The following is a 250,384-nucleotide window of genomic DNA, read 5'->3' as shown; positions in this document are numbered from 1 at the left end:
GGGGTGCTGCCTTGTTTGCCAAGGCGTCGAAAGTCAGATGGGCCGAACACATAATGCGATTTGGAGAAGACCTCTGGACTAGAGCCGTTACTGGCTGGATTTCACGGGACATCAAAAGAACATCTGGTCGCCCACCTACGAGATAGTTGGACTTCTTTGTTAAGACCCTGAATGAATGGTTTGATGCTCTTCGTGTTCCTGGAACGAGCAGACGCCACTGGGCTACACTTGCACATGACAGGGATGAATGGAGACGTTACTGGTGCCCACTCAAGCAACTCGATGAACAATGGCATGACAAGTGATTACAATAAAGCCACCAGTCCTAAGGCTGACCCACCTTGTGGATAGAGAAAGCAAGACCTGGTAAGACCTTCAGTAGACCTTGAAGAGACTGGACCTGAAGAAAGGGCCTGAAGGAAATTACTGGACAACCCTCATCCCTTCCTTTAATCTGATTAACCCTCAGCTAGTCCAGACAAGAGAAGGCTGGACCCATCCTCTGAGAGAAGATCCCGCAGGACCAAAGGTCAAACAAAGGAGTTTCAAGGGCCGCACCCAATTCTATCCATTTAGCACCAAGCCTAGCAAGGAACTCTTATCGGGGTAGGAGGCCCACTTGGGGGCAGGTTGGAAAAATCCCAGAAAAGCCACCTTGAACAAAGGAAGGCGGTGCCTGCTGCCGGAGCCCAGGTGCTGCTTGTGCCCATGTGGCCAAGCACACGTGTCGCCCGCATCCCCCCTCTTGAGATGTGGACTTTCATGCGTTCCTGTCTAATGCTGGGGTGTGTGTAGGGGCTCTCTTCACCCTTGGAGAGGCTGGTGTTCTCCCTTGAGCGTGTTCCTCTCCACTCTCTGCCACTTTCCTTTGCTCCTCGCCTCAAAAACCACCAAATAAAATCTTTTACTTCAGGGCTCATTTGCTCCTGAGATTCTTATCTGCACGGCGAAACAAGAACCCAGTGACCCTGGGTAAGTCCTAGGACTGACATTGACTTTCCTTTCCTGCCGAGAGCAAACCCTTGCTCCAGCCTGAGTCCATGCTGGGGGCTCATCGCAGACTCGATCAGTCCTAGTCTTCCCAGCTGGGTCTTGGGGTGGCAGAGGTAGATCAGAAGAAAGTGGCTGTATCCTCCCCACCTCACATAAACCACCCATAGGACTCACCAACGTCACTTTTGGGTCATGACAGAGTTTGTCCACGACTGTGCTCTTACCTTCTAAGTTTTACGGAGCTTTTTGATGCTTGGGTAGCTTACGGCTTGTCCTGGATCCCTCCAAGTCCCCTGCCGGGACCCTCCTTTTCGAATGTTGGGAACCAAGGGCAACTGAGGCTTAAGTCGAATAAATATAACATGGCCAGGAGTAAATATTATTCAGAGTCAATTAGCTTCCAAGTTACAAAAACATAGCCTTAACTGTCTTCCTCTGTCTATTCAAAAAGGACATTGCTTTAAAGTAAACTATGCAGGGCATAAAGGAAAAAAAGAAAAGCAATATTTCACGTGCATATACAAAATCCAGGGTCCCCAGAAGAATCTGGCTTTACAAATCACAGGGTCTGATGAGGGGAAATGAGCGATTAACAGATAAAGGAAGCAGAGCACAAAGTAGTTATGGATGAATGGGAGTGCCTTGGGAGCACTGTGATGGGATTACTCAATAAACCCAAGCTCCTTGCAGCAGTGGCAGAGAAAAGACAAACCAATGTTATCCAGTAGTGCAGGACTGGGGCGGAGGTGGAGGGGTTGTATTGTTTTTGTTTCGGGAACACACCCTACAGTTCTTAGAGATCACTCCTGGCAGTACTCAGGGACCCATTTGGGATGCCCACGACAAAACCTGACGGAACCCGGGTCAGCTATGTACAAGGTAAATGCCCTCCCCACTGTGCTATTACTCAGTCCCCATGGCCTGGTGGATCTGATTTCAAACACCTCTGGGCTGAGGTGGGGCAGGGACAGCTGTCCCTAGTCACCTGAAGCCTCCAAGCCTGGACCAGTTATGCCAGAACAAACATGTCTTCCTAGGTACCAAGGACCAAAGGCGCTGATCTCCCTCTGGATTAGCTCAATTGTTTCTCACTGTCCATTCAGAAAGGTTATTTATAGAATGTCAAAACATACAGTGTCTAGGTCAGCAATAGGCCACAGCTATAGGACAGCTAGGAGGGCACTTGCCTTGCACATGGGTGACCCAGGTTTGATCCTGGCACCTCATATGGTCCCCCGAGTACCTCCAGGAGTGATCCCTGAGCACAGCTTGGTGTGGCCCAAAAACATAAAACAAAAAAAATTACATTTGATTTAACCCAATCTACTCCAACTGTCATGTGAACATGCAATCAACACAAAAATGATTAATGCAAGCCTTGCATTTTTCTTTTGTTTGTTTGCTTTGGGGCCATACCTGGCATCACTCATAGCTTACTCCTGGCTCTGAACTTTTAGTAGTGCCAGGAATTGAACCCAAGTCAACTGATTGTGATGTTGGTGGACCCCATGGGTACTTCACATGAGTTGGGGAGGAGAGAAAGAGGGTCACCTTCTCCCAATCCATCTCTGCCACTTGGGGCCCACTGGGAAGACGAGGACTGGTAATGTCTTCGATGAGCCTCTACTCTGCCTGGGCCTGAGCCTTGCCAACTTCACCAGTGGCCATGGGGACACACCTGAAGTCTGTTTGGTCTTCCAGGTGTGGAGAGGGGGAGAGAGAGAGCGAGAGCGAGAGAGAGAGACAGAGATAGAGAAAGACAGAGACAGAGACAGAAACAAAGAGAGAGAGTAACACACTCAAGGGAGAACACTGACATCTTCAAGTGTGGAGAAAGTCCCTACACACATCCCAGCATCAGACATGAAAGTGCACATCTCAAGAGGGGAGATGTGGGTGACACAAGTCCTGGGGCCCACATGTGCTCGGCCACATGGGTACGAGCAGCGCATGGGCTCGGGCAGCATATGTGTACCCTTTGGCTTTTATAGGGTATCTTCTTGGGATGTCTTGGTCTGGAATGTTCTGAAGTCTTCTCTTGGCTGAATCGCTAAAGTTAATAGAATTAAGGGGGAGGTCCAAGGGTATTTGAGGAATTTCCTCCATGGGGAGGGGACAAATCTCCTCAAGGTCCACTGCTGATGGTTTTAGCTAGGGTCTTGTTCGACCCCAGGGCTTTTACTTCCCAGGAATTTCATTGTAAATTCTGGTGGCTTTCTCCCTAGCAGTTTCACTTCCCTGTTTTTCCGCCTGCCTCCAGCAAAGCCAGTGCTGGGGAAGCCCCGGATCCACTCCTGGGGACAGCTGGCCATGCGGGCCAGGCTCAGAGCTTGCACCTCTTGGATCCTATGCTATCTGCCTGTGGGACCACCTTTGTGACCCCTGTGGTGTTCAGGGTCTCCAACACTCCACCTGGCAGTGTGCAGGAGGTCATGTGATGCCAGGGATCAAATGTGGGTTCGACTCATTCCCTAAGCTCAGCCCAAAGTACTGCTTCCTTCTGTGCGCTGAATCTCAGAGACCCGCATCTTTCTTATACTAGAACACAGTGCAGATCAGACCAAGCAGATTCCTTTTCTTTTTCCCTTTTTTTTTTTTGGGGGGGGGGGCTCACCTGGTAATGCTCTAGGGCTTACTTACTCCAGACCCTGCACTCAGGAATCCTTCCTGGCAAAGTTCAGGGGACCACACAGGGTGCCGGGAATAGACTTGAGTCCACGGAATACAAGGCAAATCCACTCCCCACTGCACTCCAGTCCCCCAAGCATATTCCAAGTGCCCAACATCTTTCTGTTCTGGGGACTAAAGTCTGAATAGTGTGGCCAAGTGCTAAACTCAGAACCTGGAGTCAACAGGATTACAGCAATGTTTTCTATTTTTAACATGTTCCTTAAACCATTTGTACAAAATGTTCCTAATGTTTGTGTCTGGCCATCCAACACTAACCCAAACACTGGAAACAGTGTGGAGAACTTGTCCTAGAGATCACAGTATTGGGTCTGAAGGTATAGATGGTGCAGTACTGGGTAAGAGTGAACAGGGCAAACAGGCAAGAAATCAATTCCTGCCAACGTGGACACACCATTAGTGATGAGTGTGGCCTCTTGTTGTGCTTATGAGAGCTGTGAATGAACAGAGACATCCCAGGACAGCATAGTGAGTTTATTAACGGCTCAGCGCTGAGGACCCCAAGTCAGAAGAGAAATAGACTTGGAGCCCCGTCGCTGAGAGGGTCTCTTTTATCCTCAAAAGGTGGGCTACAATCTATGTGTTTTCTTATCAGTGAAACAGGGGATACAGAAGCAATAAGTGAAAGAAAAACAATCAGTGCATCTTTTCCACATGGTACAGCCTTCAGGTGCCAAAAGGAAAACAGTCAGTGTCAGTATATCTTGCCCATTTTTGGTGAGGCCTTCATTGTCTTCCCATAAATTGGGCCCAGTGTATTCCCACAAATCTATGGGCTGGTGGGCCCTTAAAGGGGTTGATTGGGGTCATAGAAGAAATGCTTCTTCCTGGGGGCTGGAGCAATAGCACAGCGGGTAGGGCATTTGCCTTGCATGCGGTCAAACCGGGTTCGATTCCCAGCATCCCATATGGTCCCCTGAGCACCGCCAGGAGTGATTCCTGAGTTCAAAGCCAGGAGTAACCCCTGAGCATCGCCAGGTGTGACCCAAAAAGCAAAAAAAAAAAAAAAAATGCTTCTTCCTTCCTTCTCTTGATTAACTTTGGGGTCAGTTTCAGTTTCCCAGTCCCCATTACATATTTTTTTTTCTTTTTTGGGCCACACTTAGCGATGCTCAGGGGTTACTCCTGGCTCTGCACTCAGGAATTACTCCTGGAAGTGCTCGGGGGACCATATGGGATACCGGGGATTGAACCCGGGTCAGCCGCGTGCAAGGCAAACACCCAACCCACTGTACTATTGATCTGGCCCCCCCATTACATTTTCTTAATTTTCATTACAGTTTCATAGTTCTTATTACAAACAGCTTCTTATTTGTCAGTATACTTTGACTAAAAGGGATTGGGATAATTGAAACTTCACAGGGAATAAAATTTGCATGATTACCCCAACCTTTGATTATAGAAAACATTTGATTCCCTGTGGATATTCACCTGAAATAAGATAAGCAAAACATTACATTCTTGGGGCCGGAGAGACAGAACAACAGTTAGGGCATTCGCCTTGCAAGCAGTCAAGCCAGGTTTGATCCCCAGCATCCTGTATGGTCCCCTGAGCCCACCAGAATGACCCCTGAGCACAGAGCCAGGAGTAAGTCCTGAGCATCACTGGGTGTGTGGCCCAAAAAACTAAAAGAAAAACAACAACAACAAAACCAAATAGAGTCTTCAGAAGCTGGAAGCATTGTGACCTGGAATAGGTTTTCTAAAACTCATGGAGAAAACAATAAGAAAAATAAAGATTAGATTAATTTGAATTGTAGACTAACATTGGTTTGTCCTTTCTGCCTTGCCACAGGGAGCTTCGGTTCATTGGGTTACTCCCATCACAGTGCTCCCATTCCTCTGTGTCTATTTGTAACCTCTTTCTTTGTGCTCTGCTTCCCCAACCGGGCAATCACCTTTATCTCCTAATCAGACTCTGTTAACTTGTAAATAATCCTTTTCTAAATTGCTTGTAAATATTGTAATATTGTACTTGTAAATATTGCTTTTGTAAATAAACACTTTCCTTAAGTCTTTTACGTAGTTAATTCAGAGCAATGTCCTTTGTGTGTGGACACAGGAAGACAGTTAATGCTATGCTTTTGTAACTTGGGAGTTAATTGACTCAGAATGATATTCACTTCTGGGCATCTGATCTCTCGAATTAAGCCTCAGTCACCCTTACTTCCTAGCACCCCAAAAGCAGGGTCCCGACTGGATGGACCCAGGGCATGCTGTGAGCTACCCTGGCATCTAAATGGGCCAGGCCAAAGCACCATAATCACAAATCACAAATCACAAATCATCCTGTTAATCGTCGATTGCCTCGAGCAGGCCCCAGTAACGTCTCCTTCATCCTAGCCCTGAGATTATATTCAAGGCTCTTTAGGAGAATGAGATCCATCATTGTTACTGGTATTTGGCATATTGGGTACGCCACGGGGAGTTTGCCAGACTCTGCACCCTAATACTTAACTATAAATTAAGAGTATGGTCATGGACAAATGTTGTCATGATCCAAAAAGTAACAACTAGATTATGACCCTGCTAGGGTTAGGAAAGATCAGTCTGTAGTCTGAGATCTATAGCGAGACATTCCCAGGAAAGCCACCCTACAAGCTTAATATATCTCTTACTATGTCCATACAAAATAACTAATATTAAGAAGTAGAATTAGATGTTCATTAAGTTATTCGGCCGAGGAAAGGAGAAAAACCCCTAGGCGGTATTTTGCCCTTGAGCTGATCAGCAATCAGGAAGGGCTTTTATAGGTTGATTGTGCTACCCCCAAAGGGAGTTGATGAGAAACTAGAGAGAGACCAAAGCAGTGAGAGGAGAGACTAGCAAGGGGAACAGGAAGAGACGGGAGTGAGGAGCTTAGTGAGACTGGAACAGGCGCATGGGCAGCATGGAATAAACGACAACTGATCACCAACCAGCATGGCCCTCGTTTCCTCCTTCATCCACACATGGCATCGGCTGCCCCAGGTAGGGAAGCGGTGCCAGACCACTGAACACAGGTGGTGAGAGAAAGCCTTGGGCTTTCCCAGTCGCTGGTGACTACACATTGAATGACATCCTTACATTTAGAACATTATTCAGACAGCGAACATGTTAGCATAGGGGTAAAGCCTACTTGCCTTGCACACAGCAGACCCAGGTTCAATCCCAAGCTCTGCCTATGATCCCCCAAGCCCCACCAGAAGGGATACCTGAGTGCAGAGTCAGGAGTAAGCCCTGAGCATTGTCAGGTTTGACCAAAAAATGATGCTCAATTATTTATGGTCCTGGTTATGCGAATTAAAACCACACTGAGATATTAATGAAAAATTCAGCAGAGAGCCACATAGATGGGCAACCCTGGAGGTGGAGTAGGAAGGAAGACAGGAACTCCCATACCTCACAGGGAAAGAAGTTACTTGGGTAAGCCGAGGAGAGGCTCGGTCCCTCACACAGATCCTGGTGTGTAACCAAAAGGGAGGCATTTAACGAGCACCGTCTTTATGGATTTAAAGCTGTTAAGAGATAGATCTCTTTATAGCTGAAGAAAAGAAACAACCCGACTATCAAATATTTACCAGTAGTAGAATGGATGGGCTGGAGCGATAGCACAGCAGTAGGGCATTTGCCTTGCATGCGGCCGACCCAGGTTCGATTTCTCTGCCCCTCTCGGAGAGCCCAGCAAGCCACCTAGAGTATCTCACCCGCATGGCAAAGCCTGGCAAGCTCCCCCTTACGTATTCGATATGCCAAACACAATAGCAATGAGTCTCACAATGTTACTGGGCCCACTCGAGCAAATCAATGAATAAGGGGAGGACAGTGACAGTGACAGTAGAATGGATAGACCAGAGCATATAGCTGCAATATATATATTTTTTAATTGAATCATGGTGGGATAGAACATTGCAAAGGTGTTTATGATTGAGTTTCAGATCCCCTGCACCCAGATAGTTCCCTGAGCCCCACCAGGAATGATCTCTGAGCGCAGATGTAGGAGTAAGTCCTGAACGTTGCTGGGTGTGGCCCCAACAAACAAACCCATCAATGTTAACTATATAGTAACCTGTAGGATAACAGTGGTTTGTCCTTTCTCCTCTGCTACAAGGAGCTTAGGTTTGTTAGGTTATAAGCATCACAATGGGCTGGAGCGGTAGCACAGTGGGTAGGGCGTCTGCCTTGCACGCAGCCAACATGGCCGACCCGAGTTCGATTCCTCCGCCCCTCTCGGAGAGCCCAGCAAGCTACCGAGAGTATTCGATATGCCAGACACAGTAACAACAAAGTCTCCAATGGAGACGTTACTGGGCCCGCTCGAGCAAATCGATGATAAACGGGAGGGCCTCTACATCTACAAGCATCACAATGCCACCGAAGCACTCCCATTTCTCAGTATTCATCTTTAACTTCTCTGTGTTCTGCTTTCTCTGTTAATCACACATTTCCCCTAACCAAAACCTGTGGTTTGTAAGGTTAGATCCTTCTAGAACTCTGAATTTTGTATTTGGAAGTGAAATATTGCTTCTCTCTTTCGCTTATGTCCTTCGCATAGTTCACTTTGGAGCAATGTCCTTTTTGTATAGACACAGGAATACAGTTGATGCTGTGCTTTTGTAACTTGGGAGTTAATTAACTCCAAATAATATTTACTACTTGGCATCTGTCATAAATATGACTCAACTTAAGCTTCAGTTGCCCTTAGTTCCTAGCACCCAAAAAGGAGGGTCCCAATGAAAGAACTGGGCAAGCTGTGAGCTGCCCTGACATCGAAATGGGACAGGCCAAGTGCCATAAAACTTAGAATAAGTTAAGAGCATGGTCATGGATGAATTCTGTCATGATCCAAAGAGAAGTGACTGGACAAGGACCCTGCTAGGGTTAGGAAGGACTAATATGGCTTGAGTACTGTAGTCTGGGATCTACAGTGAGATGTTCCCAGGAGAGTTACCCTATAAGCTTAATTTATCTCCTACTGTGTCCATTCAGAATGACTAGAAAGACTATTAAGAAGCAAATCTAAGGTGATTTTTTATGGACTAAGGAACTGAGAAGTATGTCCTTAGAAGAAATTTTACCCTTGAGCAGATCTCCTAGCAGGAGATATTTGTCTTAGAGGAGTTTCCCCAGGGGGCTGGAGCAATAGCACAGCGGGTAGGGTGTTTGCCTTGCATGCAGCCGACCCAGGTTCGATTCCCAGCATCCCATATGGTCCCCCAAGCATCGCCAAGAGTAATTTCAGAGTGCAGAACCAGGAGTAACCCTTGAGCATCGCTGGGTGTCACCCAAAAAGAAAAAAAAATAGAGCTTCCCCAGAAGGAAGGGAAGGGCTTTACATAGTTGATTGTACTACCTGATATCTGACCTGGGTGTCATTGCTACCCCCGAGGCTTGGGCTCTAGACAAGGCTATGAGACTGGGCACGAGGAGAGTAGCATGAAGGACAGGAGGAGACGGAGGGGACAGGAGGGGCAATGTGAGACTGGAATGGGGCACTCAGTGAGATTGGAACACGGGGAGAATGGAATAAATGGCGAGACTAAGATTGGGATAAAGGGCGACTGATCACCAACCAGCCTGGAAGCCCTGTTCCCTCCTTAATATGTCTGTTGGTGGTGGTCGCAGGCCAGAGTGGGGAAGTGGCTCATGGTCACCAAACCCAAGTGGAGGGAGAGAGCCACGCCACTTATTTATTAAACACACAGTAACCATTTTACCTAAACTGATAAAAGATATATATAAAGCAAAAAGAACACCCAGGGGAGGACAGGCCTCTGTGGTATTGATAACGTTTTTTTTAATTTGGTTTATTAGCTTGTTTGGGGGTCAAACCTAGCAGTGCTCGGAGCTTACTCTGGAATCTGCACTCGGGAATCACTCCTGGCAGTGCTCAGGGAACCATACAGAATGATGTTGGGGACCGAACCTGGGTTGGCAGATGGAAGGCAAAAACCCTACCCACTGTACTATGGGCTGGAGCAATAGCACAGCGGGTAAGGTGTTTGCCTTGCATGCAGCCAACACGGCCGTTCCGAGTTCGATTCCTCTGCCCCTCCCGGAGAGCCCGGCAAGCTACTGAGAGTATTTCGCCTGGCAAGCGCCCCGACGTATTAGATGTGCCAAACACAGTAACAACAAAGTCTCACAATGGAGATGTTACTGGGCCTGCTCGAGAAAATCAATGAACAACGGGAGGACAGTGACAGTGACTGTACTATAGCTTCACTCCCCGAGGTCTTTTTTATTTTTGTTTGGTTTGTTTTGGAGCCACACTTAGTGTTGCTCAGGGGTTACAGCTGGCTCTGCACTCCGGAGTTACTCCTGGTGGTGCTCAGGGATCCATATGAAATGCCAGGGATCAAACCCAGGTCGGCTGGATGCGAGGCAAATGCTCTCGCCGCTATGCTGTCGCTCTGGTCCCTCTGTTTTGTTCTTGCTTGGGCCAGACTCAGCAGGGCTTAGGGATCATTCCTGGCGGGGCTTGGGGGAGCTGTGTGTGGTTGTTGAGGATCGAAAGTGTTAGCTGCACGCATGGCCCATGCTTTACTCACAGACTCTCTGGCTCCTTTCTTGCTTTTGGGACGGGACTTGCCAGCGTCCCTGCATGACTGTCCTATCGCTATTATAAAGTTTTGCTGTTGTTAATAATGACAGAGCTGGGGCCGAACCCATGGCCTAGTACAGCAAGACTGCATGCTCCTGCTCGGCCACATGTCCTGCTCAGTATCCTTTCTCTCCCCCTCTCTCTCCCTCTGGGTCACACATGTACTTGGTGGTGGCTTCCATGTGGATCTGTTGCTTGAACCCAGCCTTCAGCATGCAGAAGATATGCTCGGTCAGGAGTCAGCGTAAGCCCTGAGCACCGCCAGGAGTGATCCTGAGAGCAAAGCCAGGAGTAACCCCTGAGCGTCACTGGGTGTGACGCAAAAAGCTAAATAAACACATCAACACACAAATTGCACTGGAGCACGACAGTAACAAAACGCAGCTGGTTGCATGGAAGCATCTGGCATCAGGGTCTGGAGGAGCAGCCAGGAGGGAGGGGGCTGGTTCCAGCATCCTGAAGGCTTGACTGGCCTTGCAGGGGCCCGAAGAGGCGAGGCGGTGCCACAACCGTGTCCCCTGCTGCTCTGCAGTCACGTGTCCTGCTGTGGTGGCAGGTCCTGGCGACACGCGGGGGATCAGCCTGAGGCATGAGGCACATGGGCCTGGGGAGGCCCGAGTCCGGCCCTGATCGCCCACTGAGGCGCTGGAGCACAGGACCGAGAGTCCGCTCGCCTTCCCGAGCCCTGGTCTCGGCAGAGGCCGCGTGGGAGGGGGCGACCGTCTTCGCTCGCGATCACACGAGCCACCCGCGGGTCCGCCCGCGTCGCACGGCCGTGACCGGCTCTGACTGGCCCTGACCGGCCGCCTCCCGCCGAGACTCCGACGAGCACCCGACGGCGCGCTCAGGCCACGCGCTGTCCCCGTGCGGACGCCTGACCCCGACGGTCGCCAGGGCCGGGCGAAGGCCAAGCCGGTCCGGTCCCCAGAAGACCCGACGGGACACGGTTCGGTCCTCGTCGTCCGTCTCGGGGCCCCGCGCGGCTGCGTCCGGGCTGACCCCTGGCCAGGCGAGGCGAGGGGGACCGCCTGGGGGTGGGGGACCCCGGCGGGCCGGGCCTAACTCGGCGTGGCCGGCCCTGGAGTCGCTCATTCGCGGCGCGGAGTCGCCCCGCCACTCGCCGCCGCGCCACGACCCGGCGGCCTGAGGCGGCGGCGGCGGCGGCGCCTGCGCGCGGCCTCGCCGAGCCGGGTGGGCGGGGCCGGGGCGCGGGGGCGGGCGCGGCGCCGACTCTCGCCCACTCATTGGCCGGCGCGCTGACGGACAGGCGAGGGAGCCACTTGCTGAGGGCGAGACGGCGTCGGCGCGACACGGACCGCGTGAGGTGCTGAGGCGCGCGGCTGGGCGCGGCGGTTCCCCCTCCCGGGTTCGGTACGGGGCCTCGGCGAGCTGGCGGCCGCGGACGACTTTCGAGAAAGTTCTCCCTCTGCTGGGACTCGGTCCCGCCGACCTGGCTTCACCGAAGAGGCTCTTTCTTTCGGCCTCGTCCCTGAGCTTAGGTTCCGTAGGGGCAGCCCATGTGACCCGGAGGACCCGAGTGGCCGCAGCCCCTGCCCCCGGGGCTTCGGGAACATTCCAGAAGGCCTCCCAGGCTCGCACGTCAGTCAGCGCACCCCGGGGTCGCGCGTGCCCGTTAGAGGCGGTTCGCGCACGTCAGGGGCTTGCTGCTTGGTGACGGGCTGTGCGAGCGACACATTTTGGGGGCCTTCAAGCGTGTGTGTGTGTGTGTGTGTGTGTGTGTGTCTCCTTGCGGGGAGCTGCCCAGAGCCCATGGTCCCAGCACCCCCCACCCAGCAGGCCTTCAAGCGTGTGTGTGTGTGTGTGTGTGTGTGTGTGTGTCCTTGCAGGGAGCTGCCCAGAGCCCATGGTCCCAGCACCCCCCACCCAGCAGGCCTTCAAGCGTGTGTGTGTGTGTGTGTGTGTGTGTGTGTGTGTGTGTGTGTCCTTGCAGGGAGCTGCCCAGAGACCATGGTCCCAGCACCCCCCACCCAGCAGGCCTTCAAGCTTGTGTGTGTGTGTGTGTGTGTCCTTGCAGGGAGCTGCCCAGAGCCCATGGTCCCAGCACCCCCCACCCAGCAGGCCTTCAAGCTTGTGTGTGTGTGTGTGTGTGTGTCCTTGCAGGGAGCTGCCCAGAGCCCATGGTCCCAGCACCCCCCACCCAGCAGGCCTTCAAGCGTGTGTGTGTGTGTGTGTGTATGTGTGTGTGTCTCCTTATAGGGAGCTGCCCAGAGCCCATGGTCCCAGCACCCCCCACCCAGCAGGCCTTCAAGCTTGTGTGTGTGTGTGTGTGTGTCCTTGCAGGGAGCTGCCCAGAGCCCATGGTCCCAGCACCCCCCACCCAGCAGACCTTCAAGCGTGTGTGTGTGTGTGTGTGTGTGTGTATGTGTGTGTGTCTCCTTGCGGGGAGCTGCCCAGAGCCCATGGTCCCAGCACCCCCCACCCAGCAGGCCTTCAAGCTTGTGTGTGTGTGTGTGTGTGTGTGTGTGTGTCCTTGCAGGGAGCTGCCCAGAGCCCATGGTCCCAGCACCCCCCACCCAGCAGGCCTTCAAGCGTGTGTGTGTGTGTGTGTGTGTGTGTATGTGTGTGTGTCTCCTTGCGGGGAGCTGCCCAGAGCCCATGGTCCCAGCACCCCCCACCCAGCAGGCCTTCAAGCTTGTGTGTGTGTGTGTGTGTGTGTCCTTGCAGGGAGCTGCCCAGAGCCCATGGTCCCAGCACCCCCCACCCAGCAGGCCTTCAAGCGTGTGGGTGTGTGTGTGTGTATGTGTGTGTGTCTCCTTATAGGGAGCTGCCCAGAGCCCATGGTCCCAGCACCCCCCACCCAGCAGGCCTTCAAGCTTGTGTGTGTGTGTGTGTGTGTCCTTGCAGGGAGCTGCCCAGAGCCCATGGTCCCAGCACCCCCCACCCAGCAGACCTTCAAGCGTGTGTGTGTGTGTGTGTGTGTGTGTATGTGTGTGTGTCTCCTTGCGGGGAGCTGCCCAGAGCCCATGGTCCCAGCACCCCCCACCCAGCAGGCCTTCAAGCGTGTGTGTGTGTGTGTGTGTGTGTGTATGTGTGTGTGTCTCCTTGCGGGGAGCTGCCCAGAGCCCATGGTCCCAGCACCCCCCACCCAGCAGGCCTTCAAGCTTGTGTGTGTGTGTGTGTGTGTGTGTGTGTCCTTGCAGGGAGCTGCCCAGAGCCCATGGTCCCAGCACCCCCCACCCAGCAGGCCTTCAAGCGTGTGTGTGTGTGTGTGTGTATGTGTGTGTGTCTCCTTATAGGGAGCTGCCCAGAGCCCATGGTCCCAGCACCCCCCACCCAGCAGGCCTTCAAGCTTGTGTGTGTGTGTGTGTGTGTGTGTCCTTGCAGGGAGCTGCCCAGAGCCCATGGTCCCAGCACCCCCCACCCAGCAGACCTTCAAGCGTGTGTGTGTGTGTGTGTGTGTGTGTATGTGTGTGTGTCTCCTTGCGGGGAGCTGCCCAGAGCCCATGGTCCCAGCACCCCCCACCCAGCAGGCCTTCAAGCGTGTGTGTGTGTGTGTGTGTGTGTGTGTGTGTGTGTCTCCTTGCGGGGAGCTGCCCAGAGCCCATGGTCCCAGCACCCCCCACCCAGCAGGCCTTCAAGCGTGTGTGTGTGTGTGTGTGTGTGTGTGTGTGTGTGTGTCTCCTTGCGGGGAGCTGCCCAGAGCCCATGGTCCCAGCACCCCCCACCCAGCAGGCCTTCAAGCGTGTGTGTGTGTGTGTGTGTGTGTGTGTGTCTCCTTGCAGGGAGCTGCCCAGAGCCCATGGTCCCAGCACCCCTCACCCAGCAGGCCTGGCCACATGTGCACACATGTGGATGGTCTGTGCAGGGACTTGGAGGGAAAGATGGAAACCCTTTTTTTTGTTTGTTTGTTTGTTTTGGTTTTTTTGGGCTACACTCTGCTGCGGATGCTCGGGGCTCGCTCCCGACAGGGCTTAGGGAACCACACGGGCCACCGGGCATCGAACCCAGGTCCGCTTCGTGCAAGGCAAGCCTTGCTCACGGCACTCTCTCTCCGGCCCCTCAGCCGCGCAGGGTCTCCGTGCAGGCCGTGCGCTGGCAGCTGGGAGGTCGCCACGCTGCGCGTCGCCTCCGAATCCACATACTCGAGGGTTAACATGCAACGCTGCGTTTAATTGGTGGCCAAGTCGGGATGACAGAGTGGGAGGGAAAGCTGCCTGGTCGCGGTCCCGGCACTGCTGGTGCTGCAGCTCCGGCCCAGCCCGGGCCGGGCCCCGCGAGGAGCGCCCTGGGAGGGTGTGTGACATGTCCCGGCCCAGCTGCCAACTGTGAGGCCTGTTTACAGCGCTCAGCACTGGAGGAGGCAGATGGGGTGTGGCTCCCCGCGCTGAGGTTGCAGCCGAGGCCCTGGGCTGACTCACTCTCCGCTGCGCTCGGGCTCGGAGGTGGGCCGGGTGTCTGCGTCCGCCGTGGGGCTGGGCTCCCCCAGCCCGATGTCCCCGTTCACCACGGCCACGTTCCGCAGGTAGTAGACGTTGAAGCAGTTGGTCTGCTCGTCCGCGGAGTGCAGGTCACAGCAGAGGGCGGGGTCCCTCCAGAAGTTCCTCCTGGGCCCACAGAGCTCCTCGATGAAGGTGGACTTCTAAGGAAGGAAGGGGGGAGAGGGGCCCGAGGTCAGGGGGCAGGAGGCCGCGGGGGCGCTTGGGTCCTGTGCCTCCGCTTCTCGGCACTCTCTGAGCTCCACCAGAGACTGTGCAGACAGACGCGAACACCAGGACATGCCAGGAAAGTGGAGCGGGTGAGCCAGGCAAAGCCTCCGACCTCGAACCCAGAACCTCCCCTGTGGCCAGCCCCGTCGCCGGCGGCCCCCCAGACGGGCCTCCAGACCCCGCCTCACCTCGTCCTCAGCACAGCAGGTCTGCTCGGGGAACGGCACCTGGCAGCAGCGGTCCGTGATGTTCTGGATCAACCCGGGAATCTGCTTGCTGCGTGGCGAGAAAGTCAGCGGTCAGGGCCTCCACGCTCGCCCAGTGCTGACGGGGGCGCCAGACCCCACCAGGGCCCACGCACGGGGACACGGGCAGGACTCACTGCTTGCTGAGGACCCTCTGGTTGCCACAGAGATGATCCATGAGGTTGGGGGTGATGTGGCTGAGGTCGACCGTCAGGATGTCCCGGTCGTAGTTGGGGTACGGGGCCCTTCGGGCGAAGCACTCGTCACGGGCCGGGCTCGGCGGGAACTGGCAGCACGAGTGGTGGTGGGTCTTCACGGACTGCTCCCGGTCACAGTAGCTGTCCAGGCTGTCTTCCCACTGTGGGCCAGAGAAGGGGTGTCAGAGGGCGGGGAGAGGCGGGGGGGTCGCGGCCTGTGGGAGCAAGGAGGACGCAGGTGTGTGAGCTGCAGAGCTGGCAGGGAGCAGTCCTGGGCGCACAGGGCCCCGAGGCCCGGTGCAGGGGTGGTGTGGGGTGGGCAGACAGGACGTCGCAGGCAGACAGGGCGGACGGTGGACACACAGGGTGGACGGCGAGCAGGCAGGTGGTCGATGGGCTGATGGGGTGGCCAGCAGGCAGACAGGGCGGACGGTGAGCAGGCGTGTGTGGGTTGACGAGGCGGGGCTTGCAGGACGCGGCTCAAGCTGAACAGACCCGCCGATGGACACACAGGATGGACGACAGTCACAAAGCAGACGGACAGGCAGACATGGCAGTAGCACGGCTGGCAGGCGGCGGGCACACGCGCCCACTTACGGCGTTGCGGGCGCAGGTGACGTTGCCCCCCTGGTGGCAGCAGTGCTTGAACGCGCCCTCCAGCTGACCCAGGGCCTGCAGCCGCCGCAGCATGGGGTCGGTCGGGGGCAGGTGGCGTGGCAGCGCGCACAGGCGTCGGAACCGGCAGATGTTCTTGACATTGTCCGGTGTGGGCAGCCCGGGGGGGAAGGGCAGGTCTGGGCCCACGGAGATGCCTGGCTGCTGGCCAGGGTAGGCGCGGGGCTGGTAGTGGGGCCTGTCGGCCGCCGCCTGGAAGCAGGACAGCCGGGCCTCCCCCTGCTTCAGGCAGCACTTGTGGGGCCGGGTCTTGACCGAGAGCTCGGCCTCACAGAACTGGCCCAGTGCGTTCTCCCACTAGAGCGAGAGGGTGGCGTCAGATGCGGCCCCGCGCACCCAGCGCGGCGTCCGGCACAGGCCCACAGCCCCGGCGCCAAGAGCCCCCCGGGACCCTTACCACGAACTCGGCGCAGTCCAGGCGGTTCACGTGGTTGTTGCAGCGGCAGCAGCGGGAATAGCCCGTCTCCAGCAGGTTGAGGGTCTCCCCCTGGCGCGTGAGGTGGGAGTAGCCGGTCTGCGGCAGGTTCCAGGGCCCGTACACCACGTGCTGCCGGGTGGGCAGGCAGATCCGCTCCAGGTTCTCCCGCGAGGGCCGGCCGGGGGGGAAGCCGTCCAGTCGGTGGCCCAAGCCCCCGCGGGACCGGCCGTGAGGACAGCGGGAGGGGGCACCCCAGGTCTCGGGCTGTGGATGGCCCTGGTCCAAGGAGGGCACTGGCCTTGCTAGAGGGGGACAGGACGGAGGAAGGGACATGTGAGGGGTCAGGTGGCCTGAAAGGGCAGAAAGCGGCTCTGGGGGCTGCAGTGACAGTGCCCTGGCAGGGGGTCTGCCTGGCACAAGGCCAACCCAGGCTTGATCCCTGGCACCCGACAGGGTCTCCTGAACCTTTCACGAGTGATCCCTGAGCACAGAGCCAGGAGTAAGCCCTGAGCGTTGCCGGGTGTGGCACGAAACCCAACACACAAAACGTAAAAAGAAGTGAGTGTGTGCCCCCACCAGCAGCTGACGAAGCAGAGAAGGAGAGCCAGGAGGAAGGTTCGTCTCCGTGCCCCGAGCACGGCTGGGAGACAGCCCGAGGTCCGAGCTGGGAAGACCCTGACCCAGAGGCGCTGCCCTCCTGCGGCCTCGCCCGGTCCAGCTCACCCTCTTGCTGCGGCTGCCTGGAGGGAAAGTCCATCTCCTTCTGGTCTGGGAACGGCGGCTCTTCTGCGGGTGGCAGGGGACACATGGTCAGCAGGGCCAGGACCAGGGCCCACAGCCCAGAGGAACTCGGGAGAAGCGGGGACAAACATCTGCGTATCAAATCAGGACTGGCCCAGGCTGAAGCACGGGCACAAGGCAGGGCATTGGCTTTGCACGTGGCTGACCAGGGTTTGAGCCCTGGACCTCAGAGGGCCCCCTAAGTGGTACCTGAGTGCAGAACCTGAACACAACTGGGTCTGACCCAAAATAAAACCAAATCAGGACTGTCCAAAGAGCAAAAGAGGGCTGGGCGAGTCGTGGAAGGGGAGGCCCCAACCCTGGGAATAAACCGTGACTGTGACGGGATGATACTGTTTCCTCGGCCCAGCTGGGGAGCAGGGGGAGGGGGCGCCCCATGCTCTTACCCTCCTTCTGCTCCATGGGCCCCCGCTCTTCTTCTTGGGGGACGGCTTCCCAAGGGGCAGAGATATTCTCTGCAAGACAGGAAGCATGGAGGCTGGGGTGAGCCGTGCCAGCAGCACCCCTGGGCCAAGGTGAGACCAGCCGCACCCACCTTTCCTGTCCTTGGGGAGCTGGGCGGGGGGCAGCTCCTCCTCCTGCAGTGGGGGGCCTTCCTGTAAGCGGGGCTGCACTACAGAGATGGGTGTAAGTAAGGCTGCCTCCCCCGCACAGGGACGGCCTGGGGGCCCTGGGGTTGTGCAGGGGGCTCACCTTCAGTCTGTTCCTCGAAGCCAGGCCCATCCTCATAGACTGCCAGGTCAGCCATGGAGGAGAATCGGGTCAAAGGGGGTGCAGGGGGCGCTGCATAGCCAACTAGAGGTGAAACGGGGGATGCTCAGGGTTGATGGTTCTCCCGGGGCCCCCCAGCCTGGACTCCCCCCCAGACTCACCTTCCTGAAGGAATGGGGGGAGGTGCTCTGGTCCCACTTGCTTCTTCCTGGGAGGTGGGGTGTCTGAGGGAGGAAGGCCAAATCAGGGCTGGATTTGGGGGAATCCCTCCTGCCCCAGAGTGTGGGATTGGTGAGTCAGAGTGTAGAAAATGGGAGGGTGGGGTGCCAGCAGCCCTGGCGCTCTTGCCTTATGCGGCCCCCCCACCCGCTCTGGAGAGCCAGCGCCCTCCGATGTCTCCCGTCTGCTGGAGGGGCTGTGCACCCTCCCATCACTGGGCCCCTGAGTTGCCCAGTGGGGGGTCCCTTAGCCTCTACCTCCCCGGGATTGGGGCAGTCAGGCAGTGGGAAGGACATGCAGGCCGTGGACATTCACAGACCAGGCTGGAGGGGACATGGCCAAGCCGCGCCCCGGACAGAGGGGAGTGACAAGTCGCCCGCAGCATGGGAGAGTGTGCCCGGCAGAGGAGGTTACAGGGCCTGGGGTCACAGCCCCATGTCCCCTCCCTGAAGTCAGGGCTTCCCAGGTGAGGACAGCCTGGACCCCCTCTCCCCTGCCTCAGAGGCCCAGAGAGACCACCTCTGCCGTGGTCCCCAGGGAGGGCTTTCCCAGCCACCCAGGGCACTGGGTCCCCACTTGGGGATTTCAGCACCGACGTCCAGGAGCCCCCTCAGCGGTGGGGCGGGGACCCCACGAGTGCCCAGCGACCAGCCACCTGCCACAGCTGGGGCCTTCCCGAGGGCTCCTGCCCAGACTCACCACCCTGAGAGGCCGCAGAAGCCACAGCCAAGCAGGCCGCGAGCCAGGCTGCGGCGGAGGCAGGGCCCATGGCAGGAGGCTGCTCGCGGGACGGGAGGCCGGTGAGGGTCCAGGTGGCTCCGGGGCTGCCGAGCCACTGGCGGCAACTCCGCTCCGCCTTTTATCCGGCACCTCCCGCCCCCCTCGGCTTCCTGCGTGACTCAGGCCGGCTCCTCCCCGCGGCCACTCCCCCAGCCCGGGAGAGCAGTGGGGCCTGGCATTCCCCACCCGCGGGTGCCTGACAGCTCGCCCGCCCGGCCTCAGTCTCCCTGGTGGGCTGCCTTTGGCGGGGAGGACCTCTGGAGGGCGGGGCGGGGGGCAGCTCCCAGCAGCCCCCCCTGCCTGTCCCCAACTCTAGGGGTCGAGAGCAGAGGCAGGGAGGGAACCCCGTTCAGCTGCCAACCCCTTCCCGGTGAGAAATGAAGACACGTGCCCAGTAGCTCCAAGTTTATTGTTCCTTTCCACTTCCTTCCCAAACAGCTGATTGCACTCTCTCCCCCAGGCAGGGCTGGGCGCAGGGGCAGCTGGGCGGGCGCCTCTGCAGCCTTCCCGTCCTGCCTGCAGGCTCAGAAGACGTCCTCGGCGTCGGGGACCCTGGAGGCCTGCAGCTCCAGCAGCCGCTGCTGTGCCGCGGCCAGCTCGCGCTCCCCCAGCCGGCGGTTGTCCCGGGTGCGGATGTTCACTGTCCCGTGGGCCTGCTCCTTCGCGCCGACCACTGCGGGCGGGGGGCGGGAGGGGCAGGGCCCGCGGTCAGGGCCACCTCGCCCTCGCAAGCTAGCTCACGCCAAGGCTTTGCAGAAACGGATTATTTTTGGTGGTGCCAGGGATGGAACCCAGATTCTCACCCCTATGACGCAGTGCTGGGCCCTCTGCCACCCTGGCTCCAGCCTGGCCCCAGACACCTAAATCTTTTTCGTTTTGTTTTGGGGTCACACCTAGTGTTGCTCAGGGCTTACTCCTGCACTCTGGAATCACTCCTGGCTGTGATCGGGGGGCCAGATGGGGGGCTGGGGGTTGAATCGGGGTGAGCCAGCCCTTCTTTTCTAGGCCAATGCTCAGGGATCGCTCCTGGGCCGGGGAAGGTCGAGGCCCATAAGGGGTGCCAGGGATTGATCCGGGTGAGCAGTGCACAAGGCCAGCACCCTCCCCGCTGTCCTGTTTCTGGCCCAAGACCTCAGTCTTTAGGAAGGACCCAGCTCAGGGAAAGGCTATTCTTAGCTGCCTCCTGCTCCCCAGTTCTCATCCTGAGATAAGGAATGTTCTAGATATTCTCCTCCAGACCTTATCACGTCAGGCAGAGACAAGGGGGCCAGCTAGACACAGACAAACAGACCGAACAGAGGGGCCGGCAGGAGAGGAAAGCCCCATGCAAGCATTTGGGGGTGGAGGTCAGGAAACGGAGGACAGGTCGCCTGCTCTGAGCCCTCAGGGTAACACCTCTGCCAAGCCCGCAGGGATGGCTCCGAGCACCACATAAGCTCACCCTCATTAACCCTTCAATCCCTTTCTCTCCCCGTCCCTGGACTTTTAAGGGGGTGGAGTGGGAAGAAAACTGTTCTCCGGGTCAGCGTGGTGGCAGCTGTGGCAACCCAGGTGACCCAGACGGCATCCTGATTCCTAGCTCTGGCCCAGCCCAGGTATGAGCCCCAATCATCCCAAGTATGCGGGTGACTTCACTGAGCGGGCGTGACAGGGGAAGGCGCAGGGAGGGTGGCGGGGCGTGGGCTCTGAGGGTCCCTGTCACTCACCAAACTGAAAATTGTACTGGGCCAGCTGGGCCCGGCGCACCCGTCGGCCGAGGGTCAGGCCCGGGTCAGCATCCAGGTCAGCGACCAGCCCCGCTGCTTTCAGGCTCTGCTGGACCTGGGCCGATGTCAGGTGACAGGAACTGAGTGACAGAAGCTGAGGCACCAAGAGTTCCCCCACACGCCCCCCCAACCCGCTGATCTTGCCTCCTCCAGCCACGGGGCTTCCCTGCCCCCCACGACCAGCCACAGCCTCCCTCAGCACGGGCTCCCCGGGTGCCCGGCCTCTGATCTCTCCACTTCTCCACAGGGCAGAGAAGTCTCTTCTCGGGGGCTGTTCCCAGCACAAAGGCCCAGTCTGGGGGTCCCTGCTGTGGCCCCCCCGTCCTGCCTGGACCCGGGCCTCCTCGGCCTCACCTCTCTGCCATATTCCTCCTGCTCGGGTCCCACAGGAATGACCACGACCTGCAGGGGGGACAGCCACAGAGGCCTGTGGAGCAGAGAAGGAGCTGAGTGCTGGAGCAGAGGCTGCGGCAGTGGGGGCGGGGCAGGGGAAGGCCTGTTGGACCGGCCAGATGGTGGCCAGAGGCAAGAGGGTCGGGCCCGGCTCACCATCTGCCCGCGCAGCTCTCGGCCAGCACGGCCAGCATCCTCTCCACAGAGCCCAGCACTGCGCGGTGGATGAGGACTGGACGCTCCGGCGCCCCCGTTTGCCTTTTGCGGGTAGAGCAGACAGAGGGTCAGACTGAGGCACTGGGGTCACGTCTGGGGAGGGGCTGTGCAGGGCTGGGGGGGCTATACCCCGTATACTGCAGGTCAAATCTCAGGGGCAGCTGGAAGTCCAGCTGGATCGTCCCGCACTGGTGAGGCCGGCCCAGGGCGTCGTGGAGGTGGACATCGATCTGGAAAGGAGGAGGGGACCGGAAGTGCTGCCTCGTCAGCTGGACCCCAGCACCCCACTCTGGGGAGAGCAGCCCCTGCCCGTTGGGACGGCGCTTCCAGCTCTCCTCACTCGCCCCGTGATCCTCAAGTGCGGACACGGCCCTTTCCTCACCCCACACCCCGCGGGCCGCGCCTCCAGCCAGGTGCGGTCCAGCCCTCCCCAGAACAAACAAACTGGACCCCACACATGGCCGGCGCCCAAACCAACTTCTGGAGCGGCCTTCCTAGAGTCACCGCCCACCCGCCCCACGCTCTCCGCCCCTGCAGGGAGCGGTTCCAGCCCCCCTGTGGTGAGCCAGGGCTGAATCGCACCTTCAGGGGCCAGGGAGACAGCGCGGCTGTCGGGCACTCCTGCACCACTGGGCCAGGCACTGCCGGAGGGTGCTTGGGTCACCCCACAATCCCTTCGACTCTGTCACCTCTTCACTAGAGTAAATGGAGCACTCCCCCTCCCCGGCCAACCACTCACCTTGGGCCCATAGAAGGCCCCGTCCCCGGGGTTGAGGGTCCAGGGCTCCCCGAACTCCTCCAGGGCCTGCTGAAGGACCTGTGCAGGGAGAAGAGAGGGCTGGTCTCCTGGGGCGCTACGGGGCCCACCAAGGGTCCCTCCCCGACCCCGACCCCGCCCCCGCCCACCTGCTCTGCCTGCTCCCACAAGCCGGGGTCCCCTAGGAAATTGGCCGGCCGGGTGGAGAGTGCCAGACGGAAGGAGAAGCCCAGGACCATGTAGACGGAACGGAGGAAATCCAGACACCCTCGGATCTCTGCTTCCAGCTGCAGGGAGAGTGGGGAGCTGAGTGCCAGTGCCGCCCTGGGGCGATACCACCTGGCGCCCGCAGAATTGGGGAGTACTCAGGGGAGGCCGCAGTCCGGGGAGCACCTGCTCGGGAGCACAGAAGATGTGGGCATCGTCCTGCTGGAAGCAGCGAAGCCGCGTCAGGCCCCCCAGGCCCCCCGACGCCTCTGCCCGGTGCAGGACCCCGAAGTCCGCCAGCCGCAGGGGCAGGTCCCGCCAGGATCTGGGCCGGTGGGCGAACATCAGGCTGAGGTTGGGGTGCGAGGGGTCAGGGCTGCAGGAAGGCTGCCCAGGCCTGTCACTCCAGCTCCGCGGGGCCAGGCTGGGAACCGGCGGCCGGGTTCCCTTGCCGCGTGGGACCCGACGGAGCGGAGCGAGTCAGCCCCGCACCTCCCACTCCCCGCGTCCCCCTAGGCAGCCCCCAGCCCCCACGCCGCTCACCAGTGTGCCGGGCAGTTCATGGGCTTGAGGGCCAGAGTGTCTGGGGGGGCGCCCTGCGTGCTGGGGGGCTGCAGGGCGAACATGTCCTGCTGGTAATGTGCCCAGTGCCCCGACACTTCCCAGAGCTTCGTGGAGAAGAGCATGGGGGTCTTCACCTCCGAGAAGCCACGGCGGGCATACTCAGCCTGCAAAGCGGACACGGGGTTGTGCAGGGTGGCTGCGGGAGGGGCCAGCGGCAACCTCCTGATGCCCCTGGAGCCCACATTTCCATGCAGGTGACCAGTGCTTCGGAAAAAATAGATATATATTTTTTTGGGGGGGGGAGGGGTTTACGCCTGGCGAGGCTTAGGGGTTACTTTTGGCTTTGCACTCAGGAACTGCTCCTGCTGGTGCTCGGGGGACACCATGGGATGCTGGGAATGGAACGCCCTCCCCGCTGTGCTATTGCAGCCCCTCGGGTCTTTCTGGCCAGGCCCCCACCCTCATACCCGGATGAAGGCCACCAGCGCATTGTACACTCTGGTCCCTCGAGGTAGGAAGAAGCAGCTGCCGGGGCTGAGTTCGTGGAAGAAGAAGAGCTCCTGTTCCTGGGGGAACGGCGCGGTCACACCCCGGCCACCCCTGCCCGCCCAGACTCCCCTGCCCCACCCCGCCCTACCTTCCCTATGCGCCGGTGGTCCCGGAGCTGGGCCTTCTCCCGCTCTTCCTCCCAGGCCCTCAGCGCCTCGGCAGTGGGGAAGGAGATCCCGGACACTCTCTGCAGGGGAGTGGCGGCATCCGAGGACCGCCACTGGGATGCGGAGTTCTGTGCCAGAAACGAGGACTCAGGCAGGAGGCCCTCGGGGCTCCCCTTTCAGGGCCCGGCCCAGCCGAGTCTCCTCAGCTGAGCTGGCCGTGCCCCTCCCCGCCCCACAGCTCCCTCCTGAAACCCGGGGGCACCATCAGCTCTCTCCCACCTATCGCCCCTTGCCCCGAGCCCCATCTCTGCAGGCAGTAGCCCCCCACGCCAACTCTCCTCACGCTTTCTCCTGTGTTTGTTTCACCTCACATGAGACTCACAGACCCAGGGGGAATGAACAGCTTTTCCAGAGTAAGTTTTAAAGGCAGGGCAGGTGAGCTAGCCTGGAGGCAAGGCACTGAGCACTGCCGGTCACTCCCTGGAACCACACACGATCCCGAGTCCCGTCAGGAGTGACCCCTGAGCTCAGAAGCAGGAGAAAGCCCTGAATACAGCTGGGTATGGCCCAACACCCTGCCCACAACGTACAGACTGACAGAATAGATGAAAATCTATGTGCCAGGATGCCGTATGAGCCACACTGACAGAATGTCTGAAAAATACTGAGCCAAAAATCTTTTTTTTTTTTGCTTTTTTTGGGTCACACCCGGCGATGCACAGGGGTTACTCCTGGCTCATGCACTCAGGAATTACTCCTGGTGGTGCTCGGGGGACCCTATGGGATGCTGGGAATCGAACCCGGGTCAGCTACGTGCAAGGCAAATGCCCTACCCGTTGCGCTATTGTTCCAGCCCCGAGCCAAAAATATTTCTGAGTCAGACAACTGGACAGGTTCCATTTAAAGACGGGCAACGAGCAAGATGGATGGAAGCCCTGGGCCCTCGCCCACCTTCCCCAGCCCGAATGGCAGGCTGGGGGGGCTGGTTGTCCTAGGTCAGGTGGCTTTCAGGCTCTGACAGCACAGTGGACGTTTCTGGAAGGTGGGAACTATCCTTTCCCTCCTTAGCTGCACAGGCAGAGGAAAGGCGGGGACAGAGGGTCACCACTGACCGCAAGCAGCCTCAGACCTCCGATCTGCGCAGTGTGCCGAAGGTTGGGGCCCCGACAAAGATCAACCAGCATCCCGCACCTGGAGGAAGAGGTGAAGAGTGAGCCCCGCGCCCGCGAGTCCCGACAAGGATCAGCAACACGGCGCCAGAACAATAGCACAGTGGGGAGGCACTCGCCTGGCATGCAGCTGAGCTGGGTTCGATCCCTGGCACCCCATATGGTCTCTCAGTCCCCATTCACTCCTGTCCCCAAGCACTACCAGGAGTGTGGCCCAAAAGAGAGAAAAAACTGAGGCTGGAGCAATAGCATAGCGGGGAGTGCATCTGCCTTGCGGGAGGTCAATCCAGATTTGATCCCCAGCACGACACACAGACCCCTGTTCCTCACCAGCAGTGATTTCTGAGCACGGAGCCAGGAGTAAGTCCTGCGCACTCCCGGGTGTGGCCCCAAAACCAAACCCAACACCCCAAAATCACCCAGCACCTCATGCCTGCGGTGGGGTGTGTGTGTGTGTGTGTGTGTGTGTGTGTGTGTGTGTGTGTGAGTGGGCCTGAGCCTATGAGGTTCCTGTTTTCCCTCAGGGTCTTCCGCCGACAGAGAGGAGAGGGGACAGTCACTCTGCTGCTCTGGAACACAGATCACCTCCCGATCCCTCATTCTCTCACCCGTAAACTGTCGCCGTTGGGCCCGTCACCTTCTCCTCGATCAGCTGGAGCTTGAAAGGGTTATCCTGGAATAAGAAAGTGTGCGGATGAGCCTTCAGCCCACAGAGGTGCCCGGGAAGGGCGCCCTCGCCCCACCACCTCCGGGGCGCTCGGGGGCCTGTGCCCCACACACCTTGAAGAGCTGGTGGAGTTGAGCCCGGGTGGCTTCAAGTCTCCGGAAGGGAAGGGCTGCGGCCACCAGCTCCTGGCAGATCCGCTCCAAATCCGGAAGCTCCGAGCCCCGGACTGTCCTGGAGAGACAACAGCTGGTTGCCTTGCATGCTCTAAGTGGCCAACTCAAGCCACACACCGCTGCTTAAGAGGCTACTCCTGGTGCAGTGCTCAGGAGACCATTTGGGGTGCCTGGGGTCGGCCGTGTGCAAGGCCCGTGCCTTAACCCTGTACTATCTAGCCTCTTACACACTCCGACCCTACACTCACCCAGGGGAATCCTTTCACAATACATGGAAATCTATTATCATTTGTAATACTTTAGATTTGATTTTAAATTAGTCGATTTCTCAGATCAAAAAAGGCTGAGAAAAAAGCACGCTAGACACCCACTGACACACACACCTGGAAGTGACCACCCATCTCACACCACTCACCGCTCCGCCGCCAGGAAAAAGTCATGATAAAAGCCGCAGTCTGTGCTCGGGCCGTGGCACAGGGTGGCCCCCAGCAGTCGCTCTGCCGCTGCCCCCAGGACATGGGCACTGGAGCGCCAGAACACCTGTGCCAGGAGAGAAAGCTGAGCGCACTCCCCGGGTTCGATGGGACCAAGCCCAGCCTCCCGAGACTGCCGAGCTCTGTCCCCGGGACAGAGCAAGTCCACAACCTCCTCCTCCAGCCCAGGGCCTGAGCAGCCCGTGAGGCTTGGCTAGGAACCTTAAGCAACACCTGGGGAACTAGTCCAGGGCGCAGACCGGAAAGGATCAGCGGGAGAGGGCCAGGGCGAGGACTCAGGGCTGGCGCACACGTTCTGCAGAGTTCATTCCCAGGCGCCTTACAGTCCTGAGCACCCAGGGAGCGGCCCAGGAAGAAACGAACAATGGGGCTGGAGCCACAGTACGGGGGAGGGCCCTTGCCTTGCATGAGGCTGACCAGGGTTTGACTCCTGGCACCCTATATGGACCCCAAGCCTCACCCAGGGCTCCCTTAGCACAGGGCCAGGAGTAAGCGGGGGGCTCAAAACCGAAAGTCGTCTCTTCAAGAAAAAGAGCGGCTCTGAGGCACCCATCTGATCCCCTGAGCCTGCCAAAAATGATCCCTGAGAGCAGCCAGGAATAAGCCCTGTGCAAACAAAAAGAGGAAAACGGTCGTTTCAGAAACCGGATCACGCTAATACCCGCCGGTCTGATGGACAGAGAGTCCCTGCAAGGTCCCTACCCCCACGTGTCCGTCTCTTCTGTCCAGTCATTCCCAGTTAGCATGTTCTCCCCAAAGCTTAGTCACCTGAATTCTGCAAAGCCAAGAGCCTGTCCCCGCTGCTGTCTGTGCCCGCGGTGAGTCTCGCTGCAGATCAGACGTGCTCCCCCAGCACGGGCCCTCCCTGACTTCTCACCCCGATGCTCCCCAGCTCAGCCAAGCAGAGCAAACTGCCCTCAGTGGGGTACCATGCTTTTTCTTTGGGTTCGGGGACACGTGTAGGTGTGCTCAGGGCTTACTACTGGCTCTGAGCTCAGAAATGAAACTTAGCGGTGCTCGGGGGACGGTATGCGGTGCCGGGGATCGAACCAGGGTGGGCTGGTGCAAGGCCGGTGTCCCCCAGGTGTGCTACGGTTCCAGCCCCAGCTTCCCCCCCTCCCCCACACTCCTCCGCTCCAGGGCGGTGCTTTCCATACCCTGCTATTGTACTTGATGTCACACAGGTGTGCACACAACCTTTCAAAGTCCTGTGTCTGTGTCGGGGGACAGGAGCCAAGAAGTGAAGGGCCGAGTTGAATGGACGCTGTTCTCCACAGACTGACTCAACACTCCCAACAGGGAAATGCAGGGTTTCTTTTTGACCACATCCCTGTCAACTCTGGCTGTTTACAGACTTTTAAATGCGCCATTCTCACTGGAGTGTGATGATGCCTCTCTATGTGGACTGGCATTTCCTCGGTAACAGGTGACAATGAGCAACTTTTCAGACCCACTATCTAGGGACACCAGTGTGTCCGTCCCCAACAAAGAAGCGTTTGTTCGTCTCTCCGTTCTGGGATGGGGTTATTGGTGATTTGGTGTTGAGCTCTGGGAGTGCCTTGCGTATCTGAGCTACTGGCCTTCTCCTGACGGGCAGCGCTGCACCCATCGGCTACAGTGCTCACACCCCGCTGGCGGCAGTGCTGGCAGAGATCACTGTGCCTCAGGGATCACGACACAGGCTGCTAGGCTGCACCCAGCACAACGAGGGGTGCCAGGGATGTCCCACATGCTTCCAGGTGAAGAGGCCTCAGCCTAGGCTCCAGTCAGGAGTCTTTTTTGTTAGTATTTTGAGTCACACCTGGCAACACATAAGCCACGCATCTTAGGGGTTAATCCTGGCTCTGTGCTCAGGTATCACCTCTGATGGGAACCATATACGGGGCGTTAAGGATTGTACCCAGGTTGGCCAAGTGCAAAGCAAGCTCTCTACTTGCTGGTCTATCGCCCCAGATCCAGGATTTTGCCCCCTCATATACCTGTTGGTGCTCAGGGCTACTCCCGGCTCCATGCTCAGGAGTGCTCCGGAATTATGCAGAGCTCTACCACGGCACCATATCCCTGGCCTCCAGCCCATCTTCTTTTGCTGCCTCTAGACATCGCCTTTGACTTCAGAGTAAGCTACTCTTCATTTACGTTTGGTAACACCCAGCAGTGTTCTGGAGTTACTTGCAGCTCTGCTGGGATGTCACACAGGTGTGCACACATCCTTTCAAAGTCCTGTATCTGTGTCACAGGCATCATGTCCCCGGCGGTGCTCAGGGGACATGATGCCAGGGACTGAACGTGGGAGCCTGTGCTTAGACAGCATCCAGCCTCACGCTACACTCGTTCATGCATCACATCTGGCTCTGCACTCAGGGATCACTCCTGACTCTGCTGGAGGAGAGGGGGAAACATATGAGGTGTCAGGACTGAACCTGGGTTGGCCGTGTGCAAGGCAAGTGCCCTCCCCTCCGGCGGCGATACAAGGGCTCCACTTTTCTGAACCCTAACGCATGACACCTCATCATCCGTCCCCCAGGATGCCGTCCAGGAGACGATGTCTGGAGAGGCAAGGCCGCTGCATTGGACTGTACCAGGAACCATAGCTTACGGCGTGCAGAGGGGACCGAACTCATCTAGTATTAGGATGAGTTTTATTAGGATGCCATTTATTTATTTATATATTTTTTGCTTTTTGGGTCACACCCGGCGATGCACAGGGGTCACTCCTGGTTCATGCACTCGGCTATTACTCCAGGTGGAGCTCGGGGGACCACATGGGATGCTGGGATGCTCGTGCAAGGCAAACGCCCGACCCGCCGTGCTAGTGCTCCAGCTCCTAGGATGCCACTTAACAGACCCCAAGTGCGCGCGTTCCCTGCTGGGCCGGGGACAGCTGGAGGGGTCTCCCCCGCCGCCAGGGGCCATGCAGGGGCCTCGGGCTCGGGAGACGCTACTTACCGCTTTCCCCTCCGCGGAATCGAAGGTCAGGAAGCGGAGCTGACAGTCCTTCTCCAGGGGCCGCTGCAGGTCGTAGGGCTGACCGTCCACTTCTGCGGCCACCGCCGAGTCCGCGAGCTCGGCGCTTCGGGGACGGAGGGGGTGGGTGGGTGGGGGGAGAACCGGCACAGGCTCGGGCCGCGCCCGCGGGACCCCCGCCACCCCCCCCACCCCCACCCCCGGGGCGCCCGGAACTGCCCCGGGGACGCGTCGCCCGGGCAACCGCGCGCAGCCCCGCCCCCCGCGCACCTGATCCGCCGCGCCACGTGCAAGGGGGTCGTGCGCCAGGCCTCGGCGGGCACCTGCTGGCCGTCGGGCAGGGCCACCCGCAGCCTGCGCGGCTCCGTCCGCGCGAGGCCCGCGAGCCGCTCGCCCTGCGCGGCCCAGAGCGCCTCGAAGAGGCCCGAGCGCTCCGCCAGCCAGTGCGGGCCGGCGGGCACGGCTGCCTGCGGGGACACGGCAAGGGCTCGCGACCGCCCGCCCCCCGCCCCCCGGGGCCCCCCCGCACCCGGGGCGGCAGCTCACGCACCGTGCGCAGCCCGCAGGCCTGGAAGCGCGGCAGCCGCAGCCGCCGCCAGCGCGGGCTCAGCCCCATGTTGCCGCAGACCCGCCGCACGCCGAGGACCGCCGCGGCGCCCGCAGCCGCGCCTGATTGGCTGCCGCCCGGCGGAACTCCGCGCCGATTGGCCGGCCCGGCTGCCGCTCTAGCCTGGCCCCACCCCCCGGGGCTCGCGGGTCGGAGCCCCGGCTGCAACTGCCGCCGCGCGAGAATGGTTCCGGCCGGGGGAAGCCGGGAACTGTCACACGCCTTGGGCTTGGCCCAGTGCTGCAGCTCCCAGTGGGAGTTGCGGCCCCAGGCAGCAGCAGGGAGGTCACCTAGATGGACTCTGAGCACGGAGGCGGGAAAAGCCTTCGGAGGAGAAGGAAAACAAAGCGGAAAGCGGAAGTTAGTCACTCGCCTAGATTGTTCCTTCGTATCAGGGATGGGACCACCATCTCCGAATGCAGCAGTTATACATACCTAGGTCGAGAAATCAACATGATGAATGACCTGGCACCTGAGTTGCGCAGGAGGAAGAGAGCGGCTTGGAATGCCTTCAAGAGCATTGAAGAAATAACTAAAAGGACAAAGAACCTCCAGCTCCGAGCACATCTCTTTGACTCCACTGTCCTTCCTGCATTAACATATGCCTCAGAGATCTGGGCCCTACGCAAACAGGATGAGAACGTTATTCGCGTCTCCCAAAGAGGAATCGAAAGAGCCATGCTTGGAGTATCACACTTCACTCAAATGAGAGATAGAATCCGGAGTTCTGATCTCCGTCAACGCTCAAGAATCAGGGACGCTGTCTCATTTGCCAAGGCATCAACAATCAGATGGGCTGGACACGTAATGAGGTTTACAGACAACCGCTGAACTAGAGCCATTACTGATTAGATTCCACGGGACGTCAAAAGATCGCGTGGACGCCCACCTACAAGATGGTCAGACTTCTTCGTCAAGATCCTGAATGATCTGCATGTTCCTAGAATGAACAGATGCCATTGGGCTACGCTAGCACGCAACAGGGATGAATGGAGACGTTACTGGAGTAAATCGATGAATAACGGGGGATCAAGTGATTAAGGATTGTGGGCCGGGAAGGGAACTCTCCGACACTTCTGGTTTGGAAGTTGTGCAGCCCCGATGGTAACTAATACGGAGATGACCTCCAAAAACAAAAAATGGAAATTCTGGGAACTGAGCGATAGGATAGCGGGGAGGGCGCTTGCTTTGCACGCAGCCAACCCTGGTCAGTCGTTGGCATCGCCAGGTGTGCCCCCAAAACAACAACAAAAAGTTGAAATTCTGAGTTCTGCACAAAAACGTTTTTTTGCTTGTTTGGCTAAAAAAGATTTTTCTTTTATACTTTACTAGCCAGACTTTGGAAGCAAGCACAGTAACTCCTACGCCTGCCATTTACTACGTCATTTTGGACAGATCGCTTCATTTCTTTCTTTCATTTTTCCATCTACCTACAAAATGAGAATAGTAGTAGTATCAACCCAGTCTTTGAGTCTATTTTAAGTGACAGGCTGCTTTGGGGACACTAACAGACTCTTAGAAGAAGAAATAAATATAATAGAGCCAGGAGCAAAGACACCTGCAAAAAAAGTTCTTTTGGAATCTCTTCATATGCACGGTGCTTCAGCGGGGCCCAGAGACCTCAGAAATCTACAGGTGTGAGTGAAGGCCAGAGAAGCGAGTCCATACTGAACCCATGTGTGTTTCGACCACACCAGACTCTCCTCAAAGTTCCTCATTGCTGGGGAGATGGCCCAAAGGCAAGATCAAGCAAACTGGAGGCCTGGAGACAAACCCTGGACAGCATGTGTGGTCCCCAAGTATTTCTGGTATTGCCCAAAAGGCAGACAAAAAGTTTATTCATGATTCACTCCCATCACTGCAGAAAGTGCTACTGACCCGCAAACATTTTATTCCTTTCTTCCTACCTGTGCTTTTGCTGTGCCTTTCCTTCCTTCTTTAGCTGTTTCCTCTCCCCTTCTCCCTTCTCTGCCTAGGAACCAGCATTAGGTGGATGTATTTGGTTGCTTATGGGTCACACCCAGAGGTACTCGGGAGCTATTTCCAGCTCTGTGTCCGGTCGGGATTGCTCCTGGTTGTGCTCAGGAAACCAGCAGTGCCAGGTCAAAGCCACGTGCTTGGCACTGTGTGCTCTCTCTGGCACCGGAATATCTCATTTACTTTACACAATAAAAATCAGAACCTGGGCAGAGGGGCAGAGAGATGTGCCAAGTGCTGAACACAGCCTGTGCATGTGGGAGGCCTGGGTATGGCCCCTGCCACTACATGGTCCCAAGCACCAGCAGGATTGACCACAGACCTGTGAGTAGCCCCCAAACAAAACTAAGATGAAGGGGCTGGAGAGGTAGTAGAGAGGGTAGGGTGCTTTCCTTGCATGCATCCAACCTGGGTTCAGTCCCCGGCATCCCATATGGTCTCCTGAGCCCCGCCAGGAGTGATCCCTGAGTACCTCCAGGAGTGGCCCAAAAAACAGAAAGAAAAAAGAAAGAAAGGAAAAGAAAACCTAGTTGGATTTGGAGTAAAGTGGGACAGCAGGGCAGCTCTGAGGGCCCCGGCCCACACCTGTAGCCCAAATGGGATGGAATCAGAGTAGCCAAGGAAAACCTGCTGGAGAAGCTGTTTAGTGCAGGTGTCCCCTGAGCCAGACGGTCAGTTGGGATGCAGCAGGTGGTCACTGTCCCAGGCACCATTCTGGACCTCGCCTCAGCCTCCTGGTATGTCAGACACCCCAAAATACACAAGGAAACAGGCTATTGAAGAAGATGATGTGGGGGTGGGAGACAATGACATTTTTTTTCTATTTTTTTTTTTAAATTATGGAATCACAGTGAGAAACAGAGTTACAAAGTTGTTCATGATTAGATCTCAGCCGTGCAATGTTCCAACACGGGTCCCTTTAACAGTGTACATTTAGTGCCACCAGAGTCCCCAGTTTCCTGCCTCTACGGCAGACACTTTTCCTTTTCCTTTTTGATTTTTGGCTTTTTGGGTCCCACCCGGTGATACTCAGGAGTTACTCCTGGTAGTGCGCAGGGGACCAGATGGGATCGGGGATCAAATCCGTCAGCTGCATACAAGGCAAAAACGCCCTATCCGCTCTCTATCACTGGGCCGTATTTCTTCTCTTTTCCTCTCCTCCTCCCTCTCCCTCTCCCTCTCTCTCTCTCCACCCCCACCTCTCTTTGCAGAATGGTTTGCGACACTGTTACCGAAAGGAAATAAGGCAACTGCCTTGAACCCCACCTACCAGGACAGGATCCTCAGTAACCCACGTTTCCCCCAGGCTCCTGAGGAGTAATTCCCGAGTGCAGGGCCAGGAGCAACTCCTGAGCATCACTGGGTGTGACCAATAAAACGAAATCAAATAAGACAGCACTCAGAAAATGTGAAGCAGGCTGCAGCCTGCGCCAGAAAGGATAAGGAAGCGTTACCGGCAGAAATGGTGGGTGCTCAGGGGATTAGGAATGTACTAATCACTGCACTGACTCCACGGATTCTTTGGTCGCTCCACCTGGTGCCCTTCTCAGGCTGGCAGGGCCCTGTGTAGGCGGTGAGAGCAGCTGCCGGACTCACCCTTAGACACATGCTGACATCAGCAGGGCTCTGAGCGGCCAGCCATCACCGGGCCGCACTTCATTTGTCTGCTTCAGAATGTCTCTCTCTGCTCTTTTCCACAGACTACCACCAACAGCCTGTGTGCTGTGTGCCGGCCCCACCTAGTTAAGTTCGACCACCAACCACCCTGGCAAGTGAAGCTTTCTCACGCTCAGTTGAAGATGAGAGAAGTCAAACTCACAGTAGGCTGCGCTGTGCGTGCCAGGCCTGGCTGACGGCTCTGGCTGCATCACCCAGATTTTTCTTCTCTCCCAGACAGCCCACAGTGACTTACGGCAGGAGGCCTTAGATACGGGGCGGAAAGAATGGGAACAGTAAGTCAAGAAAAGAGGTGTCTCACCTAGTATTCTTTTTTTTTTTTTTGCTTTTTGGGTCACACCCGGCGATGCTCAGGGGTTACTCCTGGCTCATGCACTCAGGAATTACTCCTGGCAGTGCTCAGGGGATCCTACGGGATGCTGGGAATCGAACCTGGGTCGGCTGCGTGCAAGGCAAACGCCCTACCCGCTGTGCTATCTCTCCAGCCCCTCATCTAGTATTCTTGAGATAAAAAACAAGATCTGGGGCCGGGGTGACAGCACAGCAGGTCGGGCACTTGCTTTGCACATGGTGACCTGGTTCAATCTTCGCACCCTGTATGATTCTTGGAGCCCTGCCAGGAGTGATCTTGGAGTGCAGAGCCTCGACTAAACCCCAGCACCGCCGGGTGTGGCCCAAAAACCAAAAATAAAATTTTAGGAAATTCTCAGTTTTACTTATCAGTGAGAGTCAGCCGCGCGACATCTTATTATGACATCTCATTCCTACTTTGACAAACTGGCAGGCTACCAAATGTAACCTGCCCACACGGCAGAGTCTGGCAAACTCCCTGTGTCGTACCCAATATGCCAAATACCAGTAACAATGATGGGTCTCATTCTCCTAAAGAGCCTTGAATATAATCTCAGGGCTGGGATGAAGGAGACGTTACTGGGGCCTGCTTGAGGCAATCGACGAATAACAGGATGATCTGTGATCTGTGATCAGTAACAAGACTCACAATGTTACTGGGCCCGCTCGAGCAAGTTGATGAACAACGGGAGGACAGTGCTACAGTGCCACTTCATTATCAAGATACCCTAAACTAAAAAATGAAAAAACAAACTTTTTTCTTTTTGGTCACACCCAGCGATGCACAGGGGTTACTACTGGCTCATGCACTCAGGAATTACTCCTGGCAGTGCTCAGGGGACCATATGGGGTGCTGGGAATCAAACCTGGGTCGACCACGTGCAAGGCAAACGCTCTACCCGCTGTGCTATTGCTCCAGCCCTGGTCACTGTATCTTTTGCGGTGCAGAAGCTTCTTAGTTTAATATAGTCCCATTTGTTTATCTCTGTTTCCACTTGGTTGGTCAGTGGCATGTCATCTTTGAAGACACGGTTAGCCTCAATATCGTGGAGGGTTTCACCGACATTGTCTTCAATGTACCTTATGGGTTCTGCTCTAATGTTGAGGTCTTTAATCCATTTTGATCTGACTTTTGTGCATGGTGTTAAGTCGAGGTCTGAGCCCATTTTTTGCAAGTGGTTGTCCAGTTATGCCAGCACCACTTGTTAAAGAGGCTTTCCTTGCTCCACTTCACATTTCTTGCTCCCTTTATCAAAGATTAGATGTTCAAACACTTGGGGCTGTGTGTAGGGATATTCCACCCCATTCCATTGGTCTGTGGTTCTGCCCTTGTTCCAGTACCATGCTGTTTTAATTGTTATTGCTTTGTAGTAGAGTTTGAGGTTGGGGAGGGTGATGCCTCCCATTGTCTTTTCCCCAAGAATTGCTTTAGCTATTCGTGAGAGTTTGTTGTTCCAAATGAATTTTTAGGAGTGCTTGATCCATTTCTTTGAAGAATTTCATGAGTATCCTTATAGGGATCATATTTAATCTGTATAGTGCCTTGGGGGAGTATTGCCATTTTGGCAATGTTAATTCTTCCTATCCATAAGCAGGAAATGTTTCCATTTTCTCATGTCCTCTTTTACTTTGTGGAGTAGCATTTTGTAGTTTTCTTTGTAGAGGTCCTTTACCTCCTTAGTTAGGCTGATTCCAAGGTACTTGATTTTCTGGGGCATGATTGTGAACAGGATTTTTTTTTTTCATGTCTCTTTCCTCTCTCTCATTATTTGCGTATAGGAAGGCCATGGATTTTTGGGTATATAGCCTGCGACTTTACTGTACAAGTCTATTGTTTCTAGGAGTTTCTTGGTAGAGGCTTTAGGATTCTCTAGATATAGTATCATATCATCTGCGAATAGTGAGAGCTTGATTTCTTCCTTTCCTATCTGGATGCCCTGAATATCTTTTTCTTGCCTAGCTGCTATGGCAAGTACTTCCAATACTATATTGAACAGAAGTGGCGAGAGTGGGCATCCTTCTCTTGTCCCTGATCTTAGAGGGAAGGCCCTTAGTTTTTCCCCATCGAGTATAATGCTTGCCGTAGGTTTGTCATAGATGGCTTTGGTTATCTTGAGGAAAGTTCCTTCTAAGCCCATTTTGGTGAGAGTTTTCATCATAAATGGGTGATGGATCTTGTCAAATGCTTTCTCTGCATCTATTGATATGATCATATAGTTTTTATCTTTACTTTTGTTGATATGATGGATTATGTTGAGTTCCAAATTGATTTCCGATTCATCCCGGGAATCCTTGCATTCCTGGGATGAATCGCACTTGGTCATGGTGTATGATCTTTTCGATGAGTTGTTGGATTCTATTTGCTAATATTTTGTTGAGGATCTTCGCATCCATGTTTGTTAGAGATATTGGCCTGTAATTTTCTTTGTAGTGGTGTCTTTGTTTGCTTTTGGTATTAGGGAGATATGTGCCTCATAGAAACTGTTTGGGAGAGTTCCTGTTTTTTTCAATTTCCTGGAAAAGCTTGAGGAGAACTGACAACAGGTCTTCTTTAAATGTTTGGAAGAATTCGCTAGTGAATCCATCTGGGCCTGGGCCCATGTTTGTTTTAGCCTCAAGCTACATGTAAAAATTCAGTGGGCTGGAATGTGGCTTGTGCCTTGTATATAAAAGGTCCTGGGTTTGATATCTGGCATCCTCCCTCACATAAAAATATTAAAGAGAAAAACAATAAAAGAGAAACACACTCCATTAGCTGGCAAGTAGCTTGATGGGCAGAGCATGCAGGTCCCTAGGTATGGTCCCAGGTACTGCACGGTACCCTCAAGCACCGTTAGGAATGACCACCAAACATTGTAACCCTGGACTTATTGCTGCTCTGCACTCAGAAATCACTCCTGACAGTGCTCAGGGGACCATATTAAATGCCGGGGATCATACGTGGGTCTGCTGCATGCAAGGGGAGTGCTTTACCCACTGTACTCTCTGACCAGACCACCAACTACTTTTAAAAGGCGTAAAGAACTAGCCAGGTGACAATGGTCAGAAAAGTAAACAGATGGCACAGTGGTTGGGTTTAGCCACGACCACTGGTACCCAGGGATCGGTTTTTTGTTTTTAAGTTTTGCTTTTGTGGATCACTCCTGGCCATGCACAGAAATTACTCCTGGCTTTACACTCAGGAATTACTCCTGGCGGTGCTTGGGGGGACTGTATGGGATGCCGAGGATCGAACCCAGGTCGGCCGTGTGTAAGGCAAACGCCCGACCCGCTGTACTATTGCTCCAGCCCCCTGTACCTAGGGATCAATCCTGGTGGTGCTCAAGGGACCATATGTGGTGCCAGAGATGGAAATCAGGTCAGCCCTGTGCAAGTGTTTTTGAAATATATGTATTTTTTGGGGGGAAGCGACACATGGTGGTGCCGCGGGCTTACTCCTGGCAGGGCTCAGAGAACCATATGGAATGCCAAGGATCAAACCCGGGTCAGCCATGTGCAAGGTAAGTGCCCTATCTGCTGTACTATTGCTCCAGACCCCCCCCCCTTTTTTTTAAACTTAAGAAGTATTTGGGATCAGAGTGATAGTACAGCAGGTAGGGCATTTGCTGCTGACCAGGACCCTGACATCTGACCATATGACCCTGGCATCTCATATGGTTCTTGGAGCACCACTGGGAGTAATTCCTGAGTGCAGAGCCAGAAATAGTCCCTGAGCATAGCCGGTGTGCCCCCCCCCAAAAAAGAATATACATGAATGTAGAATCTCATAAGATAAACGAAATTATGCATCTCAATGTAGAAAATCCGGGAAGTGGGCCATTACAGAATGGAGCGATCCAATAGATTCTTTCCTAAAAAATGCCCTCAAGATCTAGGATGAGGCCAAGCTCTCCAATATTGCTCCTAGAGGCCACAATAGGAGAAAGCCAGCCAATTTGCAGAGTTAAGAACGCTTCCTAGCAAGTGCTTAGGCTAAATCTACTTGACTGTAAAAACAAAGCCTTAGGCTCACCTAAATCTTGAACTAGATTCCCCTTCAGGAAGGATTCCAGGTCATGAGCTGTCAAAGCAGGCTCTCCACCCGGCTTTCAGAAGAACCTGGTGGCCAGGTCAAGGTCAGATGCAGGGATATCTCCGAGGAGCGAGGGGCGCGGGGCCAGTGGCAGAGGCTGCTGCTGAGAGCCACGTTCTCGCAAGCACTGGGTGGCTCACAGTGGTCCACAGGACCCAGTAGCCAAGACTTTAAACAAAACCTTTTTTGTTTAAAACCCTGCATCACTGGCCGACCAGGTACGATGGGGCCCTCACAGTTGTCAAGGGTGCAGGTTTTTGGGTGAGAGGGAATGACTGCAGAAGACAGCTCTGATTTTCTGTTCACTTCAACGGGAAGACCTGAGAACGTGGGAAGCTTCGAGCTCTCTCTTCCAGGAACGAACACAAGGAATTGCGAGTTTGAAATCGGGGCCACCCAGTGGCCCTGGGGCAGAGGCAAAGGGCAGGTACCTGAGCTAGGACGGGCAGGTTGGTGTCACACTCGGGCAGCAGAGCTACCACTCATGCCATCTCCCTGACCCCAGGACTAAGAAAATTCTTTAAAAGACTGCAATGGAAAGAAGGAAGCGAAGTGCTCTAACACTTGCTATGAACCCAACAGACCCGGGCTACAGTGGCTTAGCCCGCACACTCTTGACACAAAGGCTGCAGTCTTTGCCATCTGTTGCCCCTTCCACCCACATCTCAGCTTGGGCTCTTGCCTTGAGAACAAAAGAATGGAAGAATATACATGATGTCTGCAATACTCATTGCTTCATAAATCTACCTTCTTACACCGGTCACCTCAAACTTTTATTTTTTTGCTTTTGGGGTCACACCTGGCAATGCACAGGGGTTACTCCTGGTTCATGCACTCAGGAATTACTCCTGGTTCATGCACTCAGGAATTACTCCTGGTTCATGCACTCAGGAATTACTCCTGGTTCATGCACTCAGGAATTACTCCTGGTTCATGCACTCAGGAATTACTCCTGGTTCATGCACTCAGGAATTACTCCTGGTGGTGCTCAGGGGACCATATGGGATGCTGGGAATCGAACCTGGGTTGGCCGCGTGCAAGGCAAACACCCTACCCGCTGTGCTATCGCTCCAGCCCCCTCACCTCAAACTTTTAACTAAGGTTTTTTTTTTTTTTCCTTTCACTCTGTTTGGATGGGGGTAGGGAAAATAGGATATTAACTTCAGTACTTCAAGGTGGGTCTCCCTCTCTGAGGCTTGCCTATTCTGAGGTCTGTCTATACAGTCCTGAGTTATTACTCAGTCATTGTGAAGAGCAGCTGACTGAACCTGCCCTGTTACTCATAAACAAGTATGACCAACACCCCAACACCCCAAAACCTAAAGGCAGTGAGTTATTGTGTCTGCATCCCTGAGGGGGTAACTCATATACAAGATTAGCTGAAACCACACTCTAGGGAGTCTACACGCAGGAAGGCAGACGAGGAGCCTGGGAGCTGATGCTTTCTGAGGCGGCGGTGAGGAGTCGAAGCAAGATCTGGGTGGGGAAACCAAGAAGCACCAAGAGACGGCCAGATCCCACAGTCAGTCAGCAAAGAACTCACTCCCACTGGGCGTGTTCAGGTGTCTAGTGACACATGTGTGTATCTTCACGTACTCTAGGCTATCTAGAACATTCTATTTGGCCAGTGACCTAGGCGTGGCCAACATGCAGTGACTGTCCCTTTACAGTCCACATTCCTTTTATTAAATCTCACTGGAATGGGGTAGGAGACCAAATTAGGCAGTGTCTGTGAAAAATCACCAACGTCCAGCGAGAAGGCAGATGTGGGTAGATAACTGTGCCAAGAGGTTCCTGACAGCGCGACCCCCCAGTTCAACTCTTGCTTTCAAGAGTCCTTTGCTTGCAATGGAAACACTCTTGGAAGCCATAAGATTATAAATGCACATGGTATAATCCACTCCAGGAACATCATAACATGGCATAGTCGCCGGCAGTCCTTTCAGATCGGAGTTAGACAAAGCATCAAAGAGGTTCGGCGGCCTTTAGTGACACTGAGTGCAGGAATCAGGAGACGGCTGGACAAGATCAACGGGAGAGTGGAAAAGGGAACCGACAACAAAGGCAACCAGACTTTATTGAACTGGAAAACAGAAAGCAGTACCAGGGACAAAGATTTAAAAGGGGGAAAAAAGTGAGGGAAATAACTGGAGGGGGAAACGCAAGTAGACCCAAGGAAAGGACAAGACGGGTGGTCTGTGGGGCCCCCTGTGTGCCTCAGAGACGCGCAGGCCTTCCCGACTTTGACGAAACTCCAGCACAAACAGATCGTGAGAGAGAGATCCAGCCTTTCCTTTCTGATCTCTGGAGCTGGTTTTGCCTTCGGCCCTGGAGTCACAAAGGATTTTGGGTGGACAACACGGAGGGTTTCCGAATCCAGGCTTGCTCCACCAAGTAGTAGATTCGGCTCTGCGAGGCGGCGTCTCCTATTCGCACTCACCAGAAATATCAGAGGCCCTCGGTCCAAGCCCCACATCTCAAAGAAAAATATCAAACCTTTAGAATTTGTTATTTTATTAAATGGTATTAATACACATTTCAAAAGGATTTCATTGTTGACCCCCCTGGAGCCAGGACTTGCTTTCCATACTGAACACATGAGACTATATTAACCCGACAGATCTAATTTTTATCTTAACAGTGACCTTACTCATGTGAAAAAAAAATGGGGGGGGGGCTTGTAAAAGGGGCGGGGGGGGAGAAAAAAAATAGCCGGGGTGGAGAAGTATCGTACAGCAGCTTCAAAACAGTATCAGCTGAAGCTTAGTTCTGCATGAACCAATAACTTCAGGAATAAGTTTATCTGCAATGAGGAAGCAGTACAGATTGGCATCAGCCAGACAGGTCTGCTGTACCATCAAGTTCATACACAGTATTCCTGGGACCAGAAATCGAAGTCCAGCCAGCAGCCCATTTGAACCTTCCTAGAATAAAGCCAGACTCTGTTTACTGACAACTTTGGGGAAGCAGGGAAGAGAAGAGAGGTCATATCTCTGCGCTGGAGAAACTCAAGGCTGGTTCTGATACTAAGTCACTGGGGGCAGGGCCCAGGGCACGCACGCCCACCGCTCCTGTCTTCGTGTCACAGTGAGCACCGGCACCCCGAGCACCCACTTCTCACAGCCTGCACTTGTGAATCATGTCCTTGCTAAGACACACTGTGTGATGCTTTCTTTAAAAAATAGCTTGTTTATTGTTTTAAACTCAGGTTGAAATACAAAAGTCATTGAGTGAGTTTTAAATCACAGACACAGAAAGAATAAAACCCCCTTTGTTTCATGTTATGAAGACCAGAATTCTTTTTTTTGTTGTACTATATCACATATGTACATTGTCATCTGACTGACTGCAGACAGGTATCCTAGAAGTTAATAGCCAAGAGTCACATACAAATCCTCACGTCCACTCTGAAACAAACACACCAAGGATTCTGTGGCTTAAAAAATAAAATCTTCCACACGCCAAAAATACAAAAACAAACAAAAAAACCCCAACACTCCCCCCACCCCACCCCCAACTCATAAAAGTCCATTTTTTAAACTACACCAGTTCTTCCTTTCATGCTTTTTTGAGGATAATTATTTTGAGGATAATTACCCTGTCCGACACTCAGGAAGCCACTTTCCTCTTATCCCCACATTTTCTGACAAATTCAAATGGTCAGAGAGCTTTTTCAAGTAAACACTACTTTCAGCTTAAACAAGAGCAGCAGAAAGAATTCACATTCTTTTATTCTAGAGTAAAAAATATTTCACTTAATTTCTGGGGGCAAAAATCTATCAATAGTTTTCAGCAGAATAGAATTCTCACCGCCCTCCCCTCCCCCTCTCCCCTGAACAAACGTCTTCGGACTCAGCTTTGCTTGACCGTCTCTTTTCTTTTCCACCCTCTCTCTCCTACCTCGTTATATAGAAGGTCGTGGCAGCACACATTTTCATGGAGAGAACGGTAAGGCTCGACAAACTCAAAGAAGCAACATTTGGCTTAAGATCAGAAACACATTAGGGAGATGAGTCCACGAACAAGTGCAGCGTTCTACCACGGAACACACAGAAACCCGCAAAAGTAACGTGGAATAAACACACGGAAGCCCTCAGCTGCTGAGTGCGCACCTGGTTCCGGGTGCTGTTTCTGGAAAGCGAGTTTAGTCTGAGACAGAGAAATCACCTTCTGTCGCGACCTCGCCCCCACCTCCGACCGTCGTATTCCACTGGAGGAACCCAGAAGCAGCCTGAACTTCCTAGAGTAGTAATCTGACAAGCTGGAGGCAAGATCGAACTTGCTCCGACACCCCAGTAATGCAGCACGTGCTGTTTATTCGTCCAGAGGGAGGCTAACAGGATGCAGCTTAGGGGTCACTATCAAACAACAGAAAGCAGTCAAACGACGTTTGCTTTTCTGTGGCCCGAGATACAGATACAAACACAGCGCAGTGGTTTCCTTCCCAGTGCCGTGGGAGAAGAAAAGCACTTTTTTCCGAGTAAAATGACTAAGGGCAGAGCCATCATTTCCTGCTGGGAGTGGACATGAGTGAGGTGGGTGGATTTGTAGTCACCTCCAGCCTGTCCCCGTTTGGATGCAACTAAGCGCTACTTATCACCAAGGTACATCTGCACATGAAGGTCATGCAGAGCCGCTGCTGAGCCTCGTCCTCGAAAGATCAGGAATAACAGGACGTGGCACGGGCAGAAGGAAGATCAAAGAAGGCAACGGGCTCCCCACTGGGTTCCAGCGCCCTCGCCCACCGGGTAGGGCTGTGCTCAAATGTCTCCCAGTGAGGTGGAATCCAGGGAGGGAATTTCAGAGCACCTTTGTGGCAATCATCAGTCCCAGGGATTTTCACCAAAGTCTAAGGGAAACAGAGAAAGAGACACACGGGAAGGAGCCACCTGGTACTCGAGGGCCAGGCAGGTGCGTCAGCCACAACTGGTCCCCCCCTCTAACTGCTGCTGCTTCCGGAAACCCTCAGTTCAATTCAGTGTCCTCCCCGGCACCCCAAGGAGAAGGAACTTTCACACTAGCACAGGAGGAGGCTTCAGCTCCCCGAGTTTTACCGCCGGATGATACTTTAGAAGTGGGTGGTTGGGGGAAAAAAAAAGCCAAGGAGAAAGGACTCGATTTTGACAAGGCTTTAAAGTGAAACAAAACAAGGCAAAGCAAAACAGACCCGAGTCTCCCACATTTCCCCCCGGCCACCCCTCCTGCCCCGGCAGACACGCAGGGAAGGGAGGGACCGGCCGGTGGCTGGCCACTAGGCTGGAGAGCAGACAGACAGGCAGTGCCCGTCCACTTGCTGCTTGAGAGCCAAGCCCCAAAGAACACCCCAACATCGAACGCATCGTTTTCTGCACTGGCAGACGTTTTATTTCAGATGTGAGACTCTTCCACAGCTGGACAAAAGACGTCATTCTCCTGCCCCCCGATCCTGGCCGCGCAGAGAGGCTGGTCGTGTCTCTCTGCGGGCTCCCCGACACCCCCCGTTAGAAACAGGGACCACTCCGGTGTGGCGGGCAGGCAGGTGCGGCAGGAGGCGGGCGACTGGACGAGAGTGGAACGTGAGCACTGACCACGTCCGCCCCAGGAGGGAGGAGGCCCTTACGTCCTATCAACCAAAAACAAAGCCGGGAAACAAAAGGAACCGGAAACCAAACTCCTACTGGCAATGCTCTCTAGACCGCTCGCTCCCGTCAGTACCTGGGAGGGAAGAACGGGCGTTTTGGTGCAAAGAACGGCGGGCCCCGGGCGAAGGGCGGCCGGGGTCTCTTGAGGCTGTGGAAGGGGTCTCTGCCGACGAAAGGCTCCCGCGGCCGGAAGTCGGGCCGGGGGTTCCGCAGGAGCATGCCGCTGCGGCTCAGGGTGTCTCTGTGGGAGGGGCCCAGGGGCGCGCTGCTGCCGGTCGTGCCCGCGCCCAAGTGCTCCAGGGAGTGGGCGGGCAGGCTCAGGGCCTCGCGCGCGCGGCCCAGCCCCGGGCCGTTGAGGTCCCGCTGGGCGGGCGCCGCGTGGTCCCTGGGGCCGGCCAGCACCCCGAAATGCTCGGCCAGGGCCCCGGGCAGGAGGGCCCCGTGGTCCTTGGGGAAGAGCGCCGCCACCGCGCCCGCCACCCCGTGCTCGGCCAGGGCCGGGGCCGGGAAGGGCACGACGCCGGCGTGGTCCACGGCGGCCGGCGGGGGCGGCGGCGCGGCGAAGGGGACCCCGCCGCCCCCCGCGGCGCCGTGGTCCCCGGGCGGCGGCGGCGGCGGGGGCCGGGGCCGCGAAGGGGACCCCGCCGTGGTCCCCGGGCGGGGCGGCCTCCTTGGCGAAGGGGCCGGCCAGGTCCACGGCGGGCAGGTGCGCGGGCGCCTCGCGCGGGAAGAGGCCCCCGTGGTCCGCGGGCGGCGCGGCGGCGGCGGGGGGCGCGGGCCCCACGGGCTCCCGCGCGAAGGGCTCCAGGGCGCCGGGGCCCGGGCGGCGCTCGAAGGAGGAGTTGAAGCCGCCGCCCCCCGCGCGGAAGCCGCCCGCGCCCTCGGGGAAGGGGGGCGCCCGCTCCGCGTAGGCCGCGGCCTTGAAGCCCGCCAGGCCGCCCGCGCCCCCCAGCTCGGCGGCGCCCGCGGGCCCGTTGTCGAAGGCGCCGCCCGCGCCGCCCAGCTCGAACCAGCCCCCGCGCGCCGCCTCGCGCCCGTGCCCGCGGCCGCCCTTGCCGGGCAGGCGCACCGACTCCACCGTCTGGATGGGCTCCCCCGACATCCTCCGGGCCGCGGCGTTGCGGTAGCCCAGGGTCTCGATGGGCGCGCCCTTCTCCTCGGCGCCCTCGGGCGCGTCCGGGCCGGCGGCCGACACGCGCGTCTCGATGCGGAAGCGCTCCTCGGGGGGCGCGGGCTCCGGCGCCAGCGCCCCGCGGCCGCCCAGGCCCCCGCCCTCGGCCGCGCCCGGCCCGAAGAGCGGCTCCTCCGCGGGCTTGCGCGAGGCGTTCTTGAGCATGTTCTTGAACTCCACGGCCGAGGCGGAGGAGATGCCCGCGGCCAGCGCCTTGTCCACGGCCGCGGCGGCCTGCGGCGAGAAGAGCGCGCGGGGCGGGCCGGCGCGCGGGGACTCGGGGTAGGGCTTGGCGGGCAGCCCCAGGCCGCCGTGGCCGGCGTCGGGGCCGAAGAAGGCGTCGCTCTTGCCCGGGGACGGGGAGCGCTCGGCGCCCGGCTCGGCGCCCGGCAGGCCGAAGGGCCCGAAGAGCGCGGGCGGGGAGGCCAGGAGGTCGCAGGCGTCGCCGGCGTCCAGGAGGGCGCGCACGGCGGCGGGGAAGGCCGCCTTGGCCGCGAACTCCGGCGCCCGGTGGCTGTAGCTGGACAGGATGGGCTGGAAGTCGGCCGCCTCCGGGAGCTTGCTGGCCTTCAGGATGGACTTGGCCGGCTTCTTCTCCAGGTTCATCATGGCAGAGGGCGGCGGGCCCGAGTACTCGAAGTCCCGGTAGTCCTCGTCCTCCTGGAAAGGCGCGTCCGGGAAGAACTTCTCCTGCGGGGCGTCCATCAGCGCGGCGGGCCTCTCCAGGCCGTCCGGGGGCGGCTTGTAGGGGGACTCGCCGCCCAGGCCGAAGGCGCGGAAGGGGGCCGCCGAGCTGGGGCGCTCCCGGGGAAACGGCTCCTCCCGGCCCGGGGGCGGCGAGCGCGTGCTGCTGGGCGTGGACGAGCCAGGGCTGATGAGTTTCGAGAGCAGGGACATGGTGTCCACGCCGCCGGACGCGGGCTTGTCCATCATCTCGTCCTGCGTCGGCGTCCCGCTCCGCTCGTCCCGCACAGGCGTCCCGTCGATGTTGTCCACGGCGGCGCTGCTGGGGCCGCGCGGGAAGTCGGCGGGGTTGCTCTCGGCCGGGGTGCTGGCCCCCAGGCTGCTCAGGATGGGGATGTTCAAGTTCAGGCCGCTGAAGCCCGGGTTCCCCTTGAGGAAGTTGTGGATCTTCATCTCCAGGCTCGGGGACGTGGACTCCGACTCCAGCTTTGGCTTGGGGGTGTCCGAAGACTGGCACGCCGAGACCGCCGGGGCCGGGGCCGCAGCACCACTGGGCGTCGCATGGGGCCCGGTGAAGCCCAGCGAGTTGGACGGGAGCTTGAAGGGGGTGCCCAGGAGCCCGGGGCCTGGCCCCACGGAAGCCTTGCTGGCCGACGTGGAAGAGACTTCCGAGGCGGCGGAGTTGGGAGAATAGCTGAAGCTTTTGGGCATAAAGGCCTGGGTGCTGGGCGGCAGATTTCTTCCCTTGAGGCTGGGGACGGTGGTGCTGGCGGGGGAAGCCAATGTGCTCTGGGGTGCGGAGTCACTGGCCGGAACGGGGTTCCCAGTCACACTCTGCAGCAGAGATGACAGGCCTGGAGAAACAAAGATTAGAGGGTTTAAACAGAAACTCCCTTCCTCAGTGAGAAACAAAACACCAGTTGGGCTAATGGGATTTTCTCACTGGCTGCAGTGGGAACCAGAGAGACACTTTAAACAAGGCAGATCGGGCCAGACAAACAATGGCTCGATATCACAGAAAACACTGGGGCTATTTACCATTAGAAAGACAGAAAATCACCTAAAACGTTTCCAGTACAGTCTCAGAACAAGCCCAACACGGAACAATGATGGGCAACAGGAAGGGGAGATTTCCGCGTCAGAGTCACTCACCGTTCAACAAGACAAGACAAGTGAAGAAAGGAAGCAGAAATCATTTCAAAAATAACATTTTAAGCCAGTCTTTCTTCGTGTTAGGCGTGTGAAACCGATTCTCTCAATGCACACAGGCACTCTGTCCAAGACTCCTCCTCCGGTCTGTCTCTAATGTGTGTGCGCTATTCCCGGAAGACAGCACGTGTCAAGTGCAGAGATTTCTTCGAATAAGGAACTCTGCTCTGTTGTGCCAGACTGGAGTGAGCTTTGGGGAAACAATCCTTTTAGCTATCGCTCTTGGTTGTGAAAAGTAGCAACATGAAACGAGACCGGCAAGAGCACGGGCCCCTCTAGAAACACAGTCCCCATCACGAGCTTAGCTGGCTTGACCCCGACACAATTGAACCCACTCACTGAGAGACAACATTTTCTCACAAGCACTGAAAAATAACGGGTGGGGGGGTGGGGGGGAGAACAGAGGTAGTAGTTCACCAAACTGCTCCCATAGGAAATCTTTTAGAAAAATATTTGACAAAGAGATAATGGAATATCCCATCAGTTCAATAATATTTTGGAAACTATCATTTCTGTGCTCACAAATAAAAACTTCCCTGGAATTTGTAGGGTTTTTTTTTTTGCTTTCTGGGTCACACCCAGCGGTGCACAGGGGTTATTCCTGGCTCTGCACTCAGGAATTACTCCTGGTGGTGCTTGGGGGACCATATGGGATGCTGGGAGTCGAACCCGGGTCGGTTGCATGCAAGGCAAACACCTTACCCGCTGTGCTATTGCTCCAGCCCCATGGAATTTGTGGTTTTAAATGACATATTAAAAGTGCTTCTCTGTCATGATAAAGTGAAAAAAGTATTTCATGTTACTTAGTTAATATTTCCTCAAAATTTCAACTTTAATCCTCATTTGTTATAAGATTGAGATCTGGAGAACTTTTGAGGTCATCCCATTCTCGTAAGGTTTTTATTTTTTATTTATTTGCTTTTTGGGTCACCCCCAGCAATGCTCAGGGGTTACTCCTGGCTCTGCACTCAGGAATTACTCCTGGCAGTGCTTGGGGGACCATATGAGATGCCAGGGAATGAATCCGGGTCGGCCGCGTGCAAGGCAAACACCCTACCTGCTGTACTATTGCTCTGACCCGTCAGATTTTAAGGAATTTATTTAGGGGACTTCAGGACCACATAGGGCAGGACTGGGGGCTGCCGGGACCAGCACTCAGTGTTGTGTGAGTTTTTATTGTTAAGCAATGTCACCGCAGTATTGTTTCCATTATGCTCTCAGTGAATGACCCTTTTTTCCTGGGGCTGAGGTTCAAATCCAAGGCCCCCTACTTTTAAGCATGCATCCACAGTTATATCCCGGCCTCCCAAATCTCCTTTCATTTCCAAATAGCTTCCTGGCTTTATAATTTTTTCCCTCCAGAACTTGATCAAACCATTACTAGTACTGCTTTAAAAAAAAGTCCTGGTTTGGGGCTGGAGCGATAGCACAGCGGGTAGGGCGTTTGCCTTGCACATGGCCGACCTGGGTTCAATCCCCAGCATTCCATATGGTCCCCAGAGCACCGCCAGGAGTAACCCCTGAGCATCGCTGGGTGTGACCCAAAAAGCAGAAAAAAAAAAAGTCCTGGTTCAAGGAGAACGTACAGGTGGCAACGTGAGTTCAATCCCTGGCTGGTTCTGCATGATGTCCCCCAAGCCCCGCCAGGAGTGATCTCTGGGAAGGCCAGGATAGGTACTGAGCGCTGCAGGGGTGGCCCCAAACCAAAGAAACAAACAAAAACATCAAAAGCAGAAAGCAAGTACGCAGGTAAGCGTCTGCCTTGCACGTGGCCAATCCAGGTTCAATCTCAAACACGGCACCGTTTACGGTTCTCCAGCACTGCCAGGAGTGATCTCCGAGAATAGAGCCAGGATCCCTGGGCACTGGGCCAGCAGTCATCTGGAAAGCCTCTACATCACACACACACACACACACACACACACACACACACACACACACACACACAAAGCAAGAACTCCAGTTCTTTGAGTCATCTCCCTGATTTTGAAATTTCAGTTCTTTTAACTTGTATCTGGATATTTGGACCATCCCCAGCAGTACTCATGGTCTACTCACTTCTGGGTCTGTGCTCAGGGGACATGACGCTGGGATTGAACCCAACCTTCCACACGCAAAGCGGGCACTCAGCTCATTGAGCTATCTCTCTGAGCCTATCATACAATTTTTTTTGATGGGGGGGGGGTCATAGCTGGCTTTAACTCCTGGCTCTGCATTCAAGGACCACTCTTGGTGGGCTGGGGGAACACATGGAATGCCAAGGATCGAACCCGGGCTGGCCGCAAGCAAGGCAAAATGTGGTAGTCACTGTGCTATCACTCTGACCCCTAACCTGATTTTTAAAAGATATTTCAGCACATCTTTCAGAGACTGTGGGGTAAGTTCTTCAAAAAGACCACTGAGCAATAACTGAGATTTCTGTTGGCAGGTGAAACAGTTTCTCACTATAAAATGTTACTTTTCTTCCACCTTTTTCTCTCGACAAGCCAAACCTGGGGCCAGAATGACAGTACAGCATGTAGGCTATTCGCCTTGCACATGTATGATCCAGGTTTAATCCCCAGCACCCCATTTGATCCCCAAGCCCCACCAGGAGTGATCCCTGAGAGCAGAGACACCTCGGGTATGGTCCGAAAACAAAACCAAAAGCCCAAGTAAACCAAGCCAAACATTGTCCCTGGGGACTCCTTTGTGCTGAAAATATATAAAGAAAGGCTTTGATTCTGTCCCCCTTCAGAGGTTTTGAGGAAACAGCTATTTCAGCTGCTGGGTAAAGTTCTTTGGAGAATTCCATTCCATAAGGTGATAAAACATGACACACTACTCTTTCCTTAGATTGTCTGAAAACACCCCTAGTTCTGCTGGAGAGTTAGCGGATGAAGAAGTCCTGATGATACCGTTTCAGCAACTGCTGAAACGACCTTCATCCTGATGAACCCTCCTTCCTGTACGCTCGCCAAGCATGGCACCCAGAGTTGTGGAGCCCAGACTTCTCCACTGAGAGAGAGTCCAAGGGACGGTGAGGATGGAGGGAAAACACAGCGAGGCTTTTGTTCTGTTTGGGGTCCAAGGGTCTAAATCCAGGGTCTCACAGACGCATACCCCTGGCTCTCACAGTGATTAATTACTGTAACTGCAATGTGCTGACAGACAAGAGACTGGTAGGCAGAAACTATACATGGCCAATCTCAAACTAATTCTTGTGAAATGACTTGTGTGAAATGCTCTATGGCACTACTACTTGGCCGTGGGCTGTGCTTATTTAATACTACTTAGTTCTGTGTAAAATAAAACTTTGTTTTGGGGCCACACCAGGCTCTGCATTCAGCGACCACTCCTAGAGGACCAGACAGGTGCTAGGGACTGAACTGGGTCAGCTGTGTACAAGGCAAGCACCCGCCCTGCTGTGCGACTGCTCTAGCCCCACTCTCCTATATTGTAAGATCAAGCTCACTAAAGCATGCTTGATTTACAAAATAGTTCTAGGCATAAGAAGACCAACAGTCTAGTAGGGCCAGAGAGACAGTACACAGGGAACAGCATTTCACTTGCACACGGACGACCCTGGCTTGATCCTCGGCACCACACACAGTTCCCTGATTGCCACCAGGAAAGGGAGGGAAAAGGGAGAGGAGGAAAGGAGGGAGGAATTTCAATTGTCGCTATTCCGACTGCAACAGGTCTTTCTTCTTGGCTTTGGCGCTGTTACCATTCCAGGTTTGATTCTTTGCTGCTCAGATGCAGCAGGCCCGGCACCCATGCCCAGACTGTACCATCGCTAAGTGTCCCCCGGCAGCTCCTCACCGGGACATGTGAAACAAGAGTATGCCACCACACTGAAAAGACTCTTCTGGGATTCGCGGTATCTACCTCTCATGACCACACAGTGGCTTAAATGAAGCTGCATCTGTACCTGGAGGGCCTGAAAAAGACCACGAGTAGGGGACAGTGTTGGGTACAAAACAGATAAAAAGTGAGCAGAGAATCAATTTTGGTAGAGATTACAGGTGGGCGGAAGCAGGACGAAGCAGAAACCACTTTTCTATAAATAGAGGCACTTAATGAAGTGCCTGCAGAAACACAAGATAATCACTTCTCACAGAGTGCGATCCCACGCGGCCCTTTCTCGCTGTCTCAGCCAGGGTAAACATGAAAATACATGAGCACCCTGACCTGCTACCGCTGGGATAAATGCCCCTAAGGAGTGACAGTGTGGGGCACTTGAAAAAAAATCTGGCTTTCGCCTTGCTCATTCCCGAACACACAGATGCGCGGCCCGTGAGGGGCAGAGCGCCGCTCACTCAGCCTTATTTTCCGGGTACTGCAAGTCTCTTTCCGCTCTGGCATCTCAGAGTCCTCTCAATGCCAGCCTGTGGGTGACAAGACAGACTCTACAGAGAAAAATGAATGACGGCGCACTTCACGGCACCGGCCTCCCCGGAGACAGCCCTGGCCCGGGCCAGCGTCCCGCACTGGTGCTTTACCTTGCAGCGTGGGGGCTGACGGGGCCTGGGTTTTTGACAGAGCAGACAGAATGCTCTCGGGGCTGATGTCCACCTTTGAGAGGATATTCGCCAGAGGGTTGTGAGATGTGGTGGCGGCAGCAGCAGCGGTGGTGGCTACAGCGGCGGCGGGCACGGGAGGTTTCAGGCCGGCACTGAGGTTGCTGGGACTCGTAGGAGTTCCTGGAGACGGTCTCGGTGCAGGACTGACCCCTGCTGGCAGAAAAACGAACTCAAGGAAATGCAACTCAAAAGGACCTCTCCGTTCACAACGCATGCCACTCACTCTTCTGTCACTGATCGGCAAAGGGTCCCAGATGTTGATTTGTACAAAGAAAAGTGGAGACGGAAATCTGTTTCTGCGTGTCTGAAACACCCCTAAAGCAACGAGCTGCCAAGTTTTCTTATCTACAACAAAGAGCTACTCAGTTTTCTTGCATGGGTCTCAGTTTGGAGAACCGTGATCGCAGGAGACTGGAACTCACTTCTGTTTAAAACCAGAAGGGCACCTTTACCTCCTGCAGGTGATGGTGCAGGGATGTCGAGACCAGGTCACTGTCTAACTTGGTCACTGCATATGTCTCTGGGACGGATAATTACTGAGGTCACCCTCTTTCCACAATCAGACTTTCCAACACAAGCGTCAGGTCTGGGTTACAGGGCACCAGCGGGATGCTGGGTTCGGCGCCCCCACCCCCCGCAACAAATGACCTACGAGCACAGTCAGGTCTGGGCTCCCCACCTTCAAAAGCAAATACCACAAAAACCACTGGGTTTATTTTTAAACAAGAAAAAATAAATAAGAGAAAATAAATTTAAACTTTCTTTTAATGATCAAAAATATGGACAGGTTTTATTTCACAAAGAAAAAACAGATGCTAAAGCAAATAAGAAACTTTAGTCACATAACTAATAATCAAAGGAATACAATTCAAAACAATTTTCAAAGACTGAATTTGATAAAGTTATTATTATTTTTTTGCTTTTTGGGTCGTACCCAGAGATGCTCAGGGGTTACTCCTGCCTCATGCACTCAGGAATTATTCCTGGTGGTGCTCAGGGGACCATATGGGATGCTGGGAATCGAACCCGGGTTGGCTGCATACAAGGCAAACGCCCTATCCCCTGTGCTATCGCTCCAGCCCCTTGATAAAGATTTCAAAAATAAAGTCTTAGAATGAGAAACAATGGAACTTTCATATACTTGATATATAATGCATTTGGGGAGATTATTTTGGTTGTAACGTGGAAAAGACTTTGAAAACCTACATACTGATTCTGTTGGAGAGACAGTTTTAGAAATAGAAATCTAAGGTTGAGTTTTTTGGGTCACAGCCAGCAGTGCTCAGAGGTGCACAGACCTGTCTGCAGACCACACACACAAGCCTGACCCTCTCCCAGGCTCGAAGTATCTCCTGACAAAATGAAGTAACTGACCAGGGCTGGACAGCACTCAGCAGAAACAGCAGTGGCCGCTGCCCGAGAGGAGTGGCGTGTGCAGCTGCTCCGCTTCTGAGTGTTGGTCACGCATCCCACCGATAGTCCAGCTGGAACATGTGCTGTGCAGGGGCCTCCAAAGAGCCCATAGGAAGCATCGCTGGGAGGAGCGAGGAGAGGCTCAGGCCCAGAGCGATAGAACCTCAGGTAAAAGGCAAACACCCAACCCAGCTTCGACCCCTGGCATCCCATAGGGGTCTCCAATCAGCCCAGACTGGTCCCTGAGTTCAGAGCTAGGAGTAAGTCCTGAGCACCATCGTGTATGTCGCCACCGTCACCCCCCCGGAAGAAGCCCATTTAATCATCAGTTCTACTTTTAGTGTCCAGGTTGTCTGTTACAGAGTAATAGTGAAAAGTCAGAAACAAACCCGCTGTCTAAAAATAAAGACAAAGAAATGATCCAATGCTAAGCAGTTTCTGAAAAAAAAAAATGCAGGTGCCCAGAATCCTCGGACCCAAGCACTGAACTAGCACCACCAGTGCAGTATCACTGGGAGTGGTTCTGGCTCCAGAGCACAACTGGGGAGCTACATCCTCCCCCACTCCCCCAATGACAAGGGAGGGATACAGCTCAAGTGGGGGAGCACTGGGCCTTGCACACACGAGGGCCTAGGCTCCACCCTGGCACCACGTCTCTGCCATCTCGAGCAACGCCAGGTGTAGCCCCCGTAGCATTATCATAAAAGTAAAATATGGGGGGGGGGGGGGCAGGCAAAAAGATCATACAGCCGGTAGGGTTGTCTGCCTTGCATGCAGCCGCCCTGAGCTTGGCACCCCGTATGGGCCCCTGACCCTACCAGGAGAGACCTCTGAGCACAGTACAGAAAACTCTGAACCCTGCGGGGTGCAGTTCCAAACAAAAACGATTAAAAACGAAATATACAGGTCAGAGTGATCAGTCAATAAACTAAGCTCATGTCTCGCACGCAGGAGGCCTGGGTTCAATTCCTGGCACCTCACAGAGACCCCTAAGTACCTCTGGTAGTAGCACCCCAGCAACACTGGGCATGGCTCCAAATGCCTGGTTTCAAATCACTGCATTATGCAATGATGGAAAGAAACAGAATCACGAATATCTAAACTCTCCAAACAGTCCTATAATGCAGATAAAGTTTTGGCAGAGACAGCATGATAATGAAGATTTTATTCGCAATTTATTTCATGGACTTTAATTTTTTTTTGGCCTTTCTTTTAATTAGAAACGTACTGAAAAGATTTTTAAAACACACAAACAAATGAATGTTTCCACCGGAGAATTGGAAAGATGTTTTGTTGGCGCTCCTCTGTCCTGGGCTCACTTACCAGTACTTTTCATGACCGATGTCAGGCTGCTCAGGATGGAACTTATCTTGGCCAGATCTACGTTGGCCAGGTTCGGCAGAGCCAGCGCCGGAGAAGGCGAGAGGAGAGAAGTGGCATTCACAGGCTTCGGGGGCGGCGCGGCTGCAGCCACGCTCACAGGCACGGGGGCACAGGAAGGGGCCTTCGAGACACTTTCTGTCGGCTTCGCAGGCACGGACGTGGAGACCGCGGACTTGTCCACAGGCTTCTCCTTTCTGTCCTCAACTGCGAAAACAAAGCGAAGGTGGTGATCGACACTGCACTACTTTCTGGCCCGATTCTGCCAGCAGGAGGCAGTTCCTAAGGTTTCCTGATCAGGCGGTGGGCACAACAAGCACTTTGCTTTTAAAGAAACCCACCCATTTCATGACTTAAAAAAAATGACCTTGGGGCCAGAGTGATAGCACAGCGGGTAGGGCGTTTGCCTTGCACGCAGCCGACCCAGGTTCGATTCCCAGCATCCCATATGGTCCCCTGAGCACCGCCAGGAGTAATTCCCGAGTGCGTGAACCAAGAGTAACACCTGTGCATCGCCGGGTGTGACCCAAAAGGAAAAACCAACCAAACAAACAAACAAAAAAACCCCTATGTTTTTAAGGCCAGACTGATCAATAGTATGGTGGGTAAGGCGTTTGTTTTGCAAGCAGCTGGCACGGTTTAATTCCTGGTATCACATACTGTTCCCTGAACCCTGCTGGGAGCGATCCCTGAGCGTACAGCCAGAAATAAGTCTTGTGGCCCCCAAACAACAGACACACGATCATGCATGTTTATGATTCACTTACCTCTGAGCATTGTTGGGTCTGCGCCCCGCCCCTGCCATTATATACTTTATAATAACAATGCAGATCTTTTTTCTGGTTTTATTACTTAAAATGAATTCCTGCCCCTCTCGCGCCATATTTTCTTCTTTCTTTCTTTTGAATACCCATCCCTCCACCAGTGCCCATTTCCCACCATCACGGATCCCAGTATCCCTCCCACCCCCCCCATCCCCCCCATCCCCCCTTGCCTCCGTGGCAGGGCATTCCCCTCTGTTCTCTCTCTCCTTTTGGGTGTTGTGGTTTGCAAACAAGTTAAGCCTGATTTACAGGGAGAATCGTTGAATGATTTCCTTTCCATTGACCACTTTGTATATAAGGAGATGTTCACGCCACATTTTTTTTGAGGGAAGGGGCTGGACCACATCTGGTGGTACTCAGAGAAACCACACAGTACCAGGGACAGAACCTTTGGCCCCTGCATGCCCTCCAGTCTACTAAGCCATCTCCTCAGGTTCCAAATTCCTTCTCTTTTGTCCAGAATGGTATAGGACCCCTGGAGCACTGTCAGGGATCGACCCTGGAAGGCAAGCACCTAATGTTGTTATACGCATTGCAAGGAGTTATAAATATACATATATTTTGTGGTTGTTTTGGCCACCCCTGGCAGTGCTCAGGGGATTATATATGATGCTGGGGATCATATATAATGCCCTACCCGCTTTATTATCTCTCTAGCCTCAGCTTTTTTTTTTTTTTTTTTTTTGCTTTTTGGGTCACACCCGGCAATGCACAGGGGACCATATGGGATGCTGGGAATCAAACCTGGGTTGGCCGTGTGCAAGGCAAACGCCCTACCCACTGTGCTATTGCTCTAGCCCCAGGATTTCCTATCTTTTATATTTGATTTTTGGGCAACACCTGCAGTGCCCAGCTCACTTCAGGCTCTATGCAGTGATGAGGATCAAAAGGGCACGTCGGCAGCTCTAAGATAAGCACCCTGTACCCATCTCTCGGGCCCCCTCAACCATCTTGTGTAACTGCTAGTGATGGAGTCACTGACAAGAAAGCAAAATCCACGAGGAACAATCCCTAATGACACAAGTGCATACCGATGATCTTGGCCCCATCATCCTCCATGTCGGAGAGCTCCATGTCTTCCACATCACGATTATCTGTCGCAGGCTCGGGGGAGGCCGACTTCTCACTCTCCATGGCAGGGGACCGGGACTCCTCACCCCCCATCCCCTGGAAAGGAGACTCAGAGCCAGTTGGGGAGGGAGCGTCCATGCTGGGGGAAGGGACTGGGGATTCCTCGGGATCAGGAAGGGTCGACTTCAGTTGATCCAGCTTCTTCTTTAAGTTGTTCACTCTGTTAGCGAAGGTTTTGTACGCCTGAAAGAGAAAAGGAAGAGTATGCTGCTGAGGAAAGTACCCAAGCTGCTACTCTGACCGCAATTCTTCGTAAGTATTAAGAGTATCAATGGGGGCTGGAGGGACAGTACAGGGGGTAGGATGCTTGCCTTGGATGAGGCTGACCTGGGTTCAATTCCTTTCCTGGCCTTCTAAACAGTGCTCAGAGGACCTGGGCTGCAGACTGGCAAGCCCTGGCTGGCTGCTGGGCATGGCCAGCAGGGTGGGGGGACTACAGAGGCTGTGAAGACAGTGCAGAGGCTGACTCGGGGCCGATCCATCTATCTAACTGCAGAGTCCCCTGAGCACTGCTGGGTGTGAAGACAAATGATTAAAAGATCAAACTGAACAATGTATATGTGGAGTGAGGCACTGGGGGGTGGGGGGTGGGGGGTGAAATATCTGGCTAACAGGGTCCAAAGATGTAGTGCTGCCTGGTGCTGCAGGCCCGGAGACCAGCTGAGACACACCCAGCAGTGCTCTGGAGAAGCCCCCAGCCCAGGCCGCCATCCTCATTCTCTCCTGTGCAGCTTCGAGTCCAGCAACCACCTTAGAAGGGAAACTATAGTATGCCGGGAAGGGGCTCAGGGCCCCCAAACACAGCCAGGCAGGGGCCCCTCTCCCTACCCGCTGCAAATACATCGAAGCGGAAGGGACCCCTTATCCTCACAGTTCTGACAAGCTGAAGGACAGCACAGCGGCAAAGGGGCTGGCCGGGCACCAGCTAACGTGGCTCAATCCTCAGCACCCCACGAGGTTCCCTGCGCCTGCCAGAGTGACCCCTGAGCACAGAGCCAGGAGTAAGTCCTGAGCACCACCAGGTGTGGTCAAACAGCAAGAAGAGGGGAGAAGAGCAGAGGAGAGATGAGAAGAGAGCGCAGGGGTTAAGGCCTGAGCCTGCATGCAGCCAACTCCAGCCCAACGCCCAGGGGTCACCAGCTGCAAGTCCCCGCACCCTGACTGGTGCCACAGGTGACCCAGGGCCCTCACAGCACCACAGCCTCAGTCCCTGGCCTTAAACCAGAGCCCGGAGGGTCAAGAACCGCACTGTCCCTAGGGCACAAAGACAGATGTGGGCTCTGGCAGAGGGTGTCGTCAGAAACAAAGCCAACTGCAAGACGGAAACAGTGCACCCGTTTACAGTGGGATCCACCAATTTCCAGATCTATGATGGTACTGGGAGAGGATAAGCAGGTGAGCTAAATCCGCATGCCCAAGTCTGTCATGGGAGAAGAACCTGTGAGATTCTGAAGAAACTCCCAAGAGTGCCAGAGATAAGAATGTGAAGACGCCCTCTCCAGGGCCACCCTGTGGTGACGCCTGCACGGATTTCCATGTATGCAGAGAAGCCCTGAGGATGGAAGTGCTGAGGGCTTGATGACAGAGTCCTTCTTTTGCGACTTTCTAGGGTTTGGAGCAGGATGGCTTCTCTCAGATCTGCTGGCCACCAAAGAACCTTCACAGCTTCACGACTAATCTCAAAAGAGACGCCAAGCCAAGCCAAGCCAACGAAACTCAAGGGTACACCAGTCCTCAGGCTGAACCCTCTGGAGCGCTGCCAGGAGGGGGACAGCTGAGTCTGCTGAGCCGCTACGCTCTGGCACCCACACCCCACACCCCACAGCCCAACTTCACTGCTTCACAACTCATCTCAGAAGAGCTGATTTAAGTCACAAGGACACTGGTCTTCAGGCGGAAAACTCTAGGGCCTCCTTGGGAGGAGGAGGGTGACAACTGTCCAACTCTCCAGATCCTGGAGTTCTGGAGCACATGGCCACGTATGTAGCCGCACAACACCTCCAAATTCCACAACGACAGCCCAGGAGGAGCACAGTAAATGAGATGGGAAAGTAGCAATGCTGCCAACTAAGATCAATCAACAAAACCAATGACACAAAGGCTCGGAAACAGTCCAGCAACCCCTCGATGACTTGAGTAACACCACCGTGAGATGTAACCATTTTCACAAATTCTCAATTGCCGAACTAGTTTTTGATAATTCCAACTACCATTCTGTTGCAACAAACAAGATAAAGCAAATGATTTTATACCCGCCAGGCCTGGGAAGTGCATGGAAAATAGGGAACAGTGGTAGAAGAAAGGTCAGAGCAGTGGTGGGATTTGGGTTGGAACAAGGGATGTCTGAAACAACTGTATCATGAACAACTTCGTAAATCACGATGTTTAAAAAAGTTTAAAAATTGGGACCAGAAAGATTTAAGAGAACAAAAAGTCTGTCACAGGCTGGGGCGAAACTTAAGACATAAGCAGTGGGCCTGCACGTGGCCTGCTTTGGTCCCTGGCATTCCAGTCCCTCTAGGATTGATCCTCTAAGCTCAACACCAGGAGCGAGCCCACAGCCACGACTGAGCCCTGTTGTAGCCCAAACCTTCCCCCCCCTCCCCCCAAAGAAATAAAATTAAACCCTGGGGCCAGAGTGAGAGTATGGTGGTTAGGGCGTTTGTTTTGCACATGACCTGGTTCAAGCCTCAGCATTCCATATGGTCCCCCAGCACTGCCAGGAATAATTTCTGAGCGCAGAATCAGGAGTGATCCCTGGGCATCACAGCATGTGAACCCACCTTCCCCGCCAAAAAAAGCCAGAAATAAAAACCCTCTTGTACTCGAAAGGCAAGACTGTTTTTGGGGGTGCTATGGATCGAACCCAGGCCCTCATACATACAAATTACCTCGTCTCTACCTCTAAGACTGTGTCCCAGTCTAAGTATTATCTAAAAAGGATAAAAATCAAAAAAGAAAAATCATTTATAGGGGCCCCAGTGATAGCACAGTGGGTAGGGAGTTTGCCCTGCACGCAGTCGACCTGGGTTTAATCCTTGGCATCCCATAGGGTTCCTTGAGCACCGCCAGGAGTAATACCTGAGTGCAGAGCCAGGAGTAACCCCTGAGCATCACTGGGTGTGACCCCTGCCCTCCCCCTAAAAAAATCATTTCTAGAAATATGAAGGTCAATGCCAGAAAGAAAAAATTAAAGAGTGAGAAGTAAAGAGACTTCTTAGAAAGTGGAAAATGGGACCACTGGAATCTGCTTCCCTCCTGGGGGCCTGAGTGACAGTACAGTGGGGAGGGCACTAGCCTTCCAGGTGGCTGACAGGGGTTTGGTCCCCGGCACCAGATAACAGCAACCTCTCGGGCCCCACCCAGCCCCAACAGGAGTGATCCCTGAGCGCAGAGTCCTGAGCACCGCTGGGTGTGGTCCCAAAACAAACCAAGAAAAAATTCTCCCTCTCCCTTCCCTTCCCTTCCCTCTCTCTTATTGCTGCAGTGACGGAGAAGCATACATTTGGGCTGTGATGCTTGCCAGGGGTGTGTGTGTGTGTGTGTGTGTGTGTGTGTGTGTGTGTGTGTGTGTGTGTGTGTGTGTGTGTGTACACCCCTACCCATGCTGCTCGCACTGCCATCTAGGGGGCCCTGGCTACAAAGCCAGAGACGACATTTGTGGCTGGGTGGCACCAGTAATCCACTGGAAGGTGAGACATTGAATGTGTCCCTCCCCTTGTAAGGCAAGAGCTTTGTCACTGAGCAGTTTCTGGGCCACTACACGCTTTTTATGATCTTACAGAATAAAACTAAAAAATGAAACTAGAATACAAAATCAGAGGGCCATTAGACAGAGGAGTGCAGGATCAGCCCTCTTCTGTGGAGAAGGCGGGGGATCTGTAATTCAGAGGCTTTTTGTGTCTGGGGCCTGAAGCTGCACCTGACAGTGCTCAGAGGCTATTCCCAGCGCCGGGCTCCAAGGATTATGTTCTGGACTGAAGTACATGCAAGAGCCCGAGCCATCTCCCTGGCTCATATCACTCAGTGGCTGTCCAAGATTTCTGGGTATAAAAATACACCCTAGTTGAAAAAAACTGCAGAAGAATACATGACACTATGTGAGAGCTACCTCGTACCATTAGAATTTATGATAAAGTTTCTAATAAGGGCTGAGGATGCAGTGCGATGATGGCAGAGCACTTTCCTTTCATGTGAGAGCAGCTGGGATTGCTCTCTGACACACGGAAGTAAAATCATCACAAATCAAACAAATAGAAACATCTCTACTTCTGCCTCCTTCTAACATCCTGTGTCGGTGGGATGGCACAATTCTGCTGAAATCCTGAGACCTGGGGCCAGGAGACACCAGGGATTCGGCCTACCCAGTCCTGGAAGCCGTCCGACCAGCAGAGGCCCTGGGCGCTTGCTCTGAGTTTGGGCCCCGCTGGCTAAGTACACTGGGAGAGGCCCAGCAGCCCTTAAGTCTCATTCAGGAGGCCCAAAATACAACAACAAAACAAGACGAAGACAGGGTGTGTAGGGCCTCAGCAGAGTGAAGCAGTCTGGGCAGACACAAGCCATCTGCACGAGGGTCATCGGGCCTTCACCGAGGCACTCTCTGCTAGCTGTGATACCAGACGACCCCCTCCACCCAGAGGAACTCCGTGAAGTGGAGATGAAGGGCACACCCGCACGTAATGCTGACACACAGTGAGCAAGTAACACACTTTAACCATTCCTTACGTTAGCGACCACTTTCACTTCTTTGTACTGTGCTTCATAGAAAATTCCAGCATTTTCCAGTGCTTCTGTGAGCGAGGGCCCATTTTTCACTTGCTTATCTAATCCATTCACAAATTCCTCCAGCTTGGAGCTCGCCTCTTCGAATTCTTTGGAGAATTTCTTTCCACCTGTCTTATCTAGAATAACAGAGGAAGTCTTAATTTCAGAATAAAAGAGAAAGGCTCGGAAGAAAGTACCTCTCTCGATGGCCCGGGCATCTGCTCTGCCCCCGGATGCGCGCGGAGCGTCGGCACGGGAGAGGGAACTGGACCTGGCCAGAGGATCTGGGCGTGAAGGGGGGAGGGGGCGGGGAATATGCCCATCAAAATCTTTTGTTTTCGTTGCTTTTGTTCTGCTCTATGGGTCATCCCCTGCAGTGCTCACTGCTTACTCCCAGCTATGTGCTCAGGGGACCATATGTGAACCTGGGGATCAAGCTGGGTCAGGCAGGTGCAAGGTTAGTGTTAATTATCACTCTGGCACCCAAAAACTAAGTGTTGACACGGATATAAGCACAGGACTCAAACTAATAATTTAGAAAAACAAGAAAAAAAATCCTTTTCCAAGGGGCTGGAACACTGTGCCGGGACTCTGTCACTAATAGTACTCAAAGTCACGGCATCCATATACAAATTCCAAGAAAGGAAAGGGGCCACCAAAACACAAGAACCAAGAAACGCCTCAGGAAAATAATCCAAGTGAACCAGAAGAATGCACCAGGGAGGGGCCGGAGTAACAGTACGGTGGGGAGGGTGCTTGTCTGGCACGCGGCTCGCCTGGCCAGGTTCCATTCCCAGCACCTCATACGGCCCCCCAGCACCACCAGGAGTGATCCCTGAGCACACAGTCAGGGTAAGCCCTGAGCACACCTGGGTGTGCCCCCAACCCCCCACCCAAATTCTATCACAAACGCACCTATGACAAAAGAAAGTTTGTTGATGGCTTTCCACCCCCCCAAATTTGAAGCCACAGTCACGTAAGAATAGTGTGGGGGGGAAAGGAATAGTGGGATGAGGGGCCGGAGCCATAGTGCTGTGGGGAGGGTGTTTGCTTGACATGGCTGATTTAGGTTCAAGCCCCAGCACCCCGGATGGCCTTGGGCCCCCTAGGAGTGATTCCTGAGCACAGAGCAGGGAGTAAGCAGAGTAAGCCCAGAGCACTGCCCAGTGTTGCCCCCCCCCCCCCCGGAAAAAAAGAATCCTGTGATGAGGGGCTGGAGCGATAGCACAGCGGGGGGGCGGTTGTCTTGCACAGTGGCAGGCTTAAATTTGATCCCCGGCATCCCACAGGGTCCCCTGAGCCCACCAGGACTGATTCCTGAGTGCAGAGCCAGGAGTAAACCCTGAGCACTGCTGGGTGTGACCCAGAAACAAAACACAAAAACAACAACAACCAAAAAAACCCCCAACCATTGAAATCATTACCCACCAGAGTTGCTTTCTACAAGTCAAAATTTTCATTATGAGGGAAGCCTGCTTGGCTACTTGCGAATGCCAGAGCAGAGAACATCTGAGTGACTCTGTGTAAGGGTCTAGGGTCACCTTTCAAGCATTTGAGGGTCTCTGTGCTGCACACGTCCACCCGCATTGTTGACAGCTGCTTCTCCTTCAGTTCGATCTGCTCTTCAGAGCGTTTGTAGAGCAACAGCTCTTCAATGAGGGCCTGGGACTAAACACAGACAATCGTGATTCATGAACATGCTGGACCAGAAAAACACTTGCCACATTTCCTCATGACCTGGGCAAACTATCAATTCTCACATCAAAATTATTTCAGCTATATGGAAAAAGCTGCTTTCCAGGCCAGCAGTACAGGGAAAGGTGCTGCTTGTTCAGTCCTAGGTCAGTCCACTGAACACCACACTGCCAGGCTTGGCCCAAAATTCTGGGTCCCTCTACTCCCACCCTTTGCCAAAAAACTCCTTTACCTTGGCTAGTACACTGGTTTATGGACACAGTTTTAAAAGTGAAACAAACACTTGGGGGCTGGAGCGATAGCACAGCGGGTAGGGCGTTTGCCTTGCACGCGGCCGACCCGGGTTTGATTCCCAGCATCCCATATGGTCCCCTGAGCACTGCCAGGAGTAACTCCTGCGTGCAGAGCCAGGAGTAACCCCTGTGCATCGCCAGGTGTGACACAAAAAGGGAAAAAAAAAATAAAGAAACACAAGGTCTCCTCATAACACCTTTAAATTTTTCTTGGGGGGGGGGGGGGGGCAGAGTGGTAGTCCAGCAGGAGGGCACTTGCACTTGGCTGACATGTATTTGATCCCCAGCATCCCGTACGGTTCCTGAGCCCTGCCAGGAGTGATTTCTCAGTGCAAAACAAGGAGCAAGTTCTGAGCACCACTGGGTGTGACCCAAAAACAAACAAAAAATTTTTTTTCTGGATGGGGAAACAGAAAAATGACAGGTTGTTTTCTTTCTTTCTTTTTTTCTTTTTGGGTCACACCCAGCAATGCTGAGGGGTATGACTCAGGAATTACTCCTGGCGGTGCTCAGGGGACCATATTCGATGCCAGGGATCAAACCTGGTCAGCTACATGCAAGGCAAATACCCACTGTACTATCACTCTGGCCCCTGGTTGTTTTCTTTAAATTGCAACTAAAGCCTCTATTATGTTGACTAACAAATTAATGTCAGTGGAGCTTGTGAGAAAGATAAATCCCCTTGTTGGGGTTCAAACAGCATTTAGCTACTGAGAAAATATTCTGGAAGATTATATTTCCCATTAGAGGAATATATAAAACTTCAAGTATTCTGATTCTAATCTGGACTCTGCCGTAACAATTCAAACATATTTAAGTTTAACTGATGCACATCTCAATAAAGATAAATTTCAATGGACTTGTAAAAAAACCTGTAAGACAAAGGGGCTAACGATGCCTAGCGTATAGCAATGTTTAACATGGTAAACATATACCACAACTTACTCGAAATTCAGCAACTATCTTGGACTTGAGAGCAGCTTTTGGATTAGTGGACGCTGTTGGAATTAAACAAAAAGGTCATAAAAATATACACACAGTTTACTAGGAGTCAAAGAAAGCATCAGTTCTAGTTTGAGGATGCACCTGATCAATCTATGTCAAACATATACATTTAAATCATGACGGAATTCCTTGAATAATGGAATGTGAAATTTAAATATTCCCAAGCATGGTAAACATATAGTGTTTAGACAGACTTAACCTACTTACCTACAACAAATCTTTGAGTCATAAGTTCTAACTGATTGGGAGACACTGAGATATAGCCCCTCATTTTTCCTGTCTGTGAATAAGAGGATTGCAATACCTCAAACCAAGAGTGCTCAGGGGTAAAACATCCATTTAGTCCTAAGTAAGGTAAAGGTAAAGGCCCTCCCGTTGATCGTCGATTTGCTCGAGCGGGCCCAGTAACGTCTCCATTGGAGACTTTGTTGTTACTGTGTCTGGCATATCGAATACTCTCGGTAGCTGAAGAAAGTGACTGAAAACTATCAGCTCTGCTCTTACGCATTCAGCTTTGGATTTTCCTGCCGACAATTCACAGAAAAACAGCAAGGGAAAAAAATTTTTTTGTCCTTTTCTTTTTGGCTGACACCAATCTGCTCATGGCTGACTCCTGGTTCTGTGTTCAGGGATCACCTCGACAGGCTTGGGAGAACCGTGCAGGATATCAGGGATTGAATCCAGGCCCTTCACAAACAAGGCCAAGTGTCTTCCTGCCTGCATCATCTCTGACCTAAAAATATTCTAAGTACACTAGAACTACTGTGGTTGAACTTTTAACGGCAAGGATGTCTTCCCCTGTTCTTATGCATGTAACTTAAGACCAAAAGGATGTCCAGGGAGTTAATCATGACAGATGGCATATGCTAGCTAGAGCCAAGCCATCCTAAGTGTCCCAATTCTCACTGGTTTCACCTTGTGCCCTACACACAATCAAGTCTCTCAATATTCCAAAACTTGGGTCACAGCAGCCTATCACATACGGTATTCCAATCCCATGATCCCATGTTTGGTGAACATGATAAACACAGCAGGAGCTCCCTTAGACAATGAGTTTCTGGCCAGGATCTGTGGCCTTGTCTAATCTGAGATCTGAAGGCTGTCAGAGCTCCCACAGAGATGCTGCTGCTTCTTGTTTATTTTTTTTTCCGTTTTTAGAGAAGTATAGGGCTTTTGTTTTGGGGTCACACCTGGCCACACTCAGGGCTTACTTCTGGCTCTGAACTTAGGGTTGCTCCTGACAGGCTCAAGGGACGATAGGTGTGCCAGGCACTGAACCCGGGTCGGTCGTGTGCAAGGCAAGTGCCTCTTTCTATGGCTCGGCCCCTCTGTTCTTCAGTTCTGCTGATTAATGCCACTGCTCTGACTTCACAGGGCTCTGACCCCAAAGTTAGAAGTTAATTCCAAAATGCTAGCTTAGTGAGTCAGGAGGAGCCTCCCAGGCCTGGAAAATCACAGGTTTGCTCATGGTTTACGCCAGGTTCAATGTCAAAGGTCTACATTTTCTTCTGCTACCAAGAAAGGAGGTAATTTATATCAACTGAGATTTTGTTCCTTACTTTGTGATTTCTTCCACTGCTTATTCGGTGGTTTGTTCAGATTTTCTTTCAGCTGCTTCTGAGTTTTGAAAGTGGTACCTGGAAAACATTTCAGGTTTTGCAATCTGGCATTATGGGAAGCTGTTCTGTCTGTCCACTTCCGTGGCACAGCTGTAGCACAAAATAAGGCAATCCAAGACTGTGTGCCGTTTCTTTCTTTGCTCTTTGTTCATTTTATAAAACAAGAATACCCACCAGACCTCAGAAGCTTTCAGATACACTTACTTCCTACAATCAATGAAATCACTGATGTTGAGACTAGTGTAAAAGACAGAAAAACTACCAGCTATGAAAAACATAAGTAGGTAACAGCATCTTCAAAAATGCTGTTTTTAAAGTCTCTGTCTAGCCAAATGATGAACTTGATATCAAATATCAACAGTTTCTATTCCAGAGTTTGATTATGTGCATCTAGCACGTCGAAAAATCCAATAACTCAAAAATACAACTTATAAATTTAAAACCAAGCAAATCTGATGAATGACAGACAACAAAGACTTAAAAGAACAGCTCAGTCTGAATGGAAACACTGCCTGAAACTTTCCCAACACATCATCAGACGATATCATGGCTTAATATGTGTTACTCAATAAAAACAAAATCCAATTTTCCCCAAATCAATTCAACTTAAAACTTTAATTTGCAAAACGACAGACTTATTAAAAAAAAAAAGTCCATTTTAAACTAATGTGGTCAAAGAATAGCTGAGATAAGTACCACGAGGTTTACTCCATGACTTGGAGGCCAGCCGCACATGCTAGGGGAAAAGGCAGCTCAGATAGAGAAGGGAGCACCAAGTAAAGGGTGTTGAGAGGATCCTCCCAGGATGGGAGATGTATGCTGAAAGTAGACTATAGACCAAACATGATTGCCACTCAGTGCCTCTTTTGCAAACCACAACATCCAAAAGGAGAGAGAGAACAAAAGGGAATGCCCTGCCACAGAGGTAGGGTGGGATGTGGGGGTTGGGGGGTGGAAGGGATACTGGGATCAGTGGTGGTGGAGGATGGGCACTGGTGGAGGGATGGGTACTCGATCATTGTATATCTGAGACCCAAGCACAAAAATTTGTAAGTCTACAACTGTACCTCATGGTGTTTCACTCATAAAAATTAAAAAAAAAAAAAAGATAAACTAATATGGTCAGATCCAAAATTTTTTATTATTATTTAAAGAACCAGATATATCTAATACATGCAACCTAAGACTGGACAATTCTTGAATTTTTCTTTTAGAAGTGAAAAGACACTTACTCAAAGCTTCTCTTAATGCCATAATCATTTCTTCTGGGTACACATTTCTATCTTCCCAGATTTTAAAGATTCGTTCTACAGACTTAGAAACAGATGGATCCCTGAAAAAAGAGAAAAAGTGAGAAAGACATAAAATTGTTAACTTCTATACATCAACTGACAAAAGAAATGAATAGAAAGAACTCAGCTAAGTCATTATTGATCGTCCCCTTCAAACATGTCTGTGAATCCTTTAACATCAGATGTACCCAAAGGGCTGACTAGTACCAAGTCCTAATATGAACAGGAGAGAGACAGCTAGAATGGACGGAACCCCCCCCTCCCCGCCCCCGTGTTTGGTCCACAGTGTTTACTCCTGGCTCTGCTCAGGAGACAGTCTAGGATGCCGTGGATAGAGCCCAGGCAGCCACACACAAAGCATGTGCCACAGCCACTGTACTTTCACTCCAGCCCTGCAAACATTATTTTTAATGACGGTATCATTTATGACTTTCATACTTTCATGTACTAATACTGGATGCCGAAGTTGCTCCTGGTCCTCCGCACACACAACGCATTCTCTCTTCCTAAGGATACCCAAGTGTTTCCTTCATCCCGCTCCCCCAACGCAGAACATCAGCTGCCCCCCAAAGAAACAGCTGGCTCTCGTTCCTATCTGTGTTTGCACTTTCAATGCGATCACCTCTGCTTAAAATTAAAAAATACACACACATGTTTACTTACTGGTGGGGGGAGTGTCAGGGCTCACCTGACCTGCTCGGGTACCCAGCTGCGTGGGCCTGACAGAGAACACAATCACCACCGCGCTGCTGGAGTGTGCCAGGAATAATGGCAGGACCTCGACTCTCCAGCCCTCTGTGCCACCTCCTGCCCCCATATATTCTGTACATGTGTGCGTGTTTATGTGCCAGAAATCAAACTCGGGGCCTCACATATGTAAAACACAGGTCGAACCCCTGAGCAGCAACCCCAGCCTCTGGAAAAGATTTTTTAATATCAAGAATTTCCAATCAGAGGAGCTGGAGCAATAGCACAGCGGGTAGGGCGTTTGCCTTGCACGCCGCCGACCTGAGTTCGATTTCCAACATCCCATATGGTCCCCTGAGCACCGCCAGGAGTGATTCCTGAGTGCAGAGCCAGGAATAACCCCTGTGTATTGCCAGGTGTGACCCGAAAAGCAAAAAAAAGAATTTCCAATCAGGGGCTGGAGTGATAGTACAGTGGGGAGGGCGCTTGTCTTGCACGTGGTTGACCCAGGTTCAATCCCCGGCATCTCATAGGGTTCCTTGGGCACCACCAGGAGTAATTCCTGAGTGCAGAGCCAGAAAAAGCCCTGAGCACACCTGGCTGTTACCAAAAACAAAACAAAACAAAAAACAAGTATTTCAAATTGATAGAGCAAAGTTGCCCAGATCCAATCCAAAATATCATTAACGATCTGCACCTTTTTTCTACCTCCCCCTTCTCTGTCGAATTTTAAAGCCAATTCAAGCTGCCATATCATTTTCACCCTACTCTGAAAACAGTGTCCAAGAGCAGGAGACAGAACTCGATAGTCCCAGGGCACGGCCGACACAGGTAAACCTGGACTTGATCTCTGGTACCAAATGAAGAGTACTGCTGGGGGCAACCCTGAGAACACAATCAGGAGAAGCCAGAGACAGCCCCCACACCAACACAGCAGACAAGTCTAACCTTTTATAACTACTGTCAAATAAAACGAATGGCAATTCTCTGGTATTATCTATAGTCTATAACTCAATTTCCCTGGATGTCTGAAAGTTGGTATTTAAAGTTGTCTGTGGGGCCAGCGATAGGACAGTGGGCAGGGTGCATGACCGACACGGGTTCGATCCCCAGCATCCCTTATGGCCCCCACAAGCACCACCAGCAGTGATCTCTGAGTGTAGAGCGAGGAATAAGCCTGGAGGTATTACTGCCAGGAATGGCCCAAAATATAAAATAAAGTTGGTTTGTTTGAACTGGAATCCGAGGAACAGAACCTATCACATGTGGTTAAGTGGGGCTTCTGGGGGGGTGGGAGTTTCGAGCCGCACAGGGCAACGCTCGCCCACTGTACTATGGCTCCAGCCCAACACGCTGGTTTTACTGTTTTCTATGGAGTCATGAATCGGTTTCCTGCAGCTCCTGTATCTTCTCTGGACGACAGGGTCACTCTACCAACGTCACGGGGCACCTCCTCAGGACAATACTTGCTCCCCTCCTTAGCAGCTCCAGACTAGCCAATGGAGTAAGACAGTCGCTCCTCTTGCAAATGGTAGCCAACAGCTCCCTAGTATTCCAGTGTTCCCTTCCTTTTCTCTTTGCGGGCCTGCTACTCCCAGTAGTACACAGAGGCCCCAGTGCAGGAACGGAACCCCTCCCTTGAGTGCTTCCTGACCTCGTTGTCCATCTTAAGTAAGATCATCGCTTTGGTAATGACTTCACGTGCTATATGACAGATCTTTCCCCATTTGTATACTGGATCCCTTCTGTCTGTCTGTTCTTGGGCCACATCTGTTGGTGTTCCGGGGACCCTGTGGGCCTGGGAGAGAACCTGGCTCTCTGGCGTCCGACATGAGCCATCGCCCCAGTCCTGCACTGTATTGAGCCACACCCAGCTGTGCTTGGGGCTTAGTCCTGACAGCACCTGGGTCACTCCTGGCGAACCCAGCGGACCATATGGGGTGCCAGGGATTGGCTCAGGGTCAACTGCACACAAGGCAAACGCAAACGCACTCACTACAAGTACATATCAGAGCATTAGTTATTTTGTCAATGGTTTATTTTTCCAGAGTAAATTTAGATTAATGTCAACTTCCCAAAGAGAAATTTGGCATAAAGAATCCCCAAACCACTTATGACTTTGCAGTCAACATTCCCAAATAAAATTTACTTGCAATGGTTTCATATACTTCTTTTAAGACTATTCTTAGCTGTTCCATGTATTTTATTTCTAGTATGACTCACCTTCTCTCGCAACCCATGACTGCTGACAGTGACTGATTTTAGTCAGATAGCTTTCTAGGGTTTGTCTGTCCTGGAAAATAGCTTTGCTTTGTATACAGAGCCTGAAGATATGTGAAACTTTATCTAAATATACAATGCTAGTTTGTACTCAGTACAACAAAAATATTTTCCATAGTTTCTTTACTGCCTTTGCTGTTGCTATTGAGAAGTCTGGCGTAATGGCCTGTGATCAGGGCTGGAGCTATATAGCACAGCGGGGAGGGCGTTTGCCTTGCACGCGGCTGACCCGGGCTCAATTCCCAGCATCCCATATGGTCCCCTGAGCACCGCCAGGAGCAATTCCTGAGTGCAGAGCCAGGAGTAACCCCTGAGCATCGCCGGGTGTGACCCAAAAAGAAAAAAAAAAAAAGCCCTGTGATCTTTTTTACTCTTCGCTCCTTTATTATACATGTTGTTTTTGGTTTTTGTTTGGGGCCACAGCTGGCTGTGCTTAGGGAAGCAGATGAGGTACCAGTCAGCCACAGTGTAGGGCAAGTGCTCTACCCACTGTACTATCACTATGAACCCCATCCACTAGTAGGTTTACGGTGGTGAAATAGAATTGACACAAAAATTGCCATTTTAACCGTTTTTATAATAAAAAGAAAATTAATTAAAAAAATACAGGATCAGAGTAATAGGACCATAGGGAGGCCATTCGTCCTGTATATGCCAACCTGTATTTGATCCCTGGCGCCAAGCCAGGGTTCTCCAAGCCCCCCAAGAATAATCCCTGAGCTGAGAGCCAGGAGTAAGCACTGAGCACCGCCAGGTGTGGCCCCAAAGCAAAAACAAAGAAATTTTCGTTAAAATGCACAACTCAATGGCACTGATCACACTCACGATGTAGCATGTGCTCCATCACCAAATTTTCCCAGAGTTTTCATTAATTTAAACAGAAACCTTGGATTATTGAACAACAGAACCAGGACTGCAGAAACAGGACAGGAGTCAAAGCACGTGCCTTGCACCCGGCCTATTCCAGTTTGAATTCCCAGGACCACATACGGACCCTGATAACCAACAGGTGTCACTCCTGAGCACGGGCCAAAAATAAACAGCCTCTGAGCCCCTGGCACGCCACCCCACAATGAGGAAATAAACTCCATCGCCCCTCCCCTGTAAGTCCTGGTAACTTCTGATCTACTTTCAGTCTCTTGAGGTTTTCCTATTCTGAATAATGTCTGTGAATTGGCCACAGAGATGGCACAGTGGCAGGGCAAGTGCCTTGCGTGCACCTGTTCCGGTTTAGACCCCCGGAATCCCATGTGGGATCAGAATGCAAAGGCAAGTGAAAGTGCTTTTAGGAGTGATCCCTGAGCACAGAGCACTAGTAATGTGCCTTGGACCCAGCCCTGTGGTATTCCCCCCCAAAAGATCCAATTTATGTAAGTAGAATCATAGAACGTTTGTCCTGTGTTGGCCCACCATTGTGGCCCCCCGCCAAATAAACTAGCAAACCGATGTTAAGTAGAATCACAGAACAATTGTCCCGTATCTGATTTATCTTAGTACTTTTCAGTGCTTACTCATATGCATCAAATTATGATTCCCTCATTTATTTTAAAAACATTTTTCATCTTGACTTTTTTTTGCTTTCTGGGTCACACCGGCAATGCACAGGAGTGACTCCTGGCTCTGCACTTAGGAATTACCCCTGGCAGTGCTCAGGGAACCGTATGGGATGCTGGGAATTGAACCTGGGTCGACCGCGTGCAAGGCAAATGCTCTACCTGCTGTGCTATCGCTCCAGCCCCAGTAAAACCAAATTTTTAAAAAAAATAAAATAAGCACCAAAATCTAAAAAATAGCACTTTTACTTGCCTTAGTATCCTAAGGGCTCTGTTTTAGTTATTACTATTCTCAAGCTCAACTACAGAACGTGCAATTACCACACAATTATAAGCTTTATTATTTAACTTTTAAGCAACCGCCTAAAAAAAAGCCTGACTTCACAGAACAGCTAGGGTGTTAAATAGTGGCTTCCTTTATTAGCAACCCGCCCTTCGACCACTGAAACAGCAAAGAATTAGCAATAAATTCTGAGAATCAAGCTAAGAGCAAAAGCAGAGATGAATAACCAGGAATCAGAGTTCAAATAAACAGAACGAAAAGTGGGCCCTGGTGCCATAGTTCACTTGGGAAATATCTTTATCAGTTTCTAATTTCTGGGATCTAAGCAAAAATGCATATTGCAGGTTCTGCATAAATGTTTACTGACTGGAAAACTAAGCAACAGGTCAATGTCATGAGGCCATTAGCACTCCAGCTTAGGGACTGGGGATAGTCAGTACTCCAGCAAAGTCTCAGCTCAGGAACTGGGGACAGTTAGTACCTAGCAAAGTGTCAGCTCAGGGACTGGGGACAGTCAATACTCCAGCAAAGTCGCAGAGCTCAGGAGCAGAGTGATAGTACAGCGGGTAGGACACCAACCTGGTTTCCATCCCCAGTACCACATGTGGTCTCCCCTTCAGCCTTCCAGGAGTGACCCTGGAGCACAGAGCCAGGAACAAATCCTAGGTACCACTGGACTTACAAAACACAAAAATAAACACCAACAAAAGACATTTATGTTGACACATGCCAACAAATTATGACCTGTGTCATCACTGCAAGAGTACTTTTGTGGCAAAGTGCTAAACACTCTCAGAAATGTGCAGATCGAAGACAGATACTCAGAGGGTGCAAAGCAATCAGGAAGATGGTCAGGGAGGCGGCAGCAGTTCCTAAGATGGAGGAGGACAAAGGAACCGCCAAGGCACTCTGCTGGAGACGCTAAAGCTGGGTGACAGAAGTAGCAACAAAAAGTCTTGGATCAATGACAATGCGACCTGTCACGTGCCATGGCAAGAAAACGAAGTATAATGGGAAGCAAGAGGAAGGATTTGGTCATCTAGGCTAGACCAAAGTTACCCAGGATGGGACAGTTCTTTCTCCAGTGACAGGTTTTAGGTCACACCAGGCATGCTAGGGGCTGGTGCTGGCTGGGGAGAACATTTCTGGAGAATCCCTAATCTTTCAGGAAGGTGAAGCTGATAACTGAGCAAGCCCTAGATGGTGCTTCTCAGTAACTGGGAACAGTTTACTATTAGAGGGCTGATTTGTTCTTCCTTGGGCTATTAAAAAAAATTGGGGTGGGGGGGGTCCCAGTGGTGCTCAGGGCTTACTCCTGGCTCTCCACTCAGGGATCACTCTGGTGGAGCTCAGGAGACCACACGGGGTGCTGGAGACAGAACCTGAATTGGCCACATGCAAAACAAGTGCCTTACCCTCTTATCTCTCCAGTGACTATTTTCTTAACTTCAAAAATCATTTTAAGTTACAGTGGGTGGGATACTTGCCTTGCACGTGGCCCATCCAGGTTGGACCCCTGACAATATATATGGTGCCATGAGTGATCACCTAGCCCAGAGCTAGTGATGAGTGATCACCTAGCCCTGAGAAATGCCACCCCTACCCAGCCCCATAAAAATTAAAAATGTTTTTATTAGCAGGCCACAGCAGTATAGTAGGCACTTGCCTTGCCTGCATCTGACTCGACTGAACTCTAGCACTCTGTATAGTCCCCTGAGCCTGCCAGGAGTGATCCCTGAGTGCCAGGTATAAGCCCTGAGCTTTGGGCCAGGAGTAAGCCCTGAGCACTGCTGGGTGTGACCCCTGAAAAGTTTTAATGCCTAGGTATGCAAAAATAATTATTCATTTTTCCCAAGTCTTTTTTCTTTTCTTTTCTTTTTTTTTTTTTTTGCTTTTTGGGTCACACCCGGTGTTACTCCTAGCTCTGCACTTAGGAATTACCCCTGGCGGTGCTCAGGGGACCACATGGGATACTGGGCATTGAACCTGGGTCGGCCGGGTGCAAGGCAAACGCCCTCCCCGCTGTGCTATCGCTCCAGCCCCATTTTTTCCAAGTCTTAACTCCAGATTGAAGAATCCTATCAGGGACCAGAGAGATAGTACAGTGGGTAGGGTTACTATTAATGCAGCTGACCCCAGTTCGATCCCGGAATTCTACATGTTTCCCCAAGCAGCACCAGGAGTAACCCCTGAGCACTGCTGGGTATGCATCCTCCCCAAAAAACAAAGGGAAAAAGAAGAAAAGAATTCTATCATGATGGGTCAAGGAGATACTCAAAGGGTCCATTTTGCCCGTGGCAGACCTAGATTCAATCCCTGGCACCAAATGATTCCCTAGTCCTTACCAGGAGTGGCCCCTGAGCACTGTCTGAGGCATGGCCATTGGGCACCACCCCGTCACTCCTATGTACTCAGTATTTTATGAGAATGACTAAGTGTTCCATATAACAGACAGTTTTTAGTTTTGTCTGTTGTCTGGTATTCTAGTGTGCCACAATTTGCCCAGTTTGGAAAAGAAAACTTTTATAACCTTTTTAGTGGCGGGAACTGAATCTAGGTAGGGCCTCATACCTGGAAACCTGCACATTTTTGGGAGAGGAAGTGGGAGAACACTACCGCAGTACTCAAGGGCTACGCCCAACTCTGTGCTCAAGGGACATGCACTGCCAGACCAAATCAAGGTTCCTACAAGCAAAGCCAAGCCTGCACGCAGGCTGCTGGGTTCTCTGCCAGCCAAGACCCCAGTTCCCGTCCTGGAGCTCCACATATCCCCCAGCCTGTTTTCTCAAGCTCATTAACAGGAACAATGGTGCTACGAGAACTGTCTTCTCCTGATCTCGCCACACACACTTGTAAATGTCCCCAGCTCTGGTCAAAGGCTACAGGTGGTACATAAGACCATACACAGAACCAGTGGGGTGTTTCTGTTTGTTTAGGGGGTTCATATCCAGTGATGCTCAGGTTAACGTGACTCTTGGCTCTGCGCTCAAGAACTACTCCTGGTGAGTTTGGGGATGCTACTGGGGTGTCAGGGACAAAATCCAGGTGGGCTGAGCACAAGGCAAGCGCCCTACTCACCGCACTAGCTCTCTGGCGCGGAAACAGTGGTTTTTAAATTGAGTCAGTTTTAGGGCCCGAGGGACAGCACAGGGGCTAAGGGACAGTTTGCCCTGCATGCAGCCAACTTGGAGTTGATGTCCACATATCAAAGCACCACCAGGGGTCACTCTTGAGCACAGAGCCAGAAATAGCCCTTAAGCACTCGTGGGTTTGGCAAAAAATATGAGAAGCCAGGGACCGTTTCTCCCGTAACTCCTCAAGCTAGTAGGCTACGGGGTGCCACCACGGCACAATCTTGTGTGTGAGATTCGGGCATCCAAAGACACGCCCTCTGGGGATGGGCACTGCTTATGAATGCGCTGTCCCTGAGCTCCAGCCTCTCCGGCCCCACTTCTGGCTTGACTTTATGGAACTGGAGCCAGTCAAGGAACTGTCTCCTCTTGGTACAAGGCTTGACTGTGCCCCAGTGAGCTGAGGGCGACCCTGAGAGGCCGAGGAGGTCCGGCTCCTTCCTGGCCATTCGGTTCTCCACTGCAGCACACAGGCAGAGATCCTGGCAGTGCCCTGGCACGGCTCTGCCCCAGCAGCTCCCAGAGATGCACCAACAGTGAGCAGTTCCTGGAGCCATCCACCCTGTCTTCCTCGGGGACACTCTTCCTACTGGCCCATGACAGTTTCGAGTTCCATTACACTTTCCAGAGCCGAGATACTTATGGTTGGTTTTTCAACCCACTTAGCAACTGCTTATACTAAATTTCCCCTATTTGAATGATCGGCGTCTGTCTATCATCTGCCAGGAAGAACACTTGCTTTGCATGAGGCTGGCCCGGTTTCAATCCCTGAGCACAGAGCCAGAATAAACCTTGAGCACTGCCGGGCATAGCCCCGAAACAATGAAACCCAAGACATATCTTGCAGTGCCAGGGGCATTAGACCCATGAGGCACAAGAGACCGACTGAATGCAGAAACAACGAAGAGAGCGCCCAGTCCCCTATGCCAGGTGAGAGCTGCCAGCTCACGTTAGCTGCCACCCCAGAAACGTGTCAAGTACCACATTTCTTTCATCTTTATTTTGCTATTTAAATGCCCCCCGGCACAGTGCTGAAGTCCAGTCTAGTGTCCTGAAGCTGAGGACATTAGTGTGCTGTGCCTTGAAGAGAAGATGTGTATGGCGCAGACTAGTGACGGTTAGTTCTGTGCCACGATATCAACATTGATCAATAAGCAGCAGTTCACAAAATATGTGCAATAGGCAGCTGGGAATAGATACAAACAAGGCGACCTATTGCTCTGCTGACGAAAATCTGTGGCCAGGAAGCCCCGGGAGCCTCCAGCCAGGAGCGAGGGTTGCTGCCTCAGCATTCATGGCACCTTTATGCGAAACAATTATTAGGAAAAACAAGAATCAACCCTCTTTCCAGTCTAAAGCATTAGCACGTTCTCCTTTTGTGTCTGAGATGCAGTTAAAATAATTTTACTATACTAACTGGAATGTAGCCACCTTGAGAAACCCATGTCAATTCTTTTTTTCCCTTTCTTTCTTTCGGATGGGTCCACTCCTGGTGGGCTCAGGGGATCATACGTGGTGGTGCCAGGGACTGAATGTGGGTCAGTCAGGTGCAAAGCAAGTGCCTCCCCACTGTACTACTCTCTGGCCCCTCAACGTCAAATTAACTGACCTGTACAATCTTTTAGTTTTCGAGGAATATTATTCGATATGCCAAACACAGTAACAACTGTCACAATGGAGACGTTCCTGGGCCCGCTTGAGCAAACCGATGAACAACGGGAGGACAGTGACAGTGATATTACACTGACTGCAATCTGTGACATTATTTTCCTTTTTCAATCCTTTCTCTTTTCTGGGGAGGCTGGGGGCCCACACTCAGGGTCGCTCAGGGGCTCCTACCAGCTAGTGCTCATCAGCTATTGTTCCTTGTGACGTATAACCCCGCCCACCCATCAGCCACTCAGTTGCATCTTTTTATTGCTTATTTTCCTTTCTGTTCTGGTCAGAAATTCCATTAGAAAGCTGAACCGAAAAGGGCTGCGTGAAAGCACCCTTGCTGACGTTCCTTTCAAACGCGTGCCCGTCCCTCCCTTCCCTCCCGCCTGGCTCCTTCACTGGAGCTTTAATGCAGAGGGATGCGAAGAAGGGGAGGTGCACACTTGGCTCCCAGGCTCAATAGGAACGGCCAATAGTGGACAAAACTTCTAGAAGGGCCTGAGAAATAGCACAGCGGGGAAGGAGTCAACGTGGGTTTGATCCCTGAGCACAGAGTCGGGAGTAAGCCCTGAGCACTGCTGGGTGTAGCCCCAAAACAAGCAAAAAAATTTTTTTTAAAAAAGGAAGGCTGGGGCAATAGCACAGCGGGTCGGGCGTTTGCCTTGCACGTGGCCGACCAGGGTTCGATTCCCAGCATCCCATATGGTCCCCTGAGCACCACCAGGAGTAATTCCTGAGTGCAGAGCCAGGAGTAACCCCTGTGCATAGCTGGGTGTGACCCAAAAGGCCAAAAAAAAAAATCTAAAATCTAACAGGGTCTGGCAAGGGAATGGGACCTGGAACCCCCAAACCAGCATGGCCCCACCAGCGCTGCCATCTTCACAGGGGCCTGAGTTTGAATCAAGGTGCAAACAGGTTTGTACACACTTGTACAAACAAGGTACGAGTACACAGGGGTTTGCACTCGCACACGGCACAAACGGGGCTGGCAAGGGACCAGAGAGCTAGTATAAGAGATAAGGTGATGCCTTGCATAGGGTTGGCATCCTCTGATCCCCTGTGTCACACATGGTCTCATACATCACCAGGAGTGACCCTGAGCACAGAGCCAGCACGAGCCCTACGACCCGACATCCTGCCTCCTCCAACAAAGTAAATCTAGTTCAGGGGTCCAGCAGATGCCACATAAGCATGATGTCCTGGCTTTCAGTCCCAGCACTGCCAGAGGAGGAGAGAGAAGGAAAGGGAGAAGAGAAGGAAGGGAAAGGAGGCAGAGGAAGTCGGGGGGTGGGGGGATGGGGTGAGGGGTGGGGGACTGACAGAAATAAAATGCTTGTAGGGTTTCCTAAGTTTCCTTAATATAGATACTGACTTCCCTAATCGTACTCCTGCACATTCTCTAGCTTAGGACAGCTCAAAAGAGTTCATGTGTGGACATCAAGAGTCACTGCCTAGAGCACACTCCTATGACTGCGCAGTCAGCACTGGGCCCCTACAAGAGCTCTTTTCTTTTTTCCCTTTTTCTTTCTGGCTTTGTGGGTTACACCTGGGGATGCGTGGGGGTTACTTCTGGCTCTGCACTCAAGAATTACTCCTGGAGATGCTCAAGGGGCCACGTGGGAAGCCAGGGATCGAACCTGGGTGGGCCGTGTGCAAGGCAAGTGTCCCACCTGCTGTACTATTGCTCCAGGCTCACCAGAGCTCTTTCCATCCGACAGGGCAGAGGCTCATGTCCGCAAAAACTCGAACTCCTGTTTTCCCTCGATGTGGCAATCATCATTCCACTTTCTCTATGTTACTATTTTAGATACCCTCATTACCTTGTTTATAAGTAGTTCCACTCTATTATAATTTCCTTCCTTCCGCCCGCCCTCCCTCCCTCCCTCCCTCCATTTATATCTACCCTTCTTCTAGAAACTTAGTTCATCGGGACCAGAGCAATAGTACAGCAGGTAGAGTATTTGCCTTGCATGTGGCCGACGGGGTTCAATCCCTGGCACCGCACAGGGACCATCCCCCGAGCTCCGCCCCCCAAAAATAAGTTCTAGGGCTGGCTGCTTCCCATCTCTACACATACTCTGAGGCTGTGGTTGGAGCACGGGTTCATACCGAGACATGGAAGAGCTGATGAGAAGGACTGGAAGGAAGAATGAGATTTGACAGCCTAATCAGTGGCTGAATAAATAGCAATACTCCTACATTAACATAAAAACAAAATTTAAAAAAAAGAATGAGATTTAGGGGCTGGAGCAATGGCACAGCGGGGAGGGCGTTTGCCTTGCACGCGGCCGACCTGGGTTCGATTCCCAGCATCCCATAGGGTCCCCCAGTATTGCCAGGATTAATTCCTGAGTACAGAGCCAGGAGTAACCCCTGTGCATCACCGGGTGTGACCCAAAAAGAAAAAAAAAAGAGATTTGATTAGAGGTTTTTAGTTTGGTTTGGTTTTGGGGTCACATCTGCCCAGTGCTCCAGTTCTACTCTGGCTCTGCACTCAGGAATCACTCCTGGTGGCAGCGAGGCTTAAGGGACCCTATTCAGTGCCAGTGATCAAACTGGGTCTGCTGCCTGCAAGGCAAGCATCTTATCCTCTGCACTCCCTCTGGCCTCTGAGGCAGTTTTATATTATTTTATTATCAGTATCCTCACCTATAAAATGAGGACAATAATCCTTTACCCCTATTATTGTCAATAGTTGGCTTGAGAAGCAAATAAGCAAAACAGGAAGGCATTTTTTTGAGCCATAAAGTCATCATTTAATTATTATTGGCTAAACTGAAGTTGATTTAGATTGCTGAAAGGGAACAGAACCAGAATTCAAATCTATGTACACTGATTCCAAAGCCTGTGCTCCTAAAGTGTCGTATCTCCAGGATACGACCGTGTGGACATCACCAGAAGTGAATTACAAGAATGTAAGGCGCTGAGACTAAGGGGCCAGGAACAGGCTCAGCAAGAGAAGCACTTTCTTTGCTTGGGTAACGCTCTCGGTTCAATCCCCAGCACCACAAGACAGAAAGAAACAACTCATTAAGAGGCCGCATAACAACACATATTATACCATCCGGTTACATGGTTAGGACATGGCTAATACCGGAATTCCTACCTGAATATCCTCATTTACAGCTAGGTTTTTTTGGGATTTTATTTTTATAAAGTTGTTCACAATATTTGATTACATTTAATATTTGAAACCCAATCCCACAACCATTACACCTTCCCAACACCATATTTTCAATGTTTCCATTCCAAACTCCAAACCTTGCCCCAAAGCAGAAACGAAGTGATTTATTTTGTATTGCGTGTTATGAATAATCCACTAAAAAAGATCCAAAAAAGGTTTCTTAGAGGAAAGTGTGTGAAGATTGTTGTAATTCACCAGGAGTCACTAAGCCCTTCTATACGGGATTAGTAACATGTTAAAGATTGAACTGTGTGTGTGTGTGTGTGTGTGTGCGTGCGTGTGCACGCTCACGCCCGTATTTGTATAAATATATTTCCCCCTAAGATTGCCTTCGTTCTACTTTAAACTCCATCAAATGTGGGGTGTTACTCTTGGTATATCAATGATGTAAAGTATGAGATGTCATGCAGCTGCAAATGCGGCCACACAGTCCAGGAATACATTCACTCAGGGATGAGGCTCATTCAAGCGTGTGGAGAGTGGCATGAGCATGGTAGTGATTTAAGTTCCGGAGGGTTTCCGGCAGGAGTGGCTCTGCTGGGGCGAGGAGGAGAACTCACCCACTCCCCTCCAGGTTGCCCTGGATGAAACAGCCTGGCACAGGGTCTGGAGGACTGTCTATGGCACATCATATATAGCTAGTTTCTTTATAGGAATGTATCAGTTCAAAAGTATTCCTCCTCCTGCATTATTTATTTACTTTTGCTTTTTGGGTCACATCCGGCGATGCTCAGAGATTACTCCTGGCTCTGCACTCAGGAATCACTCCTGGTGGTGCTCGGGGGACCATATGGGATGCTGGCGATAGAATCTGGGTTGGCCGCATGCAAGGCAAATCCTCTACCCGCTGTACTATCACTCTGGCCCTATTTCATTAAAATATGTGTTAATAACTAGGGGCACAGTTACAGTACAGAGGGTAGGGCACTGCCTTGCATTTGGCCAACCCGGGTTCAATACCCTGGTTCACTGAGCCCTGCCAAGAGTGATCCCCAAGAATAGAGCCAGGAGTAACCCCTGAACAACACCAGTATGACCCAAAACCAAAAAAAAAAAAATTACTTTGGGGGACTGGACTTGCTGTAGCAAGGAAGGCACTTGCCTTGAACATTGCCAACCTGGGTTCAATTTCAGGCACTCCATAGGGTCCCCTTACGTCCTCCTAGGAATGAACCCTTTGCACAGAGCCACGGGTTAAGACGTAAGCACTGCTGGTATGGCCCAGAAACAAACAAAAAATATTACCTTGGGGGCCCGGGCAGATAGTTCAAAGGGCTGGAGGGCACTGAGACGCAAAGTTAGAACCCAAGCACTGTTCCAAGTACCATTATGACTGGGCACTGACACATCCCTGGCCCAAGCATTGAACCACTGGGCCCGCACAAAGCCAAGTGGTACCAGGAATGTCCCCTGAGCACTGTTGCGGAGCCCCTCCAGAGAAAACCATCTTTGGGCAATGAAACTAGTCCAAGTAGTAGAGTGCAGGCCAAGCTCAGAGACCCGAGTCCCGTTCCAAGCACCACACTGCCCCCTTAACATGGCCTCCTTTGGCGCCTATAGAAAAAGATCTTGAGCTCAAGAAGGTAGGGTTGATAGGTTGATAGTACAGCTGGTAGGGTGTCTGCCGTGCACGCAGTCAACCTGGACCTCGTCCCCTAAGCACTGCCAAGAGTGATCCCTGAGCGAAGAGCTAGGATTAGCTCCTGTGCATCGCTGGGTATGGCTCAAAACAAAACCAAAAGAATGGAAGTCAGCAGCTGAGCATACGTTTCACGTGCATGTGAGCCTGTGGCTCAATCCCTACTAGCCAACACACACAAAATTCTTTAATTAACTGTTACATTAAACCATACTGAGGTCTGGGAGAGGTTGGATAGACAGTACAGTGGGGAGGGCAGCAGGTTGGTCATATGCAAGGCAAATGTCATACCCACTGTACTATTTCTCTGGCCCCAAGACCCGTCTTTTTAAATATCCTTTAGTAAAAGCTTCATTTATAATTAAAAACAAAAAATCAAAAAAAATAAAGTTGTAATCAATAATTTTCTTTACAGAAGTTTTACACTCTTCCTCTTTCTTTTTATTCTGTGGCCATACTCAGCAGTACTCAGGCCTTTCTCCTGACTCCTCGGCAGGCTCAGGGGACCATACGGTGTGCCAGGGATTGAACCCAAGTCAGTCATGTGCAAATAAAGCACCCTACCCTTATATCACTCCAGCCCAACACATTCAATTCTTGGGTTTGTTTCTTTAGTGGAGCCGAGGGGTTGAGGGAGCACTTCTTATTGCAAAAGAAGTCTGTTCTGATCTAGTCATGCCCCTTGCTTTATATGGCAGACATGGCTGTTTTTACGATGGAATGGCAGTGCTGAGGAGGGCAACAGAGATCCTGAGGCTGCTGGCACACTAACAGATTATATTATTAGGTCATATATGACCATCTCATATTACAGGTGACTCTCTGCATGATTCTCTCTCCTAACATGCTCTTATTTACCAGATACCGGGTGCTCTGGTATGGTGGCCAACAGCCGTGACAGAGGGCATTCCTGTCTTAGAATGCTTTGGCTGCTCCACTGTTTAAGCCGGCACTGACCCAGGTTTCTGAAGCGATCCTTCACTAACTTAAGATGGTTTCAGAGAGGGGCTGGAGAGACAGTGTAGGGCTTAAGGCCCTCACACTGCACGCAGCACCCCATATGGCCCACTGACCCAAGTTCAGAGGCAGAAGCGAGCCCTAAGAATCATCACGTAGAACAAAAAACTCCCCATAACCCCCCCCCACCACCACCAATTTTAATATACTATGGTTGGTGAGACAGTACAGTGGGTAAGGCTCTTGCTTTACACGCAGGCGACCCAGACCGAGGTCTGCACTCAGGGATCAGAGCTTAGGGGACAGAACTCAGATTCAATCCACAGCATCCCATATGGTCGGTCCCCTAAACGCCACCAGGAGTGATCCCTTAGCACAGAGCCAGAAGTAATTTCTGAGCATCACTAGGTGCCGCTCAAAAACAAAAATACAAATTTTCTTTTTTTAATACAAAGAACTAAAAGTATACTCAAAATTAAAAACCATTACTGACAGACAGCAGTACTATACAAAGGAATCATCAGGATATTGCAAGTTAAAGACTTCCATTCAGACTGGTTTATCCTACCTACAGGGTCAAAAAATACAAATACAGCTGAAGAGCGAACTCGAAGGGTTGGGGTGCACACAGGAGGCCTGCTGCAATCCCCAAACCACACGATCCCCACGCACCACTAGGAGGGGACCTTGAACAACAAAACAGACCAATATATCTGTGCTAGTGTCTGGCCTGTGGAAGTCAGAAAGGGGTTCCTACAGTCCAGATAACTGTTTATGTTCTGACTGTGCATGTGTGCACCAATCACAAATATGAAAAAATACAAAGAAATACCATTAAACAGGGGCAAAAATCTTCTAGCACTTTGGAAAATGTACAAAAATGCATAACAGGTCTGAATATAAGCATTTCCAATTACATATTTCATGGAGAAGGCAAGATTTCAGGAAGACATTTTTAAAAATGCAAAATGCAAAATACACACAAAAAAGAACAGTCAGAAAACAGAGCCAGAGAAGTATGATCAGGAGAGGTAAAAGGTGAATTTAGAAGAGAAAGACACAGAAGCAATAATCAATAAGCTTTGAAAGGGGAACCAAGAGTTCCTGAAAGAAAAGTGAATATTATACTCAATAATTTGGGCCAAACATCCATGGAATCTCTCTAAGCATGTACAACTGTAACAGTTCTTACTTGTGGGTATAAAGGAAAACCAAAATTCTAAATTTTCTAAGTTTCTACCTCCCAGAACAGTAATATTTTACTTACTTCACCAGAGCAGCTGCTTCAGGAAGTACGTCAGCAAATGACTCACGGAATATGATTGCATTTTTCCTTTTACAGTTCTGTATGACATCATTGGCAAGGTAAAAGAGATTCAAACGATGAGGGTAGGCAGCTAGAGACAACAAAAGACAATATATAAAACCAAGTAAGTCAATTTATATTTGCTTCAACTTATTCCAAATACAACGTTTTCAAACTGTGTAAATGCAATTATGTGCACGAGGGGTGGTTGCACAGACAAATAAATCCTAGATCATGGGACTGAGCCTAATGTCCGGAACCGGGACGGGTTTAGATGTTTCTGTTCCAGTTACTTCTCAAGTACATTTCTACTTCACTTCATAGATGCTTGACATCAAAAGTTAACTCTCGGGGCTGGAGCAACAGTACAGCAGGGAAAATGCTTTGCCTTGCATGTGGCCAACCTGGACTATCTCCAACACCCAATCAGGTCGCCAGAGCCCTGCCAGAAGTGGTCCCTGAGTACAGAGTCAGGAGTAAACACAGAACTGCCAGGTGTGGCTCCCAAGCAAACTTGAGGTTAACCCTGGAGCAACTAAAATAAAAATGTTATCCCAAACAATTTTGAAAGAGAAAAAAAAACGAGCTAAATAAGCTAAACTTATTATAAACACACCAGGGTTAGCGGAAAGAACAAGGATTTCAGAATCCAATGGGAATGTGGGTGAGTCAAACTGTTTACCCTCCTCTAATTATCGAAAATAGTCTATTCATCAAATAGTTCTGATATCATTCATGAACCTAAGCTCCCTCATCTCTGGATTCAACTAAAGATGTAGGCGGTGGGGCACCGAAATCACACCAAGAAGGATTAAAACCACATAAACTGATCTCTTAAAACTGGTCCCATGGGGCTGGAGCGGTAGCACAGCGGGTAGGGTGTTTGCCTTACACAAGGCTGACCCAGGTTCGATTCCCAGCATCCCATAGGGTCCCATGAGTCCCGCCAGGAGTCATTCCTGAGTGCAGAGCCAGGAGTAGTCCCTGTGCATTGCTGGTGTGAACAAAACAACAACAACAACAACATCTAAAAAGGTCCATGGTCACATGCCCTAAAGCTGCATCTTTCCTAACTGGCTCCAAGCTATTTCAGATTTTTCACCATTCAAGTCAAGGCCCACATACTTTCTTACTCTTGATAATCTTTCGTGCTTTTCACAATGAAAGCAGAAATCATGGGGCCAGAGAGATAGTACAATGGGTACAGCATATGCCTTGCACAGAGCCAGAAACAAGCCTTGTCAGGGGTGACCCCAAAACAAAACAACAACAACAAAGAAGAAGTCATTATCTGAAATATTAAGTTCTCTCAAAAATGTATTTAAACCAATCCAGATCAACTTGAGTAAAAATTCTGAGACTGACTCTAACTTAGCTCCAATGTAACACCATAACTTTAAGACTTCTTATACTTCTTTTTTCTTTCTCTCTGGGCCACACCTGTGCTAGCTACGTGCAAGGCAAGTGCCCTACCCATTGGACTGTCGCTCCGGCTCCGTATTTTTGTACTTAAAACATGTAACCTAGGGACTGGATAGTACAGCAGGAGAATCTGGGTTTGATCCTCAACACCCCAAAAGATACCTAAAGCGACACCAGGAGTGATCCCTGAGCACAGAGCCAGGAATAAGTCTTGAACACTGCCAAAACCAACCACTATGTAAATATTATCAACTTTCTCATATCGAATCTGTGGATTTCACACTCCTTGCCACACATTACTCTTCTTTGATGAGCCGGACCCCACCTTCTCTTCCCATCTCTACTTTCAAAGGTTCACATTCATTAATTCTACAGACCTTGATTTCTCTCTCAGAATCATCCTTTTCTATGATAACCCATCCTGAACAATCTTCAATGCTTTCTACTTATCTATAGGGGAAAAAATCTAAACTGTATTGTCCGTATCAGACTCAGGTCCTGTTGTTCTTCTGCAGTAGCAGCAATGGAATCAAGGGCTCACATACGACTGAAAGCACTTTCCACCGTGAGAGTGCCCTCCTCGGATCCCTATCCTATCTCTACTTTCCCAAGGAATCATCCAAGCCACCCCATTGCCATTTCTCTTCAAGGCAAACCCTCCCTCGCCACCACAGCGAAGACGTGATGAGGGACGAGGGCTCAAAGAACTGGAGCACATGCCTTGCATGCTGGAGCCCTGGGTTCAATTCCCACCCAATGATTCCCCCAGGAACAGTCCCAGCAATGCAGGGTACGGCCCCAAAAACAAAACCAAAAAAATATTCAGAGGAATGAAAGAAGCTGGATGAAGCAGTTTGGAAAGATACAAACTGGCAGTGGTTGAAGAAGGTCCAATGTGAGCACTTCTCGGTCCTTCAAGTAACCTGGTTCTTGCTTACCTGGGAAGGTCTGTGTTAGCCCACTCTCCCCTGAAAGTTCTTGCTCACTCTACTTTTCTGAGTGTCACCTGTGACACTGAAACAGCCTTTTCTTTCCTCAACTCTCCGCTTAGGGCTTGCTTTCCTCGAGGCTTCCCAGGATGTCCCAGATGCTACCTTTGTGCCGCTGAACTCACACCTGCCATCCCTACCACACCGTGTAGCTCTCCCTGTATCTGTGTGAGAGGGACGTTTCCTGAAGGCTGGGATTCTGGCTGAGATTCTGATTATCATTTAAATATCTGATGAAGTCAAACTTTTCTAGGAAGGAAGAGAAAAAGCACAGTGAAAAAGTTATGAGTAAAAGCACCGGGAAATGAGCTGTTCTGAAGAGATTTCAGCTAGAATGTGCCATTTAACACATGCATACACAGCACTTTCTGTGCAGCTGGCATTCTTTTGAGGGCGCCACCGTCACGGTGACTGACACGCTCAGAACAACCTCTGACTCTGGCACTGTTCACCATCCACACCGAATCAGAAAGCAGATTCTGGAGATTCAGTCAGTCACTGATGAAGCACGGCCTTGAAGCCGACAGCTTGGGCTCCAGAGTTCTTTCTACTGCTGCTTTCATTTACTGGTGCCACAGATCAAACACAGGACCTAATGGAGCTAATACACGCGCAGCAGGTGTTCTGCCACAGAACCACGGCCAAGTCCATGTTCGTAACTACTATTAATATATTTGGCTTGGGGCCACACCCGGCTGTGCTGAGGGCTAACTCCCGGCTCTGTGCTCAGAGATCCCTCCTTCCAGGAGGGGCTTGGGAGATCATATGTGGTGCCAGGGATCAAACTTAAATCAGCTGCATGCAATATAAACACCCTACCCACTGAGCTACTACTCTGGTCCCAGAAAAACCATGATTTAATCCCCAGCACCTCATATGGTCCCCCAGGCACAGCTCAGAGTGATCAGTAGTTGGGTATGGTCCCCCCCCCCTTTTTTTTAATTACCATTTACTCTGCAGGTAACAGGAAGTCACAAGAAGCTTTATACAGAAGGGTATTTTAGGAAATGCCACTGTCACTGTCCTCCCGTTGTTCATCAATTTGCTCGAGTGGGCCCAGTAATGTCTTTTCATTTTGAGGCTTGTTGTTACTGTGTTTGGCATATCGAATACATCACTGGTAGCTTGCCAGGCTTTGCCACGCGGGCGAGATACTCTCGGTAGCTTGTCAAGCTCTCCGAGAGGGGCGGAGGAATAGAACCCGGCTCGGCCGGGCTGGCTGCGAGCAAGGCAAATGCCCTACCACTGTGCTATCGCTCCAGCCCAGGAAATGCCACAAATAATAGAAATAATTTTAAAAATCAAATACTATAAAGAATAGACAAATCTAGAAGATAATATGCAGGCCAACCAACTCCAGTCCTACGAACAAACCAGTGGTGTAAAATGGAGAATTAAGAGACTTAAGGAACATAGAAATATGATTACTAATTAGTATGCCTGGAGTGAAATAGGTTTGAGCTTTCAGCTCTAAATGACGCTTTGTTTAATCTTCTCACCTTGAGGCCACACCTAGGAGTGCTCAGGGATCAAACCCAGATCTCCAATATGCAAAGCATGCACTCAGCCCACTAAACTATCACTCCAGTCCCACTGTTCTTTGGTTTTGAGGCCTGATGGGCTAAGGCAACCAACGGGATGCGGAGAATCAAACACCAATGCTGCATACAAGGCAAATAGTACAGCACCCTACTTGCTGTACTATCACTCCAATAAAGATTTCCCCCCCCTTTTTGGGTCACACCCGGCAATACACAGGGGCTACTCCTGGCTCTTTACTCAGGACTTACTCCTGGCGGTGCTCCGGGGACCATATGGGATGCTGGGAATCGAACCTGGGCTGGCCACATGCAAGGCAAACACCCTCCCCACTGTGCTATTGCTCCAGCCCCCAGATTTTTTTTTTAAACAAAAACATCTCAGTAAGTTCTGGATAAAATTAAAATTTACTGAAAAAGAAATTAAGAAATCATTTATTAAGTAAAACACAGGGATCAGAGCGATAGTACAGCAGGCAGGGCACTTGCCTTATAAGAACCTGACCTGAGTTCATCCCTGTGTGTACCCAAATTGTCCCCTGGACACCACTTGGAGTAATTTCTGAGTGCAAAGCAAGGAGTAACCCCTGAGCACTGCTGTGTGTGCCCCCTTAATAAACAAAACAGCAAATACAGAATGAGCTTTCATATCAGAAAATCTATAAGAGAGCCTAAAAAAGGTAAAGTATGGAATCTGCCCCCCCCCGCACTCCCCTGTCAGCGTCTATATTTTTTTCACTTTTATTTTTTTATAGTCATACGAGATACACAGTTACAAAGCTATTCATGATCAGATTTCAGTCATATAATGATACAACATGAATTATTTTTTAACAGTACTGATCTCAATTTGATTTTGGTTTGCTCAGGAGACTGTGGTGTAGAAAACCAAACTGGTGTCAGCTGACTACAAGGCAAGTGCCTTCATCCCTGTACCACTCTTCTGATCCCTGACCTTTTTTTTTTTTTATAAATATTTTAGGTTTGGGAGGCCACACCAGAGGTACTCAGGTCTTACATCTTCCTCTATGCATTCCTGATAGTGCTCAGGGGACCACACGCAGTATCAAGATTTGAGCTGGGATTGGCCAAAACAAGTGCCTGAACCCAGAACACAGATGCACAGATAGATCCCGTGTGTGTGTGTGTGTGTGTGTGTGTGTGTGTGTGTGTGTCTTTGTTTGTTGGGTGATACCAGGGATCAAACCCAGAACTGGGGTCAGAGAGATCTGATCCTCCGAGACTGACAGGAGTGACTCCTGAGTGAAAGCTAGGAGTAACCCCTGAGCACTTCCAGGTATAAACCCCAAACAAAAAAAAACACCCAGGACCTTACACCAGCAAAACAAATGACTACCACTGAGCTAAGTCCTGATTCCTGATTTCTATGTTGATTTTTCTTTCCTTCATTTGCTTTATTCTGATCATCTGCCGCCTCCATAACATACTTTATAGAAATACAATCATATCTGTCCCAAACGATTGATCCCTGAACACTATTTCGGTCTATTCCTCCTTCAAGTCCAGACATGAGCGAGTCTCCAGTTGCCGCACCAGTACCTGCCCCAGGATATCGAACCTCTATACTCGACTGTCACGTCCTAGGCTCCTACCAGTCTTTATTCTCAGGAGGCCACATCTCTTCCTGAATCAAAAGTAACTCTTTTCAGACACCCTGACTCCTTCCTTTCACAGAAGCAAAGTCACACAGAGAGTACATGCCTACTACCACTGGGACCTGGTCTGACCTGCAGGACTGCCAATCTGCAAGTGGGCCAGGGCCGCAAACATACCAAAATGAGTGACTGAACATGCAGCAACATCAAAATCTATCTGGGGGCCAGAATGAGAGTTCCCCAGGCTGAGTATAGGCTCTCCATGGCAGTGGGCTGGGTACAAGTCCCAGGTCCACGATAGCGCTGGGCTTCACAGGGAGAGACCCCCAACTAGGAGCACGAGCCACTGTTGGGTCTGGCCCCAAAAAGGCAGTAAGTAAATAGCAATTAAAAGAAAAGCCTAGAAGTAATAATGAAATCTGATACCTAATACCTAGATTGCGGGGTTTTGTTCTGCTTTTTTTTTTTCTTTTGTATTTGGCCATACCCAACAGCTCTCAGAACTTACTGCTGGCTCTGCGCTCAGGAATCATTCCTAACAGTGCTCAGGGAAGCATAGGGGATGCTGGGGACCAAACCCAGGTCAGTCACACGCAAACCAAATGCCCTACGTGCTGTGCTATCACTCAGGTCCTAGATCTTTTTAAGTCAAATGAGGGCCTCTAGGGCACTGGCTGGTTCAAAGCCAGGGAAAGAAAGCACAAGAGTTAAAAACATCTCCTCCCAGAAAGTAAAAAGAGTTCAAGGAATTGCTGGTTAAAGGACAGAGTTACTATGCTCGAAAAATCTAACCTGGGGGCTAGAGAGGGGGTGCAGTGGATGGGCAAGTGCCCAGGACTGACCGCCCCAACACACAAGCCCTGAGCACAGGCTGCAGTGGCTTTTCACTCCCACCCCCAATACCAAAATGTGACCTTTCATCAAATACATGCAATGGACAATTAAGTCAAGACAGTGGGCTGGAAAGTTAGTACAGAGGGCAGGGTGCTTGCCTTGCACATAGCCTGAGCCAGGTTCCATCCCTGGTACCCCATATGGTCCCCCAATCTCCTCCAAGAGTGATCCCGAAGGGCAGAGTCAGGAGTGAGCCCTGAGAGCTGCCAGGTGTGGCCCAAACGCCAAAACAAAACAAAAAGTCAAGATCATGAAAAGCGAAGAGAGCCCGAAGAACAACTTTCAGGTATAGGAAAACTAGAGAAAACTACAGCTAACCATACCAAGTTCCCTGGGCCTTCAGAGACCATTATTGGACCAAGTCAAGATTCAACAAGGATCCTGGGTACTCAATGGCAGAGCCCAAGTCTGGTGCAGGCGCATGTTACACAAGTTGCGATTCGCTGAATTTTGTAGCCCTGACATTCTCAAGCTCACTGCAGGGCTAAGAGTGTCCTTCCATGGGGCCACAGAGATAAGCACAGCAAGTAGGGTGTTTGCCTTGCACACAGCAGAGCTGGGTTGGAGCCCCAGCACGACACAGGCTCCCCGCCCCGCCCGGAGGGATCCCTGAGCGCAGAGCACAGCCAGGTGTGGCCTGACAGCCCCACCCCCACACCACCCTAAAAGACAAGTCAAGAGTCAGCGGCACCCTCTTGAAATGGTCCAGGGAGAGCCATTTGCATGCGGACACTAGCATGTGTGGCGTAGGTCTGTGTGCATGAGGGTGAGTGAAGAGACAGGCCCTGTCAAACCTCAACACCGAAAGAATCGGAGTGAAAGGTACACACACGCTTCACAATATTCTCAATTTTAAGTTTGAAATGACTTGAAACAAGAAATAATCACCACACGCCTGAACTATTTTTCAGCTTCTATTTGGTATTCTTGGGCCGGAGCGACAGTACTGTGGGTAAAGTTTGCACATGGTCGACCCAGGTTCAATCTCCAACACCCGGTATGTTTCCCCAAGCACTTTCAGAAGAAATGCCTGAGTGCGGAGCCAGGAGTAACCACTTAGCATCACTGGGGGTGTGGGTGTAGTCTAAAAACAAACAAAAATGGAGGTAGAACAGGGGCTGGAAAGACAGTACAGCGGGTAAGGCACTTGCTTGGTGTGTGGCCAATCCAGGGTCAATCCCAGGTCAACCCCACATGGTTCTCCCACTTTGATCCCCCTAGGAGCTATCCCTGAGTACAAAGTCAGGGTTAAACCCTGAGCACTGCTAGGTGTGGAAGAAAAAAAAAGCACAAAAATCAAACAAAAACACAAGAGGTATATGATCGAATTTGGAAGCCTTGAAGAACAAGATTTCCATGTACCATCCTCCCCATGACAAAATCCTGGCACCAAAAGTTCCCCATCGCTGCTAAGTAAAACCCTAGTGGCTCTGGACAATCACTCTGGTGGTCTCAAGCACCTCCATGGCCACACACTGCCTAGGAGTGCCCCCTGAAAAATAATAAATAAAAGATTAATTCGGGTTATTATCCATAAAGTAACTTCTGGCTTTAATAGCTCATAATGAAGGTAGTACAACACGTAACCTTTTTTCAAAGACTCGTTATCTTCTCTTAAAAAGAAAAACTTTGGGGACTGGTGCGATAGTACAGCAGGTAGGGCGTTTGCCTTGCCCGCAGCCAACCCGGGTTTAATTCCCAGCATCCCATATGGTGCCCCGAGCACCGCCAGGAGTAATTCCTGAGTGCAGAGCCAGGAGTAAGCCCCGTGAATTGCTGGGTGTGACCCCCCCCCAAAAAAAAAAGACTTTGGTGTATTGTCCACCGTGGAGATTCACCAGTATCAACCTGAGGTGTGTAATTTCTTTCGTTTAATCTAGGGTGCATTTTGAGATTCAACCCGAGGTGTGTACTCTTGGCCTTATCCTATCTGGAGAAGCCGCTATCGTTTCTCTCCCCCACCTCCCTCTAAATAAAAATATTTTATATTTCACACAAAAATAAAAAAGATAAACCCTGGGACCAGAGAGACCGTGTATGAGTTAAGGCACTTCTTACACACAAGGGTTGCAGGGAGGGGAGCGGGATGCCGTGGGGTGCGGGGGAGAGACAGAGATAGAGAGAGAGTGAGAGCGAGTCAGAGAGACACAGTGAGAGAAAGGGAGGGAGAAGGAGAGACTGATTATAATCTACTTTTACAAAGCCCTTAACTGGGACAGGAGTGTAAGTTCACAGATACAGAACACACTCTGCACGTGTGTGAGATGTTTACAGAACACACTCTACATATTTAAGATGCTTCAAGGCCCTGGGTTCAATCCACGGCATTCTTTTCCCACACACACAAATTACATGATCTTGGTACCTACTGTAAAAGAAGGAAAAAGAAATTAAGTGCCCCAAATTCCCTTTTGAAGAGACAGCCCTGTTGAAGCTGTGAAACAACCTACTAGTTCAGAGATAAAAGACAGGAGTCTCTGGAACTGTACGTGCTGTTCCCGATAACCAAGTCTAGTATTTAACATCACATACTCCACGAGTAAAACACAAAAAATACACAGTACAGAAATTACAGATCTACGAGCTGCAGGTTACTGAAGGTCACATCATTTCTGCACTTAACTTATAAGAACTCACCCATAAATACTGTAAAGTACTCAATCGAGTTTAAAAGCAAAAACAAAGTTAGGCAATGTTCAGGGGTAAAGACGAGTTAATTTCAGAAACAACTGGAGCCCATGGAGAAACAACGGCCAGCGGGTCGGAGCGGAAGCACAATGGGCAGGGCACCTGACTTACACAGTTGACTGATGAGCTGAGTTCAGTCCCCAGTACCACATCTAGTCCCTCAAGCCTCACCAGGAGTGATCCCTGAGCACCAAGGGTGTGACCCCAAATTAACAACAACAAGATACTAATGAAAAAGTATAAACAATAATAATAGTTTAAAATTCTTTAAAAACCAAGAAATAAAATAACCGTCAATTCTGAATTTTCTGGAGCTTCAAAACCTTCAAATGATTACATCCTGAATGATCATTCCATAAATCTTACCCTACCATTAGAACATACATCGATCTAGGTATTTCTAGACCATGTTGTTCACTTTAAAAAATCATTAATTATATATATATATACATATATCTACACACACATACCTATTATATATATATATATATATATGCACACAAAGCTCAACCTTTAAGAACATGTTAGGGCTTAATGGCTCCAGGGTGAAATACAACAATCTCCACACACTTTCCTTTAAGGAAAATTTTCTGGATCATTTTTAGTGGATCATTCATAACAAGCAATACAAAATCAATTATTTAGATCCTGCTTTGGGGGCAGAGTTGGGGATTGGGGTGAAAACATTAAAAAGATGGTGGTGGGGAAGATGTAATGATGGTGGGATTGATGTTGGAATATTAAATGTAATAAATTGTGAACCAGTTTATAATTTTTTTTTTTGCTTTTTTGGGTAATACCCAACAATGCACAGGGGTTCTTCCTGACTCTGCACTCAGGAATTACTCCTGGCGGTGCTCGGGGAGATCATATACGATGCTGGGAATCAAACCCACGTTGGCCACGTGCAAGGCAAATGCCGTATCTGCTGTGCTATTGCTCCAGCCCTATAAAAAATTTTAAAAAATAATTAGTATCATAATTAGTGAACCTTTTGTTTGGGGGCCACACCTGGCGATGCTCAGAGATCACTCCTGGCAGTGCTCAGAGGACCATGAGAGACCAGGGATTGACCCAGGTTGGCCCTGTGTAAGCCAAGCACCGTATTTGCTATACTAAACAGCCCCCCAAATGCTGAATAATTGTATGTATGTATGTATGTATTTATTTATTTATGCTTTTTGGGTCATATCCAGCAATGCACAGGGGTTACTCCTAGTTCATGCACTCAGAAATTACTCCTGGCAGTGCTTGAGGGACCATATGTGTGCCCAGCATGCGGATGACCTCAAGTCATCTCCCTACGTACCACTGAGACAGTTCAGTCACAACCCTAGGCTGAAGCAAAAGGCTGAACTACAGGCTGGGACTGAGAATCACCAGGACTAGTCTTGTAACTACAAACCCCACTGGGAGGTCCATCCCACCCACCCCCAAATAAACAATCTGAAAGTTTCAAAGTATAGTCTCATCATTCATAAAGGAGATGATTTAGACGTTCCTTAAATAATTTGACATGATTCAAATACTGTTATATACAATTATCTAGAAACATACTAAACCCAAACATCCCCTAATTCAACATGGGAGATAACTCAGTATTACCAATGCTCTGTAAAGAGCAATAAATAAATAAATAGAGCCCAAATACCCACCAATTAGGAAGCTGGTTTAGTGAAATTCTTAAGATTAATGCAATTACTAATAAAATAGAGTCAGAGTGACAGAACAGCAGGAAGAAAGCTTGCCCTGAATGCGGCCAGTCTAGATTCAAACCCCAGCATCATCTATGGTCTCCCAAGCCTTGCAGTCATTCCTGAGCACTTCAGGATGTGGTTCAAAAGCCAAAAAATGAAAAAAGAGAAGAAACACACTCAAAATTGCAATAAAATAAACCAAGATTTTTTCGTGGCTGTGCCAGAATGCGCTTAACCACTGAGCCCCATTCCTGGCCCAACGTAAACAGATTTAGTCAAGGAAGTGACCTGATCTGCACAATGTCAAGTGTAAGAGACTGAGAGGAGAAAATGACGCACAAATAAAGATATCTGTGTGTGTGGGTTGGAAGAATATTATTGCTTTCATTTCTGTTGTTCTTATTGTTTTGGGGCCTGAGCGATAGCATAGCGGGTAGGGCATTTGCCTTGCACGTGGCCGATCTGGGTTCGATTCCTCCTCTCGGAGAGCCTGGCAAGCTACCAAGAGTATACTGCCCGCAGGCAAAGCCCGGCAAGCTCCCCGTGGTGTATTCGATCTGCCAAAAACAGTAACAAATCTCACAATGGAGACCTTACTGGTGCCCGCTCACGCAAATCGATGAACAACAGGAGGACAGTGCTACAGTGCTTATTGTTTTTATTTGGGTTTTTGGGTCAGACCCAGCAGTGCTCAGGGCTTAATCACTCTACTATCTCTCCAGCAACTTTTTGTTGTTGTTTTGACCACACTCAGCTAAATCCACACATATAATGAAAGTGCTCTAACACGGAGTCACATCCCTAGCCTCAGAAGATTATTATTAGAATACTCAGACAACCCGATCCTATCTACGAATTCAATGCAACCCCTATTAAGATGGCAATGAGATTAAAAAACAAACAAACAAACAAACAAACAGAAATATCCTGGAAATGGATAGATGGGGGGGGAGGGGGGTGTTACTGTGCTTGCCCTGCACACAGCCAATCTGGGTTCAATCCCAGGCATCCCATAGCCCAGCAACGACTTCTGAGTACAGAGCAGGAGCAAATCCTGAGCATTGCTAGATAGCAAAGATCAAAGAACCACCAAAAAACCCCAAAGAGTCAAAGCAATTTTGAGAAAGAATAAAGCTGAAGATAACACACCCCCCAATTTCAGACCACATAATTAACTGGGGGTCGGAGAGAACGCTGGCCTTGCACACAGTTGACTGGGGTTCAATCCCTGTATCCCGAGTCCCACTAGGAGTGATTCCTGAACAGAAAGCCAGCAGGAAGTCCTGAGCATCACCAGCTGTGGTCCAAGAGCCTAAGAGTAGTAATAATAATAATGTAGTCTAGGAGTTTGGAGTACCTGGAATAGAATAAGGCAATACCACAGTAACAACAGTTGCTTCTCCCAATTTTCCTTCCCATCGTGGGGCCTGGAAGGTCAAAACCAGGTAAGGCCTTGCACAAAGCCACTCCGGTCCCCTGAGCACCACCAGGAGTAATTCCAGGAGTAAACTCGGGAGTAACACCTGAGCATCGCCAGGTATGGCCCCAAAACAAAAACAAAAACCCCAACCAAACAGTAGAGGCAGGAGAGCTAGGACAGGGTGAAAGCACTTGTGGTGCACACAACCCAGCCCTGTTCACTCCCAGTACCCCAAACAGTCCCCCAGCACTGACATGAGACACCCTTGAGCACAGCCAGGTGTGGCCCAAACACCCTCCCACCCCCACCAAAAGTCAACATGAGGAGAGAAAGTCACTCGACCGAATGAAGACACGGATGACAATAGTTTCTTCCTCTTCAAGTCTGGCTCATGAACACAGAAGGAAAGACTCGGGTTTTCCGTTACTGCAGTTCCGGGACTGCCTCACTCTGGTTTGTCCCCCAAATCAGGCAGTTTATATAGCCTCAGAAGAAAAACAGTTTTGGTTGGGGTTAACCTACATTGGGGTTACTTCTGGCTCTGTGCTCAGGAATTACTTCTGGCGATGCTTGGGGGACCATATGGGGTGCTGGGGATCGAACCCGGGTCAGTCGCGTGCAAGGCAAACACCCTACCTGCTGTACTAGTGCTCCAGCCCCAGAAAAACATTTTTTGTAAGTGGAATGTGACAGGGCCAGTGGGCCGTGGAAAGAGTTCAGTGGGCTGTGCCCATGCTTTACAGGCAGAAAGCCCCAACAACACGTGGTCCCCCAAGCACCACTGTAGATAGCAACCCCTCAACACAGAGCCCGGAGCGACAATCCTACCCCCAGTACCTCTGTACCTCTGGGTCTGACCCAAGGCAAAACAGTGGCAGGAAGAAGCTCACCAGAGATGGTTTAAAGGGCTGAGCAGGTGCTCAAGGCCCAACTCCAACACATCTCTTCATCATCCCCAGCACCCTTCATCTCCACCCTGCTGGGCACCACTGCAGGTGACTCATCCAGTGAGTTAACTCATCTTAGTTTTGTTTTGGGGTCACATTCCTTGAACCTACTCCTCACTCTGTCACCCCCAAACAAGAATAAGGTATTCAAGTAAATTTTGAGTGAGACCAGAGCAGGTAGACATAATTTAAATGGTTATACAATTATAAAGGAACATACTAAATCCAAATATCCCCTAATTCCAAATGAGAAATTACTCAGTATTAACAATCTTTCGTAAAGGGGGTCAAAAAAGAATTAGAACCTAAATGTCCACCAATTAGGAAGTTGATTCACTGAAACTCACAGGTTTAATGCAGCCACTAATAAAATGCAAGGAGAGCTGGAGCAATAGTACAACAGGTACGGCATTTGCCTTGCACACAGCCAACCAAGTATCCATCCCCCACATCTCATATGGTCTCCCCAAGCCCTGCCAGGAGTAATGCCTGAGCACTGAGCCAGGAATAAACCCTGAGCACCACTGGATGTGGCAAAAGAAAGGAAAAAAGACAATATGTGATCCCAGAGATTTGAACCGAGTCCAGCTGCATACAAGGCAGGTGCCATATCTCGCAAGTTACAAAGTGAAACAATTTTGTCTTGTGATTAACGGCTATTATTCTTTGTTTGGTTTTGGGGTCACACCTGGAGGTGCTCAGAGCTTTATTCCTGACTGTATACTCAGGGATCATTCCTGGTGGTGCCCAAGGGACCATATGCAGGGCCAGGATCCAAACAGGGTCAGCTGCTTCCAAGCTCCTTATCCCTGTACTAGCTCTCCGGGAATTTCTCATAGTACTGGGACCCAAGAAATATAATTGATGTAGATCACCCTATATTATATCTTATATACTCACCAGCGAGCACTGCCTGAGAACACCCCCGGAAAAAATGTTTTAGAATATGTATTTGGGGGGACTGGAGCGATAGCACAGTGGGTAGGGCGTTTGCCTTGCACACAGCCAACATGGCCAACACAAGTTCGATTCCCAGCACCCCATATGGTCCCGTGAGCACCGCCAGGAGCAATTCCTGAGTGCATGAGCCAGGAGTAACCCCTGAGCATCGCCGGGTGTGACCCAAAAAGAAAAAAAAAAAAGTATTTGGGGTGGGGGATATTTGGCCAGTCAGTGGGCAGTGCTCAGGGATCACTCACAGGGCCACAGAGGGTGTGGAAGGTGGGGGTCAGATGCACACAAGGCAAGCGTCCTTCCCGTTGTACTGCCTCTTGAACCCTTCCTACTTTTATTTTATTTGTTTTTCCCTTTTGCAGTAGCTGGGGTTCCACATTCTCTTCTGAAGCACACATATGGATTTGAGGCCTTGGGTTCAATTCCCAGAGCACTGGAATGAAACAAAGACTTTGGGAAGCAGGATGAGATCCTTGCGAGAGATATAACACATGATCTGCAGGCATGAGCAGCTGGCCAAGCCCACGTGACCCCAGCACTTCGGGAGAGGTGTCTGCTTCTCCGAGCTGGGCAGAGGCTGTGTGTGCCTTCCCTGCAAGCATACGGCCGATAACCCAGCCGACCCAATCCCATAAACAACTGATAACCCAATCCCATAAAGAACCTTACCCCAGCAGCTCTGCTGCCCAGGAACCCCTATGCTTCACAGCCCAGAATGCACCAGCGCCACAGAAGGATGTACGACCCCCAGTGCGACCACAGCCAGGAAACAACCGGGGCACCACATGCAAACCACGGACAGCAGCCCTCAGTGGGCACCACACTGGGCATCCCCCCTGCCTTGCATGTGGCTGACCCTGGTCCAACCCCCAACATGCCACATGGCCCCCCAAGCACTGTCAAGAGATACTCCGCAACACTGCCTGGCATTGCCCCAAATTTCCTTCCCAAAATCTGCAGATACGGATTTACATTTTTTCCCCACAACCTGCCGGGGAGCAGAGGGACATCAAAACTAAAATCTCCCATGGAGACAAGTGCTCTCCCACAGGGCTGATTCCACCCCTGGCCAGAGATTTCTTTTTATTTAACCACCTCACACACATTCCGCTTCTTATCCCCATTTATGTCAGTCACCTGTCAAACTTCTCAGCCATTATTTCTCCCAATGCTTTCTATACACACGCTCACCTTTTCGATGGAATATGTTAGAAATGCATTATTGGAACGCTCTTGCCACCCAACCCCTCAACATTACATGGGGAAAAGGCTTTAGGTTTTCAGTTCATTAGACTGAGCTTTTCCATATGCAGGGCCATTTCTAGTGTTTATCTTTGGTTCTTGCTTGTTTGTACTGGGGCCACACACGGCAGGGGGCCACCTGAGGTGCTGGTGATAGAACCTAGGCCTCTAACGCACAAGGCAAGTGCCCCATCCGCTGTACTGCCGCTCTGGCCCTATTTTGGTTAGGGCGTGTCATGTACATTAACTATTATTAATGACTGAAAATTAAATGGAGACAATAATGAAGTTCTCCTAGCATCTTATACTTTATAACCTGCTACATAAAACAAAATGTGAGCTGATGCTTAGCCACCTTGAAACCAGGTATCATTTCCTTTTCCTGTATTAGTTTAACTTTTTTGTTGTTGTTTTTGGGTCACCCCCAGATGCCCTAAGAGCCTACTCCTGGCGGTGCCAAGAGACCAGATGGGGTGTTGGGGATTGAACCCAGGTTGGCTGAGTGTAAGATAAGTGCCTATCCACCATACTACTGGCCCACACCCCACAAATCTTTTTTCCTGACCTAGTCCCCCTCCTCTGGGCTGGAGCGACAGCACAGCGGGTAGGGCATTTGCCTTGCACACAGCCAGCCGGCCAAGCCAGGTTCGATTCCTCCGCCCCTCTCGGAGAGCCCGGCAAGCTACCGAGAGTATCTCGCCCGCACGGCAGAGCCTGGCAAGCTCCCCGTGAGGTTTTCGATATGCCAAACATAGTAACAACAAGTCTCATGATGGAGACATTACTGGGCCCGCTTGAGAAAATCGATGAACAGGAGACAGTGACAGTAACAGTCCCCCTCCGATGAATCTTTTTTTTTTTTAAGCTGTGGCATGGTTGGGTTTGGGGAGCAGGGGCCTTCGTGTCATGCTCAGGGGTCCCAGGACCTGCTCGACTATACTCAGTTAAGAGCTGGGCAGTGCCAGTTGGACGGTTCCAGGTTCCGGCCCGAGGGTGCAGTGCTGTCTGGGCCCCGCTACTAGGGCCACCAAGATGGCACAACTGGGGAACATGCCAAGTTAGGAGCAAACTCAGGGCTCAGACACAGGCCAAACATGTGCTCCAGCCCTGTGTTCAGCTCATCTAAGGAATACTGACTAAACCAATCGCGTAACTAAAATAAGGATCACTCCTGTTGGTGCTCAGGAGACCAAATGGGATGCCGGCGATCCAGGCCTACTACAAGAGCCCTAACCACTGTACTTCACTCGACCCAACAAGGTTTTCCTTTTTTTTAAGGCAGATTTTGATACCTACCATTACTAAATCTGTTCCCCCTCTAACAGTGTAACTTTTACTAACGAATAGTAAATTAAATTCTCTTTCCCTGCTAGTGGGAACCAAGGACACACAGTGAAAGAAGATCACAGGAATGAGGGAGGAATGCAGGTTAGGATAAGATAAAGGCCACAACTTAAATCTGAACCTAACAAAATAACGTGCTTTTCTTTCTCTTTTTTGAATTTTTTAATTGAATCGCAGTGAAATACACAGTTACAAAATTGTTCCATTTGAGTTTGTTATATAATGTTCTAATGCCTATCCCTTCACCAGTGTACATTTTCCATCACCAGTGTTCCCAGTTTCCCTCCAGCCTCCTCCTTCCACTCTACCCCCATCTGTCTCTGCAGCAGGCAACTTTCTCCTCTTCTCTCTCTCTCTCTCTCTCTCTCTCTCTCTGGGGGGGCTGGTACGGTGCTGCCCAGGTCAACCTGCACCTGTGAGGCAAGTGCATCAGCAGCCCAATGGTGCCTTCAGGCTTCCTGATACCCCAAACTTGCGGCTGTGCCTCTGGCTGGACCCCAACAACTTGGGATCAAGTTCCCCAAGAAATTAAACGGTCAAAGTTAGGTATGTGGGAACCACCTCCGGCTCAGCCATACAAGCTCATTTATCGGCCTTGCTTCAGAGACCCATAGATGGATCTCGAAAGAGATCAAAAGCAGGCCATTTAAGCGCATTACCGGCCATGATTCAGAGATCACAAACGAATCTTGGAAGAGGGCAGCATGCCAGAGACGCCTCTGAACCCCAAATATTTAAAAGTTTTAGAATTCCAGGAATGCACGAGCACTTTTGTGGCCACGCGACACCTCATACTATTCATGGGAAGCAACACAAAACAAATTATTTAGCATCTACCTAAAGGGCAGGCTGGGGTGGTGTCGGGAAGATTCAAAGTAGTGGTGGCAGCAAGGTGTAATGGTGGTGGGATTGGAGTTGAAACATTGAATGCAAGCAATATTGTGAACAACTTTATGAAAATAAATTTTTTTTAAAGTTTTTTAAAAAAGTAGTGCGGAGTTCATGCCTGCTTCAATCGGCCTAATCAGTAGTTGAATAGACAGCAGTATTCCTACATTTAAAAAAAGGAAAGAAAGCAACTTGGGGGGGGGGAGGTGTCATACCCAGTGATGCTCAGGAGTTTTGCTCTCAGGATCTACTCCTGGCAGTACTGGGGAACCATATGGAGTGCCGGGGATCAAACCAGGGTTGCTCCATGCAAGGCAAATTCCCTACCCACTGTACTATCATTCCAGCCCCTCAAGTAACTTTCTATCTTAAAAAAAAAAAACCCAAAACAAAAACCCTTATGTTCCACAGCATAGATAAAACTGCTGACTTTTCCAAAAAGAGCAACTCGTGTTATTTTCACATCTCCTCAGTGTTCTAAAACTAGAATTGTAGGGAGCAGGTCCGCCTGAAAGCCCTACAGACACTAACTGATGAAAAACTTTTTTTATTTGTTTGTTTGTTTTGCTTTTTGGGTCATACCCAGCGATGCACAGGGCTTACTCCTGGCTCTGCACTCAGGAATTACTCCTGGCAGTGCTCAGGGGACCATATGGGAGGCTGGGAATCAAACCCGGGTTGGCTGCGTACAAGGCAAACGCCCTACCCACTGTGCTATCACAGATGAAAACCTGCAATAAATAGTCCAGCTGATTTGTAGAATGGCTTGACATTTTGAGTCAATTATTACTTGTTACTTGTTTTGTTTGGGGATCATACCCAATGATGCTCCAAGTCCCTCCAAGAGTGATCCCTGAAGAACAGGTCAGCCTGGCGCCCCCCCAAGCAGAGCCCCAGCAGTCTCTTCCTTCCACAGTCCATAACCACCACCATACCCCAGCCTGACTCCATCGTCTCAGGATAGATCTCACCGAGACAATCTGCTGAAAATTCAGGTATGCGGGTTTTGTGACTGAAATCTCCAGGCTTTCTTGGAGTCGGGATGGGCTACCTTCCACCTCCCTCTACTACGGAAGCCTCGGCAGTCACATCCATACCCCGAAACTGCCACCCAGTTAAAAACCTACTCCAGCCTTACCATCCCAATAAAAATACTGAACGCCCTCAACAAACACCTTAGCACCTGTATTGCCAACCATAACGCACAAAAGGAAAAGGAGAGTTTAAGAAGGAAAATGTCTCCCATGGAGGGAGGCGGGGGGGTGTGGGGTGGAGTGTTGGGGGATGGTGGGAGGGAAACAGGTGACACTGGTGGTAGGAAATGCACACTGGTGGAGGGATGGGTGCTGGATCATCGCATGACTGAAACTCAATTATGAGCAGCTTTGTAATGGTCTATCTCACAGATGTTCAATTAAAAAATTTTTTTGAAAAAGAATGAGGAGGGGGCTGGAGCACAGCAGGCAGGAAATTTGCCTTGCACACAGCCGACCCAGTTTCAATTCCCAGCATCAGCAGCCCCACATGGTTCCCTGAGCACTGCCAGGAGTAATTCCTGAATGCAGCGCCAGGAGTAACCCCTGTGCATTGCCAGGTGTGACCCAAAAAGCAAAGAAAAAAAAAAAGTGGAGTTCGTGCCCGCTTCAGTCAGCTCATTCAGTGACTGAATTAACAGCAGTACTCCCATACTTAAAAAAAAAAAAAAAGTGATGGGGCTAGAGAGAGAGCACAGCGGGTAGGGCATTTGCCTTACATGCGGCCAACCCGGGTTCGGTTCCCAGCACCCCATATGGTCCCCTGAGCACCGCCAGGAGTAACTCCTGAGTGCAGAGCCAGGAGTAACCCCTGTGCATCGCCGGGTGTGACCCAAAAAGAAAAAAAAAAAGTGATCCCTGAATGAAAAGCTAAAAGTTAGCCCTGAGATGAAGGAAGGAAAGTGTCTTAGTTCTCAAAACTAACTCAAACACCCCTTAGGGACCAGAGAACTAGTACAGTAAGTAAGGCACTTGCCTTGCAAGCAGCCCACACTGGTTCAATCTCCAGTATCCATATGGTCCCCTAAACCTGCCAGTCACTAAGAAATCAGTAAGGAAGCCTCCACTTCCTAAGAAATGACTTGCATACAGAACTATAGCACAGCTACATTTTTCTTTACAGACTACTGTCGCACAACTACAGACTGTAGTGTTTCGCACAACTGCTGAAATTCAGAAAAATATCAGCAAACTTAACACCAGCATTTTTCTAAGGTCAATAAGCCTATCTTTCAAGATTTTACCAATGTGTCACATTTTCAAATTGTGGGGAAATGTACCTGCAGTATAAATTAATCTTTAGCTTACTCTGGGATCTGGTATAGAAACGAGCTGTCCAAACTGCTTTAAGCTCACAGAGAACCAAGACTGTAACATCTGCATTTGAGACATAACAGAACTGAGTGAAGAATATCATTGATTCTGCAAAATCTCATTGCTCATAAGACGACTTGTTTAGTATATATAATTATAAAATTAAGATATTTTAGGGCTTGCAGAGATAGTACAGTGGGGTAAGGCACTTGCTAGGGTTGATCCCCAGCACGCCAGATGGTCTCCTGAGACCACCTGAGCAAGAGCCAGCAGTAAGCTCAGAGCACATCGGGTGTGGCCAAAAAACAAAAACAAAAATCATAGCTTAGAATAATACTGACGCCTGAGAGAAAAAAGTGTCTGCCACAGAAGCAGATTGGGAGACGGGAGGGATACTGGTGGTGGTGGTATGCAGACTCTGGAGAAGGGATGAACTCCAAAACACTGTACGCCTAAAACTTGATCATGAACAACCTCATAACTCTGCAATTCATGGGCATTCAATAATTTTATTTTTTAATTAGTAAAATAAACAGAGATAGTAGGGCACTAGTACTGCAAGCGGCCAACCCAAGTTCAACCCCTGGCATCCTACATGGCCCTCTGGGCCACCAGGAGTGATTCCTGAGTGCAGAGCCAGGAATAACCCCTGAGCATTGCCAGGTGTAGTCCAAAAGCAAACAAAAAACATTAAGCATATACACACAAATGTAAACTAGAAACAAAAAATAAAATATAACTGAAGTCATTAGATCACAGGTAGAGAGCTATCATCCCAATCCCGCCACCAGTGTTCAAGATTCCACCCACCATTATCCCATGGCCCCCTCCCAGGTGTTCCTGACTCCCCTCTCTTACCCCAAATTTTAATCTAACTGGAAACTAGGCTGGCTCTGTCTTAAAAATCAATCCGGGAGACCGGAGCGACAGTACAGCGGGTAGGGTGTTTGCCTTTGCATACGGCTGACCCAGTTTTTCATTTTTTCATTTCATCATCCTGTTATTCGGCGATTGCCTCGAGCAGGCCCCAGTAACGTCTCCTTCATCCTAGCCCTGAGATTATATTCAAGGCTCTTTAAGAGAATGAGACCCATCATTGTTACTGGTATTTGGCATATTTGGTACACCACGGGGAGTTTGCCAGACTCTGCCCTGTGGGCAGGCTACATTGATAGCCTGCAAGGTTGTCCAAAGTAGGAATGAGATAATAAGATGTCATAAAAAGATGTCCTGATAAGATGTCGCGCGGGAGGGGAGCGGGTTGAGCTTTCCTCCCCACCCTGACCAGGGCTCTGGCAGCCGAAGACCTCCAGGACCAGCCACCACCATGCTGAGACCACTCTCCGCACACATGAAGGTACTGGCAGAGGGACAAAACCACGCGGGTTCCGGGGCCGAGATCTCCAAGCCTACTCGGATTGGAGTCGAGCATCTTCCACCCAGATCCTCCAAATTCCAGCAGGCGGGGGTCACACCCACCACCTGGCCCCCTGGCGCCGTGTAATCCCATCAACAGCCAAGACCCAGTTAGATCCCCTATAATTCCCAAGCACCGCCAGGAGGAATTTCTGAGTGCAGAGACAGGAGCAACCCCTGAGCATCGCTTGGTGTGACCCAAAAGGACAAAATAAATAAATAAATAAATAATTTTAATTTTTTTAAAAATCCAGAATGAAATTACTCAGTATCTCTTTCACTAGTCACAAAGTCATACAAATCAACAGTTTACATTAAGATTATCACTACAATGGGCACTGAACTGGGGTCTCCCTCCCTCCCTGTCCACCCCACACCTCAAGAGTCCCCACAAAGCCTCCTGGTGATCTGTGTCTCACATGCCAATACCACCATCATCTCTGACTTTACCTGCGCCTCCTCATTCTAACTCCTCTCAGCCACAAATTTCCTCCTAGCCCCCGAAACGACACACTCTTAAGAACCTTCGTATCTTTTGGGTCTTTCTGCCTGCAACCCCACCACCGCCACCACCACCAGCAGCAGTTTATCTATACTGCTCAATCCCACAGCTCTGGCAGTTGAGGTGCCTTTCCTGAACAGTGTGTCTATGGTCATAAACTCCCAGCAGCCTGTATTTTCTGCTTTATCATTTTCTACAGTATTTCTAATATTTTTACCTTCTAATCAATTTGATATTTTGTTTCTTTCTTTTTTTTCTTTTTGGGTCACACCCAGTGATGCTCAGGGGGTCACTCCTGGCTTTGCACTCAGGAATGACTCCTGGCGGTGCTCAGGGGACCATATGGGATGCCGGGGATCAAACCCGAGTCAGCCGCGTGCAAGGCAAACGTCCTACCCGCTGTGCTATAGCTCCGGCCCAGATATTCTGTTATTTGTTATTATGGCTGGTAGGGCACTTGCCTTGAATACAGATGACACAGGTCTTATCCCCAGCATCCACATGGTTCTCCAAGCCCGCCAGGGGTCCTCCATGAGCACAAAGCCAGGAATAAGCCCTAAGCTAAGCACTGTCCCCCACCCAAAAAATTACAAATGTGTTGGAAGAATTAAATGTAAAATAGGAATTTATAAGTAAAATTCATCTTTGAACAACATTGGGCTCTTCAGCCTATCTGCAATTACATACATAAGAAAAAGCCCACTATCCAATGTCGCGCCCCCAAACTTTCAGCCACAAAGTTTTCAGCCACTCTTTTATTCCTTTTTGTTTATTTTTGGTTTAGGGTCACACCCGGCGGTGCTTAGGACCTACTCCTGGAGTATCAGGGGACCATATAGGATACTGGGGATCAAACAGCCCAGCCATGTGCAAGGCAAGAGCCCTACCTACTGTCCTATCACTCCAATTCCCTCTTCTATTCTTAAATCTAAATATTCTTCATATTCAAAATTTCTGGTAGACAACTTTAACAGCATGCTCAACTTGTCTGCCCTTTTTAAATCCACCAGAAACTTACACAGCCAGGTTTGGTCTTAAAAAAAAAAAAAAACCAAAGTAAATGTCTAAACTTCAAATCCACAAAACAATCAAGTTTTGCTATGAAAACAAAACCCATTACAAGGATAAAAAATATGATCACTCCGGCTCATAAGTAGGCTGTTGAATTACCTATAGCCAAATAAGCAAGTGACCAGATATTCTCTAGCACTGTAGGTTCTCAGCAGGGTTCAGGGTAAATTCAGGGAATCACTGAGTCTGGACAGTATAGCAGGTAAGGTGCTTGTTTTGCATGCAGTAAACCTGGGTTGGATCCCTGGCACCCCAGATGGTCCCATGAGTCCCATCAAGCAGAAGTGATCCCAAGCAGAGCCCACTGCGGCCCCCAAAGACAACAACGAAACAAATTTTCATCCATAGGCTGGAGAGAGCATAGGCGCTAAGGATCTGCCTTACACATAGCTGAACTGAACAGAAGTGGGAGGGCCTGGGGCCGAGGGGCAGCAGCAGGTGAAAGGAGGGCTCCGTCATACTTGCCACTCCCCACTCTGCATGCCCACCTATGTGCAGACAGCAGGACAGCGGGACCAGGTGGGGTCCTGCGCCTGCAAAGCAGCAGTGAGGGAGAACTCAGAGACTCCGATCGAGGGAGGGCTTGAGGGCCCAGACAGTGACAAGGTGCTGAGCAGAGAGGTGTCTCCCCAGAGTACGTGCCTGCCTAAACTTTAGGAAAAGCCAGGAGGTCAGGAAACCACTGGGGTACAGTGAAAAAGAGGCCCAGCAAGTGACTAGGAAAGCATACAGTGGACAGAGAACAGTGTGGGGAAAAGACCAGGCCATCAGGCACTGGAGAAGTGACTGACAGAGACAGGACTTAGGAATTCACACACTAGACCGGGCAACATGGGACAAGATGAGTATCACAGGCGGGTAAAAACCGAGGAAGGATCAGGGGCTGGAGCAATAGCACAGCGGGTAAGGCGTTCACCTTGCACGCGGCCATCCCGGGTTCGATTCCCAGCATCCCATAGGGTCCCCTGAGCACCGCCAGGGGTAATTCCTGAGTGCATCGCCAGGTGTGATCCAAAAAGAAAAAAAAAAAAAACTGAGGAAGGATCCAGATCCATCCCCCTGAACTGTACAATAAACTAACTTTTTTGCTTTTGTTTTGGGACCACACTTGGTGGTACTGAGGGGTTACTCTTGGCTCTGCACTCAGGGATCTCTCCTATCAGGCTTGGGAAACTATATGGGATGCCAGGAATAGAAGCTGATTCAGCTGCATTTGCCCTACCCACTGTACAACCACTCTGGCCCCTAAGTTCTAACTTCATAAGCTTCTTACTTTTGTATGCAAATGTTTCATACAATTATCAAGAACCCACCAATGTAGGAATGGGATGCCAGGTATCGAACCTAGGTCAGTCGAGTGTAAGACATGTGTCTGATCTGTAGTACTACTGCTCTGGCCCCCAAACTGTAATGTTTCTAATGCTAAATGTTTCTCTACGTTAGTTCTAGGGTCAAGAAGACATATTAGTGTAGAGGGCCCAATAAAGCAGCTGCTTGGCATGTCAGCCCTCCGTTCAATTCTGCCCGACTCCCAAACAAGGAGACAGAAACCTTACAGCTAGTATCTTTACTTAAAGGTAAGGTAAAGGCCCTCCCGTTGATCGTCGATTTGCTCGAGCGGGCCCAGTAACATCTCCATTGGAGACTTTGTTGTTACTGTGTCTGGCATATCGAATACTCTCGGTAGCTTGCCGGGCTCTCCGAGAGGGGCGGAGGAATCGAACTCGGGTCGGCCATGTTGGCCGCTTGTAAGGCGAACGCCCTACCGCTATGCTGTCGCTCCAGCCCCAGTATCTTTACTTACAGGTCAGAAATTGAGGACCACTGGACAGGGAAGAGGAGCTGCAGGGCATGCTTTGTCATGCGGCTTCAGGCCCGGCAACACCCCCAGGCTGTGCATCAAGAGTCCCCCCACCAGCACCAGGCGTGGCCCCAAACAAAACAGAAAATTAGGGGTGGTCATAATTTAAGTAGTTTGTATAGTGTGACCAAGACATTAAGTGAGGAATTTAAGATCTGAAGCTCGGGCTCATTCTAAAGTCTTGTATTTTCCTGTTGTGTGTGTGTGTGTTTTCCCCCCCACATCAATGACCATTTGACATATAAATGTGATGGAAGGACCATAGAGGTAACAGGGGTTAAGAAGCTTTCCTTGCATGCAGCCGAATCTGGCACCACACATGGTCCCCGAGCACCGCCAGAGAAAGCCTTGAACCCCATCAGATGTGGCCCAAATCACCACCACACCCAAAACAAAATGAAAAAAGAAGGGCTTTCAGTAAAAATGGGCTTAGATGAAATGATTAGGAAGGGCAGTGTAGTGGACTCTTTAGACCACAGCAAAAGTCTGTATCTGAATCCCACTGTTCCACGGAACCCCACTGGAACTCAGGAATGACGCCCGTTTAGGCCACATCAAGACCACTCTGAAAAACATGCCGGTGTAAGTGCTGGTCAAGCAAATTCAAAGATACATGGCATGGGGGCCAGTGCGACAGACAGCACAGAGGGGAGGGGCGGGTGCCTGCCTTGCATGCACACGGCCCAGAGAGGAGAAGGGAAGGGAAGGGGAAAGGAAGGCGAGAGAGAGGAGGCTGAATAGGATCAGTGGAAGGAAAGAAAAAAAAAACCAGCCGAAAGAACCAGCTTGGAGTACAGTTCCTTGAATACTTCACATCTGGAGGTACCTGACACCAAAAGCATCAATTTTCTCAGGACCAGAGTGACAGAAGAGGGCGGGGCTAAGCCCTGCATGCTGCTAACGGGACTCAATACCTGGCAACACATACAATCCCCTGAGCACTACCGGGAGGGACCTCCATGCACAGAGCAAGGCCCCAGGAGCAGCCCCAGAATACCGCCATGTGACCCAAACCCCCTCAACGGCTCCAGAAAGTTCCATCCAGATGCCATCTCCCACCTCCCCACGTGGGTGTGTGATTCCTTCCTTTCACACCCCAGGATCTCCTCATTTCTCTCCTCTCACTACGCTCCCATTTCCTAGGTAAGACTCTCTCTTATGCCCCCGCCCCCCATGAAAATCCGTTTGCAAGAGCCAATCCCCGCAACTGACACGCAGAGAACCCCGAGCATCATCAAGCGAATAACGGATGCCAAAAGAAAAGAGACAAAAAAAGAAAAAAAAGCGGGACAAGGAAAAAGAGGTGCAGAGAGTGGAAATATCCGGCACCTCAGCATCCAAACCCAACTGAACTAATCCTGGCTGGAAAGAAATCGGAAATTGCGGGCTGGGGGGGGTGTGGCTCTGCACCGCAACACGGGCCTGACAGGTGTGTGAGCCTGCTGGGGGCGGCCCCCAAAAACACAACAGAACCGAACCGAACCGAATCCGGGTTCTGTGAAACGGCTCCGTGGGCTACTCACGTGCAGGAGGCCCGGGTTCGACCCCGCCGGATGTGGCCCAAAAGGATGAAAAAGCCAAAAAAAAAAAAAAACTCACGTGCAAAAAAAAATCCCACTCTTAGGGACTCGATTCGACTCCTGTCAAATGCTGATTCTTTCAGCATCTGTCCAAGGGCCGGAGGCACCGTCCGAGCCCCAGCTCGTCCGGCGGCGGCGATGCAAATCGGAGACACAGAAAATCGGGTCTCGGAGACACAGAATCGGAGGCGACACAGAGACAAGAGGCAAATCGGAGACACAGAAAATCGGAGGCCAGAGCGCGGGACCTGGGAGCCGGCAGGCACCTCGGGGCGTCTTTGTCACGCCGCGTGACGACGTCCCCGCTTCGGGGGAAACTCTGCGAGCTGCGACCGGGGCCGGGCTCACCCCGCGGTGCTCGCGGCGCCACGCACGCTTGCCGGGCCGCCCCGGTTCCCAACGGAAAGCGCCGCCGAGCCCGAGCGGCAACGCTGGGCCGGGGCGGGGGCGGCCGCCTCGCCCGGGGCCGCGCCCGGCGGAGCCCCCGCGGCCGCGCGCGGCTCTCGACGCCAACGGCCGGCGTCCCGCCCGCCCGTCCGTCCGTCCGCCCGCGCAGACACGCGCGTCCCGTCCCGCCCCACCGCGAGGGACGGCGGGCGGGAGGCCGGCGCCGGGCACGCCGCGGCCTGCGGGGCGCGGGGCCGCGTCCCCAACGATCGCGGGCGCCGCCGCCCGCGGTCCGGGCCCAACGGCCCAAGGTCACGGCGAGCGGGCGGGCGGGCGGGCGAGCGCGCGCCGGCAGCGGGGCCCGCCGCCCGCCGCCCCCGGCCGAGCCCCCCGGCCCGCCCGCCCGCCCGCCCGCACTCACAGCGCCGCAGCCACTTCATCCAGTGGTAGACGATGGTGCCGTGGTGCTTCTTGTTCTCGATGCACCACGACGACAGGCCCTGGATGGACTCCATGGTGTTGGTGACCGCCTGCAGCCGGCGGTCGAGCGAGGACTCGAGCGCGCCCGCCGACGAGCCCGACGCCGAGGCGGCCTTGCCGCTGCCCCCGCCGCCGCCCGCCGCCATCTTCGCGCTCGCCTCAGGCGCCGCCGCTCGTCCGGCGGCGGCGGGAGCGGCCGCGACCACGGCGGGTGCGTGAGGCCGCGGCGCGGAGGGCGGCGGGGGGGGGGCCCTGCGCGCGCCCGCGGCGGCGCCCGAGGCCCGGCCGCAGCGGCGCGCCGCCGGCCGGGTGCGGCCCCCCAGGGCGCGCGCGGGCCGCGGGGGGCGTGTTCGGGCCGGCCGGGGCGGCGGGGGAGCCGCGCGGAGGGCGACCCGCGGAGCCCCTCGGCGCGCGCGCGCCCCGCTCCTCAGCGCGGGGGCGCCGTCGCCGCCCCGCGCGCGCCCGCCCGCCCTCCCGGGGAACGGGGATCCGCGCCCGGCCGCCCCGCGGAGCCGCCCCGAGCGCCTCTCGGCACCGAAAGGCCCGCGGCGACCCAGGCGGAATTTTTTTTCGCAACGCAACAGCGGCGAGACTGGGGGGGACGGCGGCCGCTCCGCGCACGCGCGGCCTGGCCCCGCCCCCTCGCTTCCGTCCCGGCCGCGGGGCCGCGGGGGGCGGGATGGCGGGACGGGCGGCCAATCGGAGGCCGGGGAGCCGAGGCGCGCGCGCACCACGGCGCCGCCGCCGCCGCCGCCGCCGGGCGTGCGCATGCGCGGCGGCGGCGCGCGCGCGCGCGCGGGGCGGGCCGGGAGCGAGCGCGCCGCCGGGGAGGCTGAGGGAGCGGGTCCCGCTCGGAGGCGGGCGCGGGGGGCCGCGGTGCCGTCGGCTCCGAGGAGGCGCAGACCCCCCGGCTCGCCGCCCCGGAACCCGCCCCGGTCGCCACCCCGCCGCCCCCTCGGCAGCCGGTCCCGACGCGGGCGCCGGCCGCCATCTTGCCTCGTGTCCGGCGACCGTCGGGTCCTCTCGCTCCCGAGCGGGCGACTCGAGATTGCTGAGGCGAGGCAGCGGCTCCGTCGTGCCCGTGGCCAGCGCTGGCCACTCCCGCGGAAGGTCATCGCGAGCCTTGGGCCAAGCTCTCCTCTCCCCCGCGTCGGCCGAGGGCGGCTCTGAGGAGGAGAAGCCCGGCGGGCCACGTCGGCGTGCGGGACAGCGAGGAGTCGGGGGACGTGGTCACTCAGGAGGCCTCTGAGAGAAGGGACGCTCGGTCTTGAGCGTGTCGCCCCGGCAGGTGCTGGGGGCCGCCGAGCACTGCGGGAGGAGCAGCCCAGCGCGAGAAGCCTGGAAACGGGCACTTGAGACTTTTCCACAGCGTGGCTGGAGGAGACTGACTGGACTGAGAACCCCAGACGGATGAAACGTCGAGGCTGGAGCGATAGCACAGCGGGTAGGGCATTTGCCTTGCACGCGGCCCACCCGGGTTCGACTCCCAGCATCCCAGATGGCCCCCTGAGCACCGCCAGGAGTAACTCCTCAGTGCAGAGCCAGAAGCAACCCCTGAGCATCGCTGGGTGTGACCCAAAAAACAAACAAACAAAAAAAGTTTGCTCTGGCGGGCCTGGGCGCCACGGAGTTACACACACACACACACACACACACACACACACACACGACACTTTCCTTGCCTACCTACCGCAGACCCCAGTTCTGTCCCACGCGCCACCAGGAGTGACACCCTGACCGCAAGCCCGGAGGACCCCCCCCCTTCCCACCCACCCCAGTACAAATACGAGGTTTGAGGAGAAAGGAAAGTGCACGTGACACTTCATAGATGACTCTTGAGCGTCGAGGAAACTGAGTTGGGTTGTGACTCTGGAATAGAAGCCCTGGAAAACATGGAAGGTTTCTGTTCCGTGGTGATGGTACTGGGGGCTGCAATGATAATTACTCTGGGAAAGGGACTGGCCTTGCACTCAGTCAACCCAGCTTCTAGCTTTGACCCTCATAGGGTCCCCTGATTCGGCCAAGGGTGGCCCCCAAACAAGTTCCCGATTCGTATTTCATGACACTGGCTTAGGACGTGACAAACATGTCAAACACCTGCTCTTTCCTTGTCTTGACGCATTGCAATACCTTAAATTCAGGGCAAAGTGCTCAACAATCCCCCTAATTAAAGAATGACAGTGTGGGGGCTGGAGAGAGAGCACAGCAGGTGGGGCGTTTGCCTTGCACACACGGCCAACCCGGGTTCGATTCCCAGCATCCCATATGGTCCCCTGAGCACCGCCAGGGCTGATTCCTGAGTGCAGAGCCAGGAGTGAAAAGCAAAACAAAATAACGGGAGTAGACGCTACTGCAGAGTGTGATATCAAGACCTTATATTCAGAAAACGCTCTCATTAACAATACTGTAAATAACAATACCTCAAAAAGTTAAAGAGAAGGAGTGGGGGGGGCTGGAGCGATAGCACAGCAGGTAGGGCGTTTGCCTTGCACGCGGCTGACCGGGGTTCGATTCCCAGCATCCCATATGGTCCCCTGAGCACCGCCAGAGATAATTTCTGAGTGCAGAGCCAGGAGTGACCCCTGTGCATCGCCGGGTGTGACCCCCCCCACCCCAAAAAAAGACTGGAGACAGTAAAGCAACTCAGGATCTTGTCTTGCATGCAGCCAACCCCAACCTGGGTTTGACCCTGACATCCCATATGGTCTCCCAAGCTTCTTAGCTTTTCCTAAGCTCAGAGGCAGAAGTAAGCCCTGAGCATCTTGGGTGTGGCCCGAATATAAAAATAAATTAGACGGTAGGAGGTTTCCCCTTCCTTTACTATGCACCCTACTTAAACCTGCTTCCCAGTTTTCCTACTCTTCCCTTGGTCCTCCTTTCCTCAAAATTTCTACTGATTATGGCCATCTTTTTCCTCCAGTTTTCAGCTTTTAATATTGAATGAGTGAGCCTCAGGTTTAATCCCAGACTGCATGGGAAAGGTCCTGAGCACAAAGTTAGGAGTAGCCTCCCAAGCATCACTGAGTACATATAACCTAAAAACAAGGGGGCGAGCCATAGTATGGCAGGTAGGGTTCTTGCCTTGCAAGTGGCCCACCTGGGTTGATACCCAAGCATCCCAACTGGTCCCAGGAGTAATTCCTGAGTGCAGACCTAGGAGTAACCTCTGAGCATCACAGGATATGGCCCAAACTCAAAAAAAAAAAAAATTAAGTTTCCTAAGTTCATACTTCACAACACGGTGTTTCCTCAAGTGTAATGTTTCTACTATAATGGACAAACCAATAAAAACCAATGCATTTATTTCTTTACCTTTTTTGTTAGGGGCCACACCTGACTGTGCTCAGAACTTACTCCTGACTCTGTGCTCAGGGATCACTCCTGGTGATACTCAGGGATGCTGAGATCCAGGCCATGTTGGCCTCATGCAAGGAAAGCACCCGACCAACTACACTATCTCTCCAGACCCCCGACGGAGTTTTTGGGTTTTTTTCTGCTTTTTTTTTTTTTTAACTCCGGCGATGCTCAGGGGTTACTCCTGGCTCATGCACTCAGGAATTACTCCTGGCGGTGCTCAGGGGACCATATGGGATGCTGGGAATCGAACCCGTGTCGGCCATGTTGGCTGCGTACAAGGCAAACGCCCTACCCGCTGTGCTATCGCTCCAGCCCCTCCGAATGAGTTTTTTGGAAAAAACAAAAATGTTCAGTAAATGAAATACATTTTGATTTGGACTAATCCTCTTTGATTTTGTTTGGGGACCACACCCAGCAGTGTTCAGGGGTTACTTTTGACTCTACTCAGAAATTACTTCTGGCGGTGTTCTGGGGACCATATGGGGTGTCAGGGATCAAACCTGGGTTACTTCATGTAAGGCAAACTCTATATGCACTGTTCTTTCTCTCTGACCCTGAACTATTCAGTTTTAATATATATTTCTATGTATTCTAATCTTGCACCAAAGACAGTTTAATAATTATGGGGAACCAGAGAGACTGTACATTGGGAAGACACTTGCTTTGCATGTGGCTGACCTAAAAACAATCCCCAGCACCACATATGGTCTCCCCAGCCCAACAGGAAAGATCTATGAGCACAGAGACAGGAGTGAGCTCTGAATACAACTATGTATGACCCCAAAACAAAAATATAAACAAACCAATTTTTTTTTATATATAGGAGTACTGCTATCTATTCAGCCACTAGTTAGCTGATTGAATTGGGCATGAACTCCACCTTTTTTTTCATTTTTTATAATTTTATTTATTGAATCACCATGAGAGCAGTTACAAAACTTTCAGGTTTAAGTCTCGGTCATACAATGAAACACCCGTCCCTTCACCAGTGTCCGTTCTCCACCCCAAAAAACCCCAATATACCGCCATCCCATACCCATCCCCTACCTGTAGGACAGATGATTTCCACATTACTCTCTCTCTCTACTTTGATCACATTCAATATTTTGACACCAGACCCACCATTATTATTTGGGATTTCACCCCAACATTCAGATCTGCTGAAAAGGCAATTTGTTTTCTATTGCTGGTTATGAATAACATGTGATGTCACGTGACAAGTAGCGGCCGCGCAATTTTGAAATTCAGAAATTTTAACAATTAAATCTGGAGGGATTTCTGCCAAAGCCTGCTGGGTTCCGAGATTTGTTCCTGAGTCTCTTGGGTCCTGGCTGTTAAGCAGCTTGATCAGGAGCCAGAAAGGCCGTTCGTGGGCGGCGACTCAAGGTCTTGTTGGGACAGGGAGGAAAGGGCTGGCACCACCCCCATCCCATGAGGCCCCACGGATCTCGTCGCTGAGGGCCCAAACCTGACTGTCCAGTGGCCTCTGGTGGATGGTGGCCACCGAGCCACCAAGGGGGAGCAGGTTGAGGGACAGCACCCATTCCCCCTCTGAGGTGGCCCGGCAACAGTAACCAACTGCGGGGTCTGGAGGCATTTCTGCCAAAAGCCGCTGGGTATCAAGATTTGTTTCTGAGTATCTAGGATCATAGCTGTTAAGTAGCTTGATCAGGAGCCAGAAAGGCCGTTCATGGGACTCGGGCTCTTGTTGGGACGAGGAGGAAAGGTCCGGCTCTACCCCGATCCCACGAGGCCCCGCGTGTCTAGTCACTGCGGGCCCAAATCTGACTGTCCAGTGGCCTCTGGAGAATGGCAGCCACCGCGCCACCAGGGGGAACAGGCCAAGGCATGAAGCCTATTCCCACCTGGGGTGACCCAGCGCCAATAACCAACTGCAGGAACTGGACGCATTCTGCCAAATCCTGCTGGGTTTCAAGATTTGTTTCTGAGTCTCTGGGATCATGGCCATTAAACAGCTTGATCAGGAGCCAGAGAGGCCATTCATTGGTGGCGACTCGGGGTCTTGCTGGGGTGGGGAGGAAAGGACCGGCTCCACCCCCATCCCATGAGGCCCCACGTGTCTTGTCGCTGCGGGCCCAAACCTGCCTGTCCAATGGCCTCTGGCGGATGGCGGCCACCCAGCTGCCAAGGGGGAGCAGGCAGAGGGACAGCACCCTTTCCCTTCTGGGGTGGCCCAGCGATAGTAACCTACTGCGGGATCCGGATGCACTTCTGCCAAAAGCCACAGGGTTTCAAGATTTGTTTCAGAGTCTCTGGGTTCATGGCTGTTAAGCAGCTTGATCAGGAGCCAGAGAGGCCATTCACATGGGCGGCGACTTGGGGTCTCATTGGGATGGGGAGGAAAGGGCCGGCTCCACCCCCATCCCAAGAGGCCCCATGTGTATCATCACTGCAGGCCCAAACCTGACTGTCCAGTGGCCTCTGGACAATGGCGGCCACCGGGCCGCCAAGGGGAACAGGTCAAAGCACGAAACCAATTCCCGCCTGGGGTGGCCCAGCACCTGTAACCTACTGCAGGGACTGGATGCATTTCTGCCAAAAGCCCTGGGTTTCCAGATTTATTTCTGAGTCTCTGGGATCATGAGCAGTTCGATCAGGAACCAGAGAGGCCTTGCCTCCAACTATATAGCTGAGCTGGAGGTGGTTTGTGGGTGTGTCTCTCACTTACCTAACTTTTGGCCGTTTCCTTTCTTGGTAAACTTTGCCTCAAGTTTCTGGGGTCTGGCCAATGTCACAGCAGCAATTTTGGGGTATCTGGAAGTTTGAAGGCGCCATCAGGCTGCTGATGCACTCACCTCACAGGTATAGATTGACCTGCTGGCGGCACCATACCCCCCATACACACACACACAATAAATTATTTTTAACTTTTTTGGAGCCCGAGAGAGAGTACAGAGATTAAGGAGCTAGCCTTGCATCCCACCAATTTGATTTTCTCACACCACATATGGTCCGCCAAGCCTGCCAGAAATGATTCCTGAACACAGAGCTAGGAGTAACCTTGAGCACTGCTGGTGAGACTCCAAACAAATAAATTTGTGATAGGGGCTGGAGCAATAGTATAGCAGGCAGGGTGTTGGCCTTTTATGCAGCTGCCTTGACTTCAAGTCACAGCATACCCTGTGAGTCCCCAAGCCCTGCTAGAAGTGATCCCTGAGGGCAGAGCCGGGCGTAAGTCCTGACTGCCTTTTAGTGTGCCCCCCCCAAATAAATTATTTCTGATAATTATGCATGAAAAACAGTATCATTTCTCTGCCCATTGTCATTGTTCTCATATATATTTGTGAAAACTCCATTTTTAGGCCTCTCAGTTTCTTCTCATTCTCCACTAAAGATGAAATTGATCACGAACATTCTCACGTTTTTCAACTTGGAGATCTTGGAGATCTTTGGGTGTTTTGTTTTGAGGCCACACCAAGCAGTGTTCAGGGATCACTCCTGGCAGGACTTAGGGACCATGTCCAGTACCAGAGAATGAACTCTGGTGAGCTGTGTACAGGGCAAGCACCTTACCTACTATACTATCTTTCCTACTAAACCCCTAGTACTTTAATGCTACCCTTATCATGTCATTATCAGATCCTATATGTTGCTATCTTGGCATTCTCTAAACAATTGTCATTATCATTCTAATAAGCAACTTATCAGAACAGCACAGTCAACTTCCTGGGTTCTCTTCAGTTTATGTACCAATACCAGATTTATTTCCTAGTTCTCTGCAAATAAATTGCAAATAAGTAATAATATTCAGCAAGCGCCCTATGCACTGTACTGTCTCTCCAGTCCCTCAACTCTATACTTTCTTGTGCTGTGGTAAATACCTGTACCATCATTTGAGGTTTTTTTATTCTGCTTTTTGGGTTTTGGGTCACACCCGGCGATGCACAGGGGTTACTCCTGGCTCTGCACTCAGGAATCACTCCTGGCGGTGCTCAGGGGACCATATGGGATGCTGGGAATCAAACCCGGGTTGGCCGCATGCAAGGCTCCAGCCCCCATCCCCATCGTTTGAGTTCTTTAAACATCCTCCTCATGGTGTCACTAAAGTCAGTTCACTGAGTGGGTGGGTGTTGTTTATGTTTTCAATGACTTTGTTTTCACTCACTGAACTTGGGTTTCTACAGATTTTCAACATTGGCTTTCTAGAGTTCTTGCTGTGCTGGGGGTGAGTCTTTGACCCTGGAAGATGCTGAGGGATGAGGCTGGGAGTTGCTTTCCTCCTTTTCTATCTGTCTTCGCTGAATGACAGGAACTGTAACTGGACAGAGTGTAATTTGCTAGGTAGTCTGTGATATGCCACATCTGCGGCTGTGCGCCTCCTGAGCTGTGGTGTGGGACCACTAATATGTCAGGTACAGTGTGGAGACTTCTGGGACAAAGTTGGAAGAGAGGGTCCTGCTTCCCATTCTGAAAAAGGTACAGTGATGTCAGCCAGATGTCACCACTCCTAGAGTGGTGGAGCAGCCGTGAGTTTCTATTCATAATTAACATCATTCTTTTCTGCCTAAAATGCCTTTTTGAGTGTAGCCACACCTAGCTGTGCTCAGAACTTAGTCCTACATCTGCATTCAGGAATCTCTTCTGGCAGGCTTGGGGGATCATAGGAGATGTTGAGGATCAAACCCTGGTAGACTGCATGCAAGGCAAGCTCCCTACCTGCTGGATTATTGCTCTGGCCCCATTTTCTGCCTTGAATGACATTTTTTTTCATCTTCTTTGGGAATATTGCTTTGAATAACAGGCAAAACCACTTTGAAAACTGGAAATTGCTAAGCATTGTTACTGAATTTATCTTGGCCAAAAGCAATTACTGAACACCTTTTCCCAATGTTATTGCCATTATTCAAGGTTGTCCTGAAATTTTTTCAAGCTAAGACATACATGGAGGGAAAAAAAATCAGTCCAATTATTTTTTTGCTTTCAAATTTTTTTAATTGAATTTCGATGAGACCGTTACAAAGCTGTTTATAATTAGCTTTGAGTTAATGACCCAACACTCATCCCTCTACCGGTGTACCTTCACCACGAATGCTCAACTTCCCTCCCACCATCCCCATCACCCCCCTGCCCCCCACAGCCTGCCTCTCTGGTAGGCACTTTTCTTTTTATTGTCTCTCCTTTTGTGCATTATGGTTTGCAATACTTAGGTGCTAAGAGGTCACCATGTTTGCTCAGGGTGTTCAGTATTGTTGGAGTAGCTTTTTTAACTGGGTGGCAGCCCTAGGGTGTGTGTGGAAATGACTGCTGAGGCTTCCAGATGTGCAAGGAGGTGGAGGAAGGTAGTCATCCCAACCCTGAGAAAGTCTGGAGATTTCAGTCACAAAACACACATACCCACATTTTCAGCAGATTAATATCTTGTTGAGGTCTGTCCCAAGATGGTGGAGTCCAGCTGGAGGCATGGCAGTGATTTTTGGATTATGGAAGCAAGTAGCTATTGGGGGCTCTGCCTGGGTGGGCACCAGGCTGACCGCTCCCTTCCTATCTACCCCAGTCTGTTCAGCTTTACTCAGGTCCGAGATTAACTGTGGCTTTTGATCTCTTTTGAGATTTATTTATGGGTCTCTGAAGCAAAGCCAACAGAAGAGCTTAGATGGTGGTGCTTGGAAGTGGGGGTAGGTAGCCCCTCCCATCTTCAAGAAAGCCTGGAGATTTCAGTCAAAAATCTGCACATCCAAACTATCAACAGGTTAATATCTCAGTGAGGCCATTCTAAAACGGTGGAGTCAGGCCAGGAGCATGGCAGTAATCTTGGATTATAGGAGCAAGTGGCTGCTGGTTACTCTGCTTGAATGGGTACCAGACTCACCTGCCCCACCTCTGATTTACCATGGTCTGTTCAACCTTGGTCTAAGATTAACTGCAGCTTTTGATCTTTCAAGATTAATTTATGGATCCCTGAAGTAAGGCCAATAAATGACCTTGTACAGCTGAGCGGGAGGTGCTTTATGGCCCCCACACACCTTACTATTGGCCGTTTAATTTCTTGGGAAACTTGATTTTTTCGGAAACCCGAGTTGTTGGGGTCTGGCCAGAGACACAGTGGCAATTTGGTTTTTGTTTGTTTGTTTGTTTTTTGCTTTTTGGGTCACACCTGGCTATGCTCAGGGGTTACTCCTGGCTTTGCACTCAGGAATTACTCCTGGCGGTGCTCAGGAGACCATATGGGATGCTGGGATTCAAACCTGGGTCAGCCGCATGCAAGGCAAATGCCCTACCCACAGCAGCAATTTGGAGGTATCAGAAAGCCTGAAGAATGCTGATGCACTTGCCCCGCTGGCATAGGTATAAAACACCATAAGGCAAAGATGAAAGACACGTCTCATTTGAATTCATTCTTTTGTTTTCAGCCACACCTGGTGACATGCTCAAGGGTTATTCCAGGCTTTGTGCTCAGGGATTACTCCTGGCAATGCTCAGGGACCATATAGGATGCAGGGGATTAAACTTGGGTCGACGGCGTGTAAGGCAAGTGCCCTTCCCATTGTGCTATTGGTTCAGCCCCTCATTTGGGTTTATTCTAATGAACAGTAATATCACTGTCACTGTTCTCCCGTTGTTCATCGATTTGCTCGAGCAGGCCCAGTAATGTCTCCATTGTGACACTTGTTATTGTGTTTGGCATATCAAATACGTCACGGGTAGCTTGCCAGGCTTTGCTCTGCGGGCGAGATACTCTCGGTAAGGTAGTTTGCCGGGCTCTCCGAGAGGGGTGGAAGATTCGAACCCAGGGAGGCCGTGTGCAAGCCCTACTCACTGTGCTATCACTCCAACCCTGCTATCACTCCAGCCCAAATAGAAATATTTTTTCTTTTACATAATATGAAATCAGTACATTAAAGGTATATAAATAACACATATTTCAAACAAATCCATTAGTAAAAGTGCTTAAAAAAAGTATCAGGCTGGAGTTATAGTACAGTGGGTAGGGAATTTACCTTGCATGCAGCCAACCCGGGTTCGACCCCCAGCATCCCATATGGTCCCTCGAGCAACGCCAGGAGTAATTCCTGAGTGCAGAGGCAGGAGTAACCCCTGAGCATCGCCGGGTGTGACTGCCCCCCAATAAATAAGTAAATAAAAATAGTATCTCCCCTGGATTTGCTAAAATCACTAAGTATAAAACATTAGTTCAGTTCTGACATGTGGAGATAGGAAGCAGCCAGTGTCTTCACTGCAGAGCTCATCCTATCCCAATAATCTGTAAACTCAACATCTGCTTAGACTTTGATCATCCCGGAAATAAAGTGAGAGGTTGTACTGGTTTTTTCTTAAGGTCCTTTGCATCTTACCTCTTTCCAACTCTTCGTGTTCCTAAATGTTACCTTAACTCTAACTTAGGACCTCAAACACACTTTTTTGTCATTTTTTGGCCACACCTAGTGGTTCTCAGGGGTTACTCCTGTGCTCCGAGATCACTCCTGGTCGTCTCAGGAAACCATATGTGGTGCCGGGATAGAACCCAGGCCGGCCACGTGCAAGGCCAGAGCCCCACTTCTGTCCTATTGCTCTGGCCCCTTACAGACATACTTACAAACCCACCTTGCTGGCTTAAAGCTGTGAGTTCGATCTCTAGGTAAAGGCAAAGGTAAAGGCCCTCCCGTTGATCGTCGATTTGCTCGAGCGGGCCCAGTAACGTCTCCATTGGAGACTTTGTTGTTACTGTGTCTGGCACATCGAATACTCTTGGTAGCTTGCCGGGCTCTCCGAGAGGGGCGGAGGAATCGAACTCGGGTCGGCCATGTTGGCCGCGTGTAAGGCGAACGCCCTACCCGCTGTGCTATCGCTCCAGCCCTAGGGTCACCTACAAATGCCAAGAACGGTTCCCAAAGCTCTGCTGTCTGGAACAAACCCCTCCCCCGCACCCTCACACGCCCCCACCTGCCCCCTTCAAGAGCACAAGGCCACTGGCACACAGCCAGGTGTGTGAGCACTGCACCTGAAGAGTGTGGTTCCGAAGTGGGTGGGACCATGGTGTACAAGAGCAAAACTTGGACATCAGCTGACACTTGGCAAGTGAGAATGCAGGAACCACAACTCAATGTGCGATCCAGGCCTGAGTCATAGTACAGTAGGGAGGGTGCTTGCTTGCATATGTGGTCACCCGCAGACCCACCCGAGCACAGAGCCAGGAGTAAGCCAAGTAAGCCCTGAGCACTGCCAGGTATGGCCCCAAACAAACCAAAAGTGTTTGTGGGGACTGGAACAATAGTACAGTGGGTAGGGCGTTTGCCTTGTGCACAGCTGACCCGGGTTCGATTCCCAGCATCCCATATGGTCCCCTGAGCACTGCTTGGAGTAATTCCTGAGTGCATGAGCCAGGAGTGACCCCTGTGCATTGCTGCGTGTGATGCAAAAAGGAAAAAGGAAAAAAAAGTGATTTCCAGATCACTGAACAAAGGGAAGAATTACAATTAGAGGCTGCGGTGATAGTACAGTGGGTAGGGTGCCTGTCTTACATGTGGCCAACTTGGGTTCAATCCCTGGTACCCCATAGGGTTCCATGAGCCTACCAGGAGTAATTCCTGAGTGCAGAGCCAGGCCTAACCCCTCAGCATCACTGTGGTCCTGAAACCAAAAAACTATTACAACCACCAACACCTTGTTGGTATTGCAGTGATAAGCGGCACCCCCATCTGTGGTGCTTGCAGTGTCCAGAGCTTTGTTTGCCAGATTCCCACGATTGTAGAAGCACACAAATGATGGGTGTGGCACTGCCCAGAGACTCTGAGGGACACAGCTGCGTGCAGTGCTCACCATTCTGCCTGTCTTTATTGGGGTGCCCCTTGAGGTCACACTCCTTCTGGTACAGCCAGAAATCATCTCTGGTGCCAGGAATGAGACAAGAGTGGACAGTCTCACACAGTGCATGTGAAACCAGGGATTTGAACTCACGACTGGATGCGTGCAAGGCCAGGTACCCAAGCTTCTGTTTTACTGTAGGTCAAAAAGGCAAGTATTTCTTTTTGGTTTTGTTTTGGGCCACAGTTGGCAGTGCTCAGGGTTTATTTCGGCTCTGCACTCAGATATATTTGGCGGACCACACTGGGTGCCACGGATTGAACTCGGCCGCATGCTAGACAAAACTTCTGCCTGCTGTTACTATCCTTCCTTTTAAAAATCTTTTTTTTTCTTTTTGGGTCACACCCAGCGATGCAGAGGGGTTACTCCTGGCTCTGCACTCAGGAATTACTCCTGGCAGTGCTCAGGGGACCATATGGGATGCTGGGAATCAAACCCAGGTCGGCCGCGTGCAAGGCAAACGCCCTACCCGCTGTGCTATTATTGCTCCAGCCCCTCCCTTTTAAAATTCTTGAGGCCGCATCCAGTGGTGCTCAGGAGTTACTCCTGGCTCTGCATCCAGGGAACACCCTGTTTGGCTACCTGCATGCAAGGCAACTGCCTTATTCACTATGCTCTGGCCCCAGGCATACATTTCTTGGGGGGAACTCTCTTGGAGGTGCTGAGGTCACAGCCACATCCAAAACAAATGCTTTCATTTCTGCACTGTCTCTACCACCCAGAAGGATACTTTAGTTTGGGGTGACTACACCTGGCTGTGCTCAGGGGTTACTTCTGGCAGGCCTCCGGGGGTCATACGAGGTGCCAGGTATTGAACTTGGGTTAGCTGCCTGCAAGGATAGTGCCTTCTCTTCTGTACTCTCTGGCCCCCAAAGGTGGCTTCATTTAACAAAAATATTGGAGCATTTGGTGAAGTGCCCATTCTCCACAACACTGCCAAGCTCCAAATCGCCAGAAGTGAGTTTTAATGGGCACATGAAATCAAGGGTCCAAGTATTTAGGAATTGTGGATTCCAGTGGATACTTATTCTGACCCAATGCTAGCAACAGTAAATGCTAAAACTAAAATCTCACCATTCTTTTTTGACTTCTTGAAGTAAATCTTCCTTTTAAATCTTTTTTTTTTTTTTTTTTTTTGCTTTTTGGGTCACACCCAGCAATGCTCAAGGGGTTACTCCTGGCTTTACACTCAGGAACTACTCCTGGCGGTAAAATCTCACCATTCTTCAGCGGAGGAAAACCCTACAAATTGCTATAAAAGGAGACGCAAAATGAGCTAAATTCCCAAACCCTTTTTCACTTACGAACTTCACTATAACCTTCTTGGACTTTCTGTGCCTACTTCAGCAGATCGTACATTATCATGTATACACCAGTTTTGAGAGATTGATTTCTTTGGGGGGGGGGGGGGGCGGGGAGGGTGAGGGGCACTGGGCCACATCAAACAGTGCTCAGGAATCACTCCTAGCAGTGCCGTATGGACTGCCAGGGATCGAACACGGCTGGCCACGTGCGAAGGCCAAGTGCCCTGCCCGCTATTGATTTCTTCCAACCTCACTCCGGAGGAAAGGCCGTCTGCCTAGCTCATGGGTCTACTGAAGGTGAAGAGAGACGGACCCTTACCTTGGCCTCTGTTTCAAGAAAAGCTTCTCTCTGCTCCAAGCTGAGGTCATACGTGTCAAAAACACTCAGCCATACACCCGCTTATGTCTAAACTCTGATGGCATTTTCCCCACAGGGACTGCTGTGATGGAGGTCACCTGAAGGCCCAGCTCCAACCACTCGGAATATGGGAATGACCATGCCACATTTAAAAATAACTCTTTAATCATATGCACATATGGGGAAAGGGTAGCACCAGGCTGACCGGGGGAGGACAGACGTCCCCTTGAGTCCCAGGACCGCCGGCACAGTTTTGAGCTCAGACACAACGGAGTGGGGCTGGGCAGGAGGAAGAAGACGAGAGAGTCACGGGGCGGAAAGGCAGGGCCGCAGCAGCGTCAGTCGGTGGACTCCAGCACGGACTCGCTTAGAGCCAGGTCCCAGTAGTGCTCTGCCCCGTGCTTTTTGAAGTGCTCCCGAGCCATGTTCTCTGTCGGGCACTGTTTGAACTTCATCTCCCCAAAGCTCCGGTCTTTGGCTGTACCCTGGGAAGGAGACAAGCCATGTAACAGGAGCACCGGCCTTTCTCATTTACAGCAGCTGTATTCTTGCTACCCGGTGACGCGGGGGCCTGCTCCTAGGACCGGAGCTGCTTACTCCCACCAGTGCCGAGGGACCATGGAGCGTGAGAACAGTCCAGGTCTCCCCCACATGCAGAGGATATGCACAAGCCCCCTGAGCCACCTGCCTGGCCCAGCCATGCTAGGATTTTTTGGGTTGCTGAGTCACATCCGGTGATGATCAATTTACTCCTGGCTGGGCTCAAAGGACCGTATGTGATGCTGGGGACTGAACATGGATCCAAAAACCACCACACAAATAGGACTAGCAGGCCAGAGTACTAACACAGCAGGAAAGGTTCTTGCAAGACCCGGGTTCGATCCCCGGCACCCCATATGGACCCAGAGCCAGTATTAACCCCTGAACACCTCTGGGTGTGACCCAAAAATAGGGCTGTAGTGATAGTACAATGGGTAAGGCGAGTGCCTTGAACGCTGCCAACCCTGGTTTGATCCCTGGCATGAGATATGGAGGTTCCCTGAGCACAGAGCCAGAAGCCGGCCCTGAGCACTGCCCAGTGTGGTCCCATAAACATTAAAAAAAAAAAAAAAAAAAAAAGGTAAACCTTGTGCAATGACAAAATCAATTCTAGCCTTCTTTGCCCCTTTGGGTATTCTGGCATTTTACTGAATGCAGATGCACAAATGTTTCCTTTTTTTTTTTTTTTTGGCTGGAAGACAAGCAAATGTAAGCTCTGAGGCTTGGAATGAAGAATAAACCTGGGGGTCGGGGGGTCGCAGCCATAGTCCAGCAGGTAGGAGGGAGTTTACAGATGACTGATCTAGGTTCGATCCCTGGCCTCCAATATGGTCCTCTAAGCACCGCCAGGAACAATTTCTGAGTGCAGATCTAGGAGTAACCCCTAAGCATCGCCAGGTGTGACCCCAAAACAAAACAAAACAAAACAAAAATAAAAAAAGACTTCAGCCTGAAGTTTTAAGGAGCAGTTAAAAGGACGCCTGAGAGCACTCACTGGGCCGGAGCCCGTGCCTACGTGCAGGAGTTCTGGCTTTGATCCCTGGCTCCAGAGTGGTCCCCCAAACACCAGAAGGAGTGACCCCTGGGCACTATTAAGCCTTAATTTCCTCCAGGGGGCTGGACAGAACTAGATTCTTTTCTTGTTTTTGTTCTTGGGTCACACCTGGCGACGCACTGGGGTTACTCCTCCTGGCTCTGCACTCAGGAATTACTCCTGGCGGTGCTCGGGGGACCCTATGGGATGCTGGGAATCGAACCCCGGTCAGTGGCGTGCTAGGCAAATGCCCTACCCGCTGCGCTATCGCTCCAGCCCCAGATCCCAATGAGGAGGCTACAGCAGAACCTGGCTTGCGTAGGAACCTAATACAAGACTAATTCCTAAGGCCTCTCATAGAAATGAAAGGTACGGTGGAAGGGCTGGAACAGCAAGCATGTCGGGGATCCTATGAGACAAAGAAGTAGTATGACGTGTTTTGCAGGCATAAATTGGAGGAGTTTGGGGCAAAAGAAGCAATTACGAAGAGAAGGGTCTTTGTAGGGTCTTTGTATTTGTCGGGGCGGAGCCCAGAACCCAGCAATAGAGGGTTTATTCCCGACCCTGTGCTCAGGGGAACTGAACCTGGGGCAGCTGTGTCAAAGACAAGTGCCTTCCCTGTTGTCCTATCACTACGGCCCAAAGAGTGGTTTCAAAGGACCAAGCAATAAGGAACTATTTCAAAAGTGCAATCTGGGGGAGAAGGTCACATTGGGGGTGCTCAGGGCTTATTCCTGGCTCTGTATTCAGGGACTGCCCCTGGCATTGCCTGAGGGACCATATGAGACACCAGGATTAAACCCATGTTGCAAAGGGCAAGGTAAGCATCCTACCCAGAAGATGCAACGCTAAACAAAGAATTGGTATTGCAAAGTCCTCATTTCCTTTGTAATAGTGTCCTTTTGGTGTATTTTTGGGAACCCATACCTGGTGCTTGGCAGCTCTACCCAGGCTTGAAGAGAGTGATGTGGGCTGGAGATCTACCCTAGGGATCCAGTGTAGAGCCGAGACTAGCCTGTGGGGCGTTGGGGAGGAGAGTCGGGCCGTACCTGACAATGCTTCTAAGTTCTGGGTGGTTGGGGTTCGCTCTCAGAGATACTTCAGAGGAATGTGCTGGGCCGAGAATGACAGAGTGGACCACCAATGCAGGTGAGACACATAGAGAGGCCCAATTATTTGGTGGAGGATAAAAAATTAGACTTTTGGTAGTGAAGTCTGCAGCAGTGCATAAAACTATGTTGAATTACACCGCTGTATACCTGAAATTTACAGATTATAAACCAATGTACCTCAATAAAAATTTATTTATAAGACTATTAGTCTGGAGAGATAGTATAGGTTTGAACACACTGGCCTTTGCCTAGAGTCCATCTGGTTCCCCATACAGCCATCAGACTGTGCCAGAGTGATTCCTGAATACAGAGCCAGGAGTGATCCCTGAGTATTGCTGGGTGTGACCCAAATCCACCCCCCCAACACCCCCACCAAACAAACAGAAAATACCAACAATAACCCTTTAACTTTTTTTTTGGTTTTGTTTTTGGGGAACGGCCGGCAATGCTCAGGGCTAACTCCTGGCTCTGTATTCAGGATCACTCCTGATGGGGTCTGATGACATTATGTGGTGCCAGGGATTGAGCCCGAGTCTGCCGTGTGCAAGGCAAACACCCTACCCTCTGCACTATTGCTCCAGCCCCACAACTTTTACTTTCCAAACAAAAAGGTCCTACGTAAAGGCCAGAGAGAAGGGCAAGAGGTTCAGCTGCATTCTCTTTCCCAGACAAGCAGCAAACAGCCAACTAAGGTTCAATCTCTTCGATTTCAGCACCTTCTACGGTCCCGCCTGGAACTCTGAGAATGACCCAGAGCACAGTCACAGGTAGGTCCTGAGCACCCCCAGATGCCATGCAATCTCCTCTCCAAAATGTTCCTACTTAATCAATGATTTCATCACATTTAGCAAACCACTATTAATGTAATAATCTAAAGCCTAAAAAACTGACACTGTGATGGGAAAATGAAGCCCATGTTTTATTTCGATTTTGGCATCACACCTGAGGGTGCTCAGGTCTACTCCTGGCTCCATGCTCAGGGATCACCCCTGGAAGGTCTCAGAGGACCAAAAGTGGGCTTCGGAGACTGAGCCAGAGTCAGCCAAATGCTACCTCCTGTTCTCTCTCTGGCCCCCGAACATTACTTCCAAATCTGGTGTATCTTTCACTATGCTCCCTCCAAAATCTCACTATTCATTTCCCTCTTTGCAAGTCTCACATTCATGATTCTCAAATTCATCTGAGAATCTGTATTCTTAGGACCAGCTTTCCATACTCTTCCCAGATGGCAGAATTACGTATGTTTTTGACGTAACTAAAAAATGTAATCAGAAGACTCAGCTGGCAAACAGTTAACAATTCCAAGAAGAAAATACAAACTACTTACGGAATTCATCATAGTTTTACCATTCCATTGTTGCATTTGAATACTATAAACCAGTGGTTTTCAATTGATGCTGGTCTGAAGGTGTAAAAAAGATTAAAAACTGGGCTGGAGAGATAGTACAGCGGATAGCGCATTTGCCTTGCACATAACTGACCCAGGTTCAATCCCCGGCATTGCATATGGTTCCCCGCGCCACCCTGAGTAATACCTGAGAACGGAGTTAGGAGTAATTCTGAGCCCTGCTGGGATGTCCCCAAAGCAAACAGACAAAACCTGCTATCAGGTGCGGCTTTGATCCCTGGGTGGCACATGGTCTCCGGACACTCCATTACCAACGGACACACGGCTCTTTTTTTTTTGCAGGGAATTGGGGCCCACAGCCACTGGTGCTCAGGGCTCACTCTGGAATTACTCCTGGTCGGGCTCGGGGAGCTCATATGGAGTGCTGGGGATTGAACCCAGGTCAGCTGTGTGCAAGGCAAGTGCCTACCAGCTGTACCATCTCTCCAGCCCCAGTCCCACAGCACATCTGGTGTGGTCCCCAAACCAAACCACCACCAAGACCTAGAAGAGACAGTTTTCTCCCCCAAGAACACTTACCTCCCAGGGACTGGATATATAGTACAGCGGGTAGGATATTTGTTCTGCACACGGCTCACCCGGGCTCAATCCCGGGCATCCCACATGGTCCTCTGAGCACCGCCAGGAATAGTTCCTGAGTGCAGAGCCGGGAGCAACCCCTGAGCATTGCGGGGTATGGCCCCCAAACAAAAAAAAAAAAATACAATTAAAAAAGATCACTTACCTCCCAGACAAGCACACATTTGTTGGTTTTCTTCACAGCTTCCTCATCAGATTCTTCATCATCTGGAGAAAAAAACACAGCTAAATCTTTCTCTAGACTTAGACTACAGAATTCAGGCGTGAACACTAGCCAAGGCTACCCAAATCCTTAAGATAGTGCCGCCCTTTCCCATGTGCCGCCCTTTCCCATGTGCTGGGATCAATAGCATCTGTTTCTCCTCTTTTTCCGAACTAGACTAAGGCTGAAAATAATTCCAAACATTCCTTTAGCACCTCATATATACCATATAGTGCCAGACAGAACAAGGAACTAAATGAAAAAAACTCTAGTAAAACTTTGCTCTCGTTTCTTAGAGAGGAAGTCTCTTGATGTCAAAGCAAGGAACCTCTCTAGTGTCATAGATGGGTGTGGGAAACAGAGGAAATGAAGATACCTTAGAAAAACTTGCAAAACTGGTGCAGCACAGCGAGGAGAGTGCTGGCTTTGCATGGGCCGACCGAGTTCAATAGCCAGCATCCTAAATAGTCCCCTGAGCACGGCAGGAGTGATCCCTGAGCACTAAGCACCATCGGGAGCAGCCTCCAAACCGTACTGGTCAATCATTAAAAAATGTGGCTTGAAGATACAAAAAGTACTTGGGGGTCGGGGGCAAGGCTCAAGTGGTAGGGCACGTGCTCTGGATGTGTGGAATCGCAGGCCCGTAGGTTCGAAGGTTCGAGCCCTGGAAATTTATCAACACCACCACCCTCCCCAACCTCAGCACCACAGGAACAGCCCTGGTTGCTCCTAAGCACTGCCAAGAGTGGACTGGAGGGGAAGAAAAAGCGCTTAATTTAAGGACAAAAAGTAGGAAGGAGCCAAAATCAGGAAAAAAAAAAAAATCACAAAGATACTGCAGACGTTCACTAGCAATTCAGGTCCTTCAAAGGAGGAACGAATAAATATTGGTGGAAAAATCACAGCCAGGAAAACTTGAAAAATATGCAGAGATAACATACGACAGAGCTGGGTAGGGGTTAATAAAATAGCGCAGGGGGTTAAGGCTCTTGCTTTGCACACAGGCAGCCAACCCTAGTTCAGTCCTGATACTGCACATAGTCCCCCGAGCACCAGGCGTGATTCCTGAGCAGTCAGGAGTAAGCCATGAGCACTGCTGGGTAAAGCTGGGTAAAATAATTCTTAAAAAACCGCATTTTTTAAACAAATCAAGAGCTACTGGTTTTTTCTTCCTGTTTTCCAAGGGGGACGGGGGCGGAAACACCTAACACTGCTCAGGATTACTCCTGGCTCTGTGCTCAGACGACCATATGTGGTACCTGGGACTGAACCCAGGTTGGCCACCCTGTTGTACCGTCCCTCCGACCCCAGAGTTGGTTACTTGCAGTTTTTCCTGGAGTGTTGAAAAACTTCTGGGCTGAGCCATACTGTACCCGGCCCCAAAGTAGAATTTCTCACCTCGGGAACTTTTAAAACAAATCAATGCGCACATGAAGTGCATCGCTTGCTGACTGAATGTCCAAATTGACCACACTCATTTATCCAGTCTCTGGTTCTCGGGCAGACACGGAACCAGCTGAAAGGCCTTAAGCAGAGTAACTACTGTCCAGGACGTGGACTACAATGATTTCTACACAAACGACCAGCATGCTCGTAGTCCGGATGCATCTTTCTAAATCCCTAAGCATTACCTCGAATTGGCCGGCAAGAGTGCCTGAGAGAAGAGCGGCAGAGCCGCGCCCCCCCCCCCCGCCCCATACTCCCTCTCGCCCCATTCACCGTCTCCCTTGGTGTTCGAGGTCTGTTCATCCCACTTTATCCGATGCAGCATAAGACGCTTAAATTTCTTCTGGGCTTTGGGGCCTAGAAACAGAGGAGGAGAATTTTGCCAGTGCTGAGGAAGATCCTCTGAGCTCATGAATGTTCAGGCACTACTGGGGCTACCGAAGCAACCCACCCCAGGAACCACATCTTCGGTTCTTCGACCCCAACACCGACAGAAAAAGAGCCCCAGCTACTATGCCCGTGTGGCTCGACATCGAATCTTGCTCCTCTCCCCGCCACGCTGCTCTTTCACATCAAGGCCCAGCGCCGCCTGGGGACAGTCGCCCGTTTTCCAGACTCACCCCCTTCCACTACCACCACGTTGACATCCTTGTGCAGTACCACTACCCCCGTCAGGTACAGCTGCCCAGCATTGGCCTCAATCTTGAACTTCTTGGCTGGGTTGCTCAAATTTCGAACTCTGGAGAAGGGAAAGTTTAGGATCCAAAGTGATTTTCTCTCTAAAAACAAAGGCCGCTGATGGAAGTAAACAGACTAATGTTTAAAAGGGAGGGCTGATGAGTCCACAAGTATTTCCAGCACCTAATGCTTCCCCAAAGTCAAGCACCACATACCTTAGTACTACAAGGACCATGTGAAAGGATACGCTAACAATGAAAGAGGTAAAGTCGCTCAGAAACATCGATAAGCTAGTTGTTCTTGACAACATAAATACCAAACAACTCTTTGACTTGAGTTGCTAATAATGCAGTCATGTTATATATTTAGGATATCAGAAGGACACGAGAAGGACTGTAAGCAGCAACAACCTGTTTTGAACAAGTGGTCCTCATACATCAAGAACAGAAAAGAGGGGCTGGAGCAATAGCACAGCGGGTAGGGCATCTGCCTTGCACGCGGCCGACCCGGGTTCGATTCCCAGCATTCCATATGGTCCCCTGAGCACCGCCAGGAGTAACTCCTGAGTGCAGAGCCAGGAGTAACCCCTGTGCATCGCCGGGTGTGACCAAAAAAAAAAAAAAAAAAAAAAAAAGAAAAAACAGAAAAGAGACTTTTTGGGTAAGTGCCTTTCTGCATTGTTAGAATTAAACAACAGGGGCTGGAGTGATGCACAGCAGGTAGGGCATTTGCCTTGCATGCGGCCGACCCGGCCTCGATTCCCAGCATCCCATGTGGTCCCCCAGCACCGCCAGGAGTGATTCCTGAGTACAGAGCCAGGAGTTACCCCTATGCATCGCTGGGTACAACCAAAAAAGCAAAAAAAAAAAAAAAAAAAGGGTAAACAGTATTCAACAACAACAACAAATTTAAAAAATTTAGGGATCCCAATGATAGCATGGCTGTAGAGGGTTTGCCTTGCACAAGGCCAATCCAGGCTTGATCCCTGAGCACTGCCTGGTGCAGCCCCCAAACAAAACAAAACAGCACTAATTTTATGATTATTACTATGTTAAACTTTTTTAAAGAATTACTGATTATGAGTGAATTTTAAAAACAGAAGATATATATGCACTTCATGTAAAAGAGTAGGATGAAGATAAATTAACAGAAAGGTGAAAAATAGTCACACCACACAAAGTTCATTTTGGAGTGGTATTAAAGGATTACTGCCAATACATCAGAATATTAATTACTGCGCCTAAAAACCTTGAATGCTTCCCTAGATTAGCAGAGGCTATTTGACTCTTCACAAAGGACTGGAGTCTCATCAGCACCTTGGACAGCTAATTCTTCCTTCACCCCCTTTAGCATCAGTAGAATAAATTTCGGGGCAAATGCTACGACTCCGTGATCGCATGTACACTTCAAACGTATGAGACCTTGGGTCTGACCCTCAGCGCCCAAAGAAAATCTTTGGTTTTGGAGGGGGTTCACTCCGAACCATGTGTGTCCGGGGGACGTGTGTGGCGCTGGCCACCGAATCTGGGGCCCCTGCTGCAAAGAATGCGCTGAGTCCCTCGAGCTCTCCCCCCGGCCCTGAGTGGGTCTGCAATCCACAGCGCTGCAGCAAGATTCAGTAGCTTCTGGTTCCTCCAAGGCTTGTCGCCAGGGAGCAGGGCAGCACCAGGTGTGCTTCTGGAAAGACTGCAGCGTCCGTCTCAGCACTTGGAACAGGCCAGCCCAGGGCGGACACCTACCTATACACAGATATGTGCACCCCCTGTGAAATGTCTTCTTTAAGCTTTTTAATTTTCTTGACCTTTCTCTGTTCCGCTGTGAGCTTCCGGGCAGCGTTAGCCTCTTCGTGCGCTCTGTCGTGACAGGAAGGACATCCACAAGTGAGAAAGGCATTGAAGCTCAGAGGCAGGGCTGAGGGAGAGACAGAGCAACAGAGGACTCTCCCCTCCCGCCGACGACGGGGCCCCCTCCAGAGTCGGGAAGGTTCCTGCCCTTGGCTCCACCCGTCCCGCCCCACAGCACTTACTTCTGCCTTTTCGCCATCTGTGCTCTGACATGGGCTTCTACCTTCGTGGGGTCTTGAACAGCTTCTGTTCCTAACACTCTCATCAGATTCGAAATTCTCACTGCAATGAAGAGAATGGAAACTGGTCTTAGTCATCGTTCCCCCTGGCACACCACTCACTTTTATGACCAACTTGTATTGCTGACCTATTGCAAAACTCTGTTTAAAACCTGACTTCCTCCATGGAAGAACTCATACCTCAAAAACCCAAACCAGGGGCTGGAGCAATAGCACAGCGGGGAGGTCGTTTGCCTTGCACGCGGCTGACCCGAGTTCGATTCCCAGCATCCCATAGGGTCCCCAGAGCAGTGCCAGGAGTAATTCCTGAGCGCAGAGCCAGGAATAACCCCTGTGCATTGCCAGGTGTGCCCCAAAAAGAAACAAACAAATAAAGCCAACCCAATCAACTTTCAGCATTTTTGTAGAAAATTACACAATTTAGGGGCTAGAGACAGCACAGCGGGGGTAAGGTATTTTGCCTTGCTTATGCCTGACCTGAGTCCCATCCCTGGCATCCCCGATGGTCCCCCAAGCACCACCAGGAGTGATCCCCAAGCACAGAGCCAGGAGAAACCCCTGAGAACCACTGGTATGACCCAAAAACCAAAACCAAAAGAAAATAAGACCACAATTTAAACAGTACACACTTACATTGCTTAAAAAAAAAAACAAATGAACAGAACTTCATTTTTTTTGTAGTTTTCAACTGATTATAACATAGCCTTTAAAGTTCCTTTACATAACAGTGCTGATTCAAAATAATATCAAGTGGCAGTTTTACTTTTTGAATGCTAAGAATTACATACATAATTAACTGCTACCTTTATGTATTTCAAGACCACCAGTCTTTCAGGAACATCAGTGTTACGTGGTTAGTAATAACTGAAAGTAAGTTTTAAGGGCCAGAGATATTTAATGAGCTAAATTACATGTTTTAAATACAGGAGACCCAGATTTGATCTTTGGCAACACGTGGTCCCCAAACATCTCATGGGTGGACTCAAGCATCCCAATCCTTAAGCCTGTTTTTTGGGCCACACCTGGCACTATGCGGCAGACCACGTGCTACCAGAGATGACAGCTGTTCTGCTGCTGCTAAGCCCTCACTGCAAATCCCACAATAGCTTCCCTCTCTTTTAGTTTGTTTTGTTTTGGGGCACCCAGCGTGCTCAGGGCTTAGTCCCGGCTCTGTGCTCAGGGATCACTCCTGGTGGGACTCAGGAGTCCATCCACGGAGCTGCGATTAAACTGGGGTGAGCTGCGCGACATCTTATCATCTCATTCCTACTTTGGACAAACTGGCAGGCGACCGAATGCAACCTGCCCAAACGGCAGAGTCTGGCAAACTCCCCGTGGCGTCCCCAATATGCCAAATACCAGTAACAATGAAGGGTCTCATTCTCCTGACCCTGAAAGGGCCTTGAATATGGCACTTTTTAAAAAATCTCAGGGGTAGGACGAAGGAGACGTTACTGGGGCCTGCTCGAGGCAATCAAGGAACAATAGGATGGTCGTGATGATGTCGGAGTTGCACGCAGAGGAAGCAACTTTAGCGCACTCCTCAGTCCCTGTCCCACAAAGCTTTAAATGACTTAATAAGGACATCAAGGGCTGGAGTGATACAGCACAGCAGGTACAGTGCTTGTCTTGCATGTATCTGACTGGAGTTTGATCCCTGCCACCACATCCGGTCCCTTAAGCCCTACCAGGAGTGATCCCAGAGCACAGATCCAGGAGTAAGCCCTGGGCACTATCAGGTGTGTCCTCACCGCACCTCCCCAACCCCACCAAAAAGGAGTATCAATCTAAAACATAGGGAAGAAAAGCAAAATCCACAAACACCCAAGAATGACTCGGAGAAACAGAAAGAACCCCCAACTAGAGATGCTGCAGTTTCCTAGGACTGAAGCAGCCACGACATCGCCGAGTGCCCAGGACTGCCTGCCTGGCCCCAACATATACGCACCTTTGGGCTCTGGAGGGGGCATGAGGCCCAGCCGGACTTTTTCTTGTAGCTCCTTCTGCGCTTCCCTCCTTGTTTGTCTCCGAAGTTTCTTTTGTTCCTTCTTGGTAAGATAGACGCCCAGAGTAACTGGCGTGTCACTGTCGACTTGCCAAGGAGAGAAAGGAACGCATCAAAGCATTATTTCAATAATGGCAATTCTGACAATCTTATTAAATAACTTGGGTGACTATCAATCACATTTGAAAGACTATCCGGTTTGGGGGCTGGAGCGACAGCACCGCAGGTATGACTTTGCCTTGCACACAAATGACCCGGGTTTGCTCCTGGAATCCCATATGGTCCCCTGAGGACGCCAGGAGTGATCCCTGAATGCAGATCCAGGAGGAAGCTTGGAACATTGGTGGGTGAGGTCCCAAAACAAAAAATCTTTAGCTGTTTTATTTTTAGACTAGAGGTGATATTCTTTCATTCGTACGTTGCCTGATTTAGAAAACATTTTATTTACGAAACGTAAAAGGAAGCGGAAAATAGGGAATGTGGACAGAGTACAGCACCCAGGTCGGCTATATATAAGGCGAACGTAGCTGACCCGGATTTGATCCCTCGCGCCCCATATGGTCCCCCAAGTACCACCAAGAATGACCCCTGAGCACAGAACCAAGAGTAATATTGGTGTGACCCAAAGCAAACAAATAAATAAATAAAAGAGTCAGGGAAGCTCCTGGATCGCGTAAAGGGTCTTTGTTTTTTGGCTTTGGGGTCACACCTGGTGATGCTCAGGGTTACTTCTGGCTCCGCACTCAAGAATCACTCCCGGCAGTGCTGGGGGGAGGCCATATGGGATGCGGGGATCGAATCTGGTCCAGCTACACGCAAGGCAACTGCCCTACCCGCTGGACTCTCTCCAGCCCTGATACTACTTTTTGCCATATACTATCACTCTGGCCCCTATATGTTTTTTGTCTTTAATTTTGCTTTCTTTCTTTTTTGAGGGGGTCACACCAGGCTGTACTCGGGAGTTACTCCTGGCTCTGCACTAAGGAATTACGCCCGGAGACGCTCAGGGGACCATATGGATGCTGGGGATCGAACCCAGGTCAACCGCATACAAAGCAAACGCCTTACCCCCACTCTACAATCGCTCCGGCCCCAAGTGAAGGGGCTTTTTAAGCAGGACTCACGGATTTTTACAAAAGCTTTTGGGGGGGAGGGGCGTTCACACCAGGCAGAACTGGGGTCATTCCTGGGGATGCTTGGCAGACCACGATGTGTTAGGGATTAAACTTACATGCAGAGCATGTGCTTATGCCCTAAAATAGCACTCTTATCTTACAGAGCCCTGCTTCTTTAAGCAGCTGAACCTTTCAGTCAACTGAAGCATGGTGAGACAGAAACAAATCCAGAGCTACTCTCTCTCGAGCCCTGCCCAAAACAGGGTTATTTCATGGTTTTCTGAGGTGCCAGGTGTTGAACCCAGGGCCTGATATGCTGGACAGAGCAACGTTTATGCCCTACTGCTGCTCACCATTTTTTCCGTTTTGGGTCACACTCAGAGATGCTCAGGGCTTATTCCTGGCTCTGCACTAAGGGATCACTCCTGGGGGCCTGGGGGACCATACAGGGTGCCAGGGATCAAACCCAGGTTGGCTGTGTTCAATGCAACAGCCCTTTCCTTTTACTTTTCTTAAGTATCTTTCTCAGCAGCGCTTGGAGGCCATATGGAAAGCCACGGATAGAACCAGGGTTGGTTGCGTGAAGGCAAGTGACTTACCCACTGGACCCTCTGGCCACATCCTATTATTATTATTTTTTGGTGGGGGGGGGCTGGGCTACACCTGGTGGTGCTCAGGGCTTACTCCTGACGGTGCTCAGGAGACCATGTAGAGTGACAGGGATCGAACCTGGGTGGACTGAGTGCAAGGCCAGCCCCCTCGTCCTATCATTCTGGCCCTCTAAATCTATTTTTCTGAATTTACTGGAGAGCATAAAGCAAAGTTACCGAAATATATTTTTCTCTCTTCATCTCAAACCTGATCCAAGTGTTAGAACCTATTTTTAAGTAGGCCTATCAGTGACAAGTGTCATCTCTACACATGAGGTTTAGTTTCAGAGATGTACCCAAGGGAAACTGCTAGTTAAAAAAAAAAAAAAGCCTTGGGGTCAGAGAGCTTCTGAGCACCACTAGGAGTAATTCCTGAGTGCAGAGCCAGGAGTTTCCCCTGAACATTGCCAGCTGTGGCCCCCCACCCCCCCGAAAGAAAGTAAGAGTCTCAAGGAAAATCCTTCTCTTTAGACTGAGTCATACTGTTTTTCTTCACTTTTGTTTTGGGGGCCACACCTAACATTGGTTTGGGGCTATTCCTGGCTCCACGTTTAGGGTGTGGGAATCAAAAGCCAGGTCTCCGGCACACGAAGTATGTCCTCAGCCCACTGTGCCATTTCTTGGAACCAAGCCAGTAAGACTTTGAAGAGAGGGGCCGGAGCAACAGCACAGCGGGGAGGGTGTTTGCCTTGCATGTGGCTGACCCAGGTTAGATTCCCAGCATCCCACAGGGTCCCCTGAACACCTCCAGGAGTAATTCCTGAGTGCAAAGCCAGAATTAAACCCTGTGCATCGCTGAGTATAACCCAAAAAAAAAGAAAGAAAAAAAAGTCTCTGAAGAGAAAGTCTAAAGGAAAAGATGATAAGAGGACAGGAACTTTGGGGTGGTCTATAAGACAGGAGCTGAGTGGCAACCACAGACAAGGATGAACTTGTGGGATGCAGCTCAATATCAGAAGCTCTACCTCACACATGCAAAGAACTCGGTTTGACCCAAAGGCACCATATACAAACACACATACTAATTTAAACGAGTGCTGGAGTGTACGCTTTGCATGAAGAGACCCAGGCTTGTTACCTGGCACTCTACGGGTCCCCAATTCCACTGGGAGAAGCCTTGAGCGCCACTGAATCTAAACTACTGCCAAAAGAGGTGTTTGCAGATCCAAAGGTGCTGGGGAGATGGCCAGAGGCCTACGGTGGAGCTCTTCAGATCTGATTCTCTTTCCTCACTCGAACCTTTTCTCTCCCCAGTGCTCGAACACTGCACCAAAGCTGAAGCTGGCAGCTCTCTGTGCCCTTTAATGCACATGAACGTGAAAGTTTGGTGCCTCAATCATAACCCTGAACCGGTAAGACATTCCGGAATGTTCAACAGTCCCACGTGGATAGCGACTGCTGTTTCCGCAACACCAAGAACACAGAACATTCCCACTAGCACAGAAGTTCATCAGACAGTACTTCTCTAGTGTCTTACCTGGAGGGTTCAGTTGGGCTGGATGTTCAACAAGATTTGTAATTCCGAAATAATCTTCTCTCTTGGGCTTTTCCTCTCTACTAAAATTGGAGGGAAAAGGAAAAAAGATACATAGGTAGAAGTCATTCTAAGAAAAGGAGTATCAAAGTAAGTCTTTTCCCTTCTATTATAACTTGACTCTGACTTGGACCAAAATATGCTGTAAATAACCCAAATTATCAAATGTTTGAGTACAAATATTTTTGCACAGGGAGTGGAGTTTCGGCTATATGCTTGGGAACCCCAAAATGGTGCCATGATTGAACAGGGGCGGCGAATGCAACTGTAAGTAAGGTAAGAACCTTCAACTGTTCATGAGCTCCCCATATTGCAAACGAAACAATAAATTCACTTTCTATAAAGGAGTCTCGCCTTTTCCAGTATTTTCATACCTATAATATCCCATTTTATAACATACTTCGAGTGCGTTCAGGGTGGTATGGGCTGGAGCGATAGCACAGCGGTAGGGCATCTGCCTTGCACGCAGCCAACCTGGCGGAGCCAGGTTCGATTCCTCCACCCCTCTCAGAGAGCCTGGCAAGCTACCGAGAGTATTCAATATGCCAAACAGAGTAACAAGAAGTCTCACAATGGAGACGTTACTGGGCCCACTCGAGCAAATCGATAACATACTTCTCATGAGAAAACTGGGTGCTAATAATGTTGGGAAGTCCTCAAGGCTCTTCCTACCCCGACACCCTTGATGGATATTATAGTCTTGTATTGTAATAAAGACTCTAAGATAGTGGTAGACCAAAGAAGGGCAGGCAGAGGCTAAAACACAATGTCCTGAGATCCTGTGTTAGAAGGACAACACAGAGGCAAACGCTTCCTGCCCAACATCTACTGTCTCGTTCTTTCTAGGAATTCTTGACTATATTTTAGGACTGGATCTTTAAGGAATAAAAACACCAGGGCTTTTTAGCAGATCTGAGTGTTGGGGTAAAATCTCAAATAATAATGGTGGGTCTGGTGTCGAAATATTGAATGTGATCAAAGTAGAGAGAGAGTAATGTGGAAATCATCTGCCTCACTGATAGGGGGAGGGTGTGAGATGGGGGTACACTGGGTTTTTTGGTGGTGGAGAATGGGCACTGGTGAAGGTACACGTGTTTCATTGTATGACCGAGACTTAGACCCGAAAGCTTTATAACTGCTCTCACGGTAATTCAATAAATAAAATTATATATTAAAAAAAAAAAACTTCATAAAAAAAAAAACAACCACCAGGGCTAGACAGTAATAAAGCCTTGCACATGGCTGACTTGATTCAATCCCAGAGCACTGTCAGAAATGATCCTGGGTACAGTCATTAAGTGATCCCTATATACAGCCCAGGTCTCTTTTCCCTCTTTCCTCTCTCTCTCTCTCTCCCTCCCTCCCCTCCTCTCCCTCCTTCCCCCCCAACCACCGCCTCGAGACCTATTTTTTTGTTTTGGAGCAGAGCCGGGTCATGTGTGAACAAGGCAACATCCCACTGTACTACTGCACTGGCCCCAATAAATTAGAATGTGGTTCAAGCGGAAGAATACATGCGAAGCACATGAAGGGCCGCGCTTGATCCCAGATGCCACAAACAGCACCGGGCAGGATCTTAGTACCACAACAGCAGGAACGAGTGAGGCAGGAACGCGACAGAGAGGCAGAGTGCGTGCCTGGCATGGAAGGGGCACTGGCTTCCACTCCCAACTCCAGCTGTTTGAGGGAACACCCAATAAGGTTTTTAAAAAACCAAGTATGCTCAAAATAATATGTAAGTAGAAGCAGGAAATGTGTACGACTGCTTTAAGAAAGCGTCCCTTTCTCCTGTATTGACCCCACACCAGAAATGTGACCCAGGCCTTATTTTCTTCTGTGTGTTTCCTGTGGTACTGGGGGATCAAACCCAAGATTTCACACATGAATCTAAGTACTCCACTGCTGAGCTAGCTAGATCTCTGGTTATCTGGTGCCACATATATTCTTTTGGGTACAGGGTGGGGGGATCCCAAGAGATGCTCAGGACGCTTCTGCACCTCACAGAGATCCCCAGGCCATTGCTAAACAGTCCCTATGGAAAGGAGATTCCAAGGATTGGCCTGGTGGTGGTCAGTGCCTTGGGCTGTGGAGACAGTAAGTAGGGTTGGAGCACATGTTTGGCATCTAGTTTTTTAAAAGCAAGTAAGTTTTTTAAAAGCAAGTAAGGTGCTTACCTTACAAATGGCATAAAGGGTTCAGACCCCTGCACCCTATGTTTCCCTAAGCCTGCCAGACGTGATCCCTGAGTGCAGAGCCAGGAGTAAGTCCTGAACACTGCCAGGTGTGTCCCCCCCCCACACCCCCCTACCAAAATAAAAGCCAAAGTTTGGGCTGGAGAGATAGAATAGTGGGTACGGGACTTGTCTTGTATGGCAGCCAACCTGGGCTCAATCCTCGGGGCAGGAATAAGCTCCGAGAACAGCTGGGCGTCGCCCCCCGCCCCAAACCAGACCAACTTACAGGTCAAAGCCATTCGGGATGATGTAAGAGTCCCACCACTCAATTTCAGGGATGTCCCCTTCCCTCAGCTCCTTCTTCGGGGCGATCAGTGCCAGTCTGGTAGAAGTGTGGATGCCTGTTTTCCGAGCTGCCTGGGAGATTTCTGCCTGCAGCTTCTCAAGCTGAGCCTACAGACAGAATGAACCAAAAGGGAAACAAAGTCAAGGGTCACAGGAGAGGGAGATGGCAGAATTCCACTCTAAAACTCCGTTACCACACTCATTACGGTGCGAAGGCCACAATTTCTGCATGTTTAGAAAAGCTGTCCTTATTCTTAGTGAGTTACTCTCAACTCACTTGTCAATACCCTTTAATTTAAAAAAAGAAAAAAAACAAAAAACCACTGTTCTGAGGGCCAGTGAGATAGTGCAATGAGTAGGGTACTTGGCTTTCATGCAACTGATGTAGGTTTGACCCCTGACACCATACATGGTCCCCATGTCCCACCAGGAGTGACCTCTAAGAGCGGAGCCAGGAGTTTCCTGAGAACCACGGGGTGTGGGCAGCCCCCAACAAAACGTGTTTTGAAGTGAAGATGAGAAGGTACAAAGCACTGAATTATTATTTTTTAAGTTATTAATAACTTATTTTCTTTTTCTTCTTTTTTGTATTCGTGAAACACCATGAGATACAGTTGTAGACTTACAAACTTTCGAAAAGCGCGGAATTATTATTACAACATAGTCGATGCATGGGTCACGTGCAGAAAATTTAACACCAGGACGACCTGACCCCGTGCCAGGCTGTCTTCACCGGGGCTACTTGGAGTGGGGCGGGTTGAGTTTCCCTCCCCGCCCCAGCAGTACCCCTGCACCCCATGTGCCAAAAACCTCCATAATTCAACCGCAGCCATGCTCAAGGCTGCTGTCCACAGGCTCGGATAAGCCTCACCCCCGAGGGAACCAGCAGAAAAACCCAGGCATGCGGGACCCGTGACTGGGATCTTCAAGCTCACTCGGAGTGGGACTGGGCCTCCTCTCCCCAGCTCCCGACTTTTCCAGTAGCTTGGCAGACACACCCACAGACTGCCTCAGGTGCCATATAATCTCATCAACAGCCAAGACCCAGAGACTCTGAAATAAAACTCCCGGAAGAGCGACATACATATTACCCATGAGTGAATCTGCTCTATAACCATATTCTAAATTTCAGAATTCCTGGAGCACGCAGCCTCATTCGTGGTTGTGCAACGTTTCATATCCTAGCCTGCTGGTGCACTAAAAGTAGCACACATTTGTTTGGGTTTAACATACACGCTTGTAATTTCTTACTAACGGGCTTACGTGGCTCCAGGATGAAGCACAACAATCTTCCCACACTTGGCTCTTATGGTGGTGGGACGGTGACAGTGGTGGGACTGGTGTCTGACTATCGGTACAATGAGTTATTCTGAACAAATTTATAAAAATAAAATTAAATAAAAAAAAAAGAAAATTTAACACCAGGTTCGCCCTCAGTTATATGTGGAGAAGGATCAAACTCGACTTCCTACTTTTTCACTTTTTCATTCATTCATTCATCATCCTGCTAATCGTCGATTGCCTCGAGCAGGCCCCAGTAACGTCTCTTTCATCCTAGCCCTGAGATTATATTCAAGGCTTTTTAGGAGAATGAGACCCATCATTGTTACTGGTATTTGGCATATTTGGTGCGCCACGGGGAGTTTGCCAGACTCTGCCCTGTGGGCAGGCTATATTCGATAGCCTGCAAGTTTGTCCAGAGTAGGAATGAGATAATGAGATATCATAAAAAGATGTTCTGATGTTTTTCACTTAAGTTGACTATAAATAAGGAAAGTGGCCAGAGAGGCTCTTGTCTTGCACACAGCTGAAGTGGGTCTGATCCCAGTATCAGCTGCGGTCCTCCAAGTACCACCAGGTGTGAAGCCGAAGCAAAGAACCAGCAGTAAGCCCTGAGCACAATCAAGTCCGTACCAACACTGGGGGGGAACCCCAAAATCAGCTAGAGGGACTGGGAGATCACTGAGGTCTGGAGCTGAACCCAGAGTCACAGAGGCCTGGGTCAACCCCCAGCACTGATGGTCTCTAGCAATGCTGATGGAGCCCACCCAGATCCTGGGGAAGTCTGCCCCCCAACCCCCAAAATAACAAACACCTTTTTTTTTTTTTTTTGCTTTTTGGGTTACACCCGGCAATGCACAGGGGTTACTCCTGGCTCTGCACTCAGGAATTACTCCTGGCAGTGCTCAGGGGACCATATGGGATGCTGGGAATCGAACTCAGGTCGGCCGCGTGCAAGGCAAACGCCCTACCTGCTGTGCTATTGCTCCAGCCCCAACAACAAACAAATTGGGGTGAGAGACAGTACACTTGCATGTGATCTCTGACACTGAGTTATGTCCTCCAGCACAGACCCAGGAGTAAGTCCTGGGCACATCTGCGCGTCTACCCTCAAAACCAGCTAAAAATCAAGTATTCCAGGAATAACACAGCTTTTCAGAAATGCTTACTCATTGCCGTATTATTTGTTCACCTGGCTCCCTAAACACTGATAGTATTTTGGGACTACCTTTGATTAGTTATGTAATATTTCTGAAACTCTAGAGTACATTCTAACCCAGATACCTTTGTCCGTAACCGCTGAGCAATCTTCTCAAATTTGCCCTTGTCGTGGAACTTAAAAGTACGTCTCTGGCGCTGGGAAGGGGCGATTGACACTCGAGGATCAAAAAAGGTATTAGACTCCATGTCTTCCGATGGCTTTTCTTTCAACTGCTGCTTAAACTGCTCCCTCTTCACGGCACGAATATTGGCCTTCAGAGTAGGCATTCGGTGTGTCAGCTCAATCTCCTTGCCTGTGGCATCCACAGTTCGACCTTGCTCATCGAGGATCAGCGGTGTGGGCTTAGTCTGATCTTTCAACTCCACCTTCCTAAAAGACAGCCCAGAAAAAATAAATCCCAAGAAGAACAGTAAGTCAAACGATGAGCAAATCAAAACCACAGACAACTAGACCTACAATCCAAGGGAACATAAATCCATCAGTAAGTAGCATCTTCCCTAAAACCCTCAAACTAGGCGTCTGAACTGAGTCATCTCTGTTCAATGCCCTCAGAAGCCGGAGAGTCTCAGGGTGCAATGGGCTAAGCACAGGCTCTGCAGGCAAGAGGCTCAGTCCTGAGCACGGCTACATGTGCCCCAAATACCAAGACCGAAAGAATTCCATTGGAGGGAATCTCCAATCATCCTCTCTGGAATCAAACAAGATGCCAACTCAACCACTAGAACTGCTAGAACTGAAGTGTCTCCTATGTGGCTTGGGGATGTGACTCAGTGGCAGAATGCATGCCTCTCATGTGTAATGGAATGTCCTAGGTTTTAATCCTCATAGCGGGGGAAAAACGACCCCAAAAACAAAATACCCTCTTACCCAGAGTAAGAGAATTCTCAGATGTGGTTTCAACAAGACGTACTGAATACGCAGGTGTATCAGGAGCAGGAGACCTGATTCTATTCCTTACTACAAAATTAGATGTATAATCCTAACCTCAATAAGATAAACTTTGCAAGAAGCCGAGAGAATAAATTAAAACTGTACCTATGGTCACATGTAAGGAAAATGGAAACTGACAGAAACTACCTAGGTTCCTTGAAAGAAATGGATCAGAAGCACCCAAATGATCGATTTTTTTTCATTTTCATTTCATCATCCTGTTATTCGTCGATTGCCTCGAGCAGGCCCCAGTAACGTCTCTTTCATCCTAGCCCTGAGATTATATTCAAGGCTATTTAGGAGAATGAGACCCATCATTGTTACTGGTATTTGGCATATTTGGTAGGCCACGGGGAGTTTGCCAGACTCTGCCCTGTGGGCAGGCTACATTCGGGAGCCTGCCAGTTTGTCAAAAGTAGGAATGATACAATAAGATGTCATAAAAAAAAATTCTGATAAGAATGATCGATTACGTCTCAAAACAATCAACTTCCATTGATACTCCTCAAATGACAAGGAATTTCAAGAAATCGATACTCACGGAGGGGCAATGCCCATGGCATGGAGATTGGCCAGGCCCACCATGTTGGCGTTGCCAATGAGGCCCGGTTTGAGTGCCAGCTGGGCTTGGATGCGGGCTTGCAGCTCCGCCGCCTTCCTGGCTTTCTCAATAGCATCGTTCATGAACGTTGCAGCCTGGGAGGGTTGGATAGTGTTGCCAATGGGAAGTCGCTCTGGTTGGGAGGAAGAGGGAGTCTTTGGCTGCGAGAGAAGAACCAGAAGATCAGACAAGCAGACGCGCACACACCCCGCCCCAGGGGAGGCCAGAAAGGGGAACACACTATCACTCCTGGACTCGGATGAGCTCCGAGAAATTTCGTGTTCAAGGTGGTCTTACTCCAAGGGTGGGCCCCAAGGAGCGAACCCAGACCTTCCACAGGCACAGCACGCTCCCTACCATTAAGCCACAGCCCTGGGCGATGCCCCAACCCGCTCCAACTGCGCCTTGCGATGGCAGAGCAACCGGGCACCGTACCTGAGGCGTCGGGGGGCTAATGAAGCTCAGCTGCTTTTTCCTTTCCTCTATCTGCCGCGTAGCCGCCTCCATCATCTGCTTGATCTGCTCTCCGGTGGGGGAAAGTTCAAGACCGTTAACTTCTCCCTTCTATGTTTCCTGCAGAGGCCTGCACTAGTGGGCTTCCAAGTTGCGCGTTCTTGAATGCTTCTCATGATCCACTGATGCTCCCTGCGGCATCAGCTGAGATCTAGGCTAAGCTTTCACAGCGGAGTCTAGCACAGCTCTGGCACCGTTCATGCCATCCTCAGGGTAGTAACAAGCTACTAAGATTCTGGGCAGAAAGCCGAGATTTGAATCTTAATTCTGCTACGAGACTTAGTGCCTATGTCACCTTTGACATATCATCTATTTTCCGGACTCACACCCAGCAAGGCTCAGGAGTTAATCCTGCTCTGGGCTCAGAAATTAGTCCTGCAGTTCTTGGGGGACCGTATGGGATGCTGAGGTTCGAACCCAGATCAGCTGTGTATACGCAAACACCCTATTCACTGGACTATCCCTCCGCCCCTACATGGCATTTAATCTTCGAACTTCCAAGTGGCCGAAGATGTAGTTATAAATACTTGACAAGGTGCTAGATGAATTTTTCTTGTTTGTTTTTAGGCAAGCAGTGCGCAGAGCTCACTCCTAGCTCCGGGAACACACATGGTGATGCTCAAGGGACCCTATGAGTGTCAGGAATTGAACCCAGGCCACCTGTGTGCAAGGCAAATGACCTATCTTCTGTAGTATGGCTCTGGCCCCTGTCGGGTACATTTAAAAAATATGCATGCACGAAGCCGGAGCAATAGTACAGTGGGCAGGGCATTTGCCTTACACGCGGCCGACCAAGGTTCAATCCTGTGCATCCCGTATGGTACTCCACAAACTGCCAGGAGTAACTCCTGAGTGCAGAGCCAGGAGTAACCCCTGAGCATCGCTGGGTGTGACCCAAAAAGGGGGGGAAAAAACATGCAAAATATCGGAAAAACCCCAAAGTACGTATTTTAAGTGGGGCTTGGTGATACGGGACACTTCCCAGCAGTGCTCGAGGGCGACTCCAATGCAGCATCTGGGACTGACTGGAGTTAGCTGCAGGCAAGACAAACTAAATGCCAGTACCCAGCAAGCCTGTCGGGCCCCCAAATGTTTTTGTGTGGGGGTTGAGGGGATGGGGCCACACTTTGTGGTGCTCAGGGATCACTCCTGGTGGTGTTCAGGGGACCGTATGTGATGCTGGGGATCAAGCTGGGGTCAGTTACATGTAAAGCAAGCATCTGTATGCTGTCTCTCCAGCTCAAAACATGGTTTTTCCTTTTTGGAGGGGACTACACCTGACAGTCAGAGCTGACTCCTTTACCTGTGCTCAGGGATCACCCCTGGAGGGGCTTGGGGGACTTTATGGGATACCAGGGATCAAAGCTGGTCGGGCACATGGCAGGCGAGTGCCCTCCCCGCTGCACCATCTCTCCAGCCCCCCAGTACTCTTTACCGAAAAAATTAAGCCGTCAGTCCCCAATTCATTCTGTTTTGGTGACCAGAGAGGCAGCACAAAGGCCTCGTCTTTCATCGCTATAAGCTCCCTTCTCTCTAGGCTGAAGCAGTTCCAAAATTATGCTTGAGGATCTAGTCAAGTAACTTTTTCTGAAACATCACTTTCAAGGCGTTTCAAGGAAGTGAGTATTTTTTGAGGAAATATTTTTGTTTCTGTGCCACACCCACAGTGCTCAGGGCTAACTCCTGGCGCTGTGCTTAGGGCTCCCTTCTGTCGGGCTTTGAGATACCATACGGGGTGCTAGGGATCAAACCAGGTCAGGCACCGGCTAAGCGGCCTCTTCTCTGGTCCCTAAGGAACCAGGGAAGTGGGAGGAGCCACAGAAAGGACTGGAACACATCGGCAGTGTTCAGGGATCATTCGTGTCCCTATGTTCAGGGATCACTTCTGGTTCTGCTCTGGAGACTCTACGTGGAATCAGGGAGGCAACCACCTCACCTCCTGTACTTGTTTACATGTTTCCAAGGTAGAACAAAAATGCTTATTCTTTATAATTCTTATTCTCAATCCCTATTTTTAAAAAAAATCAATGATTTTACTTGTAGAAATAACACATAAGGGGCTGGAGCAATAGCACAGCGGGTACGGCGTTTGCCTTGCACACGACCGACCCGGGTTCGATTCCCAGCATCCCATATGGTCCCCTGAGCACCGCCAGGAGTGACTCCTGAGTACATGAGCCAGGAGTAACCCCTGTGCATCGCTGGGTGTGACCCAAAAAGAAAAAAAAAAATTAGCAATAACACATAAGCACATACATTATACTTCCCTCCCACCAAAAACATTTAAATGGTGCAGCAAGCAGTACTAACGACTTAGTGATATCAAAACTGCACATCTGAAAAAAGAAACACTCCCACTAGGATAATACCAAGGAGGCCGTCTCCACTGACGGGCACTCTCTGCAGCTCTCCTCTGGAGAAGCGTATTCTCGCTTGAGAGCATCTTTCTCTCTCTCCCCACTCACTCCTTCAGTTTTCTAAGTAAATTCCTTTCAATAAAACTACTTTAAGGAAAACAAAAACAAAAACAAAAACAGCATCTGGGGCCAAGGACACAGCACAGGTTAGGGGTGCGTGCCTTCCACGTCCAGAACTCTGGCGCGATCCCAGCCCCACTGTCCCCTCCCGAGCCCACCACACAGGGCACTGGGGTGCGGCTCCCCTTTCAGGTCTTAGCACTGACCGCCCCCCCAGGCCTGGCTCGATAAGCATCAGCAGGAGTCCCCAGGGCACAGGAGCATCACTGGGAGGACACCCCCGCCCCCAATCACAAAGTCAACTGGAAACGAAGCAAAGCGCCACTTTCTGCGCTGAACTGAAGCTCTCTCTTCTGCGGTCGAAGAGGAGCAGCGGCCCCGTTAGTTAATTCTCCCAGCGACCCAGCGAGGTCCGTGATGCGTTCCGTGAGCCAGGAGCCAAATCCCAAGTCCTCAACCGAATGCTCCTGACCAGACCAAAGAACGAGGAAACACGAAGCAGCAAATCAAAGTAAACCAATGCAACGGACAAAAAGCAGATGTGGGTCCGTGCAACTGTCCCTACAACCCTCCAGTCTCGCCTGCCGGGGCCCGAAGACTAACCTGGAGCTTGGTGAGCATGCCGGGACTCTCAGAGGGAGGCCCAGGGATCACTTCCGGTTCCTCTTCCACTTCCTCAAAGCGGGGTATCCGCCGCTTCTTCACGCCTGACGATTCCTTGGAAATCTCGGAGTCATCTCCAAATACTTCCTAAGGGAATCCAAGATGAAAGAAGAGATGGATGCCTGTCCGTGGGAGAAGGAAGAAGCATCCTAGTCTCTAGCGGCGACGTGTGGCTTTTCCCAGGGGACTAGGACACACCCTCGCACAGGGCCACCTGCCAGGGCCCAGATGTCTTCTAGACCTGCCACCAAACGGACAATCTCCGCCAGCCTCATCATTCTCCCGCTCAAGCAAACCTCACGCCCCCATTTCTTACAAACGTTTCCGTAGCAAGACCTTTGCAGGTGATACCGCCCATATTTGTAATCATCTCCCTCAACCTCCTTACAATTTCTATTCCAGTTTCTGCCTGAAACTCACCTCCTCCAGAAAATTTTCCTCATTAATAATATTCTCACCCCACTCATCGAACTTCAATTTCCCATCCTCAGTAGTTACAAACTTGGTTCAGACTAAGTACGGTTACATTGTTGACATCCTATTTCTGCTGTCTTTCAACGGTAGTACTTCCAATTAGTTTCTAAGCTCATCCAGGACTCGGGTTTTCTCCTTTTCCTTCAGTATTCCCCACAACACTTTGGTCTCAGGTAACAATGAGAAAGTAAATACTCTAATTTGCAGGTCGAATTTAATTGGACCAAGAGCAGCCAACTGGGAGGGACAACGGGAAAAAGTGAATGTACACACCGGTGACAGGCTTTGGGTGACATCCCCTCTTCACTAGGAGGGCTCGGGTTTTGCAAGGACATATCCTCAGCCAGGGGCGAGCGCTTCCTGGAACTCCTACAGTTCAAGAAAAAGGACTCTCCCATAATATCTTGTGTGGGGTGGGAACCTTAATGGACCAAACAAGACCCGCTCCCCCAGGCTTTCTAGACACTTCCTTTGGGAACCATTTTTTGAATCCCACCCAGTGCCGCCACTTCACTCCCAGGATGCACTCTGCACGTGGCAGCACGTTTGGGTCACTGTCACTGCACAGACCTGTGCAGCGTCTACTATGCGCAAGCACAGCCCTGACACAGCACCAGGTCCGTGAAACCTCAGTCAACAAAACAGTCGCATGAAACTACAATACTTGGGTAGTTCTGTGGTGCCCTCTCCCCCACAAACTGCCAAACCCTCTATGGCACTGGCTGTCTCGTTGCTTTGGTCCCCCCAAATGCCCTGAACGGGGAGCACATGCGCCTCTCATTCCCTTGGGTCCACAGCCAGGTCAGGGACCGAGCCTAAACACACAAAGGGACAGCCAAGGTGTCAAAAGCACTTTGGAAGGACGGTTTGATGGGAGTCCCAGAAAAATGTTTACGAGGGAGGGAGAGAGAGAAAAAAGACTGAGGAGCGACTAGACAGTGGTCACAGTGAAAACCCTGGCTGACAAGGTCACCTACGGTACATCAGAAGCTGGTGGGTCAGGGAGAGGCGCTGTGGTGATGGTACCTCTAAGAACTCTCTCCCGGGGGTCAGCGGATCGCAATACGCGACAGAGCATGGAGTTCTTGAGATGTTATCCCACCCAGCCACAAGCCCATTGCAGACAACAGCAGTAACAGCTCAGGTGACAGTGAAGAAACAGCGCGAAGAAATTTATCGGGTCTCAAGTAAACGGAAGCATACAAACTTAGAAGACTCGAGTCAGAGGTAAGAGGAAGGGCGAAGGGCGAAAACGGGAGACCTGACAACCAAGCCTCCTAACTGCGTACAACAAACCACAAAGCTACTACCCCTCGCTATCCTTGCGCTACGTAAGCCCGCGCACGTCTGATTCATGATCAGACAAGGCCGGGCTCCTCCCTTCTCCTTCCGTGCCTCAACCCCTCTGAAGAGGAGACGTTCTAACCGTGGGGCTGAGAGCTGTGTCGGGAGCTCGCGGGAGAACGGACCCGTCCTTACCTTGAGCTCTCGTTTCCTGCTCCTGTCACTGCTGGACTTGGAATGCCGAGAGCTCCGGCCTTCCTCCACGGCCTCAAACAGTTTGTCCACGAATCGCAGAGTAGAATCATCAAGAAACGGTTTCAGGTGGTCTGACAGGAAGAAAAACTAGATGGCAGGATTGAAAGAGGAAGAGCACGTATTCCAGCCGAGGGCATTCGTGATACCAACCCCGGGACCCCCCCAGTGATGCTGGGGTCGCGGCGGCTATGCTCGCTGGGGCTGGCGAGGAAACTGAGGGCCCTGCGAGCAGGCAGGCAAGCCTCCTCCCTTGCCCTGACTCTGGAATTCTATCCCCAGAAGGAACAGCGATGTTTCCTTAAAGCCCTCGGTAGGGCTTGAACAAGTTTCCTGACACCGAACAACCTGCCGCCTTAGTTAAATATAGATGCACTTTTTATGGAGGAGAAACTAGCAAAAGTACGAGCACTGTTTAGCTGGAGCACCGAAGTGGAGAATACCCCAACTTTCCCCAAATGGCAAGTTGTAAAAGTGGTAGACTACCACGAACAAAATCTACCTCCCTCCTCCACTTTCTTCTCGTACCTTACAAAGACGCTTATATTCTCTAAACGCGCATCTGAATCTAAACACCCTCACTAGACTTTAGCAAGCCTACTTTAGAAACGTTTCTCTTAGCTAACTCAGTACAATGCCTAAAGGGCATGGAAAATGTCGCAAATAGAGACCAATGAGGAAAAAAAGTCAGATTATTTAGGCGATTTCCCCTGCAATGCATGAGAAAATAAAATTCAGACTGACCTTTTTAAGATGTTTCCCAGAGACATTTGAGCAAGAACAAAGCAGTGAGCGGAGTTACTATGTGTTGCTGGAAAGTTCAAAAGGGGTTCGGGAAACGAGTGAGAGGGCGGGAGCAGAAGCCTGCGGGCAGGGCCCAGGTTCGGTGCCCGGCACCTGATCCGAACGCAGCCAAAAGAGCAAACCCAGCCCGAGGAGGGCACATACCAGCTGCCTTCTTCTTGTCCATGCCCTTGCCCACGCAGTTCAGCGCTGCTGTGACCACCGTGGGCTCCGAGAAGCCCAGCACCCTCTTCACTGTCTTCTCGATCCATGGCTTCAGCTCATCCAGCTCCCGCTTCGACAGAGCCATTCTCTGGAAACGAGAAAGTGCGAACGGGAATCAATTCAACTGAGGAAGAAACCGAGAGAATGAGATGAGAGGAGAGAAAAGACGGAAGAGAAGCGAGCGGCAGCAAGGCCCTCCCAACCACGCAATTCTCAGGCAAGTTCCTGTACTTCAAGTCCGGTACCTTCTTTAAAACCATGCTTCAAAGCAGAAAGAACTACATTCTACTCCTTTTTTTTTTTTAAGGCCACAACCAGCGGTGCTCCGGAGTTACTCCTGGCTCTGTACTCTGGCATTACTCCTGGAGATGTTCAGGGGGTTTTACATGGGATATCGGAAATAGAACCCATGTCAGCCCCGTGCAAAGCAAACATCCTCCCCGCTGTACTGTTATTCCAGCCCCTCCATTTGATTTTTAACCTAACGCAGCATCATCAGTGGACCAATAAAATCTGTGGAATAAGCAAGCCTGGCAAAAACGCAATCTAAGGGCCAGAGCGATAGTACAGCAGACAGAGCATTTGCCTTGCACATGGCTGACCCAGGTTCGATCCCCAGCATCCCCCAAGCACCACCAGGAGTAACTCCTGAGTGCAGAGCCAGGAGGGACCCCTAAGCAACTTGGGTGTGACAAGAAAAAAATAAAAAGAGAGCAAAGAACCCAGTCTAAGAAATGAGCTCTAGCTTCTGTTCTGATCTGTCATCTCAAACACAGACTACGAAATCAAGACTGAAAAAAGGTGCACGCACACAGCAAGCAAGGAGGGCGCTTGCTCTGCGTGTGACCCGTCCAGGTCCGATCACAGATGGATGGTCTCCCAAGCCCGTCATCTCCCATCCCTGCGTACAGAGCCAGGAAGCAAGCCCTCAGCATGGCTGAGTGTCGTCCCAAAACAGAACACAAGAAAAGCACAACTGCTACTTGTTTCTTTGCCGGGCTTTACCTAGGGATATCTGGTCTCTTCCCAAAGATGCGGAAAGGGAGTCTACGTGAAAGACCATAACCTGAAAGAACACTGTCAGGAACCAGGGAGATGGCTCAGCCGGCTGAAATGCAAGCTCTGTAGGCAGGAGCCCTGGCTCGGTGTCCCTCGCCAGAAAGGACCAGAGCTACGGGGCAGCCCTGGGCACAGCCTAAAATCAAAAACAGAGCTTGGGCTGGAGCGGCGGTGCAGCGGGGAGTGCGCTGGCCTTGCCTGGCAGCCTGACCCGAGTTCCATCCGCAGCACCTGCATCTGGTCCCGGGCCCGCCAGGAGTGATCTCCGAGCACAGAACTGGGAGTGGGCCCTGAGCACTGTTGGGTCCAGCCCGAACCAAACCCCCAACCCCAAACGTTCCGTCACATTTCCTCTGCATTCACTTTCCTCCCAATCCGATGCTGCAACCAGCGTTTCCTCTCCTGTCTTTATAGAAATAAAAAAAAAAAAGACAGATGAATGAAAAGAGTGGACGAGAAAGAAAACACCCAGGAGGGGACGAAGTTGGGGTTTTTTTTTCCCGGTCTGGCTTCGATTTGGGGTTTTGGGGCCAGCCCCGAAGGGTGCTCCACGCTGACTCCTGGCTCTGCTCCGGGACCACCACGGGTGGGGGCCCCACGGCGACCGGGGGTGGAGCACGGGTGGGCTGCGTGCACGGCGAGCACCCACCGACCGTGCTCGTCGTCCCGGCCTCCGGGGCGGGGCGCGGGGGGCAGGCGCAGCACCCGGGACCCCCGCGAGCAAGGGTCATCGCCGGGGGGGGCCCTTTCCGGGCCGCCGCCGCCCCGGGCCCGGTCCCGGGTGCGAGCCGGGCGCGGCCTCCAGCGGGCGCGACGCTCCACGCCGCACGCCCGCTCCCGCAGCTCGGACCCGCGCCCCGCCGAGGGCGGCTGTCACCGCACGTGCTCGGCGCCGCCCCGCGCGGCCCCGCGCCCCCCGGCCGCCCCCCGCCCCCCGCCGCGGCGCCCCCACGCCGCCCCCGGCCCGCGCCGACCCACCGCGGCCGGGACGCGACTCACCAGACAAACTTCAGCCCGGGAGACGGAGCCCAAACGTTACACCGGAACCGGAAGCCGCGGGCGCCCTCCGGCCCCGCGGGCGCTCCCGCCGCGGCCGCCGCCGCCACGCCGCGGCCGACACGTGACGGGGCGGGGCGTGGCCGCGCAGCCGCAGTCGCCGCCGCCGCCGCCGCCACGCCGCGGCCGACACGTGACGGGGCGGGGCGTGTCCGCGCAGCCGCAGTCGCCGCCGCAGGGGCTGACAAGTGACGGGGCGGGGCCTTACCGCGCAGCCGCAGTCGCCGCGGCAGACACGGGGCGGGGCGTGTCCGCGCAGCCGCAGTCGCCGCCGCCGCGGCCGACAAGTGACGGGGCGGGGCCTTTCCGCGCAGCCGCAGTCGCCGCGGCAGACACGTGATGGGGCGGGGCCTGTCCGCGCAGCCGCAGTCGCCGCCGCCGCCGCCGCCGCCGCGCGGGCTCCCGGCCGAGCTCCCGGTTGCACCCGCCGCCGCCGGGAGGTCCAGGCGGGTGAGCGCGACCCGGATGCCCGCGGGTGGGGCCGAGGTCGGGTGGGCTCCAGGGGCTCAAACGGGGGGAACGAGGACGAACTGGAACTGCAGGCGGGGCCTTTGGGAGAATGCAAGCGCGACCTCCGCCCAAACCTGACACTGGACGGGGGTGCCCGGGGTCCCCCGGGGAGAAGACCACACCACGGCGCAGCACGTGCCCGGGTGGCATTCCTGGCACCAGAGGGGGGAAAGAAGCGTGCTGAGACTCTCAAGATGATTGGTCTTGTTAACTGTCTTCAATGTTTTTTTCCCCCCCCTCCGGGGAGAGAAGCACAGGTTGAGGCCACGCGTGTTCGTGCCCAAGCGTGATCCCTGGCAGTGCTGGGGAACCCAAGTGGTACCAGCCACGGATCGGTGCCGGTGGCGGGCAAGGCAAGCGCCTCGAGCCCCAGACTCTGTTCCCAAGGTCGATGATTTAGTTATTGGAGCCTCCTCACCACTTCTGAACTGCTCAAGCCTCTTTTTTTTTTTTTTTTTTTTTTTGCTTTTTGGGTCACACTTGGCAATGCACAGGGGTTACTCCTGGTTCATACATTCAGGAATCACTCCTGGCGGTGCTCAGGGGACCATATGGGATGCTGGGAATCGAACCCGGGTCGGCTGCGTGCAAGGCAAATGCCCTACCTGCTGTGCGATCACTCCAGCCCAACATTCAACTTTCTTTTTTTTAAATTTTTTTTTTTTTGATTTTTGGGTCACACCTGGTGATGCACAGGGGCTACTCCTGGCTCTGCGCTCAGTTATTACCCCTGGTGGTGCTCAGGGGACCATATGGGATGCTGGGAATCGAACCTAGGTGGGCTGCTTGCAAGGCAGACGCCCTACCCGCTGTGCTATTGTTCCAGCCCCTCAAGCCTCATCAACCACTGCCATCCTTCTGTCATTCCTAGATTGTATGTGGTTTGGGCCCATGGACAGCAGTGGTCAGGGCTTACTGCTGCACTCCGGGATCACTTCTGGCAGGACTCGACGGACTCTACTGGGTGCAAGGCAGGACCCTCTCTCCACACCGACATTCAGAGCTGCTCTCAGTGCTCTGTTAACGGGCCTGCCTTTGCAGTTAGGGAAGCGACTGAGGAATTCAGTCATCGATGGAGAGTGGTGCTGGTGGCTGACGTGAAGTGGGGAGAAGTGACAGCCTCAAGATCGGAATCCGCTGTTTCCCCTTTCCCCACCTGGGGAAGTGACTGACCGGTCTGCCCTGAGCCTTTGCCCGGGACAGACCTCGTGGGTCACCAGCCCCAGGATACTGAAACTAGTTCCACTTCCTCTGCCTGGTTGGGAGATGATCCGCCATCTGATTTCCTGAGGAGCTTCAGACTCAGGCCGGAGCAAGGACTTGCTCTTTGTGGGAAAATGAAGTCCTCAATCAGGCTTTTATAGCTTCACCAATTTTTCTCAGAAAAGAATTTCAGAAGTTTCATTTCAGAGATTAGAAACAGAATAACACACTCGGGGGGAGGGGGGGCAGGGGGAAGCAGGCATCTAAGAAGAGCTGAGCACACAGCTCTGGTGGAGACGCGGACACCCCTAGAACAGGAAGATCCTGCTTGCCTTTGCAAAGCTGGCTTTATAGGTTTTCTCCCGATCTGCCACCACATGGAGCTTTCTGGACTTTTTGTGCAGAAGAGTCCACTGCTATGGTGTTGTCAAGGTGAAGAGCTGAAACTTTCGGTGTCCACCTTCCTGTCCACACCACAATCCTTTGTGCCTGCTGGAGCTTCTTTCCAAAGGGGTCCGGTCTTCTCTGTGCCTGTGCTGTTGACAGTTTGATCAGAACTCAGTTCCTGTGTCTGCAACCCAGGTCTAAAAATGCTTTTTGCTACTTTAGGAATAGGGACAGAGTTTCTTTAAATCCCATCTTGGATGACTGGAGCACTAGTACAGCTGGAAGGGCACTTAGTGCCTTGCAGCCTGCAGACTCTGGTTTGGTCTCCAGCACCCCATGATCCACCAAGCCCCACCAGGAATGATCCCTGAGTGCAGAGCCAGAAGCCCTGCGCTCTGAGCACCTGCAGGTGTGACCCCAAAACAAACATATCTTGGTTTTCTTACTTGCTAAGAACTCATTGCCAGACACGCTATAGTCATGCTGCCAGCCCCTGCGCCAGGCTGCTTCATTCGGGGCAACCTGGAAGGGCAGGTGAGGCCCCTCCCCGCCCCAACCTTGGCAGCCAAAAACTTGCAGAACCCAATTGCTGCCATGTTCAAGGTGACTCTCCATACACTTGAACAAGCCACATCCATGAGTGAATCCGCAGAAAAAAACAGGTATGCGGGACTTGTGACTGAAAACTTCAGGCTCAATGGAACCAGGGAATGGGTGACCTCCCCCCATCTCCCCGTTTCAGGTAGCTTGGCAGTCATACCCACAAGCTGCTGCTGGCGCCATATAATCTCATTTAACGGCCATGATCAGAGACTCAATATAGGAAGAGAGCACAGAATGATACGCCATAGACATGTCGACAAACCCTGTGCCAGACTATCATTCAGGGAAACGCAGAAGGGGAGGCAGGTGAGGCCCCTCCCTCCCTGCCCCGACGGACCCAGCCCCAGCAGCCAAAAACCTCCAGAACTCAACTGCTGCCATGCTCACAGTAGCCCTCAACAGGCTCTGACAAGCCTCATTCTTGAGTGAACCTACTCCTGGAGCAGGTGGCCGCAAATGCAGCATTTCATACCTCACACCACTAATATTCCAAGGGTAGCACACCACATTTGATGGGGTTTAAAGTGGAAGGCACCAATCTTAGGAAGAAATATATTTATACAGATATAGATAAGCACACAAGGCTCAACTTTTTTTTTTTTTTTGCTTTTTGGATTATACCTGGCGATGCACAGGGGTTACTCCTGGCTCTACACTCAGGAGTTACTCCTAGCAGCGCTCGGGGGAACCATATGGGCTTCTGGGAATCGAACCCGGGTCGGCTGTGTGTAAGGCAAACGCCCTACCTGCTGTGCTATTGCTTCAGCCACGGGGCTCAACCTTTTAACACCGTGTCATTAATCTCTTATAGAAGGGCTTAATGGTTCCTGGGTGAAATACAACAATCTTCACACACGTTCCTCTAAGAAACCTTTTCCGTCTCATTTTTTTAGTAAATTATTCATAACAAGCAATACAATATATTATTTCGGTCCTGCTTTGGGGGCAGGGTTTGGGTTCAGAATGGAAATATGGTGGTGGGACTGGAATTCGAACATTAAATGTAATCAAATATTGTTAGCAACTTTATAAGAGTAAAATTTAAAAACAAACTCATTGCCACCCATCCCACATTTCAGAACAATTTCCCGCGTAACAATAGGTTGTTCTGGGGGTCCACAGTGAAAACCACACTTCCTTCTGTTGTCATGAAAGTAGAACTGCATCAGAGTTCGTGTTTCCACGCTCCCATTCCCTCTTCTACCTCAAGCTCCCGTTTTATTTCTGCTCCACCTATGCTTTTGGCCTGCCCTCGTCTTCTGACAGGACAGAACACAGGAGTTAATGCACACTAGAGTCGAGCGGATGGTGTTTCAGAAAAATTTATTCCAACTCCACATTTGCTTCCATTTCAATCTGACAGTTACTGGATCCGGGGTAGGCAGGACAGGACAACAATGCTTTTCTGGTCATCCTGCTCTGTTTTCCTAAAAACTGGGGAGGAAATCCGAGCTCTGTCGGCTCCCAGGAATTTCTACATCATCGACCAGCTCTCGCTGCTGTCCTGGCGGCAGCCCGACTCCTAAAAAGCCTTCTGGTTCGGTTCTCTCACTGAATCAAAGAGAAGGTCCCCTGCTAGGTGGGGACTCTCCTACACACCCGCCTCGGCATCTGTGCCTGAGTTTACCGTGGAGAGGCCAAAGGAAACCGAGTGGGGTCGCCTCTGGATTTCTGCCCAGGGCCCTCAGCAGCCCTGCCACGGGTCCGCCCGATTCTTCCGCATTAGGAAGTTGATCTTGCGTGCCATTTCCATGTTGTAGACGCGCCGACACGTTTCGTAGCTCTCCCTCTGACGCCGGCGGCAGGGCTTCTCGTAGTAGCGCCGCCGCTTGATGTCCTCGGTGAGCCCATCCATGGTGAGGATTCTGCAGGGACAACAAGGCAGTGAGCGGCTCGGGGGGTGCCCGGCGGAGGGACCAGAGGCCTCACCGGGACACTTGAGGGTAACTCCATCATCGGACTCTGCAGGAACAGGCCCAACCTATCCGAGTCCAGTGGGACAGTCCCTCTATCTCAGAGTCATTTTAGGAACTTTCAACTGTGGAGGACCATATACTGGGCAACAAAGTCCCACGGCTTGTTTTGGTCCTTGGTGGAGATGCCACTTCCTCCCCACTGCATTCAGAACCGCTCCAGCTGAAGTCTGTGTCAGAGGATTCGGGACTGGGACCAGTAAACAAAGCCCCCTGCATTTTCCTGGTATCAGATACCCCTGCCACGCTCCTTTGCTGACACTCCCCAAACACACAAAAGAACCAGTTTTTATTCAGGCTGCCCTGAATGACACACCTGACCTCCAAGTGATCAACTTTATCAATGAAATTTTCTTTTTCCTTCTTAGGCACACCTAGAAAGTGCCCTAAGGCTGATCCTGGTGATGTTAGGGATGCTGGGCCGCAGCTCTGTTTGTAGCCAGACTGGGCCCTGCTCAGAACTTACTCCCGGCTCTGCACTCAGGGATCATTCCTGATGGTTCTCAGGACCTAGGGGGTGCCAGGGGTCAAACCCAAGCCAGCCTGTGCAAAGAACCCCATCCACTAGTCTATCACTCCAGTCCCTGGCTGCAGCCCAGAGACATCTCCCTAGACCTTCCTCATCATCCTTGAGGAAGAAACCAGATTTTACAGGTGTCCAATAAACTGTGCTCCAAGTACTTTCTGCCCACCTGCCCAATTTCTTACCGTGCTGGGTTTTGGCAAGCCAAACTCAAACTACCCCGAGAGCTCTGGCTCTGCTCTGCCATGCTGGTCCTGAGGAGATGTGCAGGCACCAGCAGCTGTGGCCCCGGCCTGGCACTGACACGATCACACACCTGTCTCCCTGTGCCTTCATTACATACAAAGACATGGGGCCTCAGTGATAGCACAGTGGCCTTGGCACCCGCCCGACACAGGTTTGATCCCCAGCTCCCCAAGCCCTGCCAGGAGAGACCCCTGAGCAGGGACAGGAGTAACCTCTGAGCATCACCCAACATGGCCCAAAACCAATAAACATTTTTTTAAAAGTTTGCTGTTATGAAGCTTGTCAAACACTTTTCCAAATAAGATAGCTGCCCCTTGACATTCCTCAATAATACAAGCACCTCGATTATGCTAACCAGAAGACCCATCTAAATCCACTAAAATAAATTAAGCGGAAACTTAGAATAGGGAAGAAAAAAAAAAAGGTGAAAATAAATCAGCAGAATATTCCTTTCCTAGGCTGGAGAGAGAGGGCAGCACTTGCCTGGTAGGTAGGACAACTGACTTGCATGTGGCCAACCCAGACTTGATCACCGGCATCCCAGAGGATCCCCTGAGCCCCACCAAGAGTGATTTCCGAGCAGATAACTGGAAGCCAGCCCCCAGCACGGCCGGGTATGACTGCCAAACAGATAATCAAGATACCAAACCAAGCAAGGTTCACATGCAGCAGCTCTAGTTTTTCTGCTACCTAACCCTCCAACCTACAACTCTGCTAAGAACATGGTTCTCTTCCTTGACCTCAGACCCCCAAGAACTGCACCAATATTTAAGACCACGCAAGTATCTTTTACCCCCTTAGGCGCCAAGGATTGAACCTGCAAGATGTAAGCTGCAAATGGCTGTTTGGCTTCTCAAATAAAGATTTTTTTTTTTTAACTGGTTTACGGTCAACTCTGACAGCATTTATGGGTTGCTCCCCAGTCATAAAGTGCCAGGGATTAAACCCACACCTGCCATGTATAACCCTTCAGCCCTAAAATACCAAGACCTCTAAGGTCTTGATATTTTCAGAAAAAAACTAGCAAATCTTCCTTTTTGGGGAGCAGGAGAGTGGGAGGTTAAATTACCTAGTAACATAAAGCAAATTCATATTTGGGATCAGCGGTAGAACAGCGGGGTGGGTGCTTGTATTGCAAGCAGCCAACCCAGGTTTGATACCCGGCATGACATCTGATCCCCTGAGCCCACCAGAAGTGATCCCTGAGCAAGTTGGGTGCGTGGTTAATAACCCTCCCCTAAACAAGCAGCAAATAATAGTTCATCCGAGGGCCAGAAAGTAGAAAGAAGGACCATGGTGATTTACTTGGCATGCACTCAAGCCCAGTTTAACCCAGGCACTGCATGGTACCCAGAGCACCAGAGGGAACAATCCCCAAACACAACACCCCCAACCCGCCCGAACTCAACAAGCCCTTGATTCTCCAAATTCTACTTCCCAAGTAAGAGGCAACGATGAAGTGCAGCAGAAAGTCAAAATCCTTACAACTACTGGGGCTGGGGCAATAGCACAGCGGGTAGGGCGTTTGCCCTGCAGGCAGCCAACACGGCCAACCAGGGTTCGATCCCCAGCATCCCATGTGGTCCCCCGGGCACCGCCAGGAGCAATTCCTGAGTGCATGAGCCAGGAGTAACCCCTGAGCATCGCCGGGTGTGACCCAAAAAGCAAAAAAAAAAAAAAAAAATCCTTACAACTATTAAGGATAGAAAAGCACCAGCCCAGTGACCCTGTAACAAGGCCACTGCAAATCTTGTTTTGGGGGGGCCACCCCGGGCATGTCCTAGGGCTTGTCCCTGGCTCTGCACTCCGGAGCTACTCCCGGTGGGGCTCGGGGACCACCCGTGGGTCCAGGGCTGGGATCCGGGTGGGCTGCGAGCGAGGCCGGGGCCCGCCCCGCGGTGCCGCCTCCCCGGGACCCCCGCCCCCGCCCGGCCCAAGCACCCCGATCGCGGTTTCGAGGGGGTCCCGCCGCTCCTGTCCCTGCTCGGCGCGACCTCTCGGTGGCCTGCGGACCCTCCGCAGCTTGGGGCCATCGAGGCCCCGGGGAGGGGGACGCGCCCCCCGCGCCCCCCGTCACCTGTTCAGGGTCCGGTACGCGCCCTCCACGTTCCCCTCCTGCACCATCACGGTTCGGGCAATGAACTTCAGGTGCTTCGCCATGACCGGGCCGGGACCTGGGGGCGCCGGACCGGGGGGTCAGCTGCGGAGGACCGAGCACGGAGGACCGAGCACGCGGGGGGCCGCCCGCGTCGGGCCGCAGCGCCCAGCCCGGGGACGGCCGGCGGCCGGGGGTCCCCCGCCCCCGTCCCGCGGCCCGCAGCCGCGCCCCCGCCCCCGCCGCCGCCCACGACCCCGCCGCGAGCTGACCGCCGGCGTCTCCCGGGGACGCTGACCTCGCACCGCAGCCGCTCGCCCCGCACCGCCGGACCCACGTGACGCGCGGCCCGACGGGCCGGAAGCGGAAGTGACGTTCTCCGAGCCGCCGCCGCCGCCGGGGCCGGAAGTAGATCCGGGCTGGCCCCGCCTCCCGGGTCCGGCAGTCCGGCCGGACGGAGCGAGCTGGCTCCTCGCTCGCCCGCTCCGGTCGTCTTTGGGCCTGTGGCTGTTACAGCTCAGCCAAGCGAGCCACTTCTTTTTTTTTCTTTTTTTCTTCTTCTTTTTGGGTCACACCCGGCGATGCACAGGGGCTACTCCTGGCTCTGCGCTCAGGAATCACCCTTGGCAGTGCTCAGGGGACCATATGGGAGGCTGGGAATCGAACCCGGGTCGGCCGCGTGCAAGGCAAACGCCCTCCCCGCTGTGCTATGGCTCCAGCCCCCCATGTTCTTTCTTGACTATTTCCCTGCTTTCTCTCTCTTCCACATCTTTTTTTTTTTTTTTTTTTTGCCTTTAGGGTCACACCTTGCAATGCACAGGGGTTACACTCCTGGCTCTGCGCTCAGGAATTACCCCTGGTGGTGCTCGGGGGACCCTATGGGAAGCTGGGAATCGAACCCAGGTTGGCCGCGTGCAAGGCAAACGCCCTCCCCGCTGTGCTATGGCTCCAGCCCCGCCACTTCTTTTTCTGGGAGAAAAAGCAGAGAAATCCTGAGCCTACTTCGTGTTTCCTCCTGGGCAAGGAGGCAGGTTTTCTGAGGTCCGCCCCCCAGATTGGAAAACTCACAGCCCTGACCTGCTTGAAAAGCTGCGAAGACATGAACGGCCCGTGAGCTTTTTCTAACGTCGTCTTCCCGATCAATTCACTAACTACGGTGAAGTCATGAAATAATTGGGGAACCTTTAGGAGTCAGAGTGGAAGGTTCCGGTTAGGTGGGTTTAGGGGCCACACCTGGGACTCTGGGATAGATTTTCAGCCACTGTCTCAGCAGCAGCCGAGTGCAAGGCGAGTAGCTTCACCTCTAGACTCTTTGGCAAGAAGATGCTTTTTATGTTAGCTTGTATCTCATGGACCTCCTCATGAGACTCAAGAAAAATGAGAGGAATCATTTCATCCTCTCCATAGCCATTTAAGGTCTTTCGCATTCATTTAAATCTGATGGCTACTGGAAAAAAAATAGTAAACGGTCCAAAAGAAGCAAGTAGGGCTGGAGCGATAGCACAGCAGTAGGGCGTTTGCCAGCCAGCCCGGGTTCGAGTCCTCCACCCCTCTTAGAGAGCCCGGCAAGCTACCAAGAGTATCTCGCCCACACGGCAAAGCTTGGCAAGCCACCCGTGGCGTATTCGATATGCCAAACACAGTAACAATAAGTCTCACGATGGAGACGTTACTGGGCCCGCTTGAGAAAATCGAGAAAATCGATGAACAACAGGAGGACTGTGACTGTGATGTTCTCCATAATAAGGTAAAGGTAAAAGGTAAAGGCCCTCCCGTTGATCGTCAACGATCCCGTTGATCGTTCTCCATAATAACACATTTAAAAAAATAAAAAGAAGCAAGTAGGCCCCAAGCAGACAGTTGTATGGTAAGTTTAAGTCCCTCCTTTAAAACACACAAGTACATCACAAAAGCAGGGAGGTGGCTCAAAGGGGCTGCAACACAATTTCATGCCACAGCCCCAGATTTGATCCCAGTCACTGCCAGGGCAAACCAGAGCAGCACTGCGTGTGGTCCTCCAAAACTAAACCAGAACAACCCGGTTCAGAGCCCAATACTGTTCCAATGACCTTTCCCAGGAAGTCAGCAATAGAGAATCTCATTTCTTCTTTCATAGGATTCATATCATCCCATCCAGACAACCAAGTTGGTGATATACACAAACAATTCCCATTAGCTGCTCTGAGTTCATAAGACACTTTTTTTTTTTATTGCCACCACTGTCAGGGCTCAGGGGCTACTGCTGGCTTGGTGCTTAGGGCCACTCCTAGAACCAGTGCTCAGAGGACCATTCAGTGCCAGGATCAAGCCCAGGCGACCTTAGAAAAAGGCATGTGCTCAGCCCATTGAACAATCTAGCAGAGTGCTTATGTTCATTTTGGGGGTCAGCTGTGCTCAGGGATCACTCTTGGCAGGTCAAAGGGGACCATATGGGATGCCTAGGATTGAACTCAGTTGGCCATGTGCAAAACAAACGCCCTACCCGCTATTCTATAGCTCCTGCCCCTAAAAAAACATTTTTTTTAATCAAGAAAGAATTTCTTCAACACAAATATGTACATTTAAAGCAGGGGCTGGAGCAGGTAGGGCATTTGCCTTGCAGGCAGCCGACCTGCGTTCGATTCCCAGCATCCCATATGGTCTGAGCACCGCCAGGAGTAATTCCTGAGTGCAGAGCCAGGAATAACCCCTGTGCATGGCCAGGTTTGACCCAGAAAGCAATAAATAAATAAAGCAAAGGGCAAGAGAGACATATATCTGCATAAATCCACAACCCAGAGTCTCAAGTCCTGAACTAGGGATTGAGAAGATGGCCATCAGAAGCACCGGAAGACTTCTCCTGTGCTGTAGGGTTGCCATGGTCACTTCTCTGGTCATGGAGAGGGGCTCAGGAGAGGAGAGGGGACAGTTCCATTCCAATGGCAGAGTTTCTGGCAAACTCTGGCAATGAGTCTCCTCTCGGAACAGTTCCCTGGATCCCCAGGACTGGTGTGCTGTCAGACGGGGTAGGGGAGTGGCTGGAGCAGAATGAGCAGAGGCATGCTCTGGGCTTCGGGAAAGAACGATGCCAGTGCTGGATCCAGGGCAATGTGGAGTCCTGCCTGGGAAACCAGCAGAGGAACTGCAAACTGGAGTGCCGTGGCTCCAAGGCTGGGTCCCAGCTGACCACTCTGCTTTCAACACTACACCTCCAAGTTGGTCTGTCTTATCCATGGGAGGTGCCAGAGAGGAAGCAGCGGGGTAACTGGGGGGACCTGGAAAATGCTGTAGATGGGGAGAAAAGGGGGGAAATGAGATGAGGAAGTTTTCAGCAAAACTCCATCTGTTTGCTTAAACCTTTGCTTTCTGGCTAGGGCAAAGTACAGTGGGGAGGACACTTGCCTTGCATAAGACTCAACCAGGTTTGATCCCCGTACGGTCCCCAAGCCCCAGCAGCAGTGATCCCTGAGCACAAAGCTAGAAGAAAGCCCTGAGCTTCACCAGGTGTGGCCCCAAAACAAACAAAAACCCCCAAAATTATTGTTCCTACAGCCATCACAATCACAAATCACAAATCATCCTGTTAATCGTCGATTGCCTCGAGCAGGCCCCAGTAACGTCTCCTTCATCCTAGCCCTGAGATTATATTCAAGGCTCTTTAGGAGAATGAGACCCATCATTGTTACTGGTATTTGGCATATTGGGCACGCCACGGGGAGTTTGCCAGACTTTGCCGTGTGGGCAGGATACTTTTGATAGCCTGCCAGGTTCTCCAGAGTAACACCCAGATAATGAGATGTCGCACAGCCACTAAGGCAGCAATGGGCTTCCAGGAGCAGGGTTTTATAGTGTCTGGATTTTGGCCATTGATGGGATTACACGGCGCTGGGGGCAGTTGGTGGGTATGACCCCCGCCTACTGGAATTTGGAGGATCTGGGTGGAGGATGCTCGGCCCCAATCCGAGTAGGCTTGGAGATCTCGGCCCTGGAACCCACGTGACTTTGTCCCTCTGCCAGTACCTTCATGTGTTCGGAGAGTGGTCTCAGCATGGTGGTGGCTGGTCCTACAGCCATAAAGCCATAAAAACTGGATACGGACCTGGGAGAGTACTCAACAGAATAGGACACAAGTTTTGCATGAAAGGGCCCCAGGGTCAATTCCCAGTACCACTTGGTCCCCTGAAAACTTCCTGGAGTGCCCTCCCAGCCCCCCCCCGCGCCCCATCCCCAAATAAACAATTGCGGTTGAAGAAAATGAGGAGACATCATTTTAGTGTACCCCTCAAAAATATAAACATAGACCACTTCTCATAAGGTTTAAGAGTTTGGGGTGCTTAGAGCAATAGTCCAGCCAGTAGGGTGTTTGCCTTGTATGTGGCTGACTTGGGTTTGATCCTTGGCTTCCCATATGGTTCGCCCACGCACCTCTAGGAGTAATTCCTGAGCGCAGAGCCAGGAGTAATCACTGAGCATCGGCAGGTATGACCCAAAAAGCTGCAGCCCGGTAGCACTGTCCTCCAGCTGTTCATCGATTTGCTCGAGCGGGCCCAGTAACGTCTCCGTTTTGAGACTTGTTACTGTGTTTGGCATATTGAATACGTCACAGGGAGCTTGCCAGGTTTTGCTGTGCAGGCGAGATACCCTCGGTAGCTTGGGAAGCTAAAAAAAAGAAATAAATAAACCAAGAAAACCACAATACAGATTCAAGGAAGTAAAGGAGGAGTGTGACATCTATGCACGTTGAAGGTAGTGTGTTCGCAGGCTCTCTGGACAGCTCTATCTCACCGCCCTTGTTAGGTGCTCTTGAGTCACTGTGTGTTGCCTGGATTGGGACGGCTGTTGGCCAAGGACAGACGAAGGAAGAAATGAGAGCCAGGCTGGTTGGTCTTAGTTGCAGTTTATTCCAATCCACTCTTCATTCACTCCGATCCACCCCCTCCTCTCTCCAACTCCCTTATCTCTCCAGGCTGACACTTCCCCCAGTCAGGTTGCCAAACCAACCTAAGGAAGCCCTTTCTGAGGACCCACCAAGTTCAAAGGGAACACCACCTAGGTTATTCCAAAACCCTTCCTGACTGCCCAAGGGCAAAATACCCCTAAGGTGTTTTTCTCCTTTCCCTAGTCCAATAACTCTATCAACATCTCAATACTAGTTATTTTTGTATGGACACAGTTATAGATAATATTGAGGCTTGTAGGGCAGCTCTCCTGGGAACATCATGCCATAGACTCAGACTACGGCACTCAGGCCAAATTAATCTTTCCTAACCCTAGCAGGGTCCAAATCTGATTATTACTTTTTGTATCATGACAGCATTTGTCCATGACCAAGCTCTTAACTTATAGTTAAGCATTATGGCGCTTTGGCCAGGCCCATCTCGATGCCAGGGTAGCACATAGCTTACTACTTGCTCTAGTTCCACCCAGTCCCTTGTCGGGACCCTGCTTTGGGAGGCAGAAGGAAGTAAAGGCAGCTGAGGCTTAGGTGAGAGAACAGATGCCCAGGAGGGAAACATCACTGAGAGTCACATAACAAAAGCATGTCTTCTTGTGTCCATACAAAAGGACATTGCTCTGAATAAACTATGCGAAGGAGTTAGGGAGAAGAGAAAAACAGTATTTACAAGTCAACAGAGCGTGAAGAAAGAAGTTACAAATAAACACAGAGGAATGGGAGCACTGTGATGGGAGCAACCCAATAAACCCAAACTACCTGAGGCTATTCAGGAAGGACGAAACAGTGTTATCCTACAGAGGAGTCTAGCCATTCTCAACTCAGTAAGTGCTGGTGAGGGGCTGGAGTGCTAGTACAGCAGGCAGGGTGCTTGCTTTACATGCAGCTGACCCAGGTTTGATAGCCAGCACCCCAGTCATTCTCCAGAGCCTGCCAGGAATGATCCCTGACCACATTGCCAGGAGCAAGCCCTGAGCACCACGGGGTGTGGTAAAAAGAAAAAAAGAATAAAAGAGAGAGTTGGTCAGGAAAGCCAGAGAGAGTGAAAGTGAAAGCCCATGTCAGCACAATGCCCGGCTCACCTCCTCCTCCTCGTGACCTTATTTCTCTCTCTCCAACCCCAGTTTGGAAGCACTTACCTCCATCGGTTGATACCTTCTGTTACTCCATGGAGACTTCTTGGCAGCTCTCCGAGGAAACCACATCTTTGACATCCCTTCAACCTGCATCAAAGTTCCTAGATAATGTTCCCTGTGTATGTGTGTGTGTGTGGGGGGGGGGGGGGGAGGTGACATTTTTTAAAAGGAGCTCTTAAGAGTTGGGAAGATAGCTCAGAGGGCAAGTGTGGGTGACGTGTATGCCAGGCACTGCATGGCCCCTCAAGGTCCCCCAAGAAATCGTAATTTTTGTTTTGTTTTGGGGCCACACCTGGCAGTGCTCAGGGCTTACTCCTGGCTGTGAGATCACTCCTGGCAGGCTCAGGGGAGTGATGCCAAGAATCAAACCTGGGCACTAAGCAAGGCCAGTGCCCTCTCTGTTGTACTATGTTTATGGTCTGATAATATTTGTCTTTTTTGGGGGGCACGCTCAGTGGTGGTCAGGTGCTGTTCCTTGACTCTGTGCTCAGGGGTGACCCCTGGGGTGCTCAAGGGATCATAGGTGGTACCATGGATTCAAACCAGGGTCAGTGGAACGCCGATAAAAGGCAAGTGGTTTAACCGCCGTACTACCTCTCTAGCACCAATAATATTTTATTTGTAGTTTTGGGGACATGCCCAGGTGATGTGACCACTTATTCCTGGCTCTGCACTCAGGAATTACTCCTGGCCGTGATAAGGGAATGTAATAATTTTAAATTGTGATTTTAATCTCTAGTCCCTAATAATTTTGGAGGGGCCACACCCAGGGGTTACTCCTGGGTCTGTGTAAGGGACAGGCCCAAAATGGACTACCACCAGAATTAATTTAGCTTAGCTTAATAGGAACCTGCATTGCAAAATCACTTGTTTTTCAAGAAACAGGTCTAGATAAGCTTTTTCAGATCCCCTTTATAGGAACCTGCACTGCAAAATAACTGGTTTTTCTGCCCCTGAGCAAGGAATTCAGATACAGGTACTCGAAGGGTGGGGGTCAGACCAGATAACCGGATGTCTCTCACAAGACCCATGTTGCAAGACCCAGGACTGCCTTAAAAACCTGTCAGTTCCTAAGCACCGACGCAAAATGCTGATCTTTAAACTATAGGCTAGGAAGTGATGTACCCTTAATTGGATTGGTTAAGAAAGCATATGTTGTTACAAATCTACTGGCTATGAAATGCGCGGGCTTTGCTGTAACGGCTAGTGAAGGCCTATATAAGACCCCCTTTGAAGAAGTTCGGGGTCTTGCCTCACCTAACTGACCTGCGTGTCTGTGTAGGCGGCTTGACCCTGGCTAGCCAGTCTTACAATAAACCTTGCTTGCTGTTTGCAGTCTCTGGAGTCTCTTTGTCGTTAAAGGGAGATCACGATCCGCGCCCTAACAGTCTGTACTCAAGAATTAGTCTGGTTGGTTCACAGGGGACCATACGGGATGCCAGGGATTGAATCTGGGTTGGCTGCTTGCAAGACAACTAAGTACCCTACCTACGATACCATCTCTCCGCCCCACCCCACCACCCAATAATTTCTTTTAAAGAAATGAAAAAAAAAATAAAACCTTACAGAAGTGTACAGAAAGTAGTAAGACAGGACTGGAGATGTCTACTTTTTTTTTTTCTTTCTTAAATGAAGCACAGAGTAAAGAACCAAGTTATTGGGGCTGGAGCAATAGCACAGCAGGTAGAGCGTTTGCTTTGCACGCGGCCGACCCGGGTTCGATTCCCAGCATCCCATATGGTCCCCTGAGCACTGCCAGGGGTAATTCCTGAGCACAGAACCAGGAGTAGCCTCTGTGCATCGCCGGGTGTGGCCCAAAAAGCAAAAAAAAAAAAAAAAAAATCATTTACTCCAGTTGCAGAGCCCAGTGAGGGCGTGATCCAGACCCCGCGGGGTGGACGCGGCCTGGGGCCCCGGGTCTGCGGCAGCAGAATCCCCCCGGGCCGCCCACAGCTGCCGGTTCCCACCTGCCACCTGCACCAAACCGGACCCGCTCCCCGGCTCGGACCCACGACCCCCCTTCCCCAGCTCTGTTCCCAGCCACGTCCTCAGCTCCCACGCGGGTCGAGGGGACCAGCGACGCCTGTCCGGCCCCCCAGACCCCGCCGCATCGGGTCCGGCCCTCGGCCACCGCGGACTCCCGCGCCCACCCTGTCCCCGCCGCGCCACGTGCCGCGCCCCCCAGCCCCGCGTGCGCCCGTCGGGCTGAGCACGTGACGCTCGGCACCCAGCGGCGCCTCCTATTGGCTACGGCGTCCAGGGCTCAGCCAATAGGGAAGCAGCCAGGTGCGCGGGCCAGCAGGGAGGGCGGGAGAACGCGGAGCTGGGCGGGGAGCAGAGCGCGGAGCCCGCACCCCGAAACGCACCCACAGCTCGAGGCTGCCCTCTGCTTGGGCATCGGCGCCCGGGACCCGGCAGCGCTGGGCGCATCCTGCCACGCCCCCCACCCCCTGGCCGCCCGCGGCCTCCCACTTGCCCCTTCTCCAGCGGCCACTGCTTGGGTGGCCTCCGCCGAACTGGGTGCCACGGGTGGGAACACCCCGGGGACACCCCGATTCCCGCAACCGGCCGGCCCCCGCCCCAATGCACGGGTCCCTGCGCTGGGCCAGGACTGTAGTGTTTCTTTTTTTTTTTTTTTTTTTTGCTTTTTTTGGGTCACACCTGGCAATGCACAGGGGTTCCTCCTGGTTCATGCACTCAGGAATTACCCCTGGCGGTGCTCAGGGGACCCTATGGGATGCTGGGACTCGAACCCGGGTTGGTCGCTGTGCAAGGCAAATGCCCTACCTGCTGTGCAATCACTCCAGCCCAACATTCAACTTTCTTTTTTTTAATTTTTTTTTTTTGAGTCACACCTGGCGATGCACAGGGGTTACTCCTGGTTCATGCACTCAGGAATTAACCCTGGCGGTGCTCAGGGGACCCTATGGGATGCTGGGAATCGAACCCGTGTCGGCCGCATGCAAGGCAAACGCCCTACCAGTTGTGCTATTGCTCCAGCCCCGGGCCAGGACTGGAGTGAGCACCTGGCGGCGGGAGCACGGGGCGGGCGGGGCCCTGATCTTCGGTTTATTAGCACATTCACTGGAAAAGATTCAAGACCTTGAAGGGGGCAGGGTGGCAGATGCAGCCTTAGGGTGGCTAGGACCTTCCAGGGCAGTGACGGAAGGGGAACCCGGGCTTCGGCCAACGGAAGCGCTGGCAGCTGGAGGCCGCCGGAAGGCAGCCCAGTCCTGGTCGTAGGATCTCAGTTACCCCTGAACTAGGGACGTTGTGGGGGGGACTGGAAAGGAGGGCATAAAATTTAAAGTCTGTTCTAAATTTCAGTTTTTTTTTTACATGTTCCCAGAGCGAACAGATGCCATTGGGCTACACTAGCACGTGACAGGGACAGATGGAGACGTTACTGGCGCCCGCTCGAGCAAATCGACAACTTACGGGAAGTTAAGTGATTAAGTAATTTTTTTTTTACATATATTTGAGAATGTGTTCTTTTCCGGCCAGAGCGATAGTACCAGCGAGTAGGGCGCTGGCCTTGCACACGGCAGACTGGGTTGGATCCCCGGCGTTCCATATGGCCCCCCAAGTAATTCCTGATTACAGAGCCAGTAGTAACCCCTTAGCACTGCCAGGTGTGTCCCCCCCCAAAAAATGTTTATTTTTATTTATTTTTGACTTTTGTTCCACACTAGGTGGTGTGCTGGGGTGCTCTAGCTCTGCACCCCAGGCTGCCAGAGACCAACCCCTGGTTCCCAAAATGTAAACCGTGAGCTCAGCCCCTAGATGGTCCCGGGCCTATTTTTATAAAAAGAAAAAGGGGTGGGGCCAGAGACATAGTACAGCTGGGAGGGCACTTGATGTGCGTGAAATCAACATGCAATTTGCAAGGTTAGATCCCCTGTATCTCATATAGCCCCCCAGTCCCTACCAACAGTGTTTTTTCCAAACATAAGCTAGGTTGCACATCTATGACTACCAGTGAACCTGACCAGAGAATGACTGCATTCCCCTGCTGAAGGGCTCCTGACAGAAGTCGTGATGCTCCTGTTCCAGTGCTCCCTGCCTGATCCAGTGCTCCCTGAAGTTCATCAGACTCCTGTAGCTGCTCCCCTGGGACTCATTGCTGTGACCACTACTGTTGTTGTTGCAGAAACAACAATTATTCACTCCTGGGCATCTGCTTTCTCGACTTAAGTCTCAGTTGCCCTTAGTTCCTAACACCCCAAAAGCAGGGTCCCGACGAGGGACTGAATGGACCCAGGGCAAGTGGTGAGCTACCCTGGCAGCGAAATGGGCCAGGCCAAGGTGCCATGATTCTTAACTATAAGTTAAGAGTTTGATCATGGACAAATGCTGTCATGATCCAAGGTAACGACAAGACTAGGATCCTGCTAGGGGTGGGAAAGACTATCTGGCCTGAGCACTGTAGTCTGAGATCGAGATGACCCTAGGAGAGCAATTCTATAAGTTTAAGATATTTCTTACTGTATCCATACAAAATGATTTATATTATATTCTTATATGCTTGTCGGACAAGGAGAGGAGAGACACACCCTTGGGATTCCGCTCTAGGGTGGGTCCTCCTGCTGAGAAAGGATCTGTCCTAGGAGTGGCCTTCCCTGAGGCCAAGATTTCTACCCCTATTGATTGTGACCGCACCTATGTGTAATTGTTTCCCCAATTCCTCATGGAGAGAGGATTTAACTAGACTGTAGGAGTGGGCTGGATGTTCAGAGGATCAGAACCCAGACTCCAGAGAAGGATGATGAAGGGGAATGGAGAAGGAGAATGAAGTAGCTGGGGGAGGAAGAATGGGGAGCAGAGAGACAGAAGGAGAAGGGGGCAGAGGCAGATGAAGAGAGAATCAGAATAAACTACGACTAATACCTACCGGCCTGGCCCTCGTTCCTTCCTCCGCCTGACCATCGCCATCGACCTCTCCGGGGTGGGAGAAGGGTGAGACTACCGAACGCGGGCGGCAGGAGAGATAGAGCCACCGCCGCTGTGTGGGTGCCGAGCCCCCCCTGTGTGAGTTTACACATCTGGCGTCCCTGGGCCGGCATGAGCCTCCAATTGGTACGCAACTAAAGGTAAGAATAGCGTTCGGTACACCCCGACTCTAAAAAGTTTAGTGAAAGAACTAAGATTTTGTGGTGCGGTGAATTAAACTGCTAGCCGTACTCCCCACTAACATGGGACAAAAACAGTGCCGAGTGAAGTCCTTTCAAAATGTTTCACGCCAAGGTGAACGTGGCCAGTTTTTTATTGAATTGATTAAGCATTTTGCAAAGAGAACTGGACATCGTGTTTCTCAGGACCAACTCCTGTCCTGCCTAAAAACTGTTTATAAATATCATCCTTGGTTTCCAGATAAAGGTACTTTGGAGCCTAAGGTTTGGGAAAAGATTAAGAGTAATGTCTTCAAGGAATTTAAAGAAGGGGCTCAGATCCCCAAACAGTTCTGGGTAACTTGGGAAATTGTTAACTCCATTCTTAAGGCTTTGGAAGATACCTCGGAGGAGGAGGATGTTAGATATGCTATGGGAGGCTTTCCTCCGGAGTTAAACAGAGAGGATTTTAAGATCAAGGATGAAATTAAGAAAGTTCCTACTACCGAGAGAGCCATACCTTCGGCTCCTCCCATGCCCAAGCCTAGAAAGAAGCCTGATGCGCAATGCTTGACTGCCCCTATACCCAAGCCCCGAAAGCAGCTCAAGGCGTTTCCAGTGCAAACACGTTCTCAGAGTCAAAATCTCTCTGCCACTAATGAATTAACTTTCCCTACTGATATTGCGCCAGAGAGACCTCCACCTCCACCTCCTCTGTACGACTCTACTTCTAGTACGTCAGAGGAAAGTGATGCATATGATGAGCCAGCTACCACTTCCTCAGATTTTGAGTCTGAGAGTGACTTGGTACAGGAGGCTTCTCACAGAAGCCGCCACTCAGCCAAGAGGCCTCCAGGCCGCTCGGGACATGCTCCCAATAGAAGCTTCCAGCTGAAACCTCTCGACAGTAAGTGGTCAATCCCACCCAGACCCCATGAGCTCCGTCTTTTTTTTCCCATCCAGCTGGAGGAGAATCAGTCTCCATCTTATGAAGGGTTAAGAATGGATTCACTCAGTAATTTCAAAAAGGCCTGTGCCTTGTACGGACCTACATCTCCGTACTGCAAGGAGTATCTTACAGGCTGGAGTAAAAAGGCTCACTGGGTACCTCAAGATTTTCATGTGGTTGCTAAGACGTGCTTAAGCCCTTCTCAGTACATCCAGTGGAGGATGTGGTTCAGTGATGAGGCCAAGGCAAAACTTCAGAGCCTAGGCCATGCTGGACGAAAATTTTCAGGGATTAAATTGACTTACGAGATGTTAATAGGTGAAGGGAAATGGCACGACCCTAAGAAGCAAGCCACCTTGCCTCGTGCTGTTTTTGCTCATGTCCGTGATGCCGCCCTGTGGGCCTGGGAGAGGATTGATGCAGATGCTGAATTTAAGGGAAGCTACACAAAGATTGTTCAGGGTGCCACAGAACATTATGCAGACTTCACAGGGAGGTCCGTGGAAGCCATTGAAAGACAGGTTAAGGGTAAGGAAACCCAGGAACATTTGACTAAACAACTGGCCTTTGAAAATGCTAACGAGGATTGTCAGGCCATCCTGCTTCCCATTAAGGAGAAGGAGGACATAATGGGGTACTTGAAGGCATGTCGGAATGTTGGTTCTATCAAACACCAGGCACGCATTAATGCTGCCGAGGCCTATGCCGTACAGAGACAAAGTCAGGGCAAATGTTTTAATTGTGGGAAACCTGGCCACTTCCGTAAGAATTGCAGGGCACCTCCCAAACGTGCAACTGTGAGACCACCACCTGGACCTTGTCCACGATGCCGTAATGGAAACACCACTGGGCCAGAGATTGCCCCTTCAATCTTGGTGTAGCTGGTGACCCTAATTCGGGAAACTTGCAGTGGGGCCAGCCCCAGGCCCCGTAAAATCAGGGGACACTCCCAGCTGCAGCTCTTCTCTCCAGTGTGCAGCTTCAGAGCTCCAGTCAGTAGATTCACTGCAAGCAGCCACAGCAGGGAGCACCACCTTGGATATTCCCTGCTCTGATACAGTTAGCATTTCTCCCACCCAGAGTCCCTACAGATTAAATTCTGGTGCAAAGGGACAAGATTTGAACCCCCAGGTAGAAAGGGAGTTTGCTGCTTGTAAGAGCCTTGCAAGCAGCACATCAGGTTTTCATGGTTGTGAGAAATTTTGGGATCAAAGCGTTGTGTCTGTGGGTGAATTTGCACTGGCAAACCGAGCAGAACTTTGTGTAAAAGGACTCAGCTACCCTGAGATCCCTCAGTCAGGTCAGAGGTGGAGAAAGCCTTCTCTCGTTTCTAGTCTTGGTTCCCAAGAACATCTGCCAGGAACTCAGTCTGGACAACCGACTCTCAGGTCTTTTATCAGAAACAGTGGTGAACTGCTAGTTCCAAAGGTTATTCAAAGACTGAGGGTGCCACAGTTTTCTTTTTGGGGAAGTGAACTTCTACTTCTAGTTCATGAGATGCCACCTCTGGGAAAACGGCTTCAGGGCCAGTGGGTACGAGGTTATTCTCCCACTAGGCCATTGCTTATTGACCCAGGAGGCACAGAGACGCCTCATTCCTGGGTGCTCACCCACTCAGCCATTACAGACGCTGAGTCTGGTGAGGGACAGAAGGCATTGTCACTAGGATACTTCTGCTTGTGTGTGTGTTTATGGTTATGAAGCGGATTATTTTGATATCAGGAAAGAGCTTCCAATGAAGGCTATAACTTGCCACGTTGGTTTTTCACTCGCCCATGTGCCAGGGCCTGCTAATATCATCTCAGACTCAGTTTATGTTGTTGGTCTCTTCCCTGGGATAGTGACTAAGTTTCTAAGTACATAAACTGCAATATAGCTCAACAATTGCTTCAGCAGCAACAACAGTCTCTTTTACAAAAGTGCTCTGAACTTGTTTTTACTACTGATAACAGATCTCATTCTGGTCTTCCTGTACCTATGAATTGAGCATCCTTTAAAAAAAAAAAGGAGGTATGCCCCCTTCAACTCCTTGTCCTTGACATTGTTCTCTTTACAAATTTTGAATTTACCTCGAGGGGAGCCATATACAGCAGCTGAAAAGCATTTTCAGGAAGATGCTCAGACTCAGAAAATTACTGATTCTTCTATTTTGATTAAAATTGACAAAGACTGGGCAGCAGGGAGACCCCTTATTCGAGGAAAAAGCTGTATTTTCTTTCAACAGATAACCCCACCAAGAAACTTTGGGTCTCATTGCACCTCATCAGGAGCTGAATTCATCTATTTGCTTTAACTTTCAGACCTTCGCAGTCTTGCAACTCTCTAAATTCCAAATTCAAGCCATCGCCAAGCTGATTTCACCTGGAATTCACAAGGAAATCAGAGGAGCCAGCATCAGAAGGCCTGCAATAAAGGCTTCTAGCTCCTTTAACATATCATGAGATCAAATTAAGAGCATTCCTTATTCCCTTCTCTTACAGGCTGTGGATTGGGCAACTCCAGAACCCCATATTTTGGATTAACAAGTCTTTAACTTTTACCCTCTCCTTGGAATTCACAGGTGTCTCAGCTCTTAAAGGAGAAAGGAATGACTTGTAATAGGAACACCTTTTAATTTTTCTCTAGGATAACTGTCGGAGTTCCCCCCTGTCTCTTTCTCTACCCACAGGCGTGGAGATGTACCAAACCCCGATGGTTGAAGCCTCTGATAACTTTAAAAAAGTGTTTTTTCCAAACATAAGTTAGGTTGCACATCTATGACTACCAGTGAACCTGACCAGAGAATGACTGCATTCCCCTGCTGAAGGGCTCCTGACAGAAGTCGTGATGCTCCTATTCCAGTGCTCCCTGCCTGATCCAGTGCTCCCTGAAGTTCATTAGACTCCTGTAGCTGCTCCCCTGGGACTCATTGCTGTGACCACTACTGTTGTTGTTGCAGAAACAACTCTTCAAATTGTGATCCAGACACTTCATTTCTTCAAAACATGACTAAATGACTCTGATCACCCTTGAACAGTGCAGGACTATCGGACACTTTGCAACAAGCACTGCTCTGGGTTCAGGGGTGGACTGAAGTCCAACAAATAAGACTTTTGTTTGTAATCATTACTCTTTCTATTTCAAATGTTTGTGTTTTGGTAAACAGAAAAGGGGGAGATGTAGGGTAACATTGCTTTGTCCCTCCACAAGAAGCTTAGGTTTATCTGGTTACACCCATTAATCTGGTTACACCCATCACAGTGCTCCAGAGAAACTTCCACTTCCATTGTGTTTACATGTAAACATGTAAACAGTCTTCCCTATGCTCTCCTCCCCACCCAGTTAATCAGCTTTCCCCTTAATCAGACTTTGTTAATTTGTAAGGTCAGTTTCCCAGAAATCTATGATTTTATATGTATGAGTGAAATATTGCCTTTCTCCTCTCCTTATGCCTCATGAATAGTTTACCTTAAAGTAATATCCTTTTTGTATAGATACAGGAAGACCGTTAACATTATGCTTTGTAACTCAGGATTTGATTGGCCTTGAATATTATTCACTCCCGGGCATCTGCTTTCTCGACTTAAGCCTCACTTGCCCTTAGTCCCTAACACCCCAAAAGCAGGGTCCCGACGAGGGACTGAATGGACCCAGGGCAAGCGGTGAGCTACCCTGGCAGCGAAATGAGCCAGGCCAAAGTGCCACGATTCTTAACTGTAAGTTAAGAGTTTGATCATAGACAAATGCTGTCATGATCCAAAGGTAACAACAAGACTAGGATCCTGCTAGGGGTGGGAAAGACTATCTGGCCTGAGCACCGTAGTCTGAGATCGAGATGGCCCTAGGAGAGCAATTCTATAAGTTTAAGATATTTCTTACTGTATCCATACAAAATGATTTATATTATATTTTATATGCTTGTCAGACAAGGAGAGGAGAGGCACGCCCATGGGATTCTGCTCTAGGGTGGGTCCTCCTGCTGAGAAAGGATCTGTCCTAGGAGTGGCCTTCCCTGAGGCCAAGATTTCTACCCCTATTGATTGTGACCGCACCTATGTGTAATTGTTTCCCCAATTCCTCATGGAGAGAGGATTTAACTAGACTGTAGGAGTGGGCTGGATGTTCAGAGAGTATCAGAACCCAGACTCAAGAGAAGGAGAATGAAGGGGAATGGAGAAGGAGAATGAAGTAGCTGGGGGAGGAAGAATGGGGAGCAGAGAGACAGAAGGAGAAGGGGGCAGAGACAGATGAAGAGAGAATCAGAATAAACTACGACTAATACCTACCAGCCTGGCCCTCGTTCCTTCCTCCGTCTGACCATCGCCATCGACCTCTCCGGGGTGGGAGAAGGGTGAGACTACCGAACGCGGGCGGCGGGAGAGATAGAGCCACCGCCGCTGTGTGGGTGCCGAGCCCCCCTTGTGTGAGTTTACACATCTGGCGTCCCTGGGCCGGCATGAGCCTCCAACTGGTATGCAACTAAAGGTAAGAATAGCGTTCGGTACACCCCGACTCTAAAAAGTTTAGTGAAAGAACTAAGATTTTGTGGTGCGGTGAATTAAACTGCTAGCCGTACTCCCCACTAACATGGGACAAAAACAGTGCCGAGTGAAGTCCTTTCAAAATGTTTCACGCCAAGGTGAACGTGGCCAGTTTTTTATTGAATTGATTAAGCATTTTGCAAAGAGAACTGGACATCGTGTTTCTAGGGACCAACTCCGGTCCTGCCTAAAAACTGTTTATAAATATCATCCTTGGTTTCCAGATAAAGGTACTTTGGAGCCTAAGGTTTGGGAAAAGATTAAGAGTAATGTCTTCAAGGAATTTAAAGAAGGGGCTCAGATCCCCAAACAGTTCTGGGTAACTTGGGAAATTGTTAACTCCATTCTTAAGGCTTTGGAAGATACCTCGGAGGAGGAGGATGTTAGATATGCTATGGGAGGCTTTCCTCCGGAGTTAAACAGAGAGGATTTTAAGATCAAGGATGAAATGAAGAACGTTCCTACTACTGAGAGAGCCATACCTTCGGCTCCTCCCATGCCCAAGCCTAGAAAGAAGCCTGATGCGCAATGCTTGACTGCCCCTATACCCAAGCCCCGAAAGCAGCTCAAGGCGTTTCCAGTGCAAACACGTTCTCAGAGCCAAAATCTCTCTGCCACTAATGAATTAACTTTCCCTACTGATATTGCGCCAGAGAGACCTCCACCTCCACCTCCTCTGTACGACTCTACTTCTAGTACGTCAGAGGAAAGTGATGCATATGATGAGCCAGCTACCACTTCCTCAGATTTTGAGTCTGAGAGTGACTTGGTACAGGAGGCTTCTCACAGAAGCCGCCGCTCAGCCAAGAGGCCTCCAGGCCGCTCGGGACACGCTCCCAATAGAAGCTTCCAGCTGAAACCTCTCGACCGTAAGTGGTCAATCCCACCCAGACCCCATGAGCTCCGTCTCTTTTTTCCCATCCAGCTGGAGGAGAATCAATCTCCGTCTTATGAAGGGTTAAGAATGGATTCACTCAGTAATTTCAAAAAGGCCTGTGCCTTGTACGGACCTACATCTCCGTACTGCAAGGAGTATCTTACAGGCTGGAGTAAAAAGGCTCACTGGGTACCTCAAGATTTTCATGTGGTTGCTAAGACGTGCTTAAGCCCTTCTCAGTACATCCAGTGGAGGATGTGGTTCAGTGATGAGGCCAAGGCAAAACTTCAGAGCCTAGGCCATGCTGGATGCAAATTTTCAGGAATTAAATTGACTTATGAGATGTTAATAGGTGAAGGGAAATGGCACGACCCTAAGAAGCAAGCCACCTTGCCTCGTGCTGTTTTTGCTCATGTCCGTGATGCCGCCCTGTGGGCCTGGGAGAGGATTGATGCAGATGCTGAATTTAAGGGAAGCCACACAAAGATTGTTCAGGGTGCCACGGAACATTATGCAGACTTCATAGGGAGGTCCGTGGAAGCCACTGAAAGACAGGTTAAGGGTAAGGAAACCCAGGAGCATTTGACTAAACAGTTGGCTGTTGAAAATGCTAACGAGGATTGTCAGGCCATTCTGCGTCCCATTAAGGAGAAGGAGGACATTATGGGGTACTTGAAGGCATGTCGGAATGTTGGTTCTATCAAACACCAGGCACGCATTAATGCTGCCGAGGCCTATGCCGTACAGAGACAAAATCAGAGCAAATGTTTTAATTGTGGGAAACCTGGCCACTTCCGTAAGGATTGCAGGGCACCTCCCAAACGTGCAACTGTGAGACCACCACCTGGACCTTGTCCACGATGCCGTAATGGAAACACCACTGGGCCAGAGATTGCCCCTTCAATCTTGGTGTAGCTGGTGACCCTAATTCGGGAAACTTGCAGTGGGACCAGCCCCAGGCCCCATAAAATCAGGGGACATTCCCAGCTGCAGCTCTTCTCTCCAGTGTGGAGCTTCAGAGCTCCAGTCAGTAGATTCACTGCAAGCAGCCACAGCAGGGAGCATCACCTTGGATAGTCCCTGCTCTGATACAGTTAGCATTTCTCCCACCCAGAGTCCCTACAGATTAAATTCTGGTGCAACGGGACAAGATTTGAACCCCCAGGTAGAAAGGGAGTTTGCTGCTTGTAAGAGCCTTACAAGCAGCACATCAGGTTTTCATGGTTGTCTGGAAGGGAAGGAAAAGGCATCTCTGATCCCTGCCTCTGTTCCCCAAGGAGCATATCTAGAGTCTCACCGACAAGCGGTTGAGTTCAGGGAAGAAGCTATCCCATGTATGGGACATGCGGAGCTGAGTTCTGCACCTAACGTGCGTCAGGTTTTGAGCCAGGACAAAACTGAGAAATTTTGGGATCAAAGCGTTGTGTCTGTGGGTGAATTTGTACTGGCAAACCGAGCAGAACTTTGTGTAAAAGGACTCAGCTACCCTGAGATCCCTCAGTCAGGTCAGAGGTGGAGAAAGCCTTCTCTCGTTTCTAGTCTTGGTTCCCAAGAACATCTGCCAGGAACTCAGTCTGGACAACCGACTCTCAGGTCTTTTATCAGAAACAGTGGTGAACTGCTAGTTCCAAAGGTTATTCAAAGACTGAGGGTGCCACAGTTTTCTTTTTGGGGAAGTGAACTTCTACTTCTAGTTCATGAGATGCCACCTCTGGGAAAACGGCTTCAGGGCCAGTGGGTACGAGGTTATTCTCCCACTAGGCCATTGCTTATTGACCCAGGAGGCACAGAGACGCCTCATTCCTGGGTGCTCACCCACTCAGCCATTACAGACGCTGAGTCTGGTGAGGGACAGAAGGCATTGCCACTAGGATACTTCTGCTTGTGTGTGTGTTTATGGTTATGAAGCGGATTATTTTGATATCAGGAAAGAGCTTCCAATGAAGGCTATAACTTGCCACGTTGGTTTTTTACTCGCCCATGTGCCAGGGCCTGCTAATGTCATCTCAGACTCAGTTTATGTTGTTGGTCTCTTCCCTGGTATAGTGACTAAGTTTCTAAGTACATAAACTGCAATATAGCTCAACAATTGCTTCAGCAGCAACAGGCTCTTTTTTACAAAAGTGTTCTGAACTTGTTTTTACTACTGATAACAGATCTCATTCTGGTCTTCCTGTACCTATGAATTGAGCATAGTTTAAAAAAAGAAAAAAAGGAGGTATGCCCCCTTCAACTCCTTGTCCTTGACATTGTTCTCTTTACAAATTTTGAATTTACCTCGAGGGGAGCCATATACAGCAGCTGAAAAGCATTTTCAGGAAGATGCTCAGACTCAGAAAATTACTGATTCTTCTATTTTGATTAAAATTGACAAAGACTGGGCAGCAGGGAGACCCCTTATTCGAGGAAAAAGCTGTATTTTCTTTCAACAGATAAACCCACCAAGAAACTTTGGGTCTCATTGCACCTCATCAGGAGCTGAATTCATCTATTTGCTTTAACTTTCAGACCTTCGCAGTCTTACAACTCTCTAAATTCCAACTTCAAGCCATCGCCAAGCTGATTTCACCTGGAATTCACAAGGAAATCAGAGGAGCCAGCATCAGAAGGCCTGCAATAAAGGCTTCTAGCTCCTTTAACATATCATGAGATCAAATTAAGAGCATTCCTTATTCCCTTCTCTTACAGGTTGTGGATTGGGCAACTCCAGAACCCCATATTTTGGATTAACAAGTCTTTAACTTTTACCCTCTGCTTGGAATTCACAGGTGTCTCAGCTCCTAAAGGAGAAAGGAATGACTTTTAATAGGAACACCTTTTAATTTTTCTCTAGGATAACTGTCGGAGTTCCCCCCTGTCTCTTTCTCTACCCACAGGCGTGGAGATGTACCAAACCCCGATGGTTGAAGCCTCTGATAACTTTAAAAAAGTGTTTTTTCCAAACATAAGTTAGGTTGCACATCTACGACTACCAGAGAACCTGACCAGAGAATGACTGCATTCCCCTGCTGAAGAGCTCCTGACAGAAGTCGTGATGTTCCTGTTCCAGTGCTCACTGCCTGATCCAGTGCTCCCTGAAGTGCATCAGACTCCTGTAGCTGCTCCCCTGGGACTCATTGCTGTGACCACTACTGTTGTTGTTGCAGAAACAACTCTTCAAATTGTGATCCAGACACTTCATTTCTTCAAAACATGACTAAATGACTCTGATCACCCTTGAACAGTGCAGGACTATCGGACACTTTGCAACAAGCACTGCTCTGGGTTCAGGGGTGGACTGAAGTCCAACAAATAAGACTTTTGTTTGTAATCATTACTCTTTCTATTTCAAATGTTTGTGTTTTTGTAAACAGAAAAGGGGGAGATGTAGGGTAACATTGCTTTGTCCTTCCACAAGAAGCTTAGGTTTATCTGGTTACACCCATTAATCTGGTTACACCCATCACAGTGCTCCAGAGGCACTTCCACTTCATTGTGTTTACATGTAAACATGTAAACAGTCTTCCCTATGCTCTCCTTCCCACCCAGTTAATCAGCTTCCCCCTTAATCAGACTTTGTTACTTTGTAAGATCAGTTTCCCAGAAATCTATGATTTTATATATATGAGTGAAATATTGCATTTCTCCTCTCCTTATGCCTTATGAATAGTTTACCTTAAAGTAATATCCTTTTTGTATAGATACAGGAAGACCGTTAACATTATGCTTTGTAACTCAGGATTTGATTGGCCTTGAATATTATTCACTCCTAGGCATCTGCTTTCTCGACTTAAGTCTCAGTTGCCCTTAGTTCCTAACACCCCAAAAGCAGGGTCCCGACGAGGGACTGAATGGACCCAGGGCAAGCGGTGAGCTACCCTGGCAGCGAAATGGGCCAGGCCAAAGTGCCACGATTCTTAACTATAAGTTAAGAGTTTGATCATAGACAAATGCTGTCATGATCCAAAGGTAATGACAAGACTAGGATCCTGCTAGGGGTGGGAAAGACTATCTGGCCTGAGCACCGTAGTCTGAGATCAAGATGGCCCTAGGAGAGCAATTCTATAAGTTTAAGATATTTCTTACTGTATCCATACAAAATGATTTATATTATATTCTTATATGCTTGTCGGACAAGGAGAGGAGAGACACACCCTTGGGATTCCGCTCTAGGGTGGGTCCTCCTGCTGAGAAAGGATCTGTCCTAGGAGTGGCCTTCCCTGAGGCCAAGATTTCTACCCCTGTTGATCTCCACCCCTATTGATTGTGACCACACCTATATGTAATTGTTCCCCCAATTCCTCATGGAGAGAGGATTTAAGGAGACTGTAGGAGTGGGCTGGGGGTTCAGAGAGAATCAGAACCCAGTGTTGGGTAACATTGCTTTGTCCTTCAAGAACCTTAGGTTTTATCTGGTTACACCCATTAATCTGGTTACACCCATCACAGTGCTCCAGAGGCACTTCCACTTCCATTGTGTTTACATGTAAACATGTAAACAGTCTTCCCTATGCTCTCCTTCCCACCCAGTTAATCAGCTTCCCCCTTAATCAGACTTTGTTACTTTGTAAGATCAGTTTTCCAGAAATCTATGATTTTATATATATGAGTGAAATATTGCCTTTCTCCTCTCCTTATGCCTTATGAATAGTTTACCGCACGCCCATGGGATTCCGCTCTAGGGTGGGTCCTCCTGCTGAGGAAGGATCTGTCCTAGGAGCGGTCTTCCCTGAGGCCAAGATTTCTACCCCTGTTGATCTCTACCCCTATTGATTGTGACCGCATCTATGTAATTATTCTTCCAATTCCTCTTGGAGAGAGATATAAGGAGACGGTAGATTGGGCAGGGGGGGCAGAGACAGAAGGAGAGATGAGGAGAGAATCAGAATAAACTACGACTAATACCTACCAGCCTGGCCCTCGTTCCTTCCTCTGCCTGACCATCGCCATCGACCTCTCCGGGGTGGGAGAAGGGTGAGACTACCGAACGCGGGCGGCGGGAGAGATAGAGCCACCGCCGCTGTGGGTGCCGTGCCCCCCACTTTGTGTGAGTTTACACACCCAGACTCCAGAGAAGGAGGATGAAGGGGAATGGAGAAGGAGAATGAAGTAGCTGGGGGAGGAAGAATGGGGAGCAGAGAGACAGAAGGAGAAGGGGGCAGAGGCAGATGAAGAGAGAATCAGAATAAACTACGACTAATACCTACCGGCCTGGCCCTCGTTCCTTCCTCCGCCTGACCATCGCCATCGACCTCTCCGGGGTGGGAGAAGGGTGAGACTACCGAACGCGGGCGGCGGGAGAGATAGAGCCACCGCCGCTGTGGGTGCCGTGCCCCCCACTTTGTGTGAGTTTACACACCCAGACTCCAGAGAAGGAGGATGAAGGGGAATGGAGAAGGAGAATGAAGTAGCTGGGGGAGGAAGAATGGGGAGCAGAGAGACAGAAGGAGAAGGGGGCAGAGGCAGATGAAGAGAGAATCAGAATAAACTACGACTAATACCTACCGGCCTGGCCCTCGTTCCTTCCTCCGCCTGACCATCGCCATCGACCTCTCCGGGGTGGGAGAAGGGTGAGACTACCGAACGCGGGCGGCAGGAGATAGAGCCACCGCCGCTGTGTGGGGTGCCGTGCCCCCTCTTTGTGTGAGTTTACACAATTCCTGAGCACAGAGCCAGGAGTAAGCCCTGAGCACCACCTTGTATAGACTATCCTCTCCCTTACAAAAAGAGAGAGGAAAGAAAAAGAAAGAAAGAGAAGAAAGAATACAGTGAACCTCAACTCTCTTCAAATGTGCTGTCAAACTATATGTGTGTGTGTGTGTGTATACACACACACACAGAGCCTTGGAGTGAGCCCTGAGTGCTGCTGAGGGTGCCCTATCCCCAACAGAAAAAGATTGAATTAGAGGGAATTATAAACTGAATAAATATGTTTTGATGGATACTCACTATGCTTTCCAAAGTTTTTATTGATTTGCATCTTAGGTTTTTTGTGTGTGTGTGGTGTGTGTGTGTGAGTGGGGGCTTAGGGCACCCGGTAGTGCTCAGGGATTGGTTTGCATCTTTTTCATTCTCTCGGATACCATTCGCAGCTATTCTGATTTGTCCTTCCCATTCCCAGAGCTCCCTATTTTCTTGGATGTCTTTAAAACAGACACAAATGAAGGAGTAGAGAGTCAACCTTTATTTACTTTTGGGGTTCTGGGAGCACATCTGGCGGTGAGGAGGGCTTATTCCTGGCTTTGTGCTCAGGGATCACTCTTGGTGATGCACAAAGGACCATATGTTGCGTTGGGGATTTGAACCCAGATTGGCCCCATGCGAGGTAAGCGTCTATCTCTCCAAATTCTAAACATTTTCTCTTCCAGTCTCTTCTTCCCACCTACAGAGTGGTAGCAGCCTTGTCTCCTGAGAAAGACGGGGCAGGGGGGAAGCAAAGAAAGGAAATGAACAAAAATGAGAGGAATGAAGAAGGCCCTGGGTTCCACACAAGCCACCGCGTTCCTCCTCTCGGAGAGCTGCCTCTGTCCGCCTCCTCCCGCTAATCTCTCCCTGCTCCATAGTTTGGGATCTCGATGAAAATCCTTAAGTCTCAGATAGATTTCCCTCCCTCTTCCCCCGCCCGTTCTCCCTGACATTAGAAGCTGCCACCCGTCCTGCCCCTGAACTTTGTCTCTGGACTCTGCTCGCTTCCTGGCCACCACCTAGTTTGCTCTCTGGCACCTGCCATGTTTTGACCACAGCTGGGCTGGAAGCAACTTTGATTCCATGGGCCAAGTTGGACACCTGGACATGTTGCCTTTCCATCCTACCTACTCCTCAAGACCTCCCGATCTAGAAAAAAAAGAAAGAAAGAGTTACAAAACCTTGCTAGCCTGGCCTCCAAAGCTCAGAACTCACTCTGGAAGTTAGTAGTAGAGGCAGTGCCCTGTCGTTCGTCACTGGGGGTTGACCGAATGGCAAACACCAGCAGACACAGTATCTGATGTTCTCAGCAGCCCCGTCTGCTCTCACCTTCTACGTGAAATACATCATCCCCTGCACGAGGGCCCAGGACAGGAGGAGAGGAACAGGACTCTGAAGACCCGATACAGCATCCGTCAGATCCGGACTCTGCTGAAATAGATTTGCCCCATAGACAGTGTCATCCTCCCTACTGCCCGATGTCCACTCACCCCTTCCTGGAAAAAGCCAACTACTATGCCAACCTCTGGCTCTTTTCTCTCTGGTGTAGAGGAAGCTCTGGCCTTCCTCCATCACTCTGATTCAATGCAGCAACGTGTGTTTGTTATTGTTGAATGACATGGATGCCACAGGAAAGGCAGACTACTGTGGAGTTTAAAATATGCCTGTCTCTGTCGTAAACCTCCATCCGGCTTTCCACCCTATTGACTTCTACCTGTATCTAGCTGTGTCCAGCCTCTACTTTGGTGTGCTAACTCTTTCTAGAGGTTTCTGTCTCTTTTTTCTATTACCTGATTTCTGTTCCGCAAATGATAGAGAAAGCTCAAGGGATCACTCCCCTTCCTTCACAACAGTCTAGCTTCTGCTTCAACAACACAATTAAAACGGCATTCTACGGAGCTGCCAATGACTCCCTGGCTTCTGTAGCTTTTGACTGATCACATTCAACTGTCTTTGCTAGACCCACCCTATGGTACAAACTCGATGGCCCGTCTCTCCGGTCAGCTCTCTGCTTGCACATGCCCTGTCCTGCAGTGCGCTTGGCCTTTGGTTCACTTGTCCTCTGGTTCTTTTAACTGAAGTTCCCTTTTTTTTTCCTTTTTGGGTCACACCCGGCGATGCACAGAGGTCACTCTTGGCTCTGCACTCAGGAATTAGCCCTGTAGGTGCTCGGGGGACCATATGGGATGCTGGGAATCGAACCTGGGTTGACCACGTGCAAGGCAAACGCCCTACCTGTTCTGCTATTGCTCCAGCCCCTGAAACTCCTTTTTTTTTTTTTTTTTTTGCTTTTATTTTTTTGGGTCACATCCGGCAATGCTCAGGGCTTACTCCTGGCTCTGCACTCAGGAATGACTCCTGGCAGGGAGACCACATGGGATGCTGGGAATCGAACCTGGGTTGGCCGCGTGCAAGGCAAACACCCTACCCGTTGTGCTATCACTCCAGCCCCTGAAACTCCTTTTTTAACTGTTACCCTGACCTAGTTCAAACCCTTCAGGAGGTCCCAGTTGGTCCAGCCTGGTCAATGCCTCTGTTCAGCTTCACTTTTAACCCACCCTGACCTCCTATAGTTCATCATTATGAACCCACCATCTCTCCAGAGACATCCAACTCTGAATTTTTGAAGTTACTGTAGCATTCTCAGTCATTGAGTGTTTAGCGGGATTAGCACGGCAGAGTCTGGCAAGCTTCCCGTGATGTATTCGATATGCCAAAAACAGTAAGAACAAGTCTCACAATGGAGACATTACTGGTGCCTGCTCGAGCAAATCGATGAACAATGGGAGGACAGTGACAGTGATCTTACAGACCTTACAGAAAGTAAGGCATTTTCTTTTGGCATTTTTTTGGGACACACCTGGCAATACTCAGAGGTTACTCCTGGCTCTGCACTCAGGGATCACTCCTGGTGGGTTTCAGGGGACCATATGGGGTGCTGGGGATCCAACCGGGTTGGCCGTGTGCAAGGCAAGTGCCTAACCCATTCTACTCTCTTTCAGTTCTAAAACGAGGCATTTTATTTTAAAAATTCATATTTCCTCCTCTTCATTCTAAATGCCACTTCCTTAGTCCAGATCATTAATAGAATAAGAAAATGTCATGATGTTCTCCTCATTCCATTACATCCTGTGTACAATTATACAAATAACCTTTTCAGGGGGAGATCAAAAGAGCAAATAGTACAGCGGGTGGGGTGTTGGCCTTGCATGACCCAGGTTCAATCCCCAGCACCACACAGTGTCCCCTAAACCCCACCAGGAGTGATTCCCTGAGCACCATCTGGTGTGTACCCCTTCAAAAATAAACCCTTCTTTTTTAAAAAAATATATTTTTTTATTGTTAATTTTTTGGGGAGAGGAAAGTGGTTGACCACAGCCAGGTGCCCTGAGCGCTTACTCTGACTCTGTGTTCGGAGGCCATTCCTTGGGGGGCTCGGGGGCAAGGCAGGTACCCAAAAAAGTCCTGGACTATCTCTTTGGTCCCTGCTTGTTGTTGTTGTCTGGACCACCCCGTGTTCTCCAGGATTTTTTTTTTTTTGCTTTTTGGGTCACACCCGGCAATGCACAGGGGTTACTCCTGGCTCTGCACTCAGGAGTCACTCCTGGCGGTGCTCAGGGGACCATATGGGATGCTGGGAATCGAACCTGTGTCGGCCGCGTGCAAGGCAAATGCCCTACCCGCTGTGCTATCGCTCCAGGCCCTCCAGGATTCTTTCTTTCTCCTGGCTCTGCGCTCAGGGGTCACTCCTGGTGGGCCTGGGTAACCCTAGGGGTACTGGGGATCGATCACTTGCCACTTGTAAGACAAACACCTACCTGCTGCCTCCTGTATATATGTATATATATATTTTTTTTTTTCAAAAAACAATGCTGGAGAACTTACTCCTTTTTGCTTGAAGTTCAGATTTCAGCCTGACAGTTCAGACTCTTTTGGCTCTATTTTTCATATGTGAAATTACTGAACATGTATTAGGGACCTAGTAAATTTTTACCCTCCATTTCCCAGTGTTCTGGGGGGAGCCTCCTGCAGTCCCAGCCATACTCCAGCATGTCGGTTGTCCTCTCTCACTGTCCGGAGCTGTTCTTCCCCCTTGCTGCATCCCTCCTCTCAGAACTCACTGCCGTCAAAGGCTGGAACATTCTTCCAAGAGTTTCTTAAGCACAGTTTTCCAGATAGCTTCATCCTGTGCTTAATCTCACTCCCTCTACTGCTTGCCTATATGAAATGCCCTCATATTTAAACATCTCTTTTATTTTTAATTTTTGAAGGCTAAGAAAACTTCTATTCAGAAAAAATTAAGTAATTGCAGGCCAACTTGAGGAGCAAGATTGTGGCTTCAAAGCTCCATAATGTCCTTTATATGTCATTTATTTTGTTTTAAACCTTTTTGTTTTGTTCTTGGTGTTTCATAAGTGTAAGCATAGAATTTTGATTTTGTTTTTATTTGTTTTGGGCCCACACCTGGTGCCGCTCTGGGGTTATTCTTGGCTCTATGCCCAAGATATACTCCTTTAGGGGACGACATGAAATGTTGGGGATCAAACCCTGGTCAGCCACATGCAAGGCAAGGGCCTAACCCACTGTACTGTCACTCTGGCCCCAGTCCAGAGTTTAATAAATACAAAAAGAACTCATACATTTATTTTCCCATCATTAGATTCCTTAGCAGCTTTAGGCATAGATAAGTACTAAAGTGAACTGTAACTGCAGAGAATCTTCCCAGAGTTCTGTCTATGGGATTGGTATGAAGCCTCCACGGAAAACAGAATAGCCAAACTAAGATGAACGTTTGCGTTGCGAGCCTACTGTGTGGTACCCCATTCACTGGTCTGGGGCTTTTCCTCTACTCTGTACCAGCCTTGGGTACCATCCAGGGTCAAACGTGTTTCCACCACTTCCCACTCAATCCAAATCAACTCACTGGTCCCACTGTCATGGGCGTCACTGTTACAGTCTTGTGATGTTCTCCTTGTTCTGTTGCGTGATTAATGGTCGTCTCCACTGCTTCCGTGACTGCCTTCTCCGACTGGTTCTGTCCTCCAGAGAGTGACTAGAAAGCAGAGTTATTGCCATCTCTTTTTAATATTCCTCCAAGATTCTTTAGAGATCTCACCCTTACCACCTCGGTCGACCCTTACCCCTACAGATGAACTCAGTGAGTGTCCCTAGCTTATGTTTGCAAGGATCAAACTCCTATCCTATTTGCCCGTTCTTCGTGTGTGTGTGTATGTGTGTGTGTGTGTGTGTGTGTGTGTGTGTGTGTGTGTGTGGTATGGAACTGAACCCAAGCTCTCACACATGCAAGGTAAGGGCTATACTGCTGATCCCCATGCAAGGTAAGTGCTGAGTAACAGCCCTGTCTTCATTGCTTCCCTTGAACCAAGGACTGTCACTCTGGCTCTGCATCTCAGCAACCCTGCCTGGTTCTTATTTCCTTCGAGCTCTACCCTGAGGTTCATACTCTTGGTTCTGCACTCAGTGATCACGCTCGGGCGGTGCGCAGGGGACCATATGCAATGCTGGGAACTGAACTCAGGTCAGCCACATGCAAGGCAAGCACCCTCCCTTCCCCCCTTATTCCCACCCCAACCTGGCTTTTGTTTCACTCACCTCAGTGGCTGATACACTTTTAAGTCTTTTAAGTCCATCACCTACCATTTTCTTCAACTACCTCTTTTTTTTGTTTGTCTGTGTGGGAACCACACCGGCTATGCTCAGGAATCTCTGACTCTGGCTCAGGAATCACTTCTGGCAGGCTTGGGGGACCATACGGGATACTGGGAATTGAATCTGGGTCTGCAAGGGGAGTGCCCTCCTAGACGTGCTATCTTCCCTCCCTCCCTTCCTCCCTCCCTCATCCGTCTAATTTTTATTCCTGTCCATCAGTTACTTTTTCACAGTGCGCAGGTTTTTGGGGGGTGGGGGAGTCACACTTAGGGGTGCTCAGGGGTTCGACCTGAATTGTCCCCCTGCAAAGCCTGTGCTCTAGCCCTTTGAGCTGTCCCCCCGCCCCGCCCCACCCCACCCCAGCCTCTCACTGACTCGCTCCAGCACCTCAGATTCCTCCTCCCAGATGTCAGGTGATGGTCACTCACCCCCCTGCCTTCTGACTCAAGCTTGGAATAATCAATAGTGAAAGTTCCAAAGTCATCTGGAGAGGAGAAAGGAGAGAGGTAGCATTTAGGCCTGGAAAGGAAACGAGTTCCCAAAACACTTGAACTGACCGCAAGTGGAACATACAGATCTGATCTAACGGTAACTGTGAGTTTCTGCGTGAGAGCCACACCAAGCAGAGCTCAGTGCTCCGAGGCTGATTAAACCTGGCGCTTCTGGGCCGGAGTGATAGCACAGCGGGTAGGGTGTTTGCCTTGCACGCGGCCGACCTGGGTTCAATCCCCGGCATCCCATATGGTCCCCCAAGCACCGCCAGGAGTAATTCCTGAGTACAGAGCCAGGAATAACCTCTGAGCATCGCTGGGTGTGAGCCAAAAAGTAAAAAAAAAAAAAAAAAATACCTGGCATTTCTGCATGCGGAGCGGAGCGCGCACTCAGCCCTGTTTCTCTGTCTTGTTTGGGGGCCACACCTGGTGGTGCTCAGGGCTTACTTCTGAGTCTGCACTTAGGAATGGCTCCTGCTGGTGCTCAGGGGACCATGTGGGATGCTGGGAATAGAATCGGGACGCACCGTGTGCAAGGAAGTGCCCCATTCGCTGTGCTATCGCCCTGGCCCAAGCCGTCTCTGGAAATCATTATTTACTTGTTTTTATTAAATTCTGGGGGCCACACCCAGCCATGTTCAGGGATCGCTCCTGGCTTTGTGCTCAGGGGACCATCTGTGGATCAAACCCAGGTCTCCTGTATGGGGGCAGGCACCTTGCCTGATATCCTGTCTCTCTGGTTTCTAATTCACAAATTTGTTTTGTTTTGTTTTGTTTTTGCTTTTTGGGTCACACCCGGCGATGCACAGGGGTTACTCCTGGCTCTGCACTCAGGAATCACTCCTGGCGGTGCTCAGGGGACCATATGGGATGCTGGGATTCGAACCCGGGTCGGCCGCTTGCAAGGCAAACGCCCTACCCCTGTACTATAGTTCCAGTCCTCTATCATTAAATTTTATTTTATTTTTTTGCTTTTTGGGTCACACCTGGCGATGCACAGGGGTTACTCCTGGCTCATGCACTCAGGACTCACTCCTGGCGGTGCTCAGGGGACCATAGGGGATGCTGGGAATCGAACCCGGGTTGACCGAGTGCAAGGCAAACCCCCTACCCGCTGTGCTATTGCTCCAGCCCCTCTAATTCACAGATTTGAAGCTGTTTCAAATTGTTTCAGCTAGTTGCCAAAGAACCGAAAACCGCTAGTTTGCAAAAGTGTATCTGAGAACTGTCTTCCTTATACTCACCATAGACGGGCGTGACAGAATAATAATAAACGATCTGGTAATACTCCTCCTCATCTAGCACCTCTTCATCTGGGTATTCTTGCCCTGTGGAGACCAGAACTAAAGTCAGGGGCATCTGGAACTCCTGAGCAGCAGCGAGGCAGCCTGGTGGACCCACCCTGCCAGTGTCCTCCCTCAGTGTGAGGCCATCTCCCGACCTGTCGCCTCTCAATCTTTCTCAGTTTTCTGGCCTGCATGCGGTAATAATGACTCTGTGCTCTTGCAAGTCCCAGAATAGACAATTGATTCCCCTCACTCTTTCTTTTTTCTGGTGGTCTGCAAAGCTTTTATATTTTATTTTTAAACTTTTAATTGAATATCTGTGAGATTTGCTCGAAAGTAAAGTAAAGGCCCTCCCGTTGATCGTCGATTTGCTCGAGCGGGCCCAGTAACGTCTCCATTGGAGACTTTGTTGTTACTGTGTCTGGCATATCGAATACTCTCGGTAGCTTGCCGGGCTCTCCGAGAGGGGCGGAGGAATCGAACTCGGGTGGGCCATGTTGGCTGTGTGCAAGGCAAACGCCCTACCCGCTGTGCTATGACTGAGTTTCAGTCACACAATGATCCAACACCCGTCCCTCCCCCAGTGCATACTTCCCACCGTGATGTCTCTGTGTCCCTCCCACCATCCCTGAAACAGCCCCTTCCCCCAGACTGCCTTGATGGCAGGCACCTCCTCTCTCTCTCTCTCTCTCTCTCTCTCTCTCTCTCTCTCTCTCTCTCTCTCTCTCTCTCTCCCTCTCTCTCTCTCCCTCTCTCTTCTGTGCATTATGATTTGCAGTACAGGTTCTAAGAGGTCTTCATGCTTTTTCAGGGCATTCAGTATTTTTATTGGGAAGGTAAAGGCTGAAGTAGATTTTTTAACTGGTGGGCAGCTTTGCGGTGTGGACGTGACTGCCCAGGCTTCTAAAGTACAGGGAGGTGTGGGGAAGGAGCCCATCCCAACTTTAGAAAAGCCTGGAGATTTCAGTCACAAAACTTGCATACCTGGGGCTGGAGAGATAGCACAGCAGGTAGGGCGTTTGCCTTGCACGCGGACGACCCAGGTTCGATTCCCAGCATCCCATATGGTCCCCTGAGCACTGCCAGGAGTAACTCCTGGGTACAGAGCCAGGAGTAACCCCTGTGCATCGCTGGGTGTGACGCAAAAAGCAAAAAAATAACTAAACAAATAAAATAAAAAATAAAAATTAAACAAAAAACTTGCATACCTGAGGGGCTGGAGTGATAGCACAGCGGGTAGGGCGTTTGCCTTGCACGCAGCCAACATGACCGACACCGGTTCGATTCCCAGCATCCCATATGGTCCCCCGAGCACCGCCAGGAGCGATTCCTGAGTGCATGAGCCAGGAGTAACCCCTGAGCATTGCTGGGTGTGACCCAAAAAGCAAAAAAAAAAACCTTGCATACCTGAATTTTCAGCAGATTATATCTCGGTTTGCCTTGCGTGCAGCTGGCCCGGCAGAGCCGGGTTCAATTCCTCCGCCCCTCTCGGAGAGCCCGGCAAGCTACCGAGAGTATCTTGCCCGCACGGCAAAGCCTGGCAAGCTCCCCGTGACATATTCGATATGCCAGACACAGTAACAACCAAGTCTCACAATGGAGACGTTACTGGGCCCGCATGTGCAAATCGATGAAAACCGGGAGGACAGTATTTGACAGACAGTATATCTCGGTGAGGTCTATCCTGAGACAGTGAGAATCCGGCCAGGGGCATGGTGATGATCTGGGATTGTGGGAGCAAGGGGCTGCAAGAGGCTTTGCTTGGGTGGGCACCAGGCTGACCTGCCCCTCTCTGATTTACCCTGGTCTGTTCAGTCTTGTGCAGGTCCGAGATTAAACTACAGTTTTTGATCTCTTTTGAGATTTATTAATGGGCCTCTGAAGCAAGGCTGACGAATAAGCTGTAAAACTGACCAAGGAGGCGTTCTGTGGGCGTGGCTCCCACATACCCCACTTTTAGCCATTCAGTTTCTCGGGAAACTTGGTCCCGAGTGGTTGGGGTCCAGTCAGAGGCACAGCAGCAATTTTGGGGTATCAGTCTGAAGGCACCATCAGGCCGCTGATTCACTCGCCCTGCAGGTACAGGTTGACCTGCTGGTGGCCCGCACCCAGTCCCCTCGTGTCAAAGGAAAACGGAAAGGAAGTGGGAAGCAGAGAGCAGAGATCAAGCACTCCCGCTCTGGGGCTGGAGAGATAGTGGCAGCAGGTTGGGCGCTTGCCTGGCACACAGCTGGCCCAAGCTTGATCCCTGATACCTCATTTGGTCCGCTAAGCACTGCCAGGAATCAAAGCCTGGTACAAGCCAAAACTGGGGAATAAAAAGAACTTCAAATCTACTAGACACCATGTCCCATACAGTATTTTGGGGGAATGGGATGGGCCACATCTGGTGGTGCTCAGGGAATACCCCTGGCTCTGTGTTCAAAAATCACTCCTGGAGGTTCTCAGAGTATGTGGTTCCAGGGGTCAGACCTGACTTGGTTGTATGCCAGGTCATTGCCCTTTTTTTTTTCCCTTCTTTTTGGGTCATACCCGGCATTGCACAAGGGTTACTCCTGGCTCTGCACTCAGGAATTACTCCTGGCGGTGCTCGGGGGACCATATGGGATGCCGAGGATCGAACCCAGGTTGCATGCAAGGCAAACACCTGCCCACTGTGCTATCACTCCGGCCCCTGGCCATCCTTTTTATTCTGTACTATTCCCTATCTCTGGCCCCTATACTCTGTTTTTGAAAACTCTGCCTTATTACTGTCTCTCACATTTAACTAACACATACACACCCTTATGTTTTGGGATTTAGGTTTCCGTTTCTGTTTTCTGCTCGCTAGGGAAACAGCACTGAAGGAGCAGCTTACTAATCACTTTTCTTTCGGGAGGCCACACCTGGCAGTGCTCAGGGTTTACTCCTGGCTCTGCGCCCAGGAATCATTCTGGAGGTGGGGTGGGGCGCTCAGCGAACCATATGGGGTGCTGGGGATCGATCAAACCCAGGTCGGTCATGTTCAAGGCAAGTGCCCTCCCTGTAGTACCATCACTGCAGGCCCCAATATTCACTTTATTAAAGAAAGTCCGCTGAATGACATAATTTGTCTGCATTAGGCTCTTTTCCATCTCTCTCTCTCTCTCTCTCTCTCTCTCTCTCTCTCTCTCGACTGGAATTGAACCCAGGGCCTCACTCACATATGCAAGGCAAGCACTGACCACTGAGCAACCTCCTGCCTGCAAACATTCACTTCCTTTCCAAGACTCAAAGCCAGGCTGTGACCAGGTTAGAGAAGTACAGGCGCCTGCTGGCTGCATACTCCCTCGAGCTTCCTCAGTGCTCTCTAGCCGAAGCAATGACCAAGAGTCTGGAGGAAAGAGAAACAATGGTGCACCTGGTCGCGGAACAAAGAAGGGAAGGAACCAGGCTCCTCGGGGGAGGTGTCCCGAGGGCTGCATTCTCTGCTACCCCTCTCTTTGGCCTTACCAGACGAGGCTTCCCCCCACTCAGTGTTTCCTGGCCGCCTCGCAGGCTTCAGCCTGTGTCACTTCCAGTAGCGCCTCTCCCCTACAGCGCAAGTGTGTGGGTTCCTAAATCAGAGGATTTCAGCCCAGAGTGCTCAGAACAAAGCAGAAGACCCTAATGCTGCTGCTCCCTTCGTCTGATCCTCCTTCCTCTCCCCAGCCTGGTGGTGATGGAGTCCAGCCTCCTAAGAGCCGCCCCCTGTTCGGGGGCTCCCCCTCCACCAGCCTTTCCCTTGCCAGAACTTTCCTGGCCCACCCTCCAGACCCCTGTGACCTGCAGCACAGGATCCCTGGTACCCAGGACCCTGCCGGCACTGAGCCGCGCACTCTCTGCCCTCACTTCCTTCTCTTCTACCACCTCCGTGGGAGGAGATCTAGCCCAAAAACTTCATCGAGAAGAGAGAAACTTACCCAGGATGAGCGGCACGATGAGGATGGCTACCAAGAAGACATCCATTGTGAATTCTGCAGGATTCAAAGTCAGAAAAGGAAGTCACTGCTTCCCATTAAACTTACCCCGCCTCTGCCCTCCTCCCCGCAGACCCCGCCCACTCACTACTCATCCTCGGTGGCCAGCCAGCTGGTCCTGACCATGGCCCCCTAGACTCACAGAGCCTGGGGCCTAGGGAAGTCCATGCAGTGCTCAAGCAACCACTCCCCAGAAACAAACAAACAGCGTCTGGGGTTCAGGTGAGGACACCAAAGGCTGGGGAGCACTTAGAGCCTCCCCACTGCCTTCCACCGAGTCGCCCTGCTGGGCCCAGCCTTGCTGTGCCTTGTGGCCCGAGCTTACCCACCAGGCCCTCTCAGCAGGGATGTGTGTGGCCAGGAGTGGCCACTGGGGCGGGGAAGGGGTGCGCATTCTCCACGAAAAACACCCACTTCCCTTACCCAGAACATGGCCCTGCCCTTGCAAGTTTCCTTCCATCTCAGCAGGCCACACACTCGACTCACGGTCACTATCGACGGTCCGAGGGTCTCTTCTCTCAGTCTTATCCTCCGTGGCTTTCTTTGCAGGCAGTGTCCTACGGGATGAATATTTTCCCAGATTGCAAATCGTACCCACCGCTGCTTCTCTTGAAGTCCGAACAACATCAACGTCATTGTCTGATTTCAAAACACCTGCTGCTTGCTGTGATAAAGATCTTTCGCACCTCCTTCCTCTCTGGTAAATATTGACCTTACCTCACCCCCTTTTTAGCTTTCTGGACACAGGCTGGACGAAGAGAGGAAATAGTTTCTGCCCCTGCGATGAGCACCACCCCCACTTACTCCATTTCTTCAGTCTCTGGGTGTCGGCCCTAGGGGATCAAGTTCACCTTCCTTTCTCTCTGCCTTTATTTTTCCTATTTTCATTCCATTCGAGAACATTTATAGTTCTATTCCAAGGAGAATGTGGTCAAAGTAGGCGTCATGGACCAGGGTAAAAAGAATGTAATTAATATATTTTTTTTGTAATGCAGGGAATATAACCCAGATCTTGGGCCTGTGACACATAGCTACATACTTAGGCTTAAGAATATAGAATTTGACTGGGGCTGGAACAATAGCACAGTGGGGAGGGCGTTTGCCTTGCACGCGGCCAACCCGGGTTCGATTCCCAGCATCCCATATGGTCCCCCGAGCACCGCCAGGAGTAATTTCTGAGTGCAGAGCCAGGAGTAACCCCTGAGCATCGCTGGGTGTAACCCCCCCCCCAAAAAAAAAGAATATAGGATTTGGGGCCGGAGCGATAGTACAGCGGGTATGGCATTTGCCTTGCACGCGGCCGACCCGGGTTCAACCCCCGCATCCCATATGGTTCCGCCAGGAATAATTCCTGAGTGCAGAGCCAGGAGTAACCCCTGAGCATCGCTGGGTGTAACCCAAAAAGCAAAAGCAAAAAAAAAAAAAACCGAATATAGAATTTGGTGGGGCCAGAGCAGGTAGGGCATTTGCATCAAATATGGTTCGCCCAGCACCAATATGGTTCCCCCAAGACTGCCAGGAGTGATTTCTGAATGCAGAGCTAGGAGTGGCCACTGAGTATCGCCGGTGTGGCCCAAAAAGCAAAATAAATAAATAAATAAATAAATAATGTAGAATTTGGGACCAGAGCAGGTAAGGTACTTGCCTTGCACGTGACTGAGCTGGTTCTGATCCCTGGAATCACATGGTCTCTTGAGAACCACTAGAAGTGATTCTTGAATTCAGGAGTAAATTCTGAGCACGTCGAGGTGTGGTCCCCCCCCCAAAAAAAGAATATAGCATCTTGGGGCCAGGCAAACGGCTCAAAGGGCTGGTGTGTATGCGTGCATGCTGGAGCCCAGTTGCTGATTTTGGTATCCTCAGAGGTGCTAGGAGGTCACCAGGACATCACCCAACCAGGTTTGGGGAGCCAGGTGGTGCTGGGGATCAAACCTGGTGCTTCAAGCATCCCGGCATGTGCTCCAGACCTGTGAGATCTCTCCTTTGCTCCAAAAGTTGGTTTGGATTTGGGTCTCGCTAATAGAATCCAGAGCCTCACATATTTAAGACTCAAGTACATTTTTTTTTTTTTTTTGCTTTTTGGGTCACACCTGGCAATGCTCAGGGGTCACTCCTGGCTCTGCACTCAGGAATTACTCCTGGCGGTGCTCAGGGGACCATATGGATGCTGGGATTTGAACCCGGGTCAGCCGCGTGCAAGGCAAACGCCCTACCCGCTGTGCTGTCACTCCAGCCCCTCAAGTACATTTTTTTACAAAAAGGAGTTAGGTCTGAACAGATAGTACAGCAGGGAGGGCATTTGCCTTGCACACAGCTGACCCAGCTTCAATTCCCAGCACTACATATGGTCCCTAGAGCCTGCCAGGAGTTATTCTTGAATGCAGAGCTCAGAGGAAGTCTTGAACACCTCCCAGTGCTGGCCCCACCCCACTAGGAAAAGAAGTTAATAAGTATTAAGGCACCATCCACGCCCTGGACAGTCCTGTGGAGCCACCAAGATCAGATTAAGTGGGTTATCAGTCCTGCTTGCTTCACGCCGTATTCCACCCTAGGATGCTGTGCCCACAGCTCAGAGGGGAACAGGGAAGAGTTTTTTCTTTTCTTTTTGATTTTATTTTTGGACCATATCTGGTAGTGTCCAGGGCTTAGTTCTAGCTTTGTGCTTAGGAATTACTCCTGGTGGTGTTTGGGGGACGCTATGAGGTGCTGGGGATGGAACCCAGATCAGTCGTGTGCAAGGCAAACGCCTTTCCTGCTGTACCATATCTCTGGGCCTGGAAAGTTTTCCATCCTGATTTTCTCCCCTGACCCCACTCTAGGCTCAGCAGCAAGAAAGGCAGGCATTTGCGCCTCTGGCAGGGTGTCTTACTGGAGAAGGATTTACTGGTAACTTTCTTTTCGTAAATCTATATCCATTGTCTCATAGAAAAATTGTGTTTCGTAGAAAAAATGTATAACACTTAACCTGAATGTACCAAAAAGTGTGAAATCAAACCACTTTGAGGAAGGAAAGGAAACCTGTTTTTTTTTTTTAACCATTTCTATGGGTTTTTGATGGTTTTGAATACTTTCATCCTTCATCCTTCTCAACGACTGGAATGAGAAGGAATGGGAGTGAAGATAGATGGTCGGCAACTACACCACCTCCGCTTTGCTGATGACATTGTTTTAATAACACCAAACATCAGCCAAGCGGCACAAATGCTGGCCGACTTTGACCGTGAGTGTGGAAAGGTCAGACTACAGCTGAATCTTACGAAGACGATGTTTATGAGAAACAGCCTCGTTCCTGACGCCCCATTCGCTCTCAATGGAACGACCATCTCCGAATGCAACAGCTATGTGTACCTAGGTCGAGAAGTCAACATGACAAATGACCTGGCACCCGAGCTGCGCAGGAGGAAGAGAGCGGCTTGGAACGCCTTCAAGAACGTCGAAGAAATAGCTAAGAGGACGAAGAACCTCCGGCTCCGGGCACATCTCTTTGATTCCACTGTTCTTCCTGCATTGACATACGCCTCAGAGACCTGGGCCCTACGCAAACAGGATGAGAACGCTATTCGGGTCTCCCAAAGAGGAATTGAAAGCTATGCTTGGAGTATCACGTTTCACTCAAATGAAAGAAAAAATCTGGAGTTCCGACATCTGTCGACGCTGTCTCATTTGCCAAGGTGTCGAAAATCAGATGGGCTGGTCACGTAATGAGATTTAAAGACGACCGCTGGACTAGAGCTGTTACCGACTGGATTCCACAGGATGTCAAAAGACCGCGTGGCCGCCCACCTACCAGATGGTCAGACTTCTTCGTCAAGATCATGAACGGTCGGTTTGAGGCTCTTCGTGTTCCTAGAGCGAACAGACGCCATTGGGCTACACTAGCACGTGACAGGGACGAATGGAGACGTTACTGGTGCCCGCTAGAGCAAATCGACGATTTACGGGAAGTCAAGTGATCAAGTGATCAAGTGAATACTTTCACAAATCTATTTCAGCAACCCTCACTTCCCCACTCAGGGACTCTTATTCGGGGTCGTTGGGCCACACCTGGTTATGCTCAGAGGTTACTTTTGGCTCTCCTGACCAGTCAAAATGGGGTGAGTGCACATTGCATTCAAGTGTCCTACTACCTCCCCACCTGCACCAGGGACTCTTTTGCATAAACCTCTTCCTCCAGCATAACCCACCCCCCAGGTCTGGATGAGGTGACAAGACACCTCCCTCCCACTTTAATCTTCTTTTACCCTAGTAATATGCAACTCCTACCCACAGCCTAAGGAGGAGACATTTTTCCATTTTCAGAGAGTAAACAGAGGATGTGTGACATAAAAGGAACCGGTGACAGAGCAGAAAAAAAGTGGCTGTGCTCTTTTTTTTTTCTTTTTGGGTCACACCTGACAATGCACAGGGGTTACTCCTGGCTCATACACTCAAGAATGACTCCTGGCGGTGCCCAGGGGACCTTATAGGATGCTGGGAATCCAACTCGGGTCAGCCGCCTGGCGTGCCAGGCAAATGCCCTCCCTGCTGTGCTGTTGCTCCAGCCCCAATAACTTTAACTCTTTATAGTGACTCCCCTATACATTTTTTATAGGGCATTTCCCCTATGAATTTCCTAAGGATTCCCCTATACATTCAAACTTTTTTTTTTTTGGACACACCCAGAGATGGTCTGGGCTTACTATTGGCTTTGCACCTGTCGGGGCTTGGGGGACCATACGGGGTACTGGGGATTGAACCTAGGTTGACCAAACGAGGCAAATAAGTGCCTTACAGGCTTACCATGGCTTCTGCCCTACCCTATAAATTTCTTTTCTTTTTTTCCTTTTTGGGTCGCACCCAGCGATGCTCAGGGGTTACTCCTGGCTCTGCACTTGGGAATTACTCCTGGCAGTGCTCCGGGGACCATATAGGCTGCCGGGGATTGAATCCTGATGGGCCACGTCAAGACAATGCCCTACCCGCTGTACCATCGCTCTGGTCCCCCTATAAACTTCTTATAGGGGCTTCCCCTATGAAGTTCTTCCTAATATTCCTTTCCAGGCTCCTCTACTTCTCTCTAGCCTTCCAGCCTCACCGACAGCTGAAGGCTTTAAGAGCTATCCACAGCATGCCCGGACCCTTGCAGCCAGTTCAAAGAGCGCCTACATTCAAGCCTGACTTTCATCTCCCAGACAGCAGCTCCAGCCTGTTTCCTCCCATTCAAGTGAGAACAATGCCACCCCCCTTCCCTGCACCCCCTATCCTGTGGCTCTATATTTATCCCTGAGGTTCCAACAGGATCTTCCCTGCCTCTAACAGCCCTGCAAGAAGCAGCATGACTGCTGTTGCTCTCCCCGGCCAGGCGACACGTGGAAACCACGGCGACCGACCGGACCTCGGAACCCGCTCCCCGCCCTGGGCCTGCTTGGGAGCACCCGCTGGAACCCGCCCGCGCGAGCCACGCCGGGGACCCAGCGGACGGCGCGGGACTACATTTCCCAGCAGCGCTTGCGGCGGCGGAGCCACGCCCCCAGGCCTCTGATTGGCCGAGCCTCGGGGGGGGGCGGGAACTAGAGGGGAGGCGGCCGCGCGCGGGCTGCGCCCTGCTCGGCTTCCGTAGCGGAAGTCGCGCCGACCTGCCTGCGGGCTTGCGGGCCCCCCTTCCCCTTTCCCGGGGCCGGGGGTGACATTGCACCGCGCCCCTCGCGGGGTCGCGCCGCCGCCGCCGCCCAGCCATGGGCGCCGCCGTGTTTTTCGGCTGCACTTTCGTCGCCTTCGGCCCGGCCTTCGCGCTCTTCCTGATCACCGTGGCCGGGGACCCGCTCCGCGTCATCATCCTGGTCGCGGGGTGAGTGGGGGCCCGGGGCGCGGGGGTGGGGGGACACCCAGGGGAGCCGGGGGCCCGTCGGAGGCCCGAGCCGGGGCCAGGGCGGGCTCGGGGCGCCCCGGGGGCCGGCCACCCTCGGACCCGCCCTCCGGGGCGCCCGGACCCGCCCTGCGCTGCTCCCGGGGCGGCCGGAGCGATCGGGGCCGGCCGGAGCGATCGGGGCCGGCCGGAGCGATCGGGGTCGCCCAGAGCGATCGGGGTCGCCCGGAGCGATCGGGGCCGGCCGGAGCGATCGGGGCCGGCCGGAGCGATCGGGGTCGCCCGGAGCGATCGGGGTCCTCCGGAGCGATCGGGGCCGGCCGGAGCGATCGGGGCCGGCCGGAGCGATCGGGGCCGGTCGGAGCGATCGGGGTCGCCCGGAGCGATCGGGGTCCTCCGGAGCGATCGGGGCCGGCCGGAGCGATCGGGGCCGGTCGGAGCGATCGGGGTCGCCCGGAGCGATCGGGGTCCTCCGGAGCGATCGGGGCCGGCCGGAGCGATCGGGGCCGGCCGGAGCGATCGGGGCCGGCCGGAGCGATCGGGGTCGCCCGGAGCGATCGGGGCCGGCCGGAGCGATCGGGGTCGCCCGGAGCGATCGGGGCCGGCCGGAGCGATCGGGGCCGCCCGTGGCCCGGGAGGGGTCCGGGTCCGGGTCCGGCCGCCCCCGCGCCCCTCCAGCCCGCCGCGCTCAGCCCGCCGTGCCCCGCAGGGCGTTCTTCTGGCTCGTGTCCCTGCTGCTGGCCTCCGTGGTCTGGTTCGTCCTGGTGCACGTGACCGACCGCTCGGACGCGCGGCTCCAGTACGGCCTCCTGGTCCTGGGCGCCGCCGTGTCCGTCCTGCTGCAGGAGCTGTTCCGCTTCGCCTACTACAAGCTGCTCAAGTAAGGGGCGGGAGGGGTGCGGGGGGGGGGGGTGGTACCCGGGGCCGGGCGCAGTGGGGACCCCCGCCCTCACCGCCCCGCCTCCCCACGCGCCCCCAGGAAGGCCGACGAGGGCCTGGCGTCGCTGAGCGAGGACGGCCGGTCGCCCATCTCCATCCGGCAGATGGCCTACGGTGAGGACCCTGGCCGCCCCTCTCCTCTCCGTGCCTCGGGGGGCTCCTCGGGCCCCTTCGCCCCGACCCTCGGAGGGCAGCAGGCCGGGGGTGCTGGGAGCGCGTGCATGGGCAGGCAGGCCAGCGAGCACCGTGGCATTGATGGGACCCTCCCTCCCTCCCTCCCCCCAGTGTCTGGTCTTTCCTTCGGCATCATCAGTGGTGTCTTCTCTGTTATCAATATTTTGGCTGATGCGCTGGGCCCAGGGGTGGTCGGCATCCACGGAGACTCGCCCTACTACTTCCTCACTTCAGGTAAGATCCTTCCGGGCCATCCCACTGGCTGGCCTCTCCATCCTGCATCCTGGCCCTGGGCTCTGCCTCCGGTCCTCTCTAGGGGCCTCTCTTTGGGTTGGCATCTCAGGGAGGCAGCCCCAATTCCCTTTCTGCAGCCCCTTCTTTGGGGATGCAGTGCCTCCCAAGCGGTGCCGGGGTCCCTGGGCTGGTGGTCCCAGCTGAGGGCCAGTAGGGCTCTCCTGGGTGATGCCCTGGGAACTGTGTGGTCACTGCCCTTTGTCCCCTGCAGCCTTCCTGACAGCGGCGGTCATCCTGCTGCACACCTTCTGGGGAGTCGTGTTCTTCGATGCCTGTGAGCGGAGACGGTACTGGGCCCTGGGCCTGGTGGTGGGCAGCCACTTACTGACCTCAGGACTGGTGAGCTGGGACCAGGGCCAGACTCAGGAGGAAAAGATGATGGGGACAAGGGGAAATAGGTCCTTTATGTTTTATTGTCCCTTTTTTCCCCCCATATTTATTTTTTTTTTGGTTTGGGGGATACATCCATCTTGGGGTTACTCCGACTCTGCTCATTCCTGGTGGGTTTGGGGGACCAGTGGGGTTGAACCTGGTTTGACTGCATGCAAGACAAGCATCCTACCTTCTGCACTGTGGCTCTGGCTACTTTTCTCATATTGAAAATTTTTTAAATTTTGCTTCATTTTTGTTTGTTTGTAGGGCCAACATCCAACAGTGCTCAGGGCTTACTCCTGGCTCTGTGCTCAGGGACCATCCCTGTCAGGACTCAGAGGGGAATGGGAATTGATTCCAGGTTGACCGTGTGAAGGCAAGCACCTGTCTCCTGTGCTACTGCGCTGGCCCCTACAACGTACCGTGGGAAGAGGGGGCAGGTGATTCTTTGACCATCTCCCACCTCAGCTGCATAAGCTGCCTTGGGGGATGGGCCGGAGCCATAGTGTAGCAGGCAACCATCCAGGGTTTGACCCCCCGGCACCCCGTATAGTGCCCCCAGGACTGCCAGTAATGGTTCCTGAGCACAGAGCCACGTATGAGTCCTAGCACTGCTGGGTGTGACTCAAAAACGAACCAACAGAACCGAGAGAGCACAGGAAGGCGGGTGCGAGAGACTGACCCTGTCTGACTCTGCCTCTCCCCAGACGTTCCTGAACCCCTGGTACGAGGCCAGCCTGCTGCCCATCTATGCAGTCACTGTCTCCATGGGGCTCTGGGCCTTCGTCACGGCGGGGGGCTCCCTCCGGAGTATTCAGCGCAGCCTCTCGTGTAAGGACTGACCTGGACCGATGGCCTGCCGACTCCCACCTGCTGCCCACTGCCCATGACTGAGCCCAGCCCCCCCCAGCCCCGCTCCACAGCCCACTCTGCTCCATCTCCTCCTCCCCTGCCAGGGTCAGCTTGGTCCACTCCTGGCCGTTATCTCAGCTTCAGCCAACCCTGGCTGCTGGGTTGAGCTCTGCACTGTCCCCCTACCCCCCGGCCAGGGACCCCCGTCCAGACTCCTCCTGTGCGTCAGTGCCCTGCTCCCAGGCTGCCCAGACTCACCCCGCTTCCCCTCTGCAGGCCGTCGGCAGGACGACAGCCGGGTGATGGTGTACTCTGCCCTGCGCATCCCCCCTGAGGACTGAGGGGGCCCGGGGAGGCCCTGGGCCTGGGGTGCCCTGGTGATCTGCTTGCCCCCTGTCTCTCCATCTCCATTCTGGACAGTGCAGGTGGCCGAGGTGGCCACGCCGAGGGCCCAAGCGTGGCCATGGCCAGGAGATAGAAGGACAGACAGACTCGTTCACGGGGCCCCCAGACCGCACACCTGCATTTCCTCAGGCCTGAGGAGAGCCACTTTGGGCGTGATAAGGACCCCAGACCACCTTCCCCACTTCAAGTGGGAAGTGGGAACTCTTGCTGATCCCTTGGACTCTCCTGTCCCTCCTGGCTGGGGTGTCTCTCCCTTCCCCGGGCCCCCCAGGCCTGGGGGGACGGAGCAGTGCATGTTTGGGAGCTGGTATTGCTGGACCTCACGTTCTCACCTCTTTGACCACCAGCCCCCTCTTCTCCTGGGTGCCAGGGTGCGGTGGGGAGTTCCTGCCCATTGTGTGGCAGGCAAGGGGAGAATTTTCTAGTTTCTAACTGGGGTGGGAGGGCGGGGCGGTTTTCTATGAACTGTTTTATTTTCTGCTGAGGGTGGTGTGTCCCATCCTTTTAATCAAGGTGATTGATTTTGACTAATAAAAAAGGACTTTATAATCGCGGGGGAACTTCACTGCTTGGGGTGGGGCCCCCTGAAAGGAGACTCCCCAGCTTTCAGGCCTCTCACCCAACTTCGTAACCTGCAGCAAGGCAGAAGTCGAGGCTGGCAGCCTTGTCCTGGTGAATGCTGTTGAATCCATTTGCCGGGGCGCCCCGCCTCAAACAGGAGGCCCATGCTCCTTTTTTGCCAGCTCTGGACCCCTCAAGGGTCAGGGGTCTCCCCCACTCTCTAGCGCCCCAAAGGCTGGAGGTGGGCTAAGAAACTTTAATTTCTTCAATTTTAGTATTGAGCAAACGTACATAGCCCTCATGATCCCAGGGAAGGCCTTACGCTCCACCCATCCATCCAGGGGAGGGGACATAGCAGCGAGGAGTGGGGGGCTTGGGGGCACGTGGCCAAGTCCCACACTGAAGGCTGGTTTGCTCTCTGCCGGGTGGCTCAGGGTGCATCCTGGTCTTCCTCTCCAAGAGCTGCTCTTCCCAGGGGCTGTCTTAAGAAAGAGGCTTCCTGCCTGTCTGCCCAGCATGGCTTCTTGTCCACTCCCAGCACCGTGTCACACGCTCGCTGATGGGTGAGGGGCAGGTGTCATTAGTGTCTGAGAGGGAGACCCCAGCTCAGTGCTGCCCGTGGAAGAGAACATCACATTCTTTGCACTTCTCCGCCTCTTCTTCCTGCAAGACACAGAGTCCTGTGAGGCCAACCAGCCAGAAGATCCTTTGCCCTTGGGTGGTGGTGCTGGGGGAGCAGGAGAGACCACCGAGCTGTGCTCAGGATTTACTCCTGGCTTAGTGCGCAGTGATCATTCCCGATGGGGCTTGAGGGACCGTAGGAAGCACCAGGCATCAAACTGGGGTCCGTTGCGTACAAGGCAGTGCCCTAACCCGAAATGCAGATCTCTCCGAACTGCAGGATACTTTTTCTTTTCTTTTTGGGTTTTGGGCCACACCTGGAAGTATTCGGTGCTTACTCCTTGCTCTGTGCTCAGGGATCACACCTGGCAAGATTTGGGGACCAGGTGGGTCGCTGGGGATCGAGCCTAGGGTGGCCGTGTGCAAGGCAAGAACCTCCTTTGCTGTCCTGTTGCTCGGACCTTCTTTCTCTTGTTTTGGGCCACACCTGGCAGTGTTCAGGGTTTACTCCTGGGTCTGCACCCAGGCGGGGCTGGGGGATCATCTGAGGTGTCAGGGATTGAACCTGGGTCACCTGCATGCAAAGCAGGCGTCCTACTTGCTGTGCTCTCTCTCCAGCCCTGAGAACCCTTTTTTTTTCTCTTTGTGGGTCACACCCGGCGATGCACAGGGGTTACTCCTGGCTCATGCACTCAGGAGTTACTCCTGGCGGTGCTCAGGGGACCATATGAGATGCTGGGAATCGAACCCGGGTCGGCAACGTGCAAGGCAAACGCCCTACCCGCTGTGCTATCTCTCCAGCCCTGAGAACCCTTTTTTTTTCCTTTTTGGGTCACACCCAGCAGCGCTCAGGGGTTACTCCTGGCTTTGTATTCAGGAGTTACTCCTGGCGGTGCTCAGGGGGCCATATGGGATGCTGGGAATCGAACCCGGGTCGGCCACGTGCAAGGCAAACGCCCTACCCGCTGTGCTCTCTCCAGCCCTGAGCGCCCTTTTTCTACAGAAACCATGACATCAGTGGGAAGGTGGATCTCACCGAATCTTCCTAGCGATGAAATAGGCCACCAGGAGCAGGCAGAGACAGCCCACTAAGATCCCCACAACGAGACTCAGCATTTCACCTGCAACAGATGAAGATGGACAGTGTCAGCCTCTGTTGGCAAGATGTGTTCTTCCCTCTGGAGAGGCGCCCGCATGCACCTGGCCGGGCTGGCTCACCTGGGCTGTATACAGGGTCCGCTGGAAGAGAAGCAAATGGGGGTTAGTGGGACATTTCGGCCACATCCTGGTGCCACACTTCCGTCCTGGACCAGGGGTGGCTCTGGATTCCCCTCCAGTCCAGGGCACTGCTTCCCACTTAGCTTTTCCTGCCGCTGGGTCTCTGCACTCCCTGCTTTCCCCACGTCCTGCAGTCACCTTGGATGAAAGATGCAAACACGGTCCTCTGGTTGAGAGGCTGGGGGCTGCGGTAGTTCTGCACCAGGGGCTCAGAGGGCTCCGTCTCGGTGGTGAACAAGGTTTCTTGAAGCTTCTCCAACTGTGGATTCAGGGAGGACACAGGAGAGAAGTGTCACTCCGAGGACGGGTCTGGCAGCGCGCCCCGTCCGCGGTGCCCACCTGTGCCTGGGAGATGCGGGCTCTGTGCTTGAAGACCGTCCAGAGCACGGTCTGGGAGCAGGGCGGTGTGGTGAGTGAGCCGTTGTAGCGGAAGAACTGCCACAGCTGCTCGGGGAGCAGCTCCCGCACGTTGAAGGGCTGCACCGAGGTCGTCTGGTCTAGGGGAGAGATCGGGGCACTTGTCCCCTTGCCACGTCGGGCCCCGGGAGGGAGCCCCCCCAACTGTTTCGACCCTGGCCCCCCGCCCCAGGACATTCCCAGAGCCCGTGCCTGCCCTCTGCATAGCAGCGGGCTCGCCTTTGTCTGTTTGTGGGCCGCACCCCGATGCCCAGGGTGTCCTCCTGGCCCCTCAGGGATCACTCCTGGTGGGTGGGGCTCGGAGGACCATCTGGGTAGCTGAGGACTGATCCCAGGTCGGCCGCAGGCAAGGCCAGCGCCTTCCCTGCTATGCTGTCGCCTGTCCCCTGTGGGCTCACCTTTGTACTGGACTTCAGGCAGGTGACTCAGAATGTGTTCGTACGCAGGGTTTGGGGCGTCACCCACCTGGAAGGGGAGGAACAGTTGCCGATGTGTCTGGCTGGGCTGAGGTGCTCGCAGAGAATAAGGCCCAGGGGAGCTACTGCCTGCTTGTGCAGGGCGGACGGGACTGGGGCATGCTGACCTCCATCAGGACGCCCAGGACGGCCAGGCCCTGTGGCCTGAGCGCGGCCTCGCCCAGGCTGCTGTAGGAGTCGGCGTCGTAGTGGACGATGTGCAGCTGAGGACGGTCAAGAGACTTAATCAGTTCACTCCACGTCTCCTCTGCATCTAGCCCGTGAAGGCGCAGATTCTTCTCTTGCAGTTCCCAACACTTCCTCGGCCGTCCCCCCCTCACGGGCCTCCGTGCTCTTCTCCCCGCACCTCTGCAGCTGTGGCCTCACTGTCCACATGGTGCTCCGAGCCCCACGGGCGTCCTCTCTGGCCCCAGTGCAGGTGGAGCTGGGCGGCGGCGTACTTCTGTGGAAATCCCTCCAGGTACAGGGAGGGAGGCAGCGAGAGCTGCACTGTGGCACGAGAGAGGCAGGCAGGTGTGGGGGGGCCGGCAGGGCAGTTTCCTGCCTCCCACATTCGCACCCCCCACAGACACCGGGTTTTTTTCCTCTCTTTGTGGGTCACACCCGGCGTTGCACAGGGATTACTCCCGGTTCATGCACTCAGGATTTACTCCTGGTGGCGGTGCTCGGGGGACCATGTGGGATGCTGGGAATCGAACCCGGGTTGGCCCCGTGCAAGGCAGACGCCCTGCCTGCTGGGCTACCGCTCCAGCCCCCCAAGGACACTGTGTTTCTGACACGTTTGGTCCCTCAGCACGTGCCTGCCACCATGCGACCTTCCTCGACCACAGCCGGTGTCTGCCGCCAGCCCCAGGCTTAGGAGGGGTCAGAGGTCGGGAGGAGGCGCGGCCCGTGCTCCCCCCGCGCCCTGCGCCCCACGCCCTAGCTCACCCGTGTGCCCGTTATTGCTCAGCTGCCAAGGCCCCGTTCCTGCTCCAGGCCGCTCGTACCCTCGGGGCTGCACCATGGGCAGGTCCGGTTCGAAGGTCACGGAGTCAGTGCGGATGTCGATGGGTGACTGGGCGCCGCCCCCACACTCAGGGAAGGACTCTGGCCAGTGGGCTTGACCATGTGGGCCTGCAGGGTTGCTGCGTTGGCGGTGGCCTCGGCCAGCCCCCGCCCCAGCCCCCTGCTGTTGTGAGGAGCTGGGGGTGCCACCCGCAGGATGCCAGGATGCGAGGCTGGGTGAGGCTGGCGGGGGTGAATTTCCAGCTCTGCTGCTAACTGGGGGCACCTTCCACTTACCGGTGGTCTGAGGGTCAAAAGCTGAGAGCAAGCGGGGGGGGGGGGGGTCGGGGGAGGGGACAGAGAAGAGGGGGAACCGCTCGGGGAGTGACCCTACAGAGGCCAGAGCGACAGTCGGGCAGGCAGGGCTCCTAGTTCATACGCAGCTGACCTGGGTTCCATCCCTGGCACCCATATGGTCCCCTGAGCCTGTCAGGAGCGATGCCTGAGTTCAGAGCCAGGAGCACACCCTGAGCACCGCAAGGTGGGTCGTCCCCTCAATCAATCAATCAATCAATCAATAACAAAATCCAAAGAAAGACTCTGCAGTAGCCTCTCTCTGGTCCCGGGTCCTGTCCAGGGGGTCTTGGAACTCCGTGGTGCTGACTGTGCTCTGGCTCTGGGCTGCGCTTGGAAGGCCTCAAGATTCTTGATCACTGAGTTCCGCCTCTCCCAGGCCCACAAACTCCCCAGCTGGGGGCGAGGCCTCATCCCTGGACCCCCAACTTGGCCAATTCCAGAAGTCAGTGGGGGGGGGTCTATAAGGCAGGAGAGCAGCAAAGCCCAGGGTCTCCCCAGTCCCCCCTCCAGCCCCCCTCTTCCCCGGGGGCCCCCACTCTCACCCCCTCCCCCACCCCCACACACGGACACTGTGGGGAGAGCAGGGACTTGGGGTAGGACCAGATCCAAACCCCCGTTTGGGAGCAGGGATGCAGGGAGCTGGAGTGAAGGGTTCGGGGAGGCCCTGGGGGTCTGCTCACCCTCGTAAGTCCAGTGCTGACCTGCAAGGAGAGCGAGGAATCGAGGAATGGAATCGTAGGCCGCTGCAGGCTCCTTTCTCTGGGCTCCCCTTCCCCCTCCCCCGTGCAACCAGACACCTCGGAAAGGTGGGGGTCCTATTTAGAAGCCGGCTGGGCTTCCGTGAGTGGAGTAAGGGGAGGGAGGACAGAATCCAGCAATGCTAAAATTAACCTAGGGCTTGCGGGAGTCCCAACCCCTTTGCCCAGCCTTATGCCACTCTGACCCCAAGAGTCGGGCGAGTGGATGGTGTGGAAGGGACCAGAGCCAAGGGAGCAGGAAGAGGTTGGAGTTGGGGGGCCGCCCCGGTGCCCTGAGAGTGCGGCCTGGCTGCCCGTAGGGGTCCGGGCCAGCAGCGGCAAGGACACGTTTGTGCTTGGGATCACTGGCCCGGCCCCAGGGCGGTGGGTGGCCCTCCAGCCAAGCCGCCCCAGCGGGATGAAAGTGCAGCTTTGTGTGAGAAAGGAGGGCTGCCAGCTGGGTCACATGCCAGCAGGCTGCGCGCCGGCCCAAGGCTGTGGCCCCCAGGCCACATTGCTTCGAGGGCAGCAAGGAGGCCAGTAGCCTCCCAAGTTGTCCGCTAGGAATCAACCCGGATGCCTTCTTCCGCTCACTCTCCTGCTCCCCTGGCTTCTGCCAATCCGGAAACTGCCCTGGAGTTTGTCCTTGCTCCCTTCTGCATTCCAGCAAGCCCCGAGCACACGCACCCCAGACACCCGGACACCCCGACACCCTATCCCTCTGCCAGAGCCCCTCCCTGGCCCGCAGCCTCACCGGCACCCCCGACCCATCCAGCATGACTCTGGGGCTGCTCTGGACATCCCCAGGGGAAAGCGGGGGCTCAGGAGCCCCTCTGCTGCTCTGCCATCCCCCCACCCCGTTTGAGGGGAGCCCGAGGGCCTCTGTGGCAGGCCCCAGGTGCTGTGCGGACTCAGGCTTTGTTTCCGGGGATAGCTGGGCAGGGGGATGGTCCCGGCACTGGGGGCACTGCAAAGTTTGAGGCGGGCTCAGATTTGACTTAGGAAGTGGACAGCGGCTGCCCTCCTCGAGGGATCCCTAATTGGAGAGGTCCGCCGTGCCCGGGATGGAGCCGCAGGGACATCCTTCACTGGGACGCCTTCACTGGGGGGTCTGTCCTGCCTTTTCCCACCCCCACCCCAGCTGGGCTCGCCTCTGCCCACGCCCAGCCCTGTGCCCGCCCCCCCCCCCAGACTTCCTTCTGTGTCCTCCCTCCTGGGTCAGCAGGCAGCCACAGGTGGGCATGACCCCGACCACGCACACACAGGTACCTACCCCTGTCCGCAGCCAGGATCCGGATCCCCTCCAGAAGGAGGGTGAGGACCAGCATAGTGTCCTGGGAGGGCGGCCAAGGCACAGGGGTCTGGGGGCCAGGGGACCAGGGCTGATGGTGGCGGTGGCGAGCTGGAGGGGTCTGCCCGGACTCAAGTGTTTTTATTGCTTTTTCTCAAGCTTTGTCTCTGCAGCGTCCAGCCTGGGACCAGCGTCTCCAGCCTCTCTCGGTCTGTCTCCGGTCTGTCCTCACGGGTGCCTCCTGCTTTTAAGGTGGCTCTGGGCGGGCATGGGCGGGGAGGGGGCTGGTGAGGGGAGGGGGGAGAGAGGGGGAGAGGGGTGCTGCCGGCTCGGCCAAGAGCTCCTTAAATAGCGAATTAGGCATGCAGGATGCCCTGCTGGGAGCCCAGCGGGCTTGCCGGGGCCCTGGCCCGGGCTCCAGAGTCCAGCTGGGCCAAGCGCTTCCTCCTCTGCTCACACGCCTCTGGCGGACTGCGAGCCTGCGGCAGGGGTCAGGCAGGGCTCAGGGGTCCGGCCTAGCCCAATCAGGGGGACCCTGGCTGCTCACTCCCGCAGGCAGTTTTCCGGGTTCTCGGCACCGTGTGTCCTGGCCGGGAGGGAAGAGGTCGGAATCCAGAGACAGGCTTAGGGGTGACCGGCGGCCTCGCAGGTCTGACCCTGAACTCCACCCTGGGCGGCGGAGATCAGAGGAGGCCCCAGGCGGGCACTGGCCCGAGCAATCCCTGTCTTCCCTGACAGTCCCACCCCTTCCCACGGCGAGGCGCGGGTCCACGTGCTGAGTGGCCGGGTGGGGGGTGTTTGTTTGCTGTATAAAAGCCCATTTGTGTGCTCAGTGGGGGAGGGCTGCCCCACACCGCGGAGGGACAGTTCAGCTGCCAGCCCTCCCCCCACCCCAGCCTCACCACCTCCCTCCCCGGGGAGCACAGATGTAGGGCGGCTTTTGTCACAGAAGAGAACACAGCCTGACTGGCTGGGTGTCAGGTCAGGAGGAGGGATGGGGCAGGAGAGATGGAGATGGGGCCTCAGGAACAATCGCTGGGAGCACAGAGCCAGGAGTAACCCCTAGACGCAGCCCCACAGACAGAGGGGAGGAGCAGAGCCCACCTGGGCAGGGACCTGCCCTCCCTCAGGACTGGGCCCCTCTCCCCAGAACACTGGGCCTGATCCCAGGAGTAGGGGCTGGGATCTGCCAGTCAGAACATGCCCCCTGCTTCCCGGGTGGGCCGGAATGCGGAGCCAGGACCCCTCGCCCTCAGGTCCCCCCAGCAGCATGGGGCCCTCCGTGTCCCCCTGTCCCTGCTCTGGTGGACGGGGCCGGATCAGTGCCTGCAGCAGGTCTGCAGAGCCAGGACTGCCCACGATCTTCCTTCCCTCCTGCCACCTTGTCTCAAAGGGCCCTGAAGCCCGGCTCCATCCAAGAGCAGGGGTGGTTGAAGCAGGACAGACAGACACAAAGACCATCTCCACTCGCTGGGGCACAGAGCGCCTGGACACCGTGACCCCTGCAGGACAGCGCGGCCTCCTGCTGGGTAACGCGCTGCGTCGGGCGCCACCTTCCGGTCAGGTGGCGAAATTAAAAAGCATTTAAAAAAGGAATGACAAGTTAATCTGTTTTGGGGCGATATAGACTCAAACGCCCTCCCGGAGACAGAGTATGTGCTCTAAGACCGAGGCACCTTCATGATAATTTTGGGTCACACCTGGAAGCGTCTCAGGGGTTACTCCTGGCTCTACGTTCAGGGATCACTCCTGGCGGTGCTCAGGGAGCAGATGGGATAACAGAGATCAAAGCCGGGTAGACCTCACAAGGGCAAGGCCAGCGCCCTCTCCGCTGTCCTGTCACTCTGGCTTTGCCCCCGCCCCCTGCGATTTTTGATTCACAGATTCCCACTTCCAAGGAGGCTGAGCCTGAGACTCCTCCCCAAGGTGCTCCACTGCGGGTGAGCTCTGGGGCTTCCTGACACTGGATGCGGCTGAGCCGGGTCTGTGCCTGCCCTCTGCGGGCCAGCCAGGCTGGACAGAGCTGGGATTGGGGGTTCTGGGGAGACACCCTGGGTGGGTGGGTGCTGGCAGTGATGTCGGTGGGCCCCACGGGTGACTTATGTGAAGTGGGGAGGAGAAAGACGGCCACTTTCTCCCCACCCTCCTCTGCCACCCGGAACCCTGGGTGGGCTAGGACTGGTAAAGTCTGCAGTGAGCACCTGCTCGGCACAGGCCTAAGCCCCGCCAGCCCCACGAGGTGGCCATCAAGCCACACCTGAAGTCCGCTTGATCTTCTCGGCACGGGAGTTAATCCCCGCCACCCGATTGCTCGGGGAGCCACGGACTCAAGTTGGGGTGAGAATTCACTCTTTGCAGGAAAGGAGAGACCAGTCCCAAGCCTTACCCGAGGTTTCTGGGGTTCTTGTCTCGCTCGCAGAAAAGAATTTCAGGAGTAGACGAGCAGTGAAGTAACAGGTTTTATTTGGAGGCTTTTGGAGAGGGAGAGAAAGGGATAAGCAGAGAGAGAGAGAGAGAGAGAGAGAGTAACGCGTCCAGAGGGAACGCGGGCTTCTCCGAGGGTGGAGAGAGCGCCAAGTGGGCTCTCGAGCTGGTTCTTATAGATCCTTCTGACTCGGAATGTTCTGGAATCTCCTTGGGGCTGGGTCACTGGAGTCAACCGAATTGAAAGGGGGTTCGAGAATCATCTGACTTGGAATGTCCTGGAATCTCCTTGGGGCTGGGTCGCTGGAGTTAACCGGATTGAAAGGGGGTTCGAGAATCATCTGACTTGGAATGTCCTGGAATCTCCTTGGGGCTGGGTCGCTGGAGTCAACCGGATTGAAAGGGGGTTCGAGAATCATCTGACTTGGAATGTTCTGGAATCTCCTTGGGGCTGGGTCGCTGGAGTCAACCGGATTGAAAGGGGGTTCTCGGAAAGGAGGAATTTCATGGGGAGGAGGCCCATATCTTCAGGGTCTGGGGATGGTCTTATCAAGTCCTTATTCTCTGTCTCCACAGGGTGGGTTGGTCCTAGAATTCTTCTTCTGTGAGACTTTGTTTCATTGTAGAGAGCCTTTCCCTATCTACCTGCCTACATCAGCAGGACTCTGGGCGAGTCCTGGGAAAGAGTGACGCCTGGCGGGGGCCAGGAGTGATCCTGGTGGGTGCTGGGTGGAGTCCTCAGACTCCTGGGTCTTCCTCCGGGTTTCGCTAGGTGGCCTGCTGGGGGCAGTGGCTGGCTGGTTCATCCTGTTCGAACTCGGCCCTTTGTTCTCACTGGCCCTGGTCCTCTCAGCCCTGCACCTCTCCCTGGTGCTTCCACCCGAGCCCCCGTGTTCCCTGGTTCCCCCTGTGTCCCCTGGTGATCCCCATGTCCCTCATCCCCTGGTTATCCCTGTGTCCCCCAGACCCTGGTTCCCCTGCATTTCCCCCCAACCTCCAGTCTCCATTGTTTCCCCATTGTCATTCAGTCCACTTTCCCCTGTGACCCCTGGGAAGCTCTGGGGGTTCACAGGGGTCATGTCACATCTGGTTGGGAAGCGCAAGGTCAGAGAATCGAGTGCTCAGGTGTGGTGACTTTGTACTTTTTTGCCTTTTTCAAACGCCCTTTTCCAAAAGAATATTCAAGGGGGAGCAACAGTTCCAGGAGTCCTTGAAATGGTCCTCACCACACAGAACTCAGCGACATCTGGGGTACCCCCAGCCCTGACGTGGATACCCCCACCAGCAAAAAAAGCCTGTTTCAGCGCCTGGGAATCCAAAGCACTTTATGGTAGCTCACTAAGGAGTAGACTGTGTCCCCCCTCCCCTGTGTCCTCCAATCCCCTAGTCCCCTCTCAGTCTGACTGCGGTGTAAGAATCAGGGAGGGAGGAGGCAGGGCGAGGGTGGTGGGATGCTTGGACAGAGAGAGTGAGGGACAGTGTGAGGATCCAGCTCCTCCACAAAGCAGACCCAGAGAGACTGACCCCACAGGTAATCAGGTGTACCATCACCTACTCACATCCTAACACAGTGATAATGGAGCCTCCCTCTCACACACATACACACTCACACAGTCACACACACGCATACACACTCACATGCACATACAAACACATATACTCACACATACACACACAAATACACACTCACACACATACACACATACATAAACATACACTCACACACATGCACACGCATACACAGGTGCACACACTCATATACACCACACATTCAAAAATTAGGGGCTGGAATGATAGACAGATGTGGGTAGAGCAGTTGCCTTGAGTGTGACCGACCCAAGTTTGATCCCCTGCATCTCATATGGTCCCCTGAGCACCTCCAGGAATCATGTTTAAACCCAGAGCCAGGAGTAACCCTTGAGCATCGCTGGGTGTGGCCCCCAAACAAAACAAGATTCAAGAATTAACGAATTGGAGGAGTAGGTCAGAACCCAAGATGATTTTCTCAGTTTTCAGCTCATGTTGCAAGATAGAATATGAGAATCTTGAAGACAAGGACGTATAAATGATCTAATAAGTAGAATTAACAAGAAGAAATCCGTGAAGGTGACAAGCACGAGTCCCATGCCTACAACATGCCTGGTACCCAACAGGCTCCAGTCTGGATGACGGAATTGTGTCCTTGGGACATGCATGGATGTTTTCTGCCTTTGGCATGTCAGTCACACAGATCTTATACTAGCAGCTCCCAGGAGTGATTTCTCCCGCCGTGGCCTCTGTGAGCACTGACTCAGGGAGTTCCTGCCGTTGCCTGTGCAGCTGCCATGCCACTTTCTCCTGCTCCGAAGGCTCTAATGTCCTGGCAGCAGGCCATCTGGAAAACTTGTTCAAGTACCAATCCTTTTCTATGAATTCCCAGACCTGCGGAGTCCCCAGAGATCTGTATTTCTAATAGGTTCCCATGTGATCTTTTTTAAATTTTGGGTTTTTTTTTTGTGTGTGTGTGTGGGGGGAGCGTGCCTGGCTGTGCTCAAAGCTTTCTCCTAGCTCTGGGCTCAGGGGTCACTTCTGATGGGGCTCTGGAGATCGAACGCGGGTTGGCCCCACGCAAGGTAAGTGCTCTCCCGTTGTTCTATCTCTCTGGACCCTTATTCTCTCTTTGGGAGTCACACTCAGTGGTGCTGGGGTGTGACTCTGGCAGTGCTCACTCAGAGTACTGGAGACTGGGGTAATGCAGTACTGGGGCTCGAACTTGGGGTTCCTGCATGCAAAGCCCGTCTCACACTCCCATCTCCCCCACCAGTGCCAGTGTGGGGGTGCACGGAACAGCGTGTTTATTGATGGTACACAACAAGGTGTGGTTACCTGCATCCCTCCCTTCTTTGAGGTCTGGCAGGGAAACCTTGGGGGCTAGGGGTTTCTCTGTGTGTTGGGTGAGGGAAGGACTCCCCGTGGCTGAGCTGACTCCTTTCTCTTCCCCTAGTGCCTCCCTGGGCCAGTGTCCCTCTGCTCTGACTCCTGGGAGGCTGTGGGCCCCACCAGGCCACCACTGTGTTGCTGTAGGCACACTCATTTGTCACACCAGGAAATGAGCAGGACACAGCGGACATTGGGGACCAAGCCAGCCCACATGGAAGATGGAGGAGTGATGAAGACACAGCAGGCACCCTGATCCTCTGGGTATCACCTTCTGCTTGATATCTTCTACATGGCAGCTTATTCCAGATGGCACATTAGACCCATGACAGACATGTTTGGAATTAACTTCCCAAGTCAGCTCGGAATGACCGTGCCCACAGCCTTTGTGCCAGGGACAGCGGGAGTGATGTTGTGAGTGATCCCTTGGCCATCACCCACTGCTTCCCATGGAGCTGTCCACAGTCTTCTGGGTGGCAGTGGTGGCGTGGCTGGGACTAGAAGTGAGTCCTCCCCGGGGCCACAGTTGTTACAGACGCCCATGGCTGGGGCGGGGTTAGGGAGGAGTTGGGGTGTGGGAGATACTGTTCGCTATCAGGAGGGAGTCAGATTTCTTTCTTTTTTTTTTTTTTTGGCTTTTTGGGTCACACCCAGCGATGCATGGGGGTTACTCCTGGCTTTGCACTCAGGAATCACTCCTGGCGGTGCTCAGGGGACCATATGGGATGCTGGGAATCGAACCCGGGTCAGCCGCATGCAAGGCAAATGCCCTACCCGCTGTGCTATCACTCCAGCCCCGGGAGTCAAATTTCTTGGTCCTCACAAACAAGGACCCTTTGGGTGCTGCCCTTCAAGTGAGCCCCAACCTGCTATAGGGTAGTGACCCCCCAGTGTACCGCAAGACATGCCAAGCACCAGCATTATCCCGTTCAGTGCTGGGGGCATCTGGCTCCTGGGAGAGACAGGCTTTCGGTTGATGACGGGCTTCCTGCTATCAGCCTTGACTATGCCCTTGCCCTTGCCTCAGTGGAATCATCCTGGCAGGACATGGAGTTGAGGTCAGTGAAAGTGATGACACAGCTCTTGAACCAGACACCCAGGTGGGCTGGACCCTTTAGCCCCTACCTTGTGCTGGAGGAAGAATGGGAGCGCGCGCGCTTGCGTGTGTGTGTGTGTGTGTGTGTGTGTGTGTGTGTGTCTTTTGCAATAGGGACCAAACCCGGGCAAGACCAGCGTTCTGCCCGTCTTTGCCCTGCTGCTGTTTTTGTTTTGAGTAGCCAAAAATAGTGACATCTGTGTTTCATTCTCTGCAGCGTGACTCTTCACAGATTGCCTGTCTGATCTGGCCCACGTTTTACAGATTTAATGGACCCACAAATTCATTCTACTGTCTATACTTCCTTCTCACCCTCCCCGGGAGGGTGGCTGTTTCCGACTCCTGCGGAGCTCCAGATTGAGACACGCTGGGAGAGTTTGAACCAGGACAGAGGGACCGAAGAGAAGCAGAACGGCGAACACGGGCCGGGGAGAGAGAGCAGGGGAGAATGAGCACTGCTAGGAGTGATCCCTGAGCGCAGAGCCAGGAGGGACCCCTGAGCACTGCTGGGTGTGGCCCAAAAATCAGATAACTAAACGACAGTGTCATTTCCCTTTTTTCTAGAGGCCAGTATTCAGCCCTCAGGCTCCGCCCTGTGCTCAGCATTTGGGATTGGGACGGCAGGCGCGGGTCCCAGTCCGAGCTGGGTGGAGGTCACATCCACTGGTACTCCAGAGGGCCCGGGAAGACACGTGTCACCCACCGTTGTGATTTTACAGGTGATCCAGGAAGCACAGACATGATCAAGACACTATTTGCACCTGAAACAAGCAAACCAACTCCCCCAAAACAACTCAGGTTTTGGGAAGCCTAACTTCCGAGCACTGAGATGCGATCATTCTGCTGTTCCGAGTTTTGGCAAACACACACGACTGTGTGTCAAGATACGGACCCACTCATGTCTTGCCCCTGCCTCGGTAGCTGTGTCCCTGGGAGCCAGCTTCTCCACCCACATTAATCCTTGGGAAACTGTGTTCTTTCCTGAGTCTGTATTTTGCCTTTCCCAGGGTGCTTATGTACTGAATGACACTGTGTGGCTTTCGGGGTCTGCCTTCCTTCACTTACATGCATTCATGTCGTTAGCATTGTAGCACTGTAGCACTGTCCTCCCGTTGTTCATCGATTTGCTCAGTGGGCACCAGTAACGTCTCACAACAAATTGTGAGATTTGTTGTTACTGTGTTTGGCATATCGAATACGTCACGGGGAGCTTGCCAGGCTTTGCCGCGCAGGCGAGATACTCTCGGTAGCTTGCTGGGCTCTCCGAGAGGGGTGGAGGAATCGAACCAGGCCTCATGCAAGGCAAATGCCTTACCCACTGTGCTATCGCTCCAGCTCCATTCATGTTGTTGCCTATCAGAATTCACTTCCTTATACGAACGAGTTTTCCTATATAGAGAGAGATCGATCACAGTTTACCCGTTTACCAGTGGAAGAACACGTGGATTGTTTCTAATTTTGGGCAACCAAAAGCAAAACAAATTCATTTTGGGTTTTTTCTTTTTTCTTTTTTTTTGAGGGGAGGCAGTGATGTTAAGAGGTCACTCTCAGTTCTGGGCACAGAAATCACTTGTGATGGGGCTCAGGGACCATATGTAGTTCCAGGGATCAATCCACACTCAACTTAACCCCTATTCTCTCTCTCTGGCCTTTAACACTGCTGAATGAATGGCTGGTAGTGCGTCGAATGGCACGTGGATGTTTAACTGATGCTTTTTACTAGGTTTTGTTTCCACCAAGAACTTAAATTGCTCCATTATTTATTTATTTATTTTTTTAGTGGAGGGGGGCACAGGATAACATGCCTAGCAATTCTCAGGGCTCACTCCTGGCTCTGCACTCAGGAATCACTCCTGGTGTTGTTCAGGGGACCATATGGGTTGGCAAAGATCGAACCTGGGTTGGCCACATGCAGGGCAAGCACCCATTGCTCCAGTCTCTTTAGTTGCTAAGTGTGTAGTGCTATCTCACTTTGATTTTTTTTTTTGGCTTTTTGGATCACACCCGACAATGTTCAGGGGTTATTTCTGGCTTTGCACTCAGGAATTACTCCTGGCGGAGCTCACGGGACCATATGGGATGCTGGGAATCGAACCCGGGTCAGCAGCACACAAGGCAAATGCCCTACTTGCTGTACTATCACTCCAGCCCTCACTTTGATTTTAATTGTAGTGTGCATCTTTCATTTGGATTCACAACTGGCAATGTTCAGGGGATACTCCCAGCTAAAATGAGGAACATGCAGAACTGGAGGGATAGTACAGTGGGTAGGGTGCTTTCCGGCATCCCGTCTGGTCCCCTGAGCACTGTTAGAAGTAATTCCTGAGTGCAGAACTAGAAGTAAGCCCTGAAAATCACCAGATGTGGCCCCCCAAATTAAAAAAAATTAAAAGTTAATCGAGGGCTGTGGACTGGAGAGATAGTACAGGAATTACGGCACTTCCCTTTTATGCCTCTGATCCTGCTTCAATCCTCAGCACCACTTATTAAGCACCTCCAGAAGTGATCACCGAGCACAGAACTGGGAACAGCTCAAGCACTGCCGGGTGCAGCCCAATCCCAACCTCCCTCACCTCAGCCAAAAGTAAATAAAATAAAACATGGGAAATGTCTATTTGTAGGAAGTGTGGGCTTAAAGATGAGTGAAGTCAGCCTCCTCTTCAAGAACAGATATGGAAAATGGACCTGTGATTTTATACTAAAGCACAATACTAAAGGAATGATGGGAAATCCTTGTCAAACAGCTCAAGCAAAGGAAAAACCTTAATTAAGTGGAGAATGTGGCACTAGTCAGGGGTTCTACCAAATTACAGTACGTTTGGTGGGATTGTGTTCAGTAGATTCAGTGAGTTTATATTTCATACGTTCAGTGGGACTATGTTCAGTACCTTCAGTGGAATTGCTTCCAGTACTTTCCGTGGGGTCGCATTCAGTAGATTCAGTGGGATCCTGTTCAGTACCTTTCATGGGATCGTGTTCAGGAACTTCAGTGGTTTCATGTTCTGTAGATTCTGTGGGATTGTGTTCAATCTGATTATTATGACTTTGCTTTGCTGCTGAAGTCATTGGCTTGATTGAGCTGAAGTTTAGACTTGGCAAAAATCTAAACTGTGTCAACAAACAAATTCGGGAACATACTTATTGAAGTATGTGTCAGAAGAGAATGCCCAAGCTCTGTGAATAGGTCTATTGAATAAATTCTCGCTCTGTGACCATATAGTTAAATTTGTCATGCAAAACTTTTTTTTTTTTGGCTTTTTGAGTCATACTGGCGATTCTCAGGGGTTACTCCTGGCTCTGCCTCAGAAATTATTACTGGTGTTGCTTGGGGGACTATATGAGATGCCGGGATTGAACCCGGGTCGGCTGCATGCAAGGCAAATGCCCTACCCACTGTACTATCATTCTGGCCCCATGCTAAATCTTTTGTAAGAGAACATACTCCTATTCTTATTTTCTACAGAATAAGGAGAGCAGATGTTGATTTAAGACGGGGAGTCCACACAATGTTTTGTTGTTTTTGAAAGGGGCCTATCAGCTACCTCATTATTTTCATTTTTTAAAATTTATTTTGGGCTAGCGAGATAGTACAGAAAGTAAGGCACTTGCCGTGAACACAGCAAACCCTGGTTTGACCTTGACACCACATTTGGTTCCCCTGACACTGCCTGGAGTGATCCCTAAGAACAGAACCAGGAGTAAGCCTCTGCATTGCCAGATGTTACTCCGACTTTTTGTCTTTTGGCTTGTTTTTAAGCTATACCTGGCAGTGCGCAGGGCTTACTCTTATCTCTGTGCTCAAGGATTATTCCTTGCAGTGTTTGTTGGGACCATTTATTGTGCTGGGAATCAAACTGTGGTAGACGGTGTGTAAGACAAGGCCCTACTCCTGCACTGTTTCTCTGGTCCCCCAAATATTTTATTTTTGGTTTTGGGATCAGATATGGAAGTGTCCAGGGAATATACATAGTACAGTGCTCAGGGCTAGGTTCTGGTGGTGCTGAGGGAGACACTCAGTACTGTGAAGTGAGCTGGGCTTTCTAAATGCAAAGCCTGTGTGCCATCCTTCCAGTCTTTGAACTCTTTCTTCAGCCCAAAATCTAAGTCTTCATTTTGTTTTGTGATGGGATTCAACCCAGTATTCAGAGCCACCAGGTATACACCTGATGGTGCTTAGAAAGTGAAGTGCTCATCATTATTTTTTATTTACTTAGTTTTTGGGACACGTCTAGTGGTATTCGGACCTTACTCCTGGCTCTGCACTCAGGAATCACTTTTGGTGTGGCTCAGGGTATCATATGGAATCCTGCGGATCAAAACTAGGTCGGCCATACGTAAGGCAAATGCCCTCCCCACTGAAGTATCTCTCCAGCCCCTCAGCGGCTTCACTTATTCAAAAGTTTATGTCTTTTGACATAAAAGTGGCTGGAGTAATAGTGTAGCAGGAATGGCATTGACCTTGCACAATGATTAAAATAAAATTAAAAGAAAAAATGAACAGGACCTGAGTGATGATGGTACAGTGAGGGGGCCCTTGCCTGTCACACAGTCAATAGGATTTGATCCTCAGCATCCCGTGTAATTCCCTGAGCACTGCCAGGAGTGACTCCTGAGTGCAGAGCTAGGAGTAAGCCCTGAGTACCACCAGATATGGTCCAAAAACAAAACAAAAAAAAAAAAAAGAAAAAGATGGAATCGCTTAAAAGGTGTGAGCACTTTGAAGGGCACTTGTTGTTTGGCTGAAGCGGGACAGATATTTGGCCATTTTCTCCCATTAATTTTAATAAATTTGGGGCTGGAGAGAGAGCACAGCGGGTAGGGCGTTTGCCTTGCACGCGGCCGACCCGGGTTCAATTCCCAGCATCCCATATGGTCCCCTGAGCACTGCCAGGGGTAATTCCTGAGCGCAGAGCCAGGAGTAACCCCTGTGCATCACCAGGTGTAACCCAAAAAGCAAAAAAAGAAAATTTAATTAATTTATTTATGTTTCAGGGGGGTCAGATCCAGTGGTGCTCAGGACTTACTCCTGGTTCTATGTTCAGGGATTACTCCTAGCGGGGTTCAGGGGACCATAAGGGATGCTAGTAATAGAATTTGGGTTGGCTGAGTGCAAGGCAAGTGCTCTACCAGCTGTACTATGGCTCCAGCTCCAGTGTGTGTGTGCTGTGTGTGTGTGTGTGTGTGTGTGTGTGTGTGTGTGTGTGTGTTTTGGGCCATACATGGTGGTGCTCAAGGCTTCCTCCTGGCCCTATGATCAGGGATTACTGCTGGCAGGGCTAGAAGACTCTGTGTGCTGGTGGGGATCCAACCCAAGTCAGCCACATACAAGCCCAGCACCCTTCCTGCTATGCTCTCTCTCCAGCCCTGCCACATTTTTGTTTTAGGGTCACACCCAGGTCTTCTCTCACATTGTCCTACTGGCTCTGTGCTCAGGAATCACTTCTGATGGGCTCAGGGGACGATATGAGGTCCTAGGGACTGAACCTCGGTCAACATGTGCACGCAAGGCAAGCGCCCTGCCTGCTGTACTATCTCTCGAACCCTGGTCCTCGCTTCTGAGTCATGGTACTAAAGATGGGGCTGGGGGAGGCAAGAAAAACTGGGTAACAGTTCACGGTTGCTGAATGTGCAGTGACCACAAAGTTAATCCAAAAATCAAATGCATAATGAGTCTGAGATGTTTCACAGGTGTAACAGGGCATGAGTGGTTTGGTTGTAAAATCGCTTCAAATTCTGAGGTGGCTTAAAGCATTAATGATGATTTATTATGTCCTATGGTTTCTGTGGACCCAGCATTTGGGAAGGGCTCAGCTGGGCGACTCAGGGCTTCTACTGTTGCAGTGAGACAGTGGCCAAGGCAGGAAAAGTTAGTGGACTGGAGACACAGGGCCCAGCTGGCACCGCTGACTGCCACATCACGTGCTCACTCTGTTGGTTGCTTTGTGCTTCCTTTGGAGAAGGACACTGTTATTTGTTGGATTCCCAAGGCAGACTCAGATTAAAATAGCATTTAGGATATTTATTGGGAAGTGATATTGGAACCGTGTCTAAAAGGGAAGAAAAGGAAGCAGGATGAAGGAATGAAAAAAAGTCTGGGATTTTTTTGGAAAGCCACACTCAGCAGTGCTCAGGGTATACTCCTGACCCTGCACTCAGGGATCACTGCTGGTGGGCTCATATGGGTGCCAGGAATCAAACCTGGGTTGGCCACATGAAGGGCAAGGCCCTCACCACTGAACCATCACTCTGGCCCTAAGGAGTGGAAAGAATTCTGTGATACTTTCTAATTCCTTCCCCTTCTCATTCTTGGTTTTCATATTGTACTTTACGTTTAATTGAACTCTTCTACCATTATACCATTTAAATCCTGTCTTGTTGGGCTGGAGAGACAGTACAGGGCTGAAAGCACTTGCCTTGCACAAGGCCAATCCAGATTTGATCCCCATCACCACATATGGTCACCTTAGTCTGACAGGTGAATAAATGAGTTTATGGAGCCAAATGAGGAGCCCAGAATTAAATACAGTCAGGAGAAAAGCCAAAGTCATGAATCTGAACATGTCTTATGTTGAACTAATGAGACATGATTTTTTGCTGTGTTTTATAGTTGTTTGATTTTTTTGTTTTGTTTTGTTTTGGGCTAGGCTCAGGGTTTACTCCTGGCTCTGTGCTCAGGTGACCAGAGCTGGGGTTCTGGAATAAACCCAGCCTCCCGCATGCAAAACATGTTTTAAAAAAAGAAAAACGTATTTAACCTCTTGAGCTATCTCTCTGATCAGCTCCTGGTTTCTTGATGAAGACAGTTAAGAGGGAGCAGGGGATACAGTTCAGTGGGAACACTTGATCTGCATCTGGGGTTTCATTTGCAGTTTGATTTCAGGCACCGAAAAAAAAAAAAACCAGGTGAGAGAAAAGTTTGATTCATTTGTTCTGGCTTTGGGGCCACACCTTGCAGTGTTTGGAGACTACTCCTGGCTCTGTGCTCAGAAGAAATCCCTGGTAGTGCTCAGGGGGACCATATAAGGTGCTGGAATCAGACCTGGATTGAACACATGTGAAGCAAGTGCTTTAACCCTGGCCCAAAGGACATGTTTTAGGTATTAGGAAAAGAGCTGAGAAGAGCGAGGACAGTGGGTAGGTGGGGAGATAGAAGGCCACTCCCGTGGACCCTATTCTGTCTACCACACTGGACTTTCTCCAGTTCCTGTCCAGCAGTCAAATGAATTCATGGACTTTCCTCATATTCATTAGTTCTAGAATACTCTCCCATTCTGGGATTTTTTTTTTTTGACCACACCTGATGATGCTTAGAGCTTACTCCTGGATTCGTGCTCAGGGACCACTCCTGGTGCTTAGGAGATCATACGGGATGGTCACATTGAAGGCAAGTGCCCTTCCTGCTGGTACTATCTCTCCGGTCCTGAGTTCTCTCACTTTTGTCCTTAAATCATAAAGTTTTCTGGGAATTTGTCCTGAGAATGTCAATGAAAGAAGAAGGTAAATTTTAAGTAAGAACTGACAAAAGCTGAAGACACTTAAAACAGCAAGTTTTATATAAAAAGGGGTCTGAGATGTAGCTCATCCTGAGAGGACACACAGCCCAAGTACTGGTGAGAGTCCAATCCTGGCACTGAAAACAAACGTAGCACTGTAGCACTGTCCTCCCGTTATTCATTAATTTGCTCCAGTGGGCCGGTCTCCATTGTGACACTTGTTACTGTTTTTGGCATGTTGAGTACCTCACAGGGAGCTTGCCAGGCTCTGCCATGTGGGCGGGATACTCTCCGTAGCTTGCTGGGCTCTCCAAGAGGGACAGAGGAATCGAACCTGGGTTGGCTGCGTGCAAGGCAAACGCCCTACCCGCTGTGCTACCGCTCCAGCCAAACACATAGGAAAATTTACTTTTTTATTGTTTTCATTTTCCTTTAATTTTTATTGATTAACCATGAGATACAATTCAAATGTTGTTCATGACTGGGTTTCAGTCATACATAAGTATGACAAAACATCCTCATCCCTATCAGCATCAACAAACTTTTATTTATTTGTTTTGTTTCACACTCCACAGTGCTCAGGGTTTGCTCCTGGCTCTGTGCTCACCAATCCCTCCTGGTGGCCTCGGGGATCAGATTGGGTACCGGGGATGAAACCCAGGTTGGCGCGTGCAACGAAAGTGTCCTCTCGCTGTCCTATCTCTCTGGCTCTTGACAGACTTTTAGCAGCAGGTTTTATTTTTCAGAAGTTCCCATGGGCAGCCTTGGAACGCCTTCAAGAGCGTTGAAGAAATAACTAAGAGGACAAAGAACCTCCAGCTACGAGCACATCTCTTCGATTCCACTGTTTTTCCTGCATTAACATATGCCTCAGAGACCTGGGCCCTACGCAAACAAGATGAGAACGCTATTCAGGTCTCTCAAAGAGGAATCGAAAGAGCTATGCTTGGAATATCACGCTTCACTCAAATGAGAGAAAGAATCCGGAGTTCTGATCTCCGTCAACGCTCAAGAATCAGGGATGCTGTCTCCTTTGCCAAGGCATCAAATATCAGATGGGCTGGACACGTAATGAGGTTTAGAGATGACCGCTGGACTAGAGCCAATACTGACTGGATTCCACGGGATGTCAAAAGATCGCTGGGCCGCCCACCTACAAGATGGTCAGACTTCTTCGTCAAGACCCTGAATGATCGGTTTGAGGCTCTGCATGTTCCTAGAAGGAGCAGATGCCATTGGGCTATGGCTACCACGCAACAGGGATGAATGGAGACGTTACTGGAGTAAATCCATGAATAACGGGGCATCAAGTGATCAAGTGAAGTGATCCCATGGGCAGCAACCAAAAGGAAATTAAAAAGAACAGTGGTGCTACTTCCATGTGGATCGTTTTTCTTTTTCTTCTGGTTCCTAGTCTCCAACAATTTTTGCACAATTCCTCCAGGGTTGTTGTATTTAGTTTGTGCATTTTGTTTGGGGGGGGGGGGGGGGCGGACGCAGGGTGAGGGGCCTCCACCCGCTGCACTGCGACTCCGGCTCTAGGGTTGCTGCTCAGTTTAGCGGTGTCTAACGTGCATGCTTTTCTCATCACTCGGTCCTTCCGAGTTGCATGTCAGAAACACCAGTCTTGCTTGGGGCCGGAGGGACAGCACGGCGGGCAGGGCGCTGGCCTCGCGCGCGGCTGACCCGATTCCATCCCTTTTGCCCGGTTTAGCGTCCCGATGACCTGCAGGAACGGTCCCCGAGCGCAGGACCGGGAGCAAGCGAAGCCCCAGCATCCTCATCCCGGCTGGGCGCTGCACCCAAGCCCGCCTGGCAGCGCAGGGCCAGCAGGGCCAGCTCTTCCGACGTGCGGGCAGCAGCTGCGCTTTAAAACCGGTGCACATCACGTGCCGCTACGTGGGCTCGTCGGAAGGACGCCCTCCCCGCCTCGACTCGGGAGAGAAGCCCCCACACCGAAGCGCAAGCCCGGGGGGCAGCGGAGGGGCCGCGGCGGCGCCGGGGAAAGCGCGCCAAGCACACAAAGAGAAGGACGGGGCAGCTGGGATTCAAACTCCTCGCCCCCGAGACGGACAGCGCCCTCGGCCTATCGGAGGCGACTGCGCGCTTGCCCGGAGCCAATAGGCGCGGCGCTTCGGGTTCAGCCCCGCCCCGGAGGCCGAGCGACAGCCGAGCGGCCCAACGGGCGAGCGGGACGCGGCAGGCTCGGCCAATCCGCGCGCGGGGTGGGCGGGGCGCGGGCCAGGGGGCCGCCGGTGCCGTGTCATGGAGGCGCAGTGTGCGGGCGGCCATTGAAGGGACAGCAGCCGCGGGGGTGGGGCGCGCGCGTCCGTGGGTCGCGGCGTGCGCGTCGGGGTGCGCGGGTGGGCGCTCGCGGGCGGGCGGTGGGGTGCTCCGGGGGCGCGTGCGTGCGTGCGTGCGTGCGCGCGCGCGGGGGTGCGGGCCAGGCGGTGGGGGCCGCCGAGTTCGGGTCCCAACTCCTCGGACCCCGCTCGCGGCGCGCTCGGCCCCACGCGCGAGGGGCGCGCGGGCGTCCGCGGCGGCGGCTCTTCCCGTCCATCCCCCGGCGCGGGCGGTCCCCGGGGGGGCGCAGCCGCGCGAGGACATGGAGATGAAGAAGAAGATCCACCTGGAGTTGCGGAACCGCGCCCCGGAGGAGGCGAGTGACTCAGCCCCGCGGGACGTGGCTGCGGGGGGCGCGGGGGCGCGCGCGGCCGGGGCGGCGCGGGGGGCGCCTCCCCGCGCGCCCGCGGGCCTCGGACCCGCGCCTAAGATGGCGAGGGCCGGGATCCCGGGGCGCCCGTGCCGGCGGCCGCGTGGGTGCGGGCCGGGCCCCGCGCCCCGCGGCCCCCGTGGAAGTTTCCGCAACTTTGCGGCCGCGGCGCGGGCGCCCGGGACCTCCACGCGGGCCGCGGGCGCCCCGGGAGCCGCGCGCCCCGCGCCGGCCGCACCCGGGTCGGCGGCGGCCGCGCTCGGGCCGGGCGGGCCGGGGGCGCGGGACGCGGTCTCGCCGGGCCCCCGCGCCCCGCACCCGCGTCCCGGCCGCGTTCGGGGGCGCCCGACGGGCGCGATGCGCGCGGGCAACTTGCAGGGGCGTCCGCGCGGCCCCGCTCCGCCCCGCGCCCGGGGACGCGCCGCTGTCCCCGGGGGACCCGCTCCCGCGTGGGGCGGTGCGGGCCGTGGCCCCGGGGCCGGGCCCGCGCCGCGATCGGGCGGGGGGCGCCCCGCGGGGAGGGTGCAGGTGCGCGCGGGTGGGGGCCCCGGGGACGCTGGCGGTGGGCACGGCGCTGGGCAGCTGCCCTGGCCAGGCCAGCGCTGCGGAGCTGGAGCCCGGGAGCTTTCTGGACGCGGTTCAGGGGTTTGGAAGTTTCTGTTTCCTGGTCGCCGGCGGACAGGACGGAGGAAGCCGGCGCCGCTCAGGGTCACCCCAGAAAAAGTCGGGGGGCTCCACCAGGGAGGCTGAAAACCGCGTTTCCAAGAGCGCGGGAGGCAGGCGCGCTCCTGGGGTCTGCGCCCCGCGCCCTGGCGCCCCGCGCGCGCTCGCGTCTTGCATCCCCGGGCGGGCCGGGCTGGGGGTGCTGGGTGCCACCTGTTGCGGGGTGCAGTTATTCAGATACTCGCGTCGCTCGCCGCCTTTGCACGCCGCGTGTTGTTGACTCTCCGGAGTGTCGTTCCGGAGTCCCAGTTCGCAAATGGAGGCCGGGGCCCGGCGGTGGCCGAGCTGGCCGAGTGGCAAGACGGGTTTCCTGACATCCGTCCAGTGCCCTCCGCGGCCCAAGCCAGCAAACAGGCTGAGCGGGCCAGAACGGGCCAGCCCCTCCTTGGCAACCAAGCCCTCGCGTGTCTCCTCCTCTCCAGGTGACAGAGCTGGTCCTGGACAATTGCCTGTGTGTGAACGGGGAGATCGAGGGCCTCAATGACACTTTCAAGAAATTGGAGTTTCTGAGCATGGCAAACGTTGAGCTCAGCTCACTGGCCAGACTGCCCAGCTTGAATAAACTGCGAAAGGTAAGTCTTGCCTCTGTGCGTGGGTTGTGCCCTGCCTGCTGTGTTTGGGGCCCTTGCTGGCCTTCGCTCTGTGCCCAGGGGGACCCACTTCCCGCATGCAAAGCCTCCGTGCTTCTCTGGTCCCTCGCTGTCTGTTGAAGTATTGATGAATTGGTTGATTTATCAGGCCACAGTCAGCAGGGGCTGGTGCCTCCCACTTTTAGTGGTACTTGGGGACCAAATTTGCGTGTTCTGGGGGCCTGAAGTTCTCCATGCATATTCGTGTTTGGTCCTTTGAGCTATTCCCAGGCCTTTAGAGTTGTGTTTTGCAGGGTGCTTGAGTGCTGGAGCTTGAACTGGGACCTATTGTGGGCTTGGCCAGGCCAGGTCTTGATCTCTGCACTCTGCATTTGAAAGCACATGTAGTAGGTACCATGACCTGCCATGTCTAATTTTTGTCTGAGGAAGTGACCGTCTGCCTTTTGGTGAGAAGTTGCTAAATTGTCATTAAGAAAGCAAGGTGGGGGCCCAAGAGAGCACAGTGGGCAAGGCTCTTGCCTTGCAAGCGACTGGCCTGGGTTTGATCCCCTGCACCCCATAAGGTCCCTCAAGTCCTCAGTATCGTGTGTGAACCCAGAAGTGTTCCCTGATAAGCCCTGAATACCTCCAGGTGTAGCCCCAAAGCCCCACCGCCCCCCCAAAACAAAACAAACCTCAAGAATCAAGGTAGGGCAGATTTTGGAATCATTGGTTTTAGAAATTTAATTTAAATTCAATAATAAAGTCACTTTGTGACATGAGTTTGGATTTAATACATTTATCTGGAACATCAAATCCAATTCTGACACAACTAGACTCAAGTCTGGGTTTGGTTTGAAGACAGCCTTTTTTTCCCCTTTAATTTATTTAAAAAATTTTCAAGGGATTGTAATTTACAAACATTAATGATTGAGTTTCAGGCATATAATGTCCCAATAAAAATCCCGCCACCAGTGCCAGCATCCTTCCGCCAGTGTCCCCAGATCACCCGCTCTCGACCAGCCTGCATCCTTGACAGACACATTTTAAAGTTTGGTTGTAACTTGCATCTCCTGATTTCAGTGTTGGCCCTTTGGTTTTGATATATAGATATGCCACCCTTGTATACCACCTATGTGCCCGTTGCCCCTGGCCCCTACCCCTGTGGACCTCTGGTCTGCCTCTTCTATTTGCTTTGGGGCCACATCTGGCAGTGTGTAGAGCTTACACCTGGCTCTGCAGTCAGGGATCACTCTGGTAGGACTCAGGGGACTCTTTGGGGTGCTGGGATTGAACTTGGGTCATCATGTACAAAAGCAAATGCCCTACCCGACTCTCTCTCTGGCTCCTGGTCTGTCTCATTTTTCTCCTCCCTTCCGTTTCTTTGCTTCCCTGTTCTTTCCATCTCTACAATCTCGTGTGAAGGGTAATTTAGGCATGCCCTTTTTGATATTTGTATTAACTCATCCTGCTACAGATAAGTGAGAGCATCCAGTATTTGTCCTTCTTCACTTAACATAATATTTTTCAGTTCCACCCGAGTTGTATTGAATTACCAGATTTTATCATTCCTTGCAGCTCCATAGTAAGAGATAGGTCTTAAACTCTGTACTGTCTGTGCTGTCCAGTTTTAGATTAGGGTCTTCATTTATTTTTGTTACTGAGCTTTAAATTTTCTTAAGTGTATTTTTGGATAATAGTCCTTTATCAGATATGTCATTTTCAGTTATCTCTGTGGCTTAGCTTGTAACTTATTTATTGCAATATATTTTAGAGGGGAGATTCTAGAAATTGCTTTTAGAAAATTTTGGCCTATTTTGTTGTTCTTTTGGCTGCTATTTTAATAAATATGATTGATTTCCTCTATATCCAATTGTAGATTTATCATTTTACTTTCTTAAGAATCTTACCAATAAGTGACAGCAGGTTAGTCTGGATGATGAGTACCCGGGAGAGTATGAATTCATTGATAAAGGAATATGTCTTGTTAGGCTTTAAGGGGAATTTTGTCGTAGCTCTTAGTTATGTTTATTTTTATTTTATTGATTTATTTTGTAAATTTTCTAATTGAATCACTGTGGGATAGAACATTACAAAGCCGTTCGTGATTGGATTTCAACCATACAGTGTTCCAACACCCGTCCCTCCACCAGTGGACACTTCCCGGCACCAGTGTCCCCAGGTTCCCTCCCATCACCCCCAAACCCCACCCCCCTGCCTGCCTCTTCAGGTGCTTTTTGAAGACAACCTACTTTTAAGTTGATAGATTTCGTAATTTTGCAACTTAGTAATTTTGTTGTTTGTGTTTGGTTACACTCGTAGTATCATAGTATCATTTGTTTGTGTTTGGTTACACTCGCGGTGTGATACCTTGCTCTATGTTCAGGATCACTCCTGGGGTGCTGGGATCGAACCCGGCCTGGCCCTGTTCAAATGCAAACGTCCTCTCTGCTGTGCCATGGCTTCTGCTCCAGGGTTAGTGATCTTTAAACCGCCCAGGCCTTCACAAGCTTTGGTATTGCATTCACAGCTGGAACTCAGTGACAATATCATTTCTGGAGGCCTGGAGGTCCTGGCCGAAAAGTGCCCCAATCTCACCTACCTCAATCTGAGCGGGAACAAGATCAAGGACCTCAGCACCGTGGAAGCTCTGGTAAGGGGGACCGGACCGTCTGTCTCCGGAGAGAGTACTTGAATTTCCCGGGATGTATTTATGGGTGTTTTGGTTACTTTTGGGGTTTTGGCCATTTCTGTAGGGCTGGGGTAGGTTGGCTACTCTCTCCAGTGCCTGAGAAGCTTCTTTCCAGTCTGCTTTTTGCATTCGAGGGCACTTTTATTTATTCCCTTTCACTTTTTTTTTTTGCATTTTTGGGTCACACCTGGTAATGCACAGGGGTTACTCCTGGCTCTGCACTCAGGAATTACTCCTGGCGGTGCTCGGGGGACCCTATGGGATGCTGGGAATCGAACCCGGGTCTGCCGTGTGCAAGGCAAATGCCCTACCTGCTGTGCTGTTGCTCCAGCCGGCGGCGTTTTTAAAGGACCCCAGGCTGAGATTCACAGGCCTCTTTCTTCTCCTTTAGAGTGGGACTTTGAGGCCAGGATGTGGCTGGAAGGTGTGAAGTTAGTCGTGGTGTGTGAGACATGACTTTGATCACCCACACAGAGAGAAACAGAGTAAAACTTTCAGGAAAAAAAAATTGAGTGGCTGGGGGCACACCCAGGGGTGCTCAGGATTTACTCCGGCTCCTGGAGGACTCTGGGACCTTATGTGATGCCAGGGATTGAACCCTGGTTGGTGTGTGCAAGGCTCGTGCCGTCCCCGCTGTATCATCGCCTCCTCTAAGTTTCTAAGTTAATTCATTATTTTGCTCTTTCTATTTTCTGCTCTGAGGGAAGAAAATGAAGGTGGAGTAAAACTTTGAAAATGGGTTGCTCTGATTTTTTTTTATTTTTAATAAAGATTGGGAGAGTAAAGTCATGGAAAATAAGTTAGTGGAAGATTGCAACTTTGTTTTTATTTGGGTGATTTTCATAGTTTAAATATTAATGTTTATTTTTATTGTTATTTGTAATTGAGTGCCGTTACAAGTAATACTTATATTTTGGAGGGGACCAAACCCAGGGTTTACTCCTGCCTCTGTGCTCAGCAGTCACTCCTGGCGGTGCTCTGGGGACCATGTGGGGGTCCTGGGAATTGAAACCAGGTTAGCCACTTAAAAGGCAAGGGCCCTACCTGCTGTAGGGGATTAGTAAGGTGCTAGGCATTAAGCAGTGCCCAAATGCGTGTCACACGCCAGAACTTCGTTAAGAGACTTCACTGTGGGGGCTGGAGTGGTAGCACAGTGGGTAGGGCGTTTGCCTTGCATGCGACCAACCCAGGTTCGATTCCCAGCATCCCATATGGTCCCCTGAGCACCGCCAGGGGTAATTCCTGAGTGCAGAGCCAGGAGTAACCCCTGTGCATTGCCAGGTGTGACCCAAAAAGCAAAAAAAAAAAAAAAAAAGACTTCACTGTGGTTACTGTAATAAATAGCCCTTTAGTATAATTTTCAACAAACCGAAAATGATTTCTACAAATCGTTCTCTTGATTTTATGTATTTTTTTTGGATTATGAATTAGAAAGTAGTTCATGTGGCATCCTAATCTTGAACGTAAGTTTTCACTTTTTGCTTTTCCAGCAAAATCTGAAAAATTTAAAAAGTCTTGACTTGTTTAACTGTGAGATCACAAACCTGGAAGATTACAGAGAAAGTATTTTTGAGCTTCTGCAGCAAATCACGTACTTGGATGGATTCGATCAGGAGGATAATGAAGCCCCAGACACGGAGGATGAGGAGGATGAGGGTAATTTCAGACGTGTGAATGTGTCGGAATTACAGTCTTTAATCTAGCTATGCACATTATATTAGACCTGCTAGTCATACCAGTAGAACAGGTATTAATGAGAGGGGGGGAGGCTAAGAACCCAGGGCCACTGTCTTTTGTTTCTTCTTAGACTTCTAGTAGCTTTGGGAGAATTTATCTGTCATAGTATTCGGCTTCCTGAAAATTTGTATCTGCAGAAGCTTGCTGCTGCCACCCAGTGAAAGTGACAGCATTCACGATGCTTATTTCAGATAAAGTCCCCCATTCATTTTAGCATTGGTCCTAATAGCGAAAGAATGGAATCAGCTTCAGTATCAGTAGTTCAGATGTCAGTTGCTGCTGGGTAGACGGGAGGTGACGGTGCCGTGTTAGTGACGCCAGTTGTAGATATCACTCAGTCCCCAAACTCCAAACACACCCCCCAAAAAGAAAGCGGGGAAAGAACTCATTCATATTTCACTCCTCATACATGAATAAGCCTTGAAAACATTCTGAGTGGAAGGAGCTGACGAAGACGACGCCCTGCATGAGGCCAGGTGCCAGGTGCCCAGAGTAGACTGGAGCGGGGTGGTCGAGGGGGCTGGGCAGTGTCTGCAGGTGGGACGAGGCTTTTAATTGGCAGGGTCAGGGGTTTACGAAGGAAGCGTTCTAGAATTGAATCATGGACATGCGCGTTTTAGATACCTGGTCACACAGCAGATGACGAATGGCCGTTGTTAGTCGTGGTGCGCTGTTACCGGTCATCCAGTCGTCGTTCCCTGGAAGAAGCCGACTCAGCCAAATAGTGATATGAGAAAAATGGGAATGATGGCCGGGCAGGAGTAGGCATGGGCCATTCTGGACAGAGGAGGGGTCGGCACATTATATTAGACCCCAGAAAACAGAATGAAAATAGGGAATGATGGGAAAGTCTGCTTTGAAGTGTTTATAGGACATAGCAATAGTTCATTGTGACCTTTGGAAAACTGTTTGGAAAAGAACCAGCATTTGGGGACCATTTTTTTCTCAAATAGTAGATGTGGATAATCACCTGGAAATTGAGTGATTAGCTAGAAAGTGTGAAGTGATGAGGCCAAGGTGATAGTCCAGCAGGGCGGGCGTTTGCCTTGCACGCAGCCGATGCTACATTTGATGCCTGGTATCAGTGTGGGGCCCTCAGCCCTGCCAGGAGTGATTCCTGAGTGCAGAGCAAGGGGTAAGCCGTCAGCATCACCGTGGCCTGCTCCCCCCGGAAAGTTTTCAGTGGTGGAGGCGAGGTTCATCCTCCTAGCAAGAAGCATTTATTCCACCATTTACTGACCTCTTCAAATATTATTCAAGATGGAGATGAAGAGGAAGATGAAGAGGAAGATGAAGCTGGCCCTGGGTATGGATGTGGGGAAGGTTACGAGGAAGAGGATGATGAAGAGGATGACGATGACGACGATGACGACGACGACGATGAAGACGAGGATGCAGGCTCGGAATTGGGAGAGGGAGAAGAGGAAGTGGGCCTCTCCTACTTAATGAAGGAAGAAATTCAGGTGAATGATGCTACTTTTGGGTCTTGCACAATGTATAGGCACAGAGCTAGGACTTGAAGTGGGTTGGAGAAAGAGCTCAGTGGACTGGAGCAGTCTTAGCATTGTGGGAGGGTCCCTCCTCGGTTCCACCCTGGGCACGGCCACCCATGACCACACTCATCAGTGCTCAGGCTCCTCCAGCTTTGTTCCAGGGGCCCCGTGACACCGGAGGGACTCCTATGTAGCAAGCATGGGTTTGTCCCGGTGAGCCTCTCTCCCCCAGTGGAAACATTGTACAGATGTTTCTGAGCTTCACTTTCTGCATTTACTAAACTGAAATGATACAGGCTTCACAGACTTGAAGGTTCCACAGGATAATTTCTATAAAGTAGTTGCTGGCTAGGGCTGGAGCGATAGCACAGTGGGTAGGGCGTTTGCCTTGCCCGCAGCCGACCTGGTCCACCGGAGTTCGATTCCTCCGCCCCTGTGGGAGAGCCTGGCAAGCTACATGATGTATCTTAAATGCCAAACACAGTAACAAAGTCTCACAATGGAGATGTTACTGGACCCACTCCAGTAAATCTCTGAACAATGGGAGGACAGTGCTACAATGTTACAGTTGCTGGCTCTAGGTAGGAAAACATTTCTCTAATTCTTTTAATTATTTTTATCTTCGATTATCTATTTATTTGCACTTTTGGGTCACACCCTGCGATGCACAGGAGTTACTCCTCGTTTATGCACTCAGGAATTACTCCTGGTGGTGCTCGGGGGACCATATGGGATGCTGGGAATCGAATCCTGGTCAGCCGCGTGCAAGGCAAACGCCCCACCTGCTGTGCTATTGCTTCAGCTCCTGTCTTTGATTATTTTTATTGTTATTATTTTTTTACCTGGCAGTGCTCAGGTCTTCTGACTCTCTTCTCATAGGTCACTTGTGGGCTGGGAGGACCATATGGGATGGCAGGGATTGAACTGGGTTGGCCTTGTGCAGGCAAGCAACCTCCCCACTTTACTGTCTCTCCTTCCTTATTTTTTTTTATTTTTTATTTTTTTAGTGAAGCAAGATAATTTTTTTTTTTTTTTTTGCTTTTTGGGTCACACCTGGTGATGCACAGGGGTTACTCCTGGCTCTGCGCTCAGGAATTACCCCTGGTGGTGCTCAGGGGACCATATGGGATGCTGGGAATCGAACCCAGGTCGGCTGCGTGCAAGGCAAACGCCCTACCCGCTGTGCTATCACTCCAGCCCCAAGCAAGATAATTTTTAATGAAAGATGTAATTGGAGAGAAAGAACTGTGTGTTCAGGAGAGAGAACTCTGTGTTCGGGAGAGAATGCAGGTTTCCCCAGAGTAGCAATAAGCGAAGGTTCATGGAGACAAGCAAGCAAGCTATGTGTTCAAGGGAGATGTCGGTTTGAAATTTTGCAGGAGGCAACTCTAAAGAATTTTCCCTGACTTTCCTTTTCCCTGATTCTTGCTTAAGCATTTGGATAGCTCTCTAGTGGGTCTCTGTGTGGCTTAAGAAGTGTCCCCTTGGTGTTGGTCCTGCCTGGAGGAAACCATCGCTTTCCTTCTGTCCGGGACATATGAGGCCTGTTGGCACACGGTCCCTGTTCCCACTAGCGTCACTTCACGGTACCAACTGAAATGATCACAGAAGCCATATTGCTTTTCTGGTTAGATGTATTCCCTATTTACTCTTGTTGAAGTGACTTTCTTTCTCTGGATTTAATTTCATTCGTTTGATTTTGGGCCACGCCCCGCCGTGCCCAGGGCTTACTCCCGACTCTGCTCTTGTTAGATTTGGGAGGCCACAGGGGATAGCAGAGATTGAACACGGATCAGCCATGTGCAAGTCCAGCACCCAGTCTGCTGTTCTGCACTCTGCCCCCAGGATTTCCTTTCTTTACTGAGTGAATGAAGAGTTCTGATTTTAGACTCAAGGACGTGCAATTTCACAACAGGCGGTTGTGCAGTCACCACCCATAGATGCCTCATGAGCTCTTCCTGTGTGTTGGGGCCACATCTGGTGATGCTCGGTCCGGTCACTTCTGGCTCACTCTGAGGCCGAGGGAGCATCAGGGCTGGCCTGTGTGTGTGAGGTCAGCGCCCTGATGCTGTACTGTCACTCGAGCCTGACACTTCTCTTCACAGTGGCTGTCTGTTTTCAGGCCAGACCCTGTGTCTTTGCCCCCTGTGTCTTTGCCCCTTCCACTCAGAATCTGCGAGGGGCAGGCCTCCCGCATGCAGATAGCCCCAGCTCAGTTTGTTTCTTTGAATTCTTTAGAGTTGCCTCCTGCAGAATTTCAAATTTGTCATGGACAGTCACTCCTTCCTGTCGCTTTCCTTTTTCTGTTTTGCTTTTGGGCCATGCCCAGGCACACGCAAGGCTTCTGCTCTCAGGAACATGGTGGTGCCAGGGGTCAGCACTGGCCAGCTGCAGAGCCAGCTCTCCCCCCTTGCCCCTCATACTATCTCTCCCGCCCTGTTTTCATAACTTACAATGCTTTTTTACTGTTAAAGTAACATTTCTTCCTTGAAGTTGCTAGTGTTCTTATTCAAATGAGTTTGACATTGGTTAGTTAGGTAATATTTTCAATGAGTTTTTCTCTGATAATTTTGGTTTGGAGCTGGGGAGGGGGCATCCAGACAGTTTTCAGGGGTCCCCCGGACTGCTCCTGTCATTACTGGGTGAGCTGCGCTGGCTGGAGCAGATTGGAGCCGGGTCTTAAGCCTTGCAGTGCTTAAGGCCTGGATGGTGTTGGGGTGCAGACTCTTGGGGCTCATACATGCAAGAATGAGTTCCATGCCTTTGACCTTTCTTTCTGATGCCTCTGATGCCATGTTCCTGGTTTTGATTTCGGACTGTGCTCAGGGCTTGCTCCTGGCTCTGCCCTCAGGGATCAGTTCTGGCAGGGTTTGAGAAACCATATGGGATTAAACCTGTATGCAGGCAGGACCCTATCGCTGTAGTATCTCTTCGGCCCTTCTGATACCATTTTAAATACGAAACTGGAGTAGAAAAAAAAAAAGACTTGTTTGGACCTCTGAAATAGGAGCTCTAGAGTAATGAAGGCGGAACTTTAAGAATTTAGAGGATAAAAAGAACCTGAAAACGTCAAGGGGAAAAAAATTGGGGGGGGGGGTGGAGAAATAGGAGTTAGAGTGCTTGCCTGTATGCTGCTGACCCTGACTTTATCTGAGCTGCCCCAGATGGCCCTGACCACTGCTGAGTGCCCCCCCCCTCCCCAAAGGAAAGAGAAAGTTACTCTTCAGTTTTTATCAGTGTACTCTTTTCCATTTTACGTAGTAAGATTTTGGACGCTTGTTATTTTGTATTTGGCTTTATTTTCTCTGCCAGAAATTTTCCTTTAAGTCTAAGCATGTTAAATAATTTAAAATACTCTTTGAGGGGGCTGGAGTGATAGCACAGCGGGTAGGGCGTTTGCCTTGCACGCGGCCGACCCGGGTTCGATTCCCAGCATCCCATATGGTCCCCTGAGCTACCGCCAGGAGTAATTCCTGAGTGCAGAGCCAGGAGTAACCCCTGTGCATTGCCAGGTGTGACCCAAAAAGCCAAAATTAAAATTAAAAAAAAAATTTAAAATAAAATACTCTTTGACTGCTTGCAGATGGTTATATTTTGGTGAATAGTGGAAAATAGTGACTAGTTTGCAGGGTGAAGTATAGAACAAAATCTCAGATAATGTATTCAGCATTAAATCATTGTTGTATCTGAGTTGTAGAAACCAGAAGCTTTTCACTGTGGTAAGACAATTTGGATCTTTAAAATGAAGGCTAGTTTTGAGAAGCTAAGATCTCTTGGCTTTAGTTATATTGTTGAGATGTAAAAAATTCCTAGGGGCCTGAGATTCATGTTGTAGTTTGCAAAATTAAAAACAACATGGTCCTGATGTTTCAGGACTATGTTCTGGGCCCAGGAGTGTGGTCATTGTATAGCAAGCAATGCTTACCTCGCCTGTGGGAGCCCCCAAAACCCAGACCAACTAAGTCAGCCATTTAGAATCTTTCCAGGAGAATATCAGTCGAGCCTTATTGTGATATTTATTGACATTCATTCTTTGGATGAGCAGATAGTTAAGAGTAGGAGGAACTTACAGATCTCTCTAGGTGATTACTAAGATCTGAAAACTGGGGCCCAGAGAGAGCAGTGACTGATGTGGACATTGAGCTCTGGGCTGGGATTCAGGTATTCAGGAAGGCTTTTTTGTTTGTTTGTTTGTTTGTTTGTTTTGGGCCACACTCAGCAGTGCTCAGGGCTTACTCCTGGCAGGGCTCAGAGGACCCTATGGGGTGGCATGGATCAGATCTGCATCAGCCGTGTGCAAGGCCAGTACCCTCCCTGCTGTCCTATCTCGCCAGGACCCTAAAATGGAAAACTGCTTATGAAGTAGTTCACAGTTGCTCTGTTAACTATTAGTGGTGGGCATGTTTGGTTCTTTAAGTGAGTTAAAAATGAGGTAAGTAGAACATGTAGTCGTCAGTTTCAGTGGTTATAGTTCTAGTGCTCAGGAGTTCCGGGGGCTAGTCAGGCAGCAAAGACCCAGCAAAGGACATTTCCATTGCTTTCGGACTTCCGAATTGCACGGGCTGAAGCATGGCTTAGTTTCATAAATAAAATCGATTTACTTGTAGCTTTACAAAGAAAGGAGATTGCTTTGGAAGTTTGCAAAGGTTTTAATAATTCAGGCAGAAGTGGTCAAAAATCGCCAGTCATTTTGCTTTCGTTGGAATGTATTATCAAAGTGATGAATCATGTCATGACTTACTCATTCTCAAACAATACATGAATTTCAAGGATGAAGAAGATGATGACGACTATGTTGAAGAAGGGGAAGAAGAAGGTAAGTTGATGTTATACAGGGCTGAGGATGTTGGGGCCTGGAGAGATAGTACTGTGGGTAGGCTGTTTGTCGTCCGTGTGTCTCACCCAGTTCAATCCCAGTAGCATGCCATGTGGTCCTGAGCCCTCCATGAGTGATCCCTGAACACAGCTGGGTTTGGGCCAAAACCCAAAACAAAACAAAACAAAACAAAAAGAAATCCCAAAACACACAACCAACTTACAACGTTTGCTTTTTTTTTTTTTTAATTACCTATTCATAAACCAGTGCACATTTCCCCCCACCAGTGTCCCAGTATCCCTCCTGCCTGCCTCCCTCACCCCTGCCTGCCTCTATGGCATAGACTTCTCTCTCTTTCTCCTCTCTCTTTCTCTTTCCCTCCCCCCTCAATTCCCCTCATCCCCCCAACCCCCGCCCGACAACTGTGAAATTTGCTTTTTAATACGCATTAAAGTGACAGTGGAACAATGAGCCCATGAGCTCAGTTTTGTTTCGTTTTAATTTTTGGTGTGGGGACCATACCTGGCAATGCTTGGTGGTTACTCCTGGATCTGCACTCAGGAGTGACTCCTGTGGTGCTTGGAGGATGCTTGGAGAGACCATATGGGCTGCCAGGGATTGAACCTGGGTTGGCTGTGTGCAGGCAAACGCCCTCCTGCTGTACTACAGCTCCGACCCCCCCGGTACTAATTTTCAAGGTCTCTTGGAGCTTGTGAAGCCTTATGGATCCGTGAACCCTTGATAATGCCTTTTCTAGATTTGCGCTGTGGCATTGTTTTCCTTTTTCAGAACATTGTTGTTTGTAATAACGGCAAACCCTTTAAGTTTCTTGATCTGTATTTCATGACTTGGCCACAAGGGTGCATTGCCAAGTTGTCATTTACAGATTTAAATTCAATACAGCGAAATGGACAGATTAAGAGGATATAGCCCATTGTTTCACTATATTAACTAGCATCCACGCGTTAAGATCATTTCACAACTTTCCTTTCCTTTGGAAGAAGGCGTCCGAGGGGAAAAAAGAAAACGAGATGTTGAGGATGACGGAGAGGACGAGGATGACTAGACCGGAAGGAAGGCGGGTCCCCTGGCAGCCGGCACAGGATGCTGACTTCTTTGTTACTTCATGTACAATAGCTATCCCTACAGATAATAATGTGTAACTTTTTATAGGAAAAGCGTGGTTTTACTATTTTTGCCTTATCATTCCAAGTAAAATTTACTAGCTTGTTAATGATCATCTTGTATGTCAGAGAAAAATTTCCATTGGCCACATTGTGAAATTCCCTAGCAAATTTATTTAGAATCGTACTTTTTCTATTTCAGGGTCACCGTAGTTGGGTGCATTTCATGCCTACAGATTTAAAGTTATTTATAAATGAACAGAAATCACAATTGGCTAAAGTATTTAAAAGAGTTTCTTAAATGATGGGTTGGTGATTTTATTTTTTTAGCAGTAACCCAGAGCAATTTAGTTTGAAGGCAACAATGGTGTGTGTTTTGTTTTTTTGGGGGGGGGCTGTTCTTGTTACATCAATATCTTGGAAACTCATGTAGGCACAGTCTAGATAGGAAGTGTTCTGTACAATATAGTTTGGGGTTTTGTGGAGGCTTCTGAAATCTTTTAACTAGGTGGCTAATGAGATTTTATTTTTGGAGGAAGGATCACTTACAATAAGTTCCCAGATAAGTGGCCAGTTCTTCTCTAACTTGAAGAGCCTGGTATGCCAACGGTTGTTTTGTTTCTAAGTATGTGGGCTTTATTTTCCAATCACTGATTCCTTTATGATCATGTCCCTTCTCGCACTCTTTTAAAAAACTTTTTTTAGTGACTTACAGAAAACCAGGAAAATCTTATACCTCAACCGCCTTTTCATACCCATCTCGGTTGTAATTGAGCTAATGAGGGAGACCGAGTGTCTTCTGAGACGTGTCTGTTCGCAGCGCCGTGGTACTTGGGAAGTGTCTCTGGGTTAGCTGCACGGACACACTCTCACTGGGATGAAGAAAGAAAAGTGAAAGAGGCTTTTAGAACTAGCATCAGCGTTTTTCAGAATTAATTGAAATATACTGGACAATTGGGAAAATATTCTAAATATTAAACTTTATTTCCCCCTCAAGTAAATAGCATTTAAAAAGCTACTTGAGTGTGTGTGTTTCCCTCGGTGGCTCCTGGAGGCCTCGTGAGAAGACAAGTCAGCCCCAGTGGTGACTCAGTGTTCAGGGCCATTTGTTTCTGAATTTTGGCATCTCAATATTTTTTATCTTTGTTCTGAATGTACTTTTAAAGTAAGTGTCAACTTAGTTGAAGTTTCCCTACCACATCGGAGCACATTTAAGTTACTAAGTGTAGTATTGCTTCTTTGTTTTAAATATATGACTTGGGGTTTTAAAGTAGAAACTATGAATTTTTGTGGATCAACTAAAAAAAGATGCACAGCTGACTGAACTCAGATTCTTGGGATTAGTTTAGTGGAAGTATTGAAGTATCCAAAAGGCTAGCATTTTTTGTTCCTTTTAACTAAATGAAATGCCCAATTTTAGTCCTGAGTATGTGTTCTCATTACATTGTATACAAGATCATAAAATGCTTTTAAAATGTTAAAGCTAACAATTGACTTTATCAATCATTGTATTATGCAATCTAAATTAGAAGTTTTTTGCTTGAAAAAACTCTTAGACCCTTCAGATAACTTTTTAAGACTTGTTTAGTTTTGTGGGTGGTATTTTCATGCAGATAAGTAAGGGTGGGTTTTATATTTTGTAGAAGTTTTTGGTCCTATTTTAATGCTCTTGTATGGCAGAATGTATATAGTGTGTTAAATTCCTTAAAACTGTCCTTTTAAAACTTTGAAGTTAATACTTTTGTGCAACTGTGTTTTGAATAAAGCCATGACAGTGTTAAAAACAATGTTGTATTCCTGTTTTGCTGTTCATGACTGTTTCTTTTTTTTCCTGTTACTGCTGTAACTTAAATGTTTGGGGTTTGGGTTTTTTTGTTTTGTTTTGTTTTTTTGCTTTTTGAGTCATGCCCAGTGGTACTCAGGGATTACTCCTGGCTCTGCACTCAGAAATTACACCTGGCATTGCTTCAGGAATCATATAGGATGCCAGGTCAGCAGTGTGCAGGGCAAACACCCTCCCCGCTGTACTATCACTCTGGCCCTGTTTGGGATTTTTTTTGGGGTGGTCATCCCCAGTGGTGCTCAGGGCTTATTCCTCTTCTGTGCTCAGGGATCACTCCTAGTGGGGCTTGGTTAACCGTATGTGGTGCTCTAGATCAACCCTTGTTGGCTGTGTACACAGCAAGTGCCTAATCCTCTGTACCATCACTCCAGCCCCTGCTACTTATGTCTTTTAAGAAATCAGTGACTCTTCTCTTTGGCTAAAGAAAATGGTAGAACTACACAAGAGTTATTAGGGCGTTAGCTAATGAAGCAATTCTGTGCAAGACTGACATAAAATACTTGTAAGCACTGCTGAGTCCTTGGGCAGTCAGATATGATAGGTTGTTTTTTTTTTTCTTTTTGGGTCACAACCCCGGTGATGCATAGGGGTTATTCCTGGCTCTGCACTCAGGAATTACTCCTGGACGTGCTTGGGGGACTATCTGGGATGCCGGGGATTGAACCCTGGTCGGTTTCATGCAAGGCAAACGCCCTATCCGCTGTACTATTGCTCTGGCCCCATGATAGTCTTTCAGTGCTGGAAAACGCCCCTGTAGTCTTCTCCATGCAATGATAATTCTGCAGCTGTTGCTTAATAATAGGACTCTATCACTGCATTCCTCTTCCATGTCAGAATCAGCCTAAGATTTGAGAACCTGCCTGTTCTCAGGGGACTGCCCCAGAACTCCTATTACTAACCTATTGAACAGCACCTAACTTGAAGAACCGGTTATATCACAGAATGTAAATCACAAAATGAAGCTTTCTCCTGGGGAGTATTTATAAAGACATGAGACACTGATATATTTCATACTGTAATGACAAATAAGCTGTGTGTAATGAGAATTCTGAAACTAACAAAAATTAAGAAAATGTGGTGGGAGACTGAGAAACTGAAACTGACCCCCTACATTAAACAAGAGAATGGAGGGAGAACCTATGACCCCAGTTAACGGAGTTAAGGACCCACCAGCCCGCTGGATTTACGGGAGTGCCGGGACACCCACCTGAAGGCCGCACCAAGTGATATACTGACACCAGATATACTGACACCAACCGTTTTCCCTCTGGGCAACTGAAGGCCATACCACGTGGGAAGGATGCACTGATTGTCTTGTCTTTTGCCAATTACTTCTGTATGTCCTGTTTCACTGCTAAGATTGTACATAGATTGCAGCCCACCTTTAGAGGATAATAGGGAGACCCTCTCAGCAAATGGGGCTGCAAGTCTCTTTCTCTTCTGACTTGGGGTCCTCAGCATTGAACATCCCATCCCATCCATCATCCCATCCCCCTGCATTAGGGTAGGGCAGTAGCCTTACATGCAGACAACTGAGATCTACAGCAAGTCGGCATTGGGGTAGGGCTGGTGCCCTGCATGCAGACAACCGGGGTTCGATCCCCGACAGCCCATTCCCTGACACCCCATATACCTGTGCCCTACCAGGAGTGATCCCGAGTGCAAAGCCAGGCGTAACGAGCATCAACAGGTGTGACTCAGACAACGGTCACTGTCCTCCTGTTGTTCATCGATTTGCTCTAGCGGGCCCAGTAACGTCTCCATTATGAGACTTGCTGTTACTGTGTTTGGCATTTTGAATACCTCTCGGGGAGCTTGCCAGGCTTTGCCGTGCGGGGGAGATACTCTGGTAGCTTGCCGGGCTCTCCGGGAGGGGCGGAGGAATCGAACCCGGGTCCATCGCTTCAGCCCCTGATTGAGCACTTGTGACTCAGACAACACAAAATTAAAAAAAAAGCAAAAACTTACTAGGTACCTACCACCTTTATGATTTATGAGAGAGTCATAACCCTCTTGGGGAGAGTGATCCATCGCACTACAGCGTCACTGCTGCCAGTTCTTGCAACAAATCGACCGAGGTTGCTGCAGTTTTCTGCTCGGACTGATCTTTCTGGGGTGACAGTCACGGGCCTCGGGAGCACTGCCCTGCCCAGACCCAGAGTCAACAGCAGTTTTCGCCTCCCTTTTTATTTTATCATTTTATTTTATTATTATTTTATTTATTTTTGCTTTCTGGGTCCCACCCAGCGATGCACAAGGGTTACTCCTGGCGGTGCTCAGGGGCCCACATGGGATGCTGGGAATCGAACCTGGGTCAGCCGCGTGCAAGGCAAACGCCCTCCCCGCTGTGCTATTGCTCCAGCCCCCAGGCGGTCCCATTTTCACAAGGCGCCCCAAGGACTCTCGAGTCTCAAGACTGCGCTACTCTAAGAGCGTGAACTCATTTGACTCCGGGTCCTGCGGCCCAAAGTCGTGCTCAAGCTTTTCTGATGCGGATCCGAGCAGAAAGTGGCGAGGAGAGTGTCTGGACGCGGCATCCCCGCCCGCCCTCATCTCCGCCAGGCGCGTGGTTCCCAAGCGCTACAGTTGCAAGTCTCGCTACAGTTGCAGGTCTCGCTACAGTTGCGAAGCCCGCGCATGCGCCCTGGGGCGGCGGAAGTGCCCCGCTTCCGCTTCCGCCTTCCGGCCCCGCCCCCGGCGCGAGCGGGGACGCCCCTCGCCCGCTTTGTTTCCCCTCCTCCTTCGCCCCTTTGCGTCTTGAGACCCCCCCCCCCCGGGACCTCGTGCGTTCGGGGTTCGGTTCTGGTCCTGTTTAAGGAGCTGGGTCCGGTTCACGCCTACGAGTGCGGGGTCGCGGCCGGGGGTCTCCGGGCGTTCCCGTTTCCCGACCTGAAGGCGGGCGCGGGGCTCGGGGTTCGAGGTTCGGGTTCGGGTTCGATCCCCGCGGCCCCGAGCAACGCCAGGAGGAACCCCTGAGCATCGCCGGATGTTGCTCAGCACCCCCCACCCCAAAAAAAGGTCTCCCGCCCTGGAGGAAGTTGACATTAAATGATAATTGTTGGGGGGCTGGAGTGATAGCACAGCAGGTAGGGCGTTTGCCTTGCAACCTGGTTTCGATTCCCAGCATCCCCTAGGGTCCCCCGAGCACTCCCAGGAGTAATGCAACCCCTGTGCATCGCCGGGTGTGACCCAAAAAAGCAAATATATATATATATATATATATATATATATATATATATATATAGATCGTTTATTGGAATTGTTAAATGAGCCTCAAGAGAATATTTGTTTAGTTCCTCTTGTACCAGAGGTTTCTTTGGAGCCCTGAAAGGGAGGAAAGGCAATCTTAAATTTAGAGTAGAAGACTTTTACAACACTCCAGAAATGGGCCGGAGGGCGGTTGCCTTGCCTGCGGCTGACCCGGTGTGATTTGCAGCATCCAATGTGGTCTGCCAGGAGTAACCCCTGTGCATCTCGTGGGGTGTGACCAAAAAAGCCAAAGGGAGAAAAAATAAAAAGAAGATGGGCTTATATTTTAATCGGTGTGAGTATAGAAAAACGTTAATACTAACAACTAGTTACTTCAGTAAAACTGAGGCGAGTCATTTCTTGGACATTCATGTTTCTTGATGTCTTTTAAAATACAGACTCAGAATTGGGCAGAAAAGGCCTCTTTCTTCTAAAGTAAAATATGGTGCCTCACGGGCTGGGGGTGGAACCCACAAATGGCCTCGTTGGCTCCTGATCAAGCTGCTTAAAGGCCATGATCTCAGAGACTCAGGAATAAATCTTGGAATCCAGAGGTTTTGGCAGAAGTCCTTCCGGATTTAATTGTTAAAATTTCGGAATTCCAAAATCGCGTGACAGCATATGTTATTCATGACCAGCAATAGAACACAAATTGTCTACGGTTGCCTTTTCGGCAGATCTGAGTGTTGGAGTAAAATCCCAAATAATAATGGTGGGTCTGGTGTCGAAACATTGAATGTGATCAAAGTAGAGAGAGAAAAATGTGGAAGTCATCTACCCCACAGGTAGGGGGAGGGTGTGAGATGAGGGTATACTGGGTAGTGGAGGGTGGGCACTAGTGAGGGGACGGGTGTTACATCATTGGGTGACCGGCACTTAAGCCCAAAAGCTTTGTAACTGCTCCCATGGTGATTCAATAAATAAATTTATAAAAAAACTGGGGATATGTCTCGATTTTAAGATACCAGGATTTTCTGTTAAATAATAGCTCTCAGAAAGCATTTCCCGCCCCCCCCCCTTTGTTTTGGATTCACTCCAGCAGTGCTCAGGGCTTACTCCTGGCGCTGCTTTCAGGGATCACTCACCTCAGCCAGGGCAGACATGAGTAAAATGAAGAAATAGAAGTTTATTGAGGTGGGCCCTGGTGAGGCCGGTGCGCTGGGAGAGGCTAACCTGGATTTTAAATTGTTTTGGGTGGGAACAGACCAGTGCGACTAGTGCGCTTAGTCTGGTCTTTTGTCGTAGGGGATGGATGTGAGGAGGCATGAAAGGCAACCCGGTGACTTCCTGTCGCCATATGAGCCGTAAGTCCTATCTTCTGTGCTGGGGGCAGGGTGATTTTTCACTCTGGGATTGTCGCTATCTCATCAGCTGGTCACCATTTGGTCCTGAGCAAACCCTACAGGCTGTGCTCAGGGGACCTTATTGGGTGCTGTGGATCGATCCCCACCTGCAAGGCAAGCGCTCTCCCCACTGTACTATTTCTCTGTACCTGTACTAATCTCTCTGCACTAAAAGCATTTTTCTTTTAGCGGTGTAAATACAGGGCTTTATCCTCCTTATATTGATTGATTGTGTTTTCAAGTCTTTGGCCATTGATTAAGCTGACTGAAGTAGGCATGAACTCTACTTTTTTTTTTCAATTTAAATAGCTTACATCTATTTTTTAAAAATTTTTATTAGAGAAACACCACGAGGTAGAGTTGTAGACTTACAAATTTTCGTGCTTGGGTTTCAGTTATACAATGATCGAGTATCCATCCCTCCACAGTGCCCATTCTCCACTACCAATGAACCCAGTAGCCCTCCCACCCCCCATCCCCCCACCCCACCCTGCCTCTGTGGCAGGGCATTCCCTTTTGTTCTCTCTCCTTTTGGGTGGACAGCATAAACGCTCTTGACCACTCTGTTGCCAGGTGTGTGCACACACCACAGCCTCAAAACTGCTGATTGACAGCTGGGAGGACTTGGTGCCCACTTCGTGAGAATTGCAGTGACTCCAGGCGAGCTTCACAACCACAGCTCTGCTTCGAGTAAGGGTGCAAGCCGAGCCATGCGGGTCTGCCAGCCCGCCCCCGAGCGCCTCACCCTCAGTGAGCGTCAGGTCTGAGTATGCAAACAGCACAGCCTTTTGCCCTTGCAACAGTGATACTGGGAAGTGGTGACACCGGGAGGGAGTTAGATCTTTTTTATTTTTATTAGTATCTCGCCCGCACGGCAAAGCCTGGCAGGCTACCCGTGACATATTCGATATGCCAAACACAGTAAAAACGAGTCTCACAATGGAGATGTTACTGGGCCCGCTTGAGCAAATTGATGAACAATGGGAGGACAGTGCTACAGTGCTAGTATTAGTTATTTTGTGTGGATACAGTAAGAGATACATTAAGTTTGTCGGGTGGCTCTCCTGGGCACATCTCGCTATAGATCTCAGACTACAGTGCTCAGGCCAGATTAATCTTTCCTAACCCTAGCAAGGTCCTAGTCTAGTTGTTACTTTTTGGATCATGGCAGAATTTTTTTGGATCACACCCGGCGGTGCACAGGGGTTACTCCTGGCTCTGCACTCAAGAGTTACTCCTGGCGGTGCTCAGGGGACCATATGGGTTGCTGGGAATCGAACCCGAGTCGGCCACGTGCAAGACAAACGCCCTACCCGCTGTGCTATCGCTCCAGCCCCGGATCATAACAGAATTTGTCCATGACCATGCTCTTAATTTATAGTTAAGTATTTTGGCGCTTTTGTCTGGCCCATTTCTTTTATTTATTTATTTATTTATTTATTTATTCTTTTTGGGTCACACCTGGCAATGCACAGGGGTTACTCCTGGCTCTGTGCTCAGGAATTACCCCTGGTGGTGCTCAGGGGACCATATGGGATGCTGGGAATTGAACCCGTGTGCAAGGCAAATGCCCTACCAGCTGTGCTAGCACTCTAGCCCCAGGCCTAGCCCATTTCGATGCCAGGGTAGCTCACAGTTTGCCCTGGGTTCATCCAGTTCTTTTTCAGGACCCTGCTTTTGAGGTGCTACGAAGTAAGGGCAACTGAGGCTTAAATCAAGTGAATATTATTCGGAGTCAATTAATTCCCAAGTCACAAAAGGATAGCAATGATTGTCTATTTGTGTCTACACAAAAAAGACATGGCTCTGAATTAACTATGCAAAGGACTTAAGGAGAAGAGAAAAGCAATACTCACAAGTAAACAGAGTCTGATTAGGAGATAAAGGTGATTGCCCGGTTGGGGAAGCAGAGCACAAAGAAAGAGGTTACAAATAAACACAGAGGAATGGGAGCACTGTGATGGGAGTAACCCAATGAACCGAAGCTCCCTGTGGCAAGGCAGAAAGGACAAACCAATGTTATCCTGCAATGTAATACATGTATAATGGCAAATTAGAAATTCTGCCTTCAATCTCTTTAAGTCTCTTTGATAATAAAATCGAGGTTGGCTCCATGTTAATCTGCCAATTTTTTTTTTGCTTTTTGGGTCACATCTGGCGATGCACAGAGGTTACTCCTGGCTCTGCACTCAGGAATTACTCCTGGTGGTGGTCAGGGGACCATATGGGTTGCTGGGAATCGAACCCGGGTCGGCTGTCTGCAAGGCAAACGCCCTACCCACTGTGCTATTGCTCCAGCCCTCAATGCTGCCAATTTTTTATGCAACGTTAGTGCTGCTTGTTTTCTGGTTTCTGTGCTCCGTCTTCTCAAGACATTTGCAATGGAGAGGATCACTGTGAATCCTTCCAGAAAGACATAGCTATAATTAAACACTTAAAGCTTATTCATCTAACACCTTCATACCTTTGTTTAAGACACCTAAGTGCTAGGAAAGTCAGAGATGGATAATGCCAGCC

At 51.4% G+C, this 250,384-nt stretch overlaps 10 protein-coding genes across 17 annotated transcripts; 2 read left to right on the top strand and 8 right to left on the bottom strand.

Annotated features, from left to right (window-relative positions):
• Positions 1-14,384: 14,384 nt before the first annotated feature.
• On the bottom strand, positions 14,385-19,042 carry ECM1 (extracellular matrix protein 1). The gene is made up of 10 exons (XM_056109812.1): positions 18,897-19,042; positions 18,140-18,202; positions 17,961-18,062; positions 17,803-17,880; positions 17,654-17,722; positions 17,190-17,252; positions 16,446-16,768; positions 15,314-15,534; positions 15,120-15,207; positions 14,385-14,864 (listed from the first exon to the last, which is right to left on the bottom strand). Exons 1-10 carry the CDS (start codon positions 18,964-18,966, stop codon positions 14,640-14,642), a joined length of 1,302 nt encoding a protein of 433 aa, XP_055965787.1. The 5' UTR covers positions 18,967-19,042; the 3' UTR covers positions 14,385-14,639.
• Positions 19,043-19,394: 352 nt separating this feature from the next.
• TARS2 (threonyl-tRNA synthetase 2, mitochondrial) lies at positions 19,395-29,630 on the bottom strand. Its single transcript, XM_056133938.1, has 18 exons — positions 29,554-29,630; positions 29,274-29,470; positions 28,986-29,109; positions 25,961-26,085; positions 25,486-25,603; positions 25,314-25,378; positions 24,649-24,727; positions 23,518-23,664; positions 23,348-23,446; positions 22,860-23,044; positions 22,503-22,665; positions 22,259-22,396; positions 22,092-22,169; positions 21,482-21,582; positions 21,293-21,394; positions 21,098-21,170; positions 20,684-20,798; positions 19,395-19,650 (listed from the first exon to the last, which is right to left on the bottom strand). Exons 1-18 carry the CDS (start codon positions 29,617-29,619, stop codon positions 19,502-19,504), a joined length of 2,124 nt encoding a protein of 707 aa, XP_055989913.1. The 5' UTR covers positions 29,620-29,630; the 3' UTR covers positions 19,395-19,501.
• A 12,856-nt stretch (positions 29,631-42,486) lies between these two features.
• RPRD2 (regulation of nuclear pre-mRNA domain containing 2) lies at positions 42,487-110,572 on the bottom strand. The gene is given in 12 exon segments (XM_056119198.1): positions 42,487-43,938; positions 43,940-46,017; positions 50,857-51,087; positions 53,674-53,937; positions 55,586-55,868; positions 60,411-60,586; positions 61,991-62,117; positions 63,383-63,435; positions 65,002-65,079; positions 66,294-66,394; positions 82,991-83,120; positions 110,255-110,572. Coding segments are annotated over 12 exon segments (4,290 nt in total). The 5' UTR covers positions 110,460-110,572; the 3' UTR covers positions 42,487-43,374.
• On the bottom strand, positions 110,473-111,428 carry LOC130022354 (translation initiation factor IF-2-like). The gene is made up of 2 exons (XM_056113138.1): positions 111,045-111,428; positions 110,473-110,838 (listed from the first exon to the last, which is right to left on the bottom strand). The coding sequence occupies exons 1-2, from the start codon at positions 111,426-111,428 to the stop codon at positions 110,473-110,475; spliced, it is 750 nt and encodes a 249-aa protein (XP_055969113.1).
• A 12,870-nt stretch (positions 111,429-124,298) lies between these two features.
• PRPF3 (pre-mRNA processing factor 3) lies at positions 124,299-153,931 on the bottom strand. 4 transcript variants are annotated; one of them, XR_008795371.1, is made up of 17 exons: positions 153,823-153,931; positions 151,705-151,852; positions 150,700-150,830; positions 148,687-148,833; positions 145,529-145,612; positions 145,034-145,254; positions 143,625-143,931; positions 141,001-141,167; positions 138,484-138,563; positions 135,185-135,328; positions 133,180-133,279; positions 132,893-133,006; positions 131,096-131,214; positions 130,749-130,832; positions 128,973-129,034; positions 128,168-128,242; positions 124,503-124,640 (listed from the first exon to the last, which is right to left on the bottom strand). XR_008795371.1 is itself a non-coding variant. In XM_056134847.1 (16 exons), exons 2-16 carry the CDS (start codon positions 151,847-151,849, stop codon positions 124,494-124,496), a joined length of 2,052 nt encoding a protein of 683 aa, XP_055990822.1. In that variant the 5' UTR covers positions 151,850-151,852; positions 153,823-153,931; the 3' UTR covers positions 124,299-124,493. The 4 variants fall into 4 exon arrangements, 3 of the variants coding, with proteins under 3 accessions (XP_055990822.1, XP_055991524.1, XP_055992704.1); XM_056134847.1 differs by lacking the exon at positions 128,168-128,242 and having other exon boundaries at positions 124,299-124,640; XM_056135549.1 differs by lacking the exon at positions 128,168-128,242 and having other exon boundaries at positions 124,299-124,640; positions 138,484-138,560.
• Positions 153,932-157,888: 3,957 nt separating this feature from the next.
• MRPS21 (mitochondrial ribosomal protein S21) lies at positions 157,889-161,756 on the bottom strand. The gene is made up of 3 exons (XM_056112458.1): positions 161,718-161,756; positions 161,402-161,498; positions 157,889-158,447 (listed from the first exon to the last, which is right to left on the bottom strand). The coding sequence occupies exons 2-3, from the start codon at positions 161,482-161,484 to the stop codon at positions 158,267-158,269; spliced, it is 264 nt and encodes an 87-aa protein (XP_055968433.1). The 5' UTR covers positions 161,485-161,498; positions 161,718-161,756; the 3' UTR covers positions 157,889-158,266.
• A 23,326-nt stretch (positions 161,757-185,082) lies between these two features.
• CUNH1orf54 (chromosome unknown C1orf54 homolog) lies at positions 185,083-196,649 on the bottom strand. 2 transcript variants are annotated; one of them, XM_056112088.1, is made up of 7 exons: positions 196,517-196,649; positions 195,974-196,027; positions 192,012-192,095; positions 190,705-190,760; positions 189,531-189,659; positions 185,936-186,037; positions 185,083-185,329 (listed from the first exon to the last, which is right to left on the bottom strand). In XM_056112088.1, exons 2-6 carry the CDS (start codon positions 196,017-196,019, stop codon positions 185,939-185,941), a joined length of 414 nt encoding a protein of 137 aa, XP_055968063.1. In that variant the 5' UTR covers positions 196,020-196,027; positions 196,517-196,649; the 3' UTR covers positions 185,083-185,329; positions 185,936-185,938. The 2 variants fall into 2 exon arrangements, with proteins under 2 accessions (XP_055968063.1, XP_055968137.1); XM_056112162.1 differs by having other exon boundaries at positions 185,936-186,034.
• A 5,056-nt stretch (positions 196,650-201,705) lies between these two features.
• APH1A (aph-1 homolog A, gamma-secretase subunit) lies at positions 201,706-205,354 on the top strand. Its single transcript, XM_056111594.1, has 7 exons — positions 201,706-201,857; positions 202,585-202,755; positions 202,855-202,928; positions 203,100-203,222; positions 203,494-203,621; positions 204,362-204,485; positions 204,783-205,354. The coding sequence occupies exons 1-7, from the start codon at positions 201,745-201,747 to the stop codon at positions 204,845-204,847; spliced, it is 798 nt and encodes a 265-aa protein (XP_055967569.1). The 5' UTR covers positions 201,706-201,744; the 3' UTR covers positions 204,848-205,354.
• Positions 205,355-205,702: 348 nt separating this feature from the next.
• On the bottom strand, positions 205,703-211,808 carry CA14 (carbonic anhydrase 14). 2 transcript variants are annotated; one of them, XM_056110223.1, is made up of 11 exons: positions 211,619-211,808; positions 210,289-210,309; positions 209,195-209,380; positions 208,611-208,753; positions 208,372-208,467; positions 208,187-208,253; positions 207,711-207,868; positions 207,510-207,630; positions 207,312-207,332; positions 207,130-207,214; positions 205,703-206,135 (listed from the first exon to the last, which is right to left on the bottom strand). In XM_056110223.1, the coding sequence occupies exons 1-11, from the start codon at positions 211,671-211,673 to the stop codon at positions 206,018-206,020; spliced, it is 1,071 nt and encodes a 356-aa protein (XP_055966198.1). In that variant the 5' UTR covers positions 211,674-211,808; the 3' UTR covers positions 205,703-206,017. The 2 variants fall into 2 exon arrangements, with proteins under 2 accessions (XP_055966198.1, XP_055966285.1); XM_056110310.1 differs by lacking the exon at positions 210,289-210,309 and having other exon boundaries at positions 209,195-209,391; positions 211,609-211,808.
• Positions 211,809-228,081: 16,273 nt separating this feature from the next.
• Positions 228,082-243,219, top strand: ANP32E (acidic nuclear phosphoprotein 32 family member E). Of its 3 annotated transcripts, none has more exons than XM_056111445.1 (7): positions 228,118-228,224; positions 229,424-229,573; positions 232,101-232,223; positions 233,753-233,918; positions 235,260-235,462; positions 240,263-240,308; positions 241,313-243,219. In XM_056111445.1, exons 1-7 carry the CDS (start codon positions 228,171-228,173, stop codon positions 241,372-241,374), a joined length of 804 nt encoding a protein of 267 aa, XP_055967420.1. In that variant the 5' UTR covers positions 228,118-228,170; the 3' UTR covers positions 241,375-243,219. The 3 variants fall into 3 exon arrangements, with proteins under 3 accessions (XP_055967498.1, XP_055967420.1, XP_055967342.1); XM_056111367.1 differs by having other exon boundaries at positions 228,121-228,224; positions 241,310-243,219; XM_056111523.1 differs by lacking the exons at positions 233,753-233,918; positions 240,263-240,308; positions 241,313-243,219 and having other exon boundaries at positions 228,082-228,224; positions 235,260-235,445.
• The last annotated feature ends 7,165 nt before the right edge of the window (positions 243,220-250,384 follow it).

The sequence above is a fragment of the Sorex fumeus genome, unplaced genomic scaffold (genome assembly GCF_029834395.1).
Source record: "Sorex fumeus unplaced genomic scaffold, SorFum_2.1 ptg000001l, whole genome shotgun sequence".
NCBI lineage: Eukaryota > Metazoa > Chordata > Mammalia > Eulipotyphla > Soricidae > Sorex > Sorex fumeus.
This window is presented reverse-complemented; position numbering and strand designations above follow the sequence as displayed.

Bases quoted from the DNA above. Each gene is read 5' to 3' on its own strand.
- APH1A (XM_056111594.1), top strand. From the start codon at position 201,745: ATGGGCGCCGCCGTGTTTTTCGGCTGCACTTTCGTCGCCTTCGGCCCG. The intron at 201,858-202,584 runs GTGAGTGGGGGC...CGTGCCCCGCAG, and splicing joins GTCATCATCCTGGTCGCGGG to GGCGTTCTTCTGGCTCGTGT. The intron at 204,486-204,782 runs GTAAGGACTGAC...TCCCCTCTGCAG, and splicing joins TATTCAGCGCAGCCTCTCGT to GCCGTCGGCAGGACGACAGC.
- TARS2 (XM_056133938.1), bottom strand. From the start codon at position 29,619: ATGGGGCTGAGCCCGCGCTGGCGGCGGCTGCGGCTGCCGCGCTTCCAG. The intron at 29,110-29,273 runs GTGCGCGGGGGG...CCGTCCCCGAAG, and splicing joins CACGTGGCGCGGCGGATCAG to CGCCGAGCTCGCGGACTCGG. The intron at 19,651-20,683 runs GTGAGTGACAGG...CCCCGCCCGCAG, and splicing joins CCAGTACAATTTTCAGTTTG to TGGTCGGCGCGAAGGAGCAG.
- ANP32E (XM_056111367.1), top strand. From the start codon at position 228,171: ATGGAGATGAAGAAGAAGATCCACCTGGAGTTGCGGAACCGCGCCCCG. The intron at 229,574-232,100 runs GTAAGTCTTGCC...TTGCATTCACAG, and splicing joins GCTTGAATAAACTGCGAAAG to CTGGAACTCAGTGACAATAT. The intron at 235,463-240,262 runs GTGAATGATGCT...ATGAATTTCAAG, and splicing joins TAATGAAGGAAGAAATTCAG to GATGAAGAAGATGATGACGA.
- CUNH1orf54 (XM_056112088.1), bottom strand. From the start codon at position 196,019: ATGGATGTCTTCTTGGTAGCCATCCTCATCGTGCCGCTCATCCTGG. The intron at 190,761-192,011 runs GTGAGTATAAGG...TCTCCTCTCCAG, and splicing joins TTCTGTCACGCCCGTCTATG to ATGACTTTGGAACTTTCACT. The intron at 189,660-190,704 runs GTGAGTGACCAT...TCTGCTTTCTAG, and splicing joins TTGAGTCAGAAGGCAGGGGG to TCACTCTCTGGAGGACAGAA.
- LOC130022354 (XM_056113138.1), bottom strand. From the start codon at position 111,428: ATGACCTTCCGCGGGAGTGGCCAGCGCTGGCCACGGGCACGACGGAGC. The intron at 110,839-111,044 runs GTGCGCGCGCGC...CGGTGCCGAGAG, and splicing joins GCGGCGGCGGCGGCGCCGTG to GCGCTCGGGGCGGCTCCGCG.
- PRPF3 (XM_056134847.1), bottom strand. From the start codon at position 151,849: ATGGCTCTGTCGAAGCGGGAGCTGGATGAGCTGAAGCCATGGATCGAG. The intron at 133,280-135,184 runs GTGCGTATATGT...TCTTCATTGCAG, and splicing joins GCCCCCTCCAGAGCCCAAAG to TGAGAATTTCGAATCTGATG. The intron at 131,215-132,892 runs GTAGGTGTCCGC...TCCCTTCTCCAG, and splicing joins GTGCACATATCTGTGTATAG to AGTTCGAAATTTGAGCAACC.
- CA14 (XM_056110310.1), bottom strand. From the start codon at position 211,673: ATGCTGGTCCTCACCCTCCTTCTGGAGGGGATCCGGATCCTGGCTGCG. The intron at 209,392-211,608 runs GTGTGTGCGTGG...CCGCCAACGCAG, and splicing joins GCGGACAGGGGTAGGTACCT to CAACCCTGCAGGCCCACATG. The intron at 208,254-208,371 runs GTCAGCATGCCC...CTCCCCTTCCAG, and splicing joins TCCTGGGCGTCCTGATGGAG to GTGGGTGACGCCCCAAACCC.
- MRPS21 (XM_056112458.1), bottom strand. From the start codon at position 161,484: ATGGCGAAGCACCTGAAGTTCATTGCCCGAACCGTGATGGTGCAGGAG. The intron at 158,448-161,401 runs GTGACGGGGGGC...TTGTCCCTGCAG, and splicing joins GCGTACCGGACCCTGAACAG to AATCCTCACCATGGATGGGC.
- ECM1 (XM_056109812.1), bottom strand. From the start codon at position 18,966: ATGGGCCCTGCCTCCGCCGCAGCCTGGCTCGCGGCCTGCTTGGCTGTG. The intron at 18,063-18,139 runs GTGAGTCTGGGG...TTTCACCTCTAG, and splicing joins CCCCCCATTCCTTCAGGAAG to TTGGCTATGCAGCGCCCCCT. The intron at 17,881-17,960 runs GTGAGCCCCCTG...CCATCTCTGTAG, and splicing joins CTTCGAGGAACAGACTGAAG to TGCAGCCCCGCTTACAGGAA.